Source organism: Vicugna pacos, chromosome 4 (genome assembly GCF_048564905.1).
Source record: "Vicugna pacos chromosome 4, VicPac4, whole genome shotgun sequence".
Lineage (NCBI taxonomy): Eukaryota > Metazoa > Chordata > Mammalia > Artiodactyla > Camelidae > Vicugna > Vicugna pacos.
In genome coordinates, this window is record NC_132990.1 from 75625093 (window position 1) to 75855215 (window position 230123).

Below are 230123 nucleotides of genomic sequence, written 5' to 3' on the forward strand. Positions count from 1 at the left end.
GTGGATCCTTCATGTCAATTTTGGGAAACATTTGAAGTTGTGCTTTTGAATTCCAGCGGCATAAGGAAGGAATGACCCAGGCCAAGTTAGTCTTTTTTTTTTTTAACATTTTTTTATTGATTTATAATCATTTTACAATGTTGTGTCAAATTCCAGTGTTCAGCACAATTTTTCAGTCATACATGGACATATACACACTCATTGTCACATTTTTTTCTCTGTGAGCTACCACAAAGTTTTGTGTATATTTCCCTGTGCTATACAGTATAATCTTGTTTATCTATTCTACAATTTTGAAATCCCAGTCTATCCCTTCCCACCCTCCGCCCCCCTGGCAACCACAAGTCTGTATTCTCTGTCTATGAGTCTATTTCTGTCCTGTATTTATGCTTTGTTTTTGTTTGTTTGTTTGTTTTTTAGATTCCACATATGAGTGATCTCATATGGTATTTTTCTTTCTTTTTCTGGCTTACTTCGCTTAGAATGACATTTTCCAGGAGCATCCATGTTGCTGCAAATGGCGTTAAGCTGTCGGTTTTTATGGCTGAGTAGTATTCCATTGTATAAATATACCACATCTTCTTTATCCAGTCACCTGTTGATGGACATTTAGGCTGTTTCCATGTTTTGGCTATTGTAAATAGTGCTGCTATGAACATTGGGGTGCAGGTGTCATCCTGAAGTAGGGTTCTTTCTGGATACAAGCCCAGGAGTGGGATTCCTGGGTCATACGGTAAGTCTATTCCTAGTCTTTTGAGGAAACTCCACACTGTTTTCCACAGTGGCTGCACCAAACTGCATTCCCACCAGCAGTGTAGGAGGGTTCCCCTTTCTCCACAGCCTCTCTAGCATTTGTCATTTGTGGATTTTTGAATGACGGCCATTCTGACTGGTGTGAGGTGATACCTCATTGTAGTTTTGATTTGCATTTCTCTGATAATTAGTGATATCGAGCATTTTTTCATGTGCCTTTTGATCATTTGTATGTCTTCCTTGGAGAACTGCTTGTTTAGGTCTTCTGCCCATTTTTGGATTGGGTTGTTTATTTTTTTCTTATTGAGTCGTATGCGCTGCTTGTATATTCTGGAGATCAAGCCTTTGTCAGTTTCATTTGCAAAAATTTTCTCTCATTCCGTAGGTTGTCTTCTTGTTTTACTTCTGGTTTCCTTTGCTGTGCAGAAGCTTGTAAGTTTCATTAGGTCCCATTTGTTTATTCTTGCTTTTATTTCTTCTAGGAGAAAATTTTTGAGATGTATGTCAGATAATGTTTTGTCTATGTTTTCCTCTAGGAGGTTTATTGTATCTTGTCTTATGTTTAAGTCTTTGATCAATTTTGAGTTGATTTTTGTATATGGAGTGTTCTAGCTTCATTGTTTTACATGCTGCTGTCCAGTTTTCCCAACACCATTTGCTGAAGAGACTGTCTTTATTCCATTGTATATTCTTGCCTCCTTTGTCAAAGATTAGTTGACCACAGGCCAAGTTAGTCTTGCAAAGTAAGTTAGATTAAGTTTTATTTGTATGGCTAAACTGGTTTTGTCTGCTCGGGGAATTTTCAAGGCTGGTCTTTATTTGTTCTGGATTTTAACAAGCCCGTTTTCCCGAAGAAAATTGAGGAGCAGAGCTGAGGAGGTTGAGGAGCAGAGAGATTACATGGCTCCACCAAGGCTTGCGGCTGCAAATGGACCTAGAGTCAAGACAGCCGAGCTGGCAGGTACAAGAACATGCCCCATGTCGGCTCACACACACTCCAGACACAGGGAACTGCCCGTTCCAAGACAAGAGAGGGATATACGGTATCCAGTGGTTAAGGCTGAGTTGCCCTTTAAATGGGCCAGGACCAGACTGGACCTTCGGGGGCGGGATTCAAAGCCATAGCCCTATAGCAGCAGGGTTCTGGAACTGGCTTTCTGCTTATGGCTGGAGTCTGAAAGGGATTGCCCTTTTGTGAAGCTGGAGCAAACTGCTACCCCAGTGGCTCTGGGTAGAGAGTCCTCCCTGCAGGAGTGGAACTCTGGGCCTGACATCACCTGCATCTGCAACGGTCAGCAGGCGCAGCAAACGGGCTGAATTGCATCTGGTCATCATGATCCAGCCATTAGGAAGACTTCAAAATAGGTCTCTGAAGTGGGGGTGGGTATAGCTCAGTGGTAGAGTGCGTGCTTAGTGCTCGCAAGGTCCTAGGTTCAATCCCCAGTACCACCATTAAAAAATAAACAAATAAACATAATTACCTCCTGCCCCACCCCCACCCCAAATAGGTCTCTGAAAGTGTTTGAAAACATGGCGACCAAAGGCAACACATAATCCTGGATTGCATTCTGTCCTGGTGAAAAAAATATGCTAGAAAAGACATTATTGAGTTATTTGTCCTGTTCTTGCAAATTTTCTGAGTTTGAAATTATTTTCACATCAAAAGTTTAAAAAAAATTTGAAGAGAGCTCGTGCAGTTGAGTGCAATCACCACAGAGAAGGCATTATGAAAAATGCAGCTTTTAAAAGGAACCAAATGAAAATTCTAATTGTGAAAAGCAAAGACTTCAAAATGTTTGCAGATCCTCTCTCACTGTGGTTCGTCTCAAGTTTTCTCCTGTGGGTCTGAGTTGATGTGTTCTTGGGAGGTATATACGTTAGAGCTTCAAAATACCTGGGTTCTTTCACTCCCTCTGGTAGCTGTTGCCTCTTCTCTCACCTCTTGAAGCCAGCTCCGTGCATTGAATGTCTTCTGCATCTTTTAAATATTTCAAGTGGTTTCTCTTCTCCTGGTTGGATCCAGATTGTCCTGGTAGCAAGTCCTGCTTTGGTGTCTGGAGACACTGGCTTGTGGTGGACTGTCTCCCTTTGCATTTTGCCTTTGGGGATTGTGCACTCATCTTCAGGGGCGCTTTTTCCGTGGGAATCTTGTCAGCTGGGATGGGGGTTGTCCCACCAGAGCAGTTTTACTTTTGCTTTGGATACATCCCAGAGCTCTTTTCTGGAACCGCTTTTTTTTTAATGTTAATTTTTAAAGTAGGGGTTTCTGGACAATAGGCTGACTTTGAACCCCAGACCCATCTGAAGAACAGGCCTGTGGTTATAACTCCTGGGGAGACTTTATTTCCTCATCCAGAACCTAGGCTGGGTCAGACCAGCTTCCTGTCACCTCTGTGAGCCCTGGGCAGATTTTATTTTCTGTTCCTCTCTCTTCACCCCAACTCCCTGCTTCACAGACCCAAGGCTTCATCTCCAGTCTCCATCTGAGTGTAACACTGAAGCCCTAGCCGGCTGAGACCGCTCATCCACCACCGCGTGCGCCCCGCGCAGACAGGCCCTGGATTGTAGCGTCCCCTCCAGGGCTGGTCTGGGCTTCCTCTTCCTTGGTCCCTGGGGTTCTCCCTTAATCTCTTGGGAGCTGAGCTTTGTTTTTTTTTTAGGGGGGGAGGTAGGTAGGTTTCTTTCTTTACCTATTTTTAGTGGAAGTGCTAGAGAGATTGAACCCAGGACCTTGTGGATGCTAAGCGTGCTCTCTTCCACTTGAGCTATCCCCTCCCCCCTGAGCTATGAGTTTGAAACGCTGACTGGCACGCAGGTGTAGTCTCCCTAGCAGTTCTAGGTGTTTGGATTGCGACTTGCTTTAAGTTCTCCAGTCTGGCAAGTTTGAGGGAACAGAAGTTTCATACATATTGCTTTAAAACTCAGGAGATCACATGAAAATCTGTATTTTTGGCTTCTCTTGCTGGGAAAAATACAAAGGAATATTCGGCAACTCTGATTCCCTACGGTCCTCATTGGCCACAAATGCATCCAGCTGGGTTCTCCGGTCGGCCCCGGTCTCCGCCGCCCCTTTACCGGCTCCACCTGCCCTGTTCCAGTTCGGCCCCGCCTGCTTCCCTCCTCCAACCCGCCCGCCGACCTTCCGGCCCCGGGGGCCGCGGGGCGCGGGTCCTGCAGGGGCGCGCGCAGGTTCGGGCCCCAGCGCCCCGGCGCGCGGGGAGCGACCTGTTGACACAGCCGCGGGCAATCCAGGCGGTCAATGATTAACCGGCCGCGCAGCCGGCACCAGGAAACCCGAGCCGCCCGCGAAAGCGGAGCCGGGCCCGACGGCGGCGGGAGGCGCGCAGCTCCGCTCGTCGCGCCATGGACGCAGGTAGGGGCGGCGGGCCCGGGGCGCGCATCTCCGGCTCCCGGGGGTCCGGGCGGGGGCGACCCGGCCCGCGGACTCGCTCAATGGGCTCGCTCCGTGGGGCCCCCCACCCGGCCCTGCCCTGGGACGCCTCTCCCTCCCGCCCGGAACTGGGGGCCTGGGAGGCTGCAGCGGGAAATTCAGGCACCGTGGCCGCGTCCACTCTCTGCTCGGCCGGCGCCCTTACGGGAGAGCTGGGGAGGGGCAGCCCTTGGAGCAGCCCCGAGCGGGCAGCAGGTGCCCAGCAGTGACGATTTAGGGGTGGCCTGTTCCTCTCCCCACGCCCCATCCTTCCCCCATCTGGCCAGGCTGAAGTCTGGGTCGGGGTAGGTGACGACTTTGGCCAGAGGAGCAGAGACAGGGCCAGGGCCAGGGAGGGAGATAAGAGACAGGAGACCCCAAAGACCGAATCAGACCGCGAGAGGCGGGGGGCGAGCCGGAGAGATGGGCAGACGGGGTGTGACCGCGGAAAGGCTCAGTGGAGCAGCTCCGGCCGCTGGCATCGCAGCCAGGCGCTGGAGGGGGCAGGGGTTGGTGATCCGAGGCCCCCCACCCCGCCGCCCTGCCCTTGGGAGTCCCAGGCTGACGAGGGCAGAGGGTGGTGGCGACAGTGGCGGGACGCAGAGCGGCGGACGGTGCAGAGTCCAGCCTGACCCCTCCAGCCACTCCCCCCAACCCACCAGAACCTGGGGCGGGGGTGCACCTGGATTTCTTCTGCAGCCGGCTCCCAGGGAATGCTGCTGCGGGAAGGGACCGGGACCTGCCTGGCTCTAACTGCCGCCACCACTCCCGGCCTCCGGGAACCCCCCAGACCCTCGGGCACCTCCCTACCGCGCTCCCGGCCCCCCTTCCCGGCTGGAATGTCCCGCCGAGGCTCGGGTATCTAGAACTCGAGAACCCGAGGCCACAGCCGCGCAGCCCCGCCAGCAAATTTATTTACTCTGCGGCCCTATCTCCTCGCCATCGGGCCAGGAATTTGCCCTGGCGGCCTGGGGTAGCTGCGGTTTTTGTTATGATAACTGGGGCAGGGGCTCGGCGGCCCGCGGGGCACCCCCACGCCGGCACCCACAGGGAGCGCCTTCCAGGCTCAGGTTACCTGTTCTGAGCCTCAGTTCTCTCTTGAAAACCCCATCAGAAAAAGAAAGGCATACCTGAGGCTGAACCTGAGCTACTGTAACAGAGCTCTCAGAACAGAGCCAGCTCCCCTGTTCCCTGCTATTATTTTTAAATGATTGTTACTATTATTATCCTCATTTACAGGTGAGGAAGGGGAGGCATGGGCAGTTGAAGTCACATGCCTACAAGGTCGTACAGCCAGAGGTCACTGGGTGGCAAAGTTGGTTCAGCCTTAGCGGAGAAGTGATGTCTGGTCCTCAGGGCCTGGAACCTGATGAACGCTTCCTAATGGTTGTGCTGTTTAGAGCGCCGTGGCCACTACGCACTTGCATGTCTCACCAGCAAAGCTTCATCCACTTAGCAGTCCCACAGGCGCCTGACCCGGTTAAATCATGGTATTTTCGTAGGGTCTGTGTACGGAATTGTGTTTCTGAGCCTAGAACGCTAGTCTCCAAGGCGTGGAATGGCTGGCCGGCTGGCCTCTGCTTAGACGCACATCCAGAGAGGGGTTTGGGGGCTTTATGCACCGGGCTGGTGGGTTTGGGCTGAGAGGAAGGCCCCCTGGTATGGTTGGAAAACAGTGTTACTTTGGTAGTTGTTGCCTTGGTGATTTACAACCTCCAGCCCAGGGGGGTGGGTATAGCTCAGCGGTGGTAGAGTGCATGCTTAGCACGTAGGAGGTCCTGTACCTCCATTAAAAAAAAAAGAAAAGGAAACCTCCAGTGCTTGGCTGGGTGGGTGAGGTTGGGAAGCAGCCCTGGCACCTCCCCCAGGGATATTAAGGCTACCCCCACCCTCCAATTGATGAGCAGGCCTGAACACCACCCACCCCGCCCGTCCCTGCCCCAGGGTCCTCCTGGAAGAGCCCAGCTCTCTGGCTCAAACTTAGAAGTCACAAACCTTTCCGACGTTACTTGTGACCTCATTTCTCATTGGCTTCGGTTTCCTCTGCAGCTTACAGATTCCACAAACTGGCCAGAACACCTTGCCAGTTTCTCCTAACCTCAGATAATGAAGTCCAGTGTTAGCTGAGCGCCCAAGACATGCATACACTCATTTCATCCCCACAATAACCACCCCATCCCCATTTTAAGGATTAGGAAACTGAGGAGGCACAGCCCAGGCCATCTGGCCCCTGGGCTCCAGCTCCTCATCCGGTAACCACCACCCCAGCTCTGCCCTGGGCACTGAGGGAGGTGATGAAAGAGGGGTCTGGTCTGCCCTATCGCTCTGGACAACTCCCTTCCCCACTTCCCCTCTGGATGCCGGCCCCATGCGTGTCCTCATTGCTGCCCCATCCGTCCACCTGTCCAGTCCCTTCTGGCCCTCTGTCCCCATTCTGGCTCAGGTCAGCGCTGTCTCTCCCTTCATTCAGCCTCTGCCTCCTTCCCACTGTCCTGTCCTCATCCTGGTCACTTTCTTCCCAGCACCAGCTCCCAGAGGACCTTCCAGTGTCAGTTACTGGCTGGCTTTTGTTGTGTAACAAACCAACCCAAAGCTTAGTGGCCTAAAACAAGTATTTTTTATTTCTCATGGTTTTGTAGGTCAGCAGGGTGGTTCTGTTGGTCAGGGCCAGGTCCCGGGGGGTGGGGTGGGCTGGGGATCGCTGAGCCCTTGGCTGGGAGCCCCCGTTCTCCTCCCTGTGGCCCGTCCAGCGGGCTGGTTTTAGATTCCTCACATTGGAGGCAGGAGGATTCCCGGCAGTGAGGAAGCAAAGCCCAATGTGCAGGTGCTTTAAAACATCATTTTCTTTAAAGAATCTTATAACTTCAGTTGGGGTAGAATTGTGTAAGGAACCACCCGTGTTTGGAATGTGCCTTTTGATCAGTTTTGACGTATTATGTGTCTGTCAAGCTATCACCACATCAAAATAATAATCTTCACCACCCCTAAATTTTCCTGGTGTTCTTGGTAATCCCTCCTTCCACCACCATCCCCAGCAGCTGTTGCCCGGGTTTCTGTCACGAGAGCTGGCATCTTCTGGGGTTTGATATAAACGGAATCGTGTAGCACGTACTCTCTGATTGGCTTCTCTTCCTCGGCATGACTGAGCGATCCTTCCGTGCGGGCTGTTGTGGGTGTCAAGACTTCATTCCTCCCTATTGCTGAGTAGTTGTGACTTACTGATCCCTGCACAGCAAGTTACAGACAACCCCCACCTTAGGATGGTTCAACTTCTGATGTTTTGACTTTACGATGGTATGAAGGTGATAAGCATTTGGGAGAAGCTGTACCTTGAGTTTTGAGTTCTGGTCTTTTCCGCGCTGGCAATGTGCAGTAGGATGTTCTGTCGTGATGCTGGGCAGTGGCTGTGCCACGGCTCTCAGTGCACCACGAAATCATGAGAGTAAACCGCCAATACACTTACAGCCTTTCTGAACCCAGGCAGCCATTCTGTTCTTCACTTTCTATACAATATCCCATCAATGACATGAGCTGTTCACCACTTTATTCTAAAATAGGCTTTATGCTAGATGATTTTGCCCAACTGTAGGTGAAGGTAAGTGTTCTGAACATGCTTAAGGTAGACTGGGCTAAGCTATGATGCTCGGGAGGCTAGGTGTACTAAATGCATTTTTGGCTTAAGATATTTTCAACTTTTGGTGGGTTTATCAGGATGTAACCCCATGGTAAGTCGAGGAAGCTCTGTACTCTCAACACTGAGGCTTGAGTTTCTCGAGAGGTTAGATTCAAGTCAACAGTCGGGAAGCAGCCACCTTAAGATTTAGCAGAAGCTGAAGGGGCTGCCTCCAAACTCTCACCTGATTGTTGCAAATGGCAAGATTTCATTCTTTTCTCTTTGGCTGAATAATAGTCTATTCTAACTGTGAATGTATATATATATATGTGTGTGTATGTGTGTATATTTTCTTTACCTGGTCATCTGTTGGTGGACACTTAGGTTGTTTCCATGTTTTATAAATAATGCTGCAATGAACATGTGGGTGCATATAGCTTTTTGAGGGTGGTTTTTTTTTTTTTTTGGTCTCCAGATAAATACCCAGGAGTGGAATTGCTGGATCATACAGTTGTTCTATTTTTAATTTTTTCAGGAACCTCCATACTGTTTTCCATAGTGGCTGTACCAATTTACATTCCCACAACCATGCACAAGGGTTCCCTTTTCTCCCCCTCCTCACCAACACTTGTAATTTTGTTTTCTTTGGATGATGGCCATTCTGACAGGTGTGAGGTGATGGCTCAGCGTGGTTTTGATCTGCATTTCCCCGATGAGTGAGGCTCAGCATCTTTTCATGTACCCGTTGGCCCTCTGTACGTCTTTGAAATATCTGCTCAGACCCTGTGGCCAACTTTTAATTGTGGTTTATCTTTTGCTATTGAGTTGTATTCTTTTTAATGTATTTTGGGTATCAACCCCCTTATCAAATATGTGATTTGCAGATATTCTCTCCCATTAGATAGGTTGCCATTTCATTTTGTTGGTGGTTTCCTTTGCTGTGCAGAAACGTGTTAGTCTGATGTAGTCCCAGCTTGAGTGTTTTTGCTTTTGTTGCTTGTTTTTGATTTCATATCTAAAAAAATCATTGTCAGGACTGATGTCAAGGAGCTTATGCCTGTGTTTTCTTCTGGGAGTTTTATGGTTTCAGGTCTTGTGGCTGAATAATATTCTATTATAAATGTGTATATGTGTTTATAAATGTGTATATGTGTATATAAATGGATCAAAATGGATCAAGTCTTTAATCCATTTTGAGTTAACTTTTATGTATGGTGTAAGATAGTGGTCCCGTTTTATTCTTTGCATGTACTGTCTGGTTTTCCTAACACTTTAAATTTTTTTTTAATTTTTGAGGGTAAGTAATTAGGTCTATTTATTTATTTTTAGAGGACATACCAAGGATTGAACCCACAACCTCATGCATGCTAAGCATGAGCTCTACCACTTGAGCTGCACCCTCCCTGCAACCAACACCATTTATCGAAGAGACTGTCCTTTCCCATCGTGTATTCTTGGCTCCTTGGTCATACGTTAATTGATGATACGTCCATGGGTTTTCTTCAGGGCTGTCTTCTGTTCCATTGATCTATGTGTCTGTTTTTTATGCCAATACCATGCTGTTTGATTACTATAGCTTTGTAGTATAGTTTGGAGTTGGGCTGCATGATACTTCCAGCTTTGTTCTTTCTCAAGATTTCTTTCTTTCTTTAAAATATTTTTATTGAAGTACAGTCAGTTTACAATGTTGTATCAATTTCTGGTGTACAGCACAGCACTTCAGTCATACAGGAACATACATATTCATTTTCATGTTCTTTTTCACCATAAGTTACTACAAGATATTGAATATAGTTCCCTGTGCTATACAGTATAGACTTGTTGTTTATCTATTTTATATATATTATCTGCAAATAATTATCTGTTAGTGTCTGCAAATCTTGAACTCCCAATTTATTACTTCCCATTCCCTTCCTCGCCTGGTAACCATAAGTTTGTTTTCTATGTCTGTGAGTCTGTTTCTGTTTTGTAAATAAGTTCGTTTGTCTTTTTTTTTTTTTTTTTTTTTTTAGATTCCACATATGAGTGATATCATATGGTATTTTTCTTTCTCTTTCTGGCTTCATTTAGAATGACATTCTGAAGATCCATCCATGTTGCTGCAAATGGCATTATTTTATTATTGTTTATAGCTGAGTAGTATTCCATTGTATAAATATACCACAGCCTCTTTATCCAGTCATCTGTCAATGGACTTTCTCAAGATTTCATTGGCTATTTGTGGGATCTTTTGCAGTTCCATACAAATTTAAGGATTGTTCCTATTTCTGTGAAAAATGCCATTGGAATTTTGATAGGAATTGCACTGAAACTGTAGATTGCTTTGGGTAGCATGGACATTTAATTAACATTAATTCTTCTGATCCATGCGCATGGAATATCTTTGCATTTATTTTGTATCTTCTTCAATATCTTTCTTTAACATCTGATTGTTTTCAGTGTACAGGTCTTTCATCTGCTTGGTTAAATTTATTCCTAAGTATTCTATTTGATAGTTATTTTATTCTACTTGATAATGGGATTTTTTTAATTTCTTAAGAAATTCTTAATTTTCTTAATTTGTTATTAGCATATAGAAATGCAACAGAGTTTTGTATATTGATTTTGTGTTCTGCAACTTTACTGAATTCATTTATTAGTTGTAACAGTTTTTTGGTGGAATCTTTAAGGTTTTCTATATATAACATCATGTCATCTGAAGTAGTGACAGTTTTACTTCTTCTTTCCAATTTGGATTTCTTCCATTTCTTTTTCTTGTCTGATTATTGTGGCTAGGACTTCCAATACTTTTGAATAAAAGTGGTGAGAGTAGCACGCTTGTCTTGTTCCTGATCTTAAAGGAAATGCTGTTCATTTTTTTACCATTCATATGATATTGGCTGTGAGCTCATCACATATGACTTTTATTATGTTGAGGTGCATTCTCTCTATACCCATTTTGTTGAGAGTTTTTATCATAAATTGATACTGAATTCTGTCAAATGCTTTTTCAGCACCTATTGAGGTGATCATATGATGTCTGTCCTTCATTTTGTTACTGTGGTGTACCACAGTAATTGATTTTTGCAGATGTGGAATCATCCTTGCATCTCTGAAACAAATCCCACTTGATCATGAGGCATGACTCTTTTAATGTATTGCTGAAATGTATTGGCTGATTTTTTTGTCGAGGATTTTTACATCCATGTTTATCAGGTATGTTGGGCTCTGATTTTCTTGCGGCGTCCTTTTCTGGTTTTGGTGTCAGGGTAATGCCGCTTTCATAAAATGAATTTGGAAGTGTTCTCTCTCTTCTATTTTTTGGGTAAAGTTTGAGAAGGATTGCTATTCAATTTTTGAATGCTTAGTAGCCATCTGGTCCTGGACTTTTGTTTGTTGGGAGGTTTTTTTTGTCTTTGTTTTTCTTTTTTGGAGAGGGGAGGTAATTAGGTTTATTTATTTATTCTTTTAGCTGGGGGTGGGGTGGGGTCCTGGGGATTGAACCCAGGACCTCAAGCCTCCTAGGTGTGCGCTCTACCACTGAGCTATACCCTCCCCCCTCATTCTTTATTTTATTTATTTGAATCCTTTCTCTTGATGATTCTAGCTAAAGATCTGTCCATTTTGTTTGTCGTTTCAAAGAACCAGCTCTTACTTTCACTGATACTTTCTACTGTCTTTATAGTCTTTTTAAAATTTATTTCCACTCTGATCTTTGTTATTTCCTTCCTTCTACTAACTTTGGGCTTTTTTTTCCCCCGAGTTCCTTGAGGTGTAAAGTTAGAATGTTTGAGATTTTTGCTGTTGGACGCACATTTACTATTAGGAACTTTCCTCTTAGAACTGCTTTTGCTGCATCGCCTGAGTTTCACTATCCTATATCTATTTTAATTTTTCTCAAGGTATTTTTTTAATTTCTGTTTGATTTATTCTTTGACCTACTGGTTGTTCAGTAGCATTTTTTTGGGGGGGGTTCTTTTTTATTTTTTCCCTTTTTCTGTTTTTCATTTTTTCTATTTTTTACTTTTGTACTTGTTTTATCTTTGGAATTTTTATTTTTAAATTAAATTCAATTTTTTAGTAGCGTTGTTTAATCCCCACATATTGTGAATTGTCCAATTTTCTTGTAATTGATTTCTGGTTTCATACAGTTGTGGTTGGCAAAGATGCTTGATATGACTTCTTAAGTTTTTAAAGGCTTACTTTGTGGTCTTCGATGATTTATCCTGGAGAATGGTCTATGAGCACTTGATAAGAATGTGTATTCTGTTGCTTTTGGATGTAATGTTCTGTACATTTCTGTTGAGTTTATTTGGTCTAACATGTCCTTAAGGTGTATTTCCTTATTGATTTTTTTTTGTCTTGTTGATTTATCCATTGATGTAAGGTGGGTATTAAAGTAGTCTCCTATTACTGCTTTCTTTCTTGAGGTCTGTTAATATTTGCTCTTATATTTAGGTGCCCATTTGTTGAGTGCATACGTGTTTACAAATGTGATGTCTTCTTTTGGGTTGACTCCCTTTATCATTATGTAATGCCCTTCTTTGTCTCTTATTCCAGTCTTTGTTTTATAGTCTCTTTTTGTGATACAAGTATAGCTACCCCACACTTTTTGGTTTCTTTTTACATTGAATATGTTTTTCCATTCCTTCCTTTTAGTCTGTACGTGTGCTTACATCTGAAGTCAGTCTTAGTGGGGAGGGTACAGCTCAGTGGTAGAGCTCATGCTTAGCATGCTTGGGGTCCTGGGTTCAATCCCCATTATCTCCATTAAACAGAAAAAAATGAGGTGAGTCTCTTGCAGACAGCATACAGATCTTTTCATCCATTCAGTCACTCTTGTCTTTTGGAGAATTTAGTCCATTTACATTTAAAGTAATTGATAGGTATGCAGTTACTGCCATTTTTTTCACTGTTTTCTGGCTGTTTTGGTGGTCCAGTTTTCAGAGTCTTTCCCATGTTGGTCTGAGTCTGTCCCCTACACCTGCAGCTTGGGAGTGAGTCTAGGACTTGTGTGGCTTCATTCTGAGATGATGAACCATTCCTCTTAGTTGGCCTGAGACCAAGGGCTTTCCCTGGACGTGTGATTGTCAGCAGTGAACTCAAGGAAGTCCTGGACAAACTGAGTATGTTGGTCGCCCCAATTCACATACAGAACGAGGGGGTTCCCCCCCCGAAGCTACTTCCTCTCTAGGATTTCCTCACTCTTTCCACTCTGCGGGGGCCCTTTCCTGGTTCCTCTGGCCGGAATGACAGGGTTTCTAGTGGAGTGTTAGCTGCCCGTCCCATTCTGCTGCTCTGTCTTGTGGCTCTGGGGCTGGCGCTCCGAGCTTTGAGGGAAACAAGAGGGAAAAAAAGGGGAAATTCACCCCCTTTATGGTCATTTCTGCATTTTGATTCCACTCCATAATTTACCTGTTTTGTTCACTTTTTGGGGTCTTTGGGTGGTTTCTTTTGTATTTTGTCTAGCATTTTTAGTGATCAGCAGGAGAGACAGGCTTTTAAAAAACTGGCAAAAAAGATATAAGATTTACCATCTTAACCACTTTTAAGTATACAGTTCGGAGGCACTAAGTACATTCATATTGTTGTTCAGCCATCACCACCACCCACCTCCAGAACGTTATCATCATCCCAAACTGAAACTGTCCCCACTCAACACTAACTTACCCTCACCAGCCCCGGTAACATGGAGAGACACAGATTTTTAAAGCCTCTGTTTGCAAGATGTTTATTAAGGTCCCATTGGCTAAAGCAAGTCACACGGCCAAGCACAGATTCAGGGTGTAGAGAAATGGAGGGAACAGCATGGGTGGAGGTGTGGGGGCTTAAACACCACCACAGGCCTGTAGGAGCGGAAGCCCTGAGTGAGACCCTGGCTGCTGGGAGGAGGTGGGGTGGGGAGCTCTGAGGGGCTCAGTACTCCCTGCCATTGCGGTTACCTCCCCTACGGATCCCTGGCCTCTGACTCCACCTACCAGCTCTATGGGGGTGGGGTGGGGGTGGGGTGGGGATGGGAGTGGGAATTCCAGCAAGGCTCCTCCGCCCTCACCAGCGCTGTCGCTGTTGTCTGTTTACCTTGTACACCCCTTAAAGACACTTCGGAAATGAACCTCTGAAGCCATGCCTTGGGCCCTGAGCTGCTGCTCCTGTGTGTGTCCTTGAATACCCACCCAGGTCCAGGGTGTCTGCCCCAGGACCCCTCCAGGCCCTTCCTCCAGTACCTGCCTGAGGCCTACAGGTGCTCAGCTTGTCAGGATGCTCTTGGAGGTGCAGGTGGACCTTCAGGACTTGCTGGGACCAGCTTCCACAGTTTGTCATGTGGATGCTGGAGGCCAGGGCCGGAAGGCAGCTGGACAGCTGAGGGCCCAGGAGACCCTGCTTTAAGATGCTGGGTGGGCTTCTCTCCATCCACTGCCCCTCGCCTCTCCCTGGCCCTCCCCTGCCCCATTCACATTTCTGTTCCCTCTCTGCCTCAGTAGGCACTGGGCCCTTAGTGACCTCCTGGGTGGGTTTTTGAGGTCACTCAGTAAGCCAGGGTCTGACAACTCCAGAGCCAAGAATCTGATTGGCTCAGCTCATCTCCTCACACCAGCCCCCACTGGAGCCTGTCTCAGGACAGCCAATGAGGGGGCTGCCCCGGGCTGAAGCTTCTTCCTGGATTTAGGCTGGGGCCGCAGCGGGGCCTGGTGGCAGGACCACCTCCCAGCAGAGGCAACCTGGAACAGAGGCAGGCGGGCAGGGCTGGCCAGGTACTACCTGTGTGACCGCTAGGAAGGAACTTTACATCTCTGAGCCTGGTTTTCTTGTCCCAGTTTTTCACTTTGGATAAAGATTCAAGAGCCCCGTTTGGAGAGGCCCGAGTGCAGGAAGGGTCAGGACCGGCCTGGTGGTGGTGACTTTCTCCTTGGAGGGGCTGTGTTTTGGGGTTTCGCGGGGAGGACTCCCACCTGGACCGGCGGCCCCCCAGGGGCTCACCGCCCCTGCCATGTCTCACCAGGAATGGACCCGAAAGGGGGCGGCAGCCCTGCGGCCCTCGAGGACCCTCGGAGCCCCGCACGCCCTGAGCTCCCGCAGCTCCCGCGCCGCCCGCAGCTCCTGGATGAGGACGGAGGGCCCAGCGAGGAAGCGGCTGCGGACGGAGACAGTCCGCCGACGCAGGGCACGGAGACGCCCCTGGCCGATGCCCCGGCGGAGGCTTCCGCGGCGCCCCCCGACCAGGCCCAGGCCGCAGGCGAGGCCCGGCAGGCGCCCAAGGCGGCGGCCGGCGGGATCGCCAACATCGGCTTCGTGGGCGAGCCCCCGCCCTATGCGCCGCCGGACCCCAAGGACGTGGCCCTGCTCTACCCGCCCTTCCCGCAGCCGCCCGTCCTCTTCCCGCCCGCGCCCGCGGCCCTGTACCCGCCGCCCGCGCCGCTCTTCCCCGCGCCGCCCGCGCCGCCCGCGCCGGCGCTCTTCGCGCCCTTCCCCGTGGTGAGTCAGCCCGCGGCCACCCCCGCTCGCTCGCCGTCCCCTTCTCTGTTCACTCACTCCCCCCCCCCACTCTGCCCACTCACCCCTCCCTCCCTGGGCGGGAGAGCTTGGCATACAGGTGGTGACAGGTCACAGCCGCCCCTGCTGAGGACGCTTCTGCGCCCAGAGGAGGAGTAGAGAAGCGCTCCCTCAGCCTGGGGAGTGGGCCAGCCAGGGAGGCTGCCCAGAAGTGGGGGCATTTGAGCTGGGTTCTGAGGGATGAATAGGAGAGTTCAGGCAGAGAAGAGGAGGGCTCAGCACAGTGTGCAGGGTGCCAAGCCTGGTGTGTTCTAGGAATGATGGTGGTTTGTTCCACTTAGTGGGGAGGGGAGGATGGGAAGGTAGGATCCGCTGTGAGGGGATGATTTGATTAGATTTTTAGGAAAAACAAAACCAAACCTGGCTGCCTGTGGAGGAGAGCTTCAAGGCCCTCCCGGTGGGGAGCCCAGTGTGGGCATGGAGACACCGGACCCTGGACCGAGTGATCTGTAGAGTGGACCCTTGGGGGCTGGGTGACAGGCTGAGGATGCCAAGGGAGCAGGCAGAAGGGGGGCCTTGACCCAGCCCCTCTTGACCTGCAGCCTCATTGGGTGGGGCTTGGAAGGGGGAGGAGTGACCGTTCCATGGCTGGCTGGCTGTGCCCTCACTGCGGTGTCTGGAGGCTGGGGCCGGCCCCCTTACCGCGCCGTGGCCTCTGCCCCTACAGTACAACAGCCCTGTGGCCGGTGTGCCAGCCCCTGCCACGGCCGAACACAGGCCCTTGCCCAAGGACTACATGATGGAGTCCGTGCTGGTGACCCTCTTCTGCTGCCTGCTCACCGGGCTCATTGCCATCGTCTACTCCCACGAGGTAGGTGTGGGTAGGCGGAGAGCTGGGTACCGCCCCCGGGCATGAAGCCGCCAGTGCCCTGGGTGGGGTCCACACAGCCCCTTCCCCAGCAACTGGGTCTCTGATATTTCCTCGTCAGAAGGGTGGCAGGCACTGGGAAGGCACTGCCCAATTGTCTGTGGAAACCTTGCTCTCTCCTGTCTCTGTCCCCTCCCACTCCAGATCTGCTGTAGACAGTTTGGCTGAAACAATTCACATTGAAGGTGTGAATGATTGAGGCCAAGGAACTGGCCATCCAGCGGGGTCTTGTGTTTAATGGGGTAGAGACTGCCATCCATCCATCCACTCATTTCTTCTATCCATCACCTCCACCTGTCCACCTACCTAGCTGCCTGTCCGTCTACTCACCCACTCACCCACCCACCCACCCATCCATCCACCAACCACCTCTCTAGTCTCCATCAATTCATCCATCCATCCACCCTTCTATTCATCTGTTAACACACCCATCCGGCTACTCATCCACCTACCCTTCCCTGTCTGTCCACCTACCATCCATCCATCCACCCACCTCCCCTTTCTTCTCCCTCCCTCCTAATTGTTACTGACCATTACCAGGCAAGGGGTTAGGCCCTGGGAACTCAGTGTGAAGCCAGTGTGAGGACATTCTGAGAGACAGAGTAGGAAGTCCCTGGGCTTCTGCTCAAGACTGACCTGGCAACAGCCCTGACTCCCTTCTGTGGTCAAGTTCTCCGGTCGTAAGCAGGACAGGACTGTGGGGAGAAAGCCTCTCCCAGAGCAGCTCAGAGGTGGGGCCCTGGAGGCTGCTGCCTGCCTGTAAATTCTGGCTCCACCACCAGCTGTGTGGCCCCAGGGTGGGTCACTTCTCTGAGCCTTGTTTCCTCATCTGCAAGGATGACACCCAACACAGGGTTGTGAGGCTCATAGGAGAGGGGACACAGGGTGGATCTGTGCCAGGCCCAGGGCAGGTTCCCAAGAGCTGGCAGCCACCAGCTCCATCACTCCTGCTCCTTTGTGAGCTGTGGCCCGGGCAGGCCCCGGACCGTCTCCCGGGTCAGCTTCCCCGACTGTGCCCGGGCCTGGCCGACGGTGTCGCTCACCCTCCCCGTCTCGTTGCAGACTCGTGCGGCCCTGCGCAGGGGGAACCTGGCCCAGGCTGAGGACGCCTCTCGCAAGGCCCGCTCGCTCGTGCTCTTCAGCCTGCTCTTTGGGGTCTTTGTGTCCACCAGCTGGGTCATCTACGTGGTGGTAGCGCTCTACCTGCCTTGACGGCTGGTGGCTCCTTCTGGGACGCCAGGACGCCCAGGGACTCCCAGAGACTCCCGACCCAGCCAGATTCTTCCTGCGGACTCCGATCCCTACCAGTGGCCATCTGCCACCCAGAAGGGACTGGGGACCAGAAGAAGGTGGGCTTTGCAGCCCTCGGCACACTGGTGGCTGGGCTTCCACCCCTGCAGGTGGCCCCTGGGCCCAGGCCCCGCCGTGGGGTGGGGGCCGAGGTCGTCCTGGACCTGCGCTGGCAGCGCCGCCAGGGCCCTTGCCTTCGCCTTACCCCTAGAGCCCGTCAGAGGGACCAGCGAGGACACCACAGCCGCCGCCTTCCCACCCCCAGCCCGGCTCTGTGACTGCAGGGCAGAGCTGCTGGTGTTCCTTCTTTCCTGAAGCGGGGTGGAGAGGGGTGGCCTCCTCTCTCCTTGCTCACTCCTGGCTGGTCGTTCTGGGCCCCAGCCAAGTCTGGGAGGCAGGCTCTCCTGCTGACCCCACGTCCAGAAACCAAGACGTCTGGTCAGTAAACAAAGAGCAACGCCCTGGGCAGAGCTTCGTGCTGCTGCCTCGGGGCCCTTGCTTGAGGGTGAGCGGGAGGTCTGTCCGCCGGCGACCGGGCTCCAGGGCGCCCTTCTGAGATGCTGTTCACACACGGGCAGCTCTGGCGGGGATCTGGTCTTCTGCACACACCAGGAAGTGCGGTGTCTGGCTGGTGGGGAGCACGTGGGGAGCGGAGCGGCTGGGTGCTGAGGGCGGGGATTTCTGTAGGGTCCTTCATGGCCAAAGGTGGTAGCGGAGCAGGGAGATCCATCTGCACAGAGAGAGGAGGAAGGTGCCCCCACCCAGGCTGAGCCATAAAAAATTGACAGCTCAAGTCAAATCAGGTACTTTCTGAGCACCCACTGTGCGCTGCTTGTGGCCCTGGCACCCACAGCGGGAGCTGAAGCAGGATGACATCCCCCCTCAGCTGGAGGGATGTGGATGAGGAAGTAAGTGATGGCTGACAACGCCTGGGAGTTCTAGGACATGGGGCTGGTCCAGAGTGAGGACAGCAAACCCTCAAATGCATGACAGCCGCAGGCAAGGAGGAGGGAAGCGTATTGTAGGCATCCTTAGATGCCAGGAAGTATGTGGTAGTCTTCCCCAGTCACAGCTATTCCTGTTACCAAATTCATAAGCAAAATCACAATAGAAATCGTCTAGACCATTGTTCCTTGAACTTGAGAGTCTATATGAAACACCTGGGAAATCTTATTAAAATGCAGATCCTGATTCAGGAAGTAGGACCCAAGGTTCTACATTTCTGACGAGCTCCCCAGGTGATGCTGGAGCTGCAAGAACTGACAGCCTGTGGTGCGCTAAGTGGGAAGTTTCTAAAACCAGGATCAAGCCGTGGACGCCCCCTAGTGTCTCTCTTCAACCCTGAGGTTCTGGCTAATGTGAAGCACAGCAAAGAGAAATTCGCAGTGTGAAAACTGGAAGATACAGAATGAGTCTCTAGCTGGAATATTCAAGAGTCAATTGAAAACGAGAATAAAGGAACTCAGAAAAGTGGATACAAAATGTACAATAGTCAACAGCAATATTCGGTTAAAAGTGGAAAAAATTTAAAATTCCACTCACAATAGTGATAAACAGTAAAACCTCGGAATAAACAAGAAAGGTCCAGATTCACATGAAGAAAAAAATTTTAAACAATTGGCAAAAGACAAGAAAAAAGACTAAGCAGAATATCTGGATAGGAAGATATAATGTCATAAAAGTATCTGGCTTTCTTACAGCGATTTAATGAAATTCCAGCAAGAAAGCCAAGCTTTTAAAACTGACAAAAACGTTTTAAAAAATTAATATGGAAAGAAAATGGGCAAAAATTGCTAATACGTTTTTAACAGTTGAATGAGGAGGACTGTCTTCACCCAACACTGAAACTTACCATAAAGCTCCGATAATCTAGGCGTGGTGTGGCTTTGCCCCAGAGGTGGCTCAGTGGACCACAGGGCGTCCAGAAAGCAGCCCAGGTAGGGATGGGAAGTTACTGTGTGACCGAAATGGTGTTTGCATCCAGTGCGCCCGGGAGGGCTCGCAGTCAGCAGAGCTGACTACCTGGATGAGAAAACAGTCTTCTCATGTTGTACATAAACATAAATTCCAGATGGAGTCAAGAGCCAGGTGGTAATAAAGCCAAGCTCTGCTAGCAAGCGATGAACGCTTAGGAGAATATTCGTATAACTTCAGGGTGCTGGGGCAGCGTGGAGGGGCGGCCTCTTAAAATCTGGAAAACCTTAAAGGAAAGACTGATAGGTTGAGTTCTGTGTAGATGGGGAAAGTACAGCCTTAGACCATGAGATGATTTTTACTTATCGGATTGGGAAGAAATGAGGACTGATTCCAGATTTGGTGACGGCCTGGCCCTCCCGTTTATTCCTGTGTTTCGCCACAATCCTGTTGGAAAGGAGACTGCTGGTACCTGTTAGTAACATATGCACCATGTACGGATATGCATGTAAATGCGAAGAACAGAGTCTGGAAGGATATATTCCAAACTGCTGGGAGTGGAGCCTTTGGGGAGGGACTGGGGCTGGGACGATTTGTGCAGAACATTGCTGAATTTAGAAATACGGATGTACTCGTGCAATTAAAAAACAAGTGGAAAATGTGCATGCCTCTTGACCCAGTAATTCCAGTTTTAGAATTCACTGTGGGGAAGAAGGCAGTCTGTTTCCAACAGACGTTTATCAGTGTGGTTAGCGACTATGCTGAAGTACCGTGGAGGAGAGGTGGGTGGGGTAAACCTGAAAGGAAAACGCTGATTACATCAGGGCGCACCCTGATTTCAGAGATGTAAAAATGTGCGTGCCTTAGAGTCACTCTGGTGTGGCGTGGAGGTGTCTGACCTGGCAGAGAGGGAAAGGCAGGCTTTCCCGAGAAGGCTGGGAACATTTAAAGCTTTGATGAGATGCTGCCGTTGCAGAGTGGCTGTGTCATTTTGCTGTCCCACCAGCAAAGGCATTCCAGTTGCTCCACACAGTCATCAGTCCCTGGTATTTGTCACTCTTTGACATTTTAGGGCTTCTGGTGGTGAAAACTGTCACGGTATTTCAGCGTGGCTTGAATTTGCATTTTTCTGCCAGTCATATGCCCGTCAGCTATTTGGATCTCTCTCCTTACAGTGTACGTGTTCAAACCTTGTGCCCATTTTTATGCTGGATGGCCTTCTCCTCGTCAGTTTAGAGGAGTTCTTCAACGTTTTCTAGGCGTGGGTCTTGTGCAGAGTCAGGGAATGCAGATGCTCTTCCCCACTGTGTAGCTTCCGTTTTCATTCCCTTAATGATGTCATCGGATGAAAAGAAGTTCTTGATTTTAGTATCTTCAAGTTGATCTTCTCCTTTATGGATCATGCTTTTTGTGGCTTGAGAAAAATTTCCCTACTCCAGAGTTCTTATATTGTCTTCAAGATCTTGAAGCTTTAATGGTTTATTTTCACATCTAGATCTGCACCCATCTGGACTAGATCACAGAGGTCTGTCTATTCTTGTCAGCACCACCTTGCTTCATTACTTGATGGTAAGTCTGGATATTGGGTGGCTCAAGTCCTCCTGCCTTCTTGGAGAGTCTTGGTTATTTAAAATCATTTGTATTTATAATAAATTTTAGAATTAACTTGTCAGTTTTCACTTTCCAAAAAGCATTGGGGTTTTGGGTATGATTGCTTTAAATCTATAGATTAATTTGGGGACAACAGACATCCTTACTGTACTGAGTTTGCCAACAAACACGATGAATTTCCTTATTTGTTTAGTAGGTCGCTTAAAACAGTTCCCTTGTGGGAACTCAGGGGTAGAGTGCATGCTTAGCAGGCATAAGGTCCTGGGTTCAATCCCCGGTACCTCCTCTAAAAATAAATGAACATAATTACCTCCCCCCAAAAAAAACAAATGGGAAAAAAAGGTCCCTTGATTTTTTTTTTTAGTTTTTTTTGTGCATAAATTTGTACATTTTGTTAGTATTCCCTAGGTATTTGATTTTTTGACGCTATTATAAAATGATCACTTCTATATATTTTTTGTTACTTGCTAGTGTACAAAAGTACTGTTGATGCTGGATGATTGACTTTGAACCCAGCACTCTTTCTAAATTTGCTTATTAATTCTGATAACTTATCTGCAGATTCTATTGAGTTTTGTATTTACACAGTACTATCAACTATATGTAATAAACTTTTTGCCTCCCTTTCCATTCCCTACTCTCTTGTTTGCTTTCCTTACCTTCCCGAACTGGCTGGGACCCGAGTGCAATGCTGGATAGCAGTGCTGGCAGCGGGCAGACTTACCCTTTTCCTTGTCTCAAAAGGAAGACGTCAGCATTCCATTAAAAAAAAAATCCGTTTTCACATTAAGGAAACGCTCTCTGTTCCCGTTTTGCTAAGAGGTTTTTCCTTTTTTCAGTCATGCGCGGATGTTGAATTCTATTAAGTTACTTTCACGCATCTACTAAGAAAATTATCTGATTTATTCTGTTAACACGGTGACTTAGTGTTGATTTTCAAATGTTAAAGTAACTTTTCATTCCTGGAATGAACCTGTCTTGATCGTGACATACTATATCCTTTGTATATATTGAAGATTTGGTTTGTAGATACTTTGTTTGGGATTTTTGGCCCCTGTGTTTGCAAGTGAAATTGGTCTGTAATTTTCATTCTTGTTACGGGTTTGGTAGCAGGGCTATGATGTTGACTTTATTGTAAGAGTTAGGAAGGGTTTCTCATTTTCTTCTTTTTGGAAGTGTGTGGGGTTAGAGTCATTTCTTATCATCTTTCTGAGGGGGGGGTTAAAACCCCCACTGGGTCACAGATCTGTCCATTTCTCCAAGTCAGCCCTCGCCTTATTTTCAGGCCGTGTAATTAGATGCATGCATATTTAGAAATTGTTAACTTTCTGTTGAGTGTACTTTATATCGTTGCAAGTGTCTCGTTTAACTCTAGTAATGCTTTTTGCCTTAAAGTCTATTTTTCTGACATTAACATAGTTATGCTGGTGGGGACAGTACAGCTCAGTGGTGGAGCGTGTGCTAGGCAGGCATGAGGTCCTGGGTTCAATCCCAGTACCGCCATTAAAAAAAAAATAAACAACCGTAGCTATACTCACTTTTGGGGTGGGAGCTGTACTTGAAAGTCAAAATATGGAAAAGCTAAGACTGCAGTCTTTCTGAACCTTCTGTTTTAGGTAGGTACGTCTCATTAGCAGCATGCAGGTGTTTGTTCGACCGTCCACCTTTCAACTGGGGAATTTAGTCCATTTATTTAATGCAGTTGCAAATATATACACACACATATATTTGGGTTTGAATCCACCGTCTCACTCTGCTTTCCAGTGGTCCCACCCGTGCTGGGCTTCTTTGTTTCTTTTCTTGCCTTTTTTTTTTTTGAAGTCATGATTTATTTTATTTTAGTTTTTTTAGTTGAAGTACAGTCAGTTTACAATGTTGTGTCAATTTCTGGTGTACAGCATAATGCTTCAGTCATACATATACATACATACATTCCTTTTCATATTTTTCATTTTCATTATAGGACCAGATAGTAAATTTAATTCCCTGTGCTCTACAGTATGAACTTGTTTATTTTATATATAGTAGTTAGTAGCTGCAAATCTCAAACTCCCAATTTATCCCTTCCCGCCGCCTTTCTCTCCTGGTAAGCGTAAGTTTGTCTTCTATGTCTGTGAGTCTGTTTCTGTTTTGTAAATAAGTTCATTTTGTCTTTTTCCTTTTTTAGATTCCACATATAAATGAATATTTCATATGATATTTTTCCTTCTCTTTCTGACTTCAGTTAGAATGATAATCTCCAGGTCCATCCATGTTGCTGCAAATGGTGGCATTCTTTTTTATGGCCAAGTAGTATTCCATTGTATAAATATACCACAACTTCTTTATCCAGTCATCTGTCGATGGCCATTTAGGTTGTTTCCATGTTCTGGCTATTGTAAATAGTGCTGCTATGAACATTGGGGTACATGTATCTTTTCGAATCAGAGTTCCCTTCGGATATATACACAGAAGGGGGATTGCTGGATCATATGGTAGCTCTATTTTTAGTCTTTTGAGGAATTTCCACACTGTTTTCCACAATGGCTGCACCAAACTACATTGTGTAGAAGGGCTCCCTTTTCTCCACAGCCTCTCCAGCATTTATCGTTTGTGGACTTTTTAATGATGGCCATTCTGACTGGTGTGAGGCAATACCTCATTGTAGTTCTGATGTGCATTTCTCTGATAATTAGCGATATTGAGCATCTTTTTCATGTGCCCATCAGCCATTTCTGTGTTTTCATGGAAGAACTGCTTGTTTAGATCTTGTGCCCATTTTTGGATTGGGCTGTTTTTTTTGTAATTAAGTTGTATGAGCTGTTTATATATTCTGGAAATTAATCCCTTGTCAGTCTCATCATCTGCAAATCTTTTGTCTCATTTCATAGGTTTTTTTTTTCTTTTGTTTATGGTTTCCTTTGCTGTGCAAAAGCTTGTAAGTTTAATTAGGTCCCATTTGCTTATTTTTGCTTTTATTTCTGTTGCCTGGGTAGACTGCCCTAGGAGAACAGCACTACTTCTTGCCTTCTTTTAAATCAGTTATTTTTTATTATTCCATTTCATCCTGTCTGTTGGCTTCATGATCACATATTCCTTCACGGCGTCATGGTTCCCTCAAGACCACAGACTTGCATTCCTGACTTCTGAAAGTCCAATATTTTTAGTACTTGGGTCTTCTTTCTAGACAATTCAAGAATACTCTCACTGCCTGCATCTTCCTCCTGACCCCACGCACTGCTGATACGTGCTTTTCCTCTGTATGTTAAACCCCGTGACACGTGGTTGTTGTTGATACGGTTCTCGCCCGTGGAGATTTTGGACCGTGTTCTGTGGCTCTCCTGCTCTCCTGCGTGCCTGACCTTCCACTTGGGACTGTTTCCCCTGTGATAACAGTTTAGTCTTGTCTTAGTGCAGTTCTGCTTGTCATGAATTCTCTGTTTTTGTTTGACGGTATCTTGATTTTTACCTTCATTTTCGAAAGAGATTTAGAGTGAACAGAGGAGTGTGGCCGGTGACTTCTCCCAGCGTGGACGGTCTCACTCCCTCGACCTCTGTCCCCAGAGGCTTCTGTTAGGGAGTCTCATTCAATGTACCTTGGAAGGCAATGTGTCTTTTTTGTTTTTCTTCTCTGCTTTGAAGACATTCTTTTTGTCTCTGACTTTCAGAGTGTTACCCATGCTGTGCTCAGGTGTACACAGCCAGTCCTCCCATCTGCGGACTCAGCCAGCTGTGATCACAGACTGTGTAAGATTTGCGTTTGACTCTGTGGTGCTGACCCTGGGGACCAGAGGGCTGGTTGTGGGCCCTGAGCTTCAGTGGATTGTGGGATCCACAGCGGGTCCTGGAATTACTCCCCCGTGGGTGCTGAGGGACATTGCCTTTCTTTTTAATTATTCTGCTGGAGATTCATAAGGTTTTTTGAATCTAGGGCCTGATGTTTTTCAGGCAGGTACCAATCAGAAGACACAAACTGTGGAATAATTGGGACCGAGGAAGATTAATATAAAGAATTATTCACTGTGAGAGGAGAGTTGCTATGAGGGTGCAGAGAGGACGCTAAAGGATGGCCCACGTCTCCAAGGCCAGGATTCAGAACTCGTTGGAGAGGGTCTGGTTACAGCTCCCTGCGGGGCAGAGAAACACTGGTCACCCAGGCCAGAGCTGGTTCCAAGCTGGGTGAGCAGGGATGGCCCCTTGGAGATGGAGTGGGCATGCGTGGAGGGGGCACAAGGCGTGGGGCGTGCAGTACCCACGTCTGGGTGTAGTGAGATGATCACCAGGCCAGGGCCGGGCTGGCTGGGCTGCAAGCTCGCCGAGACTGCAGTTGGGGGTGCGTGGCCGGGGCAGGACGCACAGGGTGCCTCCAGACACCTGCCTCTGGTAGCCCTGCGGTCAGAGTAAGAAAGAACGGCTTCCTCCTGCCGTGTCCCTCCCCTGACGGAGCCTGTGCGCACTGCAGACGGGCAGTGCTCATCCCAGGGCCGCAGATAAACAGTGGGCTTGGGCCTGAGGAACCCGAGGTTGGTAACTGGCACGGTCAGTTTTGGAAAACTTTTTTTTAAACAGCTTTATTGAGAAATGGTTTACATATCACAAAAGCCACTCATTTGCGTGTACATTTATATTTTATACATTTGCAAAGTTGTGCCACTACCAGTGTGACCCAGTTTATAAAGAGTCCCATCTCCCCGAAAGGTCCCGCATGCCCCCGTGGTCTGTTTACACCGCCGGCAGCACCCGCCTGCTTTCCGCCTCTAGATTCGCTTTTTCTGTACATTTCATTTAAACAGAAGCACGAAATAGTCTTTTGCATCTGGCGTCTTTGACACCACGTTTTTGAGGTTCCTTTTTATCGCCAGTGTTCCATTGTGTGGAAATACGTTTTGTTCATCCTTTTACCGGTGGATGGACATTTGGATTATTTCCACCGGTGGCGAACAATTCCTGCTGTGAACGTCGCCTCTGCTCCGTTCCTCTCCCTCTCCTGTTGGTCCAGTTACACGTAGCGACTTGCCGTCCCCACGGCTCTTCCTGCCTTCGTGCTGCTGATAGCGCCTAATCCACGTCCCGTTCACTCCATCTGTTAAGCATACTCACTGAGTTCCTTCCATCAGTTAATGTACCTTTTGGCTCTAGGGTTTCCATTTGTTCTGTTTATGTTTTCCACTTATTTGCCCCAGTTCGCAGTCTGGCCTCACGCCTGGGGCAGAGTAAGCACTGCTTTCACACTTACATCTGGCACCTCCTCAGCGCCGGCCCCTGCGCGTCTGATGCTGCCCGTCGTTTCTGGCCTTTTTCCGTTCATGCTGCTTGTTTGCTTGTGTCCCTGGTTATTTTTTGTTGTATATGAAAAGGTAAATAATTTGAGGCCTCGGGTGATGTCAGCCTCCTCCTGTGAGCCTCTGCATTTGTTTCTGGCTGCTGCCCGGGGGCTGGCATCCCGCCGTCGGGGACTGGCTCAGTCCGCAGGGGGAGGGGGGGCTGGTACACTCGGAGACGCACTTACTCCTGGAAGGTACCTCCTTGGGGTCTCAAAGTACAGAGAATTCTGGACTTTTTTTTTTTTTTTAAATCTTTTGTTGGAAGTGCTGACACCTCTTCTGGAATTGGCAGGAATATGGCCCCAAATGTCAGGCTTACCTTCCTGGATTTCTGCCTCCTCCTGAATCCTGGCCCGATCCTTCTTCCTCTTGCTAGCTCTCTGATGAATTCAAGCAGGGAATTGAAAATACTTGGTGCAGCTTTTCTAGCAGGTGGGCTGGTCTGAATTACCGAGTGTACCATTCCCAGAAGTGCAAATTCCTTCTTAACACGTTTTAAGAATAAGCTTTAGAATAAGCAACCTATCAAATCCTGTTGGAATTTTCTTTGCAATAGTTTTAATAGATACATTAATATGGGGGATAATTGACATCTCTAAGAAACTTAATCTTCCTATCGACAAATGTGCATTTCTCAACTCTTAAGGTTTTTATTATTTTTAAATAAAGTCTGATTTTTTCGTTTTAAAAACACATAATTTTAATTGAGGCATAATTGACATAGAGCATCCGTTTCACTTGTTATTTGGATATACTGTGAAATGATCACAGTAAGTCCAGCTGACATCTGTCACCAACACAGTCACACAGTTTTTCTTCTTGTGATGACAGCTTTCAAGACCTACCCTATTACTAACGTTCAAGCATGCAGTATAGCGCTACTCCCCACAGGCACCGCGCCGCGCCACACCCGGGCTCAGCTACTGCAGGACTGCAGATCTGCACCTTTGACCCCTTTCACCGTTTCACCCGCTTTTCCTACCAGTCTGTTCTCTGTATCCACGAACTAGATTTTTTTTTTCTTTTCCAGCTTACCCTGTAAACGAGATCATACAGTGTTTGTCTTTCTTTGGCTCATTTCACTTAGCGTAATGCCCTCAAGATCATCTATGTTGTTGCAAATAACAAGATTGCATTTTTTATGGCTGAATAATATTGTATTGTGTATATATACACACACACACACACCACATTTTCTTTATCTGTTCGTCCGTTGGTGGACACGTAGCTTGTCTCCACGTGCTAGCTATTGTAAATAATGCTGCACTGAACATGCGGAGGCATGCAGCTTTTTGAGTTAGCGTTTTTTTTCCTTTGAATAAATACCAAGAAGCAGAATCGCTGGGTCATACAGTAGTCCTATTAAAAAAAAATGTTTTTTAGGTGCCTCCATCCTGTTTTCCATGGGGGTTGCACCAGTTTACATTCCCACCAACAGAGCACAAGCGTTCCCTGTTCTCTGCCTCCTTACCAATACTTGCTTTTGTTTGTTTTGATAATAGCCATTCTAACAGGTGTGAAGTTGCATCTTTGTGGTTTTGATTGGCACTATCCTGACAGTGAGTGATGCTGAGCGTGTGCTCATGTGCCTGTCGGCCACCCGTGTATCTTTGTTAGGAAAATGCCTTTTCAGATCTTCTGTCCAGTTTCTAATCATATTTATTTTTGCTATTGGGTTGTATGAGTTTAAAAAAATACGTATTTTGGGTTAACCCCTCATCAAATACATGATTTACAAATATTTTCTTCCATTAGATAGGTTGCCATTTCATTTTGTTGATGGCTTCCTTTGCTGTGCAGGAACTTTTCAGTTTGATGGAGTCTCAGCTTATGCCTTTCTGCTTTTGTTGCCTTTGCTTTTGGTTTCAAATCTAAAAAATTGTCAAATCTGATGTCAAGGAGCTTACCATGTATGTTTTCTTCTGAGAGTTTTATGGTCTCAGGTCTTACATTCAAGTCTTCAGTCCACTCTGCACGTGGCTGTCCAGTTTTCCCAGCACAGTTTATTGGAGAGACTGTCCTTCCCCCGTTGTGCGTTCTTGGCTCCTTTGCGGTTAACTGACAACATGTACGTGGGTTTACTTCTGGGCTCGCTTTTCCGTTCCATTGATCTGCGTACCTGTCTTATGCTGCTACCACAGTTCTGATTACTGTAGCTTTTTCATATAGTAAATTGGGGAGTGTGATGCCTCCAGTTTTGTTCTTCAACCTCAAGGTTTCTTTGGCTATTCCTGGGGTCTTTTGTGGTTCCATACAAATTTCAGATTTCTCCTATTTCTGTGAAAAATGCCACTGGAATTTTGGTGGAATTGCACTGAATCCAGATTGCCTTGGGTGGTATGGACATTTTAACAACACTAATGTTTTAATCCATGCACACAGAATAGCTTTCCATTTATTTATCTTCTTTTTTTTTTTTTAAACTAATGTCTTATTTTCAGTGTACAGGTCTCTTACCTCCTTGGTTGAAATTATTCCTAGGTATTTTATTCTTTTTGGCGCAATTGTAAATGGGATTGTTTTCTTAATTTTTTCCTTGATAGTTCACTAGTAGTATATGGAAATGTAACAGATTTTTGTACATTGATTTCATATTCTGCAGCTTTACTGAATTCATTTGTTCTAAGTTTTTCTCCTTCATTTTGTTAACGTGGTGCATCCCACCGATTTGCAGATGTTGACCATCCTTGCATCCCTGAAATAAATCCCACTTGATCATGATGTATGATCCTTTTAATGTAGTGTTGAATTTTGTTTGCTAATATTTTATGCCAAAGTCTTTTGCATTTATGTTCATCAGGGATATTAGCCTGTAATTTTCTTTTCTTGTGGCATTCTTGTCTGGTTTTGGTGTCAGGGTAATGCTGGCTTTGTAAAAATGAGTTGGGAAGTGTCCCCTCCTCTTCTAGCATTTGGGTTTGAGAGGGATTGGTGTTTATTCTTTGAATGTTCGGTAGGACTCACCAGTGAAGCCATCTGGCCCTGGACTTCTGTATGTTGAGGGGTTTTTGATTGCTGATTCGATTTCATTACTAGGAATCAGTCTGTTGAGGTTTTCTTCATGATTCAGTGTTGATAGGTTGTGTGTGTCTGGGAACCTACCCGTTTCTTCTAGGTTGTCAGATTTGTTGGCACGTAATGATTCACAGTACTCTCGCGATCCTTCGTGTTTCTGTGATATCCTTTCATTTCTGATCGAGTCCTCTTTCTTGTTGAGTTTTGCTAGGTTTATCCATTTTGTTTATCTTTTCAAAGAACCAGTTCTTAGTTTCATTGATCTTGTCCATTGCGATTTTAGATCAGAGAGGAAATAAATGAAGTGCAGACTTTATTTCCTTTCTTCTACTAACTTCGGGCTTCATTTGTTCTTTTTCTAGTTCCTTGATATTTAAAGTTCGAGTGAGCTTTGTTGCTTGATGCAGGCATTTGTTACTATGAACTTCCCTCTTATGGTATGCAGCAAAGGCAGCTGTAAGTTTTGTTATGTTGTATTTTCATTTTCATTTGTTTCAATGTATTTTTTGATTTTTCTTCTTTGACCTCATTGGTTGTTCAGTAGTGTATTGTTTAATCTCCATGTATTTTTGGATTACTCCATTTTCTCGTAATTTCTACTTTCATACCATTGTGTTTGGCAAAGATGCCTGTTATGTCAGTCTTCATAAATTTATTAAAATCTGTGGCCTAACATAATATTTATCACAGAGAATGTTCCATGTGCACTTCAAAGAAGGCATTCTGTTGCTTTTGGATGGAACCTTCTGTGTGTATCTGTTAAGTCCATCTAGTCTAATGTGTTAAAGCCGATGTTTCCTTACTGATTTTCTGTCTGGATGACCTGTCTGTTAATGTAAGTGGGGATATTAAAGTCCCCTGCTATTCTTGTATTCCTGTTTATTTCTCCCTTTAAAGGTGTGTAAACATTTACTGATGTTACATCCTCTTGCTAGATTATGCTCTTACCTGTGAGGTCCTATACACCTTCTGCTGGGTGTATTCCTAGTACCTCACGACTGTGACGTCAGTAAGACTTGTGGTGCTAGTGTAAATTGAGTACTTCAAGAACTGTTTTCTAACAGTTCACTGTATACAGGAACGTGTTTACTTTTTTACTTGACTGTACAGTTCACTACCTGTTCTTAGTAACCTCTTCTAAGTTATTTTTCTGTTCTTGTAGCGTTGGCTAGGATCTCTGGGACACCAGTGGAAGGCACGGTGACAGTGGGACCCTTACCTCATTATTCTACTTTAAAGGAAATTCTTTGAACGTTTCACCATTAAGTATAACATTTGCACAGGATTTGAGAAAGTAACCTTTGTCAGATTAAGAAGTTTTCAGTTGCTACTTATTTTTTAAGTACAAATTATAAATGGGTGTTTTATTTTTGACAAATAGTCTGACTACTGAGATGATTATATATATGGTGCTCTTTCTATAATCTGTTAACATGGTTTATTCAGGAGAGGCTACGCCATGTAAAAATTTATAAACCCCCAAATCTCAGCAGCTTAGCTTGCACAAGCTCATTTTTCCTTCATGGAAAGTCCAGTGTAGGGCAGTGAGTGGTCCCTCATGGGGCTCTCTCCACGTAGGGCTCCGCCATCTCAACACCTGGAATCCAAGTGTGTCACGGTGGGAAGAGTGAGCATGGCGGTGGCACACCTGGCCTGAGTTCCCCAGGAGGGGTAGGTGTGCTGGCTGGGAACGCCCAAATCGGGGCCTAGGATAAGGGGGCAAGTACAGTGACCGGTTTTCTGCTATCACTCTCTCCTTGCACTTTAAGATGAGCCCAACTTGGTTGGGGAGTGTTGCTTTTTTATATATTGCTGGTTTGGGGTTGCTAAGGTAACACTGTAATTTTTACATCAGTAACTGTAAATTTCTTGTCCTGTCCTTGTCTGGGTTTGTCAAGGTAGTATTCTAGTCACAAAACAAGCTGAGAAGTGTTTCCCCTTCTGTTCTCAGGGGCACTCGTTTAAGGCAGAAGCTGCCCGTTTGTTTGGCATAAATAACCTGTTGGGCCTGCCTGGACCTGATGTGTGAGTGGATTTTTAATGCCAAGTGCCTCTTCAATGTAGTATTTCACTTGTACGATTTTTAATTGAGGATTCAGCGAGGTGAAACTGTCTGCAGTGCCTGGTGCTCCCCACATGTTAAGTAGGAACAGTGGTGACAGCGCCCCAGGGGCTGTTCCAGGTCACTCCCTGAGCCCTCACAGACCTTACGAGGTAGAGCTGTTGTTACCCCCACTTCCAGGTGGAAAAACTGGGGAGCAGAGAAGGGACTAGTGAACAAACGGATGATGGTCTAAGTGAACATACGGGGTCCACCTCTCAGCCTGCTGAGGGGACGCCAGGTGGCCGCTGCAACCCAGAAGCCTGGGCGCGTGCCACCCCCGGCCAGACCTGAGGTCGGTACGCAGGGGGATGGCTGGGGAAGCGTGGTTCCGAGCTTCCTGGGTGCAGAGCCCTCCGCTTCCCGAGGCCACCTCTGAGCACCTCCTGCAGGGTTCAAAGCCCCTTCCCCGTGCTGTAGTCAGTCTCACTGCAGGGGGAGGGGCAGCACAGTGGGCGGGGCGAGTGGGCCGTGCCTGAGCCCAGTGGCTCGCCCGGAGTGGGGCGGCCTCACACGGTCCCGGACAGGCCAGGCGGGACGGGAACTTGCAGAAGGCATGCTTTCAGGGACAGTACGTTAGGGGCTTTGAAAAGCAGCTCTAGACACCTGTGTGCTCCTGAATTCCACCCTAGGAGTGCGCTTTTACCAGGACACTGGGGGCGGGGCGGGGGCTCTGGCCCATCAGCCCACTTCTGTCAGAACTACCCAACAGCAAGTGTGGGGCCTGGGGTAAATGGCCCGTGCCCGCAGCGTGCCAGGTGCCCAGCCCACGAGGAGGTCACGGAAAGGAGACAGCTCAGACTGTCACTGACACGCGGCATGCGGTGTTCACACAGGCGGCCGCGGCTTTCCTCTGTGTTTATTTTCCTTTCATATAAAAGTACAGGTTTGAAATGTCTGCAGGAAGATGCCGCTGTCAGCCAGGTTAGTCGGGGATATATTACAATGTAACATTGGGGGGGCGTGGGGGAGGGAGGCGCGACTCAGAGTGGGGTTCAGTTCAGACGCAGGGCACGTGCCTGCCCCCTCCCTGGCTCCACCCACCCCTGCAGGTGGGAACTGAGGCTGCAGGGACCCGTGTCCTCCAGTTGTGTCTGTCTGTCATTAGATTTGTACACCTGACCCGGCCCCGTGACAGACAAACCACCAAGCAGGTACCCCGCGGAGCCAGGCATGTGTCTAAACCAGGCCCAGGCAGGAAGCCACTCGGCCAGGAAGTTAAAACCCACACTGCACCTGCTGTCCTCCTGCTGGGCTCACCTGGCCACGCTGGCCCCTGGGTCACCGCTTGGCTCAGACCAGGGCTCCCGGCGAGAAGGGGAGGTGGGCACAGGGTCTGTTCTGAATGGGGGGGTGGTGGTGAAGCCCCTCAACCCCGTTCAGCTCATGGCTGAGCACGACCGACAGACCCCGACCCCAGACACACGTGCAAGCACCTGGCTTTGAGGCCGAAACACAGCGTTGGCTTGTGCCCGCGGGGCGGAGGGGGGGCCTCTGCCCACACACCCCTGAGCGCAGAGTGGCCCCCCCCACCAGGTGCACACAGCAGCATTCAACAGAGCCGGGCTGGGGTGGGGGGGTGGGAGGAGGAAAAGACTGAAATGAGAGGACTTAAAAAAGCAGAAAACCAATACTCTTCAATACTCTGCATCACCAGCGAGTCCACACACACACTCTTTAAATAATAAAGTGACGTGCTCTGGCCCGCCGCGCAGGGTCGCCGCCAGAGGGGCCGTGAGCAGCGTCTCACAGACTCCTCCCCTCTATGTACACGACAAAGGAAAAAAAACAGCCCCAATTTTCTTCTTGAAACCTGTGAAGGAGTCAAAAATGACTGACAGGGTTGTTTCTTCAAAAACAAAAAACCTAAAAAACCTTAAGTTAACAGCCGTTGCTTCCTACTGTCTGCCCTGACGGGGCCAGCGCGCGTCCACCCTGGCGCTCGCTCGCCAGGTCCCCACCCCGGGAGAAGCGCGCACTCAGCCATGCACAACAGGACGCGGGAGGCAGCCATCCCGCAGGCCCACGCCCAGCTGGCACGGAGCCCGGCGGGCAGGCCTAGTGGCGCTCTGTGTGCGGAGACCCCTGCAGCCCTCGCCTCAGACTGTCAACCTCAGTGGTGAGAGTGGTCCTGAACTAGGAGGCTGGACAGAGCACCTGCTGCGGAAGACGCTGTGCCGCGGCCCGAGGACAGGGTGGGCGCCTGCGCAGCCAGGCCCCTGGCCTCTCAGGGAACCCCCACACACCCATCCATCCCACGGGAGAGCGGACCGCACAGGCAGAAAGGTCTGAGGCGCAAGAGGAGCCCTTCGGCCCCACCAAGCTCGGGGCAAGGTAGGAGGGAGGCCTGAGCACGGGAGGGGCAGGAGATGGGGTTTAAGGCACCAGCAAGCGACAGAGGAGGGGCTGCCGGCCCTCCCCCAGGACAGAAACGCCCCTCCACTCTCTCCTCTCGGAACTAACTCCCCGCAGAGCCATTGGCCCCAGCTCAGATCAAGTGTTTCTGGGATGGTCATGTCTTCCCCTTCTCCAGCCTCTTCTCCCAGCTCCCTGTGGCGCCAGGTGAGGGGGGAGGGCTGGGGGAGGGATGAAGGGCCACACGTGACAGGCGCTGCTGCAAGGCCACCTGGCGTACCTTCCTGGCCAGGCGAGACGCTCGCACCAGCCTCCATTTCAAGAAGTGGGGCGTGGGGAGTGGAAGGAGTCTCCCTCAGGCCTCTGCTCCCCGCCCACCCACCTGAGTGCCCCCTCAGTCAAGGTCACCGGGAGAGCAGCCCCCCTCCCTGAGGGTCCTTGGGCCGCTACTCGTTTGTCACTTCAGCAGACTCAGAAGATTGCCACTGTTCCTTGGTCTGCTGGTGACGTCCCTGTGCTGCTCCCAGGCTGGGGGTGGGGGGGCAGTGAGAGGGCGATCGGAAGACAGAGTGAAAGCAGAAACCCAAGCCAAAACCAAACCACCGGTTCACGAATCAGCAATGAGACCTGCCTGCTGGCTCCACTGGGGGCCGCGGGGGCCCCTCCCGCAGAGGGAGGCAGGAAGCTGCGTGGACCCGGACGCCCGCCCGGCACAGCGGGGGCCTGGCTGGGCCCAGGGGCGCTGAGGCCAGGACACGTGCCGCCACGTAACAGGTCCAAAGTCCCTTCTGGTCTGGGAGCGGCCCCGAGCTTCTCTTGAGCGTCGTCCCCGCTCACGGCACCTGCTCCTAGGTCTTCTCCTCCCGGTCTGTCTTCCTTCTCGTAATGTTCCTGGGCTTGATTTTCAGAGACAGTTCCCAGAGGGCCTCTTCAGCCAGGTGGTCGCTGAAGTCGTTGAAGAAGTTGATGATGTCATCATTTCTGCGGATGTCGTAATGCCTGGGGAGCAGGGGCGGGGCATCCAGTGAGGCCCACTGGGGACCAGACAGCCCAGGGACTCCGGGAAGTGCCACGTGCACTGCCCAGCAAACTCAAGAGGCAGGGGCGCCCAGCATGAACTGCACCCTGTGTCCCCCTGCCCTGGAGTCACACCAGCCCCTAGCTGCCCAGAGTGGGCTCTCAGAGGACATGCTGGTGGCCACCTCTGGGTGCAGGCCCCGGGAGGAAGCAGGGGTCGAATCCCAGGGTCCCCTTGGCCACCACCCGTCTCTGCTCCGTGTCCCCACGGGATAGCACTCACGCCTGCTGGAAGCACCGCATGCTGTCGAGGATGTTGAACTGCTGCCAGCGTTTGGAGAAATTCACTTTCCCGTCAATGTAGTCTGGGTTCCCCAGGTGAACGAAGGTGAGGTCCTGCAGGATGAGCCCCCTGGGAGGACGGAGAAGCCCGTTACCACTCTGGAGGGCGACTCGGAAGGTAGCTGGTTTACGGGCGAGCCGGCACCTGAGGCGCTAGGAAGGCCGGCTCAGTCCCGCTGCTACAGAGCCTGGCAGAGCTGGGGTTTGCTTATGTACAAGTAACAAATGCACAGGAAAAAATAACAAAACCCCACACTTGAGGGATGGGGGGTAAATCCCCTTTGTTAACGGGTGAGGTAACACGCTTTCAGACAGAGGGGCTGAGCCACCAGGGAGAGTCCCGCCTGAGGGGCGCAGCTGACACCCTCCCAAGGAGCCTAGGCGGGAAAGGGCGTGGTGGTCAGCGGGGGGGGGGGGGGGGGGGCAGGAGGGCGGGGAAGCAGGGAGGGGTCGCTGGCTGCGAGCGAAGGCCCGCGGGCGGGGCCGGCAGCCAGGGGTGCCGCTGCGTCTCCCATCCCTCCTGGAGATCCCCCGCTGCCCACCAGCATATTAAGGGCGCTGATGAGAGTCCCGCTACCAAGACCTGTTCAGCTGTGCTTTTCCTGCTGGTTCGCAGGCCCACATGCACAGGGTTCTTTTTTGTGAAACGCCTGTTTAGCCCGCGGCCCACCCTGGGGGAAACACTCTCTGAGCTGCCTCACGCCGAGTGCTCTCAGGTTGTGACACGCAGCTCAGTTTGAGGACAGCGGGAACGTAGCCTAACGCCACTAGTGAGGGAAAGAGACACCACACATGCGGCCACACGTGCACGTGAGCACACCCACTGGCAGAGGGGAGGAGGAGGGTGGGGAAGGCAAGGCCCTCGTCCCTGAGCCCCGCTTGTGTTTAAACTGTTCAACAAGGAGCATGCTTTACTTTTGAAGTTAAAACAGAAGCACAAAGGTCTGGGCTGGAGACCTTTCAGCAAGGAGCCCCCCGGGGCTTCCCCGGAGGAGCGAGTGAGCGAGGCAGGCCAGGCGGAGGCCCTACTCACAGGTACGGGATGCAGGGCGGCTCCACCTCCGAGAGGGCGGCCCGGTAGGCGCGGAAGGACGACGAGCTGTCGATCAGCGTGCAGTACTCCGCCAGGCCCTGGGCAGGGGGATGCGGGTCTGTGAGCCCCGGACCACACTCGAGGGTGCCCCCCACAGCAGCCCAGGGCCCGGCCCGGACCCCAGCTCCCGGGCGGCACGCAGGCCAGGCCTTCTGCTGGTCAGTGGCCCAGGGGGCACCCATAGCACCCACCGGGTGCAGGACCTGCAGCTTGGGCTCCTGCCTGCTCAGCACTGTGGCCCCACGTGAGCCCCTGAACCACACACTGGACCACATCACTCCCGGCCTCCAGACACTCCTTCCCTTGGGAGGGGAACTCTGGCAGAGGTGTGTACAGACCAGGGCAGGCGGAGGGAGCTACATGCCCTTGAGCAGGACAGAGGCCAGCATGGCCACATCACTGGGAGCACAGCTCTGCATCACAAGGGCCTTGGGGGAACTGACAGGGAACTGGACCTTTATCCTTGTGTGAGAGCTGTTCCTTAAGAAGAGAGGCAAAAGTGCACGGGGCGGGCTGAGTGTCAGCTGGGCCATTTGGGGGTTGTCTCACAGGGCTCCATGAAGGGACAGTTATGACAGTGTTGTATGGAGAAGTGGGACATTTACACCACCTGCTCTAGGAACACATAAAAGATCCTAAGGAGGCAGGGAAGGCTTCCCGGAGGAGGTCACACATCAGGGTGAGAGACACCTGACGGGTGAAGAGGCAGAGGCAGGCGGGGAGGGGGGAGGTGCAAAAACCCCGTGCTGTGTGTAGGAGCAGAGAGGTCACCCGCCATCCCTGGTGGACTCTGCCTTAAGTGCAGTAAGGAGCGAAGGCAGGCTCGGGGCTGGGAGTGATGTGGTCCAGTGTTTTAGAGGCTCCGTGGCCCCCAGACTAGGCCAGGCCACCCAGCAAAGGCTTGCTCAGCACCTCATCCTGCTGCCTTTAGCACTGATCCTGCAGAAATCCGCCTAATGACGGACCTGACCTGTTCACAGCACGTATTCAATGCTGATGTGGCCCCCAGCTCAAAGGAGCGCCTCCAGAAGCCTGGGAAGGCAGGAAGGATCAGGGGAAGCCAGGACCCTGCGATGCAGGCAGCAGAACGTGATAACCCAGGCCCTAACCGCAAAGCCCCTCAGGGCCCAACGACTAGACATTAGAGACAGGAAACTGAGGCAGGGGCAGGGCGTGACCTGAGCGCAGGTCTCTACTCCTGTCCCGAGCGTGTCCTGCCACAGCGGCTCGAGAAGGCGGGCCTCACATCTGGCTTCCCTCCGAGCCACCCACCTCGGAGGTCTGCTTCTGCCACTCCAGCCTGCGGATGGGGGCGGAGTCCAGCGCCGACAGGATGGCCAGGTAGGAGTTGAAGTTGTTTAGCTTCCGTAAGTGCTGCAGCGAGAGGCGAGTGGCCGTGAGGGCAGGGCTCGGGGACAGGCAGGGCTCCCCGGCGCGGGCTCTGGGGAGGGTGTCCAGTTACCTTCATGATCTTGATGAACTTCAAGAGCAGCCGTTCCCTGTCCTGGGCCTTTTCCTGTAACATGATTATGGACCGGACCCTGCACGGACCAAGCGGGAGAGACAGCTGAGCTCCAGACTGCTGCACCGGCCGGCCGTCAGCCCGGGCCCGCTGCGTGCCTGGGGCTTACGAGGCATCAAGTGTGGCTCCAGTCTCTGCTCTCGGGGCTCATGCTCATGGCATCCCAGGGACACGCAAGGGGCCACAGGGAGACCCGGACATCAGGCGGGGACTCTGCAGATGGAGCCTTCCTGATGAGCACCGCTCCCAGGCACCACGGCAGCGGGAAGTGCTCCGTGCGCAGCCTCAGGATTAGCTCGAGAGACAAGTGGGCATGCAGGTTAAGGGGCCACCTTGCCAGCTGTGAGGGAGGGCACCTCTCAGACCTTAGCAGCAACCAAAGCCACAGGCCAGCCTTGCATGAGGACCTGACAGTGGCCTTGACCCCTGTGCTTTCACTCAGAGGAAGTGCCCCTCCTCTGACCTATTAAGGGCACTGAGTCTCCCCTGAGGGGTGTGGCTCTCAAGGGGCCCCACCTGCACTTCCTCCAAGGGGAGCTCCCGAGGATGGTGTCTGGAGCCTCCGATGCCCAGCAAGGGGCGGGGTGGGAGGCCGTGCTCAGGGCCTCCTATGTTGGGTTACTAGCTCTGGGCACGTGTTGCTGTAGAATGGCTTCCCACAGTGGGGACAGAAGCAGGAAAGTGGGAGATGACCCCATCTTCCTCCAAAGAGCAGTCCTTAGAGCATTTAAACCATCAGCAGTTCCCCTGGTGGTGGTGACGGACGGTGGGGGCCCTGCTGCAGGATGAGGCTGCCAGGCCACCACTCTCCGCCCTCCCTCTAGCTGATGCTGAGAGGCTGTGTGTGGGCTCAAGTCATACCCTGAAGAGCGGACAGCTCTGAGGTATGTTATATAATAATGCACTTTTGAGCTTCATTTTGCTTTACAACTATAAGGCTGAAAGTATTAACAGAACCACTTGTTGGCAGTTCTCTTTCAGGCAGAGTCAGTGTGAGGCTTGGCCCTCAGATCACCTGGCAGCGGGGAGACCGGTGAGGACCAGTGCAGGGTGACAAACTGCACACCCTCCCCTGCCACCATCGACGACAGACATCACTCATCAGTCCTGGCGCTCTTCCCTGCTGAGCCCTCCTCAACCGGCCCTCCAGGGGCCCCTCCAATGAGGGAGACACGCCCCGCCCTTGTCCAGCCTCGTCGGTGGTTCACAGTGAACGCCCACAGGGCCTCAGAAGGCACAGGGAGGAACGAAAGAGGCACCTCTCTGTCCTTGCTGTTGGGACCCTGTGAAAGGCACTCAGGTGCCCACCGCAGTGCTGCCGTTCGAGCAGCAGGCTGCACGCGGCCCCTTACCAGTAGGACATGTTGTTGAAGTGCTCCGTGAACTGGGTCAGGTTGGGGCTCTTCTCCTCGTTCTGCTCTTTTGCCCAAAGCAAAACCTCAGGAATCTGGAAAAGGAGGTAGACTGGAGAGGACCGCAGCCGTCCGGCTCTCCTGTGACGGGTGCTTCTCTCACTCTGGGAGGGGCAGCAGTGGCTCACCTGGGGCAGGACCCCCCGGCCCCCGGCCCGCCGTACCTCTATCTTATAAAACAGCTCGGCATCTAGCAGCGTCAGCTGCTCGGCTATTTCATGGCTGTGGAAGTCGTGCAGGGTTCCGGGCCTGGAAGGCAGAGGTGTGAGATGAGTCATCCACAGCTGGCGATGGTGGGGGGTCAGGACCAGACTGCACTCCTCCCTGGGACCACGGGGCTGCGGCTCTGCTCATGAGCTTGGGTCCTGGGAACCCACAGCTCGACCCCACCTCAGGGCCCGGTGAGGACAAGGCGGTGCCGTGTGGATGGAGGCTGAAGCACTAACGAGGCCTGGAGGGAGGGGGCGGTGGAGCTATGGTGGGGGCGGAGGGAGCAGGCTGGAGTCTATATACAGGTTCGTAGGAAGGTTCAGGATGTCTGGGGGAGGCTGGGTGAGGATTATCAGCCGGCATAGGAGTGCCAGGAAGGTAAGTGCTGGCCACAGCCCGAAAGGCACTCATCTGCCTCCTGTCCTAGTGAGGCCCCCACATGCCCTGCCGCCCCACTCCTGAGAAAAAGGTGACTTGTCGCACAACATAACCCTGGAGAAGAGGCCTAGCCCGGGGGACCCACTGGGCTGTCCCTGAGGCTCCTCGTCACAGGGCCCGGCAGAACCAGGAAGTGAGATCGTGGGCGGGGCAGGCGCACGAAGGGAAGCTGGACGGAGAGGCCAGGGAGGGGCAGCTGCCGGCTTACCTGGCTGCTACGCCCCTGGCTGCCAGCGGCTGGTCAGAGTTGGCACACCTGAGCAGCTTCTTCTGGTCTACCTTGTCCAGGATGTTCTTCCGGAGCACACGCGCCAGACTGAGCTCCCCGCTGCACACCAAGCGGAAGACCAGCTCCATCAGCAGCTTCAAGATCTCTTCTGTCAACTCCACGAGGCTAAAGGGCCAAGGGCACGTGGTGAGGGCCAGGAGCACAAGGTCAAGACGAGGGCTGCTGCCACTGGGCCAGAACCCCCTCAAGACACCCAAGGGCCATGCGGTACCGATCAGCAGAGCTGGGAAACCTCTTGTGGGAGGAGAGCAAGAGGAAAGGTCTTCGGGTAGCCTCCTGCATCCTACAAAGTGCCAGCAGTGGTCCCACTGGTAACAAACAACTGCCACCCTCTCCGTAAACGCTCGGTGGCACTGGATGAGCACCAGGACCCACGCTGGGGCCTGGGCGACAGAGACAAATCCCGCACAGTCCTGCCCCAGATGCGCTCCTGGTCTCCTGGGGTGATGAGTCACTAAGAGGTCCTGGCTCTGCCAACTAGATGCCCCGAGGACGCCTCTGAACTTCCCCTGCAGTGCTCTCCACGTACGGCGGCTTCACAGCCCTGCAGTCACTAAGGCCACCGCCACCCCCCAGCAGAAGAGAAGCGCCTTGAGGGCAGGCCTGGGTGGTTTCTTTCACCAAGGGCTCCCCAGACCTAGGAAAGGTGCCAGGCTGCGTGTTTGTTAAGTGCCACTCAGTCAGGGAGCAGGGAAAGCAGAGCAGGGCGGGGGAGGGCCTCCACCACTGGTGGTGGCCGAGAGCACGGCCCCCATGAGGAAGCCAGGGCCGGGCTGGGGCTGACCTAAGGGGACAAGTCATTCTCCCCAGGGGCTGTGCTAAAGCAGGCAGGGCTCTGAGGGCACACGACCCGGGAGAGGCAGGCGGGATGTGACAGGACACCCAGATCTCTGCAGGGGAGCCGGCGCCCCCGTGGGGACCCTGAGATGCCCGTGGCACACTGGGCTCCTGCCCCTGCCCCACGATGCCTCGGGCAGACTCACTCACCAGAGCTCATCCACCACCCGCACCAGCACGAAGAACGTGTTCTTGCTGACGCGCTTCTTGAAGGTGTCGGCGAAGGGAGAGAACTTCTCGTACGTGGAGTGCGGGTTAAAGACACAGCCGTTCTCGTGGGGCCGGGATGGGGGACATAAGAGGGAGGGCTCCCTGCCTCCAGCGACACTGTCCTGAGTGCTGCCGGGTCACGAGCCCCATGAGCGAGGCAGCGTCATCCGGGGACAGGCTCGGGGACGGCAGTGACGTGTGGGGTGGCAGAGCTGCCGGACCCCAAGGACTGTCCTCGACCACCACCCTCTCCTGCCTGCAGACCCGTCTCCGTGCACTGCCCAGGCCTGCAGGACTTACTACAGCACTGAAAGCTGCATCGCTAAGGCTCAGAGAAAGGTGGTCGAAAAGCACCTGCCCTATGACCCCCAGGTCCCCGGTCAGGTGCACAGCACTGAGGACCTTCCTCCGCTCTCACTGCGAGTCCCCAGCGTCTCCACAGCTCCGGAGGCCGCCTGAAGCACACCTACCTCCACCCCCATGGCAGCCCTCGCACACCTGACCACCTTCCCTGAGGCCATCGTTTCTGGCTGCCCTCTGGTGTTCACCGATTCTCCAGACCTGTCTCCAGACCCACCCCGCCTGCTCTCTAGAAATCCTGGGTGCTCAGGAAGCATCCACACACCGGGGACAGTCCCCAGGGCCTGCGGCACAGAGGACTCACTCGCCAGCTGTGCCCAGGATCTCGACGCTGCCACATTTCCACGTACACGCCTGCAGCGGCTGAGCATGGCAGATGCTGAGATTCTGAGTCAGAGAGGCCGGGGGTGGGCACTCTCCCTCCCAGCAGCCACATGGGTCACTTAACCTCCCTGAGCCTCGGTTTCCTTAATTAAACAACAGGAAGTAATGGAGGGCACCACAGCACAAATGGGGGTAACGTGTGTGTAAAAGGTATCACGGCGGAGCAAGCTCGGGGCACACAGGGAGGGAGAAGTGGGAGGGCTGGGAGGACTCCGGACTTCCTGCCCCAAGGGGACAGCGGCCGTCCAGCAGATGGCAGTCATGGGCCGTGACGCCGGGGGCACCGAGGAGCGGGGACCCTGGGCTGGCCCCTTTGTGAACAGTAGCTCCTGGGCAGCCTCGGCAGCACGGTTGGGTTTGGACCTGAGAGAGGCAACGGAAGGGGATCCTTCCAGGTCTCCGGACCTCCCTTGGCCACTACTGTGGGGAGTCGTATGTGAAAGGGTGAGCCAGTGGGGGACGTGCTTGAGGGGCCCCTTTCTGTCCTGGACATGGAGTCTGTCCACCGCTGGGCCTACCATTAGGGGCCATGCTGACTTCTGCGGTGGTACGAGTCCCAGTTCCCTCCAGCCCCGCCAACTTTGTGTCCCTCACCCCCAAGTGCCCCAGGACTCAGCCCTGAGAAGCCGTGGGTGCCAGTGACGGGGTCTCTGCGGGGGTCGGTCCCCGCCCCCCTCAGGGTGTGTTGATTCTTTCTCACTCTTTTTCAGAATCACCAGTGATCACAACTGCCACTAGGAAGCATGCTCGATGTTCCAGGCACTGCACCTGACGTCACTCAGCCCTTTTAGAAGCCTTGCCTGAGGTCCCCAAGCTAGGATGTGGCCTAGCAGACTGAGCACCTCCACCCTGCTGCCCACTGTGGCTGCACGGTCCTGGCATGCGGGCTGAGTGGGCCCCACGGCCCCTCCTCCTCCTGCTCCAGAAGGCCTTGTGGAAAGTAGGGGGCCGGGCTGGGGACACAGGCAAGGATATCTGTACTGCAGCTTCTTGATGAGCTCCTCCGGGGTGATGAAGGTCCGGTAGGTGGTCAGGAAGGCCTCGCAGTACAGCACCAAGTCTAGAGGGAAGGACAAGCGGTTAGTGATGCCTGCCACTGGCAAGGGACAAAGACGGACCGCATGCCTGCTGCAAGGACGTGCCGCCTCTGATCAGACGCTGAGAGCTTCTTGCTTGTCCTGCGACTTGACGATTCGGAGTCTTAATCATCACAAGCATAGAGAATACAATTCCAGTTTCTCAGCAGGATGTTGAAGCCAAGTTACAGACAATACTTTTAGATTGCAGGGCCCAGCAACAAAAATCTTGGGACTTTCCACATATCAAGAGACCTAAGAAAAGGCTGAAGGGGCTCAGCCTGGCATACGCTGGTGCTGCTGGGCCACACGTGGGTGTGCTGCGCTGGTGCCGGGGAAGGGCGAGGCCAGCTGAGGAGCCGGGCCCCGGCAGTCGGGTGGCACTCGGGCGGGTGGCACTCGGGCTGCTGGCTACTATCCAGCGCTACTCTGTCCCTTCGGAGGGGCTGTTTCTGGCCAGGGATTCCCAACCTTTCCAGATTCACAACAGCCCCCTGTTTATATATGGTTAGGACACATCCTCCCAACCATGTAGTCTCTGACACACACACACACACACACACACACACACACACACACACACACACACACACACACACACACACACACACACACACACACACACACACACACACACACACACACACACACACACACACACACACACACACACACACACACACACACACACACACACACACACACACACACTCTTTCAGTTTCCTTTTCTGGACATGGACCACCTTCCCCTTTGTCTCTCATTCATCCTCCAGCTTGCTGGGTGGAGGGATCTCGAGGATGCCCAGTTCTGCAGCTCAGTGGCCCAGGCCTGCCCGAGCTCCGGCTCCTGGCCCCCCGCCCTTGCAGTCACCCCCCAGGACAGTGAGGCGAAGCAACACCGGCACCTGCGTCAGGTGGGCCTGGCTCGTGGCTGCTGGGGCGGGGGTGGGGGGTGGGGCTCACGGCAGAGACTCACAGCAGGGCCTGGCAGCACTGGGCTCAGGCTCCTTCCTGGGCTCCATGTGCACTCAATGCCTCTTTTCAAAGAGGGGCAAGGAAGGGGAGATGGGTCCAGCACAAGCCAATGCCTGCTTCCGGAGGAAGTCGTCCCAGTCTGCATGCCCCTGAGCCATGGGGCCTCCCATGCACAGCGTGGTCTCTGGTCCACAGGAAGCCACCTGCCCCAGGAGCTTGCTGTGGGCCCAGGGCCGCTGCCTTAACAACCCATCTGGGTGCAAATGACTCTGGCTCCCTGGATCCTCAGGATCTTTTTACTGGTAAAGCCAGGCAGAAGCCCCAGCTGGCGGTGGAGCCTCCTCGCCCGGCACGGTCGGCACAGACGGCCCTACCCACAGGGCTCCCTCTGGCCTTGGCCACAGCTGGCTGCCCCTGGCAGGACAGCAGAGTTCACTGCTCAGAGCTGAGGACTGGAGCCAGCTTCCGTGTCAGCCTTTTACTTTTGGACAAAAATGAGGATGTCTCTCGTGCCGGGCTGAGCTCTGCCCTGTCTGGCAGGGAGGAGAGTTTCTGCAGAAAAGCAGAGCATGGGCTGCCCCCTGGGACGTACACAGACCCTCCCCGAGCTGCCATATTTCAGGTGAGCTCATTCAACATCTGCATCCTCTGGGCACCTTCAACCTCTTCACAAAGCTGAGTCAGCCGAGGCTGGGAAGAGAGGGGATGTGCCCAGCGGCCGCCTGAGCCCACGCTCAGCACTGCCAGGGCTTCGGGGCCGCGCTCTGCTCGGGTGGGAAGAGGCCCCGGGGGCAAAAGGGCACTGCGGTGAGTGTGTGGGAACCATTTCTTCCTTTTCTCTATTTTCTAAATTTTCTGCAATGTAAACAGTTATTTTTGTACTACTTTCATAATTTTAAAATGTTCCCAGAATCATCTGTGTAATATACTTCGGGAAATCGGCTGTAGAAACACAGGCACGAGGTGATTTACAAAACTGAAATTGGCATTAGGGTTTCAAGACTGGAGTGCTTTAATTCCTCCACACCTTACTTCCCCATGGCTGTTCCATAATCTTTTCACTAACTTAAAAAATGTGAAAAGAAAATGTGAGTTGGGAGAGGCCAGGCCAGGCTGTGGGGCATGTGGGCGCTGCAGGGCCCCTCCCGTCCTGCCCGAGGTCCTGGGCACCCTCCCCACGTGGCCCAGCTGTACCGGGGTCACTGTGCCACCGTTCAGGGCTGTGTAGGGGAGAGGAGGGCGGGGAGGGCCTGGCAGCGGGGCCGACGAGGCCTGGCTTCCGCAGGACTGGCCCTGAACAGTGAGCTCTGGCTCACATGCCCCCGCAGACAGTACCTTTCCTGTCCGTCTCCGTAGCGTGGACCAGCAGGATATCGCCAGACCCTCCGCGGACATCTGGCCCGTCGTCACCCTGCAAAAACCACAGCAAAGGAGGGCGTGAGGCGGAGGGCAGCCGCAAGGAAGTCAGCTGAGGATGTCACAGGCAGGGTCAAAGGGATGCAGACCCCGCACTGCAGAGACGCCCCTCCTCTCTGCCCTGCTCTCCCTCAGCCTGGGAGCCCACTCAACCCTTCCACGGCACCACACCCAGCAGAGAGGACAGATCAGAGCTCTTGGTGGAGGCACCGCGGGTACCAGGCCACATGGCTCTGAGCACAAAGCTGGGTCAGGGAGATGAGGAGGCAGGCAGGGCTGGCACTGGCCTCCCCGAGATGGTCACAGAGGCTGCAGGACTGTTTCCAGGTGTGCGTACTCCTGAAACTACGGCAAGCTGCCCTAACTCTAAACCTGCCTCCTCAGGTGGAGGGGTTATTGTCCCGTCACAGGTTGTACCAGGGAGCCCTTCTCAGAGGAGCAGAGCGGTCACAGAGACTCCATTATACCAGATGCTGCTTACATGACCCCTGGCCGAGGCCTGCCAATTCAGGAAAAAGTCGCATCTTCATGTGAGCAATCAGAGGCCTTGCCCCATAAACCTGGCCTGGAGCCAAGAAGCACTGTCACAGGGCCAGGACAGATGCCCGGGCTGCACACCTGCAGGCCCAGCCCTGGGGCCCCAGCACTCCTCCACCCTGTGATTCTGGAGGAAAGCAACACTCCACGAGCCTCCCCATGTCTCCAGGACTTGCTCTCAGAGCTGCACCCATGTGTTTACCCCTGGAATTCAGGGTCCTGTAAGTAAGCGTCTTGCATTTCCAGCTGAGGGTGGGGGCAGCTACGACCAGGACCTGCTTTTTCAGATAAAGTTTCCGGCAAGCATCACAAAACATCACTTGCCTCTGCAGAGGAGTCAGGCCTGCCTTCCTGGTGACCCTGCCACGGCCAGGCCGGCACAGGCTGGCCTAGCAGAGGGCGAGAGGCAGCCCCTGCCTGCCTGTGCTGCCATCGAGCCTGAGCCCAGAAGCACAGCCACCTCCCCAGGGTGGGCAAGGCTACGGCAGTGAGCCGTTCCCTGGCTCCCACCATCGATGGCAGGCAGGCGACAGAGGCTCTCTCAGGCCAGCTCCTCCTGTCGTGACAGGTTTGGGGACCGGGCTTACCTATGAGGCTCCCCTGACAAGGCACAGGACGGAGGCGGCCCCAGTGGCCAGGCCTGAAATTTCCCAGTCAGCTGTGCCTCCCCTGCTGAAGCTGCAGCTGGGTGATCCTGTCATTAACAAAGTGAAAAGGTCTTGCACTGACGAGGGCTCTGTGCTCAGCACCTGTGGACTTCCTCTTTACAACACCCTCCTGAGTCCTGCCTTTCGGGCTTGGAGATGTCATGTCACTTGCCCCAGATCACTCTCCAGAAGTGTCAGAGAGGGGACCGCACACTTTCTCCTGGAACTCATCCATCTGCCCAGAATCAGGGAGCCCCTACAGGGGCCCAGGCAGGGGCCGGGGTAAATGCGATGCCAGAGCCCACGGCCCGGGAAGGCCACCGAGAGTGCCAGCATTTTGTTTGGGTCTCTCTGTTTGATACGCCTCCAGGTGACATTCTTGAAGCCCCCTCACCTTCTTTACGGGCCAGACCCCACACATGGAGGCCTGCAAAGCACCCACCTCCTGCTTGAGCGTCAGCCTGGCCATAATCTCATTGTGGTCGATGAGGGACAGCTCGTCGACCTCCTCTTCTGACTGAGCCGACTCAGCATCTGGCGACCTCGGGGTCCTGGAGGGAGACGTGGTTTGTGCTGCGTCAAACAGGCCCTGGGCCCCACGATGCCCGGGGTCAAGGCAGTGCAGCCCTGTGCGTGGGGTCTGTGCGGCACGGCCGACCCCTGGACCAGTCCTCCCTGAGCCGCAGCTCTGGCGCGAAGCCCGGGCCCGCTCCCCACCCAGCCCTCGGGCCCGAGTGGTGGGCGGAAGCCAGGACGCAGACTGGACTTTCCGCTCTGCTGACGAGCCGTGTGGCCTCGGCACTTTCTGCTCTCTCTAGACATGCCATCTGTAAGCAGAAGGGGTTGAACACAGAGATCAAGAAGCTTCCGCTGAGCAATCTGAGTAACGGTCTTGGTCACCTGTGTCAAGGCCCACACAAGGATGGTCAGGATTCGGGCGGAGAATGGCCTGAGGGCCAGCAGGACGGGAGAGCGAGTTAGCAGGGATCTTGATGCCACTCCCAGGGCCAGCTCCCTGGGGACTGCAGAGCACGACCTGGGCCCCTGTCCTCAGTAGGAGGACAGATGTTAGAACAAGCAGGTGGGGCCATGGCATGAGGGCCGGGAAGGCCTGAGGAGGGACAGACAAGCTGAGACGGAAGCGCTGAGGAGAGACCTCCAGGGGGAGACACACAGGAGCCTGGCAGGCAGCAGGCAGAGGGATGCGGGGTCCACAGGCCCCTTGCTCCCCAGCGTTTTCTCCCGATTCCCACCATTCTCATGACGGATCCTGTGAGGCAGTGACTGGCCTGTGGTCACAGGCCTCATTTTTAACCTGAAGTGTCTGACACATTAAAATCGGGCCTTTAGTAAGACAACGTGGGTGGGCCGTCCTGGAAGAGCCACCGGCTGCGCGTCTCGGCAGCATCCAGTCTGTGGTCTGGCCTTCACGGAGAGAGGACTCCACCACAGGGAGGTGTCCGGCCAGTCCACGTGCTCATCCCGCTGCTCCTCGTGCACGGCCACCTGGGACTCCGAAGCCTACCTCTAGAAACTCACGATGAAAAGTGTAGGGGGATCTTTACATTCCTTCATCACATCTGGGCCTGGAAGAGGCAGAAGGAAGGGTGGCCGAGGGTTTTAAAGAGAAAAGACCGCCGTGGGCCACCTGCCAGGTGGACAGGACGCGGTGCTGATGGTCAAGGGGCGACGGCGCCTGGAGGGGAGGGGTTCTTAGTGCCTTCTGTGGCTTTCCTGTACTTTTCTATACTCTCCATGCTTTTCCCCTGAGCACGTATCATTTTGAGAATCAGAAAAAAGAGCGTGCCAACATATCTCAGAGATGCTGTGGGCTCGGTTCCCAACCACTGCAATAAAGCAAACAGCACAACAAAGCGAGGCCCATGACTTTTTTTTAGCTTCCTAGTGCACATAAAAGGTACGGCTATACTATGCTATAGTCTTTTAAGTGGGCAACAGCATGTCTAAAAAAAGAATGCAGACCTTAATTAACAAGTACTTTATTGCTAAAAGATGCTCCCCACCCTCTGAGCCACCGGTAAGAGTCGTCATCTTTCTGCTGGTGGAGGGGGTCTGCCTCGACGCTGCTGCTGCTGACCGACCGGGGTGACGGTGGCTGAAGGCTGGCGGCCGGGAGTGCGGGCTGCAGCAAGTTCTTAAAACAAATCACCAAGGAAGCTTGCCACATCAACTGACTTCTCCTTTCATGAACACCTTCTCTGTAACAAGCTATACTGTTTGACAGCATTTTACCCAGAGTAAAGCCTCTTCCAAAACTGGAGTCAATCCTCTCAAACCCTGTTGCTGCTTTATCAACAGTCTGTGGAATATTCTAGATCCTCTGTCATTTCCACAGTCTTCACAGCATTTTCACTAGGAGTACAGTCCATCTCAAGAAGCCACTTTCTTTGCTCACCCACGAGAAGCAGCTCCTCACCTGTCAGTTTCATCCCGACGCCGCAGCAACGCAGCCCCATCTTCAGGTTCCACGTCTAATTCTGGCTCCCTTGCCGTTTCCACCACATCTGCAGTCACTTCCTCCAGTGAAGTCTTCAACCCCTCAAAGTCATCCAGGAGGGTTGGAATCAACTTCTTCCAAATTCCTGTTAATGTTAGTATTTTGACCCCTTTCCTTGAACCACGAATGTTCTTAACAGCAATCTAAAATGGTGGCTCCTTTCAGAAGGTTTTCAATTTCCTTTGCCCAGATCCATCAGAGGAATCATTAATTATGGCAGCAGCAGCATTACAAAATGTATTTCTTAAATAAGACGTGTAAGTTGAAATGACTCCTTGACCCAAGGGCTGCAGAATGGATGTTATATCAGCGTGGAGACAACAGGCGTCTCCTTGTCCGTCTCCATCAGGGCTCCTGGGTGCCCAGGTGCATTGCCAATGAGCAATAATACTTTGAAAGAATCTTTTTTTCTGAGTAGTTCTCAATAGTGGGCTTAAAATATTCAGTAGACCATGTTGTAAAACGATGCACTACGCTCCAGGCACTGTTGTCCACTTACAGAGCACAGGCAGAGTGGATTCAGCATCATTCTGAAGGGCCCTGGGATTCAGGGCACAGGCAATGAGCACTGGCTTCCCCTTCAAGCCACCAGCTGCATGAGCCCCTGATAAGAGAGTCAGCCTGTCCTTGAAGCTGGGAAGCCAGGCACTGACTTCTCCTCTCCGGCTACTGAAGTCCTGGACAGCATCTCCTTCCAACAGACGGCTGTTTCGTCTACACTGAAAATCTGTTTAGTGTCACCACCTCCATGAACGATCTGAGCTCCATCTCCTGGATAACTTGCTGCTTCACCTTGTACTTTGATGTTATGAGACGGCTTCTTTCCTTCAACCTCATGCACCAGCCTCTGCCGGCCTCACACTTTCCTCCTGCAGCTTCCTCTCCGTCACAGAACTGAAGGGAGTCGGGGCCTCGCTCTGGAGGAGGCTTTGGCTGAAGGGAACATGGTGGCTGGTTTGATCTTCTCTCCAGACCACGCAGACTTTCTCCCGATCAGCAATAAGGCTGTCTTGCTTTCTTATCATTAGTGTGTTCACTGGAGCAGCGCTTTTAATTTCCTTCAAGAACTTTTCCTTTGCAGTCACGGCTTGGCTGCTGGGTACAGGAGGCCTCGCTGTAGGCCTGCCTTGGCTTTCGACGTAGGGCCTTCCTCACTAAGCGTAGTCATTTCTAGCTTCTGACTTAAAGTGAGAGAGGTGTGACTCTTCCCTTCACTTGAACACTCAGGGGCCATGTGGGGTTATTAACTGGCCTAACTTCATTACTGTTGTATCTCACAGAATAAGGAGGCCCGAGGAGAGGGAGGCAGACCGGGGAACAGCTGGTCAGCGGAGCAGTCAGAACACACACAACATTTATCGGTTAAGCTTGCTGTCTTCTATGGGCGTGGTGTGTGGTGCCCCGAAACAATTACAATGTAACATCAAAGATCACTGATCACCATAACAAATATAATAACAGTGAGAAAGTTTGAGGTACTGGGAGAATTACCAAAATGTGACACAGAGACACAGAGTGCGTGATGCTGTTGGAAAAATGGTGGCTAAAGACTTGCTTGAGGCAGGGTTGCCACAAACCTTCGATGTGCAACAAACAGCATCCGTGCCGCGCAGCTGTAAACATAAAGCACCAGCAGGCCTGGCATGCTGGCTGGCAGGGCGGCGTGGGCAGCTCCCACCGGGCGGCTTGCTGCCTTCAGGGCGCCCGGCTGCATGGGGTAAGTTCTCACCTCTCTCCACCGTCCCGGCCTTCCTTCCCAGGTGTGCTACCGACTGACGCGGGGTCTCTGGGATGTGCGTCTTTCACAGCTGGTGATTCCTGAAAAGAGAAGTCAGCGCTGGGTCTCACAGGTGCCCACCTGGGCTTCCCAGCATTCCTGCCTGTAAGGGGCTTCTGAGCCCAAGTTCCTACGGAGCGATCTGAGATGTGAACACGGCGACCATGATGCGGTCCATCACCCAGGAAGCACAGGGCCCTTTTCAGACTGGCCTCCTGCCTTTGGGAGAGTGAAAAGTACCACCACTTATCACCTCGTCAGCTGCCAACCCCGAGGAAGCCGTCCCAACACCTCCTGGAGGAGAGGCCTGTCACAGAAGCTACGGCTCAGCTACCTTTTCTCACCAGGACGCCACCTGTCAGCTGGCATCACCACGCTCGGTCACACAAGGAAGCAGAGGTTGCGAGAAGCTAAGGGCCTGCCTACCCAGCGCCCGCGCCTGACCGCGTGCCCGCGGGTGTGCAGCAAGCCTGTGCCCACTCCCTGCTCAGCTCACGGCGCGTCCTCAGGACCACGGCCCCGGCTCGGTCGCTTCCCGGTTACGCTTCCAAAGGGTCCAGCAGCTCGAGCGCACGAGTGCAACCCCTCCCCTCATCCAGCAGCCGTGCTTCCTCTCAGGGCCCTAGGCTCACCTCACTCAGGGGCCACACAGCCCTCCAGCATCCCTGCTCTGCCACCGAGGCCACGGCAGAGAATGGGTGGGGCGGGGCTGGGGGAGCACAGATACGTGGACATCTCCATGGAGGGCAATGCAGCACTGAACAGGGTCCGGGGGAAGGGGAGAGCTGAACTGGATGATGCTGGGGGCAAGGTCACCGGATGGGACAACTGAGGTGGGAATAGCAGGGGAGAAACGGCTCAGCTCTCAAGCACAGGGCTGAGTCCCACGGGAGTGAGAACTCCACGATGCCCTAAGCTTGCCTCCAACTGACACGCGGCTTGCCGTGCACGGGCCCCTCAGACGCTGTGGGGACCCGCCGGGGGCCACCTGAGCAAGACTGACCATGCTTCTAATGGCCCTCTGAGCTGAGCCCTGAGGACTCGAGTCCTCACGGCACCTCCCCTGGAGGGACTCAGCCCACGCAGGATGCTGGGGGAGAGTAATTTTGAAGATTTTGAACTTGCTCATGCTTTGCTGCAGTAAAACCTGGGAAGCTGACTGCTCAGCAGAACTGCTGTCCCTTGACTGTCTCGAGCTGGGACAGCAGTGAAACAAGGGTGACCATGTCAGGAGGGAGACCTGGCAGAGTCACCAGCTTCCTTGGAAGCAGGGAAGGCAGGTGTGAAGGAGCATGCTGGGAGAGGGGGTGTGGGTTTGGAAGGCTCGGTGTGGGAGAGAAGGGTCCCTTCCTCTGGGGAGGGACAGAAGATGAACCGCGACACCAGAAGATGGGACAGAAAGGAAGCCCGGAGCCACACCACCAGGCTGCTCCTGTAATTTCCAGCAGCCCCACCGGCCAGGCTGGAGGAGTACCAGGCCACTGAAGCGACAGCAAAAGGAGACGCCACCACCAAGCCACGTCCTCTCCCCGCGGAGCCGAGCCGGCGCCTGGCCAGGCTGCTAGCGACCCGGAGGCTCAGCCAGGCAGAAGCAGGCCCGACCCGGGACGGGCCGGCCGCATGCACGAGGCGCCCGAGGTTACTTACTCCTCGAGAGGGGGCCAGCTCCTCGCTGCTCTGGCCAGAGGAATACAGACAGACGTATTCACCCTCACCAGCCTCCTCACTGGCGTGCTCGCTCTGGGGGAGACAGGACGAGAGGAAAGGCACATGTGACAGGCCCTCCAGCCAGCCCTCGGGGAGGGAGGGCAGCCTGCGGGGCCGGCCCCGCCCGGACGCTCCTCTCACCAAGAAGAGAAGACGGGTGCCCTCCGCTCTCCTGGGATGCTTTCCCAGGGGCTGCTGCCACCTCCTGACTGTGAGAGGGGACCCAAGTTTCCTGCTGGAGCACCTCCAAAGATGTCAAGGGCCACTTGGACTGTCCTGGAGGAGGGGGACTCCTCCCCACTCTGCCGCAGCGGGGACTGCAGGGGTCCCCAACATAGTGGGAGCAATTATGAAGGGAAAGAGGCAACACATCAAGACAACTCAACGTGCCGAGAGCCGGCCCCCCACTTGCCCACGCTCACTCTGCCCCATCTACATGTCCGCGTCCACGCCAGCTTGCAAGGCGGCATCTCCCTGTGCCTGGGGGAAGTACACAGCCGATTCCGTGGCACAGGTGAGCAGGCCCTCCATCCTCAGCACCACAGGCAACTAAGTGTGCAACTGCCTTTGAGCCGTCAGAGATCTCTGTTCTTCTCTCTCTAAACAACCCACCAGACGGAACACAGCAGCGCCTTCTACCTTATGCTTACAACTGTCTCCAAACGGTCACTAATCCGCTTGGGGAAAATCAGATCCCTAGTTTGATGGGAACTTTGCATAGAAGGTTCAACTTCTGTTCTGGAAACAGATGGGCTACGATTTCACCTGGTGACCTTCCACAGACCTCAGTCCAGCCCTGCTGCTATCGGGCACGTGCGGCAACAGACTCGACAGCCCGTGAAGGGAGCGGCTTTCTCAAACCGTGCAGCCCGCGTGGGCGCGCGCGCGTGCTGAGTTCTCACCGAAGGCGTCTGGGGCGAGTCAGTGAAAGAGGTTTCGGAAGGAAGGCAGACAGTGTTCCCATGAAAGTTGCTCTCCTGAGAAGATGAGAGAGGCCCGTCCAGGGTGCTGGGAGGCGGACTGGCTACGGTTGGTACGGCTAAGTCAGGGCTCTGAGACTGGTGGACAGGTGGGAAGTGTGGAGAGGAGGAGGAGGTAGACGGAAGGAAAGGTTGGACGGAAGCTTGGTTGTGAGGCACGAAATCCTGGGAGTAGGACCTAAACACAGACTTATACTACAGAATCAAAATGGAACACACACACACAAACATGAGAGAATGGGGAGAAGAAAACAGACAAAAGAAAAAGTAATTAGATTAATTCAGCAGAGCTGTTACAGGCTGTGCATGTCATTCTCACGAGGACCACCGATCAGGCCCGGCCACCCCTGTGGTCCTCTGGCCTAAGATCCCCAGACCCCGGTGTGTCCTCCCTCGAGAAGGGCCTGAACACTGACCAGTGCCATCCTCAGTGTCTGAACTGAAGGACGTGGGGGCCCCTAAAGGAGAGCAAGCCCCCCACCCTGTGTGGGTGGTCCCATTCTCTGCTTCGTCTGAAAATTCAGCCCACACAACCCAGTCTACGCCTCTGTCCTTTCAGGAACCTTGTGGCTAAATTCAGTGTATGCGGCAGACACACGGTCATACTTACTCATTTCAAGTTCTGGGAATGAATTTCTTTGATTTTACCCCTTGAAAGTCAAACACTGCAGCCTCTTAAATATTGTCATCACCTCAAATCCTTCTGGAAGGGGAGGGCATAAGCCTTAAAAATGGTTGAAAGAATTGCACTATCAGAACGCTCAAAATTTCTGAGTTCATGTCCCTTTCTGTCAGTTTTATTTTCTTTTTTCAACAGATAAAGCGCAATGCCTCTGATGCCACCCCGCAACCCTGAGGCTACACTCCCCGGCGCCCACGGGGAGAGAGAGGCTGAGTCGGCCCGGGAAGCGACGGCAGAGACCCGCGGCACCTGACAGCCAGCGCGCGCTCCCCGAGCCTGGGCGCTGCTGCAGCAGGAGGCCCGGCGGAGCTCTGGGTCCAGTGGCCACCAGGCCAAGGATCCGACAGGCTCATCACGCCCTGCAGAGGGCCTGCCAACTGTCACGGGGAAGCAGGGGGAAGTGTGTGGAAGGGACCACGTCTCAAGTCCCTGCCAGGCTCACCTCTTACTATGGATATGGGAACTTAACGCAAGTCCACCAGCACAAACACGTACACCACTCAAGACCCTCTGCATCCATTCTGGCACAGGATTTTTGGAACCCGCGGACAAGGAAAAGGAGGAAGAAATTAAATTTTAAGCTAGCAGGAGGTCAAAGCCACTCATACCCTGAAGCGTTCACGTCAAGCTACACTTTAACCTGGACTGGCAGCTGCTGAAACTCAAGGGACAAGAAAGCCCTCCCTCGGTCCCGCTGCCGCCAGCCCCGCCCTCCTAGGCTCCCCTAAGCCGAGTCTAAAGCTCTTCTTCCCTCCTCACTGAGGCTAAGGCCCTTTCACCCTCATCAGCCCCACTGGCTGTTGGTTTATATCGGACCCAGGACACCTGCCTGGGTCCCTAGTCCTTCTTACACATTTTATTTCCCCATCTAATGCACAAACTCAAGGCCAACCCTCGCACACAGTCAAACGCGTTAGTGGAACACTGTACCGACACCGAAGGCTTAGATTCCTGCTAGTTCTGATTCATTCATGTCCCTCCTTCCCAGAGAAGCTGGGGGGAGTGGACCCCCAGCTCAGCGGCTCTCACTCCTGAGCGCACATGGCGCCCTCCCCAGGCAGGAGACCTGTTTCCTCTGATCTCCTGGAGCCATCACCCAGGCCAGGGGAACTCACTCTGGGCCCTGTTGGGGATGGCAGTGGGGTACAGGGCTCGGTTTGGGGGGTTTTCCATTTCACCTCGGGAGGATGCTGCCCCCACCATGAGGCGCTCTCACTGGCTGGGAAGGTCTGCAGACAAGACCTGGAGTGGAATGCATCAGATGAGGGATGGGACGCCCTGGTGCTAGGGGGCCACTTCGAGAGACCCCCACACCACCCCACTCCAGGCAGCAGCTGCACCTCATGAAGGAGCCCAGTACCCATACCTGTCAGATGCTCATTCCAGGGCACAGGCGCTGCTCCGAGCTTTGCTAACACATACCTCTCCCTCGGCCATGAACCCACCTAGTTTAAGATTTATGTTCAAGGCTGTTATGGTCTGAATGTTTGTGTCCCCACCAAATTCAAACTGAATTCCTAAATCACAGACAGGATGGTGCTGGGAGGCGGGGCCCAGTCTCATGAATGGAACCCATGCCACAGAGAAGAGGCTCTGCGGGGAGGCCTCACCCCTCTGCCATGGAGGACAGCAAGAAGTCTGTGACAGGGAAGAGGCCCTCCCCTAACCAGGCTAGCACCCCGTTCTTGGACTGCCAGCCTCCAGAACGGTGAGAAATCAATTTCTGTTGCTATAAGCCACCCAGCCTACAGTACTTTGCCACAGCAGCCTGGCCGGACTAAGACAGATGCCAACTCCGGAGTCCGGACACATCCTCGCTGACACCCTTCCAACCCCAGCCCCGTGGAAACGCACTGAGCACCTGAGCAGGCCCTGCACTCACCAAGTGCCACACACACACGCACGGTGTCGGAGTCATAACACGAAGGACCACGCTTGATGCTAGCTTCCTAGCTCACCGTGCGGTGGGCTCCACACCACGGGTGCCTTGCTGGGCGATGGGACACTTGCTGAGGGGGCACGTTCTCAAATCGCTCAGACCTGGGCTCAGGCCCTGGGCTCCCCGTACCTGTGTGAACTTGGGCAGGTGATGTAGTTCTTGAGCCTCAGACTTTTCCTCTTCAAAATAAGGTTGAAAACAACAGCACATCCCTCACAGGGTCTCAGTGCAGATTTACTGAGACGCCCTGTAAGTCCTGGTGTTGACAAGCAGTGTCAGCACCCCCACCCCTCCAAAATGCCATCGGGAACTCCCCGAAAAACAGAGCCAGGGGACTTAATTAATTCAATACCCATTTACTGAATGAGGGAATACTCAGGAATTGATTCTACTGTTATTATCAGCTGAAGTGCCTAGAATATTACTTGACTCATAGCAGCTCAACTGTCTCAATTCTCTCGTGGAAGGTAACGGACAAGTTCTGGCCACTGCCCAGGTGCAGGTCCGCAGTGGGAGACTGGTGACAGAGGCTCAGGGATGCCACCAAGAATGCGGACTGCAGAGGAGAGGGGCAGCCACCAAGGAGAAGGGAAGGAGGTTCGGCATCTCTTGGACAAAGTGTCCCGGCCTGCCCCGCCCTCCCGCCGGCCCTCAGCAACCAGCCTTGGAGCAGCTCTGGTATTCAAGCTATGCAGTCATGCTGGGACAGGAGCCAAGCTTGACAGTCACCTTCATGGAGCAGGGAGAGGCAAGGGGCAGCTCTCTAACCATCATAAAGCCAGTCCCTGAACGGGCTCCACAGGGGCTCATTATCATACCATGGTCAACAAGTCCAGTCCCTACGGACTCCTAGAGAAGTATTTCCAGACCCTTTAAGATCACATTTATTCATACAGGCAGGGAGAAAAGCAGGCTGGCCACTGAACAGAAACGCTACTTCACCACCGCCCAGAGTTTATTTTAGGATCTGGCTGGTGCCCGGCTTTGCTTCTGACAGAGCGCGGCTGCACTCTGCGGCAGGAATTTTTATTTATAGCCAGAATAAGACTATTTGGGCTGAGGATTTTATAACACCAGGGACTGCCTGTCTGGAGGCTGCAGATTTCTGCAGAAGACCTAGGAATGCGAGCGCAAGTTTCTGGGGAGGAAGTTTCCCAGCCACTAAAGACCATCTCACGGTGATGATGAAGACAGCTACTCTCACTGCATGTTTTCCGCTGGTCAGAGGAGGCACCAAGGATTTTACATCAGTCACTTCATTTAATCTGCAGGAAGTGCTGCTTTGAGACTTATTACAAAGATGAAGCAACAGGCTGGAACGGCAAGCCAGGTACCGGGTGACACATGGCTCAGCTCATGAGAAATGGGGTCAGGAAGGCCCATCTCACACTCACTGAGTGTTCTGGGCATGTGTCACGCCCTAAGCACGCAATCCCACAGGGTCCAGCCTAACTCTGCTCAGAGCTCTCCTTAGTGGAGTGCTCTGTGGTGACCAGTATGCAAAAAGGCAGTTCGCTGAGGCCTAATATACAAGCCACGGGTGCAGAGCAAAGATCTGCCCACACGAGAGACAAAGGAACCAGCAACTGCTTTTTTTGAAAACATACACTGAAAAAACCACCAAGAGTCTTCTGGGTATAAACAACGAGGGAGGCTGACTTGATGTGGGGCCATTCACACACTAAGAAAGCAAGCCACCAGAAGCTGGCTAGGCCCCAGCTCTCAGCGACACTTCCTTCCCACTATATCCTGGCATGAAAAATGACCAGGGACCGGCCCTGAGCTGTGTTGGCAAGAAAGCAGGAAAGCAGACCTTCACATGGAAAATCCTGATTGTTCAGTATAGCAGACATTGCACTGAATTCCTTTGATTAACAGACCAGGGGCGCCAGAGGAGGCAGTCCGCGGGCCGGTGGCAAAGGGCTGGAGCCACAGGCTGAGGGACCCTGACTGGAATGGCCACTCCACACTGACCTGGGTTCTGAGCTTTAGGGAAGTTTCAGCTCCACAATCACAGGGAAATGCGCTCATCTGAGCGAATGGACTTACAGCCGCAGGGAAGCGTCCTGGAAGCACAGGCGTGGCCGGAGATCAGTCATTACCGTATACTCCAGGCCCCAGCAAGGCTTATGACTTCAGTGTTCTTGGAAGCTACTTTGCAAAACAGATAAGCTACTGGACAGTTGGTTTGGGGGCTTAAATTTTTATCCATCAATGGTGAAAAAACACGCTCAAGGGAAGCTGCTGTTCTAGAGCGGCTTGGGCTTCCTTCCCTACGGAGAGCCCCTGGGAAGCACAGCCCAGCGCCAGTCCTGGGCTCAGAACACGCCTCCTTGGACCAGGGCCTGTGAGCATCGACACAATGTGGGGCCTCAGTTAGTTCTCCTGGAAAGAACCCTATTTGATCTGGTTCTTAGAGGGATGGGACACGATGACTCCTAGGTCACCACCAGGAAGGACTTGGTCACTCCATGTGGCAAACTGGATGGAAGACCGCTGGCTGTGCCTCCTCTCTCTGTCCTGCGCCCATCTTACTACATGTTGATGAATGCCATCCTTTGGGTCTATCTTAGGCCCAGAGGGAACTTCTTCTTTGATGCGCTTGTGTTAATTTGTAACGACTACATCTTAGTTAACACTGAAACACGAGTTTCCGGAGTCAGGTGGCAGACTCTGAGGCGTCTGCATTCGAGATTTCTCCGCTAGACGCCAAGGAGACACCGCCGTTGGTTCTCTTCTGTGAACTTCCTTGCGTTCAGCTCACGCAAGGAAGGAAACAGCAGTGTCATGTTGGATCCAAAAAGTCTCCTCTCTTTGAATAAACGTCTTCGTAGAGCCTATTTTAAAAATCCATTTCCAAATTCTAACTTGTAATTTTACAACAGAGAAGTTTTTTTCTCAGGAGAACTTTAGGACAGGTGAAAGCAGAAATTTACTGTTTCTTCTTGCGTGACTGAAGCTGAATCGCAAGAGCTTCCTTGAAAACACTGAATTTTTGCCCAGTCGTTTCCTGGCTAATCAGACTCCTGAAGCACCTTCAATACATTGCAGGAAGCTCTGTATACTCACTAACATCCACCTTAATAACTCAACTCTCTGTGGAAAGTTGTTTAGGAACATGACCACCGTTTTCACTCAGCTGGGATTTAACCAGCAGGACAGGGCTCTGATTTACCCTTATCCCCAGCGCCCTGTTAGAGCCTACAGCTCGCTCTGTAAAGTGCGAGGACAAGAGGGACAAAGCCTGCTCTCCGCACCCCGCCCAGGCTCCAACTCTGCTCTTTGCCAAGCTTACTAGGTCTCAGTGTTTCCTGGCAATTAATCAATTCACAAATGTCACCCTAACACCGTATTTTTCACAACGGGGATCTGGACTCTAACCTTAGCTTGAACTTAAAACTGAGCAAATGGTTCAGCGTCTCTATTCTGGTTCCTCCATCTCTAGGATGGGGATAAACATCTCATCACAGAGCAGTCAGGAAGGGCCCATGACAGGTTGACAAGCACCCTGAAAACATGAAAGTGAAGGCAACTGTCAATGTGTGGACAGCACCCCACGGTGCTGTCACACATGACCTTCACAGGGGCCGGAGGTCCTCTGGCACCTGACCAGCTGGTCTGTAGTGGACGGAGTCAGACACACACATCAGCAAGGGGCCACAGTGAAGCTCCCGTGTCTGAAGTTACTCTGAGGGTGCAGACCGCCCACAGTGCTGTGAGCATCACCCACAAAGAGGTAGCACGTCTTCAGGAGGGAGGGGCGGAAACAGCTGAGTCAGAGCGGCTACTTCTGCGAGCCCCCGAGGCAAGGACCCCCAGCCCTGGTCCTGCCACTGGGCTAGGACCAGTCCTGCCTCCTTGCACGGTCTGTGCTGTCCACAGTAGGAAAGGCAGGCTTGCTCCCGGCTCAGGTGGAACCATCTCCCCCAGGCTGGGGCCTTAATGAAGGCCAGCTCCGAGCCCCTTCCCTGAGGGTGTCAGAAATCCAGAAGGGGTGCTGGTCTGCCTGCACCTCCTTTCACAGCACTGTGTCTAGGCTCAGAGTGGCAGTGAATTTGGACTTCACACTTCAGGGCAGTGCTGGCTGGGTCTTTTAGGAAGGACGGAAAAGCACAGGGCGAACATCCCAGAGAAGCGAAACCGTATTTCAGGGGCTCAGCAAACAGGAACTGCCGTGAAACTCTTGGGCCAGGCAGCCAGAGCCTCCTGCGTCAGCAGAGATGGAAAATGAGGAAGAAACAGCCTTCAGCCAGAGCCTGGGATCAGTGCATCTGACTCAGGGAACGGAGAGGTGTCGTGTCAGCATCACACTGTTCTGATGACGTGTCGGGAAGCAGGCTGAGACGGATGGGACGGCAGGGCAGAGGGACAGGGCCGGGGCCTCCCAGGTCACTGCGCACTGCTTCTGGGGGAACCAAGACCCCCCCAGTCAGTTCAGCGTCACAGAGCACCTGCTGCTTGCTGGCTCAGTCCTGACCTCTGTACCAAGCCTGCAAGCACAGAAAAGGCCCAGTCCCTGCCCTCAGAGAGGAAGAGCCTGCACGTGACGAAACAAAGAAACACCTCCCAGCGTGGTGACGTGCTGGTGCCCCTCCCTGTCTGCTCAGCGCTGCTCGTGCGCCTCGCACTCACCATGTGCTTTACTCCTGTCTTCCCTTTAATCCTTATGACAGTCTCGTGTCCTCACTGACAGAAGAGGAAATGGAGTCGGGGTGGCCTGCTCAGGTCCACAGAGCAAGGAGAAGATGTGATGGGGAAGGGATGGGGCAGGAGAGAGAAGCACATGTGTGTGGCAGTGACGGGGCGGGGCCTCGGAAGGCTGGGGGACGTGCTGGACCTGGCTCTGCAGTGACGAGGTGACATTTCGGTCTCACTGTAGTGCTCTGAGGGGAAGGGCGGTAACTGGCTGTGGGGGCAGCAAGGCCGAGACCGGGAAAGAGGCCACAGCAGCCGTGCTGGGAGCAGTGACGGGGGTGGAGAGAAGGCCCGGCACAGGCTGGGGCCACAGATGCACTGCAGGGCTTGGTGACTGGGTGCGCGGGTGCCACGTGTAAACGGCAGGGGGCCCGGAAAGACAAGATGAAGCCTCAGTCTTGCCCGGGCGACTCGGTGGATGGCGGAAGCATCTGCAGAAATCACTGGGATGGGGAGCTGAGGGCTCTGGCCCGGCAGGCCTGAATTAACACCCACTGCCGTGTGTCAGGCGTGTGGGGATCTACGAGTCTCCAGAATCATTCTGGAAGCCCAGGTGGTAAGGAAAATATTTCAACAGATTTCTAGCATCGGGATAGATCTCTTGGTGATAGTAAATATCCATTATTTGCAGCGAGTAAAGGAAGGAGGTACTAGAAAAGAGCCTGGGGATGGAGGAGGGTGATTTTTCTGATACATTGTGACACCTGAAGGGCAATGGCGACACTGATGGTTCCTGAGAGTCTCAATGATACCATGCTCAAGGGTAAAGGGAACACGGATCCAGCTCCAAACTTTCAAGATTCGCACCACTAGGGTTCAGAGTGAGAGAAAATGCAAGCTAGAGAAGGGAGCTGGGGAGGCGACGGCAGTGGGGATGCACTGATGCTGAGGGACAGGAGCTGGGGTGGAGGTGGGCGGTGGGCAGATGTCGAGTGTTCCACACAGTGAGGCCATTCCTAACGGCTCTTGAGGCCTAGGGGACCTTCCTTTTAATGAAATAAGGCACCTTTATGAGTTCACTCCCCTTGGTCCCCTTGCGGGCCTGCTGCTGAGAATGCAGCATTTCTGCAGTGAGGTGCCTGTGTGCCAGGGGTGAGAACTATGACGCACTCATACTCAAACTAATTAAAGTGCCCTCAAATTCTCTTTAATTCTACAGTAAACAGTCCAGTTCATTGATAGTCTTCTACCCCAAACTGCTCAAAAGGGATATTGTAGACACTCTTAGGAAAACTCACACTTTCTGTTCATAGAGGGGAAAAAAATCCAGTCAAGAGCTAGGATTGTCTAAAGGCCAAGTTTTGTAGGATTTGTGAAAGGAGCCTGCCAGAGGTGCCTGCTGAGGAAACAGAGGGCGTCTGTGCACCAGGGCAGGGCGGGGGCGGGCGGGGGCAGGGGTTGTGCTGAGCCTTTCTACGGCACAGACGGTTGGTGAGGGCTCCAGAAAGTCAGGCCCTGGCACTGGAGGGAAGAACGCATCCCAAGGTCTTCACTAGGAGCAGGACCATCCTGACCCGGGTGCTGGACGGCTCCCGAATATGGAAACCAGGCAAGACCGCACTGGGAACCCGGGCTTGGGAGGTCTCCAACAGTCACAGGTCAACTTCATCACGTACAGAGGGGAAAGGGAAGTCCAGGTAGGTTAAGCCCTTTGCCCAAGCTCTCACGTACAGTCAACAGAACCAAGACTAGAATCCAGAACTCTAAGAGCAAGAGTAGTAATAAACTTTCTAAGCTTAGCATGTGCCTGGCAGTTTCCTAAGATTTTACTTGATCCTCCCACTCACAAAATAAGAGGCAAGGACAAATTTGATCCCAAAGGACAGAAATTGAGGCCTGAGGAGGGTAAGTGAAGGACCTAAGGACAGATCGATTCTAAGTGGAACGCAAATGCGGCTCCTTCCCAAAGGTCCTTCCGCTGCTGCCCGGAGTTCCATCTGAATCGGTTACATGGGAAACGGGGCTGTTAGGCTCTTGGACAGACACAGATCCCAGCAGAAGACAACAGACCATCACTGTGCCTCCTAAGGGGCTGCACCCCTAAGTGTCAGCAGCAGCGTGTTCCCAGGAGCGTCCGTACCCGCTCCTCCTCCTGCACCCCCGCCCCGTGCAGCCATTTAACAGCAGCTCCCACAGAGCTGAGGCAGAGACCATTCCCCAGCGTGGGCTGGCCTTGTGTTTCACCAAGGGAATGCCATGGAAGTGACAGTGACAGCTCTGAGCCTAGGCCTTAAGACACCTTGCAAGTTTCTATTCATTCCCTTGGAGCCCTGCCCAAGCCCAGGCCAGCCTGCTAGGGGCTGACGGGTCACATGGGTCAGAGACATCAGCCCAACTGTCCCTGCTGGGGTCCAGAGATGTTAGTGAGTCTAGCCCAGGTTAGGCATGCCTGGCCCCGATGCGCACAGACACGCTACCAGTCTGTGTCCTAAGCAATGACCAACGGTCACTGTTGTTTCAAGCCACAGTCTTGCGGTGGTCTGTTACACAGCAAAAGCTAATGGACACAGCTCTCAACTCAGACTCTGTCATGTCCCTCCTATGTGAGGAATACTTCTTTTAAACCCAGAACACTGACAGGGTTGACCCAAGGCCCAGTGGGAGAACAGAATTAAAGGGCCAGAATATCACTGCCAGTTCATGCCTGAGTAATGACAGTCCAAGTGTGGCTACTGATATTTCCCCATCCTACCCAACACTCCCCCATCAGCTCACACAGGACTTTGGGCTGCAGAGCGCCAACCATACACACCCTCCCCTTTTAGTGCAGGGATCTGCAGGGCGACAGAGTCGGTCACAGGCAGCGGCACAGGCTACAAATGAAAGATCGTGTTCACCTGTTTCCAAGTAAAGAGCAGCAGGGGCGACTCACCGAGGGCACAGGTAAGTTGCCGTGCCGGCTGAGAAAGGAGTTAGAGACGGACACACTGATGCCCTGAGCGGCACTGCCGTCTTCGGGGGTGAAGGCCACTTTAGTTTGCTGGACACAGTAGGAGACAGAGGAGAAGGAAGAAGCAGCATAGGAGGCCTGCTGGACAGAAGAACGAGAGAGAAGGCAGGGAAGGAGGGAGAAAAGCAGAGAAGTCAGGCGCGTACACAGAAAGGCTGAACAGACTGCTGCCTAATTCTGCTGGGACATCCTGGAGAGGGAAGGTTTCTCGGCCCAGTCCGGGGAGTACAGATGCCTCCTGAAGGCTCCCTGGATGAGCGGGTGCCCCCTTCACTTCTGTGTCCACTGGCCGCGGGGCAAGGTGGAGGAGGGCCAACTGGGCTGGGAGCCGTGCGGCCTGGGTCTGAGCCCCAGCTCTTCCGCTGGCTTAGGGCCTCCATTCCTCCTCTGCGGGGAGTAACTGTGCGGCCCTCCTGCTTCAGCAGAGTGCAGACTGGAGCTGGGCCGCCGGGGATGAACCTGAGCACTGCCACCCATGCCCTGTTTGGCCTTGGGCAGCACTCAGAGCTCTCTGCGCCTCAAGTTTTCCTCTGTAAGATGTGCTAACACTGTAGGGCTGTTACACGTGGAGCATTCGAGCCGTACCACAGTGTCCGTGGGCCAATATGTGAGTAATTATCACGCCCACTTCTGTCTGTAAAATGGGGCACCACTTCCTGTACCTGCCTTTGGGAGGGCGTGCGGAGCAGCTGGCACTGGGCGAGTCACGTGGTATGCCTGAGCGCCCGTCAGAGCGGGGCTTGGTCCCCAAATCTTCCACTTCTAAGCAGTGGGCTTTGATTCCATCTCTCCAGCTTCTGCAGCCTCAGTTTATAGGGGTCATGGTGAAGACCCTGTAGCAGCTTACCAAAGCTCCAGTGCTCCCACAGGGAGGTGTTCAACGTGTGTCTGCCCACCTCCCGGGGCTCCCTGGCAGGCCTCTCCCTAGAGCTCCCCTCCTGGCCACCTGCAGTGAGGTGAAGTGGCCCAAAGAGCTGTCTGACGTGGGCTGTGACTCCAGGGGTGCTCATTAGGGATCTCCCCACAAATGCTCTGAAGCCCATGGGCTCCACGGTACAGAGAAGATGCCAATGCCAGGCAATGGGCACCTGCGCACTCTGGTGGGAGGAGCTGAGAATATTTCAAATCTCAACAAAACTGGCCTAGCTGTTTAGCCACATTTTAGGTCAGAGGTCCCTGGGGCAGGCATTTCTATTTTTGTAGTGAAGATTCCTTTTTGAAATCTTCTCAGAACCACTCAGATTCATATTTGGGCATATTCAGGTGTTTGTGGGGTGAGCAGGGCAGGTGAAGAACTGAGACCCTGAGTGCACTGGTAAGACAAAGCTGGTCAGTGTCAGGATGGGGACCCAGGACTCCCAGATCCGAGCTTGGCCTTTCCTCTACCAGACAGACTGTCTCCCGAGAGGCTGGCTGTGGTTCTGCCTGGCCAGCCCCAGAGCCCACTGAATGTAGAAGGCTGGGGAACTCCTGGGGCCAGGCATGGGCTCGAGGCCCCAGTCCTAGGACTGCTGAGTCCCAGGTGGCCTTGAGGAGCAACCCCAGGACCCTCATTCTCTGGTTGGCAGCTACCGCCCAGGAAAGTCAGGGCAGTACCTCAGGTCCACCCACAGTGGGTAACAGACGGCCCAGCTAGCCACACGGGCCCTCTCTGGTTAAAGCACTGCCAGACTGGCCAGGATGTGAGCAGAGCAGCACATGCAGCTCTGATACAGTTGAGAATCCTCTTCTGGGGTGCACTCTTCCTGGAGGACATGGCTGGATGGGGCCCTTGGATTCTAAAACCTGACCACTGTCTGCCTGGTTAGTAAACTGGTAGCAAAGAGAAAAGGGTTGAGAGGCACACCGGACGTGCCTTCCTGCCTGGCCCATGAGTCTCATGGACTGCCCGTCCGACTTGGGCTCTGCCACCTACAGGGACCCCTTACACAGGAGGTGTTTTTCAAGGAGGAAGGGTGCGCTGAGGCTGGGACACAAAGCAGTTCTGTTTCAAGCCATCCTGGCTCAATAGAGCTGGTTTTCACTGGGCCGTCCCCGGCCAGGGTGGGGTGAAAGTCACTGCAGAGTTAGGCCCATTATGTAAATCAAGTCCACAGATGGCTGGACACAGACCATGCCCTGTGCACTGATTGAGTCCCTCCTTTCTGGGAGGTCTATATTGGAGCCAAAGAAGAAAGAAAAAAAGACTGTCGACAGAGAAAGCAAACATTCCGAGCATAGGCCAGTCCCAGCTGCCTGGGCTGCTCTGGGAAAGAAGGGGGCCACGCCCCCAAACGGGGAGATGGTAGAGCAGGAGACAGGCTGCTCACGGGCTGGTCAGCAGTGAGCGACAGCACCCGCCAGGGCCCGGCCGCCGGGAAGGAGGGAGGCTTCGACCTGCCCGAGGATCAGCCCGGTGCCTAGAGACCCGTCAGGACGGGAAACTCTGGTCATGGAGTGGTCCACAGAGGGACAGTCCGGAGGGGCCGCTTACCAGCTGCCGCTGCTTGGGGGGCAGGGCGGGGGGCGGGGCGAGCTCCTGCGGGGCGTCGCCGGCACTGAAGGAGTCGTTGAAGCCGTACACCTCCATCAGGAGCTTGTTCTTCTGCTGGTAGACGTGCTCCTTCTGCGGCGTCTGGTAGAAGACGGAGGGCTGCGGCTCTGAGTAGTCCTCCAGCAGCTGCATGTAGGCCAGCACTGTGGGGACACAGGGCGGGCGCTGGGTGGGGCGGTCCTCCCCCCCACCCCACCCCCACCCCCGCGTGGCCGCCAGGGTGGGCCCCACGGAGACCAGGCTCCGGGGGAGATGATTCTGCGCGACACTGCCACGTGGACACACATGTCAAAACCATGGCAACTGGGCTCTGGGTGATGTCGGCCTGTCCATGCAGGTTCACAACTATGACAAACTCAGGGGGAGACAGTGACAGTGGGGGCAAGGCATGTGGGAACTCCCTGTACTTTCCCCTCAACGTGGCTATGAACCTAGACCCACTCTAAACAACAAAGTCTATTTTATAAAAGCAGGTCAGGCACTTCACTCCCCCATGGAGACACCCTCGGGGCATTCCAGCTGCTCCCTCGGGATGGGGGACATGGCCTCTGCACAGGGCTGGGCTGGTTGGTCCCAGCGCCACTTCCCACTGCTCTGGCTGGCCCAGCGGCCCGCTCCATTCCTGGAACATCCTCAGGGACTCTGCCCACACGGTGCGGTGCGCCGCCCCTGCCCTCCCCCCAAATCTCGCTGAGCCCGACTCTCCAGCCCTCGTGAATCAAGCTCAGATTAACTGCGACCTTCACCGCGGCCACCTCGCCCCTTGCTTGTTTCCTTCTGAGCCCTTCCTATGGCGTGTCAAGAGCTAGCTGGTGTTCCTCATTCATCCAGCTTTTACTGAGCACCTACTACGTGTCAGGCGCTGACCCAGGTGCCGGGACTACCCAGGGGCCAGCAAAACGAATCTTTTGCCCATGTGGTGCCCACACCCTCCCCAGGGAGACAAAAAACAGATCGAGGGAGTACACATGTGCCGTGCAGGAGAGTGAAGTGGGGTGGAGATGGGGGCACTTCTCTAGAATTTGGATGAGGACGGTGGGAGTCTCCCACACCGAGGCTGCGGTGGGCAGAGCACAGCGGGCAAGGGGAGGGCAGAAGAGGCAAGGTGGTGATCTGGGAGGTTACGTGGGGTTGGGGGAACGGGGCAGGAAGCGAGCCTGATGCTGAACTGGCAGAGCCCACAGAAAGGGCCCCTCTGGGCTGTGCCTGGAGCTGCTCTGTCTTTAGAAGGTAATTCTGAGGGCATCTATGGTTGTTCAGGTGAAAGGTCAGGGTCAGGTGGAGGTGGTGAGAGTGGTTTGGTTCAGGAAATATTTTCAAAGCAAATGCAAGAGGATTCACTGCCTCTCACTCAAGAGCTGAAGGTCCAGGTGGACAGAGACCTTGTCTGTCCTGCTGGCTGCTGGACACACAGGAGGGGTCCACGGATGTTTACAGAACATCCCTCAGCATCTGTTCCTGCTCACTGACTTGCCACACCAGGCTGCAGCCCCTGGCGTGGGTCTTGTACAGCACCCACTGGGCACGCAAAGCATACGTTACTGAACTCAGTGCTCCCCGTCCAGTGGAGAGGTCGCACAGAGCATCCTTGGTAGAGGGACAGCGGTGAGAAAGGACATGCTCTGAGCCAAATGTGTGGACCCTCTCCCCACTAAGAGCCCGTTCAGAAGCCCCAGCCCTGCCCCTGCTGCCGCCTGCTGCTGAGCTGCTGCCTCATAGCGGAGCTGCCGGCACTGTGTGGGGTCACCCACAGACCCTGGCACAGACAATGGCAGGGACCTCGCCGGCCGAGAGGCGAGAAGCCAGAGAACAAAGAGCTCAGCCGCCTGGTGTCAGTGTCGGTGACCTCATCCTCGCAGACGCGGTCTCTGGCTCCCGAGGCAGGCATGAAGCCCTCAGGACACCAGTGTACACTTTACTCCTGACTCCCTGTGGGCTGTGGTCTGAGCCCCATCTACAACCAACACCACCGGGTTCCAGAGGAAGATGCAAACCTGGGAAGGTGATCCCAAAGGCCTACCAACTTCTCCCTAAAAAGCCAGAACACAACCACCTCTAACTGACAAAATGGAAAGCTTCAAAGTACAACTGTGATCTTGGCAGGAGTTCCTTGAACTCCTTGATGCTGAAGCCCTTGTAGAGAGCTGCTAACCAAGCACAGAGAAACAGCAATGATGTTTGCGACCATCCAGAAACAGGAAGGACCAGCCCCTTTCAAAGGCAGCCCAGCACAAGAGCTCAGGCTAGAGCACGTGGCGCCACCGGGGAGGCCTAGCAGCCGGGGCTGTGGGCAGTGATCAGGAAGCTCGTCTGGCACGAGGGGCTCACGGGGCTGGGGCCCTCAGGACGTAAGAGTGACCCAGAGGCTGAGGACATTCTATGACACGGGACTGCACGTCTGAGCTCTGTCCAGTGTCAGGCAAATCTAAGGATGATGACTATCTCCTTCTTTCCCTCAAAGCGACTTTGTGAGTTTTCCAAGGGGTTGCAGATTGGAGCCCTCCAAGGGTCCCCAAGGGAAGCAAGGAGCAGACCTGAGACCAGGACCACGCCTCAGGAGCCTCAAGTCTAGGGCACAGAACAGACTACCCGCTGCATAAGAGTCAGGACTGAAACCTGCACGGGCTCCAGGAAGGAGGGTGGAGGCCTTCCTCCTCACTGGGGGCAGTGAGCCGTGCAGGGAAAACACGGGCTGGCTCTGAAGCAGTGGTCTGCCACCCACCTGCTCGTTGACCGGGGGCAAAGGCTGGGTTCCTCTGAGCTCCAACTCCTTCACCTAAGATGTGGGGCTAAGGACACCTGGCCAGCCGGGAGGTTGCAAAGCACGAGATATGACAGAGCCTGTAAGGCTTGGCCCAGGGTGCCACACCAGAAACTCTGAGATTTTAAAGGTTTGCAGGCACAAGTACAACAGACACTGAGGGATGAGACAGAGCCTAAAAATGGGGCCTTTATTAGCAGGAAATATTTTCAGCCACTGGAGACTTGGGGATGCTCAAAAGGAAGCAATGGCTACCTCCCCTCCTCCTTCTCGGCTCTGCCGCCCCACACCTGTGGGTGGGCTCCCGGCTCCGCAGCCAGGCAGCACCACACATCTGGTGCAGTTTGCAAGGATGTGAGCTGCCCTTCACCTGGGTTCCGAGGATTCCTAGGAAAGGACACGGATGGGTGTGAGCCCACAGGAGCATGCCGCTCCAGTCAAGGCCAGGCGGGTGGAGGGGAAAGGCCCACAGCTCTTTCGACATTTACCCACACAGAGAGAGGGGAGAGAGGGGAGCAGCGGAAATGTTCCTGGTGTCACCAGTGGCCTGGTTTCTGGTGAATGAACCGTGACCGATGGGAATGACATCATAAGCCCTACAGAGCCAGCTCCCCCTCCAGCTGGGGGACCACACCACTGAGGCCATTACACAAGCCGGGCGACGCCCCGTGAGGAGCTGGGGAGCGTGTTACACCCTCGGTGGCTGCCTCCTTCCACGGCCCGCCCAGTGGGCAGTCGCTGCTGCACTGACGCAGCCCGGTCTCCCCCCAGGAGAGCAGCCCGCTCTCGGCAGGGCCAATCAGATGCTCTCATTTGGGAATTTGGAATGAAGTCTCAATTTCCAGCTCACTGAAGTTTTACCTGCTGGATGTTTCTACTGAGGCCAGGGAATCCGGGGGCTGTGGGCTGCTGTGGCCACCCACGTATCAAAACAGTGACAGCCAGTCTGCCCGACAAAGAGGAAGTGGCCCTGTGCTAGTCAAGTGGGGAGGGGGCAGGGCAGAGACGGGCAGAGCGGAGCAGGAGGGGAGCTAACGGAAAAGCAAGCTCCAGCGGGGTCCGCTCAGGAGCTGGACGGCAAGTTTACACTTGGGAAATATTCAAAACACAAAAACCCGAAATTTCAGCTCTACCCTTGGTCCCTAATAACATCATCTATTAGAATATCTGGCCCAAGAAGTGTCCTCAGCAACTCCAACCAGGCAATCCCAGATTCTAGGTCATCATGTGACATTCTGGTGTCTGCAAACAGAAGACAAACTGGTGCCAGGGTTCCCCCTAAGCGGCCCCGCATACTTTCAGGGCTCCTCAGAGAATCCCTGTGGGTGCTACTTAAATTCAAACATCTGTTCTGCTTTACCCAGATGTCGCTGGAGTGCCGTCCTGAATGCTGTGGGACACTCGTTCCCCTTTGTCACCATGTGTTCAGGCCAGGTCAACTGACTGCCACCTACAAGAGGCCAAACACCTGGGCTCCGTGGGGCCCAGGCCTGAGGTCCGCGGAGGCCACGCGGAGCACGCAGCCTGCCAGGCTTCAGAAACGGCACCGGCACTGACAAGACAAGGCTCCTGGGAGAGTCCCTGTACCTGCAGTCCTACTGCCTATGAAACTAAGGGGCTGGTTTGATTCTGACCTAACGTTTCAATAAAACGTAACACCACTTTAGGTCACAGCGCGCGCTTCCCAACAACAGCTCCACAGAAGCTTACTGTGTTTGTTTTTCTTCTCTGGTAGAGGAGGTGGTTTTTCTGGGTCACCTGTTGATTCGCGAACACTGAAATCACCCACAAATTCGACAGAGGCCGAGGAACCTCCTTGCTGAAAGGGAAGAACAGCAGCAAAAGGCGTGAAGGGGACGGGCGGGACCGAGGCCGGGTTCTGCAGGTCGTCCTCTGAGATGTTGTCGTACTGGGAGGGGTGCCGCTCGTACGACGCCCTGCAGCCGGAGCTGTCCGCGGTCTGGGAGGCCGCACTCCTGCGCTTCTTCTCGGGGAGGGCAGGCGGCATGTCTGTCTGCTGCCCTGGGGCCAAGGGCCCCTCCGGCTGGGGACAGCTGCCCAGCGGCAACTGGAAAGGATGGCCAAGAAACGGAGACCCAGACTCCCCCAAGGACTCTGGCAGCGGGCTGAGGTTACAGGCCACTTGCTGGGGTATCTGGTCTGCGTTAGAGAGGTCTTGCTGAAGGAATTCGTAGTCAGGATCGTAGTGGTCTGCATTTACAACAGGAGAAGCACACCGTGAGCTGTAAGCCCCCACCAGAAGGAAAGACCCCACCCTTCTCCCTTGACCCAGTCCTGTTCACTCGACAGTGACAAAAACACGTCTCCCATCTCACCCAGACATGTTCTTAACTTTTCTCCCTACTTAAAAAAGCAAACCAGATGGGAATGTGACGGTTTCCTCTCCTATCCTTTGCACCTTCCTGTATTTTTTGAGTTGCTTACTTATTAAAAAAAAAAGAAAGAAAAATGCATGGCCACCATAGAAAAGCGGTTTAAAAAGAACCAAAACCCTACCAAGAAAGTAAAAATCACCCACAATTCCGTATTCTAATGATAATCTCTGCTTACAAATGGATGTATTTCCTTAAAAGTCTTTTTCCCCCCCAGGATTTTTTTTAAACCCTACTGGGAAAATATTAAGTGAGTAAGTGGTTTTGGGGTTTGTCCACGGATCAATGATCATAAACTGACTTTCAATACAGCTACACGTTATGTCACCAAATGGATGTGTTGTAAGTCGTCTGATTTCCGTCCACTGAGTAGCGAGACTGTTCTAAGTTTATCATCCCTCCTAACAATGCTGAGATTAACGTCTCTGGATAGAAATCTTGCTACAAATCTCTGATTATGTTCTTAAGATAAACTTTCAGAAGTGAACTATCTAGTTCGGGGACACAAACAGTTTAATCCTCCGTAAGCCTCCCGCCAGACTGCCTTTCAGGCCCCCACGTGGCCCCCAACGACGAGGTGAGTGCGTGCTGCTCGTGTGCCTTCGCCCTCTGCCAAGGGTCGCCAGGGGCTCTCCGCCTTCAGCTACAGCTCTGAGCGCAGATGGCTCTTAATCTTGGCAAAGGGACTCAGATGACACGCTGACGGATTAACTGTAAAGCAGCTACCATTTAAGTATCTCCTATGTGGTTTCACGGTGTTACTTCATTTAAACTCCCAACCCCCTTGAGAGACAGATACTGGGACCCTCATTCTGCAGATGAGGAACCTGAGGCTCAGATTCTGAATGACTTGGCCAAGGTCAACAGAGCAGGGACCGGCATCGCTGCACAACCCCAAAGAAGCCACTGAGCAGCGCTGGGACAGGAGTGGTGACGAAGATGCCCGCGGCTCACCTAGTGTTTCACAGCTTGTGTTCCGGGAGCACTGCCCACTGTCCCTGTCCAGGGAGGACAGCTGCTCATCCGACTTGCTGAGCTTGCCTATGCTGCTGCAGGGGGACAGGCGGGGCGACTCGCCGCCGTACGAGTGGCTGCCTCCCGACAGTCGTCTCTGTGCGTAACAGTCCACATCAAAGTCCTCGTGTAGAAAATGAGAACAAACCAAGTCACTGCTGGGAAACGGTGGCAGAGACGAGGGGAGGGCATTGGTATTTTACTTAGAGAAGGAGAAGAAATCCTGGCAGGCTCAGGGACGGATTGGAAAGGCGCTCTGCTGTAGGCAATGAAACACCACTTCTGTGACTTCCGAGAAAGAGGCCTCTGCAAGTGCTCGGGGTGCGACCAGGGAGGGCCCGGGGTGGGTACACACATCCTCAGGAGATGCCCCTTGGCTCCAGCCTCCCCCCCCCCCGGGAGCTTCTACTGCATCCCGTGGAGAGAAGGACCACTAAGGAAACCTGGACGTCCCCAAGAGGGCTCTCAGTGACCAACACCAGGGACTGCAGACCACTGGGTTTCTTTCAGCTTCAGGAACCACACTCCCAAACCCAAAGCCTCCCTCTGCCTTTCCAGGTGGGGGTACATTACCTGCCTATTAATTCCAACAGGCAAACTGGAGCCACTGGTGGCTCGACTCATGGGGGCCACGACGGCCACTCGGGTAGGGGATGGAGCCGACTGTCTTTTCTTCGGTGGCAATGCTGGTGGAGGGCTGGAACAGACCGAGAAACCCTATCAAACCAGACAACCCAAACAAAAATTGTCTAAACTGGTATTAGGGTACAGAATGTGGGATTTTTTCACTAGACACTTCACACCGACTTTTTACACTTTCAACTCTCGTCCCACTCCCCGTCTGCCAAAACAAAAACCACTGATGCCAAAAACTAGTTTCTGAAAATCCTTGCTTTTCTTTCTGTAACAAATGGTACCAGTGTTGCTTGGCTAAGGCTAAAAGGCAGGTGGCTGGGAGTTCTCGGGGTGTGCGGCAGGGGAGGGTGCAGGAGCCGGGCTCCTGACATCTGGAGATGCCCCTCCCGAGGAAGGTCCAACTGCCAAGGTGAATAGAGCGAGTTCTGACCCTAACGGCACAGTCTTATTTTTGGCTCTTTATACTCATCCATTCATCAAATTATGACATAAATAGAGAAGGGTGCTAGAAAAATAGAAAATTACCTATTATCCACCACCCGAATGCCAGGTAAGGGGGGCTTGGGGGGCGCAACCTCCTCATCCGTAGAGTCCGGGAGCCCCTCAGTTGACTGCGACATGCCAGTCGTCTTGTTTAGAATCTCCATCTCTCGATCTGTCAGGGGGAGCTCAGACTGGCTGGAGGGTGGAAGAGGACTTGGCGTTAAGAAGGCTACAGAGCACATGCAGGTCCTGAGACCCAGAGTGTGGCCAGGGCAGGGGAGTGCTGGGGTGACGGGGGCTGGAAGCAGGAGCCCTGGGCACAGAGCCAGACACCGTCTATGGCAGAGATGGGGTTTCATGTCGGGTTCCATCGCCAACAAATAGCAGAAGCTTGGCCCAGTCCCTCTGACTCTGCATCTCAGTCTCCTCATCTGTAAAAGGAACCTTTGCGCCAGATGATCTGAAGGCTCTCTAAAATGCTCCACGTGTATCTTTTATATTTTCACTAGGGGCTTGTGTAGAAACTATTGCAAGGCCTTAAAACTGTCCCCATTACCCCCAGTTTCCTTTCTTGATAAAGCTAAATGCTCTCAAGACAAACCCCTAAGACCCAGCCCCTCAAAGTGCTTTCTAATGTCGAGAGGAAGCTGGTGGAGACAAGTACGGGGTGGGTCTCCGGGCGCACTCAGAGACGGCCGCGCGGTCTAGGGACCTGGAGACCAGTCAACACTTCAGAATGTGTGTGAGTGACACACACTTGAAAGCAATGCGGGCTCTTCCCCAGAAGTCACTGAGAGGAACCTGGGCCTCGAAGAGCCGACCTGACGTGGGCTCCCGACGGCTCCCACTCCTCCTCCAGTGCGAACCAGATGTGGCCCGTGACGGGAGGGTTAGCACTCACCCATCGGGTTTGCAGGCTGGGGGGCTGGGTTTCGCTGGGCTTGTTGGAGACGGGTGCCCCTGCTTCTCGACGGTGAGTCTGACCAGCTCCTACACCGCACACAAGAGAGAAGCAGTGAGACACGAGGTGCGCCCCTCGGCGCGGGATTTCCACCAGGTGCAGCTGTCTGCCCTCCGCGGCCGAGCCTCGCTTTGTGCCCACAGATTCCCCACGCACCATGAGCGCAAGTGCTAGCTGACTTAGGTGCTCCGCGTGACTTCCCAAAATGTCCCCCACCCTCCAAAAACACCTCTGTGGCACATCAAGAAGTTTCAAAAGCGTAAAGGCACTTCCTCTTGGAAGGGGGAAATGACAAGCCCCACAGTCTCAAGATGACTAAGTTCATCACACAAACTAAATTCCTGGCAGAACAGATTCCTAGTCAGTGTGTGGGGACAGAACTGCCCTTCAGTTCTCTGAAGCCTTTGCACGACGTGCAGGGTGCTGCCTACCCACAGTCAAACCCCTGGTTTTGGGGAGGTGCTTTCCCAGTGAGCTGGCCTGGGTGTGGTGGCAGCTGGTACCTGCGATGACTGCTGGGAAGTTTTGTCAATGGACAGAAAATTTAGGGCGCATTGCCCAGCCGAAAAATGACTTCAGAAAAAAATTTTTTTAATTAAAAAAAAAAAAGAAGAGATCGGAGCCTATTTGGTTTTTTCAACCAGAATGCAGCCCCCGGCCCCCAGCCCCCAGCCCCCGGCCCAGTTTGATGAGTTCTGACTGCACATACTGTGTAAGCGGCACTCAAAAAGCGCAGTGTTTCTGGCACTCCCTCTGGTCAGTCTGCCCACCCAACCACTTTCCCACTTGTATTTCCTAGATCACTTTTGTCTAGAACATGAAATAAATGGAACCATATAGTATGTAGTCTTCTCTGTCAGTCTTCTTTTTCTGAACAGATTTATGTCATACAATTTAAAGTGCGCAATTCGGTTGTTTTTATTCTGTTCACAGTGTTGTGCAACCACCAGCACAATCCATTTCAGGACTTTTCATCACTTCCAAACGAAACTCTGCACCTTTTAGTGTTCCCTCCTCACATCTCCCCCAGCCCGCCCAGTCCCACAACCACCGATCTACGCTGTCTCTTTTCTGTCCACCTTCTTTCGCTCAGTGTAACACCCACGTCTGTGTGCGTGAGCAGTGCGTTCTCTGCTGTTGCGAGCCGTATTCCAATGCATGGAGAAATCCAGTTTCTTCATCGGCTCTCCTGTTGATGACCACCTGGGCAGGACCTACTTGTGTCCCACAAGGAGTTCAGGCTTTCAGCATGAACGTCTGTTTCTAAAGCTACAAAGGAGGCAGCAATGGAAGAAAGCGGGGAATACAGCAGTGGACCCCTGAATCAAGATCGCAAAGCCTCTCCCAACTCAAAACAGCACACACAGGAATCCTGACAAATGTGGTAAGGCAGAGTTAATATCCTTCCTGGAGCAAGGATTCTTTTGAAAACACAAAACTAGAAAAAAGGTGAACACACCAAAAGAAGTATCAAAGATGAAATTCACAAATGTAAAGATCTGCGGTCAGTAATCATCGGAGATTCTCCAGCTTTGATGGCAATAAAACAGAAACTTCCAGACATGATGAATGGAAGCAATGCTTTGGACAGCCTTTCTAAAGGACAACTTGTTAGTGTAAGACATTAAAAAGTCTTGGATATCTGCATTCATTTTATAGTAATTTAGCCCAAGGAAAATGTCGTGGATGTGTACAAAAACTAAGCCAAAAAAAAAGTCACTGCGGCATTACATGTAACAGATAAAATTAGACTATTCAATATTCCATAATCAAAGATTCAGTACTAGGTACTGATTACATAAATTCTGATGGAATCAAACAATGGACCATTATATTGCCATAAAAAACCTCGTAACAAACGACACGTGACAGCACAGAAAGGCCACACAATGTTAAGTGGGAAAAGAGCCCAGAAGGTACACTGGTGTCAGTGCAGCATGTTTCGGAAACAAAACAAAACCAAGATACCTGCACAGGAAAAAATATGGCAAGGAAATACCCCTTATTTTCCTGTTCTTGTTTCTCTGCTTTTTCTTAATTTTCTACAATGAACATGTATTACTTCTGAAATACTAATTGAAAAAACCACCACAGGCATGCTCCACATAATCAGAGTCGCTGTCACCTGCTCCATAACAGCCATTTCTTGGAGAAACGTGGAGGTGAGATCCCTGAGAATCAAGTGCTGGAAGAGGAAAGAAGGCTGGCCTCTTCCTGCCTTCACAGTTTAAAAGTTTAACGTAATCTCATCAATATTTCAGGAACAGTGACCTAGCTGGTGACTGCAGACAAGACGGAGAGACGAGAGACGACGTGGTCAGGAGGGACAGCAAGTGTCAAGGAGGCCGCCCTGACCCTCACCCCCGCGCCCACGGCCTGGAGGAGGATGGGAAAGGCAGTTTATCCTAAAAGCATGTGGCCCGGCCACATGAGTGAAGTGTGTCAGGGCTCCAGAGGGAGATTTAGAGCCCCGGGGGTCCCATGCTCACACTCAGCCTCTTCACAAGTGGGGCAAAAGTAAGTAGAGAAGTCTGCACACTTACATCTGCAAGGTGGGAAAAAACTTCCACCGATTCTTCATTGATTCATGAACAATTATAATTAGAACGTCATCTATCAGGAGGCAGCTGTGTGAACTCAACAAACGAATGAGGGCAAAAGAATCATGCACCGAGAGGCACATGTGTGCAGTGTGCTCTCAAATTCCAATGCGGCATCAGATGACAGAGACCCCCCCCTCCCACCAGGTCATTAGCCTTGGCCCAACAAGGGTATAAAAGGGGGTAGGCAGCTTTCCATATTCAGCCCCGACCTTCCAGCCCAAACAGACCAGCCAGAAGGTCTCTAGTCTCAACTTGCCGGCACTCTTGCGAGAGGAAGAGACCCCTCAGGACTGCACGCAGCCGGCCACCGGCCAACACCTCGTCTCACTCAGAGCCGACCACCTGTAACTTGGCCCAACACCCCCACCCCCCACCGAAGGCCAGATTTCTACGAGGATGTGAGACTCTTCAACCCTCTTGAGACATAGGTTTTTAGGAAAGACTGAGCAGACTGTGACATTAGCCTGTGTGCCCAAGGCCAGCGACTGTAAACCAAATGGCCACCAGTCCGCTGAAAAGCAGTTTTCAAAAGCCAGAAAGCCATCTGGGGAAGTGCCTTTCTAAACACATGGTACTTTATTTCCATGCTCACTTTATTCGTCTTGAGAATGATCACAGAGATGCTTCCATCTTAGATGACCTCCAGTCAGAGCACAGCTCGGCGCTCAAGTAAGGGTGGGACGGTCCTGGCAGAGGGGACCCTGGTTGCGGAAGGAAAGGCCCCCGCCTCCAGGTTCACACAGAGAGAAAACACACTTCAACTGGAAAGCGCCTGCCTCCACAGCCCCGGGGCTGCGGCCCCTGCTCCAGCCACCTCCCGATCCGCCGCCGCCCATCCCTGGGCACCTTCTGGCATGTGAACCTCCTGGGTTTGGGGACCAGAGCCCAGGGAGATGTACTATGGCCGTGACACAGGCCCTCGACTGGTCAACTGTCCTAAAACAACTTCCTCACTAAGGACACTGGATATAGGCCAGTGGGGAGTTTCCTGTAGCTGAAGGGAAAGAAATTGCAGGGGTGTCCAGCCCCAGTGTGACTTTTCTATGGTGACAAAAAGGGACCTTCCCTGCCCACATCCTATGTGAGTGTGAGGCAGCAACAGAACAGAGGAAGTGTCTTCCTTCTCACACGGGACCAAGAGGAGGCAGAGCACTAGGCAGGCAGGTGTCAAAGGGGGCTGGGCTGGCACGTGACTCCCCAAGTCAGCTTCTGGAGGTTACAGCAGCCCCGAAAGCAGGCAGCCAGAGGAGATCTGAGATTCCACCTGCAAGATGCTGAGGAGGCTGCAGAGAGCAGTGCCGGGTGGGGTCAGCAGGAAGGGAGGGCGTAACTTAAAACTGGGTACTTGTGTTTCCAAAATAGTAAAATACTGAGTTGGGGCAAAACACTAAAGTTCAAACAATAAAGCTTGCAGGAATCACCCCAAAAAAGGCCCTTAACAAGCTTACAGGTAACTGAAAGACCTTCTCTTGACCTTTGTAATTAAGCAGAGCACCGGGATCAGAAAGCACACGTGCGCCCCAAAGCAGCTGCTGCTGCTCCGGCTCCCGGCCCGGACAGGACGCACGTCCACACGGACACCCCTGAGCAGGGAGAAGCAGGCATGTCCAGTGGAGCACTTCCTGTTAGCACATTTATTAGAAAAATACACAGTGAACTGCTCAACAAATAGGTTGGGAAGGGTTTATCAGAGGACAGATGTCTTACTTTAAGCCACCCATTATTTGAAAAAACGAAACAACGAAAGCACACCCAAACCCAAATGAATCTTGAAAACATTACGCTACTTGACAGGAGCCATTACAAAGGCCACAAAGTATATGATTCCATATACATGAAACGTCTAGAATAGGCAAATCTGTAGAGACAGAAAGTAAATGAGTGGTTGCCTAAGGGTGTGGGGTGGGGAGAAACGAGACCAGGACGCAGGGAGTATAAAGGGTTACTTTCTGAGGTGATGAAAGTGCTCTTACACACACACACACGCGCACACGCACACGCACGCACACACACACACACACACAAGATGAACCTGGAACATCTTTTCATATCCCAAAGTGAGAAAACCATCAAAGATGTCCACGGTCACATCAACACGAACTCAGGAAACCACCTGAAGAAGCAGTTGCTGCTAGAAGGCGGCACCTGAGCATCACTAAGGATGATGACCGTGGTCGGCTGGAACATACGAAGGACGCTTCAATTCAGGAGTTCAAAATGATGTATTAAAAACCTCCACTCACTGGCCATGTTAGAAGGTGCTAAAAACACTCATTACTTTGATAACTGGTAAATAAAGGAAGTGATTAAGCATTGATCCTGCCTTTCCCCAGAGAATTACAACACAGGATAACAAAAGAATTAGAAGGCCATCATAATTTAAAACCCCTAGGAATTAGTGGATCTAGGCAACAACCATCAATGGCTATTAACCTCAAAAACAGAAAGATGCCTCTTGATGGACATGCAGAGCGGCACAGAGGAAATGTTCTTCTAAACACAAAAAACCTGAATCTGGTTCAGGCTAGTTTTGCAGGAAATTCAAGGGACAGAGGAACACGTTTAACCATACTCCATAGATGCAATCAGCAAAATCCAGAGTGTGGGAGACTTTTAGGAGAAACAACCCTTTAAAAAAAAAAAAAAAAAAAAACTAAACCAAAAAAGTTGCAAGGAGAGAAACAGAGAGAACAGGCAACTTTAGACACATATAAATGAAATACAGTGTCTGGACTGTATTTGGATCTGAAATTGAAAAACAAACTTTCAAAACAACAAACTACACCCTGCAGGCCAAATCCAGCCCAGGGCTCGCTTTTTGTAAGGCCCTGAAGGTAAGAATGCTTTGTTTAAAAAAATAAAATAAAATAAACAAAGAATATGCAACAAAGACGATGGTAGCCTGAGAAGCCTAAAATATTTACTGTCTGGCCCTTTACAGAAAGTTTGCTTTGCTCCAGAGATAGGCACTAAGGTATTTACGGATGAACAGACACGATGTCTGGAATGCGCTTCCAGGGAATAATTCAGGGAATAGTAAGAGGTCTAGAAGAAACAAGACTGGAAACAAGCTGTGTGATGGGGCTTCAACGTAATGTTCTCTCTTCTGCAAATGTCTGAAATTTATCATAATAAAAAACTTTAAAATAGGCTGAACTAGGAATAAAAGAGATGGCTTACGTGAAATGTCAGTGTGGCAGAGACAGTTGTTGCACATCACCTGCTCTTCCTTATTAACAGAATTTTAGTTGGGCACATGACCAAGTTCAGGCCAATAAAATGCAAATTTTATGAGGCCTTTAAGAAAGCACCCTTAAATGGAGGAGGCAAACTTGCTACTCTCTTTTCCTCCTTGCTAAATGGGATGTAGTCATAACTGATGGAGACTGAGCAGCCCTTCTGGACCATGAGGTGGAATTCGTGTGCAAAGATGGCAGGAAAGCAGGCTAGAAGACCACATCCCTTGCCATTTTGTGAAAATGCCTTACCAGCCTTGGACTGCCTAGCTATAGGCTTCTTATACATGAAGGAAAAATAAAGCTCTACCTTTATAAGCCAGTATTATTTCAGATTTTCTTGCAGTCAAATCTATTCCTAACTGATAGTCAGGAAAAATTTCTTTCGAAATACCCTGTTATTCAAGGTGAGTCTGGTACACAAGCCCAATTTTGGGTGCTGATGGTTAAATGACAGAAACGTAGGTATTCCAAAGTTCTCCCTCAAGGTCAGTGTAAGAAGCCTTAAAAAAATGTTTTTTAAAATTAAAAAAAGTGTGTGTGCACTCGTGCGTGTGCGCGCAAGCACGCGAGGCTCTAGGTCTCATAAGGAAGATCCCTAGACAGTCTGCAAAGAGGGTAAAGTGGGACCCAGAGGGATGGGCGAGAAGCTGTACATCTGAGATAAGAAGAAAAGCTGAAAAGACAAAACTAGGAAGAGTTGGGGTCTTGGTTTTGAAAGGACAAACTGTGTATCTGTTTTGACCTTGAGAAGCTCAGTCCTCCAGCAGCAAGTCCTAGGCTGGAGGTGGTTCCTTGAGAAACAGGAAAGTGAGGGCCTTTAAATTCCTTCCTTGGGGAGTCACTGCATCTCTGAGTCTCAGGCTCCCACTGGTGAAGCACCTGTCTGGGCCACATCAGATAATGAGAGGTCTACCTTTTGACCTGAGATTTGTAAAATCACATGGAAAAGAGCCACAATCACTGTCAAGAACTGGTAAATGTTATTCGCTGTTCTAGGAATTAATGTTTCTACGGTTAACAGTACTTACCCGCAGTTCGCCAGGCACCTAGCCCTTACCAGGTACTTTATATACTTATCTTTCTTTAATCTTCAGGGTAAATATTTTAAAACCTACTTGAAACTCAGTGAAGTAACTTGCCCAAGGTACAGAGCTAACAAGTGGTATTTATGTGGGGGTTTAAGTGATGGATGGTACTACTCATTCAGGGACAAAAACAAAGTAATCCTGTTTTAAAACACTTTTTCAACTCTAGAAAAAATTCCACTTAACAAGTGAATGAGTTACTTGAAAGATGATGAGTCAGCTTAGAGGAGCGCGCCCACATGCCCCCTCCGAGCCGGTGACGGCACTCCCGTGGGTGTGTTTCACTCCCGCACAGCCCGCCCCCAGATGACTAAGGGTCTCTCACACAAGGACATGTGCTTACAAGGTGTCCTAAGCCTGGTGGGGACAGTGAGGGGCTGGAGGCCAGCTGGCCTGGAGGTGAAGCACACTGAATCCCTGGGCCAAACCATGAATCTCTCCCCTTGTGGAAAGCAGCTGAGGGCGGAGGTGCAAGCACAGGGCCCGGGGAGCAGCAGGCCCGGGGAGCAGCAGGCCCGGGGGCGCATCACCGCCGTGCCACCGGCTGCTGGTCTGCCTGGGGCTGCTTGCACACCTGGGAATGAGGCGATCACAGCCCCCTTGAAACTGTTATAAGCATCAAATGTGTAATAAATGTTACCTAGTATCATTATTTAGACCTTAACAACAAACGCCAAGGCTATAGTGTCCAGATCGCCCCCGTTGTCTTGACGGACTCCAACTGTGAAAAACTACCAGCAACGCGGGTCAGTTCATGCTCCTCCTTCAGTCTGCCTGTCTCTCCCCTGGGGAAGCATCTCTGACAATCCCAAACAAGGAAGGTCACTCGTACACCCAGAAGAGAACACGCGCTACTTCCTCTGCAGCACCGGTCCTGGTTATCATTACAGGCGGCAAGCTGCTGACTGTCGTCCTTTTCTGCCTGCAGACTGTAAGCTCCAGCGCGTTGCATCTCTCTCTACATTGCTGGTTCTGTCACGCTGCCCAGCGCATGGGGGAGTCTCAGTAAATGCTTCTTAAATAAATGAAACAAAATTGAATTTACAGAGATCCTCACCAAGAGAATCTTTGTTCTGGTTAAAATATTTTAAAAACAACTGTGGAAAAGTGACCTGCTTTCACACACTGACAGGTTCATAATAAACAGATGTCTCCCTCTCTCCCTCTTATCCTGCTCAAGTTGAAAAACCAGAGAAATTTTCCTGAGACACGCCTTTCAACTGGTACAGTGTGGCCTCTGATGATTCCATAAGGGAAGTCCACTTGGGACAGCACAAGGCTTTATGCTTAGAAGCTCCCTCTTCTATTTTGGACGTTCTAACTTGTTTTGAACAACTCATCATAATCAGTTTGGTAGAAGGAAACCTTAACAACGTCACCTGAAAAATAACACTTTTTAGTAACAGCATTTCTGGAAGCCTGGACAGGAAGGTCAAGGCGAGGGCGGGCCAGAACCACATACACTCGGCTGACCAAGTGTGACCCAGGCCACGTCTCACTCTGTCCTGCCGACCTCAGAGTGGCCGGGAAGGTTGAATGGGAGACTGTGTGTGGCCACGCTCCAAAATCTGGAAGGAGACGAAGGTGTGCCACAGCAGCCACCCGGGGCTGCACACTTAGGCCTCACTGGCCAGAACCAGCCTTGTAGGACCTAGTAACTTTGGGAATGAAGAGACCCTGGGAGCCATGAGAGGACACGGTGAGGTCACCAGGTCCAGCCTCCCTCTGAATGAACTCAGTAAAGCTCCCCGGGCAGACACCGCAGCCCTGCTCATACGGTGCTGGAGGCAGGAGCCACCCAGATGGCCCGGGAAGTGCGGTGCACGCTGGAGCAATGTGTAATGTCAAGCAACGCTTTCTTAGCCTCGCATCTGTAATTTTCACCCTTTGTGGGGGTCCTTAGTCTACTCTCCAGAGCTTCTGGGGAACGTCAGTCCACGGAGGCAGCCTTCAGGTATCTAGTAGCATGGCTGAGTGGGGAAGGAATTTTTTGAACCTAGGGTAAATACCTCAGCTATAATTTTGGACTGGAGGATCCAGAAAAGGGGAGAATACAGTTTATTCAAGCCAAGGGATGTGTTTGCAAAGCATATGTCTAGCACCATATAATAATAAATGGCAGCTGAGAGCTGAGTGCTCAGTATGTGCTAGTCCTAGATCGAGAAGTGTTACATGTATTAACTAAGTTAGCCCTTCCCACAGCGTGATGATATAGGGCACTGTTACTGTCCTCGTTTTATAGGCCAATTAACTGAGGTACGGAGCACATGAGTCAACTGCCATTGTTCTCAGACTAGCAAGTAAGTGGTGAACTTGGAATTCAAATCAAGCTAGGGTCTAGGCCAGCCCTCTGTCCACCACATTACGTGGCCTCAGGTCACAGTAGGGCTGCACCTTCCCACTGCTCACAGCCCTAGTCCTGACCCACAGGCTCTCTCTCACTCGTTTCACACTCTACATTCTGTCTTGCTCCTCATCCATCAGGACTCATTTTCTCAATTAGGCTTGACCCCTTTGAACCCAATTCCAGAACCTCTAAGGACTTCGCTTCCCACCTCAACTATGAGTCATCATCTCCTATGATGCCACTTCTGACTCCCCTGGGCAGTAAATTCATAGGCCACACCACAGATTTCAAATACAGACAGCTTCATTTCTTACTCATCTCAATTCTACTTTTCTACCAAGAATCCCAGAAGTTTTTAAAACATGAAAAGGTAGCATGCTGAGAGTTTTGCTGAAAGTCAATGCAAAAACAATTTCCCCTGCACTCTGTCTAGCTGGCAAGCATGCACAGCCAGAGCTGCAGGATAAAGACTCACTGCAGATTTAATACAAGGCCCAGTGGAGGCTGGCTGCTTCTGGTAGCTTTTCTAACTATCAGGACGACTACTCCAAAGGCTTGTATTGCCATGAGAGCCATCTGTAGCATGGAGAAACTGCTGTCAGACAGAGCAGCAGAGACACTGGAAAGCATTCACTCTAGTGGATGAAGTCTGGGAACAGGGTCTTATGTGTTACGCAGCCAGCAGGGGTGAGGACGGCCTGGAACCTGCACGCACCTTCACTCCATCCAGCACGGCTTTGATGACCCCCTTCACAGTTGTCACCATCTCTTTATCTTCTGAGTTCACACCTTCTAGCATCACTTGGTCAGACCAACGAATGAGGTTGGCGAGACTTTGGTACACTCGGCTATAGCAAGAGGAGAGGGCTGAGCTGCAGGGAAGAGAAGATTTTTTAAAGAACATTAAAAATCTAAAGCACGACCATCACTTGAAGTCATCTGTTTAGCACAGAACTAGTTTTTCAGTGACCAGGTTTCTCAATCTTTCTTTGTATAAAATCTGTGCCCCCTTTAATAAATCAACTTCTCCTCCCTGGATCTATTTTCTTACATCCAATGAAGATTTTGTGGAGCTTTATACTCTAGTCTGTTAGAAATTTTTACCATTTCTCAGGTATAATGTATAAAACCTCCACTGTGATAGTCACTGTGCTTTTTCGAGCTTCGCATCCTCCACAAGATGCTGGTAACACCTCTCAAGTGCCTGTCTGCCCCTCCTTCTCATGGGTCGAAGCGCTGCACACGTCTTTTTTTGAATCAGATAGAGATTCATGTTGTATGTGTCAACTGGTTTGTGGAATTTTAGCAGGCAGGATTCTTTAAAGGAACAGCCTTTAAACACGAGCTCAAACAGATCTACAATGTACTAGAGTTCCTTCTAACATGGGCTTGGCTTTATCATCCTCCATAGTAGACCACGGCTGAGGTGGCAAAGGAAGGCCCCAGTGGAGAGTATTTAAAGGACAAATCAGAGGCAAGGAGACCTGTGGTGGTGGGGGAGGTACCAGTCACACTGTGATGCCAGCACACACAGGACAGAAGCCCCGAGTACCTTTGGATGCCCAATGACTGTAGAGTGGAGGCCAGAATGAAGAATTTGTATACCCTCCATATGTTTTAAAATAACTAAAGATAATTTCCCCTAGGATTTATGGAAAGGATTATTTTTCTATTTTAAGCATTATGTATTACAACAGAGGAAGAGCAAAATATAGGGAATATGTGCTGCTGCCTCCTCCACTTAAAAAAAAAAAGAACGAGGCAGACATTTAGGAGCCAAAGAGATATTTTTTCCAAAGGTAAAATTTTGAGAAAAAAATATAATATTGTAAGATATGATTAAAACAGGTACTAAAAACAAAGCCACTTAAAATAAAAACTTGAACCAAACAGTGCTCTAATGAGAAGCTCTTCGGAATCAGGTAAAGAGGAAAAGAATTCTCCAGGAGAGGTAAAGGTTCCACACAGCCAGTCTCTACGCTGGAGAGGAGTCCGAGAGAGTGAAAGCAAACTCCTCGAGTCTCATTACAAATAAGGAAAATTTACAAAAGGAGTGGCAAGAAAGCCAGGGATTGGCTGCCTTAGAGGACAATACAAATGTGAAGTATTTGGTGTTGGACCTACTCTCTTAGGAAAGAGGGTTGAGAGAAGAAAACAAAAACTGCAGTTTCTCCCAAGGCCTGGGTCAGGGACGACGTCGTCCTCAGGGGGGACATGCTGCTAGCAACTCTGCCTCCTCCTTCCGGGCAAGGCCTGGTGAGGCCTCTTTAATAAAGACTGCTGCCTCCCACCCATGTGCCCGCGGGATTCCCCCAGAGTACCCCACTGTCAAATTACTGGCCAGAATCAGACGAAGGGAGGGGCAGGGAGGGGGTCACTTGTATGTAGTACTTAATTCCTACCTGTGTTGGATGACATTTCTCTGAAAGCACCTAAAATTTTTGGTGATTGTGTTGTCCCCCCTCACACTATTAGCTTGGAAGTAGAATATTTCTGTGTCTTAATGACACAGGAAGGACATTAAGGAAGGAAGGAGGGTCCTGTACCATAAAAACGTTGTCCAGTGGACCAGCTGTTGGTCTGTTTCTGAAATGGAGCAAAGCCGTCTACACTGAGGGCAAGCACAGACCCGGTTCTCTAACATCCCTGGGGCTCCACCGGGTGGGACGGGCCTCCTGCACCGCCCACGCTGCACAGGCAGCTGCCTGCTCAAAGGCTGGTCGCCGCTGTCCTCGGAACCTGTGCGAGGGTGGCGGAGAGCCTGCCTGCTAGGACCCAGCCCACAGGGGCAGCTCTGAGCAGAAAGAAGGGGAACACCTCCCCAGCTGACAAACTGCACTGGGAGGAGTGAGGTGACGGAAGGAATCTAGAAGAAACATTCGAGGAAGCATTTTTAATCACCTCGGGGAGATCAATAAAAACATCACCAATTTGGCTTTGGAAGAATTTCAGGAGGAAAAATCCCTTAAATGGTATTAGTCAAAGGACTACCAAGAAAAAAAATCATTGTTCCTTATAGCCACACCCAGGCATTTCTCTTTTCCTGAGGAAACTGTTATAGACGTTAAATAATTTTTGTCATCTACAGAGTAATTATAAAACCTCCCCATAGACCAAAAGATGCCCCCAGACCACGATCATACTACTTGCTCAATCCTCCCAGCGCCTGTATGTTAGGGAGTAGTGGCCCGAGCAGAGCTGCTGCCTAACACCCCATGAAGCTGCGATCCCAGCAGCAACACGCTGTCAGCACTGTCAGTTACAGCATTTAGCCAAGGTGACCCTGTCCTGGACTCCCCAAGAGGACAGACAGGTGCGGCTGGCAGGATGACATTACCTGCCCGCCCCCCGCCACCAACCCGTGCTGCAGTGCGAGCACACTCCGCTCGTGCGACCGGCCCCCTTACAGGAAGGCACCAGGCCTGCTGGCCTCGCTTCCTCTGCTCTTCTCGTTCTCCTGCCCCTCTGCCCTTCCCTCAGGTCCAGCTCCAGCACCTGCTCCTCCAGGAAGCGTAATCAGAGCACCGCAACTCTCTCATAATTCTCCCTCCTTCAAACTCCAACGGAGCTTCCAGCCGGTACCATGAATCAGTGCTTTATCATACAGCGGGGGAGCTGATTTTCCCAACTAGATTTCAACTCTTCCACAGTAGGGACAGGAGACCAGGTATCCGACAGTGTTTCATAAAAAGCCAGCATATGCTACACCCCGGAATGCTGTTAGCACATTCCCTCGAAGGAGAAGGGCCGGGTACGGGTTCACTGCCGGAAGTACACAGCACTTGGTCTCCAAGTGCTCCATCCACAGCAACTGAATGAGGCACCAAAGGGGCTCACTTCCTCACGGGCTTTTTGCACAGGACAGCAGTAGGGCATGGAAGTGCAGGCGGTACCAGGCAAAGTCCTCCCCACCACTAGCTCAGTTAGCTTCTGGCTGGAGACCACGATCTGTGGGGTCAGCTGAAACTCTAGAGTGGAAGCCCCAGGGCAGAGAGCATCTTGGAAATAAAGACACTGTTTGCTTTGTCTCCCAGAAGAAAACTGTGCACGTCATGGCCAGGTTCTGAAAGCAGTTCATGAAAGTTTAGCCTCACGGGGCTACAAGGACACTAACTGTCCTGAGGAGCTGAAGCAGAGATGCGTGTATCCTGCACAGGGACCAGGGAGGAAGACAAGGCCCGCAGGCGTCTGACAGCCCCTCAAGGCTTTCACTTCAGGTCAGAGCTGACACTGCTCTGCTTTCCGCACTTCACACACACAGGGCAAGCTGCTCAGCAACCCTGAAGAGGAAGATGAGCTCTGGCAACACAAGCATCACCCAGCAAAAGCGGACGCCACCCCACGCCTGGCTTCCAGTGAGTCTAGGAGGTGTTCGGGGGGTCCTGGCTTGATACAGTTCCATGTTCCAGTAATCTGAGCTCTAATAGGGTTCTTCTCCACCTCTTTGGACCTAATAATCTAGACAGTCAATGTCCCTAACAGGCTAGATACTGGCAGGATGTTCTGTTGTAATAAACTATGGTTAACATAGGGGACTAGGAAAAATGTGTCCAAATCAATGCGATCACTGCCAGTGAGCTAATATTGTTTCTTAGAACAAAGAAATAAGCACAGACTTACACAGTGGCTCCAGCCTGAGCAAAAGCCTCTACTGCTCTGACACAGCCAAAGACCTCAGAGCAACTCACCTGTGCTGAATTCGAGGGTCGCTCTGCACCAGGGGTAAGATGGCTTCTAGCACCTTGCTGGCTGACCCTGGAAGCATCTCCAGGACCTTCTTATCAATAGCCATTTTGTCCACAATGGTCTTAAAGTAGCGCAAGGCACTGACAACTTCCTTCTCTTTCTCTTCGAGCCAGCTCAGGTTCTGAAAGGAAATGTTAAGCTTAAGGAGGGAGGAGAGAGATTAAAGGGAGCTATTTATAAATAAACAAACAAACAAACAAACAAACAAATAAATAATCCAGTAAACTAGTTGGAGACTGATGTCAATGGAAAGGCTTCTTGCTGCAGAAACCAAGCCAAGTTGTTTTTCTAAGGATTGCAATTAGGATACAGAGGCTAATCTTGAAGGAAGAAGGCGCTGGACCAAGAAAGGTAGTACTGGTATTCCTGAATTCCCTTCCAGAACAGAGACTGCTTTGCCCTGAAGTCTCCTCTTGCACTGCACTGAGACACCGCCGCTAATCTCACTAAATGCGATGAGGACTAATTTGCTAATGGCTGTAGGATGCTTAGAGAACCAACAGTTAAGTCCCACTGCGCATTTCCAGCCAATAAATCAAATCCAGAAACCCCAGGCCTTTCAAAGACCCCAGCACCTGCGTGAGACTGGTCAGAGACATCAGTGTTCAAACCCCACCCTCCCAGGACTCATCACTAGGTTCCCACATTCAACCCAAAGATGCAGCCCCTCTCAATGCAATGATATGGCTCTCCCAAAGGGCCGGGAAACCCCAGGGTCAGAAGGGGCAGGATGCTCCGGGGTGAAAAGGTGAAGAAGCTGGACAGACGGCAACGATCCAATCCCCATTCACGCCACTACTAACAGCATTCAGGGCCCTGCTCCGAGGGAAGCCCACCCGGGAGGACAACGCTGCAGGGCCTGCCCAGCGCTCACACCCGCATCTGTCCTCCTTGGCTCTGGGGTACCTGGAGCCAGCCAGTGGGGAAACGCACCCCTTTGGTTCCTGCCTCTAATCTCCCCTTATAGCCACCCTAATGTCAACAACCCAGGCCCCAGCTGGCCGGCAGGGAAAGGGAAATCGACAATAATCTATAAAATGGATAAATCAAAAACATGGATTGTCTACTCAAGCAGAACTGCTTCCATGTCCAGGGCAAACTAAGAGTGCTCTGTATGTGGAAAACTGCCCCCTGCGGACTCTCTGAGGTCCGGAGAGCATGCAGATAAGAACCACTGAGGGCAAGAATGCAAATTCTAGAAAATGTCCATTTAAACAATCTATAAATATATAACACTGATATGTTATAAAAAGTGATTATGATTCTGAACACTACTACCTCTTTTCTTTTAAAATGATGAGACATGTCATCTTAAATAAAAAAAATCAATAGCATTTATTTCATGGGGATATAAAAGAAAAATATATAAAGGGGATCAAGAAGTAAATGCTCCTTCAGTCAGACAACTTTCCAAGAGCTGACTTAACTTCCCTCAAGGGGGTACTTCCCAAGTGTTCTGTAGACCACCGAGATAGAATTCTCCAATGGAGGAAGGAGCGCTCCCTCCCTCTTCCCATCCCTGTGGTCGCTTGGCCCTCACTTTATTTTCTCTTTTCACTACTTGACATGTTTGTTTATTTACTGTCTGTTTCCAAGAGCCAGGCATTTGTTTCTCCACCTCGTGGACAGGAGCTCTCTGCTTTGCCACGGACTACTCGGGGCTGGGAGGAACCTCAGGATGAAGGGATCATGGTGTCCTGCAGACATCACATGCGACTAAACGTGACCATGGTTGGTCTGGCTAGAGGACTATGACTACGATGCTGCCATCTTAGCACATCAGGACGCGTCAGGAGCCTGAGATGATGAAACTTGGGGAGGAAGTGGGAAAGACCTTAAGAAAATGTGTCATCAGGCTTGCGAGGGAGAAAGGGGCTAACCCAGAGATGAGAGGCATCCAAAAGGAGCAAGGCCCCTCACAACAGAAAGAGCAGTTTCCTGTCATTTGCAGAGAAATCAAGTGAGCCACCCAAGAGCAAGCTGCCCCGGCTGTGATGAAGGAGCCAGACAACTCAGCAGAGTCAGGTTTCAACTACTAACCCCCCCAGCAAATTCCTCTCCCAGAATTAATGGCCTCTGAATGTTATGCATTCCCCAAGCCCTTCAGCTGTTCAACTGTGGCTTCTCGCAAAATGCAGCCAGCAGTCGAAAAGTTCACAATGAGACACCTAGATCCAGCACTCACTCCAACTGGGAACCCCAGGCCGCGGCTCTGCTGAAGCTGCCCGGCCACACAACCTCAGAGAGGCAGGTGCATCCACCTGCACATGGCCCCTGCTGTCGTGGATTAGGTGCCACGACTGGTGCAGACAAGCCTGGAAACGACATGAGACCGGCAGAGCTGGGGGAGGCCTCGATCCGAAGGCACTGTGGGGCTTCCGGCTCCTCATCTGCAAGACGGGGAGAATACCACCGGCCCTGGGCAATCTACAGAGGCTGATACGGGAAACTGGGAGACAATGCACATGCAAGTATTTCATAACATTAAGGGGAAAATAGATTTTGACTAATAAAACTTGGGCCCAGCCCACGCTCTGTATACTGGGAATAATAAAAGCTTGTGCACATGGTCACAGGGATACAGAGATACATAAGAGGGCATGTGAAATCACTCAGGACAGGGCCTGGGCAAAGAGAGAGCCCGCAGTAAGCTGTAGATGAATCTGAATCTGTTTCGGTCCACCAAGCTGGAATTTCCCACGTAGTAACCCGGGGAAAACAAGAATGTCTATGGACATACTAAGTCCTAAGAGAGCCAACAGGTAGTAATTAAAGATGACAGCAAATGACAGACCTGTTACGTAAGACTCCTCCAACAGAGTCGGCTAAGTTCACACACCTTGCCAGATTCCCCATCATTTCCAGTCCTGTCTGTGGGCTCCACTGTGGGTTTGTATGCACTTCGTCTCATGCAGGTGACTTGGGGCAGAGCGTAGTAATTCACCCCTTCTTAAAGGGCAATGACCAAAATCCGGGGTAATATTCTTCCTTGGGTGAAGATCACACCCAGAGCGCCCTCCTAGAGACCAGAGTTCCTCAGCCATGGCACTGACATTTTGGGGCAGATAATCCTTTGTTGGGGGAGGGGGGCTGTCCTGTGTATCGTACAATGTTTACCAGCATCGCTGTCCTCTACCCACCAGATGCCAGTAGGACCTGCTTCAGCCTCCCCGTGGTGACAACCAAAAATGTCTGTGCACATTGACAAATGTCCTCTGGAGTCTGCAGGGACCCCCACAAAGGGAAGGGTATTTTAGCGTCAGATTTTCCCCCATGACCTCTCTTGGAGAAATGAAGAAGGGGGAAAACTCTAGGAAGTGAGCGGCTAAAACAGTTCCCTATCAGAGTTCACTAGCAGAACACAGCTGTCATACATCCCCTTACTCCGGGCTGCCTGGACTAGCAAGAGATGACAACTGACCCTCTTCTTGGAGTTTAATATTAAACGCAGCTCCAAGAGGTTGCTAAACAGATTGTAATAAAAAATAATTGTGCTACAGACCAAACCTCCCACTTGATTACTCATCTTCAATCTGGAATTCAGATCAACCTGGCACACACTGTGCTGCATTCTGGCTTTTCAGCCTCTTTTCGTTAACAGACGGAGCAGGGAAAATGATTATTCAACATAAGCTGGGTTTGAAACTTCTGTTTTTTCCACTTTTAACTGGAATTTTAAGATATTCTGCTGGTCAACATAAAAATAAAGTAAGTATACGGCAAAATTCAAGAATTATGTGTTTATTTAACAGGGTAGTGTTTGCTAGTGGCATTAAATTGACAGCTGTGACAACAGCTCTACTACGAACTACACTGTGGACAGTCACTAAAGGATTAAGGATCTAATTGTCTACAAAGCGTGTTTTTATTTTAAATTGCTGAGTTTAATTTTGTTTTTATGTTTAGTTATGTGTGGCGGTAACATTAGATTCGTGAGATATTCAAAGATAAACTGCTTTCATCAAGAGTAAATGTAGCACTGCGGAGTTTCAGCCTGGAAGTCAGATGCCTGTGTTCAAACCCCAGCTTCACTACTCTTTGTGTGACTTGGCTAAATGCTTAGGATCCCCACAGATTCAGTTAGCTGCCTTCCCTGCAGAGTAAGTTTCCACCCCGCAGGGTTATAATGAGAATTAAGCAGGAGAACAAGTGCAAAGCACTCAAGCCCGGGGCCGAGGAAAGGCTGGTTAAGCGTAGGCGGCGCAAGAGGGGGCCCTGGCTCTGAGCACAGAGGTTCTGCGGCAGTCTCGCCGCACCCCTTGAGTCTCACACTTCCGACACCCTTCCCTTCTCAGCTATTCAGGCCATCTTAGCGACTCAAGGGAAAAACAGCTGGTCTTAAGAGACGAGACTCACCCACTTCCCCCGAACCCGTTGGACCCAAGCAGCACACCCAGACCAACCCCAGAAACCCCAAGCTTTCGCCATGGAGCACAGAGCTCTTCAAAGACCATGGGGACTTGCATAAGTTCTTACTTTTATCCAAGGCCCCATGGACTGCTTCCTGAACAGTTAAGCCCACAGTTGCCCCCCAATTGAACACAATAACATTGCAATAGATTTTCTTCCATCCCCAAAACCATGGGCCAGGATTCTGCAGTAGAAGGCAAGGCAAACCCAATTGTTCTTAACATCACACTGACCTTCTGCCTTTGAGACCTGGAAGCCACAGCACTGGTGGACATAAATTCTACTGCCTGCTGCTCCAGATCCAAGGGGATAGGGTAGCCCTCTGGTAGAAATCTGTCTGTTGCCTCCTGGAAGAGAGGAAACCTGGATTCCTACAGAGCTTGAAATGGCCGTTTTAGGCTGAAGGAAGGGGTTGGTGAAAATCAACAGCTGTTTCAACACATCTGGCTTGACTGGCCCTGCTGAGGTTACTGGTGCTTGAGGACATCTTGGCTGGATTTCAAGGGTTTAGCAAGCTTCAGAGTTTGAGCCCTAGAGCCGAATGACGGATGTTCTGGACAGCACAAATCTCCGTGTGTGTGTGTGTGTGTGTGCGTGTGTATACGCACGTGCGTGCACCAGGGCAAGGTGGGCCCCCCTGGGGCAGGGTGGCAGCATCCTGAGGTGTGAACATGGTGCTCTGAGCTGTTTTAAATGCCCAGAGGATGACACATCTGGAAAAGAACTGTTCTAGCCAACCGAGCTTGACTCTGATTAACAGGAGAAACACTCACCACCTAGAGGTTCATATTTCACAAGGGCACTGCAGGCTCCACTTGGAACCATGGAATGCTATGGAAAAAGTGTTCTGTACTGAAAGCTCAATCCCCAGGGAATGAACTTAACAACAGAACAAACTCATTGTTCAAAGCAGGTGAAGGCCAGGAGAAACACCTAGAGAGTCAGCTTACTTTGTTCACAGGCTTCTCTGGAATCTTCACAGACACCTCAGCTGGTTTTCCCTTCTTTGACGGTGTTCTCTTGATTTTGGGCGAGTGGAATTTGTCCATCAGCTTCATGGTGAAGGAGGAGAGATGAGAACGCTGAGAGTCTGAAAACAAAGAAGGAACTGACTGTTAGAGGCAGAGGGGGAAGAAGTGGTGGTTCACTGACCTTTCTTTTGTGGAAACAACCATCATCCTCAAACATATCTTTTCCCCTGGCTCAGAGTTACAAAAAAAAGGAAGTATGGATCTAATCAAACATTTCTGCTTGCATATTTCAATTTTTTGCAACTTCCATCTAGGTTAGGTTAAAAGCAGTCAAAATGGGGATGGAAATAAGAACTTGCAAACATTTCCAAGTGTCCTTATTAGAGTTCATTTGATGCTTTAACCAACGTTCAAAGGAACTGGATAAGAAGAAAGAATACCAAAGCAGAATCACAGAAGTGTAGAATGTAAGGACTGGAAAGGAAGGCTCTTTGGAATCAACCTTCTCCATTTTTGGTTTAGGAACTACAACAAGCAACATGGGGAAGGATTCAGAGTTGGCAGTGGAGACTGAAATCGAACTGAGGTGTTCAAAACCCTCTGGGACACAGTGAAAGACTAACGGCTTCTCCTCAAGATCAGGAACAAGATGAGGGTGTCCGTTCTCACCACTGTTACTCAACTTTGTTCTCTGATACTTTAATAAGAGCCATTCAGATTGGAGCAGAAGATGTAAAACTAACTCTATTTGTAGATGACAATTTTGTATATGAAAAATCCCAAGGAATCCACTAATAAACTAATACACAAATTCAGTGAGGTCACAGGACACAAGATAATATGTAGAATCATATGCAAGATCACACAAAAAATCAATTCTATTTCTATATGGTAGCTAGAAACATTTCAAAATGACACTTTAAAGAGCTTCCATTCACAATCATCAACTAGAATAAAGCACTTAGTCCTAAATTTAATGTAAGAGGTGCATGACTTAGACACTGAGAACTACAAAATATTGTTGAAAGAAATTAGAGATGATCTAAATAAATGGAAAGTATCGCATTTATGGATCAAAAGACTTAATATTGTTAAAATGGCAATACTTCCCAAATTGATCTACATTCAATGTAATCCCTATGACAATCTCAGCTGAAGTTTTTGAAGAAATGGACACTATAATCCTACAATTAGTATGGAAGTACAAGGGGCCCAAATGAGCCAAAACGTCCTGGGAAGAGAAAAACAGAGAGGACACACATGTTCTGATTTCAAAGCTTACTAGTACAAAGTTATAGTAAGCAAGACAGCATGGTACTAGCATAAGCACAGGCATACAGATTAACGGCACAGAACTGAGAGTGCAGAATAAACCCATGTACCTAGGACAACTGCCTTTTGAAAAGAGTGTCAAAACCATTCAATGGGGAATTCATATCCTTTTCAACAAATGGTGCTGGGAAAACTGGATACCAACATGCAAAAGAATGAATTTGGGCCCTTATCTCACATCATATACAAAAATTAACTCAAAATTGATCAAAGACCTAAATGTAAACATTAAAACCATAAAACTCTAAGAAGAACACACAGGGGTAAAATTTTTGTGACTTTGCTTTTGGCAATAGTTCCTGAGATACAACACCAAAAGCATAAACAGCAACAAAAAAAGCAGATAAACTGGGCCTTGTCAAAATTAAAAATATTTGTGCTACAATCAAGAAAGTGAAAAGACAAGCTACAGAATGAGAGAAAATATTTGCCAATCATACAACTGATAGGGTCTTGCAGACAGAAAATATAAAGAACCCTTACAGCTCAACAGTAAAAGATTCAACTAAAAATGGGTAAAGGATTTGAACAGACATTTCTCCAAAGATGATCTACAAATAAGCACATGAAAAGATGCCCAACGCCGTTAACTGTCAGGGAATGCGAATCAAGCCATCATAAGCCGCCGCTTCATCTCCACGAGATACAATGAAAAAGACAGAAGGTATCAAGTATTCATGAGGACCGGAGAAATCGCAACTCTCCTACACTACTGGTGGAAATGCAAATGGTGCAGCTGTTTTGGAAAATATCCGGCAGTTCCTCAGAAGATCAAATATAGTAACCCTGCAATTCTATTCCGAGGCACATACCCAAGAGAAATGAAAACATACATCCACATGACTTGTACATGAAAATTCATAGAGCATTATTCATAATAACTAAAAGGTAGAAACAACTCAAGTGTCCAAATGTCCATGAGTGAATAAATAAAATGCAGTATATCCATATAATGAAATATTATGAGGCAATAAAAAGAAATGAAGTACTGATAAGCTATCATCATGATAAATCTTGAAAGAAGCCAGTCACAGAACACCACATATTGTATCACTCCGTTTGTCTGAAATGTCCAGAGTAGGCAAGTCCACAGAAACAGGAAGTAGACTAGTTGCCTAAGACTGCAGGGAGGGAGGAGGGATGCAGAGAGACTGCTAGTGAGTATGGGGCTTCTTTTGGTGGAGGCAAACTATTCTAACATCAGAAACCGGTGATGATGACACAACCCAGTGAATTACTATTAATAAAGTTAAATTCTACACTTTAAAGGAGCCAACTGTATGATATATGAATTATATCTCAGTGAAGGTGTTCAAAAAGAGAAGGACCAATAAGCAGCCTTCCTGCATCTCGCCATTTACCAAAGCACTTTCCAGTGTTTGAAGCCATCTTTTTATTTATGTGTTTACCTCCTGACAAGAATGCAAACTCACTGAAGACTGTTAACATCTTGTTCACACCCGCATCTCCAGTGCTAACACGGTACCTGGTCCATTGAAGATGCTCAGGAAACGTGAATTAAACAAATGAACAAATCAACCAGTAAAAAAATACCCCATGAAAAGGACTGCTTCTTTTGGTTACATTGGAAATTCACAGAAAATACTTGACACTGGCTGAAAATTAGGGAGCAGAACACAATCCTGTGTGATGGAAAAAAAGGTATCTGTATTTTTAAAACAACAAATACTCCTCCTTTCAATTTTTCCAGTAATTTAGTACAAAAAAACAAACCTTCCAAATAAATGACATAGCACCTTATATTTCAGGCCAGTCACTTTGTCTACTAGTGTTGCATGTGACTTAATAGGGCTAAAGTTCAATTCTTTTGTCAAAGACCTGCCAGGTGGCCGGCAGGGTCAGATAAATGATCTGTCCTTTGCAAATTATCTAGGCGCCCACTGCACTCTGGACCAAAGAGAAAAGCCAGGGCCTGACCTTTGTTCACAAGTGGAGTCAAATCACACACAACTTCACAGCTGTCGGTGTGCTGGCCAGAACTGCAGGAAGCTCTTCTTAGAGCCCCAAAGGGGGACACAAACCCGCAGGAAGCTGGTGCACCCCTCTCCTCCCCTGGAACAGCTCAGTGCAGTCGGGGGAACTCTCAGCTCCAGTCCTTACTTGCTGCAGTCGTCCCTGAGATTCAAGGCAGGTAGACTGGGACAGTGAGGTTTCTCCAGCTCCCCTCTTCCTCCCCCCCCAGCAGGGTGGGTTACATGTCCAGTTTATACTTCCTTCTCTACACTTCAAAATGATGTGGCCAGTCTAATAATTCATGCAGTAGTTAAAAGGGTGAGCTCTGTAGTCAGATTATCTGGGTTAAAACACTTCAATGTCATCTCGCCAAGTCTCAGTTTTCCTTGTCTGGAAAATGGGGCTGATAATATTGTTCTTCGTGAGATGGCTGATGTGACGTAGATTAAACGAGATGCTGCTTGTGGATAATGCAGTAAGGTAGTTATCCAAGTGCTGGGACACGGCACCCACTCAATACAGAGAGCTAACCTAACTAACTATATGATTTGGATGAGTGGCAAGGCTGACCAAACTCTGAACTCTTACTCGCACTGCTTATAGATCTGCATCGGGCTATTCTGCAGCACTGAGCATTTGACTGATGACTGTCAGCAACTGAGGGTCTTACAGATCCCCCTCTCCTCTTCCTTTAGCGCTGATGAGAAGTCTCAACCTGGCCTTAAGTCTGTTAACCAGCTTCCCTCTTTGGTGCCTCCTTCCGTATTGCCCTTATTGCTGACCCCCTCCCACTCCTTTGGATGCTGGCCTCAGCATCCCTAAAGTCACAGCACATCCCTCACCAGGCAGGTTCCCGAGTCAGAGGCTAGGGTGTGACTTCCACCCTGGCAAGTAAGACTGAAAGCAGGACAAGAAAAGCGGCTACAAATGGGGAAGTCCAGGCAGGATGCATGGTTTCTTTGGTGATCAAAAAGCCTGAGACATGGGCTGGATAAGCCAACTTCCTCCTCCTCTGGTCTTCTGCCCGGAGCTGCTGTGTGGGTAGGCACAGGGCTCCAGGGCTGACTGGATTCATATCTCCGCCCTCATGACCATGGCAGAACTAGGGTAGGCAAACAAGGTATGGAGGCCTCCAGAAACCTCTGGTTGTGACCAGGGGCTAAGGAAGGGCACCTCCACCTGAGTGCACACAGAACCTGGGAAGTCCATTACAACGCTCTCTCTCCAAACCTCTGCTTTGCCAGGCACAGTCTGAGATTTTAGTCTGTCCTGGGGCACAGCTGGGAATCCACACCAGCATTTAAATGAAGTGTTATGTCTACAATAAATCTTTCTCCTTGGAGTGTTTAATAGCCTCAAAACAGCCATCTCTAGCACAAGGCGTGATAAATCAAGTGGAGAAAGCAGGTTCTTTGTAATGACAATCACTCTCAACTCTGGAACTCAAGGGCAGCGCTAACTAGGGCAGATTTTGACTTGGAGACTGCTTGTCATCTTTTCCTTGAAACAATAGTTTAGCAACACAGGTTTCAGGCGACTTGCGAGGTAACTCAAACTATGCATTCAAGCGCTGATAAAGCACTGTAATGACCAGTGACAGCAGAGTGGAAGGAAGCAAAGGTGGCAGCTATGTTAGGGAAATCTTGCCAAGAGCAGCGCACACGTGCACCCTCCCCCACAACTTCCTGCCCCTCCTCTCACCTCCCTCACGTGTGTCAGTCATCTTGGGGAGGGGGCAATGCCAAAGCGACATTCCCACACTACTGTCGGGTTCAGGACCGCTCTCTTATTATTCCCAGACTTTTCACTTAGGAAGCTACACTTCAGATTTTGTCTATGTGTGTGTTTAGAGATATTCTGGCACTGAAATTAAAACATTTTGAAAGATTTCAAACAGACATACATACAACTTCTAGAGAATTAATCAAATCCATGCATCTACAGACCCAGACTGCCAAACAGAACTGTCAGCAATCATGGAAATGTCCCATGTCTGCACTGTCCAACATGACAGCCACTTGTGGCTGTTATGCACTTGACATGTGACTAGTGTGACGGAGAAACTGAGCTTTTATGGAAATGTAATTAAACAGCCACGTGTGGCTGGTGGCTGCCACACCGGCCAGCACAGCTCTAGAAGCAGAACGTTACCCATTCCACCGCTGCCCCACAGGCTCCCTCATAACCCTAGCTTCCCTCCCAACGACGGGTAACTGTGATTCTGAGTTTCGTGCTTGGTGTTGTGGGGCACAGTGGGGGCTGGTCACATGGTGATGCGCGGGTTGGTAAAAGAATTTACCAGAGAAGAAGGATGACAACACAAAGGAGTTTATTAGGGGTGTGCTACCATAGACAACAGTGGGCCACACAGACAAGGGGTGCCGTGTGAGCCCCGAGGGCCGGCTGTTGGGGTGTTTTATATGGTCAGGTCACAAGGTGCCTGATCAGCTGATGCACAAGGCTCTGATTGGTTGTAGGTGAGGTAAGAGGTTTAGGGTCCGTGAAGGGTGGTGGGGTTTGACTCTGATAAGGGGGGCTGAAACAAGCCAGCCGGAGCTATTGTGAGATTATGCATTACCTGGGGCTATTAGTTTCTTAGGGGAAACACGCCCAATAGAGAATGTACTTTATCTGTTGACGGATCCCAGGCAGACATCTGAGAGCCCAGGAATGGGGGTGGCTGGACTTGGAAAGATGTCAGTTGGCCCCACACTTATCATCCCTTACTTTTGTGATAGTTTAAATCTGTAACTACAGTTTAATGCATAAGCCTGCGGAGTTTATGTAAATGGTGTTATACTGTAAATATTCCTACGTTCTAGCTTTTCCACTCAACAGTCGACCTGACATTAGCCACGCTGAGGTCTATGTAAGTGCTCTCATTTTCAGTGCTATGAAATTCCGCGTATTCTGTCATACATTCAGTTTTATTCATCCGCTTTCCTGTCAGTGAACATTGGGCTGCTTTCAGCTTTTCTGCTTTTACAAACACTGCTATGAACCTTTCCGTACGTGTCTCCTAGAACACACACAAGAGCTTTCCACGACGGAAACCGCTGGACTATGGAGTCCACACCACACCTACCTTCAGGGACACCACCCAGGGAGTCTCCAAAGGGGTCCGGCCCCTCTGCAGCCCCACCAGCTAGGCTGCATCCCAGCTGCTCCACACCCCCACCCACCCCGGGGGGCCAGATCTGCACACTTTTTGACCTGGCCACACCTAAACAAAAGAAACAAAAGCCCTCCTTCTCGTGGAAATGCCATACGCTGGTGTGTCTTACTGTGTTCTAGCAAATCTGCTGCAACAACTTCAAAGGCCACAGATGGAGCCGAAGGAAACGAACCTCAACCCCTGCTCAGTTCGCAGGTGTTCACACCAAGGAGGGTCGGGAGCTGCCAGTGACCAATCTGCTAGTCATTTCCTCCAGAGGAAGGAGAGCCTACATGACCTCACACGTAATTTCTGTAGAAACGGCTATGATGTCACTCAGAGCGGCACCTTCCTGGGCGCCCCTCCCAGGCTGCAGACCTGGCCATCAGGTGAAGGCCCTTCTCCACCCAGAGAGGCAGAACTGGCTGGAGGAGAGGCATGCAGCCCACTCACAATCACGTCTCAACAACACATAAAACACACCAAAGCCAGACCAGTTTCTTCCAAGTAGTCTGCCAGGTGTCAATAATCCATTCTTAAATTTTCAATCTGCCCCTTGACCAGGCTGAACACCACTCTCTGCTTGTTGCTGACAAATGTATACATCAACTGCCTTTTGAATGTCACTTGCAGCAGCAGCTGGGATCCCAACTTAGCAGCGGTTTCTGCCAGGGCTTAATTTTGCTTTGGATGAGGGGGAGTCTCTAAATATCACCCGCACAGGGACCACAAGGGTCAGGGTCATGGTGGAGAACACTGTGAGACAGTTTCAAGGTTACTGCAGCCAACCTTCAGCAACAGCATGGCTGCTAATTTCTCGTACCTGCAGCGTGCGGGGAGCAGAGCTGCGGGGCAGCGAGGGCTTCCATTCGTCCACCTACACGAGCTCCAGTTGTGCAATTCCGCTTACTTACCCCACACCCCCACTTTCCAGATGCATTCAAAGGACAACTAGAGTGGAGAAATGACATTAGGGCACTAGGGAGGATCATTCTAAACGTACGGATTTCAGATTTCTAACTGTGTGTTTGCTTATCTGGAATTTTATAGATGTCATGTGAAGGTAAAGACAAGAGTAAGAGTGAGAGGCTGTGGGCAGAGCAGGTGGCCCCTGGGCTCTGGAGTCAGGCCGTCAGTGTTTTAACTTGAGCTCGGCCTGTACTTGGACAATCTTTTCCCCTCTCTGAGCTGAAGGTTCTTCGCTTATAGAACAAGCACAACCATGGGATCTACCTGCTCAGGTTGCTGTGAGGATGAAATGTGATCCTGTGTGTGGAGCATTTATTCAGCAAAGGACCTGACATGCAGCACATGCTCAGTAAGTGGCATCCATCACCGTGACGTGGTAACACCGCCCGGCCTCGGCCACTCAGCGTGGCAAAAGCTAAAAATAATCCCAGCCTAGGAGAGCAGAAAGAAACTCATGTTTTATTTTTCCCAACAACTTCCATATTGAAAGATCCTCTTTCTTACTTAATACAGAACTATTCATGTTAAAACAGAGGGAAAATAGTACCTGGAGTTTCGCAACACCAACGGCTCTTCTGACATGAAGGCCTGTCCCTTCTGCCCGTTTGTTCAGGAGCTCCACCGAGAGCTGTGCTGCTGCTGTCCGTGCTAACGGGATTATTAAGTGTAACTTTTCCTCTTTTTAGCAACAAAAGTAAAACAACTTCATTATAAAAATCCAAGTGCTGCAAAAATACATAACACAGAAAGTGAAAATCCCTCATAACCCCACATCCGGCAGAGCTGGAAGGTTTTTGACCTGTTTTTTTTAGCTTAGCGGGATGCTGTGGGCGCCGTTCCATGGGAGCACAGTTAACAGCTGAAAAACGTCCTGCTGAAAGGCAGACCACAGCGCATTTAACCAGTCTCCTGACTGATGGTCCCTAGCTTTTGCTCTTCAAACAACACCACACTGATGCACAGCCTCGTGCTCACCGCCCTGCGCAACTGCATGAGACAGACTCCCAGAAGTGGAACTGCTAGGCCAGGGGGCATGAGCACGGAAAACCTGTAAGACACCATCCAGCCGCCTTGAGCTGGATGCAGGCCAGCCTGGGCTAGGCCAGAGTGAGGCGCTCAGGAGGAGGCAGAAGAGGTAGGGTGCAGGAAAGAGGCTGGCGTGCAGGGCCTACCGCCCACAGAAGGAACCAGGCTTCAGTCTGGATTTGGGCTCAAGTCTGGCAGAGCCACCAGTTTTGTTTTACTTGCATAACTGGTGAGGATTAAAAATAGATTCAGAATGAAACAGACACTTCACAAAAGATGAAATCCAAACGGACATAAACAGACAAGGTGCTCAATTCCATTTGTCAGCAGGAAACAACAAATTAAAACCATAAAGCACCACTACTACACACATGCCAGAATGGATAAAAAGAAAAATCAGGAAACACTCAGTGCTGGTGAGGATGCAGTGCAAGGGATGCCCTCCCTCCACTGGTGCAGAGGGTGAACCAGGACCCTGAAGGCAGAACATGTACTTCCCCTCGGCCCGGCAACCCCACTCCTAGGTAAATACCCCAGAGCACGTCTGTGTGAACTCATCCTAAGACACGTACAAGAATTTTCAAAGCAGCACTCCCCAAATGCCCATCAGCAGGAGAGCAGGTATGTGTCACCGTCACATGTGGGACGTGTGCAGCAGTGAGAATGCACACCCCATGTGGACGCACCCCACGAGTGCAGAAAGAAGCCAGACACAAAAAAGTAAATTCTGTCCGATCCTACTTATATAAACAGGAAAACAAGCAAAATTAAACTATGATTTTACGAGTTAAGACAGTGGTTATGCTTGAGGGGAGACGGTAACAGAGGGAGCTTCTGCGGCAGTGGTGACGGTCTGAGTCTTGATCAGTCTGTTACGCTGGTGTGTTCACCTTGTGAAAATTCCGCAAGCTGCACACTTAAGCCAGATGTACTTTTCTGATACATGGTATACTTCAAGAAAAAGTTGAAATAAACTAGACATAAAGGTCTCATGTTCTTCCAAAAATGAGCCCACGTGGCTTAGATGAACAGATCATTTGAAAGTTAATGAAATTCCATTCCCTGAAACAAATATACTTAATCATAAACTGTACAGAATTAGTTATCTTCCCAAAGAATTCTGCATTGAACATCTCAGAAAGAAACTGTGGATAGCTCAGGAAGCTCTTGTTTCACCTTTCTAAAAACAAACAAACAAACAAAAAACAGAGCCAACATAAATGAAGCTGTTCTTATGATCTCAAATTACCAGTAAATAAATGTTTCCTAATTGCCTATTATTGTTTGGAAAATTCAAACAACTTAAGGTAAGTAACAGTGGTATCCTATAATTTCCTTTTCTTTCTCTCTTTTTTTAAATTGAAGTCTAGTCAATTATAATGTGTCAATTTCTGGTGTACAGCACAAGGTCCCTGTCATGCATATACATACACATATTCATTTTCATATTTTATTTTTTAACTAAGACTGAACCAATGTGTTTTGTATAATAATAATAGCACCTATTTATGAGGTTAGTCTAAGGATAAAAACAATACTCATCTCATCTGTGCCAGGCCCTGTACCAGCACTGAGGAACCCGCCTCCCCATTCAGGGGAACCTGGATAGATGGGCCTGAGTTAAGAAGGCAGATGGAGGCTGGCGGGATACATGTGGGAGCTGTCAGCACAGGGAAGGCACAGGAAGCCGAGAGACCAGGCAGGAACCCCGGGAATATGTGCTGATGGAGAGGAGGCCCAGGTCACTTTACTGCTGACTGGTTTCTTTCTACACACAAGCTCTTGGTGATTCTTTTGGATGTCTAACGGGCAGCTCAAAGCCAAGTCCAAAACAGTATTCCTGATACTCCCTCCCCAAACCTGCTGTCACTACATCTTGGTAAAAAAGGAATTTTCACCCTTCCAGTAGCTCAGGTCAAAATTCTCAGCTATGCTCTCTGGTTCACATCCAACATTCAGCCCTTCAGCAAATTCTGTTTGTCCTACCTTAACAGTATATTCAGAAACTCATCACCATCACCTGGCCCAAGCCACCATCACTTCTCACCTGGACCACTACAGCAGCTTTCTGATTGGTCCCCTGCCCCTTGCCCTTCTACAGTCTTCTGGACCCAGCAACCAGAGTGATCCCTGTCACAGGTGAGTTCTGTTACGTTGCCCCTCTGCTCAATACCATCCCGCAGCATTTCTTCTCACTCAGAGAAAGCAGAGAGCCCTTCAGAGCCTTACAGGCCCCACACAATCTGCGCCCTTCGTGTGCTCCTCCCAGCCCCACACCATACCAGCCCCATAAACGTGTATCTTTGGAAATAAGGCCACCCCCAGGAAGCATGTTCTCTGCCGTCTCCCACGTCAAAATGACAAGTGCAAAATGGCTGTGACTGTTTGTTTAAATATTAGTCTAATCCTGGGTTTTGATATTAGTAAGCTCAATTGGCTCTTAGAGCAAGCTCTGCCCTCATCAGAAATCAAGGTAGTATTTTGGTTCCCAGCTCGTACTGCCTTCCTTCTTTCCACCTTTCAGAGTTCAGGGGAGAAAAGCACCTCTGCTCCCTGTGCCCTTGAAACCCTGACAACAATCAAATCTTACTCATTTTGAAATTTGGCATTTAGCTCCCAAACCGGCAGCCAGTGAAATAAATGATTGTTTGTGAACACAAAGACAAAAGAATCAATGAATGAATTCTGCAACAGTAACAACTACTCCATTCACCCAACACCAGAGAGTAGTATCTGACTAGCGATGCAGGGGGCACGGTTTATACTGATTTTTAATATAATTCTCTGAGGAATGCCAACACACGAGTCAGAAATGACTCAATCAAGAACCTTCTCTGGTGTGGTGGGTCAGTTTGTGTTAACTGGGTTAAGAGAATGTTGTTCAAGACACTTTCAGGGAAAAGACAAGAGAAAACCATACCTGTCCCCCTCCCCTCCGGAGTCTCCAGAGGACAATGGACTATCTGGGCCAGCGCCATCCAACAGAAATACAAGAGCCGTATCAGATTTTACATTAACCTAAATTAGCTACAATATTATAACTTCAACATATAATTAAATAAAAACTATTAATGAGATACTTCTCTCTCTCTTTTTTCTTTGCAGAGGTGGGTGATTATGTTTATTTAGTTAGTTTTTCAATGGAGGCACTGGGGATTGAACCCAGGACCTCGTGCATACTAAGCATGTGCTCTACCACTTGAGCTACACCCTCCCACTATTTTTCTCTTCTTTTTCATACTAAGTCTTCACAACCTGGTGTGGATCTTACACTCCCAGCACGTCTCTGCCTGGACTGGACAAGTTTCTGGCACTGCTGCAGCTCTAGGCCCTTGAAATGGGGAACGGCTGGTTCATTGGCCTCCGGAAAGAAGCGCTGGTTGGATTCCAGTGCTTCAAGCCTGTGTCGCTGAGGTCTTTAAGGCTGCCTGGCCTCTCCTGGAAAAGGCAGGCTGTTCGCAGCTGCAGAATGACTGCGATCAAGGGGACCCGCTCACCCCCAGGCTGGGCTCCAGGGCAGCACGTGAGTTCTAGGCTGTGAGGCCCTCCCATAAACACTTCCACAGGGAGGTACCGCAGGGTCGCATTCTAACCGCTGCCAGGTACAGGGACAGAGAATGGCACGGGGAGGGGAGATTGAGGAAACTTGCTGAGCATGGTCTGGGGGCAGAACGCTGGGCAGAGGAGGCAGACTTTGTTACAACAGAAGAAATTTCTAACCATCACAGCCTCCCACCATGCAAACTGATTTTCTTTGGCAGCAGGGACCAAGGATGTACCTGGTGGCAGTGACATCATGTCCTATTGTTATGACATGTGGGCAAAAAGGAGCGACACTGACTTCTACACGTGGCCAAGGACAGCCCTGGGCTTATTCCCATTCCACCCGCAACTCAGTGTAAGTGAAATGCTCTCCATGGGTGTGACTCTGGGTAAGTTTGGCCCCTGCGGCCTCCCTTTCCTCATTTGTAAAATGGGGATAACGATCCTTGCCTCGCTGCACTGTTACATGGATTCAATAAAGTATTCCATGTAAAGTCACTTGGCACAGTCCTGGCACTTCGTAGACATTAAACACATGTTATCTGCTGCTACCCAAATGTTCCGAGATAAATTCCACCATTCTGAATGGGCAATTATTATTATTTTTTTTAACATGAAAGAATTTTAAAATAGAGGAGGTAATTCATTGAGCGGGTGCTCTTATGATTTGAGCACTTTTCTAAGTGTGTATTATACTTTAATAAAAAAAAGCTTTATTAAAAAAAAAGTAGAGCAGAGATGAAGAGAGATATTGGACTCTTGGTGATGCTGCCTGGGCTGCTGGATACAGTTTTATCGGAGGCTCAACTGCCTCGCAACAAGGGGAAAAAAAAAAAAAAAGAAGAGGAGAATCTAGTAACTCAAGTATCCCATAGGATTTAAAAGAAGCCACGGCTACCTGCAAGCAAACTTTTACATGTGAACAAAGCAGGAGGAAACAAAGAGGAGCTCCTGGGGAGTCTCCCGCCCCCTACCTGTCAGGGAGGGCACTGAATAAATCCACGCAAAAGTTTTCCCAAGACTTACTCATATTATAAAAAATTAGTCAATAACAGACAGATGTCACATGAGGAAAGGACAGGAAACCCTTTGGAGTTGAGAGCTGCCTCCCTCCTGGGGCCTCCCCAGGTGGGTAAGTCAGGAGCCCCTGTCTTTAAGCACCTAGTGGAAGCCAGGCCCTGTCGGGGTGTTCTCCATAAGTTATCTCTGGTCCTCACACTCACACCGGAGCAGAAGGACTCTGAGTACCATCTGACTGATGAGGAAACCAAGTCACAGGGGCCTCACCCTCAATCCCAGCACAAGTGTGCGCGCACACACACACGTGACAGACAAGGCGACTGCAGCCCTAACGCGTGCCATGAACCACTCAAGGTCAGCCTGTCCCCAGGGCAGCCTACTCCCAAGGAAGGATTCTTTTTCTATGACCGTTTGGAATTGACCTAGAGATTATTAAAACCACAGACCTCACAGCCTTCCAGAGATGAAAATTAGTCATTTCTGCAGAGTTTTATTTCTAGAGACAAGAGAGAGATCACAGTTTACTGTGAGCAAACACACCCACACGCTGGGCAGAGGGCAGGCGGCGCCGCAGCACAGCGCGGCATGCAGGGTCCCGGCTTCGGGAGGAAGCGGGTCCGCCCTGACCTCTGTCCTTTAGGTGGAGCTGTTTGCAGCGGCCTCCATCCCTCAGAGGAACCTGTATGTTAGGACTGGTGCCAGTTTGGGACAAACAATGCTCCTCGAGGGCCCCAGGGCCTCTTCCGCAGCATTGCGTCCCCAGCAAAGCAGGCCGAGCTGGGAGCAGGGAGGCCTGTTCACGGGGAACAGGCCCCAGTGCAGGGGACAGCGGATCCATCCACCTCAGCAGCTCTAGGCCAGCCCAGGGACCCCCGAGAACCCATTATTTGTCAGGCCACCTTCTGAGTTTCCAGAGGAAACACAACATTTCCATCTGTCAGCAAGCACATGTTCACTTCTGTATCTCCCAGGCAACAGGAGAAGGAGCTGGGAGTGACAATCCCCAGCAGTTCGGGACACTGCAGAAAGTGCTGGCCTGGCGGAGATGGAAGAAAGCGAAGGGACAAGGGTCACCAGTAAAGTCCCCTCCCTCCCCTGTCAGCTCAGAGAGACAGGGTGCATCAGATAAGGCAAGGCAGGCAAGCAGGGCCTCATTCGCTCGCTCACTCCTTCATTCCACACGTACTTACACACCAGGCATCTGTAAAGTGCTGGTGTTAGGATGAGGAGCAAGACACAGCTCCTGCCTCCAAGGAGCTCCAGTCTCCTGAGGGAGCCCCAGGACAACCCTCAGTCCTGACACAGGGAGGAGGCCAGGCGCGGAGGGTAAGACAGGGCTTCCCGGCGCTCGCAGCCTGCTCCCGAGGAGGACTGCGGGTCGCAGTGGAAGCACCTTGCAGCCCAGGGTCCAGGCGTGAAAACCCAGCCTGCTCCTCAGGGCAGGGAAAAGGGCTAAGCTTACAGGCTTTGGACATTTCACACGGGACTAATGAAAAACATCAGAGTCAGCAAACAGGTGCTGGCTCGGAAAAGGCTGCAAAAGTCTCTGAAGGGCACAGAGGGATCTGAAATGACCACTTCTCCAAAGACACGTGTCTGGCTTCCCAGGCCCAAGGGCGTGGGGGTGGAGGAGAGGCAGCCTTTATTCTCACGCATCCAGAGGCAGCGCACTTTCTCTGGAACAAATGAGCAAAGGGTCTACTTGGCTGCTCTCTGATGAGAGATCCTTGACAGACTCTGCCCCTCTGCTTCTGGCTCTCAAACGTGTCCATGGCCAGGGCCTGTTCTGGCAAGAGTATCTACTACGTCAGTTCAAACATACGAGGGCTAAAAACAAACCCCGCTCTGCTCTACACATTCAGGACCATCTGGCAATCAACCCCAATCTCTCCACGGAAGCACCAAGGTGGTCCTGGCTGTCCTGCCTCAGAGGCCTGCTGCCCACTAGGTGCCATGTGAGTGGTGGGGCTCCCGGCATCTACAAAGTATGAGAGCTTGCGAGGATCCTCGAGTCTCCTCAGGAGGAAGCTGAGGCCCTGGGGCCTGACTTACACCAGCCTAGGACCCAAGTCCCCTGCAGTAATGGATGAAAAAGTGTGACCCTGCCTCCCAGGCACTTCTCCTCATGAGACAACTTCAGCACAGTAAGCAAAGATGCAAAGAGGGCCAGAAAATAAGAAAGCCCACGCCAGCAATGGGGACATCTACCTCCTCTCCTCCCTGTGAACTACTTACAGCCGCAGATGGTCCAGCCACCCACTGGAGGCTCCAAAGGGCCTCAAAAGTCTGAAGTCACGCTGGTTTCGCAAAGCACGAATTTTACTGGCTTAAAACCTGAAATCCAGTCCAGTTCACTTCCAGTCAGGTGTATGGGTCCCCCATATAGAAAGTACTGGATCAGGGGCTGAGTAACCCGTGAAGATGACGGCAGCAGCAACACAGCAATAGTGGGGCTGCTTCCTGCCCTGGGAGCGCCCAGCACCACCTCCACACCCCATGAGTCTGTCCCAGTTACCCTCACAGTGACCCTCCAAGGCAGGAGGATGGAGGCTGAGGAGTAAGGGACAGACTCTGGATTTGAACCCAGTGTGGCTTCACATGCCAGCCACGCAGTCTCCTAACTTAGCAGACGGAGAAGTCAGTAAGCCCCCTAAAGCTGGCTCACCTAAAGCAGGGCCAGGGAAGGAGGGCTGTGTGTCGCTGGGGGGTTTCCTTACTCCCTCCTGCTCAGCATCCCCTGAGGACGAGCCCGCCCTGGCTCTGTGCTGCCTGTGCAACCCCGCCCCGCCCCCACTCAGACAGCACATCCCGGCGGAGGCTCCTCTTCCTCTTTTTAGGCCAAAGCCTAGCAAATATGCTGCTTATTAGATGGGTCCACAACTCTAATCACCAGGGAAGAAAGTCACCACAAGAGCAGAAGAAAAGACTTTCAGGCCAGGGCTGCTCGTAAAGTGAATCACACCCTTCTGGAAGAGTCCAAGACCAAGAGGGCTCACTCCCCACAGCAGCACATCAAAGCCCGTGGGGCTGCGCCGGCACCGGACTGCAGATATGCTCGGTGCTGACATCTCAGGCACAGTCTCCGGGCCTAAGGGAAGCGGCCAGAGCCACGCACCGGCGCCCTCAGCGCGGGAGACAGGGTTATGATGGAACCGAGACGCTATTTTTAAACGACAGGTTGCTGAAGAACACGTATTTCAGTGATGGCCGGAGTCGCTGACATTTGGCCAGAAAGCACTGGAAGGGGATTTTCTGAAGTCAGAAAGGCCTCCCAGTTCTCACGGAATTTATACCTTTCCCGCCTGTGACAAATAATAGAATGGCCTCATGACATGAATTCTTAAAAGATAGTTCTTCAGTGGCGGCCAGCTCCTTTCCTGGATCTTGGACTCAGTCAAATAACATTCCTCTAAGTCTCTCCAAATTCTCTCTCTTGTTCAGAACTCTCCAAAACCCACCCCGCCCCAGTGGTGTTTTAGGGAAAATGCAGTTGCTTCATTCTAGAATCCTCAGAGCAGGAAACAGTAACCATTTTTCCAGAAGGAATCTCATTTTCCCTTGTTCTTCCTCAGCAGCTGCATCCTTCAGTCTCTCTCCTAGAACTGAAGTTCTTTTTCAAAGACCAGCTCTTCCCCTGGGAGGCGGCCTCCTGCCGTCTGTCTGAGGCCCCCACCTCCGGAGGCCAGGGAGGAAGACACACAGGCCCAGGCCCAGGGGAGGAGGAGCAGAGCCTGTCTGCTCCAAGTCAGCTGGTTGGAATCAGAATTCCCATTCCCACTGAAACAATGTTAAAAGCCAAGTTCAGGCCCTGGCCAGGGGGCATGGGGCTCCTTCCACCTGCCAGATGCTGGGCGTTTGGTGCCACACAGGGTCTGTGGTTGAAAAGGGACGTAGGCCCTGCCCTCCAGTGGTTTATAAGCTAACAAGGAAGTAAAGCATACACCCAGGGCTCCAGCACACAGCAGAGCGAAGACAACTGCTGAAGAAATAAAGGGTTTACTTCCTAATAAAGGGAAAGTTGATAAAGCCCTCGAGCTGTAAGCTGAGCAGACACTGCAGAATCCAGTCGTGAAACGCAAAGGGATGGGAGTTGACTTGGGTGAGGAAAGGCATCCCTGAGAGACAGGACCGAGTGAGCCCTGGCCATGCAGGTGGGCAGATGTATTGTTAACTTCTCCTGCTACCTTTCCAGCAAGTCATAACCCATGAGCAGGTCCCCAGATCAATTTCATGGATTAAAACAAAACGATTCACAGAATATCAGAGGGCACTGCAGGCAGTACAGCTAAATAGTTCATGAAACTTAGTTACGATCAAGTTGAGATGCTGAAGACCCCTCTCCCTGGGGAGTGAGGGGTGGGGAAATCCTCTCACTAGAACAAAGAGGAGCTACTGTCGGTCAGGGGCCCTGTAGGGGCATCAAGACCACAAACCTAGTCTTTACCCGAAGGCACCAGGGCACTGGTGAGCTTCCTGACCCACGTCTGGAGCTAAGAATCACACACAGGTGCAGCACCAACAGGTGGGTCACTTCTGAGCGGAGGCTATCAACGGCTTTCAAACGTCTTCTGCCCACATACCACACTAAGAAATGTAATTTATTTTGAGATCAAGTACACCAAGTATATAAAAAATCCAGAAGATTTAAATTCTGTTTCACTTTTTAATCCACAGAGTTGATTTTATGACCAAACAGCATCTTAATCCATCCCCCAGCTGAGAAGAGCGTGAAGAAGGGAAGGGGCTGTGGGAGACGGCAGCATCCCCAGGCCGCAGCATCCCCAGGCTGCTGGCCAGGACGCCGGTTCTCCACCCTAACCTGGACCTAATGAATCCAGGTCTCTGGGGAAAGGACCCAGGAACCTGGGCTTTAGTTAGTCCTCCAGGTAACTGCGCAGCACACTCAAGTGTGCGAAGCATTGTTTTAGAAGACAGAGATCTGGGGGGAAAGCAGTAAAACTGTCAAGAAACTCCAAATCTTGTGCCAAAGAGGGGGAGGGGCTGACTGCAAGCCCTGCAGAGCCAAGAGCACGTGTGAAGTGACAGGCAGGTGGAGCCTCTGACTCTGACAGAAGGGGTGGGTCTCATCTCAGATCAGAACATCCCTCGGGATAAGCCCCTCCAGATGGGGAAATGGATTTGTAAATGGTGTACCCAAAACAGACCTGCATTAGCCCCGCTGCGGGGCCTGGGGGTAAGGGGCGACATCAGTCCCAGCCAACAAATTCCAACCAGTCACCCTAAGCAGGAAAATTTGGTTGAACTAGGTCTCTTCAAGTGCAAGGTTCAGAGTATGAACAAGCCAATAAATAAAACAGGGCCTACCGCGTGCAGAGTGCTCATGACACTTATTTCCCCCAAAACTGGTGGACCAAAGCGATCGGTCACTGCTCCTCCTTCTGCTCAATGCTGTGTTTGTTTATATTTGGCTGTAATATGTGTTTAGCATCTACTTTGTGCTGGAAAAAAATATGATTTTTGTCCTCAAGTAACTGCTCTAAGGCAGTGATTCTCAAGAGGGTAGAGAGATGGGCCAATCTAAAAAAGGACGAACGAGACAATGATACATGTTAATACCTGCAGTCAGAAGAAAGCAAATCTGGACAAAATACAAAAAAGGAGAGGGGCTGAGGTGTTCGAGCGTCCACAATCAAGGCTGTGTGAGAAGGCATCACGCTGTTCGGCCTCTGAGGCTGGAGGTCATGTCCTTATTCCACACTGACCCCCACCCATGAATGAACTGTTTCCTCCACGGAAAATGCAGTGTCTTGAAAGTTCAAGCACATTCTAAGATGAAAACCACATTTTATATTTAAGATGGAAAAGCTTATATTTTCTAGACAGGAAAGCAAAAGGAATCTGGAAAGGATTTTGCCCAGGACCCAGTGTCCCCAAGCACAGGTCCCCCCAGATGTGACAGCAAGTAGGATGCTCCTATCACCCTGTCCGTGTGGTGTCTATAAAAACCCCTTCCTTGGAGGAAAGGGATGGCAGAAGAAAGTCTAGTGGCATTCAACCAAAAGTTCGCAAGAGGCACCAAGAGGCCACGGAGAAAAAACATGTTACTTCATTTATTCCAGGAAGCCTAGGTGCACCGTGAATTCATCATGACTTAAATCCCCTAAAAGATCGTTTTTGTTCTGCAGTTGGTGTCTGCCCACCACCATGTCCTCAGAACTAATGGCACCTTAATAATAAAAACATGCAGCTTCCAAAAAGCTAGTGGATATGTTTGAAAATGCATGAAAATCCGTGGACTGAACCTGTAAATGGGTCTACACTCTGCAGAAAGCTTGGCACATTTTTTCAGGCCACCTCTTCAAACATTTTTGTTTCTAACTTTCTTTACAAACTGAAACATCACCACAGAGCAGGGATGAAATAGGTTTAGCTTCTTTATAATAATATTTTTGTATACTTTGTGGTAGAGGTTGAGAGTAGTGCTTTAAATTTTTCATCAAACAAAAATATTAGTAGGAACTACATGTCCTGAAGCTTGGCTGAAGTCCGTCTGTGTGGGACTCCCCACTTTACCTTCAACATTCATTTCTGATGTGATGAACCAAAACCAACCGTGGAGAGGCCAGTTCTGAAATGCCAACACAGGCAGCCTCTTCTGTCCTATCTCATGGAGCACTGTTTAGCTTTGAAATTCTGATCTCCTACCTAAGAAGTCAGCCTCGTAAAATTCAGCTCACATACACCTGGCCCTGGGCCAACTCCCCAAAGCACGAGAGGCCCTCGCTCTGGCCCTCCCCCGCGGGTATGAAGAAATCTAGAGTCCCACACGTGGTTCAAGAAAAAACTTTTCTCCGGCATGATTTCCTCCTTCTAGGGCTGTAGCCACGGCACTGATGTAACGCTGCTGGCCTGGGCATGGCAGGAGCCTGGAGAGGTGTAAACTGTTTGATGGCATCCAGTCTGGTGAACGTTACTGTCCGCTGACATTGCCCCACCTGCTCCCCAAGGCCCTGGAAGCCAAGTCCAATCTGAGCCGGCTGCCGGCCAAGGAAGACCCACTGTCACACCCCTCGCTCCTCCTCAGAGGAAAAGGAGCCTGTGGAGAAGGATGAGTGTATGAGGTTAACGTGGCACAGAGCACTTTTGAACCCCTAAATACTCGGTGCCTGGGGTGCAGCCGTGAGTCAGACAGACATGGCATCCATATTGAAAAGGAACAGGGAGGAAAGACCTGAAACTCGCCATTACAAGGGTGACAGCTGCTACAGAAGAGGGCCAAAGCCCCCTAACCAAATCAGGGGAGGGTGGGGCATGCCTGAGCCCTGAGTGGGGTTCCCCAGAGGCAGACTGGGACAAGGTTCCAGTGCAGCCAGTTTTTGTGTTAATGCTGGTAGCGGAGTGGGTGGGAAGACAGAGGCAAGGGAGCCAGGAAAAGGTGAGCTTTAAAGCCCTCTCTCACGGCGGACAACCACAACCAACCGTGTGAGGAAACTGCTTTAGACTGAAGCCCCAAAGGGACACTGCAGGTGGTCAGGTTTTCACGCTCGTTCCGGTGGGGCCAGCAGTGTGGACTGAGGAAAAGCGCCTCGCGCGGAGGGAAGGGCATGTCTGGAAGGCTAGGGCCAGTAGGGTCAAGGGCAGTCAGGAGGCCTGAGAGGAGGCCAGCATGGCGGCCGAGGCTGGGGAGGTGGCCCTGCTGGATCAGGAGCCTGGAGCCTCCCTGAGGGTGCTGGTAAGTGCGTCTTACGGCAGGTGAGACAGCACAGGGTCCAACGTGGGTTTCTCCACTTGCCCAAAGAAACAAATATGGTTCCCAACAGGGCGAGAAGCCAACTAACCCTGAAGCCATCCTCCTTTCAACAAAGAGATTCATCACCAACGTACTGGGGTCTTGCTGTTTAGACAAAATGCACTCCCCCAACCCAGTCTTAAAGCTGATTACAAGGCAAAATCCGAGTGTGCGGGCACGGCTGTCCTGGTCTCACTAGGGAAGAGACCACAGGAGGAGAGAGGAAAGAGGAATTTAAGGTCACTGTTAGTCACGTACTGCCTACAGCCCAACCTCCTCCACATCACGTCCTCCCTCAAACGGCCCGGAATTTACTGAGCACTTACTCTGTCAGCCCTGACAGGCATTAATTTGAATGGCCATTTTACAGGTGAGGAAACTAAGGCTCAGAGAAAATAACTAGGCCCAAAGTCACTCAGCAACTGCGGAAACAGCCTCAACTCAGACTCTGCTCATTTTACTACAACCTGACTAAATCGTGACAATCAAGTGTCTTCCTCAAGTGTCATCAGTGACCGTGTCTTTTCGGGTGGGAAGTTGGTGCTAGGGTGACGGAAAATGAAAGAGAAAAGCATTAGCAGGAAGTGCCTAAAATAACCTCTTTCTGCCCAAACGGAACAGCTTCTGCTGCAAGCTCGGCTGCCCACCAGGGGTCCTACCGTCTCGACCAGAGGAAAGAGAGAAGGGCTGGGCGTCAAAGGGCGTGGGACTCGGAGTTCTACCAGGTCCACCCAGCTTTAGCACCAGCCACACAGCACGGACATCACCTGTGCAGGGGCTGACCTTCCCCGAGGCAGAGTCCCACCCACAGCTGACCAAGCAGATGGTCAAGAGATGTCAGGGATGCAACTGGCAACAAGAGGACTCTACTCAGCTCCCAAACAGATCACTCCCTTTGAAGGGTGGCAAGCGGCCACAAGTGGGCCGCTGTTATAGGGACCGTGTGTGGGAGTAACGAACAAATATCTAGAAACCACCACATGCCCTCTTGTTCTGTCCCAAAGTTGTCAGTTACCTGGGAGTAATCCCAGGAAAGAAACTGTGGTCGCCATAGCAGCTGGCCAATTTAGAGACATCAGAATACATTTTTCTCCCTTGGAAGTCAGAGAGTGGGAGGAAAGGTCTGGCTTTACTGTCAGTTCTGCCACTAACTGGTTTTGTCAATTAGGCAAAGCACAATTGCTCAAAGCCTCTTCTCTCATCTGGAGAACAAGGGCAATAAGCCCAGATCAGTGGTTCTCAGAATGTGGTCCTGAACCACCAGCAGCAGCACCACGCCTAGGGACTGGCTTGAAGAGCAATCTCTTGGGCCCCACATCACACCCACTGAATCAGACCCCGGGGAAGGGCCCAGCAATCTGCCTTCACCAGCCCTCCAAGTGATCCTGATACACACCATGCTTGAGACCCACTGGCCTCGCTGATTTCCCTACTTTCTGTCTTGTATGAGACCACTCTTCTCTACTCTTTCCTGCCGGTCAGGCTGCTGACTTCATTTATCCAGCACATATTTACTAGTGTCTACTGTGTGTGAGGCACTGGGGACACCTGGGGAGCAAGCCCCAGCGCACTTTGTAGCAGGCAGGCGAGTAGCTCTAATGACAATGTATGTGCACATAGCTCGCTCGCTGGTTGTTTGCTGAATAAGCAGCACAACCGTATTTTCCAGAAACTTTCCTCTTTAACCATGATCGATCTCCAAAACTTACTGCATTTTTAAAGTAAGGTGTTCTGCATACGAGCAGAGATGCAATGTGCCAGTAAGTAAAATGTTACTGTCTGGCTACTAATGAAAGAACTAGATTATGTGTGTCCAATTAAAAAAAGCATGGAGAATCTACTGGAAAATTTCTAGAAGGAAATATAGAAAAGAGTAACACAGACAACATTGCTTTCCTTCTAAGACTATTTTAGTGACTCACAGAGCTCACAAGTCTTGATTGTTATTCTAGGCACAAAATAAACACCAAGTGACATTTTTAGCAGTCCATTTTGCTTCAGGAGGTACGCGCAGGAAATGCAAAAGCAAAAACAAAGGCTAAAATAAATGCTCTACCCTAAGAGGGAAGATGCAACCCAACTACCGTAACACTAAAAACAGAATTAAAACGAGCTTCCTCCCTTATGCCCAAGGGTCCTGCTAAAAGCCAAGTGCCAAGGGCTCTTCCCCTCTCGCCTCAGTCCAAGTGACCAGGGAGGGCAAATAAAACACAGCCAGAAGGCAAACCAACAGCCCAGCTGCTGCGGAGCTTACCTGACACACTGGCTGCAGAAGAGAGTTTTGGTCTGCACCAATTCCACGGACTCACTCCAGGGCAGAACGAAATTCTCAATCAATAGGACATCATGGGATCTGACCCCTTTGAGTCGAAGCAGAAATCAGGGCTCTCACCCAGAGCACAGGTTAACAAGCTCTCGTCAACATGTACTTAATAAGTAACACACCCTCACAGCTGCTTCTACTCAGAAGCGGAACAAAGCAATTTTTGCCCTACGTAGGTATTTATTTAGGCAACACTAAACACATAACAAATAGGACAGTTTAAAAGAGAACAGAATCAAAAGCTTGAAACATAGTAGTGGCTATGACTGAGCCATGATCATTTGGTTCTTAATTTCCTAGTAGCAGAGGTTAAAAGGCAAAAAAGATGGGTTAATTTTGGATCATCCAAAGAAAATATATGAACTTAACAGAAGAGGGAAACTTTTCCTGGTACATACTCTAGAAATACTTTCAAGGAGGATGTGAAGTAACACTGTGAATTGAGTCTTCAATCTTGGTTATACAAGATCTACAATATTCTTCATATAACCACTTAATATGCTATCTATTGAAAAAATCAATAGCCCAGTGGCTTTATATCAGTGAGACATTTCACTACTAATACAGCTTACATTCAGGAGCGCCGACTTAGTACAGAAACAACCCTTAAAGAACTTAACGGAAATACGGTCCTTCCCCATCTATTTTTGGCAGAAGTGAGATGTTAGTCACTTCCACACTGAGTTCAGAGGCCTAAACCCAGCGTGGTTCCAGTGCTGATGACTAAGGCCTGACACACGTCGGTGCCCACAGGACCGTCAGCATTCCTGGTACCGGCAGCGACTTTGGCTGGAAAAGAAAACCCAATCGAACGAACGGTGCCTCTGCAGCCAGCCCCCTGGAGGGGAGGTGATGGGCTGGGGGAGGAGAAGCAGCAGCCCACCTCCTCCTCAGAGAATCTTCCTCATAAATCCCAACACTCAGACAGGCAGCCAAGATCACACAGGGAGGCTGGAGGTTCAGTTTTCCCATTTCCTCTGCTTTTTATGAGTAACATAGATAAGGTCTAGAAGGGCAGTAGCAAGACAGAAAGGACAGCAGCCACAAGACTGATCAAAATGCCGGGGTCCTTCAGAGTGGAGCAGCGGCACTGACGGAACCCATCCCCACCAAGGCCCCCAAGTGTTCCTTAAGAGAGGAAGTCAGGCCCCAAATGGGGAACTCATCACTGTCAGGAAGGGGCCATGTAGGCAGCCATATGGAGCTGGACTATGAAGTCTGCAGGCGCCAAGCCGACCACCTTGGAAGCTGAGGCTGACTTCAGGGAGGACACTCACAATGCAGGCTCATCCTCCCCGTGTCCCTCGGCCAAAGAACATCGGGCTAACCGGTGTGAAGTGGCCATCCCTGAGACTGTGACTGCAGCAGCACCAGCAGCAGGGCACCTCTCATTAGGTCCTGCCAGAAGTATCTTGTCAGTACCACAGAGATGACCGCAGAAGCCACGTTTTAGATTTGCCTGGAGAGACAAGAAAGGGGCTGAAGCCTGAAAGCTCACAGGGCTGTGATCAGATGTGCCCGTTGAAAGGGGAATGGGTGCAGGCTTAGGATCGTGTGAGCGGCTCAACCTCTTCCTGGGCCAGGTCAGGAGGGAAATGAGCAGAATAGCACTCCTGGGCTGAATTCTATGGTCACCAGGCAGGGACACAGGGCTATACATCGACTGCAGTCAAGCCTGGCTCCACCACTAGGCATTAATCTAACATCCTCATTAGAAAATGGAGACAAACAGCAGCACCCACCACAAAGGACCACGGTGAGTAACAAATGAGAGAACGTGTACTTATCTGGGAATTAAGCTTTTTTTACACAAGCAACCACATCAGATAGGGGTCCTGTATCTGCTGGTCTCTTTTGCTTAGGCAAAATAACAAACACCAAGTGACGTTTTCAGCAGTCCATTTTGCATTGGCGGTACTATATACAGGAAATGCAAAACAAAAGGTAAAATGCTCCACCCTAAGAGGGAAGACCTTCTACACCTGCTCTGATTTAACATTTAAAAATCAAGGGGGACATACTACACACATTCATTTATTTGACACATACACAATTTTTTCCTGAACCGCTTGAGAGTAAGTTTCACGCATCACAGCGAGTTCCCTTAAATATTTCAGGGAGTAGTTCCTGAGGATAGGGACAAGCTACCTCACCACAGTGCAATAATCAGCTTCAAAAAACTGAACACTGACACGATACTGTTACTTAAGATACCATTCATGTCCCAAGTCTGTCAAGTGACCCAATAATTTAAGGACAACTTTTGAGGAGGAAAAAAACCTGCTGCAGATTCCCAGGAGGATTAGCTTTGATTTTTATAATGTTAAGTCTGCACCAATAAAAACTGGTGTAAATTCTTTTTGCTTTGTAGTAGTTCTCTATTGCTGTATAACAAAAAACATGCACGTCTATTATTACACAGTGTCTGTTGGTCAGGGTCCAGGTACGGCTCAGATGGGTCCTCTGCCAAGGCTGCAGTCAAGGTGTTGGCAGGGCTGAGGTCTCATCTGGAGGCATGACCAGGGAAAGGTCGTGTCCAAGCTCCCTCAGGCAGGTGGCAGAATTAATCTCCTTGCAGCTGTAAGACAAGGGCCCAGCTTCTTGCTGACTGTAGGCTGGAAGCCACCCTCAGCTCCTTGCCACACACAGCCTCTTACGTCTCCAAAGCAAGCAAAGGAGAAGGTCCCTAGTGTGTCTGCCAGCAAGACAGTCTCATGTAACAAAACATAACCAGGGGAGTGCCATTCCATCACCTTTGCCATATTCTTTTGGTTAGAAGTGAGTCACAGGTCCGTGGACGTCAGGATTAGATGAAGGTGTGAACACCAGGCGATAACAATCATGGGGGACACCGGAAAGTCTGCCTGCCGCATGCTCATGACTCTATACAACTATGAAATCAAATTACATCTGTAAGTCAGTGCAAATAAAAAAACATTTATATTAACAACAGTGCCTGCACACACAGACAATGGTTTCTTGAGGCTGCATCACCAGTTACATGTGGACACAGCGTGGAGAGCTGCATGCAGGATGGTGTTCTGGGATCAGGATGCTTAACTGTGTCAAAATGATGACTCATTCTCACATTTTTTTCTCTATTGAAATCACAGCGACATCCTTTTAGCTCTTCAGGTAGGAGAAACGCATCGCCTACGTATTACGTCTACCTGCTCCTTGCTCAGCAACCCACCATAACAGAAGCACACTAGGTGCCTGGCGGACTCCATTAACCCCAGGTGAGTTCAATTACGTACACTTGATAGACAGACAAACAGAAAGGGGGAGGGAGGAAGGGAAAAGGGGAAGGATAAATATTTTAGGCAAATCTCTCTCCATTTTTGTTAATGAGGACATGACCCCAGGTGAAAGAGACGGGAGAGGTGAAATGAGTGTTTCCTTAGTTCCCTTCATGCCTTCTGTGGTGCCAATAGCTCACCTCACTAACAGGATTCTGGTGTCTAAAGATGACAGTTTTTACCACGTGGTGCCCAAATACAAAACTAATTCCTACATTTGCTCTAAAGCTGTGGTCAGCAAACTTTTTCTTTCAAGGGCAAGAGAGTAAATATTTTGGGTTTGTGGGGCATGCAGTCTCAGTTGAACTTCTCATCTCTACCCTTTTAGTGGGAAAGCAGCGTAGATGATGTGTAAGTGAATAGGGTGGCTGTGTTCCAATAAAACCAGTTACAAAAACAGGGAACCAAGTGGTTTCGCCCACCCTGCTCTAAAGAAACAGTATTGTTTCCATGCTGAAAGGACAGCTGACTTTGTTGGTCTCCAACAGAGATTTTCCAGGGTGATTTGGCTGAACATAGCTGTTGCTCTGTGTGCTTTTATTCTAACCCAACACCTCTGTCTATAAAATGCAACTCTCCTGTATAACTGGGCATCGACGCACAGAGCTGTCCCACCAGCCCTGACATCAATGTAATTAATGTGAAGTCGTCCCCCAGACTGCCTACAACATGCATGGCTCCTGCTGTTTAAATTCTCACAGACTTTCACTGACCTCCTAGACCAGTCAGGAGGCTGAGTTAGAGACCCTGCATGACGCTCACCCCGCTGCACGGCAGGCAGGCTGACTGCCCCTCTCTTCCACAGGGCTGTGAGGCACATCTGTGTCCATCTTGCTCGTGGCTGCATTCCCAGTGCCTAGCACAGTGCTGGACACGCAGAAAGTCCTCATGAACATACGCTGAATGAAGTAAAATATTAGGCCCCATTACACGCTTTCTCGGACCCGGGTACTTCTCATTCATAGCACTTGAATAATTACACAGTTGTACTATAATTACCTAGTTGAACTATGAATGGGGTATGAATGGGGGTGAAAAGGAAGATACAGAATAAACAACATTTCAACTGCTGAGGTTCAAGATCATACAAAGACAGTAAAATCACCAGTAGTATCAGTTATGTTAATCAGACTGCTAGCCACTGGCTCCTTAACAATACTGGAAAATTTGAGAAGGCAAGCCAGAAGGAAGGATTCAATTAATAAGCTTATTTCTGAGTGGCCAATCAAGTAACCTGCAGAGGGATTTCTATTCACCCCTTCCACAAACCTGTTCTCAACTGAGTATGCTTCCTTTAGAATTCATTTTTAAAAATGCCTCAAGAGTAAGGTGGTCCTCAGTTTTTTCTAATTGGAATAAGCAAAGGAGACAGACAGAAGGACTTCAGCCATTTGTACAGCCATCTTCCTATTTACAACTGAGAGCTTGCCCAGCCCCTGGGTTGATGCCAAGGATAACAAGCTTAAATGTAGTTGGCCAATATTTGATGCCAAGTGGGAGACCCTGTCTTCTCTCCCTCCATGCCACCCATCCCAGGATTCTCCACCCCCATGCCTTAAAAATTAAAAAGTTTTCATGTAAATAGAAAATAAATTCGTCCATCTTGCTACTCCATCATCACGGGTGCCAACTGCTGGGCCCTTCCGGTTGCTTCCACGAGGGTCGGCTACCCACACGAGCACACCCGGCACAGCAGGCCTTCCAACAGGTCATGTGAGCCACTCATGGATGGGGGCCTCCCGGGACCTCCTCATGGAGCCCATTCTCATTAGGAGCCCAACTGCCCATGGAAAGAAGTACAGATGGGCCCCAGCCAGGTCTCTTGGGCCTTTGGAAGGTCAGGACGTGTGCGGTTATCTCCCTGGGCAGAGCTACCTAATGTGCTGGAGATGCCATGCCAGACAAAAGGAAGACCTCCTGAGGTGGACCTGGAGCTTGGAGCGCTGTCCCTCTAAGTCACTTCCTTTAAAAGCGCCCAAGTCTCCCAAGTTAAGAACTTCAGGGAGACCTCAGTCAATTATTCTGAGTTTCCAACACCTGCAACCAATGGTTTTGATTCCTGTGGTTAATAAAAATTAAAAAGGCCCTGAAAGAACCACAATTCACTGTTTATATGTAAACCAAATAAACAAGGGTTTTCTCCTACACCTGCTTCAGTGGGTGGTTAACACCAGTCAGAGACCTGGTTGTCACCTGTGACCTGCTTTACACCCTTTTATCCCCAGGGCCCTTCCATTACCAAGTCCTGTCCGTTTTACTTTCCAAATATGCAACGAATCTGTCCCACCACCACTACCCTCACCCAAGCGGCCATCGTCTGCAGGGACGACTAACTCAGCCTTTCAGTCCATCCTCGCCCTTTCCGGGGTGTTCTCCCACAGAGGTCAGGTTAGTCTTCAAAGCACAAATGTGACCTCTCTCAATCTCTTTCACAAATACACACACATAACCACCCAAAATGCCTAATGGCTTTTTAGCTCGTCAATGCTTTTAAACGCCAGGCTTTGACTAGGCAGGTCCAGGTTATCTCCCACTGAGTGGCCTCTCACCACGCCCACACCTTGGCCTCGGGGCCTCACCTAGACTGTGTCCCCACCCACCCCTGCCCAAAAGCCCACCTGGCTAACTGACTTTACCCTTCAGATTTCAGCTCTGATCTTTCATAGTATTTGTCAGTCTGCAATTAGCATCACCGTGGGGACTATTTTGGCTTCTGTCTTTCTCAGCTAAGGAGAGCTACTACAGGAGAAAAGGAAGTCTAAAACCCTAAGCCACTGGGTGAACTGAATTCTCCTTCGCGTCTAGGATGACTAGCTCTGTCCCATCCTGGAAGACTGAGAATTCTGTGTTCTGTGGTTCAGGTTCGGAAAGATCTGTGCCTAATAGTATGTCACACAGCAGGTGCTCAAATATTTGTTGACAGAAAATGAAAAGGGAACTACCACCCACACAACGCTTCAATTCCTTTCACTGCATTGGGGCACCTGAAATTTAACACTCAAGCCAACAACAGTCTCATCCCTGGGGCCTCGCCCCACCTCCTCACACATGATACAATTTAAACCATTCAAATTACACTAATTACCACCCACAGCACAACAGCCACCCATGGCCCCGGGAACAACAATGGGATTCCACACATGCTGCACACTGTGGAGCCAGAGGGATGTGGACACCAATCCCAGTTAGACCACTGGGTACCACCTTGAGCAAGTTTCACTTCTGAGCCTCTTTGCTTCCTGCCAAGGGGGCCAACACCACCATTTCAGCCATGGCTCTTGTGATGGCAAGGGACAGAAACCCTATGAAACTTGTTCAAGTAAAAAGGGAGGTTTAAGGCAAATAAGAGTGGACGGAGACTCCTGGGAATACAAGGAAAGCTAAATATCCAACCATCAGGAAGGTAAGAACCAAGAAGGTGGCTCTGAGAACCAGCACTCCCCCCATCTCCCCACTTTGCTTTGGGGCCTCTCCACACCAGACTCCGTTTTCCACCTAGGCTAACTCCCTTAGGGAGCTCAACCACTCTGGTGGCTGTAAATACAATCTTTACATCAAGATTCCCAAACTTATACCTCTAATCTAGCTCTTCCTCCTTTCAAGACTTCTGTATCTGACCATCCACGCAGTATCTCCACTTGGCTATCTACAAAGTCTGATCCTCTCCCACAGCCTTCCCCATCTGAGTGGGTGGCAACTCCATTCTTACAGTCAGATGTTCAGGCCAAAAACCTTCAAGTCATCCTTGCCTCGTCCTTTTCTCCCACAGTCCTCATCCAAGCAGTCAGGGAAGCTGCTGGCCCTGGTGCTCCGCAACTCCTGGGTTCCTACACCTGCTTCTGACGGGGCCCCTGTCTCTGTTCTGGCCCCACCTTGTTCCCCACCCCCTGACACGATGGAGCCATCCTAGTGAAACTGAAGTCAGATGGTTTCACTGCTCGGCTCAAAACTCAGCAACAACTGCCCATTTCCCACATGATAAAAAGTCACAGCCCTTACAACGGTCCTCAAGGCCTGACGGGATCTTCGCTCTCTCTCCCTCTGGGCCAGTCCTACCCGCCTCCTCACTATTCCCTGAACACACCTACCTGACCTCCCTCCCGGGAATGCCCGTCCCTCACACATCTGTTGGGCCGACTCCCTCACCACCTCCAAGTCTTGACACAAATCTCACCTTCCCAATGAGGCCATCGGTGTCTGCCCTGTCGAGTTCTGCAATCTGACCCCTCATTCCTGGAACTCCCGATACCCCTTGTTCTGTTCCCCACAGCATCTGTCACCTTCTCACACTCTGTGATCTATTAATATATAGTGTTCACTGTCTGCTGTCTATTTCCCCCTTCTCAGAATGTAAGCTGCACAAGGACGGAGATCTGTAACCTAAGCGACTAGAACAATACCTGACCACAGCAGGTGCTCAATTAACATTTGTTAAGTGAAAGCATGAACATGCTTCTTCTGAGATACTACACATAATTTGGGAGCACGGGATGGCTGCCTACGTTCAATTCTTTAGGACTCTTTAGGTCAAGTGTCCACCAGTGATTAGACTCTCTCTCTCAGTCCCTGTTCAAATTCCTGAACCAATTGGCCCAGTTCATCTTTCCAACGCAGGCCACACGACATAGGTCAATGGCCAGCTGCCCATGGATGAGCCATAAAGTACAGAAGGTCCTCTGGGCAAATGTGAAAGAGAGCAGAGCCATCTGGAGCTACTCAGCGTGGGAGCACAGGCCCCCACGCACGGCAAGTGCACTGCTGCACGGGGGCAGAGAGCCGCAGTGAGCACGAGCGACGGGGCCAGATCAAAGACGTCTAGCTCCCGATCCTGACCCTGGGGAGAGCTGTGGGGACTAAGAGGTGCACTTCCATGTCTGGCCAGCCCAGGAGCGCTTCATCGTGCTCTCAGGTAACTGAACTAGCCTATTCACAGACAGATTTGTTGACATATGTAATTAGTATAAACACTCAATATAAAAAGGATGGCTTGAACGCTGCAGGCAAGCAGGCATCCTCTAGAATTCCTTGCTGTTCCCTTTTACTGCTGAGGATTTTATAATTACCTAAAGACAGAATGATTTAAATAAGCCAGGTGGTTCTGGCTCGGGGTCTCTGATGAAGCTGCAGCTTGGGGGTGGCCAAGGCTATGTCACCCGAGGTTGAGCAGGGCTGGAGAAGCCACTTCCCCACTCATCCCTGTGCCGTTAGCAGGAGGTCTCCGCTCCTCACCCCGCGAGCCTCTCCTCACGACAGGGCAGCTGGTTTCCCCCAGAGCAGCAGCGCCAAGAGACAGGCAGGGACACAGAACCCACCCACAGTCAGAAGCGACAAACCATCCGTCACTTCTGCAGCACTCTTCTACTGGTCACATGATCAACTGACACGGGGAGGAGGGGGTGGTGGGATGGGGGACCGCAGCGGGGCTTGTGACGGCCAGGCAGTGGGGACCACTGGGGCGTCTCGGAGGCTGCTTACCACAGGCTGTTCATGCAGACCAAGGCCTGATTTTAAACAGCCCAGAGCTAAGAATGGTTTTTACATTTTCAAGAGCTATAAAAGAGAAAATGAAGACTGTGACAGAGACCACACATGGCCTGTAAAGCCCGAAGTATTTACCATATGGCTCTTTATGGAAAGTCTGATGACCCCCTAACGTAGACTGTTTATTACAGGTGATTTAAGGAGTTTCAAAGTCGATTTAATTTCAACTACATGCAATGTTCCCCTTATGTCCTGACTTCAGAAACTAACCTCCAGGTAAGCAACTTTACTGAAGCAGATGCTCAGCAAACTGCAGCTCTGAATATCACAATGTCAGCCACTGAGAAATGAACAGCTCATCAGAACCTGAGCAGAAAGAAAATCCACGGTACCTTGCCGGTAAGTAGGTGTCGGTAAGTACCAACTTAGTGAACGAATGACTGAATAAATAAGAAGACTACCAGGACACATCTTGAAAGTATAATCATGGAAACATGAAAAATCTTTAACCAGTGACTTATAACAGAAGACAAAATATGAAGTTTACATAATACTTATGACCGCAGCTACCTCCACGTGGAGTACTCCTCGTTCCCTCCTTACGAGCTAGGAGGCAGGGGTTTCAGCTGCCTTCTTTTTGCAGACGAGCAAACCGAGGCTGACAGAAATTACCTAACTTCCCCAAGGTTACATGGTAGACAAGCAGCAGGACTATTACGCTTACAGCAGAGTGCGTGAGCCTGGAGAGCAAGTCTGCATCCTCAGTCTCAGGCCTGAGAATCAGCTGTGCGCAGGGCAGATACGCCCCACCCCGCGGCCCCAGGCTTCTCCAGGGATGCACTCCCTCCCCCCATCCCAAGCAGCTTGCTGGAATCTCAGCCCAGGGACTTTAAAGAAGAAAGTCCTGTGCGCGTATAAGCAAGGTTACAGACTTGAAATGCTTGATTTAATCTAATTACTTACTTCTCTGCTCCCTTTACTCAAAGAGAGCTTTAAAAAACATTTTCACTGTGGGCTTTGCTTTCCAACCAAATATCACCTTTTCTGAGACTGCAGAAGCAGCACCCAGACCAGCCACCTCTCCAGCTGCTGTCCTCATGAGCTAAGTGGAGGGCACCGCTTGAGCCGTGAGGCCAAGAAAGTTTTGACATGGGAATGGTGACAGACAGGGCAAAGAGAAAGCTGCTGCCGTCACATACACACAGGACCCAGGACACTCTAGTGGCTGCTGCACCAGGAGCTTAGGTTAAGAGCTTCCTACGTGAATATAAGCAGCCCTCACTCTCCCTGAGTGGCTCTGAGATGGCTCAACTTGTCCACTCTTCTCCGATTCATGAACCTGATAAGAAATGGCTCACCTAAGGCCATAAACCAGTGGCAGAGCCAAAGTACCTGATGCTAAGGCTAATTTTTCCACTTTTTGGACTCTGCTCTTGGAAAGCTCGAAGTCCAGCTGGTTGAGGAGATAGATGTTCTTACGACAGGTTATGGAGGGAGGAGGACCTGAGCAGAGGGAGCTGACCTTGGACTAGAGGCAGGGTGTCCGTGTCAGGGACAGAAAGAGACAGGGATAAAGGCCGACACAGAAAGTCAGAAGGCCTGGAGGCAGGACAGGTTTGAAGCAGGCCTAGCAGAAGGTGGTGACTATGGGGACAGGCTGCCACAAGGAACAGGAGAGTCAGCTGACCAAAGACAAGCAGAAAGACTGTCAAAGGGCAGAGGGTCCAGCTGACAGTGGAGACATGAATTTGTGTCAATAAAGGCTCTAATTACATACACCACTGTGACCTCAATGGAGTTCTAATAAATATAGTTGTCCACTCCCCACAGTAAACATGCAAACCACAACAAGATAATCACCTCCCTCAGTCCATTCTAATTATGAAATAATAATCATCTACAAAAATATTATTCCCTTGCCTAACAAGAAAAGAGAGGAAGCAGCACTCTGCTCTGCCTGTAAACTACCACCACCAGGAAGGCAGAGCACAGGGAAAGGGACTTCGAGATCGGAGAGACCAAGGTTTGGGTCCCAACTCTGACCACTAGCTGAGTGACCCTGAGCAAGTTACCAGACCCTCACTGGACCCGTTTCCCTATCTGTGAAACGAAGATAAAATGCAACCTATCCCACAAAACTCCTGTGAGGCTCGGACGCAACACACTCGTCTCCCAGACGGCCGTGGCAGGCTGTTTGCAAAATGGACAAAGTAATGCACTCCCTGCAGCCACACCTCTTTGCAAGGTGATTTTAGGCACCTTCCAACAAGAGCTGGGGTCTCTCTCCCTTCTAGAGTTGGGGCTGGCTTGGGACCTGCTTTAACTGACGAAATGAAGTGGAGGCGACACTGCCAGCTCTGACCCTGGGCCTCCGGAGGCCTGTGTGCCTTGCGCTCTGGGAAACCTACAGCTGCCAGGTGATGATGCCGGGCGAGCCTGCGGAGCACAGAGAGGAGCCTTCCCAGCAGCTGACTGCAGACACGGGGGAACACCAGGTGAGACCAGGACTCTAGCCTAAACTGCCACTTGCAGAAGCAGGAACTAAATTGTTAAGTCGCTAAATACTGGGGTGATTTGTTAGCACTGACTGACTGCTACAGCAGTCCTCAATAAAAAGCAGCCATTATAACTTCTCCCTTCTCCAGGAATTCTCCCAGCCATCAATTTTCCCTTCGCTCCTGGGCCATTCACACCAGCATTCAAGCATGCCATGATTTCTCCCTCTGAAAAAGCTTTCCCTTGACCCCACTACCCTCAACAACCATCACCTTGCGTTTGCTCTGTCTTGCAGCAAAACTCCTCGAAGAATCGTCCATGCTCACTGTGTCTAGCTCCTCTCTGCGTGTTCTCTTTTAAATCTTCTTTCACCTCCAACGCTGCGCTGGGACTCCTTGTCCAGGTCCCCAGTGAACACCTCCCAAACCCCATGGCCAAGTCTCAGTCCTTCCGTGTCGTGGCTCGCATCCGCACCCCCAGCAGCACGGCTCCCTGTGCTCACAACACTCTCTGCCCCAGCTCCCGGGGTGCCACGGTCCCCTCTGACCTTCCTGGAGGGTCTTTCTCATCACCTCAGCCTCCATGCCATGTGCTGGAGTGCTCTGGGCTCAGCCCTCAGCCTCTTCTCTTCTCTTCTCTCTCTCAGCTCAATCTCATCCAGTCTCAAAACTCAAAGATTCAAAAGGGCCTAGATTTCTTCTCTGAACTCCAGATCCTTACTCTCAACTGCCTAACAACCATCTCTTTTCAGATCTCTAAGAGGCATTTGGAACTCGATCTGTGCCAAACACAACTCCTGCTCTCACTTCCAGGCTGCTCCTCTGACACCCCACCCCCTGGTAGGCAAAGTGCTCAGGCCAAAACACCGCAGTCACCGGGACTCCTCTCCTACTCTCACACCCCATGCTTGACCCTCAGCAAATCCCGCCGGCCATCCCTTCCAACTCCGGACAGTCACCCACACGGATCTACAAGATTTGCTACTCCCTGACCTCCTTTTTAACCAGCCTCTCCCCAGGCTCCTCCCCTCCAGCCCCAGGCCTCCTGGTTGTCCTAAGTCCTAAAACAAGCCACGTGCCCAGGCCCCCACGCCAGCTGTTCTCTGTCCTAGAGTGCTCCTGCCCCGTAGCTGCGGCCCTCCCACCCCAATTCCACACAGCTGAGCACTCCTCCCTTTCCATCTTCTGCAAAGCCAATGACCCCGCCCCTAGTCCCGGACTTCCCACCCTCTTTTCTGCCTTCTTTCCGTGATGCCTGTCATCCAACAGACCATATGTTTTACTGTTCATGTGAAACCGTAAACTTCAGAGGGCAATGATGTCTTCACTTTTTGGCAGGTATCTCCCGTGCCTAGAACAGTGCCTGACATCAGACCCATTCAATAAATACTTGTTGAATGAATAAAAAACCATCAATCAATGAATGAATGACTATAGAAACTATGGAATGTTTTTAGTACAGTTTCCCATTTAATGGTAAAGGAAGACTATTTAAGGCCTCTAAATTCAAAGCACCAGGTTCTTCAAACCTCCCATCATCTATTTTCTCTTCACTGTAGTGAAGAGACTATTTCTACACATAAAGATCTGAATGTGTATAGACTAGAAACCAGAAGGCTCAGCTAAGTAATTCCAATTTTAAAAATGAGGCAGCTGGAGGAGGAGATCCTTTTCTCCCCTGAAAATGTGAAGATTTTTGGTAACCGATGGGTGACCTGCTTCTGAGTTCCCAAGTACTAATGACGGCAGAGAGCATCAAACCAGAGAGAGCCCCGCCTGCAGCCACAACCCTGCCAGCCTCCTGCTTGTCTGTGCAGGTGCCCTGTTGATGGTATATAAGTATCTACACAATACTTGTGATTTTGTCTCCTGGCCCCTGCAAAGCCTACAATATTCACTATCTGGCTCTTGTAAGAAGTTTACCCCCGACCTGACACAGATGAACCATCCTGGGGCAATCCCCTCAGCTGCGGACCACAAAATCCCCAGAAACAGTCATCTGGGCATTTCAGGATGAAGTGACTTCCAAAATCAAGTGTCCTATAAGCAACTGCCAAAAAGTAGTTAAATATAAAGTGGCCACTGGCCATGCTATTATCTTCAATGTTGGTGACACCCACTACGCAGCTGGAACAGAAACACCCAAACACGGAAATGTATTTCACACATGTTCCCAGGGTAAAGCATATCCTAAAGCCAATGGCTAGGGATAGATATTGTTCTAAATTTGGAAATAATCTGACGACAAAGCAAAGTTTCCTTCCCTTTTCTTAACCACACCCAAAACAACACCCCACGTTTCTCATGAGAAAAATTCCTTCACATTTATGGTTTCCATTTTCTACCTCTGATCTTTCACTTGACAAAAAGCTGGTTTATGGAAGCCCCTGATGTATACAGACCTTTTAGTTCCACACCTGGCATGTAGCATTATTGTAAAAGTTACATCCAACATATTACTACTGTATTATTATTACATATATTATTGTATCATATCACACCATTTTCACTTCTTTCTAAGCCTTAATTTCTTCACTGGTAAACTCAGGGAATCATTTTAGATTTTTACCATTCTTTTTTAGCTCAAGACTGTGATTCCAAAGGCATGTTAATAGTCTTTGCTTTGGAGACTTTTTCTCCTACCCTGAAGCCTATTTATGGTCACATCCAAGCATGGCGAGGAGCTGCACAGTGAAGAGGCATGGACACCTCTTCGTCCATCACCTTAACGCGAATGCCCTGATGCTCTGCACTTGATTCGCACTGCCCGTGCAGCAAGCAATTAATAGCACTGTATCTATTTTCGTAACAACTGAGATGGTGCCCCCATCATGTCCAGGCATTTGGGGGAAATGGTAACGAGTCAGCCGTCAACAGAAACGGTGAAGAGGAAGAGCTGGGCCATCAGTCACACTGCAGAACAGTAAGCATTACACTAACAATGTCAATAACACTTCTGGGTTCACACTGTCCCTTTCGTGTGAGGAAGTCGGAGTATTTAACAATCATTCCTCCCTGGGAGGCAGAAGGCAAAAAGTTGTGATGAGAAATGAGTACCCTTAAATAAAGTCTCATGTCTCTTTTCTATGAAACTCAGTATGTGAATGAGATTGAGCCAAGTCTAATGCAAAGGATCATGGGAAAATAGAATTTTGAAAGAAAAATAGATTCTCAGCCCTGATAATGGCTTTTGAACTTCCCAGACCCTTCTCTGAGCCCTATGCCATTATGTAACTCATCATGATGGCTTTAGTAAATATAGTTTAAGTTTTACAAGAGAAACAACTTCAAAATGATAATACTCAACACTGATGTGTTTGTATCTAACTGATACATTTATGCATTACTCATGAAAATATTAACAGATACATCCCTTTTGGAAAATAACATGGCAAGAGTCTTAAAGCTATTCCTGTGTTCCTGGACAGGGAACTTTGCATTGGGAACTTATCCTAAGGAATCATCCAGCAGAATCACAAATTTATATGAATCAAGCTACTCATTGTTGCCTTAGCTATGACAGCAAGAAGGAGAAATAATTCCAATACTCAGGAGCAAGGAGTGAGTTAACAATATGGACCATCAGTACATGGAGCGTCGCAGTCATTACAGTGGCCTGAAGACCACAGGGACGCATGACATTGAACAAAAAATGCTTTGCACACAATTACCATTATATGAAAAACATGCACGCGTGGTACAGCGGCGCTGGGGCAGGGTAACAGTACAGCTACCTCTTCTGCTCGTCCACGACCCACTCCCTTTACGTCTAGATACTCAATATGCACTTCCCTCTTTGCATTGTCAGTTTTTTCCAGTTTCTTCTTAACAACATAACATCCTTTCAACTAAAATAAAATGTAATTCCTCTGCACTTAACCTAAAAATAACAACAATAAACACTTACTGGACATTGACTGTGTGCCAGGTACTGTTCTAAGCACTTTACGTGTATAAACTCCTTGATCACACCACCCCCATGAGGTAGGTACTGTTTACAAATGAGAACACTAAGGTCCAGAAGTTAATAACTTGCCAAAGATCAGCCAACTAGATGTGGAGGAGCAAAGATTCAACCCTGGCATCTGAGCTCCAGAGTACAGGCTCTTAACCACTATGCAACTATGAAAAAAAACACTTCAACACTATTCACAACAGGAAAATGGACTGTCCTGGTTAGTTTAACATTCTAGTTAAGTAGGAATAGCTCAACTAAGTGTGGTCCTGCAAAAACTATTTTCAACGAAATTCAACACCAGAAGCACCCCCCCTGTGACCACACTGCTCAGCAGGACAGATGCCTTCGGCAGGTTCTGAACACCAAGGGAGCCTGCAGACATGAACCAGCAGCAATGGTCACTGATTCACAGCCCACAAGGCACCTCGGAGATCATCTGGCACGTGATCCCTTCATCTGAGGGAAGGAAACGGGTAGTTAGCCAAATTCACACCACTAGCTGGGAATGGAAAAGATTCAGGCCCATGATCCATATCCGTCGATCTGGTATACCCAGGGTTCATTCTTTGAATAATGTGATGTATGACAACAAGAGTTACTATTATTAAGTGCTTGTGTATGCTAAGGGCTAAAACTCCTTAATATGAATTATCTCATTTAATTTCGTGCAACACTCCTTTCAGGTAGCTGTTGTTAATCTCATTGTAGAGACTAGGAAACAGGTTTGGAGATGTGAAGTCGGGCAGCTTGTCTTAACTCAGCTAGAGACTCTCTGCCAGGTGACGTGATGATGGGAGGGCAGCTCCCAGCCCCTGCACTTTCTGGAGTGCTGCAGGAGGCTGACACCAGATACCACTGCGGCCCCAACACAACGGCATAAAGACAGGAAATGGATGGGGGGAGGTGGGCCAGCTCCAGTTTTGGCCAGAAAAGCCATAAATATTAATTACCTGGCACACAGGTCCAGCGGCCCTAGATGCTTCTTCACTACCTAGCTTGTAGAGGCAAGTCTAAACACCGTTGCTGACTAGAATCCAAACAATTATACATTTATCCCTACAGGAGAGGCACCAGAGAGTGTGTGGAATTTATGCAAATCTTTTGACTCCCCACCCCCATCCCCACTTCAGCCAGCAATCTCCTCAGTGTTGCAAACCCACAGTCAGCCCGCCTGGGAAAGGCTTTTTATAGTCAGCTCTTCCACTGAGGGTGTTAATTTCATTCGCTCACACCCAGCTGTGTACAAACATGCAAATCATTAACATTTCCATTAACCAGGCTGGTATGGCCCTGAGCTGCTAAGATTTCTGAAGGAGATAACAATTCAACTTGCCATTTCTGCTGCAGTTTTTAATTCCTCCAAAAACTTCAGCCCATGTTATTCCCCAAAGTCAAAATGACCACTGTAAACAATCCTTCAAATTACTTCTGAAAAAGAAAGAAGAGACAAAGAGTCTTCCAAGGGGCAGGATTATAGGTATTTCAGAGAAGGTCAATTTAGCTCTGAACTGAAGGTTCCCTAGGTGTCTGCGTCAATGAATCAACAACTATATGTAGACTATGATTTAAGTGCCTTTTGTGAAGCAATCTTTCACAATGTGAACAATCACCAATAAATTTGCTATTCGTAAATTAGAATTGCTGTGGGATAGAGGAAGGTGTACATATTTTCATCCCGATTTCTCTACTTTGGTCGGATAAAGGCACAGAAGGAACATTTTCAAGCCCCTCCTCACCACCATACACCCACTAGCAATGGTAGCTCCCATTCACTGAGCACCTACTGTGCACCGGGAAGCATGCTCCACCGCTCACACCTCATTTACACCTGTGGGAACACTGGAGCCGGGGCACACTCAGTTTGCTCATGCAGCACACTCACAGAGGACACCAAGTGCCTTATAAAGGGCTGGAGTGGAGGACAGAACAATGATCCCAACAGACAGTCCTCGGGTGGTTCGTGATCAGATAGTGCAGTAAATATCAGGAAAAAAAATTCCTGTGGTGAGGGCTGTAAGGAAATAAATAACAGTAACATGCAGTCATTTGGAGATCACTGGAGAGAAGGGCAGTGAGGAAATGATTTGGGATTACAAAATTCACTTGATCAAGGTCAGAGAGCAAGTCAGGGGCAGAGCTCTGGCTGGCTTGACCACTCAGGATCACGGGAAGCCACTGCCTTATCCTCTCTCCCATCCTCCTCTTTGTACAGAAGTCTTCTAGAACTCACTATGGTAACACAGATGACAAATTTATCAACCACTGCAAGCACCATTATTGTAAGAAACAAAAAGAGCAGCACTGCCTTTTTATGTTTTGGGTTCGTTCTGAGAGCTGTAAGAAATGCGTAGCTTCAGGAGTCATAGAGTCTAACGCTGGGCCCCTCAAAGGGTGCACGTCCTACAGTGTTTAAAATCAATAGAGAAACATTTCTCTACTAAGTGTAAGGTGCTCTTTAGGGTGACAGCAAGCAGAAGTGGTGAGATTTATGCTTCTCCAACTAGTATTCTGTCACCCCAGTTTTTGGTCTATAACATGGAAACAGAAACATAACAGACCTAAAGGGCAGCTAATGATTTCCTTTAAATGTCCCTTCAGAATGTACTCTGGGTTTGACCTTCCCAAATGCGATCGTTGGGCTCTGGTTAAAGTCTGCTATCGCAGGTCAACAGACAGGCTGGACAGAAGGCAAGGGCAGCCTGGAGCAAATGCACACAAGGACCTGCCCCAGTTTCGCTGCCCCTAAAGCAGACGTGGACAGCGCGCTGCCTGCCCTAGAGCCTGGAGCCATCAGTCACCCACTTGAGGCTTTACAACCATGTTGAGCTTGGACTTCAGAAACCACACTCAGATCAGGGTCAGGTGGTGCCTGGGATTCACTAAGTCCAGTTCCTAAACATTGTTCTAAAATCCCAGTTACAAAATGTTCCTTCAAAGACAAAGACAAACAGAACAACTGGGAAGAACAGATAAACTCCACGCCCTTTTTAGTGTGGATCCCAGCAAGGGCTTCGATTGATTCTGGACTGGAGAACAAAGCGGGGCTCCAGTGTCCCCCTGCGTGGGCCAACAAACCCTGCGCCGGCAGAGACGTGTGGCCCGGCAGCGGGACCTGAGGGCGCAGATCGGGGCAATGGACTGCGCTTCTGTTCCTCCCCAGTTCGCCGCGGACCTCAAATCCCTACTGTCAACTCCTCTCATTTAAATTACTGAGCACAACTAAACAAAATTACAAAACACAAAAGTTTTCTTTACTCTTACCTGTAAGCCCAGCTGCTTCCAATGGAAATTTTAAGAAGTTTTAACTCATATTAAGGAAAACAAGAAACAACCCGAAGGTACGTAAACATATTAAATTCTTGTTATGAAAGTCGTGCTTCTGAGTTACTGGATCAATGCCAACTTTCTTCTTGGTGGCTGGTGACACCAGCCCATGCGGTACTGAAAGAGTGATACATTCTGACCTACCAGTAAATACCCACGTCTGTTAAGAGTCATTCTTCTAAAGGACATGGTACAATGACACTGTAAGCAGCAACTGGTTTTTTAATGTTTTCCCCCCAAAATGAGTAAAGCACATTAAAGAAAATATAGCACCATATACTAATTACTGGGTTCTAACACTTGTTAAAATGACCCAGTTTTTCTTACCTGTACGTCTGCACTCATTCCCTCACCTGAACCGTGTTAGAGTAAAACTATAGCTAGCTTAACCCTTCACCCCTAAACACTTCAGCACGACTACCCAAAAAAGGACATTCTCCTGCATGACTCATTACCATCATCTTGTGTAATAAAATTGTAACAGTTTCCAAATGTCCCAAATGTCAGCCACCCAGTTCATATTCAAATCTCCTGAACTGTCTCCCAGATGTCCTTTATTGCTGATTTGCTCAAAGCAGGGTTCGGTCAAGAACCACTAAGAAGTACCTTTTTCGAAGTAATTTGTTGGACAAAGAATGACCGATGGAAAGCCAGAGGGGCTGGAACTGGAAGGTGAATTAGCATCCCACCTACTTTTCCCTATTAAAAAACATCCATAGCCTGACCAAAAAGGACAGTTACTAGGAACACATTGTCTTCCAGGTTATCTTTTCCGTTCACAGCCACACACCTGTACATACAGTCGTGATCAACCACCTTGCCACAGGTCAAGCGCACCTCCACTTACTTTGGCAAGTGGAGACGAAAGAGCCAAGACCCGCTGAAGTCCCGCAGGCACCCGTCTTTGGTATTTTGCTCCCTGCCTGGTCTGCCAGCTGATCTGCTACGTTAGGGGCAGTGAAAAGCGGCCGCTGAGGCACTGAAGGCCGGGTGCCCTGGAACACTGCCAGGAGGCCCTCCAGCTCCCGGCGCACAGCGTACTGCTGTGTGGTCCCTCTGGCCTCCTCTTCCTCAAAGCTGATGCCTGAGTGACACGGAGTAGGTGTCAATAGGTGCTGCTGTCCCGTATCACGGATTCTAGGATGGGTAAATACGAGTTTCTTTTTTTTTTACAGAAGGTATTTTGAACTCTTTGGAAGGAGGGTGCTATATAGGCTATTAATAACATTCTCTAAATGAAACTGTCACAAAAGATTCAAACTCCTGGATATCAAGATTTTTATTTGGGACATTTTTTAAAGCTGAGAAAACTTAACCAATGGACACACGCTACACTGAATAAAAATCTCAAGCTGAACTAAGTTCTCAGCCAAGCCATGCCACCACATTGAGATACAAATCATTTTATTCCTTAGGGGAACTTAAATTTCCTGAAACTACGCTGAACTGCATTTTCTGATCTGAAAGATATTTCCCCAAACAGCATCAGCTCTGATTTTGAACCAAAGTATCCCACAGAAGGCTGCCTACTTCCCTCTTCCTGGCCTTCTTACCTTGTTTCCAGGGGCACAGATGGCTTCGTTTCAGGGGCTTCTGTTTTTCAATAGCATTGCCCATTCTAAAGCCAGAGGATCACAGGGTCCTTCCAAGCCCAGGTGTTTTCGTTGAACAGCGAATAAGGAGCAAGACACCCAGAGCTGGGAGGGAATTCATCTCTCGAACATCCCAATCACCCAGCGGCGAGCCCTGGCAAACCCTTACAAGCAAAACTTGAATTCTAATCTGAAAGGTCTTTGCCTCCTGCCTTTCAAATGCTCTTCACTCCCTGGGAGGAAATCAGAAAGGAAGCTTTGCTACGGCCCTACCTACCGGCGGGTCTTGGTAACCGACTGTACTAGGAAGCTCTTCCCGGCCCCACTTTGACACCCTATTACTCATCCGCACAGCAGCCGCCTCAGAGAATGAACTCTATTTCCAAACACTTGCAACGCTGCTTTTCCTCGGGGGAGGAGTAGGAAATCAGGTGATCAAGAAGCTGAAAGTTAAAAACGGACCAGTGTCGGGGTGTGCCACTAGGAACATTTTCACCCAGAACCTAATGTCACACTTCCTTTTTAAGGTTCTGGCGCTCAGACTGGTGTACATCACTTGACAAGTTCCATCAGAGAAAACAAACTGATTTCATTAATACTGTGTTTCCAAGAGAAAAAACAAACAAACGCCAAAATGCAAGCTGCACTTCAGTTTCCAAAGAAGAGAAGACCACGGAGGACAGACCCAGCTAGGAGTTCGTGACCTCAGGCTCGAACCTCCCACTCCATTCTGGAAATAACATTCCTGGAGAAAGCGTTGCACCACCTAAACTCTGAACAACAGGGCTCCTGGAAGAAAAGAAGGGCATGAAATCATAGCTTTTCGGTAAAAATGAAGAAAATGTCAAGGTACTTGGAAAGATTTCGATCCAAGTCTGAGGGCAGAAAGGCTCTTCAAGAATCCCTGGAGCACACACAGCGGGTGAGACCGTCTGCAGGTCCAGCCACCTGCGTTCAAATTCTGCCTCTGCCACTTGAGCACAACAGCCTTGGTTTCCTCACCTGTTAAATGGGCATAACGCCAGTCCCACTCCTTAGCCGCCATGAGGATCAGATGAAAGACACTCAGGAATTCCTTGGTAAACCCCTTGTCTCTGTGGAACCATATCAGCTCCGACGGCAGATATCTGGCTTCAGTCAGTCTAGCCAAAGGCACACAAAATGAATTTCATTGTATTGGGGTGGAAGGTACAATACGGGAGCAAATTATAGAACCAGAGTAAAAATTTAAAGACAATATTCCCCCAAAGACCTAGAGACCCAAAGAGATGGAGTTTAAGAGGCACTAAATGACACTCGGGTTCCAGATGTTCAACGTGCTCTGTCACCACGGCACCTTGGGCTCCACCAGCGCTGGCCTGTTCTGAGGAGAAGAGAAATAACTCTGCCCATGTTTGCAAAATGAATGAAGCCAAATCCAAATCTCTACAAGATCTAAAGGCTCCATATTTTGATCTACTAACATAGAAATCATTTTACAAAATCATAGCCTGAGATTCCAAGCTTCTTAAAGCAAACAAATAACATATGTCCGTTTCACTCTTCTAATGACAGGGAAGGAAAGAGAGCAATGCTTCAGTGAAGGCCCCTGACTCCCTGCTCCCTCACACCGTACACCGAGCTCTTCCTCCAATCAAACTGCAACCACAACCCAGAAAAGAGCAAGGGCCCAAAGCCCTAGCATGCCAGGGGGACCCACCAACAGCTGAAAAAATATCCAATTCAAATTCTACACCCCACCCCCAACTTCATCAATAATCGCTGGTCCTTCTGATACATGCTGAAGAGACTTCAGTTTCCTTCTCAATAACAGTTTCCTTAGGCAAGTTTTCAGTGCCAGATATCATATCTAACCTCATTTCTTCCACAAGACATTTAGTTCAATATATCAACAAAAGCACAATAGATCAAAGGGGCTGTACTTATGAGCTCGCACCTTGATGTTTCCTTTCACCTAAAGAAAGTTTTCACTTATCAAATACCCCGCCCACGATGCCACCCAGCACTAGCAGAGTATCTGCAAAGTAGGTCCTTAATAACTGTCTGTAGAACAAACAAAAGGGCATATAGATGAAGGAATGAACAAATGAACACATAAGACTTCTCCCCCAGCCTCCCCCCGACACATCCTACAATGGGTTAACCTGAGTTTCTAATCCATAGAAAAACTCTCCTTCCTGCAAGAGCCGGCTCCCCGCAACCCAGGGCACTGCTTCTCTCACCTTCCCCACCCCTCAGCTCAGGCAAAGTCTGACTTGGAGTTTCGTCTGCATCTTTTTTAACCCCATTAGTCTCTAAAGCCCTCAAGTCAGGAGCTGAGTCTGGGTCAGGTCCCCACATGCCTATGCCCACACAGAACAGCTGGTCACAGCTGGAACCTGGGCTCAAGTCCGACTCTGCCACATCCCAACAGTGTTTCCGTGAGGAAAAGCATCCCAAGTTCCAAACAACTAACTGACTGATGAACCCTCCAAATGAACTAGAAATTTCCTTGAGAGAACAGCTTTGAAATGAGGACCCTGTGGTTCAACTGCTCAGGTAATCATGATTCAGTGTGAACCAGGTGGGGTCTGGGGTTAGGCAAAGAGAAACAGAACAGCCCATTCTTAAGAATTCCTCACCAATTCCCAGTTCAGAAAAAGTGTCTAAGAGTTGTCCCCAAAGGTGAACATGCTCACAACCCAAGGTGGGCAAGTGACCCACCTCCAGTCCACACCTTAGGGAGACAACGCAGGATCTAACGGATGAGATGAATCAAAAGTGAGATGCCACCAGAGGTGGAAAGCTCACCGCACGGCCAGTACTGTGTCTCCATGTCGCGTGCACCTCCCAGCTGGGCGACTTTGAGATAGGAACGTAACTTCCCCAGACCTGATTTTTTTCACCGATGCGGCCTACTTCCTAGGGCAGTCTAAAGCTTAGATGTGTTGTTTCAAAGGTGCTTGGCACATAGTAGATACTCTTAACAGTCACTGTTGCTGTTTTTATTATTTTATTATCTATGAATATCCAGCTTAAGGGACAATATGTTAAAGAAAAATTATTTACCCTCACAAGGGATTTTTCCCCCATATCACAGTAAGATTCGCTGCAACATTCTAGCAAATAACTTGTTCTCTTATGCAAGTAAAATTTCACTTACAGACATTTGTATCAGAATAATTTTTTGATTGTGGAAAGCGACACAAATCAGGGAGGTCGTATTGTGGTTACTGAAGTTTGAAACATTTTACAGAGCCCTCTCCCCGACGCAAGATGCAATTGGATTGAGAAGAAACCTGCGTCAGGGATCCTGCAAGGCACTGCTCACTTCTCAAGGGAGATGTAGGCAGAAATCACGGCCTAGAAGGGGAAGGCCAGCGACTGCACATTCACCCCCGCCCCAGCCCCAAGAGGCAGGGAGACGGAAGCTGGGCTCTCCAGCGGGTGCCCAGTAGCTGACATGAAGCTTTGTGCATGGAATTTGTCTGCTGGGAGGAAAGTCTGATGTTGGTCACTTCCCCTCCAGAGAAAAATACAACAATACAAGGAAGCGCCAAGCACTGTGGGAATGTTCCAAAGTGGGAGTTCCAGCTCAGTTTACAGCATAAACAAAGGGGAATGAGCAGCCTGGAGGTCAGGCCAGCAGAGCACTGAGGCAGAAAGTCTGGGAGCCAGTTTTCTGGGCATGCTAGGTCCTGCTCTGAAGTGACATTCCTGCCCGATGCCAAGGAAATCACCGAAGGCAAAGGCACATTTTGAGTAGTGTGTCACAGGAAACAGACCGAGGTTGTCTTACGACACACTTGCACACTCACAGATCAGTCTCAGAATGTCACAGCCTCAGTGGCCTCAGATTCATCCAACAAATACCAACACGGCACTTAGGGAGAGTCAGACAACACGAGCAAAGAATCACTTAATTACCACTGTGATCAGCGCTGAGAAGTTCAGGGGAGGGGAAGCATGTCTAGCAGGGTGACCTAATCTAATCTGGGAGGTCAGGGAAAGATGAGCCCTAAAGGATGAGCGGGAGCTGACCAAGCAAACATGTGAAGAGCATTCTGGACAGGTGCAGCATGTGCAAAGGCCCTGTGCTGCTGGAGGTATGTGAACAGGGGGAGGTGGGTGGGGGTCAGATAAGGCAGAGCCTTATAGGTCCAGGGTTTCATCTCATGAAAGCGTTGGCCAAACCACGTTGTTTTCTGGGAAGAGAAGTCCACGGCTTTCATTAAAGTCTTACAAGTTCCAGAAGGTTAAAATCCACAGAGCTAGTCCGACCCCTTCATTCCAAAATGAGGAAACTGAGGTCGTCATTTTGAGGGAAAGACACTTCCCCAAGGTTTCACAGATGGCCAGAGAACCCAAATCACGGACTCCCAGTCTGGTGTTTTTCCACGGAAGCCAGCTGCCTTACTTTTGGCAGGGGTGTGTCAACAACAACAAAGTGCTAATCCTCACTGAATATTGACACTGTATCTCAAACAAGGCTGCTTTGTCTCTTATCCAGGCAGGCCTAGAAGTGACACTCCACAGAAATGAACTGTAAAGTCCGCCAGTCCATCTTTCTTGGGGTCCGACCTAACCAGCAAAATACCAGGGGATCAGAACCCCCGATTCCAAGGCATTCCCACAAGAAAGCTTCTGGGGTTTCATGGCCCCCGGTAGATGATGCTGGTTCACTAAAGGAGGGGTAATCAAGGCAGAGCCCTCGCTGCTAACTCAGCATCTAGACTTTCAAAGAAGCTGTTTATTTGTTGTTCTTTTTAAAGCCAGGACTGGGCCAGGAACTAGCCTGTGGGGCATGAAAGGGAGAAAGTCCATACCCCAGTTTTATCAATTCCACTTGGAACTGAGAGAAAGCAGCTATTTTTTAAGTGAACAAAAATGGTAAATTTCTCCTCTGCCACTTATTTCATGATATTCGGAATAGTTGAGGGAAAGTCTAAGTATGTATGGAGAACACTTTTTAAACTTTTGATGCTCCCCAGAATACCCAAAGGAGGAAGTCTCAAGTGTCTGGAATGGCATTTGAGGCCTTTGGGAGCCCAGCCCCCAACTACCTTCCCACCTGGGAACACCACGCATGAACCCTCTCACGCCCACCTGCCTGCCTGCCCCAAATCTCACCCCTCTGCTCCTCAGTGAAGCAAACGAAACCGAACAGTCAACATCCAGCAGACTCTCAACTGGCAACCATCCAGGGGACCCACACTCTCTGCTTTGCCTGGAACACGACAGGTCAGAAGAGGCAATGCCCTTGCCGGGGAAAGGCTCCCATCACCTTCCTCGTGCCCACTTACCTGTTGTCTCTTACCCTGTATAGCTCCCACTTCCAGAGACAGTCACCCGACTTGACTGAGCAACTGACTGACTATGGCTCCACCCTGACCTGGACCCGGGGGTGGGGGGGAGTCACTGCCATGCACTCAGTTAACACTCTCTGAACTTTGGAAGATGCACAGCCGCCTCCATTAAGAAGCTGAGCCCATCCCCAACAGGTGCTTTCACCCACTTATTCAACAAGAAGCAGTGGGCTTGAACTGTGCGCCAGGCACCCTCCTGAGCTCTGGTGAAACAGCAGCTGACATGGAGTTTACCTCCTGAGAGAGAGAAGATCATAAAAAAAGAAGCAAATAAGCACTGTATTAAAAAAGAAAAAAGGCAGGGTTAGGGGACAGTGAGGCAATCAAGTGATGGGAGTGCTACTTCAGACCCTCCCTGGGGTGCCATGTGAACAGAGACCTGAAGGAGTTAGGGTGCAAACATGCACCCAGACGGACAGCTCATGTTTCCCGAGGTCTCATGGTCTAAGTGCTTCCTGTGTGTGAACTCACAACCACCACTGGCTCCATTTTATTAATGAGAAAACTGGCTTTTAAGAGGAGGAAGGGTGAGCAACTTTCCCAAGGTCGCATAACTAGCAAAGGGCGGAAGCAGCATTTGAAGCCAGGCTTCTGACCCCAGTACCTGGGGATGCACGTCCCGGGAAGAGGGAAGAGCCAGTGCAGAGGTCCGAGGCAGGGGTGTGCTTGGTCTGTGCCAAGAACACTCGAAGGAAAAGCTCAAAAGCCTAAGTGGCTGGTACAGAGCAGCAGGGGACAGTGGTAAGAGTGAGCCAGGGGCAGAGTACAGGGTCCCACACACAGGCCTTGGCAAGGAGTTTGGATTTTATTCACAGTGTAATGGGAAGCCACTGGACAATTGTGATCAGGCCTGAGCTGATGTAATTGACACTCTGGCTGTTGAATGAAGACTGGATGATTGTGAGGTGACAGGGGAAACCAAGAAGTCAGTCTGGAGGGCACCATGGCAGTGTCGGGAGAGATGGCGGTGGCCTGAAGTGAGTGACAGCAGAGGAGGTGGTAAGAGTGACCGGAGTCAGGACATACTTGAAGTAAGCCCGAGAGGACCTACTGATGGGCAGGATGTGGGCTATGAGAGAGGAGTCAGAGACGACTCCAAGGTTTCTGAGCCTGAACAACTAGGTCAAAAAGGCATCATTTACCGTGACGGGCAGCCCAGGAGGAGCCAGTTAGGCCGGGGGTAAGGATGTGGACCAAGAGCTCTGGTTTAGGCACATCGAATCTGATGCTTACAAGACATCCAAGTGGAAATGTTAAGTCTGCAGGTCAGGGAAGAGTTAGGGGCAGGAAATACACATATGGGAATGGCCAATATTTAGATGGCATTTAAAGACATGGGACCAGATTGCCTAGGAAGAGACTGGAGGATTTAGCCCTAGGATGTTCCAAAATTGAGAATGTGGAAGCTGGAGAGGACGCAGAAAAGGAGGGCTGAGATGGATGTGTCTGCATGTTCCCACAACACTTACACACGAAGACAGTCAGAAGATGCCGGTCACCTTTACCACAATGCTTTTAAATACCAAAGCGACCACTGTGTGACTTTAAACATAATTTAAATTTTAGAGTTTGGTCTTCAAGTCCAAGACGCTTAGTTTTACACTGTCTTGCTAATCATGATGACCAATATATCAAACCAGTTAACTAGCGAATACCCCAAGGCACCCTATATATTCAGTGTGAGATTCATCAGCGCCTTCTTCACAACCACCAATCTTCCGGCATCTTCTCGTCAGAGCTAATTAGCTCACGGTTTTCCATCTCATCAGACTGCTGATAACACCATATACTGGAAGCAGAAGAAATGTGTGCTTGTGGTTCACCTGTGCTTGTATTATTAGAATCTTCTTCAACCTGTGATGTCTCTGCCACTTAGCCATTTTATAAGGGTTTGTTTCAGTACCAGGCAATGGCTGCAACCCAGCTGTTCCATGTGCCACCTGGGCACGTCACATAAACCTCTGTGGGCCTCACTTTTCTCATCTGTAAAATGAAGCCACTATACCTCCCTGCAGTGCTGCTGAGAGGATTAAACACATGCAGCACAGCTCTGGGCATCAATGCACAGAAGCTGTTTTTTTATATCCCTCCTCCTCCAAGGGCAACTTTTTAGGTCAGATCGCTAGCAGCCTCTCCATTCCCCTCCATACTAAACACTACGCAGTGACCGCACAGTACCCTCCACTGCCCTGCCCCCAGCAGCAGCAGCGCTATCTGGGAACTTGTTAGAAATGCCAATTCTCAGCCCGACTGCAGACCTACTGCGTCAGAGGCTAAGGGCTGGTGCGAATGCAACCTCCAGATGCTAAAATGTGAGACCTACTGGAGAAGGCAGGCAGCATTCGGGGCTACCCAGGAGGTCCTCAGGAGAGGGACCGCCTGACCCAGATGATCCGGTCATCAATACCTGCTAATAAAACAGGCCACAAGCTACCCATCTGTCATAAACATGGAGCTTCCTGTCTTTCTGGCTGTTTTCTTTAAACATCAAATGTAATACTTGAATCAAAAGGCAACTTCTTCCAAAAATTCAATCCCCATACTCCTTTCTATAGCAACAGGAAAAACAAATCTCTGTCCAACATAACCAGATTACTGTTCCTATATAATTATTTTTCCAACTTTCTCTGTAAGACTTGACACAAACACTAATATCCTTTCCAATCATTCCAAAGAATATGAATTTAAGATCTGGTTAATCTAATTTTTATCATGAGGAAAACATGTTCTGGTTGTTGTCTGTACATCTTTATTGTTTTTTAAACCAAACTGTCCCAGATTTTGATGCTTCCAGGAACTAAGTGATTGGAACACGCAAAGTGGCAGATGCCCATGGGGAGAATGGGACAAAAACCAAATTCAGCTGACCCTCCTATGGGCTCTATGGGCTTGATCCTGCCTTGAAACAGGCCACACTTCTGAAATAGTTCTCTCATTGCAAAACCCAAGACCCTCTCCAACACAAATGTGTGGAACTCAGTAACTGTAAACGATTCCTCCCTCAGTGTTTTCCCATCCAAATAAGGACACTTTAAAAGTGACAGGGAGGGTGCTATCAATAATTATGCCAGGACAGCAGGTGTGAGCCGAGATGTGTGATCATCACCCCATCTGCCATGTCTGCATGAGCCCAGTGATCCTCAAAGTAATTTTCCTCTGGTGTCCAGACATCTAACTGTGAGTCTAGACTAGAGCTACATTTATAAGCGAACTCCAGGGTCTGAATCCTCAAAGGCTAGACGTGGCTTGGAGGGGAGACCTGGACCAATCACAGTGAGCACCATGCGAGCAGGAGCCTGGCTTATGCATCACGAACTATAGACAGTAGGTGCTCAAGAAACCAGCTGAAAGAATGAATCAATGCTTCATATTGTATTTCCTTGATTCTAAAATATTTACTTCTTCACAGTTTAACTTTAGAAATCAGGGTGTGTTATCTTATAATCAACCTTGCTAATGTGTTTGTTTTTATTTTTGTTTCCTTAAAGTGTTACTAAATCAATAATATGTCTTAGGTGCTGATGCCATAGTATCAAAAAAACACAGTAATGGCCCAGAGTCATATAGAGAGATGTGTTAATGGTGCTCATGAAGGCAGGGACCTATCGCAACAATCTTGAGGTGACAACTCCAAAATGGGGGCACCATTCCATCTAACAGGGTCTTCACAGCCTTTGAATTCTTAGAGAAGGCCTTGATCTTGCATCTGCATAGATCATCCTCTCTCTTCCCCTCCCCCAAGTCAGTGATACCTTCTCATGATTGTGGTTGATAGCCTGGAATCCTGCCAAACAAGGCTGGAGTTAATGCCATCTGTGTTGGCAACTCAGAGTAAGTGCCGACAATGGTATCCAGGCGGAATCTCAGATGGAAGCCACTGAGGAGCTTGTGAGAATCTGTATTAACAGTTGACACGCACAGAGCACTCACTGTATGCCAGGCTACACCACCACCAGGGTCTGGGGCTCAACTAGACATTAAGGCCCAGGGACTTCCATTCCACTTCTGGCACCGATCTACTCAGACCAATAAAGGATGGGAACCAAAAGTTGCTGGAGGGCAGCACTGGACAGTCCCCTCTGTAAGGGTCCCTGAAGGAGTGCAGCACAGCTGAGGAGCTCCACATCCCCTGGGTGGGGATCCACCCTGGTCTAAAAGCTTCCTGCCCCTCAGGAGCCAGCATCTCTCATTGGACAGGCTCCCTGGAGAAGCAGCCCAATTACAAGAGTCACTGCACTCAGGGAGCCCAAAGTATCACATCCCACCAGGTGTTTACAGTCCATCTACAGCGCCTCTCAGCCCAGATGTAATTAATTAAACCAGAGGTCATTTTACCAAAACCACTGTTTCCTAGTAATACAGTTATCATATGCCATCATTTTTTAAATGTTTTGATGTAACTTATAAGATATTTAATAGTAATTATATAAATATTGAAAAATATTTGGTATCCAGTTCTTTTTTACAAAAAAAAATACTGTGGTGAAATATACATAAAATTTACCATCGTAACCATTTTAAGTGTACAGTTCAATGATAATAAACACACTCACACTATTGTGACGCTACCACCACCATCCAGTCACAGAACTCTTTTCACCTCGTAAAACTGAACTCAAACATTAATTAAATGTTCAGCAGTAACTCCCCATTCCCCCTTCCCCAGCCCCGGCAACCACCACTCTACTTAGCTCCTGTCTCTATAATTTGGTTCCTCTTAGGTATCTCACACAAGTGTAGTCATACGATATTTGTCCTTTCGTGTCAGACTCATCTCGCTTAGCATAATGTCTCCAAGACTCATCCACACTGAAACGTGTGTCAGAGTGTCTTTCTTTTTTAAGGCGGGCTGATGTTCCATTGGGTGTATATACCATATCTCGTCTATCCATCATCCGACAACGGACACCTTTCGGCTATCGTTAATAACGCTGCCATGAAACTGGATATACAAATAACTTTTTTGAGTCCCTTCTTTTGTTTCTTTTGGGTATATGCCCAGAAGTGGGACTGCTGAATTATATGACAATTCTATTTGTAACGGAAGTACTGGGGACTGAACCCAGGACCTCAAGCATGCTAAGCATGCACTCTACCACTGACCTATACTCTCCCCCCTGATAATTCTATTTTTAATTTTTTGAGGAATCACCACTGGTTTCCATACTGGCTGCACCATTTTACATTCCTACTAACAGTGCATAAGAGCTCCCATTTCTACACATCCTTGCCAACACTTGCTATTTTCTGATTTTTTGAGAGCAGGCGTCCTAATGAGCGTGAGGGGCCAGCTCCCTGCGGTTCTGACGTGCACTTCCCCAGGGGTCAGTGCTGCTGAACATCTTTTCATGTGCTTACTGGCCACTTGCATATCTTCTTTGGAGATGTCGACTCAAGTTTTTTAATTGGGTTGTTTGATTTCTGTGTTGATCAAATGCCATCTTTATCTATTTCCAGAAAACAGAACTAGTTAACTGAAGTTAAATTCTATGCAAACACTGATTGTGTCCATATAATGAAATAATACTGAGTGATAAAAAAGAATAAACTACTGACAAAAACAAAACCTTCATGAATCTCACAGGCAGTACACTGAGGAAAAGCAGCTCACTTCCAGAAGTGACATATCATATGAAATTCTAGAAAAGACAAAACTAGGGGATGGAAAACAGATTGTTGCCAGAAGCCAGAGATAGAGGAGGGGTTTGATGACAAAGGGTCAGCAAGAAGTTTTTTCTTTTTTTCCCCTAAAGTGATAGAATTTTTCTCAATCCTGATTGTGGTAGTGGTTACAAAAACCTACAGATGAGTTAAAACTCAGAGAACTGTACACTCCCCAAAATTCAATTTTACTATAAAAATTTTACTATGTAAAATTTTAAGAAATTCTTATGCAGATGGGGAAAGGTTTCTCCTTTTATCTACACAGGCATAATGCTGAGCAGCTTACAAGCATCAGCTCATGGAATCCTTACAAAACTCCAGAAATGTCGTTACTGACTGTCCCTTGAACCCAAGTCTGACTGAACTAGGAGAAATTAAGTGCTGATTATTCAGATATCCAAGATGCCATTCCATCTCTCCAAGACCTGAAGTGTTTGCAAATTAGCATTTATCATATAGTAGCAGGAACTTAGGGTTGGTAGAATCATGTCCACATATAATCTTTCTCCCTGGGGACAGGACCACAAAGCTTCCATCAGATTCTCAGTGGGACTTATGATCCACTGCTCCTGTTTAAGGTCTACAGAGGGACTGGGGCCTGCCCCAGAGGACACAGCAGATGTGTGACAGTGTGAGGCCAGAAAGGAAGGCTCCAGACACTCAGCCTGGTTCTCTCACCATTGTCCAAAGATGCCACAGTTCCACACATTCCTGGTGACAGTGACTCACACTCCCCTGATGACTTCAGGCTACGTGACTTCCTGGGTAGTGGGTGCATTTCACTATGAAGCTGAGACCATGGTTCTATAAGCTCCCTGAAACACAGGCCTGAAATGTAGTCCAGGACCCTAGTTCAATTCCTATCTTGATCAAATATGAAAACTTCGTTCTACAACCCTGCACATTTAGGGTAATTAATAGACAGCGCCCCATAAACAGGGAAAAAAAACAACTAAAGACAGCTCATGCAGGAAAGCATGCTTTTGATCTAAGCCTTTGCTTTTATGATGAGCTCAGAGAATTAATATTTGTAAGGTACTCTTGACAAGCTGAGGCAGAAGCACAAATTAGGGTGGTTATGCTAATTAAGTGAGAAGTTCTTTAGCTCCAGGACCAAATGATTAAAGAAAGTGAAAACAGTTGACTGGGCTTTGGTCTCTGCAAATAGCCCTGCGCTTTGGGGCCAGCTGCACTGACAAACCCGTAAGCAGACTACACACGTTTACTCTCCTTGATCAGAAAGGCTCGGGAGAGCACAGCTAAGACGACTCAGAACGATACATTAGGATTTCTGAATTCACCTTAACTGAGAAAACTCACCAAGGAAGGGAAATAAAGGGTATGAAACCATATCACTTGTGGCGTTCAATGCAATTTGTAAGTTGCCGGAACACAAGGATCTTGAAATGGCTTGTGGTGTTTCAGCTGTCACTGAACGAAGGCAATGTCTTGTGATCATTTCACCCTCAGTGATGAACAAAGATGGTTTAGTTAATCCTAAGAGCCACCCCGGCAAGGAGAAACTGAGGTGGTGCTTCCTGGGATGGAGCCAAAACATAACCTACCGGTGACCAGCCCTGTTTTGGCTCTGATATGAGCCACTGCCCGAGCACAGGGCCATTCCGTTTAGACAGACTCACAAAAGAATATGATCAGGACTTTCCTCCACCTACTGCACGTGCTGGGGCCACATGTGTAGTTGAAATGAAATGCCATCTACTCTTCCTGTACGTGATCTCTTTGGAGGTTTGCAACTTAGCTGTAAAAACCTATTCCCTGGAGTTCAACTTTTGAGAGAGAGAGAGGTGGACAGACACACAGAGACACAGACACACACGATAGCCAGAGACCTTCCCTTCTGTGAGTGCTGAGGTCTGAACTTCACTTACTATAAGACCATTGAAAGGAAATGGTCATTTTAGAGCAGAAGGGAACATGAGGTAGATCGAAAGCTAATGTTTCTTGTGTCAAGGCTCCCTCAAGGGCTCTATACGCATCAGCTCATTTGATCCCCTCTCAACACCACAGGGTAGGCACTGTTAGGATTTTTTATTCCATTTTACAGGTAAGGAACTGAGGCTTAGTCAGGCAAAGTGACTTGCCCAAGATCCTACGGTTCCATGGGAGAGTGGGGATCCAAAACCACAGCTCCAGTGCTCAGTGGAAGCCCGTGCTCCCAGTCACTGCTCCATGAGTCCCCCCTCCCACTTCACAGAGAGGGAGACTGGGGGCTCTGAGGGACACTGAGCTGTGCACTGTGCAGACCCAGGGGCCACGAAGCAGGTCTTTGGACCTCTAGCCCAGGCTCATGCTGCCTGCAACGTGGATGAGTGTTAAGTACGAAAGCCTAGGTCAAAAGTCCCCTGCATGTAGCCCAGGTGGTGGCTGGATTGTCCACTCCCTAAGGGCACAGATGCCTCCAAACTTCTCAGTACCAGCCACTGCCTTGGCTGGCTGCTGGACACTGAGCACTCAGCCAATGTTGTATGGATGGTGAGGTGCTGAACAGATGTATGAGTGGGCGTGGGGGAGGAGTCAGGGGTGGGTGAGTGGGTGAGTGAGTGGGAGGGGTGGTGTATGGCTGAATGGATGGGTGGGTGAGTGTGTAGGTGGGTGGGGAGAGCTATGTCATCTAAGGGCCACTCCCCACTGTCTATATCCAAAGTAGATTCCACTGCAATGTTTTCGGCAAATGCTTTTTAAGCTACCTCTATAACTCAGAAACCAGAAACTGCTTCATAAATCTGTAGGCAGATGTGAAGCCACGTTAACAGTCCTGCGGAGAGGCTGGGAAGCCCCAGGGGAATCCCAGGGCAGGTTCCACCAATGACAATGACAGGGCCTGTCAACCAGCCTCCCTGTGGCTCTGCTGTGGGGAGCAGGAGACCCTAGATCCAGACTCTCGGTGGGGCCGGGAGCACACAGTGGGGCAGGGAAGATGAGTGATGAGTGAAACCCAAGTTCCCCAACTAGCCCTACCTCTCATCAAACACGTGACCCTGGCAAGTTACTTCCCCTTTTCCCGTCTCCCTTTCCTCAACTGTTAAATGGCACAACATTTGCTATTTCTCTCTTTACAACAGTAGAACCAATTACATCAACAGGTATCAGAAGGTAAAACTCCTAGCACACGGCCCAGCCCCACAGGACGCACTCAGCAATGGTTAGCGGTCGTCCTTCTCACTGGGGAAAAATGCCATGTTAACTCTGACGCTTTATAATAATAAAACAGACAGGCAAACAAAACCTAAAACAACAGCAAAAAATCCCCAGAAAACAAAACACAAAACCCGATGCCTGTAAAAGCGTTCTGAAAGCTACAAAATATTAGGTTTTATCATGATGACGAATGGTTACATGCCATCCAACACCAGTGTCATAAAAACCCCACAAAACAACCCCAATACATCCCATCCCCCTCTTCATGCTGCAGACTGGACTCAGAGAATCAGCATTAGGAAGGGCACTGAGATGGGTCTGTCCACCCCATCAGGGTACAAAACAGGCACCAGAGACTCAGAAACAGTAAGCAGTTTGCCCAAGGTCACCCAGCAAGAAGCAGGGCTTCCTGCCCCCTGTGAGCTGGAGCAGGACAGCCAGGGGACCCTGTCATCTCAAGCATCCCCTCCAACATTATTAACTGGCCCTTTTAGTGTAGCAGCCACCTCAGTGGTGAAGTCCCTGGAAACGAGAAGGTTCATACCCAAGTGACAACAGCCATGAGAACAATGCCATCACAGCCAATGAAAATATGGATAAATGTGATTTAGGCAAATGGGCTTTAGCCTTATCTTGGCCCCAACTTGGTATGACCACAGCAAACCTCAGCTACTCTGCAGCTTAGGATCCCATGCACACAAAAAAAAGCTGTGTCTGAGTTTCGTCCTCTGTAGAATGAGAAGGGTTTAGTACCTTTCTCCTGTTGAGGGGATTAAAGGAGACCAGAACAGAGCCTGGTACCAGCATGTGGTAAGTACTTGTGAATGTTAGCTACTACTATTATTTGTATTTATCATTGAAAAGAGGGGTTGAGAGCAGCTAAGTCCATGACCCAAGCACAATCACTCATCTATTTATTTCACAAACAGTCACTTCAAGGAAAGACGGCACATGTGATTATCCATAACCAGCAAATAAATACAACCACTGTTTCCAAACCAGAAGTTTTGTTGGTTTTTTTGTTTGCTTGTTTTTTGGGTCAACTAAGTGGCTACTGGAGCCATCACGTTCCCCTGGACTTCCTCTCCTCTCATTCCATGTCTATGCCTTCCTTCTCTTAAAGATTGCAAGCATCACACTTCTGCTCAGGGAAACCATGCCTGGTTGCCATTTTTAACAATATAGGGTGGAGGGTGCAGCTCAAGTGGTACAGCACATGTTTAGCATGCATGAGGTCCTGGGTTCAACCCCCAGTACCTCCTCTAAAAATAAATAAATAAACCTAATTGCCTTACCCCTCAAAAAAATTAAGGTAAATAAAAAAAACTGTACAGTGTGCGGCTAGGAGCCACATCTGTCAAGTCCACACCAGTGGCATACATTTCTGAAAAGCTAGAAAGCAAATGCCTGAACTCCGCCCTTCTGTTCTCAGCCCCGGGAAGCACCTCACACCATCCTGTGTTTGACAGCTCCATTTCTTCTAGGCTTTAAAAGCAGGGCAGAGCTTCCTGATCACAAAACTTAATTTGCAGTAAAACAATTGTGTGGAGCCAGCAAACCAATGAAAGGCAAGGAGACAGATCGTCTTTAAGGAACTGATGCAAATGAAGGGTGTAAGCTGTTATGAGAAAATGGCAGTATTTTAGGCAGATGCAGTCCAGACTGCAGGGCAGGACTCTGGTTCAGAGAACTATCATCTATCTTCCCAATCACAGCCTGGAAGAAAAAATGGGGAGAAAGGGGAACTGTGACCATCTGATACCAGATTTCTAATCCATTTAGGCCAGTCTCTCCACAGCGTCTTTGCTCACAGACGAGGAAGAAGTGGCATGAGAGACTTGGCTTAAGCCCTCGACAAAGAGGAAAGGGGGAGCCAGCAGAGCACGACACCTGCCTCCCAGCCCCTCAGAGACACCATGCACCGCACAGTCGCACCATGAACACACAGCTGACAGCGCAGGGAGCCAGTCCTGACTAATGCTCAGAGGCCAAGTGAAAAAAACAACAAGCACAAGCAGGGCCTCCCACCGCACAGCCATCGTCACAGGCGGGCTAGCAGAGCTGGCATGTGCCCTGGTTTGTAAATGAAAGGCAAAACCACAACTGCTGGATGCGAATGAGCACTGCCTAAGAGCAGGAAGTTCCCGTGCGCCCCCAGGACCAGGCAGAGTCACTGCAGATGACAGCTCCGGGGCGGCGGGGTTGCACGTGCCCCGGACTCTCGTCACATCTAGAGCTCTCTTAACAGAGTTCTAGGATCTGATCGCAGCCTCATCATCAGTTTTCAGAGGAATCACTAAACACTGACCAAGGTGTACAGTAACACAGAATCCCAACTACTGGCATCAGGGTATCGGTCCTACTAACGCATCAAGAAACATCCTAATTGGCAATTCAAACCCCAGAAGAAGCCCCATTTACAGTTGATTCTGAGACCTGGAATCAGAAACCTAGGCTCATCCCATGAGAACAGTAACTAAAGTCACTAGTAAGTGGTACCGAGCGCCCACTGTGTTCTAAGTGCCGCCAAGGCCACCCCGTGCTGGGCCACACAGGCCCACGCCCTCATGGAGCCAACAGTCTATTTAAGAAAGTATTTGTTGATTTTTAACTTTCGGAAAGGAAAATGGGGCTCTGGTTTCTGAATGAGTGAAACAGTATCATTCTATCCAAAGGGCTTATCTGCGGCCTTCCCATGGAATTTACTACCTGCTAGAAGAAGAGGCACAAAGAGTCTAAAGGAAGTAGGTCTTGGTAGAAGAGGCTGAGCGCATCCAGGAAGTGGGTTTTCACACTGTGCTCGGTGGAGGACTCAAGGAGGAGCCTTGGGGGCCACAGCTGAGCAGTAAGGACTGGCGGGGCCCAAAGCAGCTCCCCAGTAATGGTAGACTACCATTTTTTATATATAAAAAAAGGACCTGCTGCTTTAAAACAAAGCAAAACAGGGAAGCACTAATTTTAGAGGCCACCCCCCCCATCCCCTGCCTTCATGGCACTGATGGAGAAAACAGACCCAGAAAAGGGAAATAATCTCCCAAGGTCACACTGGTCTAAATGATCAAATAGTCTAAAGCAAGTGACCTCAAACTAGGATGACAGATCCTTTAACAATTCACAAACTGTTTTGCTTTGTTTTTTTAAAATTGTAAAGCAGCCTCAGGGGTGGCCTCTGGGACCAGGTGGGTGACGAGTCAGGAACACCTGTCCCGGCAGCCGGGTGCCCGTCGAGGCTGTGTGGGTGCGGAGCGGGCAGCCCTGCCAGGCCGCTGCTTCTTCCAGTGCGTCAGCTTATTATGGCAACGGGAACACATTCAGCTGGACTGAGGTAAGGCCCAGCCCTGAGCTCGAGGCGTTCTCCAATCCAGGCTAATTTGGAAGATGATTTTTCTGCAAGCTCACACATGACTCATCTTTACAGGCCTGCTATCGGGTCTGCTGGCTACAAGGAATCCCATTCAAACCACCTCTGCCAACAGCTGCTCAGGAGACCAGGAAACCCTGGGGTGGCTGTGGTCGACTCAGCCTGCGCCTTATCTCCGTGTAACACTGCTGGTGGTATCACTGTTGTTAGCATCATCTGTAGCCTGAAGGCTGCATCGGACCCACCCGAACTTAACTGGCTTTTTTTTTTTTTTTTTTGGTAAGACCAAAAAAGAAACTTAGAAACATGAAACAATAATTAAAATAAAGCTATTGTGTCTCCAGCAACAAGGGCCGCTCTAAGCAGTGCTCTGTAAAGGCAGAAAGGGGCTGCCGGAGTCAGAGCTGAGGTCGGGCCCCCACCTCCCTGCACTAGGGCTGTGAACCCGCACAAGTCTCCAGACTTCCCTGGGCCTCAGCTGCCCTCAAGGGCAGAACGGGGATAAGCAGACCCGCTCTAGCCCTCAGGATGGTCGTGAGGATCAACTGAAATGCAGTCAGCTATCCACGCATTCTGCAAACTACCGACATTTTCAAGATTGCTCTGATGTTACCCTGGCCTGTGACCCAGGCTCCCGCGGGCTCTGTGCCACCGCAGGGCGGCACAGTGCTTGCCAAGGAAGAGGGACTCAGTGTCGCACGTGTCAGGGAGGGGAGGGAGGGACTGACTAGCCGGAGCCATAAGAGTGCTGTGTTTATTGACTGGATACATTCTGAACACAAAGACTGATAACCGGGGGGGGGGGGGGGGGGTGTTAGTGTAAAACTTGAAAGAAGTTTAAAATCGATCAAAATGCAGTGACCGCTGACCTACAAGGACTCTTTCCTAGGCCAAAAAAAGGTGCAGCCTCATGTGACAGTACTCACACTTCTTATTTGTTCTGAGAAAATACATAATGACAACCATTTACAATGAATGCAGTCAGTGTAACTTTTCCCTTTTAATTTATAATGAAAGCACCTTCACACATTTGAAAAACAGCACCTGAGTCAGAGACGCTACATTTATTCTGTCCTCAGAATAAAGGACACCGAGTGAAGGCACCGGGTGAGGCTGCCACCACTTCAGCAGCCCCTCTGAACAGCCTGAGGCCACTGGGCGCCTAGAGAGCAGGCCAGAGGGCTCGGGCAATGATGAAATCCCTAGACAGACTCCCAGTGGCCTGCTGGGAACACACAGCAGGGAAACAGACCCCACCCTACCCCCAGATCTGCGTGATTTGCATCTCTGTGACATCTACTCTTACTGTCTGCCCCAGCTGGATGGTAAGGGGAGGCAGGGATCTTTCTTATATCCCAAACACTACAGCAACTCCAAGCCCTTAGATGGTTCAGGATAAACTGATGAATGAACTGAGAGAATGAGCAACTGAGACTCTGGTGAGTAGTCAGTTAAATCTGAAGCCACCTCTGTCCTGCCCCCTCTGCTGTGTCCAGCTAAGACTCACCCTTCACGTCTCATCTTAAATCTCAATCCCTCCCCGAGGTAGTTCCCACCGTAAGTCTCACGTGGCCCCTTGTTACCTCCCTGGCGTTCCCCACACTGCCAGAGTTAAGGCCTGTGTAATGGCGAGATGTCTGCCGAGTCCATTCCTAGTGGGTTCCCCAGAGGCTCGGGCAGCACCTGGCAGTGGGGGCTGAATCAGTGCTGAGGGGGTTAAGGGATGGATCCGTGAAGGAATGGAGCAGATTTCAAAGTCCAGGTGAAAAGCTAACAAGTACGAGCGGTTTCTGCAAGGAAGGGGCTGCAAACTCAAATGTCAACAGTCCAAATGGGAATCAGTGATGCGGCTGGCAGCAGGAGCAGCAGGCCCCGCCTGCAGGTGCCCTGTAGGAACAAGGGCTCAGGGTTACCAGAGCTGCTCATTTTTCAAAACAACCAGAAACCTGAGATTTGTAAGTGATTTCCTGATTTTTAAATACTGATCATCAAGTCTTTCTTTTTTCTCCAAGAACATGTGTGGATCATACACAATTCATCTATGGACTGAATCCAGCCCACAGCCACCAGTCTGTCACCTCCACTCACCAGGCAAGAGAGGTGTTTAAACTCCGGAGAGGTTAAGAAATGAATTCCCTTCACTCAGTGCATTTGCTGGAAGTAAGTGTGAGCAAAAGGAGACCCACCAGAACTGCGTGAACAACCAGAACCATATTCACTGGTTCCCCAAGGGGCCCTCTGAGCACTGCACACATCTCCTGCCAGTGTGGGTCTTTCAGAACAAGTCCCTCTTCACTTCGAGGGAAGAGCCTCTTCTTGGCAGACCTGCCTGGGAGCTCACCCTGGGAGCTCCCTAATCCTTCTGGCTCCCAGCTACTCTCCTCCTCATTATCTCTGGAAGACAGCAAGGAGTCCAGGAAGGCCTCCCCCTCCACCCCAGCATTCTCCCTGGCCTTCCAAGTTCAACCCTTCTTCACCAAGCCTAACTGGACAGGCCCCAACCAGCCAGTAAGTTGACCCTCTGCCGCCCTCTGGAACCCAGACTGTCTTGATGCCCCTTGGGCCCAGAGCTGATGATTGGGGACAACCCGACCTGAAGCTAAGCTCCCTGTGTCCTTACAAAACGGTCGGCCCTCAGGAGTGCAGTGTGCGTGACCCCTCCTACAGGCCCCACCCACAGCCAGGCACTGCTGAATAAGTAAACATGTGGAAAAGCAGGACTGACTCTAAAAGATCATCCCCAGAGGCTAAAGAGGCTGCAGCCCGCAGGAGGCACCAGGATGGAACAATGGGCGAGTCTCAGGTATAAAGGATGCCCAGAGTTTTCTCTTACACTCAAAAACATCGGATTCCTTAAGCCCTAAAAAGTGAAAGCACTGGTCCTATTTTCAGAGACAAGAGGTTATGAACACAGGTAGCAACACTTCGGTTCAAGTCAACAGAAAACAGCAAAACCTAAGGACGATGATTGTTTCCTGGGTGTCAGGCGCTATAATTCACCAGAGACTGTTCACTTGCTAACAGGAGTCACCGCTTCACTTAAGGACCTTTCCTTTAAATGAAATACTCTGCTGGTGACTTAAGGGTAGGTCCATTTAGAAAATTCCAACAGAAACTTAACAGGAAATCTTATCAAAATGCAAGGCTGAAGTCCACCTATAATGACTGGCAGAAACCACCGGGAAGGTATACCCTTCACCCCTGAGTGTCTCAATCTTCCTTGACAGTTGTGTGTGAATCACAGGAAAAGACCTTATACCAGAAGCACGGCCCTCTCACTAGCCCCCCATGAGCTCTGGTCTTGCCAACCTGAGAACTTTCTTATTTAGCTGCCTCTAACCAACGCATCTTCCTCCTTCCTGAGCTTCCCACACCCCCTGCTCAGGCTCCTCCCCCATCTCCACCTGGGGTACCCTGGCCCTCTCTCCAGAGCCTTCCCCACCCCTCAGCTGATGACCATCCCCCTCACCTGTGCCCACAAGCCCTGCCTCCTGTTCCTGTGCCTGGCAGCCCAGGGTTGTGCTAGGGCTCCCACCCTCAGATAAGCCCTTCTGAAGGCAGACACACACCGCTTTTGCACTGACTACAGTCCCTGGCAGAGGAGGGTACCCAGGGAAGGCCCAAGGATAACCTATGCCTATTCCTTTCCCCAGGAAACAGAGAACGCACGTGACGACTCCTCCCGAGAGGGCCGAGCTGGGAAGGTAGCCCGTGGGGAGACAGGTGCTTTTCAATAAGCTCTTTTTACTTTCACATGATTCTCAAATTGTTGACAATTATCCTTATAGTTAAAGAAGACCCCGTTAATGCTATTTTTAAAACAAACTATCCAAGTTTCCCAACAAAACCGTTCTGAGACACTGCACAGATTAACCAGAGATATTTCTGGAAGAGCATGTGTGCAAGAAAGCAACTTGTGGTCACTGGACCCAGCCCTGGTACTCAAAAACAGTGAGAAAAATACCCAAGAAACAGCACGTGAAGCCAAGGGCCCTGCCCCTGAGGGAAGCACCCAGGCTTCTGGTCAGAGAGCCAGGCATCAGTGCCTGGCCCCGCTGCCCTCTGGCCTGGCAGCCTGCGAGAACTCACGGAGCCCCTGAGCCTCAACTACGTGGACCACACTCTCTCTCACAGAGAAGCTGTGAGGATTTAATAAGCAATACATTTAAGATGCTCAGCATAGAGCCGGATGTACAAAAAACCCTCAATAAAGGGTACCAACATTTTCTTCCTGTGCTGAAGCCACAGCCTGCAAGTGGTGCTGCCTTCTCGGTCCACTTCTGAGGCACTTCTCAGAAAGGATCCTGGTCAACCTGGGAAATGAGCAACTTCCAAAATCAGTGCAACCTTCCCCCTTTACAGCTCCCTAAAAGCCTGCCTTGCACAACTCAGCTGCCAGGCTAATCTGGTACTCAGGTTATGACAACCAGCGCTGTTCCGAGTACCGCAGCCCTGGGCTGCCTGCCTCCCTCCCCTTGGACCCAGGGGTGCACCCTGCGAGGTGTCGCTGGCTAATTACGCCCTGGGACCCAGATGCACCGCCCTAGTTGAATCTTGGAGACTCTATTCCCAGTACAGGCAAAACCCTGTAACCGCAAGGCAAGTCTCTGAGATTTCTAGTAACACACAAAGAGATGAGGTTTGCTTCGAGATTTATAATCGACCCCGAACCCAAGCGGCTCCCCACACGCCCTGTTCCCAGAGCTCAGCTTGATTCCAGAGGAAAGCTCGCCCGCGCCCTAAAAATGCCCAGACACATCCTGCCTGCTTCCTTTGAAGCCTCCGAAGTGGATACTTCTGGTTAAATTTAAACTCAAGGCTCACTGGAAATGACACATTTTACGGCTCGGCTCTATTCACCGTCTGAAAGACGACCGCCCGCCGCCGGGGCTCGGCTCCGGCGCTGCAGCCACTCGGACACGCGGCCGCCGCTCCCGGCCCGGTCCCAGCCGTTGTCTGAAAGTTCACGCCGAGGGCCGGGCGGCGCGCACCCACCCACCGGCCCGGCCGCGGGGCCCTGCGCTCCGGCCGCGTCCGCCTCGCGGCCCCAGCCCCCGAGCCCCGCCGGCCGTGCGCCCCGGAGAGCGCGGAGCGGCAGGGCCCGCCGCCCGGGACGGCCCGCGGGGGCGAAGCTGCGACGCGCCCGAGCAGGCCCGGCGGCGGCTTTACTTCTGCTCCCGGCGCAGCCACGGGCCCGCGCGTCCCGGGGAGCCCGGCCGGCCGCCCGCCCAGGGCAGGGGCCGCGCCGCGGGTCGCGGGCTCCGCCGCCCCGAGCCGGCCGCCGCGCCTCACCTGCTTTCTCGATCTTGCCGGACATTTCCGGGCTGCGCCGGAGGCCGAGGCCGCCGCTCATCGGGCCCGGGACGGGCCGCTGCGGGGCCACAGGCCGGCGCGGCCGCCGTTCGCCTCGGCCCTGGCTCGCCGCGCCTCAGACCTGCGCAGGCATGGCGGGCTCCGCGGGCCGCGGCCTGTGCGCTCGGCCAGCGGCGCTCCAGCCCGCCCGGGGCCGCCGCCGCTCCCGCCGCCGCCGCCGCTCCGCCTCCTGCGCTGCCGCCGCCGCCGCCGCCGCTTCCCCGGGCCCGCGAGCCGGCCGCAGCGCCGCGCCGCCGCCGCCGCCGCCGCCCGCCCGCGGCCAGAGCGCCACCTGCCGGGTGGCCGCCGCGCCGCCGCCAGCCCAGCGCCCCCTGCCGGCCCGGAGCCGTTCTGAGCCTCCCGCCCCGGACGCAGCGCCCCCTGCCGGCCCGGAGTCTCCACGCCGGGGAGAGGGACCGACCCCCACCTGCTCCCGGGGCCTCAGCGTCCCGTGCCCGCGAGGAGCCTCCATGCCAGGGCCTGGAGCTGGTCACCACCCCAGACTCAGCATCCTCTGCCTCAGCCTCCTTGGCATCCTCTGCTGGGGAACCAGAGTCTCCACCTCAAGGCTTGAATCTGAGCCCAACCAGGACTCAGCTTCCCCTGCTGGCTGAGAGCCTGTCCTGACCCTCTCACCCGAGACAGCACCCCCTGCTGGCCTGTAGTCTCCACACCAGGGCTTGGGACTGACACCCCAACTCGGGATTCACTGCCTCCCTTGCTAGGGCCTGCCATGCCCCCCTCACTTGGAATACCATGCCCCCTCCCAAACTCTAGACTCTATGCCAGGGCCTGTGACTGACCCCTAGCCAAGATTCAGAGCCCCCTGCTGGCCCATAGTCCATGCGCAGGCCTGGACCCAACCCATTAAGACACAGTGACCCCTGCCTGCTCTACTCATTAAACCCTCAAATGGGGACCAAGGTGTCCTCCAGCCTGGACCTCAGCCGTGGGCCTTTATTAATGTGGTGACGAGTTCAGTAAAAGTCATTGATTTAAGAACCAAAGGTCCTATTAGGGCCAGGCACTGTGTTAAGGTTATGGAGACTACAAAAGTGAGCATGATTGATTCTTCACTCCAAAGAGTTTGTAACTTGGGAAGTCAAAGTTAAATCGTATAATGCAAGTATAAATAAGAACAGATTTTAGTCACACAAGGGATGTTCACATGTGGAAAAGTCTCCCGCCACCTGCTCACTGTTCTTGGCCCAGGCTGGACTACAAAGAAATAACACAAAACGAGCTCAGCTCGCTTTCCCTCCTGTTTCCCTCAACATTAAGTAATCTGGTGATGGGACAGGATTTGGAAGAGGTGCAGGGAGAAGGAAAGATAACTGACATTGCAAGGATTCCTGTTTGTATTTGCCCGTACGCTCTGGCGGGCTCTCCGATTCTGTAACTGAGAGCCGGCTGTAGGTGGCAGCCAAATTTCCAGAGTCATCAGTGCAGCTGTCAAGGGGTCAAAGGCAAAGCCAAAGACTGAGAAATTCATCTCTCTTTTCTAGCTGATGAATGTCTGCTCTGCACCAGAGTGGCATTGCTGGGCAGCTGCGCTGCCAGGCAAAACTGGCCCTTGGCCCCAGACCCCCCTCCCCAACATTCCCAAAACTGTCCTCAATCCTCCTAGGCTCCTGAGTCAGTATTTTAGGTCCAAACACCTGGGTGCAGAGCAGAAAATTAGTGTGAATGAATAGGATGCCCGGTCAGGGGTTTGGGGGATTTGAACCAAAAACATTCAATAAATCATAACATATCAAAGGACAGGGATTTTCAAACAATAAAGTACTTTACCAATGGACATTACTGTAAATATAAGGGTCATGGGGCTTATTTAATAAAGGTTATTCATCAATGGTGTTGACAGTTATAACAGAGCACAGAAAGGTAATGAAGCAAACAAGTTCCTGAGGCTTTCTTCTTCCCACCTTGGGGCCTTCTCTCATGCTGCTCTGTCTAGAACATCCTCTCCCCTCCTCTCCACCTGGCATATTCATTCTCATCTTTCAATTCTTCATTTACTGCCACTTCTACAGGAAAACCTTCCTCGACGCCACCTGTAGGGCCGGCTCCCTATACTGGTCAGGATGCTCGATTTCATTATCAAAAACCTAGTTCAGCTTGGTGAGGGCAAAAGGGAACTGTCCAACAGGACATCATAACTAGCAAACCAGGGATACAGCCAGGACCTCCAGCTACCTCTAGGCTCTGAAACAACGACATTGTTCCTCTGGGTTGGCTCTATGCCAGGTGATCTCTCTCTACACAATGGTTGAGTTGGGTGCCAGAAGACTCTCAGCCCAATTTAAGTCACACAGCTATCCCTGAGCCAGTGACTGCAGGTGCAGGGCAAGGGGTGGGGGGGGGGGGGTAGGATGCAGAAACTGGCCTGGCCAGGCCTGGGAATTGTACTAATTGCAAGAAAGCCTGAGTGGATGCCATAGAATCAGCAACCGGGAGTCAGAAAGGGTGATGCTCAAAGCAATATCTGGAGAAGAGATGCTGATGAGGCAAAGTCCACAGACATCCATCTCAGCATCCCAGACGGTTAAGAGCCCTGCAGCATCCTGTATTTCTCCTTGATGGCACACGCCTTCGTGCAGTTCTTTAATTTCTTGTATCTGTTTAATATCTGTTCCCTTTGGGACACTGTGAGCTCCTGCAGGCAGGGACTGTCTTATTTGTACCCATGGGATTTTAATTTATGTAGGTGATAGAGTGCCAACAAAGAGAGGCCAGTGCCATTGAGAGAAGAATTTATTACTTACATTTCCCGAGAGAAGGGGGCAAACATACCATGCAGGGCCTCGTGGGGATCACCAGGGTGGCCAGGAGGCAGAAGGCAGGAATGGGGGGATGTGGGGGACTCATGCTCAGAGGAATGACTAACGAGAGGAAATTGGCTGGGGTTTCTTCAGGAAAGGCAAGGCAGGGTGGATAGACAAGTGTGAATAACTCCAGTGAGGTCTGGGACATAGGGGTGGTCTCTAGTGGCCCGGCCCTGGGATGGTTTAGGACAGGGGAAATATTGGGTTGGTGTGTGAGAGTCACAGAGACAAGAAATTACTCTGTGGAGGCGCGTGCTCTCGTAAGGCGGTGGAGGCTAAAGACTCAGGGCTGTTTGGTCTACATACGAAAGGCATGCTCCCTTTCCCAGCTCTAAGACTTGGCCAGCCTCTCCTCGGCCAGCAAGGTTTTTAAGATGTCACAACATCATGAGAGACAGAAAATGAACAACACGATGAGCACTGAGACCATGTCTGGGTCACGAACGTGGCAGCAACGCAGGCAAGGAAAGCAGTCAGGACTTGCGCAGATGCTGCCGGGCCTTCCCCCACCAGTCCCGGGAAGGACGGAGCAGACGACCACTACACGGCTCTCCAGACTCCACGGTGGAGGGGATGACAGGTGGCCAGGAACCTATTTGAGATGAGGCCCTTTCCAAAAGGGTAACAGCCTCTTCTTGGCATTTGCAGACAACGTTCAGCTATTGTGCAACAGGAATCCATGAGACTAGGGTAGAAAACAGCCAGGGTGAGGTTGGTGGCTCCAGGGCTCTTGTGAACTTGGATTGCTGACAGCCGCTTCACAGGTACCTGCCTGAGCTCCCCAACTATGTCGTCAGTTCCTTGAGGACAGAGGTTATCTCCTCACTGCATCGTTATTGCAGAGCGGAAGGGGAGGTGGGGCCGTTAATAGCAGCAGCAGTGGTAAAGAGGGCCGCCCGTGGCTGGTGTGTGCGGCAATCCCCACAGCAGTCCTGGGAGGGCGGCGTCTAGGTCAGGGACTGTTTGTTTTGTCACATGTTCCCGTTTAATGCCAATTTAATAACAGCTCGGCCAAAAAAAAAAAAAAATTAGAAAGCATGGGGGTGCCTCACAGGTAGACAGGAAGGCAGGAGGTGCAATACCTGAACTGTGCACACAGCCACTTGCCCACCCACCCCCAGGTCCCTTCCTCTCCCACCTCAGCCAACAGACCAGACCCTTTAAGGTCGCTCATTCCCACACCTGAGTTCCAGGAGAAATCATCTGATTGGCCCAGCCCCAGTCAGAGGTCCACCCCTGGTCCAATCAGGACTGGCCAGGTGGGCGGGGTTACACAGCACAAACAGCTGCTAGGGTCTAACCCCGCTGATCCCGGGAAGGAGGGCAGACACCTCCATTTTCCGCAGTGAGTGTTATCTCCCCTTGGCTCCTGTTTGAACTCAGACTTATCTTTAGGTGCCCCATAGTCCTTTACATGATGCTCCTCCATCTTCGTTCAGTTCAGTTCAGTCCAACCCAATTCAGTTCAGTTCGATTAAATTCAGCTCAATTCCATTTCATTCACATAGACTGCATGTCCTCGGGCATGGGGCCTCATGAGAAAAACAAAGAGGAAAGAGACCTGGGTGCTGGAATCCAGGAGCTTCAAGGCAGCTGGGGGTGGACCTCTCAGGTCCCAACCAGCTCTTCTAGGAGACTGGGTATGATGAATGTTCCAGCAGGGGGTGCCCCACGCTGTCTGAGTGTGTGGGGGTACTCATTTCAATTCAGAGCATCAGCAAAGTCCAAACAGAAGCGGCAAATGTTTTAGTGACTTTAAATGGCGTTAAGTGATTTTGTTGTCATTGAAATTTGGCTCATTATTCATTCCCCTGATCATGGGTCCCCCACATCCCGCCATGTTCCAGGCCCCCAAGTGGTTTGCTCCTGATCTGGTTGCTGTGCTCAGCAAACTGGGGAAATGTCCACAGACATCCTCGGAGAGGTGGGGACAGGTGTCTGGGCCATCCCTCCATGATCCAAATGTGGCATCTCCCAGACGGATCCCAGGTGGCATTCTGGCCTTTTCTCTAACCGGTGGGGATTTGGGCGAGTTAACACACTTGTCACTCAGGGGACTCAAAAGCTGGTATGGAATAGACACATTTTCAATCATGACACATCAGGTAACCACAGCCTTGAAGCCCGCTGGTGCCAGAGGGCTGGGCGCTGTCATTTCCTCTAACAGTTCAGCAAACTTTACAAGTCGCCTGCTGAAGAAGGAAATTGGGAAAGAAACAGTGATTAGCAAATAGTGTGAGCACACACATCTCTCCTGCCCCCTTGTGAACATTTAGAATTCTAAACTCCATTTCCTCAAAGGCATTAAAAAAAAAAAAGCAGCGTACTACCATTTTACAAATTTTGAGGTGTTAATCACAGAAAATTCGTGCCACCATCTTGAAAAATAACACACAGGCATGTAAAAGTGAAACTCCCTTTCATTTATGGGGTAACAGCTTAATGTGTATCCCTCTAGACTTTTCCCCATTAAAAATATATCTCTGCACACACTTACGGTTTTTTATAGGAATGAATTTAAAAAGTATGTATCAGTTGGTGTGACAGAGGCTGGCTAGATGCTCGCCAAGCCCACACAGCTAGATGGGATCTCCCAGCTGCCCCCTGTGGCAGGGTGTGGCCGTGTGTTCAAGTTCAGACAATGCAATGTGGTGGGAGTAATGATTGGCACTTCCATGCCCAGCCCATAAAACTAGTCTCCCACCCTTAATCCTCTATTCTCTTCTGTTTCCGCTGTGACAAAGGGTAGAGGAGGGAAGGATTCTGGGTCCCTGAATGACCGCCTGGAGTGGAGCATCACTCCTTCCCATAGACCTGCATGGGACTGTGGGGCTGGGACCTGAGCAAGAAATGAAGATGTCCTGGAGATATCAGATAGATTAATTGACTGATTCTTTTAAAGCAATGTACTATCATTTCCCAAACCTTCAAGTTATGTACGTAACTTGGAGCGGGGGTAGAGAGAGAGAGAGATGCAACATCTTTCATGCCAATACATGTAAATCTTTCTGGTACTTTTTAACAGTTGCATAGCATTCCATTGTATGAATGTATCAAAATGTATTTAAGCATTGGTGCCCACTTCTTGGTGGGCACTTTGGGCACTTACGCTGTTTCCAATTTTTTAAAATTATAGACAAAACTGCAATAAATATCAAAGTTGGTGTACCTTGTGCATTCATTTTATTATTTCTGCAGGGCAAGTTCTTATTCCCTATCACTTTAGATAAGGAGACAGTAAAACAATAACCCAGGCAGTGGAGAATGACCTGGTACAGTTACATTTGGTTATGGTATGCATTTGGAGAGGTAACAGAGTGCAGTGTTTAAGATCCTTGAAGAACGAACTAGGTCCAAGCTCTGGTCCTGCTACTTGCTGCTCCTTCCTAAGCAACCCTGTACAAGTCACTGAACCCCTCTAAGCCTCAATTTACTCATCTGTAAAGTGGGTAATGCTGGTGCCTGCCTCTTGCTAGTGTATCTGTAAATTGGGGATATGAGTAGCAACCTCATAAACTGATCAAAGGTCAATGATGAAGGAAGGACAATGATCCCTGAAGGATGGATATGAATGAGGTGGACCTTATGATTGCCCCAGATTAATGCCTAGAGAGAGCTTCCAGGCTGCAGTGCAGGGAGGCAGGACCTGGGCAGAGCCTGGTGGACTCCTTGAGTTGAGGAGACAGAGCTGAGTGTCTTGGGAGAACAAGGCAGCCAGAGTTCAAAGAACAAAGTGCCAGAGAAAGAAGATGCACAGGGAACCTGCGGCTACCTTGTAAATCTCAGCGTGGGGGGAGCAGAGCAGACTGTGTCCTGCTCCAGAGGAAAAGAGGAAGGGACGTAGTCACATGTGCACACTTTTTCCTTCTAAACTCACCAACCAGATTGAGCAAGTCCTCCTGGGGGGTCGGGGGTGGGGCAGGAGAGGCTAGGGGCGTTACGCTATTCCAGCTCTCCCCATCCCGAAGGGAAGAGTGGTATAACATGACAAGGAAGCAATACTGTTGACTACTCAGACCTCAGACTGCCCTCCTGGCTCTGGGATCATCCTGAGAGCCGACTCCAGACCCTCCGTTCCTCCCTCTGTCTCCCGGTTGCAGGATCCTGTCTGCTTGGTTGCTTTTGCTGCTGTCTTGGTTGCTTATTTATCTTGCTGAATAACAAACTACCTCCAGATGTATTGATTAAATCTGTGCAGCTTTTGGGTACCAGCAAGAGTTCGCCTAGGCAGCCTGCGTCTGATCCCGGTGGCACCAGCTAGGGGCGAGGCTGGAGGATTTGCTTACCAGGTGGCTTCTTCAGGAACGTGCTGGCCTCGGGGCTCCTCAGCCGCTCTCTTTGTCTCCCTGTGGCTTGGGTTCTTCACAGAATAAGGGTCTTGGGGTAGATGCACTTCGAATATGATGGCTGGCCTCTGAGAGGCTGTAAACAGAAGCTACCAGACAGTCAAGGGCCACTCCTGGATCTGGCTGGGCATGCCTTCCTTCCCTGTGTCCTACTGGTCAGACCTTCCATCCCTGTGTCCTGTTGGTCAAAGCAGTCACAGGATCTGCCCAGATTCAAGGGAATAGAAAAATGGAGTGCACCTGTCGGTGGGGGCTGGCAAGGTCTCTAAAAAGGACTGCGTGGGATGGAGGATGGTGTTGTGAGCATCTTTGGGAGATTGACCTGCCATAGCCCCTGGTTCCAGCCCCACCTGAATGCCTCCTCAAGTCTCCAGCTCAGAGTTTCTCCTGTGCTCCCACAGCGTGCAGAACACCTTCCCTTAGCTGCCTTGTAGGCAGCTCAGATTCAAAATGTCTTTTAGCCTCGTAACTTGCTTCTGCTCCAGGGTTTCCTACTCAGTAAACCACACCTCCTTCCATGGATCGCCCAATTCAGAAGCCTGGGTGTCCATCTTGCCTCTGCCATCTTTCAGCCCCATTCACGGCATTACAAGTGGCCCAGGGCTTCCCTCTCCCCTCCGACACCACCACCACTCCCTGTGCCTCCTCTTGGCCTCTGTCATCTCCTGCCTTCAATGTCTCCTACCTGCATTATTCCAACGGCGCCCTGTGGTCCCCCACCTTCCCTCTTGCCCGTCTCACAGTTTGTTCCCTACACTGCAGCCAGAGAAATCCCCTCAGTGCTAACCTGACTGTGTCAGTCCCCAAATGAAAGGCCTCAGCCTCGCCCCATCCCTTCAGCACCAAGTACAATCGCCCACGCTCGTCTTCAACCTCACCTCTCCTTCACCAGGCCCACCGGGCACACCCAGGACCCCTGGTCACCCTCAGCCACTTGGACTTTCCGGACGTGCCAGGCTCTTCTGCATCTCTTGACTTTGGCAAATTCTGTTCCCTTTGCTAGGATACTACCTCCCCCGACCCCCACATCCTTGCTGAGATGGTCCCATCTCTCCCTTCAGGTTACTTACATGTGACCTTTAAGAAACCCACTACTTTGTAGCTGAGTACTCAACTAAAACAATATTTTATCAAGCAAAATAGAATGTATGCATAGTCAACAATACACATTTAAAGTGCACAGTGTGATGAGTTTTGACAGATGTACACACCCATGAAGTCACCACCAACAATCAAGACACAGAACGCTTCCACCCCTCCCAAAGCTTTCCTCGCGCCCTTGGCAGTCGACCCCTTCGTCCACCACCAGCCCCAGACAACCCCCGACCTGCTTCCTGCCACTCTGGATTCCTCTGCACTTTCTAGAAAGCCATCTAATGGAATCATACAGGTGTGTACTTTTGGGTCATATCTCCATTTTATACTTTCTGGTTTGCTCTGGGGGCATCTTTCCCCAAAGAGTGCAAGGCACTTAAGGGCAGGGTTTGTGTCACGCACGTTTGCACTGTGCACAAGGGCTGGCACGTAGTGGGTGCTCCATGAATAGTCATTGACTAAATCAATAAATACTGTGACCTTAGGTAGTTTCCCTGGGGCGGGAGCTATTTTGATCCAGGAGATCTTGAGTTTCTAGCTTGCTAACACATAATTGTCTTCTTGGAAATCCCTGTTTCAGGGGTCTTGTGACCACCAAGGCTTCTGTTGCAGTGCATGCTCCCCCTGCCCCCGTGACAGCTGGCAGACCCACAGCTCCCGGCTCACAGCCTCCTTTTGGAAGCCCACTTCTTTTTTCCCTTAATTTTTTTTTAGTGGGGTAAAATCCACATTATCATAAAATTTACCATCTTCACCATTTTTAAGTGTACAGTTCAATGGTGTTAAGTAAATTCACAGTATTGGGCAACCATCACCTCCATCCATGTCCAGAACTCTTTTATGTTGCAAAACTGAAACTCTGAACCCATTAAACAACAACTCCCCAGTCCACCCTCCGCCTCCCACCCCAGCCTCTGGAAAAGTCACTCCTACTTCTGTCTCTACAAATTTGACAATTCTAGGTACCTCATTTAAGTGGAATCGTACAGTATTTGTCCTTTTGTATCTGGTTTGTTTCAAGTAGCGTAATGTCCTCGAGGTTGGTTCATCCATATTGTAGCATGTGTAGCAGCTGACGAAATTCTTTCCTCTTTGAGGCTTAATAATAATAATAATAATAATAATAATAATAATAATAAGTAGTAGTAGTAATTATATGTTATATATAATTTTGTTCATCCATTCATCCATTGATGGACACTTGGGTTGCTTCCACCTTGGCTATTGTAAATAATGCTGCTATGAACACGAGTGCATAAATATCTCTGAGTCCCCGCTCTCAGTTCTGTTGGGTATACACCAAGAATTGCTGGATCATGTGGTAGTTCTATTTTTAATATTTTGAGGAACCACCATACTGTTTCCCATGGTGGCTGGACCATTTTACATTCTCACTAAGAGGGCACAAGGGTTCCAATTTCTCCACATGCTCACCAACACTTGTTATTTTCTGTTTTTTCTTTCTTTTTCTTTTTTTAAAATAATAGCCATCCGACTGGTTGGGAGGGGAAGTCAACTTCGGAAGGCTGGCTTGTTTCCTCTTCAGGGTCTTCTCCTGAGAGAACCTTGGTCTCTGAGCCACACAAATCTCAATCCTGGGAAATCTCAGCTCTGTCTCAACAGCAGCTGGACAACCTGAGAGCCACCTAAGGAAACCTGAGGCAGTTTTGACTTTTAGATGCCAAATGTGTATTCACCCATAGGTGTATAGTGAGAACACATCCTGGACAGGGCCTGGGCCCCTGGTGGTACCCAGCGCCCCAGCTCATGCTGGCCTTCCCCTTGCCTTCACCGTGAGGAATTCCCTGGTGCCATCTTGCTCACCTGGACGAAGGTGTGGATCAAGAGTAAGGCTCGTTGCTGGCTCCACTCGGCGCCCACCCTTGCTCTCCTCTCTTCTTCTATCTGCTTTTAAAAAATTCTTATTTTTTATTGAGTGTAGTCGATTTACAATGTTAGTTTCATGTGTACAGCAAAGCAGTTCAGTTATGCATATACATAAGTATATACATATATATTCAGATTCTTCCACCTGCTTTTATTTTACACTATCTCATCTTATTTTATGGACCCTGTCAGCCTTTCTTAATTGGTTATTTTTCCCCCAGAACAAGGCAGGGTACAAATAAATAAACAAGAAATTGAAAAAAGGATGGTCTGTGGATATAATTAGTGGGAGTCTCATTTTAAGCTTAGTCAAAATACTACACTATGAAGTCTCAGAGATGCACTAGCCCCCAGCCTTACACGTACCTTCCTCCTCATCCCTCCACTGGGCAGGTGGCGTCAGGACCACTTTTTCCCGGCAGTCCCTCGCGAGGTCTTCCCAGGGGCGTGCTGGGAGTTCATGCACAGCTACGCCCACCATCACCATGAGGCACCAGTGAGATCTGGATTCTGGTGCCTTCTCCCTCTCACCCTCCTGTCGGCGACCTGACAGTGCTGTGTGTGTCTTCTGCCTCCCCCATCCTCCCAGGAGTTCTTGCCAGCCAGGCTTTCCTTCCTGCTTCTGCACACTGGCTTCTATCTGCCTCTCCATTCTAGTCCTCTGGCATCTGGTTGCACCCCCAACCCCTTGGACCCTCAAATATCTTTATTACTTTTCTGGTTTATAAAATGAACACGTTTGTTGTAAAAATTATTTTTCAGCTAATAGAGCTTAGAAAGGGGGATGGGAAAAATTAAAACCACCCTAAGTCCCACAATGCTGTGATAACCACTACTAATCTTTCGGCAGGGAACCTTTCAGACCTGTTTCCCAAAGTGTGTTCGTTTGAACACTAGCCCTGAGAAATGCTCCTTAGGGGGCTAAAAGGGATCCCATAGTCAGAAGACCCCAGGAAGAGGTGTATCGTGTGCAGGGAGCGTCACAGTTCATAAACAAGGTAAAGGCACTGGACTCAGCTTTCTTAGAACCCGTCAGAGTAACCCCAGGAACTCAGATGGGAAAATATTATTTCAGGATCTTTCCCATGAGCTGATCACATGTACATGCACAAAAGTATACTCTTAAAAAAAGTTTTACAAAAATCAGATTATACTAAGTTACCCTTTTGTAAATTTTTTTTTACATTTTTCCATGCTAATAAGGATAGATCTATATCATCAATGCAGTTTTAAAATTAATTTTGATGGATAATAAATGAACATTAATCAAGAATCCAGAAACAGAAGACACAAGTATGCCCAACTGATTTTTTTTCTTTTTAATTTTTTAAAAAAGCTTTTTTGTTTTGGGGTTTTTATTTTGGGAGGAGGTAATTAGATTTATTTATTTATTTGTCTATTTATTCATTTATTTTAATGGAGTTACTGGGGATTGAACCCAGGACCTCCTGCATGCTAAGTATGCGCTCTACCATTGAGCTATACTCTCCCCATCCCCAACTGATTTTTGACAAGGGTGAAAAAAAAATTCAGTGGAGGAAAGATAGCCTTTTAAACAAATGGTCCTGGAGCAAATAGTCACCCATAAGCAAACATATGAACATCACCTTAAGTCTCACACCTTATTTTTAAAAATCAGCTTAAAATGGATCACAGACTTAAATGTAAAATGTGAAACTATAAAACTTTTAGAGGAAAAAAAAAAAGGAAAACCATTTGGATCTAAGGGTCCTTTAAGAGAAGGCAAAGACAAGATATAGACTAAGAGACAATATTTGCAAAGCACATAACTGATAAAGGACTTGTATGTGGAATACATAATTCTCTAAACTCAACATTAAAAAAAAAGAACAATCCAATTAGAAAATGAGCAAAAGACACGAAGAGGCATTTTACCAAAGAGGATACACAAATGGCAAGAAAGCCCATGAAAAGACATTCAGCATCATTAGCCATTAGGAAAGTGCAAATTAAAACCACAATGAGCTATCACTGTATGCCTATCAGAATGGCTAAAACGGAAAGATAGTGAGAACACCAATTGCTGGTGAGGATGCAGAGAAACGGGCACACTCATACATTGCTGGCGGGAATGTAACATGGTACAGCCCTCGGGAAAACATTTTGGCAGCCTCTTAGAAAACCGAACATGCTGTGTGAGTTTCTGGTGTACAGCGTGGATGGACTCGGAGGGCATTATGCTAAGTGAGATAAGTCAGACAGAGAAAGACAAATACTGTAGGATATTGCTTACAACTGTATCTAAAAACCCCCAACAAATTAGTGACTATAACAGAAAAGAAACAGACTCACAGATGTAGAGAAGGAACTAGTGGTTATCAGAGGGGAGAGGGAAGGGGGAGGGGCAAGATGGAGGCGGAGGATGAAAAGGTACAGACTATCAGGTATAAAATAAGCTACAAGGATGTGCTGTACAATGTGGGGGATACAGCCAATATTTAAAAATAACTGTAAATGGAATATAACCTTTAAAAATTGTGAATCACTATATTGGATACCTATAACATATAATATTTTACATCAACTATGCTTCAATTTTTAAAATATGATATTATAAAATAAATACATTAAAAAAAACCCTGAACATGCAACCATCATATCATCCAGCAGTTACACCCCTCTACATGTTTCAGAAAAATGAAAACTTGTGTTCACACAAAACCCCTGTACACCATGGAACTCTACTCAGCAATAAAAAGGAATGAACTTTTTTTTTAACTTTCTTTTTTCTTTTTCTCTGGGGGGGTGGTAATTAGGTTTATTTACTTATTTTTTTAGTGGAAGTACTGGGGTTTGAACTCAGGACCTCCTGCATGCTAGGCATGCACTCTACCACTGAGCTGTACCCTCCCCTTCCAGGAATGAACTCTTGATACATGTAACAGCAGGATGGCTCTCCAGAGAACTATAGTGACGTTAAAAATGTCAATCCCCCAGAGCTATGTGTTGTATGATCCCATGCATATGAAGTCTGTGGAATAAAGTAATTATAAGGGTGCAGAACAGATTAGTGGTTGCCAGCAGTTGAAGGGGGGGTGGGAGCAGGAGAGAAGGGGCTGTGACTATAAATGGAAAACAGGCAAGATAGTTGTGGGGATGGGGACGTTCTGTCTTGGCTGTGTGGATGTCAATATCCTGGCTGAGATACTGTACTAGAGTTTACAAGATGTTAACCATTTGGTAAAGGACACCTAGGATCTCTCTGTATTATTTCTTACAATTACATGTGAATCTAGTCATCTCAAAAATAAAACATTTAAAAAAATCACAAATGTATTTAGGCAATGAAAAGTAGGTTTTCACCCCATCCCCTTTCTGGGAGCACTTACTGATCAGTTTTCAAATCTTTGCTTCTAAAAGCTGTACTGTATTTCACTAGGTGGAGGTGCCACATTTTATGGGACCAATTCCGTATTGTTAGAGTTTACACTGTTCCTAATTTTCACCATTACAAACTACGTCATTATGAACATCCTTGGGCAGATATCTTTGCTAGAAGTGTCATTTCTGGGTCAGGAAATTCGCCTATGTGAAATGTTGGTACATGCTGCCTGTATTGTCCTCTAGAAAGATTGTATCAATTTACACTTTCCCTAACAGATTCACCCTCTGACTCTAACAATTCATTTCTCTCCTCACTAATCCACACTTTAAATTAAGAAAGGGCGCAGCCAATAAAAATCCTGGATAAACTTTACTTTTCTATTACATACAATCCAAGGTGTCAGAATTATTTATAGATTCCTAAGAGGCAAATACACCAACTCATCACTTAGACTGTTTTTTTTTTAAATGAAAAGATACTGCTTTAGAATTTAAAAAGAGCAACCATTCCCAGCTTTGATATTACATTTCCCATTGTCTTCACCTGAGAAATCTTGAAATCCTTTCTGTCCTCATGTTTGCTGCTCTGAAAAACAAACGGTGTAACCTTGCATTTGCTGGAGGGGAAAAAGTTAATTTTTACAGTGTTCCATGCCCGGAAAGGTAGAACAAGCCAACCTGAAGGTCAGCGCCAGAGGGAGCATCAGCTTGGGTTGGCGAACTCAGTACTGGGTCAGAGAGTTCTGCCTGGGACTCCCTCTGCTGTCACTTATGGGTCGGGAGGTCTTGGTCAGGGTATTTAACTGTTTTTCAACCTCCATCCTTGAGTGTAAAATGGGTATAATAATAGTGACTGTTCTTGTAAGGCAGGGAGTACCTTCTATAGCTCAATGCCTTCCCAGGAAAGATGGGGAAAGGGAGGTCCAAGTATGGGAGGTGATGCACAGAGTATCAGCGGGTCAAGGGAAAAGACAGGACCAGAAGGTAGTGCTCCTGACTCCCACCCATGGCCATCAAAGCCACTCTGAGCATCCTAACTTGCTGTAAAGCTAAGGGAGGGAAAGTTACTCAGCCAAGAGAGTACTTAAGGAACAACACAGAATGGTGATTCGTGGAGGCATGCCATGCTTTTGCATTTGTATCAATAAAAATCCTGCTGCCTCACAGACAGATGAAGCAGGTAGAGGCAGCTTTGGCCCAAAGGCTCAACATCCTCCACTCTTTCTCCAAACCATGTGATTTTAATGGCCTTAGAATTCTGGCCTTGCTACCAAATGTGCCTTTGTGCAGAATTGCCAAGCCAGAATCTGCACTCACAGCTTTTTTCTTTAATTAAAATAGTTTTTTGGGGGCTTTTTTCATATTACAAAAGCTATCATATGTTTATTAGAGGGGACAAAAAAAAAGGTAAAAAATACAGATAAGCAAAAAGAAAAGGGCAAAAAGCCACAATCCCATCTTGCAGCTTTGAACTAGGAAATCAGCTAAGTAGATTTCAGGAAAGGAAGCCAACTAGGAGGATCCTCTGGGGCTGGGAAAACAGCAAAGAAAAGCCAGGACCCCGGGAGCTTGCCTGGGCTTCACATGAATCATCTCAGCGGGCCCCCCAGCATCCCCAGGCCCATCTGTCCTCAGCGTCCTCACTGCCCTGCTCTGCCCTGTGCCCACTACCCCTGCCCCTCGATGTCTCTCGGCTTCCATTTTATTTCTAGAGTTTTTAAAAGGTTTAACATACAATAGAGCAGGATAATCTTGAATGTACAGCTTGATGACTGTTTTACTTGTGTGTACACCTGGACAGCCACCATCCTACACAAAATCTAGAACATTTCACTACACACACAGCCCTTGGTTCCCAGGCTCCCTTGTGCCCACCCCACCCCAACCTCCTGGAAGCAACCACTATTCTGACTTCTACCACCACAGATTCACTTAGCCTGATTTTGAGCCTCATTTTCAATGGGCAGTTTGAGTCTGTCCATTGCTCAACATTATGCCCATGAGATCCACCTATGCTGTGACTAGCTCCTTTTCACTGCTGCCTAATATTCCATCATGTGAAATGTGCATGACTATCATAGTTTGCTCATCTGTGTTACCATTGGTGGACATCTGGGTTGTTTCCAGGCTTGGGCTATTACTACTAAAGCAGTCATGGACGCTGTGCCTGTCTGGTGGACAGATGTGCATGTTTCCCGAGTCCAGGTACATACCCAGGAATGGACTTTGGGTCTTAGGGTGTACATATTCTTAACTTTGGTAGGTCCTGCCAAATATTTTCCCCAAGTGGTTGTATCCGTTTACACTCCTGCCTGTGTCTTTGCTTCTAGAATGTGCAAAACATCCAGGTGGAAGGAGTCTCAGTGTTTCCTTAAACCCCATAAGGCGACAGGGACACATTAGGCGCTGGAATCTGTCCTTCTCTTTTCCTTCTCACCTATATATGCTAGCTCCACGTGGTCCTCACCTGCACACCCTCACACAAGGCATCTGAACGAGGATTTGTGCTGCCCCTTGATTCAGCCAGATTTCTAGTCACACCCTCTCCCCTGCGCCCGGTGAGGTCTTGCAGGATGCTCGGCGGTGGCTGACATCTGTCCTGGATGTGGTCCTTCCCCCACAGCACCAAGCGGGGTGAGAAGTCCTTGCAAGGCAGGCGTCCCTCTGTGGAACCACTAGAGGGCGACACAGTCCCGCGGAAGGGCAGCGCGCCCGGCTCCACCCGAAAGTGCGCTGAAGGAGAAAGGCTGGGCACCCGGGGGAGCGGCTGACCTCGCCTTTTACTCTTCAGGGACCTACCTTTCTCCCCGCTTCGTACCCTGGGGTGACGTGCTGAGCCCGGGGGAGGAAATCGAAGGCCCGCTTGGTTCCTGTCACACACTAGCTTCGAGATTTGGGAAAATCATTCAACCCTGTGTGCCCCAGTTTCCACCCCTGTAAGACGGCAATAAAAAAGCCTCCCTCACGCTGTGGGTCTATGGTGAGGCTTCGTTCCAGTAACAGTGGTGGTAATGATAAAAGCAGTAGCATCCAGGCCCTGCTCGGCCCACTCTCTGCTGGACTCCGTGGCACTTACGGCTGGTGCTTTGAAGCCTTCTCTCCTTTTCGCTTTGCTCATAGACTCCTCTGCTGTGCAAAAGCTTGTAAGTTTAATTAGGTCCCATTTGCTAATTTTTTATCTTTTTATCTATGGCCTGGGCAGACTGCCCTAGGAGAGCATTGCTACGATTTATATCAGAGAATGTTTTGCTTGTGTTCTCTTTCAGGGGGCTCATGGTGTCTTGTCTCACGTTTAAGTGGAGCGTTCTCTCCTGTAATCCTCACCTCTGCCCACTGAGGAGCCAAGGGGGGGAAGGGGAAGGAGCCCGCACAGCAGCCACCTCTCCCGCCCCTCCCCCAGCACGTGCTGGGGCCCCGCCCCTCGCTCCGGGGCAGGTAGCCACGCCCTTTACACCGCGCCCCACCTCGACGTGGGATGGGTGCTCTAATCATTCCCACTGGACTGATGAGGAAACGGGCGAGCTGAGCTGACCAAGTCGCCATGCAGTCTCCGCTCATGGCCACAGAGCCCCCAGTCAGAGTGCCTGGGCCATTTGCAAGGCCTGAGCATCCTGTGCATAGGAAGGAGGCTGACATCTCCCCAGGTGCCATCGGTACTACTGTCATCGTGACGTCGGGCAGTGATGGCAAACCCAGAGCTGGTTCCTCGGGGCTCACTGCACCCCCAAACCTCTGCTTAATTCTTCGGAGAAGAAAATCAGTGCTTTTCAATCCATGCCCCTTGGAGGTTCCTCAAAGGTCCTGGGGGTCGGAAGGACAGTGTGGGTGGGGAGTCCTGGGACACTGAGCCCTCCCCCCCACTTCCTGCCAGAGCCGCCCTTACAGGCTTTGGATGTTTTATTCTGGAAAAAGAGTTCTGATGCTAAAATTGACCCCCAAAATGTTTCAAACCACTGGACTACATAATTCCTGAGGTCCCTCCTAGTTCTAAATATTTAATGAAAACCTTTCTTGAACTTATCTCTATTTTTAGCTGGTAAGTTCAATGTACCTTTTCCCGACTGAGTGCAGACTTTTTTTGTTTTGTTTTTCTTTAATCTTAAAGGTTTCCCCACCCCCATGTCCACGTCTGACATCCTCAGTCTGACATCCTCAGCTTTTCTACTGAGAAGTCTCTGTTCTACCCTGTTCCTGCCCGTTTTTGTGACCTCACAAACTCCAGCCATATTCTTCCTATATTCTCAGTCTGGGTTGGCATCTTTTTCTTAATTTTTTAATTTTTCAAGGTGAGGGGGGGGAGGTAATTACATTCATTTATTTATAAGGAGGTACTGGGGATTGAACCCAGGACCTCGTGCATCCTAAGCACTTGCTCTACCACTGAGCTATATGCGGCCCCCAGGATCACCCTTTAACAGTATCCATCTGGCCCTTCCTGAGCCCAAACCTGGGGTATTTCTCAAAGAACAGCAACCAGAAGTCCATGTGGCCTCCCAGGGACGGGGCACCGGGGTCTGGTAGAAGAGACTCTGCTATTAACAAGTGAGACAGGAAAGAGCAAAAAGAACGAGTGTCACATATACATGCACATTTAAAAATCATTTTCTGGTCTATACTTCTCACCTTCTCATTTGAGTGCAGAGATGAAGCCATTTTACTTGAATAAATTCCACATGTCAAGCAGTTTTCAGGGTGTGTTTGAAAGGGGGATGTTGACCACTGCACATCTGAGAGCCCCTTTACCGGCCCCTGTCCCACCGCAGAAGAAAGTGACGCTGGCTGCAAGCCGGCTCACCTGCAGATAAACCCCCAGAGTCACCCACAGCCCGGCTCTGACGAGGAGCGCCTCTCTTTCTAAGGGGAACTCCTTCAGATGTTGCCGTCCTCTGAAGGACACCGTGTCCTTCACAACAGGATCTCCCCTTCCCCTGCATGAGAATGAGATGCTCAGTCGCATCAGCAACCATCAATCCAGAAATGCCCACCAGCTGGCTAACGCAGGCCTCGTAGTGTTAGGAGCACTTGGTGGCGGGGGGGATGCGTGAGAAAACTAAATGTCTCAACAGGCAAAAAATTGTGGCTTGAGAGTGACATGGCCTTGGCTTTGGGCGCTGCTATGAAATGCAGCTTGAACGATGTGGGGGGGGCGTCTAGAATAGAATCCACATCTCTGCCTGGCCCTCAAGGCCATGCCCGAGCTCCTGTCCACCTGGGGGCCCCTCACCTGTGCCCACCACCGTCTGCTCACACAGACTGACCCTTCAGCGCCAGCAGTGTGCCAGCCCTGCCCATGTGCCTCATGTCCCTCTCCAGCCCTGCCCACGTGCCTCTCTCTGTCGGTGGATCCTGCTCCCCCTGTCTCTCCCCAACCCTTGTCTTGGCTGGACCGTCACCCGTCAGAGAGCCCCAAAAGGAAATTAAGTTCCTCCACCATGATGCCCCGTCTCAGGAGCCTTGCCCTTTATGGCACAAGATAGCAGATTTCAGTGGATGATTGTAACTATTACTCATTTAATTTTGGCTTCCCTGATTGGACAGTGAGTTTCACGTCTCTCCCAACCTCCAGCCCAGGGCTCACAACAGATGCCCAACGAATGTCTGTTGAACAAATGAGAATGTCAGCAGATGTGCTCATTGAGCAGCCAGACCACAGGAGCAGAGCATGTGTGAAGGGGACATCTTCATGGGAAGGGACCCACCGGAAAGGTTCTGGGGGGATAAACCGTGTGTTGAGCCCAGGAATGGGTCACCCAGAGGTAGGGGGGTGATGGTGGGCAGGTGGAGGATGGGGTGACAAGCCTGTCATCTGCGGGATGAGGATGTGGGTGGGAGACGGAGTGAGCCAGCCTGGAGGCGGCTCTGGCTGGCATGCCAGTGGGCGCTGTGATCCAGGGAGAGAGGTCAGCCTGGCTGGGGTCAGGGTATGTCCTCTCCATGGCAACAAGCCTTTAAATAATTAATGCAATCGCTATTTATTGAGGGCCTACTATGTGCCAGGCACCCATTCCTGGGTGCTGTGGGTACAGCCATAACGTCCCTGCTCTCATGGCATGTCCAATCCAAGTGGAGAAAAAGATTAAAACACACTTGAAACTCACATTGTAAATCAACTACACATCAATAAAAATAAAATAAAACAAAAGATTAGACCAAGTAAATGTCCATTCATCAGTTAATGGACATTTGGATTTCCCCCCCAGTTTTTGGCTGCCACAACTTTAAAAGCTATAGGGTATCAATTTGCTAGACTGGTGCTCAGCTAGAAAAGGGAGTGAACTACTTAAACCCACAGCCACATAATGATGCTGAGTGAAAGAAGTCAGGTTCAGAAGAGAGCATGTATTAGATTTCATTCTGTACAATTGTAGAAAATGCAAACCAGTCTCCGGTGAGAGCAGGTCAGTGGCAGTCGGGGGATGCTGGGGCCTGGAGGGGCCGCACAGGGGCACGGCGGAACTCCCAGGGGGTGAGGGGTCTTGTGTTACTTTGCTGGGCTGCTGTAATCAAGCCCCCCAGACTGGGCAGCTTAAACAACAGAATCTATGTTCTGCCTTCGGGGCCAGAAGTCTTTGATCAAGATGTCCGCAGGGTCGTTCTCTTTTGAGGCCTCTCTCCTTGGCTTGCAGACGGCCGTCTTCTCCTTGAGTCCTCACACGGTCTTCCCTCTGTGTGTGTCCACGTCCTCACCTCTTCTTATAAGGACATCAGTCATGCTGGATTAGGGCCCTTCCTAGTGATCTTATTTTAACGTAATCACCTCTATAAAGACCCTATGTCCAAATACGGCCACATTCGGAGGTCCTGAGGGTTAAGATGCCAACATATGAACTTTTAGTAGGACACAGTTCAGCGCATAAGAGGTATGGTCACTCTATGGTAGTGATGGCTTCACAGGCATAAAAAGTATCAAACTGAACACTTTCAATAAGTGCATGTCAATTATTCCTCAGTAAAGCTGCTAGAAAAACAAGTGAACAAATATATCACACTTAGGCCGTGATAGGAGCCGCGAGGGGGAGGGTGCGCAGGGTGGCGGGAGGGGTGGGGGGGACCACTGCCGGGAGCTGGAGTGACTCTCCGGGAGAGTCAGGGCTGGAGACACACATTGGAGATTGATTTTTGTATTTCTATTGTTTCCTACTTTGAATGATAAGAAGCACTTTAAAAGGGGGAGAGAGAGAGAGGCCAGCCTCAGGGCATCCTGGCAGGAGAGGAGCGGTTTCTCAAAAGGCCAGGGGGCTCAGGTAATTTGTTCAGATGCAGTGAGTGTTCCTACAGTCATTCCAATTTTCGTTGGAAAACAAGAATAAGAACTGAATTTTTTAAAAATAGACTTTTTTAAAGAGCCATTTTAGGTTCACAGTAAAACTGAGCAGAAAGTACAGAGATTTTCCTGCATACCCCCTCCTGTGCCACTCTCAACGCCCCCACCAGATGTGGCACGTTGGCTACACCCGATGAACCTACACCGAGAGTCATCACCACCCCCGCCCCAAGTCCACAGTCGACATTAGGCTTCGCTCTTGGTGTTGTGCCTTCTGTGGGCTTGGACAAATGTATACCGACATGTATCCATGCAGAGCACCTTTGCTTCTCTAAAAATCCTGTGTCTGCCTGTTCACCCCTTCCTCTGTGCGCCCCCTGGCAAACACTGATCTTTTTACTGCCTGCCTAGTTTTGCCTTTTCCAGGATGTCATATAGTTGGAATCCTATAATATGTAGCCTTTTCAGACTGGCTTCTCTCACTTAGTGATATGCATTTAACTTCCATGGCTGGACAGCTGAAAGTAATACTCCATTGGGTGGATGGACCACAATTTGCTCATCCATTCATCTGCTGAAGGACCTCTTGGTTGCTAAGGGTGTTTTCATAAATAAATTCCAAGGTGCAGGTAGGAAAACCCACAGAAAAGAAATACAGAGTTTATTGGAGGTGATGCTGACTTTAAGGCAAAAGTCAAGACTATTTGCAGCAGACTTGGCCAAAGGCTTCATCCTGCCTGCCCACCTCGATCTGATCATTTATTTCATCTGCATTTACTGAGCACTGACCACGGCCCAGCCACAGTTGTTGGTCACACGCCGGGGATACACTTCAAACAAAATGTTTGTAAATTGCTGACAACATAGAACATTCCGTCTAGCGGGCCAGGAAGGTGGACTGAGACAGGCTGCCTGAGGTGGGAGAGGATCCTGAGGCCGGGGGCTCCATGGGTAGGAGGCTGTGACTCAGCGACGACAGCCCTCAGGGAGGGGACCAGATCTCCCTGTCTGTCCACGGCTGTCCTGGCTCCCAGCTGCCATCCGGTGTGATCACGAACAGCATCCTTCCTCGCTGGGCCATGAGGTTGGGTTGAGGGGAGGCAGGCTCCCTGCCCTCCTTAGCCCAGGAGAATCACAGAAAATGTGCAGAGCCTGGAAGGTCTGAAAATCTTTCTGTTACTTCAAATCCCTGAGATCAGTGGCTAAATTTAGATTTTTCTAGATTTAAATATTAATTTCTTTGATTGTATTCTTTAGATCAAAACTCAGAGATGTCTGTCTATCTCAGGGGGAAAAAACCCAATAAATTATAAATTGAAAGCATTATTTTGAAGATAATGTCATGGGGATGGAATTATGAACTGCGAATTGGGGATCAGCTGAAAAAAGTCAGAGGGAGAAGATGTAAAACAAGTTTTTTGATTTATAGTGACTTTTAAAAAATTAACATTTGTTGCTTTTAAAAAATTGATTATCTGCTCCGTGCCAGACTCCGTGCTAGGTATTCAAACATCACATTTAATTCTCTCAAAAGTCCTCTGTGGTATGTGCTTTTTATCAAAAGGGAGTCCGTCAGCCTCGGAAAAGGCAGTGGGAGGGGGACTGGAATCCCGGTTTGCTGCGTTCAGAGTGTGCAAGGCACACCTTTTTTTCTGTGTGCAAGGCAGCCTCTTGAGCCTCTGGGAAGTGACCCTGTTTTTCAGGAAGTATCTCACCTTCCCCTGAAAACTCCAAGCAAATAAGTTCTCATTGCCCACCCTCCCCTACTCAGGCACCAGGGGCTTGTCAGTCTCATTAATTCATCACCTGTCGGCCCTACTGGGTCATGATAGCCTCTGACACTGGTGATGGAGGTCCGCAGTTGGTCAAGTGTGTTCATTTGCGACATGCAACTCTGTTCATTCAGGCACGTAGTGCCAGAGATGCAGGGACGCATTGTTCAGATGTTCCCACCCCCAGGGAGCTCACAGCCTAGTGAGAGAGACAGATGGTCTAGGAGACTCCATCCCGACAATGAGGAGTGCTGGGATGCAGAAGGCACACAGCAAGAGTGCCTAACCCAGGGGATCTTCCTGGAGGAGGTGACACTGAGATTGAGACCTAGAAGCTGGGTAAGAGAAGCAGGCAGAGTCTTCCATAGCATGTGCACAAGCCTGGAGGAGTGAGGGAACATCGAAGCTTCCAGAAGCAGAGAAGAGTTGAGTCTGGCTAGTGGGTGGAGTGTGGGTGAGAGAGGGGCAGAAAAGCTGAAGGTGGTGGTGCACTGGTGATGCCCCATCACTGGGCCCTTACAGTGAGTCAGGTATATTCATTTCATCCCTTCCTCCCGCAGCCTGTGGGGAAGCAATTTTATTATTCTCATTTTATAGACGCAGTAACTGAGACCCAGGGGTGGAGTAGCTCGCCCGATGATTTGACCCAGGCCTGCCTGGCTCCAGGGCAGCCCAGCGGCACAGAGGCCTGGCTCTGGCCCGAGGCAGCTGGGCAGCAAGTGTAACGCCATTGGAGAATGCACGCCCAGCCTTCAGCCCCTGGCCCTTGCTGTCCCCGCTCCAGCCTGCCCGTGCTGAGCCTCCGCCCTAGCGCTCCACAGTGGCTCTGTCCCTCCAGCTTTTCATTTCCGGCCAGCAGAGCCACAGCTGCACAAAGGCCGCCTGGAAGCTGGGCACTGCCGGGCGGCTGCTGGGCAGGAAGAAAGACCCCCACTGATCGGGGTCTCCCCAGGGTCCTTCCTTTCTTCCCTGCTTTTCTCCGTGGCCAGGAGACCCTCTGGCGGGGGCTGGCAGGATGCGAAGGTGACCCAAGGCTGCCTCCAGGAGGATGCGTCCGAACAAAAGCCTCACTAACAAATAGAAAAGCTGGCAGGGAGCATAGTCGATATTCCAAAGTCAGGCCACAAAAACGGGGCTCAGAATGCAGGGTGGCCAGGGGACCAGCGTGAGTGGCTGTGGAAGGCCCTGCTCAGCCCTGCTCTGTCGCCAGGGACCAGTGGCTGAGGCCTGTGGCACTGTGGGCTGGCAAAACTGCGAGGCTGGTGCTGCTGACAGGGACCCTGGCATCAGAAACCTGCTCCCCAGGGTCCTGGGGCACAAATTAGCCCCCGCCAGCCTCGGCCTGTCTCTACTTCTCTGGGCTTCAAAAGAGGAGGAAAATGGAAAGGTTGAACCAGATGCTCTTTCCAGCTTTCTGAGTCTGTAACGCGGGCCCTGTGCAGCCTGGCCAAGGGGAAAATGCCCTTTCCGACCCAGTCTGCCACCCACTCGACTCCCTCCAGTGCCTGGGTGTTTACTCAGCATCAATGACGGGCGCTGGCAGTCCAGCTGGGAACAAGACGTGGCCTCCTTGCTCAGCTGAAAAAAATGGCCCCCAAAGACACATTCACATCCCGATCTCTGGGACCTGTGACTGTTGCCTTATTTGGCAAAAGAGCAGATGTTATTTTACTTGGAAAAAGAGTCTTTGTGGATCTGATGAAGTTAAGGATCATGAGATGAAGAGATCACCCTGGACTCTCTGGGTGGGCCCTAAATGCATCACAAGTGTCTTTTTCTTCTATTTTGTTATAAGCACTCATTTTATTTTTTAGATGCCACGTATATGTTTTAAGATACAGTGGTATGTGTCTTTCTCTGCCTGATTTATTTCACTAAGCATAATACCCTCCAGGTCCATTCATGTTGTTGCAAATGGCAAAATTTCATTCTTTTTTATGACTGAGTAGTATTCCATCACATATACACACCATATCTTCTTTATCCATTCATTTGTGGAATGGACATTTAGGTTGTTTCTGTATCTTGGCTATTATAAATAATGCTGCTATGTGCGTTGGGGTGCGTGTATCTTTTCAAATTTGTGTTTTCATTGTCTTTGGATATATACCCAGGACTGGAATTGCTGGATCATATGGTAGTTCTATTTTCAGTTTTTTGAAGAATATCCACACTATTTTCCACAGTGGCTGCACCGATTTACATTCCCACCAACAGTGCACCAGGGTTCCCTGTTCTCCACGTCCTCACCAACGTTTGTTATTTGCGGTCTTTTTGATGATAGCCATTATGATAGGTGTGAGGTGACATCTCATTGTGATTTTGATTTGTCTTTCTCTGATGATGAGTGATGTTGAGCATCTTTGCATGTGCCTGTTGGCCATCTGTATGTCTTCTTTGGAAAAATGTCTATTCAGGTCTTCTGCCCATTTTTTATTTGGGTTGTTTGCTTTTTTGACATTGAGTTGTATGAGCTGTTTATATATTTTGGGTATTAACCTTTTGTCAGTTGTACCATTTGCAAATATATTTTCCCATTCAGTAAGTTGTCTTTTTGTTTTGTAGATGATTTCCTTTGATGTGCAAAAGCTTTCAAGTTTAATTAGGTCCCATTTGTTTGCTTTTGCCTTTATTTCATTTGCCTAGGAGACAGATACAAAAAAATACTTCTATCATTTATGTCAGAGAGTGTTCTGCCTATATTTTCTTCTAGAATTTTTATAGTTTCTGGTCTTACATTTAGGTCTTTAATCCATTTTGAATCTATTTTTGTATATGGTGTGAAAAAATGTTCTAATTTCATTCTTTTACATGTAGCTGTCCAGTTTTCTCAGCACCACTTATTGAAGAGACTGTCTTTTTCCTGTTGTATACTCTTGCCTCCTTTGCAGTAGATAAATTGGCCATAAGTGCATGGTTTTATTTCTGAGCTTTCTACTCTGTTCCATTGATCTATGTGTCTGTTTCTGTGCCCAGATCATACTGTTTTAATTACTGTAACTTTGCAGTATAGCCTGAAGTCAGGCAGCATGATACTTAACAGTTCTTTTTCAAGATTGCTTTGGCTATTTGAAGTCTTTTTTGTTTTTATACAAATTTTAGAATTACTTATTCTAGTTCTTTAAAAAATTCCATTGTTATTTTGATAGGGATTGCATTGAATATGTAGATTGCCTAGAGTAGAACAGTCATTTAAACAACATTAATTCTACCAATCCATGAACATGGTATATCTTTCTAAATATTTGTGTTATTTTTAATTTCTTTCAACAGTGTCTTATAGTTTTCTGAGTACAGGTCTTTCACTTCCTTAGGTAGGTTTATTCCTAGGTATTTGATTTATTTTTTGATGTGATGATAAATGGGACTGTTTTCCTTCCTTTCTCTTTCTGATAGTTGTTCATGTATAGAATTTTATTTCTATATATTAATTTTGTATCCTAAAACTTTACTGAACTCATTGATGAACTGTAGTAGTTTTTTGGTGGCATCTTTAGGATTTTCTATGTATAATATCATGTCATCTGAAAATAGTGATAATTTTACTTCTTCCTTTCCAATTTGAATTCCTTTATTCTTTTTTCTTGTCTAACTGCTGTGGCTAGGACTTCCAACACTATGTTGAATAAAAGTGGCTAGAGTGGGCATCCTTGTCCTGCTCCTGATCTTAGAGGAAATGCTTCACCATTTACCATTGAGAATGATGTTAGCTGTGGGCTTGTCATGAGTTACCCAGCTTGGAATAACTTGTTATGGCAATCACAGGAAACCCAATATAAACTTGGGAACTCTCAGTCTAGTTGGCCCATGAGGAGGGCAGGTGGTTACAATCCAGTGTGGCTAGTGCTGGGTCAGGGGTGGAGAGAGGGTATTCTGGGTACCTGTGAGAGAGACACCTCCCAAGGTGAGAGGTCAGGGTCAGAGAAGACAACATGGAGAAGATGATATCTGAGCTAGAGCAGGAGTGAGCCAGGGAAGGAGACGGGGAGCAAAGGAGGGAAGAGCATTCTTGGCAAAGAGAACAGCATGTGCAAAGGTCAGGAGGCAAATGACAGCATATTACATGAAGAATCTATAGGATGTCCAGGTAAGCAGAGGGCAGAGTGAGTGGTCAGCAAAGAGAGGTGAGGCTGGAGAGGCAGGCAGATCATAAAGGGTCTTTAAAATAATCCTATCACTACCATATGATCCAGCAATCCCACATCTGGGCATATATCCAGAGGGAACATTAATTCAAAAAGATACATGCAGCTCAATGTTTATAGCAGCACTATTTACAACAGCCAAAACGTCCTATCCATTGACAGATGACTGGATAAAGAAGTTGTGGTGTATTTATACAATGGAATACTACTCAGCCATAAAAATAATAAAATAATGCCATTTACAGCAATATGGATGGACTGGGAGATCATTCTAAGTGAAGTAAGCCAGAAAGAGAAAGAAAAATACCATATGATACCACTTATATGTATAATCTAAAAAAAAAAAAGACAAATGCACTTATTTGCAAAACAGAAACAGACTCACAGACATAGAAAACAAACTTACGGTTACCAAGGTGGGTAAGGTGGTGGGAAGGGATAAATTGGAAGTTCGAGATTTTCAGATACTAACTAATATGTAAAAAATAGATAAACAACAAGTTTTACACTGTATAGCACAGGGAACTATATTCAATATCTTGTAGTAACTTATGGTGAAAAAGAATATGAAACGAATATATGTATGTTCATGTATGACTGAAGCATTATGCTGTAAACCAGACTGCCACAACATTGTAAACTGACTATACTTCAGTTAAAAATATATATATATTAAAAAAAAGGAAACATAAAATAATCCTATTACTAACTACCTCTTACTGAGGGCTTGCTCTGTGCCATGCCCTGTGCTAAGAGTTTTGCAAGCACCATCTCATTTCAGTCACAGCACACCCCTATTACTTAGTGATTAAATATCATTAGTCCCATTTTGCAGATCAGAAAACTGAGGTCTGAAGAGGTTAGGTTATTAGCTATGAAGCCTAATCTCAACGCCAAGTCCAACTTCAGAACCTATACTCTCCCTGGCCAGGCTATATGAAGTCAAGCCAGAGATCTGCCCCTGCCAGGCCCCACTAGCACTGGCCTAGGTACCGCTGGGCCAGGCTGCTCTGGTAAGGAAGAGAGAGGCCAGGGCTGGATGTGGAGAGTTGAACAAGAGTGTGTCAGGTGGGATAAAGTTCACCCTGGGGACGGATGGCGGGGCTGACTCATCCCATGCCAGCACCCTTCCTCTGGGCACCTCAGCCTGTCCTCAGCTGGGCAAATGGGATCCTCTGAGGGGGTTAGTCACTGCCCAGGAGCTTGGACCTGGGGGCTTCTCTGCCCAGACATCCACCCTTTTGTATTAATCATGCCTTTTAATTCTGTGTATTTTTGATGCTTTGACATCTTGGGACCTTGCTGACCCTGGAGGGGTTGCCCCTCCCAGAGCTAGCCAGTTCCTGGAGACAGTAAAGGACTCACCTGTGAGCACTCCTTCCATAAGCAATTGTGCAATACAAGGCCCAAAGCACACAGCCTCAGCCTCCTTTACAGGGTCTCACACTCTAGGCTGCTATCCGCCTGCCCGAATCCCCCCAGGGCCAGGTGCCAGATAACACAGCCCCAGGTGCCCCACAGCGGGCAGAAATTATTCCAACTAGCCAATCCCAAGCCTGCTTATCCTGCCTCATCCCTTTCTTCCCAGAGGATCCACAAAGACTTTTGCCCATGTTTTCCCCCCACTCCTTCTGCCTCCTGACCAACCCCAGTGCTTCCCCGTGTGGCCCTGAGTGATGCGGTGTCCCCTTCCTCCCGGGATCAGTCAGTACAGATCGTTTTTTCCAGGCAGTTTTCTCCTGCTCTGTTGGCCTCACCTCACTTGAATAATCATAAAACTACATTTTAGAACACTTCCCTACGTGAATGCCTGCATCTGTCTCTACCCCGGGTAGACAGCCTGCTCTTGTCTGTGCCCTGGGCAAGGAGTCTAAGGATGTGAGCCCCTCTTCTAGCCATTTGGTGGCTCCTCGCTGGCCTCACTGGGAGGAAGGCAGGGCGGCAGGGCAGGTGGCATCACTTCCTTTTGCCAAATGAGAAACTGGGGTGTCTTATCCAAGGTGCTGAACTGAGCTAGACTCCCGGCTCCCAGCACTCCAGCTCTTCCAGGCTCCCAGACCACAGCCACAGGCCCCTCACCAGGGCTCCCTTGGGAGTGACTTCCTGCTCAAGGAGAGGGACTCTGAGAAGCCCTCTTCCGTCATCTCAGGGTTGGGCTGTCAGCCAGGCGGTCAGCGTGTGTCCGCAGCTGACTGGAATGAGGTGGGCACGTGACCCAAGAAGGACTAATCCAATTCATTCCCCCAGGTGCTTGGAGGCGGGACCAAGAAAGGGTACTAGGCCCACTTGGGGTTGGTGAGTGGCCATTTTCCTCCCAGCGGTTTGAAGAACACAGAGGGAACAGGGCGGCCCTTCCTGAGGGAGGATCGGCAGAGAAAGGAACCGGGGCCTGGCGGTTTGGTCTCCAGGTCTCAGGTTCTGCCCTATCTGGAGGCATGGCTGCCTCCTGCTCTTGATTCCTGGGAGACACCCTGACACTTCCAACCTCCCCCTGTGCCCAAGGGTTTCCGCTTTTTACGTGTGAAGTCCGCCCCAGCACCCCAGTGCCTCGCTGCCTCTCTCTGCGGCTTTGTGAAGGCCCCCGTCCCCTGAGACACACAGAGGAGCTCTGAAGGAGGAGTCGGGAGGGGCTGCAACAACTCAGGGCCTCGCTGAGCCAGCGTCCCAGCTGAGCCGAGGGGAGCTGGGGCCATCTGTGACGTCTCGAGGGGCTCCCCGCTGGAAAGAGCTCGCTGCCTCTGAGCTCCTCGCCCAGGGCCCAGACTGTCTGCTGTGTCACTGCGGCCACCCCAGCTCCTCCTGGGGAGAGAGGTCAGACAGAATGGCAGCCAGGAGAAGGCAGGCAGTCGGCCGGGCCCTGGGGGCAGGTCAGGGAGGTTTCCAGCCCTCTTTGAACCCAGCCGTCTTCTCAGGAGGCAAACCATGCCACTCCGCTCCCCACAAATGGCGCGGCCTGGGCTGGGGCACGCAGGGAGCCGGGCCTCGTGTCCATGCATGTCACGCTCCAGCCCCCTCCTCCCTCTCACCCTCCACCTCCCCTGATGCTCTGTTGGAGCAAACACCTTTCAAAAGAGGATCAATGCAGGCAGAGGGATTTTTTGAAAAGTAACAATGAGGTTCTTTAATTAAACTTTCCATAAGCTCTTAAATCCAGGGAGCTTTTCTGGCTCATCTGAAAGTTGGGCTCTGACATTTTAGAAAGGGATGACCTCTGACCAGGAGAAAGGATGACCTTTGTACTAGGACGGTGGGGCTGCCTCCCTGCCGCTCCCTCCCTTCATTGTGGGTTGGCCTCGCCTGCCTCTCCGGCCTGGCTAAGCCACTGCTCACCTCCCCCTCAGCAGCTCAGGTCTGAGCAGGTCTGCCTGCTTCTGTCCTTACAGGGCAATTACTGTTTGCTGGGCAGCCCCGGGGCAGGGTGGTCCTGGCCTTCCAGAAGGCCACCATCTAGTACTAGGAAGAGGGATGATGGGAGAGTAGCGGCTGGTACAGGTCACAGAATGTGAGCTTGAAAGGGACCGAAAGACTGTTAGGGCCACCACCCCTCCGCCACTCCTCAAGGGGGAGGGGCTCCCCCAAGGCCACCAAGTGAGTGACAGCAGCCCAGCAGATGGACTGGTCAGTTTAATCACTGTAACAGGCACCCCTTACTTACTGAGCACTTACTACATGCTAAACACTCTACTGTATTTATTATCTCATTTAGCTCCATAATGACTCTGCCAGGTGGTGTCCCCCTTTAGCAGATGAGAAAATGGAGGCTATAAGGATGTTACGCCACTTGCCCAAGGTCGCTTTTTAGTGAACTTGAACTCAGAGCAGTTGAGGTTCCCAAGTGCCAGCTTTAAAGGCTGCGCTCCTCAGCCCACTCTCCTGGGCGCGAGGGGTGAGAAGATGCCAGTTAGGGGCCCTTTAGGAGTGCAGGGGAGGCGTTGTTCCTGGGAGTCTCGAGCTGGCCTCGGCTCTCTCCCTGCCCTGGACAAGGACACAGGGTCCGCAGTTCCCCACAGAGCGGCAGACTGGCTCCTCCCTATGGGGAGCCTGCAGCCTTGGGCCGCAGCCACGGGGTCGGTGCCAGCCCTACCGCGAGCATCACTGGAGGATGCCAGGAGGCCCGCGCTCCCTGCAGCAGTGTGCAGGCTGCTCACGCCAGTGTTCCTGCGGGGCAGCCACTCTGTGCCCGGAATGCCTGCCATCCAGTCCAGGAAGACAGCCTGAGATTCACGAAGTCCCTTTTATGATACAAGAGAGGGCTCTCCAAGGCGGAGCAGCAAGAGGGCTGGGGAACTGGCCGATCCATTCTGCCCATTTTTCAGATGGGGACCCTGGGGCTCAGAGACGGGGTGGGACTGTCCATCATCAGGTAGACCTGGGACGTGGGTCTCAGGCTGTGAGTGACACAGGGGATTCCTGAGTTCCCAGGGCCCTGGGCTCCTGGAGAAGCTTGGGTCTGCTCTGCCCTGGTGGGGAGGGCCTTGTGTACAGGTCCCCCACCTGGCTCCCGGGCCCCGGTCGCAGAATGTGCAGCAGCAGCAGAGCAGTAAAGGAGACGCTCCAGGAGCTAGCCCTTCCCCTGGAGAAGTGGGGACGATGGTCAGGAAAGAGCTGTAGAACCAAAAAACTGGAGCGAGCCCAGAACAAGAGCAGGGAGTCAGAACCTCACAGCCCGGAACACGAGTGACTCAGTTTAAAGGCCAGTCCACGATGCTGATGACCCCCCTGGGAGGGGTGGGGGGCGGGCTGGGGGGCAGGGGTGCATTTCAGAGAGATGTCACCTCTTCTCTTCCTTCTCCAGCTCCGTATGTTACTCCTTCAAGGAGGGACCTTTAGTCCTCCAGAGAACGCACAAGAGGCCTCTCGTTTCTTGAATATTCCATGTCCCCTGAGCACTTCTTCATACCTGCAGTTAAATGACTGTGTTCTTAGCATCGATCTCTCATCAAACCGACAGTTCTATGCGGGCGCAGGCCCCATCCGCCTCGCTTACAGCTGCGTCTGAAAGCCTGGCCCGGGTAGGGGGGCCTTGATGAATGGGCATTGATGGAGTGAACGGGTGATGTGACTGTGCAGCCCCTGCCCACCCCTGGAACTCCTGGGGCTATCCAGGACCACGGAGCTGGACTTAGAGAAGGCCTCCAGCCCAGGGCAGGTATCGGAAAGGTGAATTCTGGGTTCAGGTCCCAGCCCCTCTCCCCAGGCAGGGACCCCATCAGGGCTGACTGGGGGTCAAAGATGATCAGGGCCTCACCCAGACGCTGGGTAACTTGCGCTCTGACCTCGGGGGTGGGCTCAGCAGGACTGGAGGAGCCAGCACCTTGGCCCCAGCGCTCCCTGAGCTGCTCCCGGGGGTCATCGGAGATGGGCCCCCCACACAGGGGCTCCCGCAGCTTCTCGGGGGGTCTGCCTCCCCTCTACTTGAAGTCCACGCTTTCTAAAGGAACTCCTGCTGTGGGTCTCCTCCCCAGGCCCTCCACTCTGCAGGGAAGACAGCTGTGGGGACAGAACAATGCTCCCCACAAAGACAACCACGTTCTAGTCCACAGAGCCTGTGAGCCTGTGACCTGGCACAGCAGAGGGACACCACAGATGGGAATGAGCGAAGGATTATCCTGGGGGGAGGGGACAGCTCAGCGGTAAAGCGCATGCTTGGCATACACGAAGTCCTGGGTTCAATCCCCAGTACCTCCATCAAAATAAATAAATACATAAACAAACAAACCTAATTACCTCCCCCCACCCCTCAAAAAAGGATTACCCTGGGTCATGTGGCTGGGCCCAATGTCATCACAAAGGTCCTTATAAGAGGGAGGCAGGAGGGTCAGAGGCAGAGAAAGGTGGAAGAAGGGATGGGGAGCCAAGGGATGCCTCTAGAAGTTGAAAAAGGCAAGGAGCAGAGTCTCTCCGGAAGTCTCAGAAGGAACCGCGCTGCTGACACCTTGATTTGGGGACCTCCGACCCCCAGGACTGCCGTGTAACAAATGCGTGTTGTTCTAAGCGGTAATCTGTCAGAGCAGCTTCAGGAAAGGAACAGAACCACCACGCCATTTTGTATTTGCCCCCTGCTCTTGGTTTCCACTTTAGAGTGAAATGATAGAGCGTAGCTGTGTGGCCTTAGGAAGCCGCTGGGCCCCTCTGAGCCTGTATCTCCTCACCCGTAACAGGAGGGGAGCAGAACCCGTCCTACAGGGCTCCTGTGGAGGCTGGGCGAGGCCGAGGGTGCACAGGCCACAGCGCAATCCTGCCCCGCTGCAGTATTTCAGTGGGACGCTGTGGGCCCACGCTCCTCTGACTTGATTTGGAAAAGGTACCACATGTTTAAAGGCCACCATGCCAGGCAGCTGATCAGACATCGTCAAACCTCTCCAAGCCTCACTCTCTGAATCAGACAAGACGTGAGGTTATATATTGTCTCAGCCTACAGACAGGTTCTGTGTAGCCTGCACGATGTTTAGAAAATAAAAATGAGTTGCCATGGTTGGAAAATTGGGAAATCTCATCTTCAAATTCTATTTCTACCTTCTCTTGAAAAATGGTCCCACTTCCTCCACTCTGGGGGTGACCGGAGCTCAGGGACAGCTGCCTTTTTTTGAGACCAGGCCTACGGTCCCTAGCTGGCCACAGTCACCGCCACTCCCTGTTACCACATCCCTCCCATTTCTTCCCCTTACATGACCTATCTGCTCCCACAAAACGTGACTCCTGGGTGATATGCTCTCAAATTCTCTCTCTTTGCCTCCTGAGATCCTTGGCTATTAAACAGCAATGAGTCTGCGCTCTCTCATTTCCCAAAGACGCCATTTCTCCTGGAGCCCTTTTTATAACTGCTGTAAATTCAAGTGAGGTAGACCTGCTTAATCTCGAACTTTTGTGAAACCAGAGGTCCCATAAGGGCACTTGTCCCCATAAATGGCCACGTCACCTCTTGTCTCTGCTTGTCACACCCCTTCTCACCTCCTCCTGCTCTGCCTGCCTCTTGGCAAATTGGGCTGTTTAAAGTCTAATGTCCCCAATGTTCCCCTGCTCTATTTCCAAGAATCACCATTTCAAACCTGCTAGAGGAAAAGAGAAGTCCATGCTTGTTAGCAATGAGTCTCAAATAAGAGTAACGGGCCCGAGGAACTCTCCTGTGAGTCAGGAGCAAGAACTTGACTTCTTGGGTTTTACAACCTTGAAATGGCCCCTTAAAGGATTTTTTCAGCTTCCTATTTTGAGTGTCTTCAATATTCTAGATCACTCAAGTTGTTCAAGTAATTTCTGGATGATTGAGGTATTTCTCATATTAAACATTAAACATCACCAGCTTTGGACTTACTCCATTTTGCAGAATAGATCTTAGGGTCCTAGGTCCTTAGGGTGAGACGGTAGTTCACGGCAAAAAGTCCTCTGCCTCAGGCATGCCTGTCCCCCACTGCCCAAGGCAGGAGTCAGAGCATTCTGGCTTCATATCATGACCCTCTCCCACCCAAACTATCCCCAGGCCATGCCATTAATTGCTGGCCATGGACAATGCACACAAAGGGAAACTGAGGCACAGCCAAGGGAAAGTTGCTGAGAGGTGAGAGCCCCTCCCTACCTGTTGCTCTCTCCAGGTCCCCAGCCCTGTTCTCCTCCCCGCCTGGCAAGGATGCGGGGCAGTGGGGGGCGAGAGGGGGCGGTGCAGATGGCGGAGGCTGCAGTTTGCACGTGCTCCTGGGGCCGCCGGCCCTGGGGAGGGGAAATGAGAGTCTCTCCCTTTAAACGGGGATTAGCAGCTCTCTCCCCTGCTCGCCTTCCTTAAAAAGAGAACTCGTCAAGGTTTACATCAATAATAGATAATGGTGCATCGCTGTGCCAGGTTCCAGCCGGAGGCTGTTTTGATATTTTCTGGAGAATTTGTCAGCAATCGCACAGTCAAGGAAGAGTGGGGGCTGGGGGGCGGGGTTGAGGGAGCACCTTCATTAATTTCTCCTCATTTGCATTCTCGCTGTTAAATAATGTATTGATTGCTCTCTGTGTCTGCAGCCCTCCCCGTCCCTGAGCCGCACTGGGGTCCTCCCCTCTGAGAGAGAGATGAGCTCATCACTGGCCTTTGACAGCTGGGGGTGGGGGGCGCAGGGCTGGATGTCTCGGTGAGGCCCCACAGCCCCGCTGAGCCCGTCCCCAGGATCCTCACGCCCAGAAACTCCTGCTGTCTGCGGCATCATTATCCAGCCTTTAGTAAGTCCTTACCAGGAGCTGGCCCTGAACTAAGCGGTTTACAAGGACGGCACTGTGACACCCTTGTGAGAGCCCCGTGAGGTCGGCACTGTTATTAAACCCGCTTGACAGATGAGGAGAGTGAGGCTCAGGCAGGTCAGGGGCCTGCCCCAGGTCACACAGCCAGGAAGTGGTGGAGCTGGGTTTGAGCCCGGCTCTGTCTGGCTCTAAAGCTGGGGCTCTGGACCTCTAAACCTTCAAACCTCACACCCACCTGGGGAGCTTCCCAAGGCAAGTGGGGGAGGCAGCCTTCTCTGGAACCAAGTGAGTGAAGAGGGTGGGTGTGCCGCTGGCTTCTGGGTGGGAAGTCCATGTCACTCTCATGCAGAACTGACACTAGCAGGGGGAAGTTCTTGTGAGACAGGTCGGGGCTCCATTTCAGGAGACACTCTAGCCCCAGGATCACCTGACACTGGAACGAGGCTGCCTCTTGAGTAGCAAGTACTGTCACCGGGGTCTTTCAGAGAAGGATGCCTGCCTGCCAGGGGCACTTGATTACAGTGCTGTATCTGAAAACAAACACCACTGCAGGCTCTGTACCCCAACTGGGGATTTACTGATGAAATTAGGATCTGTCCACACAACGGAGTATTACACAGCCGGTGAAAATGGTGACGGAGGCACATTTTTATTGACGTAAAAAGATGTGCACAGTTATTGTGTGTGACCAGCGCTGTGCCTGAAGCTAGGGTGGGGCTCCATCCCATGTATGTAAAATCACGCCCACCAGGGCGTATACAGAAGGATGCCAATAAGGTGCACAGCAGCCTCACTCTGACCTGGCTCGGGGTGGTGGGATTTGGGTGCTTTTGGTCTTTGTTGAATGTTCCTACATTTCCTAATTTCTCCTGGATCATATGGTAAGTTACTTATAGCTTTTCAAGGAATCTCCATGCCGTCCTCCACAGTGGCTGCACCAAATCACATTCCCGCCAGCAGTGCAGGAGGGCTCCCTTTTCTCCACACCCTCTCCAGCCTTTATCGTGTGTGGACTTTTTACTGATGGTCATTCTGACCGGTGTGAGGTGATACCTCATGGTAGGTTTGATTTGCATTTCTCTGATAATTAGCGATACTGAGCATCTTTTCATGTGCCTGTTGGCCACCTGTATGTCTTCTTTGGAGAAGAAGACTGTTCTGTTTAGATCTTCTGCTCAGTTTTGATTAGGCTCTTTGTTTCTTTGTTATGCAGTTGCATGAGCTGTTTGCATATTCTGAAAATTAAGTCCTTGTCGGTTGCATTGTTTGCAAATATTTTATCACAGTCCACAGGTTGTCTTTTCATTTTGTTTATGGTTTCCTTTGCTGTTCAAAAGTTTATAAGTTTTATTAGGTCTCATTTGTTTATTTTTGCTTTTATTTCTATTACCTTAGCCTAATTTCTCCTGGACATGTATTTCTTGTGTGATTATCAGGCAGGTAAATAGAGGGCCATGAAGAGTACACAGGAGAAGACAGGCCCACGGAAACGCTGCCTTCAGTGTCTGGGGTGACATCTGGCATTGCATCTCTGTGCTCCTCTGAAGTCGCCCTAAGCAACTCCTCTGTGCCTCAGTTTCCCCCTTTCCCTTGGCACAGAATGTGGTCCAGCCCCGACTATCTTTTCTCTCTACCAAGTCTGTATCAAGCATCCCACTTGCGCTGGCCCTGCAGAGGGACCTGGAGTTGAAAAAAAACGCATCAGAAATGTTTAGCGACTTACTCAAGGTCACACAGCTTTGAGGAAGGGGCGGAGCCTGGGCAACAATCCAAGTCCCAGCTTTGTGGGCTGATTATCTTGCCCTGCCCTCCTGTCCTTCTTCAGTGCCAGGTGACCCACCAGGTGTGCCTGGGGCCAGGCTGTGGGCTGGGGGCTGCTTATGTAACTAACTCTGGTTGCTGCCCCCGCCGGGAAAGAACGATGAACTTTGCCACATTCAGGACGGGTTCCCCCTTCTGCCCAGAATCGAGTTTTACACCAGCATTTGGCCATTTACACTTTCAAAGTTTTCATCTCCGCCTTTTTTCTTGCAGTTGGGTGAGGAGGGGTGGGGGTGCGGACGGGGAAGTGGGGGCTGAGATCTCTAATCTGCTTTTTTAAAAAATATAAATCTCTTTGTTAATTTTCTTTCAATTTAAATGATAGCCTTTTATGAAAAACCTATGTCCTTCTAATTTGTTGCACTAAAATGTTTTTTCCTAGCTTTATTGAGATATAATTGACATACAACACTGTGTAAATTTAAGATGGACAATGTGTTGATTTGATACACTTATATATTGCAAAATGAGCATCCCCCCATGGCATTAGCTAACACCTCTACCACATCTCATAATTACTGTTTCTTTTCTGCAGTTAGAATATTTAAGATTTACTCTCTTAGCAACCTTCGAGTATGTAACATAGTATTACAAACTGTAGTCACCATGCTGTACATTAGATTCTCAGAACTTACTCATTTTATAACTGGAAGTGTGTGCCCTTTGATCAACATGGCCCATTCCCCCCCACCGAAGGTAACTCTGCTTCTCCTGGCAGCTCCTCCCTGCTATTTGGGATTCCATCAGGAGCCTCATCTTCAAATTAGCTTAGGACTATTTGGTCGGAGCAGAAAATGCTCTTTAGAAGGCTCCTGGCGGCCGTCCCGGCGCAGGGGGTGGGGCGGGGCTGGCACTGGTCTGCGTCTGGGAGACCCACTCTACTCACACCACCCTCAGGGGCACATAGAGGTCAGTTCCCTTCAGCACCAGCTCAGAGATTCGTAAGTAAAACCTCACCCTGTCCTCCTGACACCCCTCTGAAGCAGTTGCTAATACTGTCTGTTTCACGGATGAGTAAATTGAGGCCTGGAGAATAAGTTCCTTGCTCAAAGTCACACGGCAGAACCAGAAATGGAACCCGGCTCTGTTCAGGCTGCTGATCTGTCAGCCCACAGGGACCTGGGGACCCGAGGACCTGTGAGTTGACTGGTGCTTATACCTTCCCAGGAGCTGAATTCAGTTCACAGAGAGTTAGTGACACAGATGCACTGGGAACTGAGTTTATCGATCTGTGTAAAGGATGCTGGGCTCAGAGGGATGCACAGGGGAAAAAGATGCAGTACCACCTGTGTCCACAAGGGGCGTCCTCAGGGCTGGGGGTTCCTGAGCCACAGAACTGGTGGTTACAAAGGAGCAAGAGCAGGACGGAGATACTGCCGGGAGAGCATGAAGGAGGGGCGCCTGGCTCAGCTGGGGGTGTTGGGGGCATCGAGGAGGCAGTCCTGGGAGGGGAAGGCCCCCTGGGGGGGTCTTTACGCCCCTCCCCTGTGCACACACACGCATAGATACATACATACACTGTGAAAGTGAGGTATGATTCAGGTACAACGAAGTGCCAGAACTTACACATTCACTTGGGTTTATACACCCATGTACCCGCCCCCCAGAGCAGGACACAAACTGTCCCCACCAGCCCTCTAGTCACCCCCACTCCACTGTTCTGACTGCTGTCACCACAAGCCACTTCTGCCTGATCTAAGATTTCATTTAAATGAACCACCCTACTCACTGGGCCCGACTCCAGAGCCATCATGCTGTCTGTGAACCAGCAGCTCTTGCCTTTTTACAGCCGGGCAGCCCCCGTAATAAGGGTGTCGAACTGTTCACCCATTGGTGGACTTCGGGGATGCTTCCCCGTTTCTGGCCATCACGAGTACGGCTGCTGTGAACACTGCCAAGCAAGTCTTTCGTGAACACGTGTCTTCAGGTCTCGGGTGAATACCCAGAGGGGAACTACCAACCACAGAGCAGGTGGGTGCTGGGCGTTACAGGGAACGGCCGGTCTGGTCTCCAGGTGCTGGCATCTTATGCTCCCGCGGGAACGCATGTCACTTCCAGCTGCTCGGCAGCCTTGCCGGCCTTGGGTGTTGTCAGCCTTCTGGCTTTTAGCCACTCTCCTGGGTGCTGAGTGGGTCACACAGCACAACTTGGAGTTTCTTAGGAGACAGAGAGGGGCTTGAAAAAGGGCATTACAGGCGCGGAGGTGAGAAAGACGAGATGCAAATGGTATCTGCACCCGGCTGTTGGGGAGGCAGGGAGCCGGGGTGGTTGGCAGGTGGGGTCAACACCCACGTGGGGCCTCGTGTCCAGCCAGGCCATGGACTGTGACCTGTCGGGGTGACCCACATGGAAGACCCCGATGCAGCCCAGTGGTTTGTTTGGCAGTTCAGTGTTTCACTTGGTCCCCGCTGGGGGTCTGGGCAGGGCAGAGACGGTGCCCTGTTTGTAGACGAGGCACTGCCCCCAGCTCTGTAGCCCCCACCCCACGTGGCGCTCTCTAGGGCTCCCTGAACACTTCGCACTGTCCCGGGCTCCCTGGAGAGACTGGTGAGGTTAGAACCAGGGCCCCGCCCTCAAGGGGCTTAGCATGTAGGCAGCCCCAGCGAAATCATCACAGGGACTGACACACGGTTCCGAGGGCCACTGCGCGTCAGCCCTGCACTGGGCGTGGGAGTCAGGTGATGGCGAGTCAGATCCTGCTCTCATGGTGCTGAGGAGCTAAAACACAGGACACCAGTAAAAAGGAGAGCAGAGTGTCTGGTAATAATGACGACAGCTTCCATCCCTGACCTGCATCCTACGTGCCAGGGGCTGGGCTGATGTGGGAGCAGGGCTGTGACTGGGACAGAGGGGGCGGCTGCTGCTGGGGGCAGACCACGCTGGGTTTGATGTGGCTGTGTGTGACTTGGGATGTGGGCTGTTGCTGCCCGGCGCCCAGGCTCCCTCTTCTGCAGTATGGGGGTAACCCTGACCCCTGACTCACAGCCACTGAGGAGACTCTGAAATGACACACGTGGTCAGCCAGTGCTCTCCCCCTCCTCCCAAAGCTCGGCCCCGGGCCACCAGGTCCAGGTGGCTGTGGTGGCTGCTTCCTCCCACCTTGCAGAGACCTGCTCCGGGACCCCAACTAGGAACCGTGACAGATGCTCAAGGAGGCGGGTTCCATGTCGGGCACTGTGGCCCAGGGGACCCCCTGAGAGCAAGGCCGAGGCATACCAGGGGGCATGGGGTTCAGGATGTTCAGCTTGTCCCAGGCCAGTCTTCAGCTGAAGCCTCACTCAAGAAAACCGAAGCGCCGTGGGCTGAACTGGGCCCCCATGAAAGGCACAGGTACGCAAGTCCTGACCCCCGGGCACCCGTGGACGCGGCCTCGTTTGGAATAAGGTCTTGGCGACGTAATTAGTTCAGAAGAGTCTTGCTGGAGGAGGGTGGGCCCTAAATCCAATGGCTGGTGTCCTTGTAACAAGAGGAGGAGGGCCACAGGGCCACAGGGGGAGGCCACGTGAAGACGGAGGTGGAGAGTGGAGTGACACCTCTACAAGCCACAGGACGTCTGGAGCTGCCAGAAGCCGGGAGAGGGGTCTGGACCAGGTTCTCCCTCCGAGGCTCCGGAGGAACCGATCCTGACAACAACCTGATTCTGGACGTCCAGCCTCTGGGACTGAGAACAATTTTCTGTCATGTTAAGCCACCCAGTGTGTGGTACGTTGTCACGGTGGCCCTAGGGCAGTAACTTGTGAAGCCAGGAGGGCCGCTGCCCCTCTACCTCATACCTTCACCCCAGATCCCCCAGCCAGCATCCTCGCCTCCTTCAAGAATTTGCTAGAACTTTGATTCTCAGATTCCCGAGTCACTCTTTGGCAGCACAACACCCCACCCTCCTGACCCAGTGGCCCTACTTTCTTTCTCTCCCTGGCATGAATCCGAAATTCTCTCTAATTTACTCAGTGACGCCTGCCTCCTCCCATAGGAGCAAGCCCCACGTGGCCGGGCTGTGTCCCCAACGCCAGGCACAGAGGAGCCCTTGCAAGGTCAGTATCTGCTGAATGGCTGGACAGGCAATGGGGGGATGGATGCTAACACTCAGTAGCAACGCAGAGACTCCCCCCTGCACTGTCCCGGGAGGCTCAGCTGCCGGCGTTCCTGCAGAGGAAACCTGCCCAGAAGGCACAGGTGGGAGAGTTGGATTCAGGCTCACAGCGCCCCTCTTCACAATGATGCACGGAGACCCTTTTCTTCAGTGACCCCGGCTCTGCTCTTCCCTGTGCAGGTGATTAGCGTGCGGGGTAACTGGCCTCGCAGGGCCGTGGGCTAAGCAAGGGGAGGGCAAGCTTGCTCGTTACTTCCCTGACTCACCGGGACCACAGAACCACAACACAGGAAGAACGGCCATCTCTGCGGGGACGCCGGGGGTGGGCGGTGTCCAACACCTGGGAAACCCCGTCCCAGGCCTCCTTCCTGCAGACCACCTCGGCTCTCCGGGTGTGCGGGGCTGGTCTGCTGGTCACCGCGTCCCCGGGGCCCACCCAGCACCGCCCGCGCAGGCAGGGCTGCTATGTCGCACTCCCAGCAGGGCGCCCATCACCTCCGGTTCTGTGTGAACTGCGCCCCCTGGGCTTGTGCGGTAGGAGCTCAATAAATGTGCAACACAGGAGGGGTGCTCAGGCCGCCACGCTCAGCCTCGCCAAGCCTCCCAACTGATCCGTGAACCTGGGACGTGAATGCTCCTCACCTAATGGAACTTCCAGGTCCTCTGAAGTTCAGTTCAGATTGGTCGGAACGTTAAGCCTCCTTTACATCCGTGTCCACGTTTTCGCTCCCATTTCGCACGTACGCCACTGGGAAAGCAGCTATTCCAGCAAACCTTTGGGAGGTGCTGTGTGCTGGGCCTGAGCAGTGGTCCTCAACGAGTCACTGCATTTTCTTCTTACAACAACATCGGGCTGAGTGCTATTATTACCCCCCATTTTACAGATGACAAAACTGAGGTCCCAAGAGGTGGAGCAATTTGCCCAAGGTCACACAGTCTGGAAGTGGCAGAGGCAAGACGCGAACCCAGGCCTTTCTGACCCAGACCCTCTTCCATCACGCTAAGCTCCAGGTGCTGAGTGGGCCCCGAGGCAGGTACGTGGTGATCTGTGTGTCTCTCTTGAGCTCCTTGAGGGAAAGGAGAAGAGACAGGATGCTGTCCCCAAACTCTGAACTCTCCAGCCAGTGGGCACTTCAGATCCACTGCAGAGGTCCTGGTTCAAGGGGTCCAAGTGCTCAGACTTGAAACGGATGGGGGATCTGGGAAAGGAAGGGGGGGAGAAACACAGAGAGTGGGCGGAATTGCCCCGCGGAGGCACCTCCGGCTAATGAGCGGAGAGGCAGAGACTCACAGGTGACAGGGCAGAGTAGGAAGAAAGGCAGAGATGAAACGTGTTGGAAGCACTGAGTTAATGGAACTACTAAGTGGTTCATATTTCCCAGCTAATGAGGGCCCCCCTGCAGGAGGGCGGGGGCCGGGATAAGAAAGCACCGTGGCCCGAATGACTCAAGGCGCTGGAGCTAATGAAGTCACCGGAGACTCGGAATTCCTTGGGCGCATCTGACTTGGCTTCACAGCGATGCTGTTTTAATTCAGGCTGAGGATGACCAAAGGAGAGAAAGTCCCCAGTTCACACGACGAGCTTGGGGGGGCGGGAATTTGGAGGGGGTGACAGGCACTTGAGGAGTCATCTAACAGACAAAGGAGCCAGGATGGCTGTGGGGAGGGAGAGGGGGCTTGTAGGAAACGTGTTCGAAAGGGCAGGATGAAACCGCAGCCGGAGTGGTGAGCAAGGGTACCTGGGAGACATGCTGTCCTGGGAGGCGGTGTGGCAGGCACGCTGCAGACACACCCAAACACACAACAAAATCCACAGACTGGTATTTATCCAGCGTCTCCCCTGTGTGAAGGGCAGAAACCAGCAGGGCTCGGATCCCACGGAGCTGAGATCTTTTGGGCTCCCGGTTTGAAGCTGCTTTCTGCTTCTCTCCGCAGGAAGCCTGCACTCCTTTGGGGCCACCTCTGCCCCTTCTCTGGACACATCTGACGTCACTCCCTCCCTCCCCAGCACACCAGCTCCCTGAGTCCTCCCTTCAGCTCCTCTTCCTGCCTCTGGGTCTTTGCACCTGCTATGCCCTCTGCCTGGAGCGCTCGTTGGTGTTACCTCCTACACATCCTCAGGTCTTGATTGAATGTCACTTCCTCAAGGGACTGTCCCTGACTCTCCAGACCAGGGCAGGGCCTTGGACTGTGTCTTAGTTTGCTAGGGTGGCTGTAACAAATTGTGACAAACTGGGTGGCTGAAAACAAAAGAGATCTATTCTTTCACAGTTCTAGGGGTCAGAAGTCCGAAATCAAGCTGTCAACAGGATTGCTTCTCCCTGGAGGCTCTGACTTCATGTGCTCCAGGCTTCTCTCCCAGCTTCTGTGGCTCCTGGTAACCAATGACCTTCCTTGGCTTTTGGTTGCGTGACTCCCACCTCTGCTCTGTCTTCACATCACCCTTCCCTCTGTGCATCTGGGCCTTCTTTTCAGTCTCTTATAAGGACACTGTCATTGGATTTAGGGCTCACCCTGATCCAGGACGATCTCAGTTCAAGATCCTTCCTCTAATGGCATCTATACAGACCCTTCTTCCAAGTAAGGGCACATTCTGAGGTTCCAGGTGGACATGAGTTTTGAGGGGACCCTGTACAACCCCTAGCCTGGCTATAGAGAATTCATCACGATTGGAGATAGTCCATGGGTTGGTGTAATTATCTGCTGGATGTCTGTCTTTCCGGTTGGACTTCCAGGTCTATGAGAACAAGGACTGGACTGGGATGCTCCTGCTGCCTCCACAGTGCCCAGCCAGCGCAGGCACACCGGGTCTATTTGCAGAATGGATGACGGGGCTGGCAGGCTCTTGGAAAGGAGGTAAGAAAGGGCACACCCAGGGTCATGCCTGCCTGCTGCTGCAACCTTTGATTCCAGGGTGAGGAGCGTCCGGGAAGTCCCCCAGACAGCAAGGGCTAGAAGGGCTTCTACAGACTGGCTGGACGATGGCAAGTCCTTAGGACAGGATGAGGGAGCACAGGCAGGGGGCCCTGAGATGCTCTGTGATGTGGGGGATGCCAAGGACAGGGTACCACTGGCTGGAGTCACTCCCACCTGCTCAGTTATCAGAGGTTCCCTCTCGGTGTCTTCAAAGCAACTTCAGTTTGCCTTGAAATCTTTTTATTTTGTTTAATTATTGTTCAGGCTAATAGTCAGTGAGAGGGCATGAAGATTAGGAGGGCCAAGAGGAAACTGCGTCAGGGCTGTGAGCTGGAAGAGGTGAGGGTGGGGGGATGCAGAGGCCGAGGGAAATGTAGAGTCTGGTTAAAGTGTAAAAAGGTCTTGTTCCTTTCGAGAAGCAGTATGCCAGTGTGGCAAAGAGGGTGGGCTCCGGACACAGACTGGTCTGGGTTTGGCACCCGGATCGTCACTTGCTAACTCGGGGAACCTGGGCGAGTTCCTCATCCTCTCTGAGCCTTGTTCTCTCATCTGTAACATCAGAACAACAGTGTCTGCTTCTAGAACACTTGGTCAGGGTGTCCTGAGAGCACCACACGGCGCCTGGCACAGAGAAGGGCTCAATAAATGATGATGGTAATAAATGACAGAGATCCGGGAGATGTAGGGGAAGGCAGAAAGTTGGAAATAGGTTCAAGATCTCTGAGCTGGATTCTAAACGGCTTTTCAGTTCAGTCTTGAAGGCAGGGCCATGCCTGCCCAGCCACTCCTGTAACTGTCCCAGCACCCAGCACTGGCTCCAGCACCTGGACGACCTCCATAAAGACAGACTGATTGAACAGAAGCTGAACGAATGAACAAGTGAATGCCAGCAATCCTGTTCTCCAGCTGCAGAGGACGATGGGTGGTTTCTCCCTCAGTTTGGTCTTTCCTGCTCTCTGGTGTCCTCCTCCAGCCTCCAAACTGCGTTTGGACCATTGCTGCTCACAGAAATTTTTCCAGTGTTGATTGCTGAGATGAACCCCCCCACCCCCAAACTCGGCCACCTTCCTTGCCCCTCCCCAGCACGGGTGACTCCAGCGAGCGTCATGATTAATTCCCCTCCAGAAACGTCCTGATGAAGCCGCGTGCTCGCGCCAGGCAGCCTCCCAGATTAAGGGTTACTTCACAAAGCTGCTTTTCCCGGTGACTTGTGTTCATTAGCTGCTGCATGGGTCACGCAGTTCAGCTGGTTCAGAGGGGCCACCTCTGAGCAGAGGGTTCCCCTGGAGGGAAGCTCTCCCTGGCCTGCCCATGGTGGGGAAGGTTGCTACCGGTCAGACCCAGTGGCCTGGAACCTGTGGGAGGAAGCAGACACCTGGCAGGAAGAGGGATGTTCTCAAAGGAGAAAATATGAAGACGAGGCATATGAGATTTCTGACACTCAGCCATTTGTCGACCCATGAAAACGGCAATGCAGCCTAACAGGACCAGGTGAGGTGCTTCTGTGGGCGGCGGTTGGGGGAGGAGAAAGGAGTCAGGAACTGGGTCTGGTCCTGCTCTGCTACTTGTCAGCTGTGCGGCTTGGAGAGCGTGGCCATGTCTCTCTGCATCTGCTTGTCCAGCACAGGTGCTGATGGCACTGCCTCATAGCGAGGGCACACAGCTTCCATGTAGCCACGTGCATCACGGCCTGCCTCAGTGGCTGCTGCGAAACCAGGGCACGCTCGACAGCAGGTGCTTCAGCGCTAACTAGTGACTCCTGGGGTCACTGGGAGGGCGTGGCCGTTCCTGGCCTTTCCCGGGGTTCACGCCTTTGGAGTTGCTTCTCTGGGAAAGCCCCCCCAGGGGGCTCCAGAGACCTTGGGGAAAATGTACATTAGCTGATACCAGAGAGGTCCTCTGTGGCCCACCTCCACGGGCAGGTAAGCCGAGGCCTCATGTCAGTACACTGCCTGACCCAAACCGGATACTCCGGAAATGCCTGTGGGATGAATGAGGCAGACGCTTTGACTGATCTCTTGGGAGACTGTTTACTAGGCTTTGTGAGTATGAGGTACACACACACACACACAGACACAGACACACACATGCCAGGAGTGGAGGTCTGAGAGTGGGCACAGCAGGAGCCCACTCTCAGAGGAGAGGGGTGCCTGGATGGGGGCATGGAAATCCTTAGCATTCTGAGCCTGAAGTCCTGGCAGGGCCGCCCTGACCCTCTCCATGGTGCTGAACCACCATCTTGGCCAGGACCCAGCTGTCTTGCCTTTACTCGGGCTCGGTTGAAGCCGGTTCACCTTCTTTCAGGAATTCTGAGCCAGAGGAGACAAGAAGCGGCGGGGTAGGGGAGAGGGGACACACAGTGAGAGGTGACACCAGACAGGGGGTACTTTTGTTTTCACAGTGCGGCAGTCACTAAGCAATAACTCTCACTGCGGGAAACTTGGGCACCTCTCCCCCACCCACTGTGCTCTGACACCACCTTTATGGTAAAAAGCAAACCCATCTCACGTCTCCAGACCTAGGCTCTGTGCCCACACCCATTCTCCTTGGCTGGCAGCTCTTTGCAGACCATCGCACTTACTCTGTTCTTTTTGGCCCAGGCCTTTTGCTCACCTTCCCATCGTCTCATCATCCACCCACCTCTCCCATCCTTCCAGGCCTATCCTCAGTGTCGCCTCCTCCAGGAAGTCTCTCTTGAACACTTCAGCCCACGCTGCCCTCTTGCTCCTCTGACCTCCTACTGAACTTAGAGCCAAGTTTAGCAAGCAATGCATCTCTAACTGTTCTCCATCAGCTTGCTCTTTCTCACCACCCAGCTGTGGGCTCTCAGAGGATCCGATTCTAGTCCAGAAGACCTGAGCCTGGACTGTGTGTAGCAGCAGCGGTGGCAGACCATCAACCACCGCAAGTGGGCGCTAACACTGTGCCAGGGCCGTGCTGGCACTTTTCACGCTTTACCTCACTGAAAACTCACAATGACTCTCTGAAGCAGATCCAGTGATTATCACCATTATAATGGGAAGCTCTGAGGGACTGAGTAACTTGCCCAAAGCCATACATGCAGAGCCAGCGTTCAAGGCAAGGTCTGTCTGACCTCAGAGTCCAGCTCTTAACCACCAGTCCATCAGATTCACAGCAATGAGCCACAGCAGAAACACAATGAAACCAGCTCAGTTCAGCTCTGCTCTAATGGTGAAACTCTGCCCCCCAACGAACCAATGGTAGAAGAATCAGAGACAGTAAGGTTGTTTTTTGTTTTTTGTTTTAAACCAGGCTGAGCTTTCCTCACTTCTAAGAGTTGCATCAATTTCTACAAACCTTTGTTGAGCACCTACTGCATGCCATGCATTATGCATTTTGATGAGTACTGGGTTAGGCAGGCATAAATACAACACACACTAACACTGTCAGCTGGTGACAGAAGCGTCCAGAGAATTAGGAAAGGAGTCAGTGGCCCAGCCCCATCTTTCTCCTGGAGGCCCAGCCAATAGGTGGCACCAGCTTCTATGCTTTTAGAAAGACCTTGGAGTATTCTGAAAATGGCATGGACTCCTGGAGAGACAGGAGGGACATTTGGGACTGGGGTTCTAGGGTTTCCAGGAGACAGTGAACCATAGATACATCTTATCTGGTGCCTGCTTTGCTTTGCCAGGCTGTTTTTAACATCAAACCACCCAGGGAGCCAAGCCGGTCCATCGGGATGGATTCCAGCCTGCACACAGGATGCCGTGTGCCAAGGGGTGCTCACGCATGCCGGTGCACTTCTGCATTTCTTTTCAATTAGAGATATATCAATGCCGACAAGGAACAGGAACAGGAACATGATGAAATCATAAGGTTACTGGAGCATGGGTGCACGATGGGGAAAATGAGATAAGTGAAAATCAATTCTCCCCTGTGTGTGTGTGTGTGTGTGTAAAACTCCAGCCAATGAGAAAACACTGCTTCCTCTGCTCTCAGACCTGATGCTGAGCAGAGCAGGGACTCTCCGGGGAGCTCCTGGAGTTGCAAGGTGGGGGTGAACAGGGGCCAGTAGGATGCTTGTGAAAGGGCCTGGTCAAGCTTCTCTCCCTCCACCCCCCACCCCAGCATGGCCCTCTGGGCAGCTCCTTCCCACTCTGAGCCTCCTCTGCCTCCTGCCCCCTCTTCCTGACATCCTTCCTGAAGGGGCTGTCATCACGTCAAAAGCCCGGGCTTTTAAAAGAGCCTTTCTCTCCTCATCCTTTGATTCTGCCCCTGTTTCCCCCGGGTCGGCTGGAGAACAAAGTGCATGACTGAGTGGTAACGTGTCTCTAGTGTCGGCCCTGATTTCAGGCTCCTGGTGATGGGGGAATTTTGATTGCTGGTTCAGTGGCTTCCTCCTTTCCCGGCTCTAGGAGAATCAATGTTCCCATGAGCTCCTTGAGAGAGAGAAGGGCCTCTCAGTGGCTACCACTCAAAAGCAGAATTCTTTCAGTCCACAAATATTAGCACCTACTGTATGCCGGACGCCACTACAGTTGAGGGGCTCAAGCAGTTACCAAATCTTTAGACGAAAGCACTGGCCCTCATGGAGGGGCTCTGCCATGGCCCAGGTCAGGCCTTGAGCAAACAGCCTCAGTTTTTCCATCTTCAAAATGGAGAGAACAAGAGCGTATCACTTATCTATCGCTGCAATAATGCTGTATAACAAACAACTCCCACATCTCCCTCTGAGGAAACCCTCTGCCCACAGCCCGGGTTCCTGGGCACAGCCCTGACCGCCTGGGCACAGCTGCCTGCACCAGGGACGCCGTGCCCATCGGCAGACAGTCTCTCTCCTGGGATTCTGACCTGAGAGGAGTCGCAGTGATGTGTTAGCCGAGGGGGCATGATGAAACCCTGCTGATGGCCACGTCAGGCCAGGTACTAGAGGAGCAAACAGAAGAATCCAACGAGAGAGAAGAGGGAAGTGAACTGATGGAGAGGAAAGCGCATCTCTGGGGGCCAGTCTATCCAACAGAACCTTCTGGTGGTCTGTGTCTGCACCGGGCTGGGGCTGGGGCAGCGGCAGCTCTCGGGTTCAGCTTCGGTTTATTACACGTGGCGTGTGGCCAGTGCAGCTGAGGCAATGGGCAGTGAACTGCAGTTAATTGAAATAAATGTAAACTTCACTCACATTTATTAGTTCATTGTAATTTAAATATGTCCAGTGGCTGTCATCTTGGACAGCGAAGTTCTAGTGCCAAGCTGCCATCCCCGAGGCTGAGGCCCTTACTGGCCTGAGGGGCCAGGAGTTCTCCCCTCTTGGCAATCCCTGGCCCCTGACTTAAGCTGCCCTGGGTGGGGTTTCTCAGGTGGGGGCCCGGGGCCTGCCAAGGTTCTTGTTGACTGGAGTGGGCATGTGTGTGCATGTGGTGGGAGAGCGTGCCCCGAGGGAAGGCAGATCATGACAGATCGCGCCAGCAGGCCTGATGGAGGAGCAGACGAGGCCCAAGCTTCCGCCTCCATGGCCACGGCCTTGAATCTCAGATTTTGGGTAGTTTCCCTGTGTAAGAGCTCTTAAGAGCAGGACTTTTGAAAGCAGCTGCTCTGGGAATACGTCTCCCAGGCCATGAATTCCTTAGCCAGCATCATTTACCCCATTCCTTCTCGGACCAGCTCTTCATTCTGCTCCTCAGTCTGACAGCTCTGGGGGTGGCAGAGAGCAGAGGTAGGAGTGGAGGGGTTCTTAGGTTTTCCGGGCACAGAGACATGCTCAGCGCCTGTACTGTCCTGGGTTTGCTGGGTGACCTTGGGGAAGTTAGCTAACCTCTCTGGGTGTCAGCTGACTCATCGGTCGAGAGGGGGAAGTGAGGCAGAGGAAGGCCTTACAGTGGGCCAGGGGCTGGTATCTGGGTCAAGCCACACACTCCCTGCTGAGCCCAGAGACAGCCAGCAACTTACTCACACTCACACAGCCGGAAAGGAACAAACACAGACTAAGTCCCAACCACCCTAACTCGGAGCCGTCACACTTTGGACATGAATTAGATCTGAATTCCAAGCTAATCTGTAAAAGGGGGGATCCACAGCAGGTAAGGGGGTGCTGAGGGCTGCAGAGCCTAGAGCGCCAGGGGAAGCTGTGGCCCTAACTAGAACCTTGGGCTGGCACTGCCGTGGGGCTCCTGGGAAGAGAGTTTGGAGACCAAGGGCTGTGTCCCCGCCCTCCCACCTGGGCTGAAATGTTGGCGGACTCCAAGACCCCGACTCTTGCTTTTCTCACCTGTGAAACAGGATAAGCTTAGCAACTAGGTCACACGAAGGTGTTGTGAGAACTCAGGGTACTGCTGCAGCTAAAGCCAGCGCGTAGTAGGTACACAATCAGCAGGAAAGAAGAGTAAGTTCAGTAGGTTTACTTCAGAGGAAGGCTGTCAGAGAAAGAACCAGGAACCAGCCCGTTTGCACCTCTTAAGAACAGCCCGTCCTACAGCAAGGCTGACAGGGACCCTGATGGAGGAGCCCAGGGTGGGAGGGGCCAGGCTGCGACCTTGGGTGACCCTTCCAATTCTAAAAGGCTGGAGGACCAGGGGACCTCCCGGTCCCCCAGTCTGAATGAAACATTCAAGGGGCGCAGAGGAGGGGCAGGAGGAGGTCTTTGGCATCTGCCCACCCAGACTTGCCCTGGGGCTCCCGAGAACCTTGAATTCATTAGCAGCTGCAGCTCTGAGCCTTGATTAAAAAGATGCTGCCTCTTCCCTTTCTTTTCCTCCTCGCCTTTTCCCTGAGCAGTGAGTTCATTTTGCAGCTGGCTTCCTCGGGCTGAGGAGAGGGCGGGGCCGGGAGCCCCTAGCCTCCTCTCCCTCCTCTGCCCTCCGCCCTTCCCCTCCCCACTCCGGCCCCACAGCAGTGGCAGGCCAGGATCGGACACACCTGCAGCGCACGTTGGTTGCCTGATTAAGGGGAGATTGATTGGCCCCTGCTGTCATTAGCATATAGTTAGCGGTGACCTCTCTGCTTGGCCTCCGGCTGGTGGCTCTGACCTGAACGGATCAGCCAGCGCAGGGGAAGTGGGACCCTGGTGACAGGAGGGGCGAGGCCAGGGGAGCTGCGGCCTCCCAGTGCGCAGGTGGGCTGGGGAGGGTCGGGGGGACGGGGTCTCCCCCACGCTGGGCTTGGCCCAGGACCTTACACTGCGACCAGCAGACCTCAGTTTTTCTCGATACTTAATGGGGCGACTGAATGCCATGCTTCCCAAGAAAGCCTTGCCCAAGTCGGGGGGGGCCGGCCTCCCCAAGCTGTTCATCACCTCGCAGTCCTCCCAGCCCCCCTGCCCACCTGGACTGGAAGCCCCCTTAAGCTGAGCTCTTCTTCCTCCTTCAAAGTATTTCCCGCTCATTATCCTGTATTGAGAAGCTGCCAGCTGCTGGGGTGTATGGGTGGGGGGGAGCCAGTGTTGGGGGACAGAGAAGCCAAGGTGCGGGGAGAGCCAGTCGGGGCAGAAGTTGGTGTTGAGGGGAGAAGCCAGGTGTGGTCAGAAGGTCCAGGTCCACCCCTGGGGCACCGACAGACCTGGACACACCACCCACCACAGGACTTGGGACTTTGATGGCGGTCTCCACGTTGGGTGCTGGGGACGGGGTCCCTGGCTTAGCCACCTCTGTGGTTCAACATAAACACTGAGTAGGGGGATGGGGGCTGCACATCCCCCTCCCAACCCCCAAAGGAAAACGATGTAAAGCTGTCAAGAGCACATAAAACTCGCTCTATGTACTGTGAAACGAAGCCGCAGTTCTATTTGCTCAGTGGCTGTAAAACTCGAAACTTTTTCCTAAAGCAAAACCCAGAAACGCCACGTGCTTTGGGAGAAGTCGGGGTTGGCACGACCACAGAGCCCCAGGCCCGGTGAATCGCCCAGCCTGCGCACGGCTCGCTCTCCCTCATGGTCGTCAGAATGACACCCTGTGCAGAGCACGTGGGCCGAGCCTGGAGAGGGAGCATGCTGGCTCTGAGAAGGTGACGGTGAAGCCAAGCCCAGACCACTCCTCCAGCTCTTTGGAAGGGAGACTCCCACCTGCCGTGGCGAGGGGAGCTGTGGACCAGTGGATGGCGGTGAGGGGCCCTGGGAGGCCTGACAGGAGAACAGGCCTGGTGAGCACCCCTGGGCTGGACGATGCTCATGTCCAGGCCACCTGCTGGGATCCCTGGGGGTGGAGCCCATGAGATTGACGCCCTCTTGTGTAAGGTCATGAATTCCTTCCCCAGGGCTGCTGTGACAAAGTACTGCAAACCTGGTGGCTTAGACCACATTTACTGTCGCTTAGTCTGGAGACCAGAAGCTGGAGATCACGGTGTCAGCAGCTCCGGTTCCCTCCAAGGGCCCTACCGATCTGTTCCAGGCTCCTTTCCTTGGCTTGTGGACGGCCACCTTCTCCCTGAGTCCCTTCACGTTGTCTCCCTTCTATGCGTGTGTCTGTGCCCATGTTTCTCCTTTCCGTTAGGACATCGTGCTGGAGTAGGATCCACCCTAAGGATCTCACTTTAACCAATAGCTCTATAAAGATTCTGTCTCCCAACAAGGTCACATTCTGAGGTTCTTGTGTTTAGAACTTCAACATACAAAGTTGAGAAGGCAGCGCATTTCAACCTAGAACAGGTCACTTTGAGCTCAGAGCAAGGATGGGACAGTGAGGACGGCTGAGGAAGCCCCCAGCAGGGTCCAACCTGCTGGTGGGCAGACACAAACCCCTGGGACTCAGGAAGCAGCAGCTCTTGGGGACAAGAACGGGGCCGGCTGTCAGCCACTGGCACCTGGCTGAGATGCTGGGAGGCAGGGGCCTCTAGCAGGGCCTGGCAAAGCCGGATGGTGCCAGCCAGGGAGGCAGCCCCAGCTGGCGGGGCCGGAGAAGGCTTCCTGTGAAGTCGCAGCCTTTGAAACATTGACTAATAAGGTTTTTTTCTCTTTCGAAGTTGAATGAGTCAGTAGCTTCATATAGGATCCCATCTGTCTGCTCCATCCCTGCCAGTCGGATTCTAGGCCCCCGGCCAAATAAAGGAACCAAACTAGCTTAGTATGAATCTGTTCGACAATTAGTTTTGTGAGTGTTCTGTTTCCCTCGGTGGAAGGGCGGCCTCTTGACTGCCCTTCTGGGTCCTGCCTCCAGGATGAATCTAGAATCCTGCAGCCGAGGAGCCTGGATGGCTTCTGAATGAGGATCAGGAGGTGGAAAGTGACAAGGAGATGAATGTCAGCTAAATATCAGGAGGGCGTTTTCCACCACGTCGTTCAAGGTGGGAACGGAGGATCCCACAGCACTTCGGGCCTGCTTCACGTTTAGCACTTGGGGCATCAGAGTGTAAGCCTTTCTTTGCCTGAACGTCTCTCCCAGGGGATGCCGGGCTCCTCCAGGTCAGTGCCTGGCACTTGTCATCAATAATTGTGGGATGAGAACCAAGTGCCCAGGGAGGGAGCCAGGGTGCCACCAGGACTGGCCACCCATGGGCTTTCAGTCTCTTGGTGCGGTCTGGGGAAGGTGTCCACACCACAGCTGGCTGGTGGGACTGGACGGCACTCTGAGATTCCCTGAGGCTGGACAAGCCGCTAGAGCGGGCGGGCAGCAGGGGGATGCTTGGGGCTGAGTGGTCACCTGACTTCTCCATGAGAGGGTGTGTATAAGTGAAGACGTGAAGCTCAGGAGTGTAGGTTCCATCCAGAGGCTAGACTTCAGCAGAGTAGGCAAACCCTGGAGGGGACTGGAAGAGTGGCTGAAAACCCAGGTGAGTTGCTCAGACCGAGCTCTCACAGCAAGAGAGGCACGAGGGGGTCCGAGCCCAGCCCTCGGGTGAGCAGACGAACGACTGGGGAGGTCTTGGTTTCTGTGACAGGTGGCCCCCGGGAGCAAAGAGACAAGAGCTGTTAACAAAGGAAGTGGGTGGAGGACGACTGCATTTGGGGGCCACTTATGCAGGGGAGATCCCTAGCAGAATGTTCAGTTGTTTACATGCTCATCAAATCTCCAATAAGCCACACTGTTTTTAGAATCCTCACCGTGTTCTATCAGGGCCTGGCCCTGTGTATGTCTCTGGCCCCGTGTCCTCCATCTCCCCCTGCCTGTAGCCACTCTGGCCTGTGGTTCCCTGAATCCTCCACGTCTGTGCCCCACTTACCACAGGGCCTTTGCACACACAGTTCCTCCTACTCCAGGGCTCTCTCTCCTCCCTTTCCCTAGCTGCTGGTCTCTGTCTTTTGATGCTGACATGATTAGATGACAACCCAAGCCTTCCTTCTCTGCCGTCCCTGACTCCCAGGATGGCCCAGGGCCCTTCACCCTGGGCTCTCATGAAACCTCACCAGTGTCCCTCAGAGTATGACTCCAGTTTGATGCCACACTAATTTCTGGGATTGTCTGAATCAGGCATGATGTGCCCGTCTGACTGTAGGATTCCCTGGAGCAGGGATGTCATCTCACTTGGTCACCGTTTTATCCCCAGAGGTCAGCACAAGGCTTGGCTCAGAGAGGCTCTCAGAAACCTTTTCTCAAAGGAAAGAGTGACTCTGAGCAGCTCAGGATGCCCACCAGAGCAATGTGGAGTGGCTGGGATTCCTGACAAGGGAACTGAATGGTTTAGAGAGTATTTCTAGGCTTAATTCTGGGTACAAGTTTCCATTCTGCCATTGACTGGCTTGGTGGTGGCCTTAAATAAGTCTCAGAACCTCTCTCTCTCTCTGAGAGGGGTTGTCACCGGCTCCCTGTCCAGGGCAGAGAGAAGAGTCAATGAGAAAATATGGGACAAGGAGACGTAGGTGCAGAGCCTGGCCCGGTAAGTCTCTGTCTCTGCAGGCCTGGATACCCGCTCACTCTTGCCCCAGGCCAGAGTGGGGGACCTTCTCTGGCTGCCCTGGAACCATCCAAAGCAGCAGCTGCCCCGAGCTGGCAGGGCAGGAGGGGCCCTGCGGAGACCTGGAAGGCTCTGGGCTGCAGGCACAGTTGGTGGCAGTGGCTCCGCTCCAGCCCAATGACTCTGCGAGGAGCTGCACCACCCCACTGGCCACTCTGCGTCCAGGGCCAGCAGAGCCTTCAGGAAGAACAAGAGGGGCTGGGGGCCCTGCGGGACACCGAGCCCTCCCTGAGTGCAGGCTGCCTACACCTGCCCGGGGCACTTCCCCAGGAGCCAGTGGCTTCCCCAAAGCTGCTCTTCTTCCCTTGTGAGACCTCGATGAGATGCCCAGTGGGGACAGAAACCAGCAGCACAATCTCTAGTGGCTCACTCAGCCGCCGGAGGCTCAGTTTCCTCATCTGTGGATGGGGGTGGTAATCCCTCCTGCGCACAAGAAGATGTTCACAGAACTGCCTGGGGCAATTCTTTAATAGTCTTGTTTCCCCCCTCCTACACTGCTGGTGGGAATGCAATTTGGTGCAGCCACCATGGAAAGTGTTTATTCCTTAAAACACTAAAACTAGAACTACTTTTTGATCTAGAAATCCCACTCCTGGGCATATATCCAGAGGAAACTCTAATTCAAAAAGGACACATGCATCCCAGTGCTCACAGCAGCACTATTTACAGTAGCCAAGACATGGAAGCAACCTGAATGTCCACTGACAGATGAACGGATAAAGATGTGGTATATGAATACAATGGAATACTACTCAGTCATAAAAAAGAATGAAATAATGCCATTTGTAGCAACATGGATGGACCTAGAGATGATCATACTAAGTGAAGTAAGTCAGACAGAGAAAGACAAATATCATATGATATTATTTATATGTAGAATCTAAAAAAAGGACACAACCAAACTTATTTAAAAAACAGAAACAGACCCATAGACATAGAAAACAAACTTATGGTTACCAGAAGGGAAAGGGCGGGGAAGGGATAAATTCAGAGTTCGGGATTAGCAGATACAAACTACTATATGTAAAATAGATAAACAACAAGGTCCCACTGTACAGCACAGGGAACTATATTCAATAGCTTGTGATAACCTATAATGGAAAAGAATCTGAAAAAGAATACGTACATATGTATGTATAACTGAATCACTATGCTGTACACCAGAAACTAACATGACATTGTAAATCAACTACACTTCAATTTAAAAAGAAGTCTCGATCCTCTGCTCCCTGCCCACAGCTTCCCTGCACGGTGCTCCTTTCCCCTGGGTTTCTGGTCCCTATCACCTCCAACCTAGAAGCAGGGACCTTCTCCCTGGTCTTAGAAAAGGATCCCCACCCCCTCCCGACTGCAGAGTTCAGGCCCAGAATGGGTCCTCCCCAGCAGGGGGCAGTGTGGGGAAGAGAGACGCCATGAGCCGTGGGAACCGGGCAGTGAGGTGCTGGTTCAGGGCTGGCCCCTGTGGCGAGAGGTTATCAGGCTGCGGCTGCTCTGCCCGTGAGTAAACAGCTTCTGATGGCGAATGAGTTGGGGGGTGGGGGTGGGGGGAAGAGAGGGGGCTCAGGGTCTCCCAAAGAGAAGGCGCTAAATGCCAGCTTCCCCACTCCCTGGCTGTGTGACCTTGGACAAGCCTCTCAGCCTCTCTGAGTTCCTCTGCTGGGAAATGTGGGTGGTAGCCGTGCTGATTCCTGTCCCCCGGGGCGGTGCTGAGGACCACACAGGCTGCGCACGTGCGGCCCTGAGCGCGGCGCCTGGCACGCGGCACGTGATCTGTCCTTAGTCACAGCTGCGCTGCTCTTATTTTCCGTCCAGGATTTGGCAGACTGTTCGAAAAATTCATCAGCCCCAAACCCTCGTCTCCCCAACAGCAGCAAGGCTGTGGGAACACAGCTCGAGGCCTGGGGTGGGGGGCAGACATCCAGACTCCTACCAACCTGGTTGCTTTGAAAAAACTACCTAATTTTTTGTCCTTGGATTGGCTAACCGTGTTCACAGCTGGACTGGCTTCCAGAGGGAGTGGAGGCCCAGCGAGGCCGAGGGACTGGCCAAGGTCACTATGCCCCAGAACCTCTGTTCCTCCTAAGCCAGGCTGCCTTCTCCCAGGGCTGCTGGGTGTTCTGAGGCCCTGGCCGGTGAGAGCGTCGGGGAGCGGGTCAGACGAGGTGGAGAGCAGCAGCGGGGAGGGCTCCCTCTGGACAGCCTGCATCTTCAGGCCATGGGATGGTTGGAATTTTCCAGGACCTGCCTGCAGGAGCAGTGACCCTGGCCAACCTGCCAATCTGTGCGGAGCTCCTGGCACAGACCCACAAGCAGCCTCCAACTGCTCTTAGGCGGAGAGCACCGGGAGGTGGCCCAGGCTCCCCTGACACCCGGCGGAAGGGAGCCCGCCCGCCTCTGCCCATAAGATGGAGGGGGAAGGCTGACCAAGGCCTGGCTTGCAGTGGGGACCACGGGGGCAGAGCTGGGTGAGAAAGCATCTCTGTTCCCACCTCCCACGCCCCCAGACAAGCAGAAGGACAAGATGAGGAGGGGAAACAGCAGGGTGGAAAGGGGGAGGGGAAAGAGAGATGGGGTTGGGGGCCACCTTGGCTTCTAAGAATGAGTGAGGGAGGTGGCCAGGCTGTGTCCCCACGGATGTCATCACACACTGTCATGGCCAGAACCAGTGCTTTTCCCATGGAATGGCCAGGGTGTCCTCTCTCCTCCCTCAACACTACTTCCTTCTTGGGTTTGCCCCCATTCTAGTGGAAGAAGTAATTAGGTGACCTGGTGGCCACTGTCATACTCCTATCATACTCCTATGACCATGTCCCAGGCAGGGCCTACTCCTCCTCCTCCAGGAAGCCTTCCTGTATTGCCCTCAGCCCCAATGAGCACCCTTTACCCCTCTGGGCCCTGTGTTGCCTTGAGGCATATGGATGGGTGGAGAGGGGCAGGTCATTTTACATGCACTGAATAGCGGGCCCTTTGCAGCGAACTGTCAAGTTCTGATGGCCTAACAGGGTCCAAGCAGCTTCCCACACTCCCACTCTGTCCCGTGAGGGACCTGCATTTCCTCTGCTTGTGTCTGACATACTGTGGGCAGGGAAGGATAGGAGAGGGAAGGGAGACGCTTTGACTCTTTCTCTTAGGCTGATTTAGTGGCATGAATGATGCAAGAACGCTCTTCAGTATTAAATAAGAAAATAGAGTTACCACATGATCCAGCAATCCCACTCCTGGGCATATATCCAGAGGAAACTCTAATTCAAAAAGACACACGCACCCCAATCTTCTTAGCAGCACTATTTACAACAGCCAAGACATGGAAGCAACCTAAATGTCCATCGACAGATGACTGGATAAAGAAGTTGTGGTATATATACACAATGGAATACTACTCAGCCATAAGAAAGAATGAAATACTGCCACTTGCAGCGACATGCATGGACCTAGAGATGATCATACTAAATGAAGTTAAGTTAGAGAAAGACAAAAACCGTGTATCACTTATATGTGGAATCTGAAAAAAAAAGACACAACCAAACTAATTTACAAAACAGAAACAGACTCATAGACATAGAGAACAAACTTATGGTTACCAGAAGGGAAAGGGCGGGGAAGGGATAAATTAGGAGTTTGGGATTAGCAGATACAAACTACTATATACAAAATAGATAAACAACAAGGTCCCACTGTACAGCACAGGGAACTATATTCAATAGCTTGTAATAACCTGTAATGGAAAAGAATCTGAAAAAGAATGTGAATATATATATAACCGAAGCACTATGCTACACACCAGGAACCAACACAGCGTTGTGAATCAACCATCCTTCAATTAAAAAAAAAAAGGGTGGTGGGTAGAGCTCAGTGGCAGAGCACATGCTTAGCAGGCAGGAGGTGCTGGGTTCAATCCCCAGGGCCTCCATTTAAAAAAAAAAAAAGAAAGAAAGAAAACAGCAATGCAGCCCACCGTGGTTCTGAGAGCTTCTCGCTTGCAGGAACCAGGTTAAGGCTCTCCTATGCAGGTGCACTGACTGCTCCTCTGGGACTGGCCGAACATTGTCCCCACTTTATGATCACAAACAGGCCTGGAAGTGACTTGCAGCTATAGTGGGAGCTGGCTCTCAGCCAATGGGGGAGCATTTGAAGCCAGACAAATGACCAGCCTCTCCCCTGTATTTATCCCCATTTTAGAGACCGGAAAATGGAGGCCAGTGAGTCCAATGACTACTTCAGGGTGTCAGGGGCAACTGGGTAGATCTGAAGCCTGGGGTTCTTCCCAACTGGGCATTTCACTGGCTGGCTCCCGTAACTCGATCTGGCTGCCGAGAGCCCTGCGCTAAGGATTCGGAAGCCGTGTTTGCAGCCTGCTTGCCACATGTTGCCCTGCTGGCTTACACCCCACTGGCCCCGAGCTGACGCCTTCCCACCCCAGCAGCTGAGAAGTCAATCTGATTTCCCTGGGGGCCTGACCTGCTCATCGGTCCTAGAGCTACAGTCTGGGGGCTTCACGGATGGACGCAGGGGACTGTGACAGCCTCTGAGAACCTGACTGGAGTGTCCAGCAGACATTAGCAGTGATGCCCTGGTGCTTGGGGCTTTCTGCAATTCGGGTTTTAGCCTGAGCCACAGCAGGGAGAATGCTGGGGTTTTTAATAAACCTTTCCAGAGAACAGCTTTTGGAGCTGGTCTAGATTATCATAGAAGAACTCCCCTGGGATCTGAAGACGAGGGAGGCCATTTGGAAGCTACTGCACCATTTTCATAAGAGCCAAATGAAATGCAAGCTCCAGCTGCCTTTGGCTTGCAAACCACGACCTCAGGCTGCTTCCGCATCTTGAAGCTGCAATAATAAATCTTCTGTGAGACCTGCAGAGGTGCCTCTCACTGACCCGCCGCGGGTGCTGGGAGGCGGCCCAGGTCCTTGCAACAGCGAGTGGATATGACACGCGTGTCGGAGAAAGAGAGGAACGCGTGTACAAACACGGCACTGGACCTGCTTAGCTGTGCTGACTGTGTTGGTGAGAAAGAGTTCATCTCAGAAATCGGCTTTCCACCTTTGTCCGTCCTACCTTCCAGGCCTGAGTGAAGGGGAGCGCACAGCCCTCCTCCGGAGCGGTGAAATCTAGAAGTGGAAATGCACACGAGTAGCAACGGCAACAATGATGGTCGCGGCAGCGCCAGGTGCCACGTGCCGGGGGCTGCCTGGTGCCAGGCCCTGTGCCAAGTGGTTCTAGCTAATTTCTGCGACAACCCAGCAGTGGGTGCTATTAGCCCCAGATGAGGGCATGGAGGTGCAGGGAGGGCACACGGCTTGCCGGAGGTCACACAGTCAGGAAGAGCTGGGACCAGTGCCGCCAGCTTCTAAAGCCTCTGCTCCTAGACCCGTGTGTGGTGGGGCTGGGCTGCCCTGGCTATGGGGTGTGGAGGCTACAGTGCCAGCCCCAGGGCAGTAGGGAGGCTGGATCATCTATCCCAGGGGAGGCACGGGGGTGGGTATCCCCAGTTCCTTCCCTTGGGCCCTCTTGGACTCCTGGTCTTGGAACTGGGTGCTGAGCCAGGGCTGGGTCTCACCTGGGAGGTTTCAGACTTTCTGAAATGCAAGAACCTTTATAATGGAACAAAAAATAATGACACTTTGATCCACTGACTTGTCAGCATGATTCTGCATTGCAGTTCGGAACAAATACATTCTGGAAGCCTCATGGGACAAGGTGAAGGTATCTCAGAGGTCACCCAGGTCAGAGGTGACAATACCAAATAAGGAAGAAGGCCCCGGGTGGGGTTACGGTAAACCAGAGCATCCCCCGTCTTTCTTTCCCCCCAATCTTTGCTTGTTTGCTTTTAAGTATAACACACAAAGTGCCCAGAGTGTACACGGGTATGTGAACTGTAAGTTTGCACACACTGAACGCCCATGTAACCAGCACCTCAGAGGGCCCCTCACACCTGTGTTTGCACTTCTTGTAGGTGAAATCACACAGTGTGCCCTCTGCGTGTCTGGCTCATATAATGCAGCGTCACGTTTGGGAGATCCGTGTTGTTGCCAGTCGTGGTAGATGGCTCTTTCTCATTGCTGGCGTGTTCCTCTGGGTGGGAAGGCGATGCTTTACCCATTTTCCTCTTGCTGGGCTTCTGGGTAATTAGAAACAGTGCTGCTGTGAACGTTCTGACGCACGTCATTTCCTGAACATGCTTATGCATTTCTGGCTGGAGCAGCACTGCTGGGTCAGCAGGCGTGCGTATGTTCAGCTTCATTAGATATTGTTTGCCACACAGTTTTCCAAAGTGTTGTTCCAGTCCACCTCCCACCAGCGGCACGTGAGAGCTGTGGCTGCCCCACATCCGGGCCAACTCTTGATGTTCTCCGTCATTTCCTTTCAGCCACTCCGGTGGGTGGGCAGTAGTGTCACGCTGTGGCTGGCCTCTGCATGTCCCTGATGGCCAGGGAAGTGGACCCTCTCGTTACATGGTTACTGACCATTTTCCTGGGCCATCGTTCTGGCCCATTTTTCTCCTGGGATGTTTGTCTTTTTCGTACTGGTTTATAGGAGTGTTTTAAACACAAGTCTTCTCATTGCAAATAACTTCCACTCTGTGGATACCTTTTCCTTCTCTTAGCAGGCTCTTCTGATGAACAGACATCCTTACAGTGGTCCAATGTATACATTTTTTTGTACCTGGTTAGTGTTTTTTGTGCCCTGTTCAAGATACTTTGCTTGTTCTGAGGTCACAAAGATGTGTCCTCTGAATGTTTTCTTGCTTTGCCTTGCACGCGTAGATCCGGAATCCATCTGGGATGTGTTTTCGTAATCTGTGAGGTACGTTTTTCAGAAGACCTTCCTGTCCCCATGGTACTGCAGGGTTGGCCCTGTTGACTGTGTTGGGCAGGGGGCAGGTGCCTCTGTTTTTGGAATCTCGCTCTGTTCCATGGGTGAGAATGTCCATCCTTGTGCCAATCCCATGCTGTCCTTATTACTATGGCTTTAGAATAGGTCTGATATCTTGCTCTTTGTTTTCAAGATCTTCTTGTCTGTTCTCTGCCCTTTGCTTTTCCATATAAAATTTTATATCAGCTTGCCAATTTCCACCAAAAAGAAACCCATGGGGACTTTGGTTGGGATTCCACTGAGTTTAGATATTAATCAGGGGGAAATAACATATTCACAGTAGTGTAGTTTTCCAATCCATGAACATGGTATGTTCCTCTATTTGTTTAGAACCTCATTAATTTCTCTCAATAACATTTTGCAGTTTTCAGTGTAGAGGTCTTGCATGGCTTCATTAGCCTTCTTCCTACTTTCAAACTTACAGCTAATTCACAAGAATAGAATAATGACCAATCCTAGACCCACGTGCCCTAAAGATACAGCTGTTCTGCCCCAGCTGAGAGGGGCCCATCACGGCCAAACTGTCTTCATTCTTGTTTAGATCTTAAGACTTTAAACCCCCAGACTTTGCTGTGTGTACAGTAAAGAGTTAACACATCAGGCCTGAGAAGCTACCCCTTTGAAAGACCCATCTACAAGACTGGCCTTGGACTGGCACCTGGGAACTTGGATTTGGGGAGAGTCCCCACCGTTCCCTAGGCTATAAGAATGGCTTGCTGTGCTTAAACGGTTGATGTAAACCACGTGGTTTATGCTGAACACCCGCTTTCCTTTGGGGAGTCTGGATTTTTGGCACGTGGTGGGCAAAATGTGGCTATGTGACCAGCTGCCGTGAAAACCCTGGGCGCTGAGCCTCCAAGGAGCTTCCCCGGTGGACAACACTACACGGGTCCTGCCTGATGTCCCGGGAGAGGACTCTTGGAAGCTCGCACCTGCCTTCCTCTGGATTTTGTCCCATCCACCTTTCCCTTTGCTGATTTCCCTTAGTGCCCTTTTGCTCTAACAGGTCACAGCTGTGGTACAACTGTATGCCGAGTCCTGTCAGCCTTTCAGTGAATCACTAGTCCTGGGGGTGGTCCTGGGGACCCCCTGACACAGAGGACCTGAGCTTCCCACTCCCAAGCCAGGGCTTCTTCCAGGAGGATGTGACTGGTGGAGGAAGAAGTGGAAGGAAGGAAGCGATGTTTCAGCATCTGATAGGAGAAGGTTCTCAGTCTAACCTCATGCGAGAGAGAAGTGGGGACAGAGCAGTCTGTACCACACTGCTTAATTCTATTTCATAAATAGGGTGTCTCTCTCAGCATTAAAAAGTAAGGAAATTCTGACTCATGCTACAACGTGGATGAACCTGGGAGATATTAGGCTGTGTGAAACAGGCCAGACACAAGAGGACAAATACAATCTGATGGCACAGGATGAGGTCCCTAGAGAAATCAAACCCATAGAGACGGAAAGCAGAAGGATGGCTGTCAGGGGCTGGTGGAGCGGAGGGGGAGCCAGTGTTTCATGGGGAGGGAGTTCCAGTTTGGGATAATGGAAAAGTGCTGGAGGTGGACGGTAGTGATGGCTACACAACAATGTGAATGTATTAACGCGATTCAACTGTACCTTAAAAATGGTTAGAATGGTAAACTTTGTGTTCTATATATTTTACCACAATGAAAAAAAATGCAATGAAATAGGATGTCTGTGGGCTCACATCCCCACGGTCCTGGGAAGGCGCGGACCAACCCCCCCACCCATGCCATCACCTCCACTGAAGGGGCTGTGGGAGACAGTTCTCTTTCTGCTTTTCTATTTCCCAAGTTTTTTGGGATGGGACATAGACTGCTTTTTTAAGGTTAAAAATTTCAAATACAGAAAAGCAAGGAGAAAAGTAAAATAAACATTTATATGAGTATTACTTTTGCAACTTGAAAAAAAATCTATTAACGATAAATATCATGAGGGGAAAAAAATCAATGTCTTCAACCAAACAGAAATATTGGAAAAACAAGGACAATCTAATTGTTTCACAAAAACACCTCAAGCCACACTCCAAATGGAAAATACCGTGTGCAGTGAACCTGGGCCTCTTCTGAGGAACCTGTCTCTGGCCGGGCAGAGGCCACCTGAATCATGACTGGAAGGACGGCGTGGATTCCTGGCCACCCAGACCCCAGCATCAGGATCCCTGGGGGACCCAGGTGCCGTAATGTTAACACCCTGGGTGGTTCTGATGGCCCGCTGGGCTTGGGAAACCATACTCCCAAGTTCCGTGAAACCGCTTTTGAAAAGGCCTTCTCCACCTGCTGGTGGCTCTATTCCTGGTTAGTTTGGATTCTGATCTCTATGTGAAACAGGTCCTTAAAGCCTGCCCGTGGCCAGACCCCAGGAAGCGGGGCCGTCACCTCCAGGGAGCTGAGTGGAAAAGACAAGATGGGGCAGGTAGGATGTGTCGGAGAACCACTAATAGCCAAGGCCCAGGCACTCACTCGCGGAGGGAAAGCGCCTGTCTCCCACTCCGCGGTCGCCCTGCGTCTGCAGGGAGAGGGCGGGGCTCACGCAGGCCCAGCGACCTTCCCAAGGTCACTGCTGGGTTGCACCCCACAGGCCTACGAGGCCTGTGCTCGCCCAGCTTCAAGACGGAAGAGCCCAGAGCCAGTGAGAGACATCAGTGGTTTGATGGATGGGGGAGCTTACACGTCTGAAGCAAGGACCTGGGGCGACTCCCTACTGTGCGCGGGGAACAGTGGGCAGAACGCGGGACACAGGGACAGTCTCCGCTCCCTGGGGGGGCAGTGGGAGGTTGGCAGTCACTGGCATCAGGTTAGTTCCTCAGTTACCAGGGAAACCTGCAGAGGGGCACACACCTCACTGCCCCTTTGATGAGAAGAGTCATTAGCAGAGACCTGGGGCAAGTATGTAGGAAGGTCAGTCTTGTGAGTAGGTGTGGGTGACGCGGACACCGGTGGGGCAGGGGATGCAGAGAGCAAGAGGGCAACCATCTTGAGTAGCCTGACCAGACAGTCACCCAGCCAGTTGGTCTGTAGGACAGAGGGGTCCCTGAGAGGCTGCAACCCCAACGCTGCAGACCCTCTGGAAGGACCAGTTCAGGCTGGGATGGAGCGGGTGGGCCATGTCCTGTGGCCCTGGTCTCGGAGATAGCAGGCCAGGGACATGCGGTCGCCACTTTGCCGAGGACCACTCTCCTCCAGCCCTGGAGCCTCCTTTCAGCACTTCACCCCCAGAAGAAACGTGGGGGCCGCAGCAGTGGGGGACCAGTGGAGGAACAGACTGGGGCAGGCCCTCGTCCCCCACACCCACACCCACCCCCCAAGCCCCTCACCCCAGCCCAGCTTCGGTGGCGCTGGGAAGAGGCCTGCTCAGAATTCACCGCTGCTCAGGGGCTCATGAATTATGCACCGGCACCAGATCAATCCGTCAGCACCCTGTCAGGGAGGAATCAAAGGCCCCGGCGGCTGGCCGACAGCGCTCTCTGCGTAGAGAAGTGGAGACGCGGCTTTCAAGGCCCGCGGTGGGGCCTCCACTGAGAGCCCCGCGCTGGCCCAGCCCGTGGGCGCGCTGCTCCTCGCCCCTCCCCAATGCCCCATCTCTCTGTTTCTCTGCCAGGCACAGATTTGACAAATGTCTTTAAAGGCAGGGGAGGGGGTAACAACAAAAAGCCCTGGCCTGTATGTTTTGAGCGCGTTCCAAGATGCTCCTCGTGAATAATTGATGCCAGCGCCAGGTTTGTCATGAGAAGGTCACCTTGGGTGGGGACGGTTTCCGCTACAATCTCACAAGCTTCCCAAGGAGCTGGCGAGACGGCCCCTCCCTGCCCAGGCTCCCATCCCAGTGCCAGGCCGTCGGGCTCCTGAACAGGAGGTTCTGTTGTGTGGTCCAGGGCCCAACAGCTGGATGAGGGAGGGCAGGGCAGAGCCTAAGGGAGCGGAGGTGGGCGGGTGGAGGGGGCCGCAAGGCACCACTGTCCTCAGGAGAAGCTGGAGGGTGCAGGAGAGGGACCGGAGGGCAGTGTCCTGGAGCAGCCGTAACAAATGACCACAGACTGTGGAGCTTAAGACAACAGAAACGTATCCCCTCACACTTCGAGAGGCCACCATCCAGAAGTGCCAGCAGGGCTGGTCCCTTCCGGAGGCTGGTGGGGGGGGGAGTGCGCCACACGCCCCTCTCCCAGGGTCTGGAGGCTCCCGCTCCCTGGCCTGCCTTGGTCTGTAGATGCGCTTCTCCAGCCTCTGCCTCCAGCTTCTCATGGTGTGTCCTCCTCTGCGCCTCTCCTCTTTGTCAGGACATTCGTCATTAGACTCAGGGCCACCCTAATTCAAGACGATCTCCAGATCCTTACCTTCATTATATCTGCAAGGATTCTTAAACCTTATTCAAGTAAGGTTAATCTGAGGTTCCAAGTGGGCCCATCTTCCGGGGGCCACCATTCAACCCACTCCAGTGGGAGACACGCAACACAAGGAAGGCCCAGGAGCCTTGGGACTGAGCACTTTACTGGTGCAGTGGCAGGTAATGACCTGGCGGGTCCCTCTTGCCTGGGCCCTGGGGTGCCCCTTCCCCAGCCCCTCTGTGTCTCCCCCACGTCCTCCATGTGACCCCTGACCTCTATCAACCACATCTTCTGCTGCAGTGTCCTCACCTCCCTGTGAGCAGGTCCCACAGGCCCTCAGCTGCTCCCAGGCATGTGGCCACCTCTGCAGCCCGTCCAGGCCACAGGGGTGCTGCCAGTGGCCAGGGTTTCCCGGTTGGCTGGGGCCGGCCTGGGAAGTGATCTTTTTCTGGAGTCTCACAGGTGAGCTTGGACAGAAACCTCCCTGCTCCCAGTTTTCCTCCTGACCAGCCAATGCAGCATCCCTCTGGGCCAAAGTCTGGAGAGGGGCCCCGGGACACCTGTGCTCACCTCCTACCTCTCCTGTGCCTTCCTCCACTTCCTGCCCTTTCCTGTCTGCCTGGAACTTCCTCTAGTTTGTATGGGCAGGAAGGGCTGGGCTTCAGGCTATCCACTTCCCCTCCATCAGGAGAACATGCAGGGATGGATTAGTAATGTCTGCCATGGACACGGCAGTGAGGAGGGAGGTCTGTGTGCTACCCATTTGCTACCTGGGGCTTATCCACTTCTGGCTCTGAGACATGTCTGGCCATGTCTAGCCAATGTTGGGTGGGACTAAGGACCCCTGAATGAGAAGTTCTCCTCTGGGAAGAGGGTGTCAGGTGATCAGCCTGATGGAGCAACAAATTTCAGTGGCCGTAGGTGGAGATACCATTCTGAATTGGACAGTTACTTGAGTTTGCCTTAGGTCTACTTCCTCAAAGATCCACACTCACATCCAGAGGACTGGGAGGATATAAGTGGAAAACTGAGAGGTTTCATCAGAAGCTCTGAAGGATTCCACTGGAATCTAACAGAACATAACAAAAGGAGAGGAGAGCCTGCTGAGAGCTTGGAGACTAGAAAACTTAGAAATTCCTACCAAGACGCTCGCCCTGATGATGATTCTCCACCAGGTTTCAGGATGGTCTTCCTTTTGTGGGGAAGACAATGCTCGTTAATTTCTACCTGCTCCTTTTGATGACTGCTCCGAGGATGCTGGTTTCAGCACTCTGGCTCCTCCAAGGGAGGACTAAGCAATGTTGGTTTCTAGACATGGCGTTCACTCCCGCCAGCAGAACCATCCATCATCGTGCACAAACGGCTTGCCTCCTAAAGGCCACATTATGAGAAGATGCCAATAAGCGTATTTACATTTGCCATCCTCCATCAGGGCGGCCACAAGGAGCATCTGCTGAATCTGGACTTTCGGTCCACACCCCATCTGCCCTTCCACCCCTCTTCATCGATCGTAGATTGAGTCCGTCTTGGGTAACCAATTGCCGGTGCATTGGTGGCATTTTTTTTCTTTTAATTTTCTGTATCAGGTTTAATTAAACCAAGGTGTGCCTGACCCTGTCAAATCATATCAAAACAGGTCTCCCTGCTGCAAGGGGGAAAAACATCAGCATAAATTATTGATTAATCTTCATTCAGACTAATCTATCAATGACTTTCTCTGGCTGGGTGGACCTGGGGAGCCCTTAGATGTTTCAGTGCAAACAACATTTGAAAGCTTCATTTCAAAGAGGTCTGAGATTCATTCAATAGCGGTCAATGGCTTCATCAGCCAGTCAGGGGCTGAAGTGCAATCATTCCCTTTGCCCCAGTTCAGCAGCGCCTGTGATGCATCCTGTCTAGACTGTGAGTTCCATCTGATCCCTGCTCCAGGAGGGGGTCGGGGTTCACAGCTAATTGGTGGGGAGGGGGGTCGGCAAAGACAGACATACAGAGAACACGCAGATATAATTTGTCGAGTACTGTGATAGTGGTGTTATGGAGTAATATTGATAGTCACAGAAACCTACTGTGATCATATGGAGGGCTGATTTTAAACTGAATTGGAGACGATATCAGGAATTGTTTTATGCAGATAGATTTGAAAATTAAATGAAATAGACCAAGTATTTTTAGAACACAACTTATCAAAACTGTCACAGGAAAGAATTCTTATCTATTACAGAAGTTAAGTCCATAATTAAAACTATCCAAAAAAGAAACTCCCATACGGCTTTACTGGTGAATTCTACTAGACATTTAAGGAAGAAATAACCCCAATTTTACACAATATCTCCCAGAGAGTACAGAAGGACGGGACACTTCTCAAGTTATTTTATGAGGCTAGCATAACCTTAATACTAAGTCCCAACAAGGATATTATGATGAGGGAACATTATGGATCAAGTATCGTCATGAAAATAGATGCAAAAATACTTAACAAAATTTTACCAAATCAAATAAAACAATACCACAACCAAGTGGAATTTACTTCAGGAATGCAAGGTTGGCTTAACATTAAAAAATCAATCATAATATAATAAAGGAAAAAAATCACATTACCATCTTCATTGATGCAAAAAAAGTATTTGATGGAATTTGATACCATGGTCCATGAAAAGAAAGCTCTTAGGAAACTAGAAATAAAAGGAGACATCCTGAACTTGATAAATGATACACATTAAAAATCTACAGCAAACATCATACTTAATCGTAGATTACAGTAACTTCCCCTTCCCTGAGACTGGAAGTGAACAAGGTTCCCCCTACCATCACTTTTATACTACATTGTACCAGCATTCCTAACCAATGCAATAAAACAAGAAAAAAAAGTATAAGGATTAAAGGAAAAAAACCCCAAACCTGTCATTACTTATAGATGATATCATCATACACATTGAAATTCCAACAGAATCTACAACAGGCTACCAGAATTAATGAGTGAACTTAGCAGGGTTCTGGAAACAATGTCAGTATATGCAGTTTTCTTATTCCAGAAACAAACAGAAAAGAAATGAAACAGAACACAACATTTACAACAGCATAAAAAACAAAACACTGAGGAATCAATCTACGGAAAGATATACAAGACCTACCACTACACTGAATAAAGCCTGTGGTCCATCTAACAGCACTGTACCAATGCCCGTTTCCTGGTTTGGGTACTGTACTATAGCTGTGTAAGATGTCACCACTGGGGGAGTCTCGGGGGAAAAGCACACAGGACTCTCTCTACTATTTCTGCAACTTCCTGTGAATCTGTCATTATTTCAAAATAAAATGTTTTAAAAAGCATACACCCTTTGGTCTAGTTTTTGTGATTCCAACCTAAGGACAAATTAAAACATTCTCAAAGGTTTAGGTAAAAGGATGCTATCTTCGTTTGCTAGGACTGCCATAACAAAGCACCGCAGACTGGGCGGCTTTAATAACGGCAATTTATTTTCTCCCAGTTCTGGAGGCCAGAGGTCCAAGATCAAGGTGTCGGCAGGGCTGGTAACTTCTGAGGTTTCTCTCCTTGGCTTGCAGACAGCCACTTTTTTTCTTTTTTAAACATTTATTTGATTTTAATTTGGGGAGGAGGTAATTAGATTATTTATTTACATTTATTCATTTTAATGGAGGCACTGGGGACTCAACCCATGTTGAGCATGCACTCCACCAATGAGCTCTCCCCTCCCCCCAGACAGCCACTTACTTGCTGTGTCCTCACATGGTCCTCTATCAGTCTGGGTTGTGTCCCACCTTCCTCCTTATAAGGACATCACTCATTGGATTAGGGCCCATTCACATGACTTCATTTTACTTTAAGTACCTCTTTAAAGTCCCTATCTCCAACTAGCCACATTCTGAGGTGCTGTGGGTTAGGACTTCAACATGTGAATTGGGTGGGGGGGACACAATTCAGCCCCTAACATTATCTTATCCAAGCATTGTCTCTAGTAACGGAAAACTGAAAACTACCTACACAGCCACTAATGGGGGACTGGCGGAGTGAATGGGGGCACATGCATATGATGGAACAGCAGGTAGTTATTTGGAAAGACAGAAATGTACGCTTATTAATGTTTAAAGATGCTCACAAGATGCTGGCGAGTGAAAGAGCCATTTACAAGATGGTACATGGTAGTAAAACCTGATATTTGTTAAGGGAAAAATATCTGTATCTATATCTGGAAGGATTTGCATCAAAGTGGTAACTGTGCTTCTTTCTGAGTGTTG

The 230123-nt window shown here is 50.6% G+C and overlaps 2 protein-coding genes and 1 non-coding gene across 7 annotated transcripts; 1 reads left to right on the top strand and 2 right to left on the bottom strand.

Moving 5' to 3' along the window:
- The first annotated feature begins 3939 nt into the window (after positions 1-3939).
- Positions 3940-20059, top strand: PRRT1B (proline rich transmembrane protein 1B). The gene is made up of 4 exons (XM_072959013.1): positions 3940-4126; positions 14776-15248; positions 15994-16137; positions 17257-20059. The coding sequence occupies exons 1-4, from the start codon at positions 4117-4119 to the stop codon at positions 17404-17406; spliced, it is 777 nt and encodes a 258-aa protein (XP_072815114.1). The 5' UTR covers positions 3940-4116; the 3' UTR covers positions 17407-20059.
- Positions 20060-32250: 12191 nt separating this feature from the next.
- Positions 32251-160363, bottom strand: RAPGEF1 (Rap guanine nucleotide exchange factor 1). 5 transcript variants are annotated; one of them, XM_072960336.1, is made up of 27 exons: positions 160040-160363; positions 93958-94097; positions 93241-93354; positions 88540-88718; positions 84567-84723; positions 74518-74606; positions 73659-73811; positions 73071-73194; positions 72438-72621; positions 70801-71301; positions 66270-66472; positions 63719-63874; positions 53453-53725; positions 52491-52583; positions 50796-50884; positions 46991-47099; positions 45284-45359; positions 42873-42957; positions 41094-41186; positions 40026-40211; positions 39334-39418; positions 39110-39204; positions 37698-37776; positions 37508-37609; positions 36176-36273; positions 35084-35212; positions 32251-34782 (listed from the first exon to the last, which is right to left on the bottom strand). In XM_072960336.1, the coding sequence occupies exons 1-27, from the start codon at positions 160098-160100 to the stop codon at positions 34632-34634; spliced, it is 3804 nt and encodes a 1267-aa protein (XP_072816437.1). In that variant the 5' UTR covers positions 160101-160363; the 3' UTR covers positions 32251-34631. The 5 variants fall into 5 exon arrangements, with proteins under 5 accessions (XP_072816437.1, XP_072816438.1, XP_072816440.1 ...); XM_072960337.1 differs by lacking the exon at positions 93241-93354 and having other exon boundaries at positions 63719-63877; XM_072960339.1 differs by lacking the exons at positions 52491-52583; positions 53453-53725; positions 63719-63874.
- Positions 160364-177920: 17557 nt separating this feature from the next.
- Positions 177921-177997, bottom strand: TRNAP-AGG (transfer RNA proline (anticodon AGG)). Its single transcript has one exon. It is a non-coding gene; the product is annotated as a tRNA-Pro (tRNA).
- Positions 177998-230123: the final 52126 nt, after the last annotated feature.

Bases quoted from the DNA above. Each gene is read 5' to 3' on its own strand.
- PRRT1B (XM_072959013.1), top strand. The intron at 15,249-15,993 runs GTGAGTCAGCCC...CTGCCCCTACAG, and splicing joins TCTTCGCGCCCTTCCCCGTG to TACAACAGCCCTGTGGCCGG. The intron at 16,138-17,256 runs GTAGGTGTGGGT...GTCTCGTTGCAG, and splicing joins CCATCGTCTACTCCCACGAG to ACTCGTGCGGCCCTGCGCAG.
- RAPGEF1 (XM_072960336.1), bottom strand. From the start codon at position 160,100: ATGAGCGGCGGCCTCGGCCTCCGGCGCAGCCCGGAAATGTCCGGCAAG. The intron at 72,622-73,070 runs GTAATGTACCCC...TTTCTACACGAG, and splicing joins CTGTTGGAATTAATAGGCAG to GACTTTGATGTGGACTGTTA. The intron at 39,205-39,333 runs GTACGGCGGGCC...CTCCTTTTCCAG, and splicing joins AGCTGTTTTATAAGATAGAG to ATTCCTGAGGTTTTGCTTTG.